Source organism: Denticeps clupeoides, chromosome 13, assembly GCF_900700375.1.
Source record: "Denticeps clupeoides chromosome 13, fDenClu1.1, whole genome shotgun sequence".
Classification (NCBI taxonomy): Eukaryota; Metazoa; Chordata; class Actinopteri; order Clupeiformes; family Denticipitidae; genus Denticeps; species Denticeps clupeoides.
In genome coordinates, this window is record NC_041719.1 from 3,965,996 (window position 1) to 4,177,110 (window position 211,115).

The 211,115-nt window shown below is 46.4% G+C and overlaps 12 protein-coding genes and 1 long non-coding RNA gene across 30 annotated transcripts; 5 read left to right on the top strand and 8 right to left on the bottom strand.

Moving 5' to 3' along the window:
* Window positions 1-18,335: 18,335 nt before the first annotated feature.
* On the bottom strand, window positions 18,336-35,774 carry LOC114802086 (protein moonraker-like). 3 transcript variants are annotated; one of them, XM_029000740.1, is made up of 18 exons: window positions 35,530-35,774; window positions 34,630-34,920; window positions 34,268-34,508; window positions 33,953-34,062; window positions 33,481-33,543; window positions 33,183-33,401; window positions 32,202-32,379; window positions 31,506-31,687; window positions 30,635-30,765; window positions 30,346-30,495; window positions 29,474-29,563; window positions 29,083-29,170; window positions 28,868-28,939; window positions 28,434-28,574; window positions 28,052-28,133; window positions 27,620-27,737; window positions 20,148-20,266; window positions 18,336-18,879 (listed from the first exon to the last, which is right to left on the bottom strand). In XM_029000740.1, the coding sequence occupies exons 1-18, from the start codon at window positions 35,635-35,637 to the stop codon at window positions 18,863-18,865; spliced, it is 2,400 nt and encodes a 799-aa protein (XP_028856573.1). In that variant the 5' UTR covers window positions 35,638-35,774; the 3' UTR covers window positions 18,336-18,862. The 3 variants fall into 3 exon arrangements, with proteins under 3 accessions (XP_028856573.1, XP_028856570.1, XP_028856571.1); XM_029000737.1 differs by having other exon boundaries at window positions 20,060-20,266; XM_029000738.1 differs by lacking the exon at window positions 28,868-28,939 and having other exon boundaries at window positions 20,060-20,266.
* A 259-nt stretch (window positions 35,775-36,033) lies between these two features.
* Window positions 36,034-39,431, top strand: LOC114802183 (solute carrier family 35 member F2-like). Its single transcript, XM_029000887.1, has 9 exons — window positions 36,034-36,136; window positions 36,285-36,490; window positions 36,595-36,770; window positions 36,849-36,976; window positions 37,543-37,702; window positions 37,887-38,043; window positions 38,135-38,187; window positions 38,908-39,062; window positions 39,315-39,431. The coding sequence occupies exons 2-9, from the start codon at window positions 36,390-36,392 to the stop codon at window positions 39,429-39,431; spliced, it is 1,047 nt and encodes a 348-aa protein (XP_028856720.1). The 5' UTR covers window positions 36,034-36,136; window positions 36,285-36,389.
* Window positions 39,432-41,278: 1,847 nt separating this feature from the next.
* Window positions 41,279-55,495, bottom strand: LOC114802639 (max-binding protein MNT-like). The gene is given in 9 exon segments (XM_029001744.1): window positions 41,279-42,036; window positions 42,038-42,334; window positions 42,336-42,448; window positions 42,557-42,665; window positions 42,667-42,750; window positions 49,976-50,087; window positions 52,045-52,086; window positions 52,206-52,740; window positions 55,223-55,495. Coding segments are annotated over 9 exon segments (1,728 nt in total). The 5' UTR covers window positions 55,296-55,495; the 3' UTR covers window positions 41,279-41,673.
* A 2,050-nt stretch (window positions 55,496-57,545) lies between these two features.
* On the bottom strand, window positions 57,546-78,327 carry LOC114802681 (RNA N6-adenosine-methyltransferase mettl16-like). Of its 2 annotated transcripts, none has more exons than XM_029001831.1 (10): window positions 78,245-78,327; window positions 77,796-77,933; window positions 69,050-69,246; window positions 67,034-67,174; window positions 66,835-66,950; window positions 66,128-66,270; window positions 64,555-64,624; window positions 63,388-63,477; window positions 58,713-58,886; window positions 57,546-58,249 (listed from the first exon to the last, which is right to left on the bottom strand). In XM_029001831.1, the coding sequence occupies exons 2-10, from the start codon at window positions 77,921-77,923 to the stop codon at window positions 57,710-57,712; spliced, it is 1,599 nt and encodes a 532-aa protein (XP_028857664.1). In that variant the 5' UTR covers window positions 77,924-77,933; window positions 78,245-78,327; the 3' UTR covers window positions 57,546-57,709. The 2 variants fall into 2 exon arrangements, with proteins under 2 accessions (XP_028857664.1, XP_028857663.1); XM_029001830.1 differs by having other exon boundaries at window positions 78,191-78,316.
* Window positions 78,328-80,036: 1,709 nt separating this feature from the next.
* Window positions 80,037-103,655, bottom strand: pafah1b1a (platelet-activating factor acetylhydrolase 1b, regulatory subunit 1a). The gene is made up of 11 exons (XM_029001309.1): window positions 103,521-103,655; window positions 97,967-98,205; window positions 91,307-91,391; window positions 88,776-88,850; window positions 88,475-88,681; window positions 86,080-86,248; window positions 84,712-84,814; window positions 84,368-84,596; window positions 83,088-83,189; window positions 82,517-82,673; window positions 80,037-81,878 (listed from the first exon to the last, which is right to left on the bottom strand). The coding sequence occupies exons 2-11, from the start codon at window positions 97,996-97,998 to the stop codon at window positions 81,805-81,807; spliced, it is 1,233 nt and encodes a 410-aa protein (XP_028857142.1). The 5' UTR covers window positions 97,999-98,205; window positions 103,521-103,655; the 3' UTR covers window positions 80,037-81,804.
* A 245-nt stretch (window positions 103,656-103,900) lies between these two features.
* On the bottom strand, window positions 103,901-120,447 carry cluha (clustered mitochondria (cluA/CLU1) homolog a). 4 transcript variants are annotated; one of them, XM_029001636.1, is made up of 26 exons: window positions 120,125-120,446; window positions 116,348-116,544; window positions 116,084-116,255; window positions 115,088-115,231; window positions 114,870-114,997; window positions 114,542-114,696; window positions 114,341-114,466; window positions 113,549-113,696; window positions 113,377-113,469; window positions 112,603-113,297; window positions 111,847-112,247; window positions 111,151-111,252; window positions 110,957-111,057; window positions 110,182-110,334; window positions 110,015-110,077; window positions 109,614-109,858; window positions 109,440-109,524; window positions 109,104-109,257; window positions 108,738-108,877; window positions 108,097-108,177; window positions 107,869-107,994; window positions 107,644-107,765; window positions 107,366-107,459; window positions 107,151-107,285; window positions 106,993-107,066; window positions 103,901-106,839 (listed from the first exon to the last, which is right to left on the bottom strand). In XM_029001636.1, the coding sequence occupies exons 1-26, from the start codon at window positions 120,252-120,254 to the stop codon at window positions 106,710-106,712; spliced, it is 4,194 nt and encodes a 1,397-aa protein (XP_028857469.1). In that variant the 5' UTR covers window positions 120,255-120,446; the 3' UTR covers window positions 103,901-106,709. The 4 variants fall into 4 exon arrangements, with proteins under 4 accessions (XP_028857469.1, XP_028857468.1, XP_028857470.1 ...); XM_029001635.1 differs by having other exon boundaries at window positions 106,993-107,285; window positions 120,125-120,447; XM_029001637.1 differs by having other exon boundaries at window positions 106,993-107,285; window positions 111,934-112,247.
* A 1,172-nt stretch (window positions 120,448-121,619) lies between these two features.
* Window positions 121,620-127,343, bottom strand: ccdc92ba (coiled-coil domain containing 92Ba). Of its 3 annotated transcripts, none has more exons than XM_029000786.1 (4): window positions 127,239-127,343; window positions 126,417-126,561; window positions 125,742-125,789; window positions 121,620-124,226 (listed from the first exon to the last, which is right to left on the bottom strand). In XM_029000786.1, exons 1-4 carry the CDS (start codon window positions 127,272-127,274, stop codon window positions 123,610-123,612), a joined length of 846 nt encoding a protein of 281 aa, XP_028856619.1. In that variant the 5' UTR covers window positions 127,275-127,343; the 3' UTR covers window positions 121,620-123,609. The 3 variants fall into 3 exon arrangements, with proteins under 3 accessions (XP_028856619.1, XP_028856620.1, XP_028856622.1); XM_029000787.1 differs by lacking the exon at window positions 127,239-127,343 and adding an exon at window positions 126,847-127,189; XM_029000789.1 differs by lacking the exon at window positions 127,239-127,343 and adding an exon at window positions 126,831-127,189.
* A 710-nt stretch (window positions 127,344-128,053) lies between these two features.
* On the bottom strand, window positions 128,054-145,637 carry tlcd2 (TLC domain containing 2). Its single transcript, XM_029001058.1, has 4 exons — window positions 145,246-145,637; window positions 144,993-145,075; window positions 143,802-143,884; window positions 128,054-130,472 (listed from the first exon to the last, which is right to left on the bottom strand). Exons 1-4 carry the CDS (start codon window positions 145,422-145,424, stop codon window positions 130,095-130,097), a joined length of 723 nt encoding a protein of 240 aa, XP_028856891.1. The 5' UTR covers window positions 145,425-145,637; the 3' UTR covers window positions 128,054-130,094.
* A 1,418-nt stretch (window positions 145,638-147,055) lies between these two features.
* aifm4 (apoptosis inducing factor mitochondria associated 4) lies at window positions 147,056-152,627 on the top strand. Of its 3 annotated transcripts, none has more exons than XM_029000606.1 (19): window positions 147,056-147,223; window positions 148,213-148,294; window positions 148,382-148,491; window positions 148,679-148,788; window positions 148,868-148,912; window positions 149,014-149,086; window positions 149,446-149,558; window positions 149,628-149,714; window positions 149,865-149,956; window positions 150,031-150,161; window positions 150,248-150,363; window positions 150,448-150,519; window positions 150,643-150,706; window positions 150,798-150,874; window positions 151,012-151,129; window positions 151,218-151,316; window positions 151,772-151,847; window positions 151,934-152,038; window positions 152,162-152,627. In XM_029000606.1, the coding sequence occupies exons 2-19, from the start codon at window positions 148,224-148,226 to the stop codon at window positions 152,193-152,195; spliced, it is 1,593 nt and encodes a 530-aa protein (XP_028856439.1). In that variant the 5' UTR covers window positions 147,056-147,223; window positions 148,213-148,223; the 3' UTR covers window positions 152,196-152,627. The 3 variants fall into 3 exon arrangements, with proteins under 3 accessions (XP_028856439.1, XP_028856438.1, XP_028856440.1); XM_029000605.1 differs by lacking the exon at window positions 147,056-147,223 and adding an exon at window positions 147,826-148,031; XM_029000607.1 differs by lacking the exon at window positions 147,056-147,223 and adding an exon at window positions 148,060-148,138.
* A 720-nt stretch (window positions 152,628-153,347) lies between these two features.
* On the top strand, window positions 153,348-175,087 carry vps53 (VPS53 subunit of GARP complex). 2 transcript variants are annotated; one of them, XM_029000926.1, is made up of 22 exons: window positions 153,348-153,500; window positions 154,137-154,217; window positions 156,903-156,952; window positions 157,030-157,096; window positions 160,696-160,782; window positions 161,094-161,209; window positions 162,076-162,195; window positions 164,005-164,083; window positions 164,760-164,903; window positions 164,983-165,125; window positions 165,761-165,902; window positions 165,982-166,077; window positions 166,457-166,551; window positions 167,027-167,269; window positions 168,204-168,351; window positions 169,071-169,153; window positions 169,327-169,405; window positions 169,506-169,654; window positions 169,758-169,827; window positions 170,219-170,356; window positions 173,612-173,716; window positions 173,890-175,087. In XM_029000926.1, exons 1-22 carry the CDS (start codon window positions 153,417-153,419, stop codon window positions 174,058-174,060), a joined length of 2,490 nt encoding a protein of 829 aa, XP_028856759.1. In that variant the 5' UTR covers window positions 153,348-153,416; the 3' UTR covers window positions 174,061-175,087. The 2 variants fall into 2 exon arrangements, 1 of the variants encoding a protein (XP_028856759.1); XR_003751694.1 differs by lacking the exon at window positions 173,890-175,087 and having other exon boundaries at window positions 170,219-170,543; window positions 173,612-173,717.
* Window positions 175,088-175,618: 531 nt separating this feature from the next.
* On the top strand, window positions 175,619-189,855 carry rflnb (refilin B). 7 transcript variants are annotated; one of them, XM_029001721.1, is made up of 7 exons: window positions 176,567-176,756; window positions 177,980-178,176; window positions 178,896-178,965; window positions 179,261-179,511; window positions 180,240-180,344; window positions 180,435-180,607; window positions 180,696-181,676. In XM_029001721.1, exons 2-7 carry the CDS (start codon window positions 178,080-178,082, stop codon window positions 181,149-181,151), a joined length of 1,152 nt encoding a protein of 383 aa, XP_028857554.1. In that variant the 5' UTR covers window positions 176,567-176,756; window positions 177,980-178,079; the 3' UTR covers window positions 181,152-181,676. The 7 variants fall into 7 exon arrangements, with proteins under 7 accessions (XP_028857559.1, XP_028857558.1, XP_028857554.1 ...); XM_029001726.1 differs by lacking the exons at window positions 179,261-179,511; window positions 180,240-180,344; window positions 180,435-180,607; window positions 180,696-181,676 and adding exons at window positions 175,619-175,948; window positions 176,058-176,146; window positions 189,460-189,855 and having other exon boundaries at window positions 176,232-176,756; XM_029001720.1 differs by lacking the exon at window positions 176,567-176,756 and having other exon boundaries at window positions 176,913-178,176.
* Window positions 189,856-197,491: 7,636 nt separating this feature from the next.
* Window positions 197,492-202,547, top strand: abhd15a (abhydrolase domain containing 15a). Its single transcript, XM_029000706.1, has 3 exons — window positions 197,492-198,014; window positions 200,450-200,802; window positions 201,617-202,547. The coding sequence occupies exons 1-3, from the start codon at window positions 197,532-197,534 to the stop codon at window positions 202,155-202,157; spliced, it is 1,377 nt and encodes a 458-aa protein (XP_028856539.1). The 5' UTR covers window positions 197,492-197,531; the 3' UTR covers window positions 202,158-202,547.
* Window positions 202,548-203,254: 707 nt separating this feature from the next.
* On the bottom strand, window positions 203,255-206,708 carry LOC114802070 (uncharacterized). Its single transcript, XR_003751684.1, has 2 exons — window positions 206,505-206,708; window positions 203,255-206,003 (listed from the first exon to the last, which is right to left on the bottom strand). It is a non-coding gene; the product is annotated as an uncharacterized LOC114802070 (long non-coding RNA).
* Between the last annotated feature and the right edge of the window lie 4,407 nt (window positions 206,709-211,115).

Sequence of the window (211,115 nt, forward strand, 5' to 3'; positions counted from 1 at the left end):
TATAAACAAAAACAAGAAGCGTCTGCTTGCTAGTCATCTGTATGTTGGAGGTGTCCTTCAGTTTAATAATTTGGAGTGTAATAATTTCAGACAGCTCTCATATTCTGGATGATTTGAACCCCCTCCTTTTAACACACCAAGGTGTAGCGCACTGTCCATCTCCTCCACACACACATATATACATGTGTGGAGGAGACATACAGTGGAGGAAATAATTATTTGACCCCTCTCTGATTTTGTAAGTTTGTCCAATGACGAAGAAATGAAAAGTCTCAGAACAGAAGGTTTATTTTAACAGTGACAGATAGCACATCAAAAGGAAAATTGAAAAAATAACTTTAAATAAAAGATAGAGACTGATTTGCATTTCATTGAGTGAAATAAGTATTTGAACCACTGGAGTGACTAAGCCACTCCATGACCTTAATGTGCTTCTTCTTGAGCCACTCCTTTGTTGCCTTTGCTGTATGTTTTGGGTCGTTGTCGTGCTGGAACACCCATCCACGACCCATTTTCAATTTCCTGGCAGAGGTTGTCGCTCAGGATTTTATGATACATGGCTCCGTCCATTTTCCCGTTGATGCGGTGAAGTTGTCCTGTGTCCTTAGCAGAAAAACACCCCCAAAGCAAAATGGTTCCACCTCCATGCTTGACAGTGGGGACGGTGTTTTGGGGGTCATAGGCAGCATTTTTCTTCCTCCAAACACGGCGAGCTCAGTTACTGCCAAAGAGCTCAATTCTGGTCGCATCTGACCACAGCACCTTCTCCCAGTCACTCTCAGGTGTTCATTGGCAAACTTCAGACGGGCCTGCACATGTGCCTTCTTGAGCAGGGGGACCTTGCGAGCACTGCAGGGTTTTAATCCATTGCGGTGTAATGAGTTTCCAATGGTTTTCTTGATGACTGTGGTGCCAGCTACATTAACTAACTCCTCCCGTGTAGTTCTAGGATGATTTCTCACCTTTTTCAGAATCATTGAGACCTCACGAGGTGAGATCTTGCGTGGAGCCCCAGACCGAGGTCGATTGATGGTCATTTTGTGCTCCTTCCATTTTCGAACAATTGCAGCAATAGTTGTCACCTTCTCTCCCAGCTTCTTGCAAAAGGTTTTGTATCCCATTCCAGCCTTGTGCAGGTCTACAATTTTGTCTCTGACATCCTTGGACAGCTCTTTGGTCTTTCCCATGTTGGAGAGTTTGGAGTCTGCCTGATTAAATGATTCTGTGGACAGGTGTCTTTTATACAGGTGACTAGTTAAGACAGGTGTCATTAATGAGGGGGACTAATTGAGTAGGCGTGTCTAACCACTCTGTGGGAGCCAGAACTCTTAACTTGGTAGGGGTTCAAATACTTATTTCACTCAATGAACTGCAAATCAGTTTCTATCTTTTATTAAGTTATTTTTTCAATTTTCCTTTTGATGTGCTATCTGTCACTGTTAAAAAAACCTACCATTAAAATGATACTGTTCTGAGACTTTTCATTTCTTTGTCATTGGACAAACTTACAAAATTAGCAAGGGGTCAAATAATTATTTCCTCCACAGTATATATATATATGTTTATGTGTGTGTGTGGTGTGTGTGTGGTGTGTGTATGTGTGTATACATACATACTAGGGTACATACTGCAATTAACAATTATTTTAATAATCGATTAATCTGTCTGTTTTTTTATTAATCATATCTGTTAAAAAAAAAAAACAAGAAAAGCAGCCCTTCATTAAAGAACAGAACAAAAATCTTCCTTGCGCTTTTATAGCAATAATAAAATAAAATGAAAATGGACTAACACAAAAAACATACACATGTATGCTTTTTTTCAGTAATCGATTATGAAATTCGTTGCTGACTTAATTGATCCGTTATCGCAGCCCTAATACATACTGTAAGAATGGACATCGCAGGAGCCTGCTTTGTCTTGCATAACAGATGTCTGCAGGGGGAAGTGTAACATTCCTGTGTCGAACACCACATGGTTTTTTTACAAATGGTGATCCCGACGTGATACCTTTGCTCGGATGTGGATCTGTGACCGTAAGTCTCTTTTATCTGAATTTTACTGCATAGGGAGGAATAGAATCTATGTGCTTTAATTTAAATAAAAAGGATCTACATATCCTAAAAAGCCCGGGACCGTAGAAACCGAGGCATTTCTAAATCCAGATCCAGTCCGACAAGGTATAAAATGAACATTGACTAATTACTGTATCACTTGCAATGTGGCATGTAGATATGGCTGGCACAATAGATGAACCCACAAACCAAACTGTAACCAGTAATAACCAGGATTTGTGACATTTTAGATTACTGGTATTACATTGAACATCATAAACCATGTCCCACGGTGAACAATTTGATAATAACTGATCAGGGATTGGAAATTGCACTGTTAAACTTAAATGTTTTATTTTAAATTCATGTTCAGTATGATCAACATGTTTAGGATCAGAATTTAAATTTATGTGAAACTGTTTCTCTCTCTGAACACCTCAACAATGCCATAATCTCAAATAATAGCTTTTAGTGATAAAGGTGTAATTCTCTAATCACATGGCAACAAGCGGGATTTTATTTGTGTTTATTTTTCCAGCCACTGTTGTTGATTGAACTTCGTTAAGCCGATGCAAATTCGCAGAGTTATGAATTCCCTAATAAAGGTGTAATTCTCCAATCACATGGCAACAAGCGGGACTTTTTTATTTATTTATTTGTGTTTATTTTTCCGGCCACTGTTGTTGATTGAACTTCGTTAGCCGGTGCAAATCCGCAGAGTTATGAATTCCCTAATAAAGGTGTAATTCTCCAATCACATGGCAACAAGCGGGACTTTTTTATTTATTTATTTGTATTTATTTTTCCGGCCACTGTTGTTGATTAGACTTGATAAGCCAGTGCAAATCTGCGGAGTTATGAATTCCCTGATATCATTTTAAGCCTCCCACTATATTTACATGTTTTTTGCATTACAGTATCTGATCATTGTTGTCATTTGTTTTTATGGTTTGGTTTTAATGTACGATGAACACTGTTTTCTACATGCACAATCTGTATGCAAACCTCATCACACTCCAGACAAAGAACCCAACCAAGTGTGAAAAGCCCTGGATCCAGTTGAATATTCTATGTATGCTGCTGTGTTTGATCTATGCCAAGAAGACAGGTTTCCCTACAAGGGTGACCTCAGACGCCTGAGGATCACAAAGGACACAGAACCACAACTATCGGCTACATTTGAATTCCCGACTGACCAGGAAGCAAGCAGATACACAATCATGACCCAATTGTGATCCCCATGGACCCTGAATACTCGAGTGCCCCAGGGGATCAACCGGCCGTCTGTAAGAATGGACATCGCAGGAGCCTGCTTTGTCTTGCATAACAGATGTCTGCAGGGGGAAGTGTAACATTCCTGTGTCGACGGTTGTGGGTGAAGATTCGACACCCCGGTTTTTACATGTCTTTTGTCCGACGTCAACGTGCGAAGTATCAGCCGTCAGGACCGCCCACCCTCTTTGTCTTCACCAAATGGGAGGCACTGGGGGCGTGACATCAGAAACAACAGGTTCTGATTGGTCAGTGACAACTTCCTGTAGGCCAGTGACAACTTCCTGTAGGCCAGTGACAACTTCCTGTAGACCAGTGACAACTTCCTGTAGGCCAGGGGTATAAATGTCTGCACATGGGAAAAGGGACCTCTGAGCTATCTTGCTCAGGGGGGTTTCCCTCTCTTTCCCTTCTCTTTCTCTTCTCCCTCTTTACTCTTTCTTCTCATGTTTACTTTCTCTGTAACCTTGGTACCTTTTTACATTCAATATTCACATGTAACTACAATAATATTTACCGGTGTTAATAAATTAGAAACTGTTCATTTTTAACCTCTGTTGTGCCATGCCTCTTTCTGCCAGGTAACATCAAATTGGAGTGGTTGAATACAGTTCTTTGTGTGGAGGGAGAAAGAGTTTTTTCTACACACTCTATTCTCTTCTCCCACCACATGGTCTACATTCATGGTCTTTTTTACAATACACACACAAACAAATACATATAATCAACATATACTCAGAATATATAAATATAACTATCAGAAATGTACGCCGGTAGTATATTGGAATTTATTGGAATACCTTTATATTTGATATGTTTCATGCACAGACTGTTGCCGTGAAAAAGCCCCAGAACCACTGATGCTCTTCATTCTAGATGTATAGCATTATATTGTGTTTTATTGTATTGTATTAATCCTACTGACTAGTTGATTCCAACATATTTCTGCACTTGGTGAGGCAAAAACAATTGCTGCTTGGAACTTGACAGCTCCAGTGAGGTTGAGGTTGAGGTGAGGTGAGGTGAGGTGAGGGCTTCGCCTCCAGAGCTTATCGCTCAGCTGCAGCCCGGAGTCACAGGAGGGGGGAGGGGGTGTCGGGTGGAGGCTGCAGCCCTGAGTGTCATGGGGGTGCGGGTTCCGCTCAGCACCTTCTTCCCTCCCGCTATCTTCCCGTCTCAAAGCGCCGTGACGGGCGGCTGCGATTAGGTGACAGCACTCAGGTGACAGTCCCAACTGATGCTGACAGACTCACACACGAACACATTCACACAACCTTGCACGGGCACCTACGCAAACACAGGAAGACTGATACACACAAAACACATACACAGAAAGCAAAGAAAAGACACAAAAACCACACCACACACACGCATGTAGGAAAACGGCCCATCCGACTACCATGGCACAAAGGCCAGGGTTACAGTTCCCATGAGTCCGAACGCAGCTCCCACAATCCCACTGAGGTCCGGTCCAGGACTCTGATGGGGTTCAAATGGAGGAGTTTCTGAGATTCTGCAGGTCAGAACACACTAAGCATTCACGCCCACCATCCACCGCCGGTGTCTTTAGCATTTTCACACCACATCCGACAGCATTAAGCCGCGCAAGGTAACATTAATCACAGCCAAATACATAAAGCTCCCAGGGCCGGAGAGAAATAATAAAACTGAACACTGGCTCTCTTTATTGCTCGCCATTTCTCAGCTCTCTTGCTTTTAAAGAAAAACAAATACATAAACCGAAACACGGGTGGATTTTAAAGCAATTTTTTTTATTGCGTTTGTCAGGTCCATCCTGTAATAGTGAATGCAGTGTGGATAGAGGTCAAAGGTCGTGGGTGACTTTGACTTTATGCTATACCTCAAGAGGTGTATTTAAAGTTTGGTCAAAGGTCAAGGTCAACATGGGCCGGCAGCAACTCAAGAGCGAACTGACTTTGGCTTTGTTGGTCAAGGGTCAAGGTCACTGACAGTTCTATACTGTGTGTTCGGTTGCGCGCGTTCACCACATATTGAAACTCAGCGTGTGTTATGCTACTGAAACATGATGGTTGGGCGGCGGTGTACGTCCGCAGGGCGGTAATTCCAGTCGCCCTAAAGGCATCGGCGCAGACGCGCTACTGATATTACCCATCAATCAAACTTCAGCCCACGCCAGAGCACTGATGAATGGGAGCGACGCGGCCTGTCACTGCCAGCCCACATCAGGGCGAGAGGCATGGGAGCGAGTCTAATGAATGCAGGCGTGGAAGCATGCCCGCCCGGCACGTTCCCCTTCCTTCAACGCCGCGTAACATCTGGATTTTAATTTAAGTGCCGGTGTGGAGAGGAGGGCCAGGAAGTCTCATTTAAAATGGATGGAAAATGTGTCTCATGAAAGATAAATGTAGAAACATGCTGGTGACTGATTACACTTCTCCAGCAATACAGAACAATTTACCACAATTTACCGCGTGCTGCAGGCACAGGGTGCATACGGAAACACCGCTACAACCGTGCGCATGTAGAACAACAAAAAAACACTCATTTCTGGCACACTATAATTACAAATGAGCCACTAAATGATTTATCCCTTCTGATGGAGGTCTGTTCAATTACACTTCGGGGCAATTACACGGCAAAGTAAATATTTCATCACCATAGGATTATGATCGGTGTTTGAAATTCAACAAAAATGTAAACTTTATACCAGCAAGTTAATTACACCATAACTACTGCTAATTCAACAATCTACATACAAGACATATGGAATGGGGAACAGAACAGTTCCTGCCAGGACATCTTAGTAATTCTATATAACGAAATTATATTTAGCAGAAAGGAAAAAAATGTGTTAATGTTGTGCATGGGGGAAGGTGTTAGCATCCTGCAAGCAACAAATAGATTTTTATTGGGTAACCATTGTAATGAACATAGCAACTGTGCAGCCCACAGACGGAAAAATCACAGCGAACATGATTTTATTACGAAACCACTGATATAATCATAATCTCGAAAATAACAAGACAGAAGAAGATAAAACGATGCATGTCCTCTATCTACTTCTGTACAGGAGAAGCACACACCCACACAATTTTTTTAATAAGTTTCCTACAAGGCCATTGGAGATGGATCAGCATGGCGCTCTCTCACCATCCGCTAGAAGGGGATCTTCCCATTAGGGAGGCAGCTTTAGCAATCAGCCTCTACCTCCTCTCCCGGGGCGCAGATTCCTCTCGACTCAATCAAAACAAGAATCACACAACCCTGCTAAACAGACCCCTGACCACGATTCAAAGTGGCAGGAAGGACTATTTCAGCACGTGACTCGGCGAGCGGAGAAACCAGCCCCACCTTCCTCCTTCAGGCGTCCGTATTAGAGTTCAGCAGTGAGCTGAACCAACCGGCCATCCACCGGCTCCGGCACGAGCCAATCATACGGAGACACTCGAGACGTGCTTGTACCCGAGCAATCACAGGATGCAGGGGGCAAATGAACGATTTAAAGGGGGGGGCAGACACCCACCTCTGGCATCGAAAAACTCTTCATCAGAACTGTCCACCGACTCCTGCGCGATCTTCTGCATCCGCCAGTGGGAGGCGCTGTGTTTGCGCAGGGCAGCTTGGAAGAAAGGAAGAGAAATCCAAAGCTTAGCTCAACCAAATCATTCGACAAGTCATTCACATTCACATATGTGGTTTCTTATGTGCTATACTTATAATATGTTATAAGCCGTGATAAAAAAAAAGCTTGCCCTCCAGGTAAAACCATTGCTCTTGTTTCCATGACTACAGTGGCTCACCGTAATGAAATGAACAGAAATAATTGATTTGACCAACAATCCTGCATGTGTAATAAAGGCTGGTCTCTTATTATTGCTGGTCTCCAATGAGTGTCAGTGTGTGTTGTCAAACACATAAGGGCCATTTTATATATCTTTTACTGTATTTGTATAGACTTATCTGAAATAATTTTAATTAATTAATTCAGTTTAAATGCATATTTATAGATATTTTCATCCATCTAGTATGAGTCCTCCAGCCATTAATTCTCTCTTAATGACAGTGGGACCTGAGCACTGAGGGCTGAGATTAAAAGTATTTTTATCACCATCTGCGGTCAACACAACATTTTTGAGGCAGTGGTGGCCTAGCGGGCGAGGAAGCGGTAAAGGTTGCAGGCGAATGGCAAATCTATACCTCAGAAATCCAAGGCAGGAAAAAACAGACTTCCTTAAGCAATATCAAGATCAACAACTGCCACATAATGATGTACTTGAATAAATCCAGCTGTAGGTATCTATCTATTAATCCAGCTATAAAATCTTTTCAGTGTCCAATAGGGGTGCAATGGATTAGTTGACATTGTCAACAAAATCGACAGTTCAAATTGTCAACTAATTATTTTAATTGTCAATGACTAGTCAACTTAACTCAAGAACTTGTCATTAATATTCATAGCGCTATTGATTTAGATTTATAAACTGTCGTTCAACCATCATGAAAATTGCGTCATACAGCACAGGCCAACAGCACTCAACTAAACTCGATTTTTCTATTGAAGCCATTAAGGCGGGGATTACTGCAGGAGTGGAGCTGGTCACTCGCTGGTGTCTCCACAGCTTTACCACATCACACTGCCCTAAGCCACCTCATCTCTCGCTGTGTTTTATACTCTCATCGTCCCGGGTGCAGCATCATGCTGGCTGTAAAGATGAGGTCACGTCTTCTGCTGCTGCCGGTCCTCGCGTTGCATCGTCTCCTCTCCGCCTCTGGAGTGTGTGCGACGCCTTCGCTTGTGCACTTCGCTTTTTTTACTATTTCGCGCCATTAGGTCAAATGTCTGAACTACCTATGATCTCAGAGGAGTCCCTCAGCCTCGCTTCCACCTTCCTCACCTTCACCAACAGCAGCACCAGTTCCTGTACACTTTACCTCAAGCAAACCTTGAATTTATTTCCTTTAACGTTGCATTGTCAGGATGGAACACGGGCACCAGAGTGGCAAATAACTGAATTCAATGGTCTTTTGTCTTTTCCTCCAGTCAAATGTACTTGTAGAACAACTTGAAAAGAAACTGTGGTAAAATGAGGATACCCTGATTGTGAAAAAAGTCAAGGGGACACGATTCAATGGTAAAAGGGATGCGTTACCTGCAAAATAGAAAATTACGCACTGCCACCTTACAAAGGCTTTTCTTCCCGTTCCCAGTAATCTCTTGATGATAATATGAGAGCTAAAACGTGAATTGTGTTAGTGAATGCACAGTAACTGGACGAGAATCGCACACTTTTCATTTCACTAATGACAGTGACAGTTTTCCTGGGTTACAATGGTAGAAAGTGGGAAAGTGGACATCTGAATGAACGTCCTTCTAGCAGATCTCATCTAGACTCTTGGAATGAACATCTCCTCGAAGGTCGGAATGGTACAGTCGCTGAGTAAAGTGATAAAGTGAAGTGATTGTCACGTGTGATACACAGCAGCACAGCACACGGTGCACACAGTGAAATTTGTCCTCTGCATTTAACGCAACACCCTGAGTGAGCAGTGGTCAGCCATGACAGTGTGTGGGATTCGAACCGGCAACCTTCTGATTACGGGGACACTTCCTTATCCGCTAGGCCAAATTGAGTATTTTCAAATGGCAGCTTAAGAGTTTCCTCTTTAGAGAATACTTCGACAAACTTGTAACTTTCTTATAGTCTGACTTTAGAAAACTACAACCGAGCAAATAATTTAATTGTATTGAAAGTATTGTATTCAATGCTGTAAGTCGCTCTGGATAAGGCCGTCTGCCAAGTGGCACAAATATAAATGAAAATGTAATATGACGGCAGCATTCAGTGGTTGCATCTTCGTGTTGAAAGACAGAGGTCAGATGTAGACATAGCTGCAGATTTCCACACTGGAAATGCAGACAGGGGTTACCGTGGATACTGAGCATTGTTATGACACAGAACATGCAGGGTTGAAAACACGGCGACAGATCATGTCTTCACCCGCTTGCATTTCCCAATGTTGTTGCTCAAGATACAGCTTCCCACATGTTAGGACACGGACGGGGGAATCTGAGAAACATCAGAAGTACTAAATTGCAAAGTTATAAGAAAAGCAAAAATAAATATCCAACATATTATACCCCTGCCAAGCCAATTGATAGATGGTAGTAATTGAGGGTGGTGGTAGTAGCCTAGTGGGTAACACACTCGCCTATGATGAACCAGAAGACCCAGGTTCAAATCCCACTTTCTACCATTGTGTCCCTGAGCAAGACACTTAACCCTGAGTGTCTCCAGTGGGGGACTGTCCCTGTAACTACTGATTGTAAGTCGCTCTGGATAAGGGCGTCTGGTAAATGCTGTAAATGATAGATGAAGGATGATCATGTGATTTTTGTTCTCTCTCAGTACCCAACTCTTCCCTCAGATCTTCTGGTTTGCTCGGGATAAAAGGCAATTACTGAATTCAGCCAACTGGTCTCCTAGAACATCACAACACATTCATTATGTCTGTCTTTACCAGAAGAAGCCGCGCAGCCTGTCACAACACTGTCAGCACCAAGACAAAACCACGCATTTCTCCGGTGTCTATCTGCAGAATGCAAATTGGAACACAATGCATGCATCTGAATACTCGGTGTGCTGATAAGAACCTTCCACGCGAATGTTCCTGTAGGATACGTAGTATTCCTGGGGGCACGAGAGAGTCCGCTGCCACCATCCGTACCATTTCACTAGGGCTGCCATGGAAAATTTCTATATTCTGTTACTGGTATGTTTCTGAGATGTACACATATTTAAAACACACTTCGGGCCACTTCGCAGCCCCGTTGTGTGTAACTGTCAACACCAATTGTGCAGGACTACAGCAGCTGTCTTTTTGAAAATAAAGGGGCTTAACGTCCCATCTGTGTCCAGACAGTCGTCCCAGAACATTGCAGGAACATCGCTGAAAGAAACCAGGGTTCCCTCATGTATGCTACACTTGAGCCTGACATGGCCGGATGACTGCATGCACTGGACCGGGCAGGTGATGGTCTTCACCTTAGCAGCACGGAATTTAACTGAGAGTGTAATAACCAAGCTTCTGGAGAAGAAAAGAAGCGACGCAATGTGTGCTTTTACTTTTCGCCCTCTTAATCAAAACCACAATCTCCTCGGGCAGAAGGCGCTCTCCTCAGGCCATCTCACAGCACTCCAGCGCTCTCTCACCGACCCTTCACCGCACCCACAGCCGGCCATTTAGCTCCCCCCCGATGCCATTAGCCCCTCTTACCAACACCCTGGGGAAGCAAATGCGGTGGATGGAGGCACAGCGACACAAAGCGAGTGTGTTAAATACGAGAAGGGGGAGAAAAGGGCACAGAAGACACACTTTCATTTCAGACAAAATCAATCGGCCCTTATAATTATCATTGGAATCCACTTTCGTTTATAAGGTTTCTTCATCATGTTGAGGATGGGCAAAGTATTGATAACATTTTTTTTTCAATAGAAGCCCCAGTGAGCAAAAAACTATTTTTGGAAACATAACTGGTGCAGTTTCATTTTTCCTTTTTTCAGATTCGTCGCATTCTCGTTTTTTGCTGTGCTGTACACATTTTGCCAAATGTAGAAGTATAACTAAATTATGCATATGTATGAAACATTCACTTCGCTGGACAACATCATTTTTAAATATGCGGCGATCTTTGGAAATGCCGTGTTGCCATTTTCAGCCCACACTGCCCTGCTCTACTTTGTGCAACCACAGACCTCGGCGCTCCGGCGCCGTGCCTCGGAGGCCTGAACTTCCCCTCGGCCGCTTTATGAGAAGAAAACACTCCACGGCCCATCCATCAGCCCAATACGCTGCTTTATGCCCCTTCACACAACCGTGCAGAATTCATCTTTGTGTTAAACTGCCGCCAGCAGCTCACCTGCAAAATACATAATATTCCACTATTCGGTCATACTGTCACTGTCACATACTGTCACATACTGTGGATGCAGGGAACAACAAACCAACAAAGCCAGAAAAGTCCCGGTTTCAATAGTCTGAGCTCCACATTTTAATTGTTATGAAAAGTACTTCATTCTGTGTTCCTTTCTATGTACGTAGTAGAATGATGTTGATTTTTATTTTTGTTCATTTCAGATTGAAGCTTCAGCATATCTTGAATTGAATGAATTCAGTCGAATTGCATTGAAATTCTTCTGAACTCTACAACTCCTCCCTCAGACACTCACCGACAAAATAATCTGTGCAGTACTTCTGTCTCTGGCAAAATCTCATGTGCAATATCATTATCCTATTAATATTATGGTTGTTTTTCTTTACACTGATTAGATTTTATTTTCATTTATTTTGTTAGGTTTTACTATTGTAATGATCTTACTCCATATTCTTACATTATTCTGCTGTCTTGTGTCTCTCTGTGTCTGTGTGATGTTGCAGTCACCACACAAACAATTTCCTTCTGATTCTGAAGACCTGTCGGTCTGTGAATTAGAACAAACAATCTCTGATTTCATTAAATTCAATTACACAACACAACTGATTGGAATGAGTCTAATAAGAAATGAAACTGCATGTATGGAAAATCAGATTAGATATTAGCATATGGTGTCACCGAATAGCAGTGTGGTGTCAACGTGTGTGTGTAAACTCACTAAATAAGTAGTGGTCGGGCGTGTTCATTAATGTCACATTAACCATCTTAAAGTTGGGTTTTGACAGGAGGGGGTTTAAATCATCCAGAATGAGGAAGTAGGAAGCGTGAGAGCTGTCAGTCATGCTTACAGGCCCCTCCCCCTTTTAAACTTTGAAAACATGATTAAAGTTAATCTTCTGGGTGTCAGAAATAATTCCACGCCAACAGAAAAGGGCTGGGTGGGTAAATAACTGTTATTATCTGTTTATTACTGTCATACTAATGACGTGATATTTCTGAACATGTCCCACGCATTATGTCTAGTACACTGATAGTAAAATGTGCTGCAATATTTCCGACACAATCCAAGGCTTTATAGCTGCCGGACAAAAAAAACATCGGTTTAATCAGATTTCACATTCCAGCGAAGCAGAATTCCAAGAATGTTGAGGACAACACTAGAAATATCACAGCAGTCAGTGGAACGTGGCTCCCCAGGATGTGCAGTATCAGCCTGGCGCGTCAAGGCCCCACCCCCACCCCCCAGCAACGTTGGAAGAACTGTCACACGGACACATCCGATGTCGGATTCAGTCACGATCCTGACGGTCACGGCCCGGGCGGGACTCCTGCGGCGGACTTTTATCCCCAGCGGATGATGGCTGCGGCGAGCAGTGCGGCTCCCGCCGGGCCTCCTGCTGATCGTCACGCTGAGAACCGTGTGCTGGGACGGAGGTGGAGCCAACTGGGTCTTTTTTAGGGGTTGCACTCCAGGACCCGCCGGTCGGTGCGTCGGAATAAATAAAGAATTCTCAGAAAAAGAGTTGCCGGCACTGCACTGCTTCAGCACCAAATAAAGGCCGAGCGCGACTCTTTATAAAGCGCCTACCTGAGCAAAGCACGTAAGACACTCCGAAAAGTCCTGAAAACCCCTCTGCACCGAGAGCTTTTAAAAGTGCATTGTGGGTAAATGAAGAGCTCAGCGCAGCCTTGAGGATTTCTTCCATAGAGGTCAGCCGCTGCTTAAAAATTCACACAAAAAAAACGAGTCCGGTGGGCAAAGGCCGGGATTTGCATCGCTGCCGAATTCGGGGCACATTTTGGAACGGCTCGGCGGGCAGGAAAATGAATGAATAAATAAGTCGCTGGCAGGCGTAATAAGCCTCAACGCCTCCGACTCGCAGGCATCAAAAGAGAGGGAAGCGTGTGTGTGTGTGTGTGTGTGTGTGTGTGAAGGGCCAATTCCTCCCTATTGATTATTTATCCACAACACGTCTAGATTATGGATCGTATCTGACACTTCGCCCCTTTCATCATGACAAGTTCTGAGCCGGCAGTCTGGTCATTTTTACAGCAGACTGTAGCGCTGTGTGGACCAATCAGCATGCAGTTCGCTGCTGTTACGCGTAAAAAGGTGGTTTTACTCACGTTTAGTGAAATTTTGGGATATTCGTAAAGTGTTTGAGGTGTGAAAGGAACAGGATACAAATGTGCTGCCCAAGAAGGGAGGGAAGGAGGGAGGACAGACAGTGCGAGGGGCCATGAGACTGCAGGAAAGAGGGAGGAGAGAGAGAGAGAGAGAGCCTGTCGCTACCTCTCACTCAAGGCTATTTTTAGCACCGTGCCGAATTCCAAATCATTGTGCAAATTACGAGAGCACAATCATTTGGCGCGGGACCGCGAGCGTCTTCGGGGCCAACCCCCGCAGACAGCGAACACGGTTACGACGCAACGCCCGCCACACGTATCTGCTCCAACCTGGCAACCTCGTTCAGGGTGAGCCGCCACCTTGCAAGTCAACACACGACCTTTCACTCTTCAACTCCGACATGTGCGTGCACGCAGGACAGACGTTTGCAGTCAGACCATCAACCAGCAAAGTATCGTTTCTGAGGCGTGTGTGCGTTAAAAATGAGCCAGAATTAAAGATACATACGTGATAATGACATGTAATGTAGTAGGGTAGTAGACTAGTGGGGTAACACACTCGTCAATGAACCAGAAGACCCAGGTTCAAATCCCACTTACTACCATCATGTCCCTGAGCAAGACACTTAACTCTGAGTGTCTCCAGGGGGGGACTGTCCCTGTAACTACTGATTGTAAGTCACTCCGGATAAGGGCGTCTGGTAAATGCTGTAAATGTAAATGTAAAATGTTATGTTTCCTTGCAACTGAGAGCTGCGGTCACACCGTCCATTCGTTTCCATATCTGATAGTTATCCACAGTGACCGGGGAACCGACTACTGGTGAAACTGGTGAACGGAAACTCGTCTCCGCCCGCTGAGACGAGTAATTACACAACCATTTCCACCGTGCGAGCGCGAAGAGACGAGAGGGACGAAGGAGGTGTCCCAGCGAGGTGTCTCGCCTTCACACCCGGGCAGATGAGAGGAGAGAAGCCGGCGGCTGTCAGGAGCACAGAATGACAATTCTTTACACTGGATTGTTCTTTACATATCCCACCTGCTACCATAGTGTCCCTGAGCAAGACACTTAACCCTAAGTTGCTCCAGGGGGGGGACTGTCCCTGCAACTACTGATTGTAAGTCACTCTGGATAAGGGCGTCTGTTAAACGCTGAAAATTTAAATGTAAATATAATACTTTTTTAAGACATTAGAACACTTTGAACTTAACATTCCTAATGTCAGATTAAATATTGTATCTCTATTTCAACTCCCACAGTGAAAAGTGTCACATTTTGGTTTAATTTGTCACTGCCCCATAGTTATTGTTCAGTTCAATAAACGAGTGTGGTTTTTAGGCCATATAATCCCAAACTCGGCCCGGCTATCTTCTACCAGGTCGGTGCGCTCTTCATCTTTATCTCCGCCGCCCTCACCCTCTCACAAACGAGCTATTACGGATTAACAGGTCCGAATTAATCACTCGCCGCGGTAATTAACGCCGCTGCTCGTCTGTACGCCAGGTCACGGGGGCATTTTAGGACAGAAACACGAAATCTGATTACACAGTTCTTTGGCGACGGAAAGATCCCACGAGATAATGCCGGACTTGGAACAGTGGAACAGTGAAGAATGGCCTCCGTACAAGAAGCATCTCGAATGGAGACGGGGCGGTGGTGGCCTAGCGGTTAAGGAAGCGCGCCCCGTAATCGGAAGGTTGCCGGTTCGAATCCCGACCCGCCAAAGTGCCACTGAGATGCAGCTGAGCAAAGCACCGTCCCCACACGCTGCTCCCCGGGCGCCTGTCTTGGCTGCCCACTGCTCACCAAGGGTGGTGGCTTAAAAGCAGAGGACACGTTTCACCGTGTCACCGTGTGCTGTGCTGCTGTGTTTCACGATGACAATCATTTCATCGGGTTTCGTGGAGCCACCAGAAGGTGGACAGAAGCTGGGTGATTTTGAAAGTAGTGACCACGTCCACCAAGGAACAAGTGGTCTATAAATCCAGCCTGCGTTCAATCACACCACACATTCCACCGATTTAAAGAGCTTCTCGCAACAAAACGCCGCTTCTGTGTTCACACGTTAAATCATTAACTAATTAAAGCCACTCAATATCGGCGCCTGAGAGCAGAAAGTCCCCTGACGCAGGGACGGTGGGAAAACTGACAGCTGACCTTAGTGCATCTCAGAATATGACTGACGACCATCATGATTATCTATCACTGCGCGCCGTCGATCTCCAACTACTGAGCGTTGAAAGTCCACGCTGGCCGAATTCCGCTACCTGTTACCGGTGCCGGGGAGATGCCGCCACAGCCTCACCTTTCCCCCGCGTCTCCTTCTCCATGAGGACCCCGCGCGTCGTCGCCGCTCCGCCCGCCCGCCCGCCCAGAGGCGCGGAGAGGCGCTCCTGCGTCCTCGTGGAGCGGCGCGCTCCGCGGCGACGCGGACGCGCGCTGGACGGGGAGGGTGGGGGGCGCGCGCCGGCCCGACACCGCCTCCAGCGGCGCGTCGGCGCGTCGGCGCGTCGGAGCGTCGACGCGTCCCTCTGAGGCGAACGGCAGCTTTCCACGCTGATGCAAGACCGTCGTTCCCGCGGAAATGTTGCTCAGACACGCAGGGAGGTCGGCGTCACCCCCCGGACACGCAAGGACGCGGGTTCAAGTCGGTCTCAGATGATGTGATGAGAGGGCAAATCTATCTGTGGTGGCCGAGCTTTTAACGAAGTGGGTTGTGGGATCAAATCCCAAACCACCAAGGTGCCACCGCGGTCCCCTTGATAGTAAAAGTGAAGTCATTGTCAGTGTGAAACACAGCAGCACAGCACACGGTGACACAATGAAATGTGTCCTCTGCTTTTAACCATGACAAGTTAATGACAGGCGCCCGGGGAGGAGTGTGTGGGGACGGTGCCTTGCCCAGTGGCAACTTGGCGACTCAAGATTCGAACCGGCAACCTTCTGATTATGGGTCTGTTTCCTTACCCGCTAGGCCACCAATGCTGTGCATAACAGTGACAAAAACCTTCATTTTAACGTGCATGGTGATGCACTATATGGTGTGAACTCCTGATTTCTCCCACTGTGACCTGAGGAAGAAAAGGTGCAGACAAGGTGTGTTAAGTGGGTCCAGAGTTAAAACCCACGCAAGGCCAGCTCCCTGCAGGACTGCAGTTTCACACCCCTGGTTTACAAGGCTTCAGATGATGAATAAATAATGGCGCCCAGTTTCAGCCGCAGCCAGCTCGCCGAAGCAGCGGCGGCCTTTAGGTGGATTTCACAATTCATTTTAAATGTTAAACCAGCGTGATTAATCGCACTACTCTATGCAGTGCCATAAAATCAAGCCTTCTCTTAAGTGCCTGAGACTTTGTAACCCAAGATAATTCCATAGAAAATGATTAATTGCATATTGAAAAAATTTTCCATTTGTCCTCATGTGTAATAAAATATACGGCTCTATAACAGTGTTATTACCATTTTATGCCGCTTTCTGCTGACCAATCAAATCAGCAAGCCCAAGCAATAATCCATCTACTTAATAAAGCATGCTGAGCGAGAATACATTATTATTATTACCTCCGTACACCCAGGCAAAATTCATTTGTAATTATAGTAAAATGGCATCATCAAAAAAAAATCCTCTTTACATCTGTAAGATGATCAACAAGACAAATACTTATCTTTTCCAACACTTAACTAGATATCGACCCAGAACAGAGCTGATTTCTAAAAGTCATCACCGCTTTTGTGTCAGAGCATTCTTGTTTAGCACACTTTTTTTTTCTGTTCTACCGCTGGTTTAAAAGACAGGATGAATGAGACCAACACTGTGCTGGGAACCATTCTCAGCACAGCGACCCATCAAATGAATATTGATAAAAGTCAAAGGCCAGGAGCACAGATATCCCCGCTGCAATGTCAAGAACAACCGGCACGCTACACGGCCGCACCTCACCATTCGTACCAGTCAGGAAAGCCACTGACAAAAGACTTCCGAGCGGAGAATTTCAGCAAGACGGCAGCAGCCCGCTGGGGAATCGAGGCGGCCGTATAGATGAAAAACATTGATTACCCTGGATGGCCATTTCAATAAATTTGAACTGTATTATTCCCATTATAGACATTACTATCCATAAAGCGCCAAGGACAGAACCTGCGCATGTGGACACGCCTGCTTTCGAAAGGCACCCGTGTGGGAAGGAGAACCGAGGAGACACTGGGCTAGAGTGGGCGCGAAACATCTCTCAAGACACTGCAATGCACCGCTGCTAATAGAGCCAAAGGCGATCCCAGGGCTGCATGAAAAATAACACAGCTTCTAATGAGATGGAGGAGGGCGGAGCAATGTTTTCTCAAGTGGCCCAGAATATTCCAAAAATGCACCAGCGGCTATTTTTTTTTTTTTTTTTAAAGGAATTCCCTTCCAAATCTGTTCGTACCTTGTTGAGCTAAGATGATGCACATTTGATGCACCTTGGAAAATAATAGCTGCAATACCAGCCCACCCCCAGGCGCTAAGGAGCAGATATAAATATTTTACGCCCAGACAATATTGCAATATTCCAGACGGTGACAGCACATATAAATTGCATCCAATGAGACGGCGAACGATGCGGCAGTCAGTACGCAGGGGGGGTTCCTGCAGGAAAATGACGGCACATTTAAAGACGGTTATGACACTTTGCAGATTGAAACTGTTCAACCTGTAAGCATGCAGGGTGTGTTGACAGCAGAGAGCTTTTTTCGAGCTCAGCAGGAGTCGGGTCCCCGAAGAGCCGGCGCAACATCTGGCTGCCCCTCTCTTCTGTGTCCCCGTGGGTCCCGAGGCTCCCACTAATCCTCCACGGCAGCACGGCCCCGTCCCATCCCACCCGCGCTGAAACATGCGCTCGCGGCGAGCCAAGTCGTGTCTTTCTGCTTTCACTCGTCCGCCTCAGACTAGAGGGCGGGCGGCGGGCGGCGGTGCGACATTCATCCAAGGTGGAATTCCATTTTTTATTTGGAAACATCGCTTACAAAGCAGAGAAAATGCATACTGTGACACATGAAAAAGTGATGTGCTATATTCGTGATCTTCTCCGCCTCTGCAGACGATATAAAAATACAACATATCATAAACACGATAAACAAAAACAGTAGTTTTAGTTGCATAAAGCTGACTGTGAAACTAATCTGCAAAAGACCAACTACACATGACCATTTATGAGGATTATGCAAACATTTTTAAAAATTGCTGTACAAACGAGAACATTAGTGCAGATGCTGCCCGACATCACAGGTTCATTTGACATTTGTCTGGTGCTGCAGTTATTATGCAGTTTAAAAAGGTGCAATACACACACCTTTACAGACAAGAATTTTAGCATTCCTGAGAGAGTCGGTCCCGCTACGACACGGACTGAGAAGGCGACTGGACTGGCTGCATGAACTCTGTGGTGAAGACGGCCCCCGTGTACTCTTCACAAACATCCTGGAACTCTGCGGCCACATCGGCCAGTGCCTCGGTCATCAGCTCCTCTGCCAAACTGGACAGGATCGATGGTGGGACAGAGAGAGAGAAGACAATCATCAAGCACAGAGCAGAATGTAAAGCAAAAACCCCTTTTACTGACCCTCATTATAGATCATTACAGTTGGATCATATCAGTATTTATAACAAAAATTCATATCCATAAAGGAAAAAACTGAATATGAATGTATTAATCTGAATCTTGAAACTGCATTTTTACATCCCTAAAGAAAATAAGTTTAGGCTGTAACATACTATCGGAATGATCACAGAAAATCAGACAATATACAGCATCATGCAGCCGGCGAGAGATCAAAGATCCCACCCCCTCGATGCATATCAGCCTCGTACGTGACAGACGGCCCATTTCACATGGTGAGAACCATCACATGCCATTTCCAATCCTTCTTTTGGCATTGTGCACGACTTTGAACGAAGTCAATCCTGGAGGCAGTCTGCTCCCTATCGCTGAATCTAATAAAAATATATGTATATAAAAAAAAAGGAATAATAACACATCGTTTTAACCCGCTCTCGAAATATGAAGAAAAAGCACCATTCTCGCACCATTATTCTTTCAGAGTCCCCGTCCGGCGGGTGTAATGAGGCAGCGACGGGGCCCGCTCCCTCTCAACGAGCGGCTGCAGCCGTTTTTTTTTTTTTTTTTCTTTTCTTTCCGTAAATGATTTGCAAATCATTCCTCCTGCAGCTCGCACTCCCACACAGCCCAGCGGCAAGCGAAGTGGCGAAACTCCCGAGTGAGACCTTAATGCACCGCTGAGACCGGCAGCAGATGCAGCCGCAAAAGCTTATTTTCAATTTTAAAATCCGAACGCCGGCCGGAAATTCATCAAAGCCAAGGAGGGGTGAGGGGCCAGAGTATCATGCTCTGCACTGCGGCAACGCCAACATTCAGCTGAATATGCAAATAGTTTGGTGCATGAGCCCACGGGGGCGGTGGACGGACGCGGGGTCCCGGAAAAAAAACAAAAGCACGACAGACCGGCATATATATCCACAGCTCCGCTCGGATATTTACATCTAGAAAAAAGAGAGAAGGTGCAGAAACAATGCTCCGCGCTAAAAAAAAAAAAAAAAAAAAGAATTGCCAGTTCCATCAGCTTTTGCAGGCCTTTTCTTTTCTTCCGGAAATTGCCTGGATGAATTCAATATGGGCCCTATTGTGTGATTCTCACCTCTCCGCAATGGACCAGGGATCGAAGCGTCCCACAGCCTCGTGCGACACCAGGCGCAGGTAGGAGTCGTGGACGTCCCTGTACTTACGGATGCTCCTCGCAGTGCTGACTGGCAGGGTGAGACGGACCTTTCCGGAACTCTCCGCCCCGCCGGAGAATCTGTGTTGTCTCGATGGGGAGGCGTCTTCCGAAGTCTCAGACGGAACTCTGCAGAGATGAAACAAGACCATGGAGGTTGAGTTTAGGCTTTGATTTAAACCTGCCAAGCCAGTGGGGCAGTGGTGTCCTAGCGGACTCTTAATCAGAAGGTTGCCAGTTTGAATCCCGAGCTGCCATGATGCCATGGAGATGCCACTGAGAAAAGCACCGTCCCGACACACTGCTCCCTGGGCGTTGTGCCACCGTGTGCTGTGCTGCAGTGTTTCACAATGACAACCACTTCACTTTCACTTCATGTTACTCATTCACCCGGGAGAGAGATGTTTGAGGTCCAGTATGTCAGGACTAGGGCTGCAACTAACGATTTTTTAAATAATCGATTAATCTGTCGATTTTTTTTATTAATCGTTGAATCGGATATAAAAAAAAAAGAAGAAGAATTCATTTCCATCTCTTTATTCAAAAACAGAACCAAAATCTTTAGAAAGTGCACAAACATGTTGCTCCTTGAGCTGTTATAATAATAATAAAATATAATAAAAATTGACTAACACAAAAAAAATACACATGTATGCTTTACATCTGCCAAATATAGACTTTTTTTTTTTAAATAAAGTGCCATCTGAGCTGCCAGAACGATAAATAATTTATAAAAAAAAATAAAGAACAATACAAATCAGAAAATTTAACAGGATTTGTTTGAATGTCAGAACTTGTTCTCTACACACTCGCAGATGCACACACAAATGTTTTTCTAACTTAGTAGTTTTGTACTGCTTTCAGTCCAAATCTCTAAAAAATCTTAAATCAATTACTAGACACATGAAATAGCATAAGAAATGATGTCTTGTTTTCTGATAAAACATCTCAAAATTAAGTGATTGTTTAAAACAAGCAAAATTATCTGCCAATGGGGTAAGAAAGCTAATCTTGATGAGATATAATCTCAAACAGAAGTTTTAAGTATCACTTAATTTTCTCATGCCGTTTTTCTTGTCTAGTAATCTTGATTTAAGATTTTTTAGATATTTGGACTGGAAACGAGACAAAATTACTAGGTAAGAAAAGCTTTTTTTTGCAGTGTAGCTATACATGACAACAGATTGAAAAATGAATGGTCCAAAAAAGGCTAGTGAATAAAAACATGTCTTTTGTCTTTTAATGCAAAGTAACTTATAGCACCCCTGCTTTACTACTGTTATTAACGCGCTAACGCTAACTTGTCATGCCTGTCAAGCTGGATGACGGGTTAACATTTATATTTACAGCATTTATCAGACGCCATTATCCAGAGCGATAATCAGTACTTACAGGGACAGTCCCCCTGGAGCAACTTAGGGTTAAGTGTCTTGCTCAGGGACACAATAGGCGAGTCGTCCACGCGGAGACGCAGAGAACAGTCCGAACGCTGTTTCATCCCCCCTCCACACCTGTAGGTGGCGCTGTAAGTCCCCGTCTAGTTCTCCTCCGCGGCGAGGTGCTCCCGTGCCGTGCCATGTCGCTTTTGCATACTTTCGCGCAGATTTCTCCGCCTCCGCCATGTATCTGTCCTCTACCTCCGCAGGTTTTTTGCTCCGCGCTGTCTATGAGGCGCCAAACTCTGCTAGCATCTGTGCGCGAGAGAGACCGAGTGTGTTCACTCCGCTCCGCGCTCAAATAAAGTTTTTTTTTTTAAATAATCAAACGTCTCCGCGTCGCGCGACATAACGAATCGATTAGGAAATTCGTTGCCAACTCTTTTAGTAATCGATTTTAATCGATTCGTTGTTGCAGCCCTAGTCAGGACTGAACAATTTTGGGATGGACGCCCTCTCAACTGGACCCAACAATCAACTCAAGTCGCCACAGAGACTCGACAGAGTCTTATTTTTGCCAAACCGCTGTGCCCTGGGCGGGCAGAGGCTCAGCTGGCCAGCAGGGTGCCTGTTATTCTTTCTGCGAGGGAAACAGCAGCGATGCACTCGCAGCAATCGCTGCGGCTATTTATAGAGGAGCGAACGGACCAGCAACCCACCCAATACGAACAGCTGCCCACCCCTGAACCGTCTGGACCCTGCCGCTCCGGGCACTATGACCTGCAACAGAAACCACAGATAATTATCTTAGTATATATGGGCTCATGGTTTCATCTCCATTGAAAAATGATGGGAACACGACACGAACCCTTTTGTCCCCCACGGAGAGCAATGTGCTACAGCCTACAGCCACCTGCAGCCATCCACGGATTCAGATACACTTCAGGGCGGCACCGTAGCCGCCTAATAAATAATAAAGGGAATGTAAAGCAGATAAGACCAGCATCAAGTAGTCTTCCGAACTCTACAGCTTGACAGAACAATAAATCGTTATAGTAACAGTTTGAGAAGAATAATAATGGAGGAGGAGGAACTAACTACGCACTCAACCAAAATTTAGAAAGGTGCCGGAGACTGTAGGCGTGACTGGCTGCTCTCACAATCCCTACGTCTTCGTTCTGGAACATCATTCTTCCCTTTCTCCTCGTTTTCTACTGTCCTAATACCCCTTACTAATAGATCTTGCGACCACGGCCAACACCAACACGCAGATTATCGGCGCTTTAACGTTTCCGATGGGTGAACTAGTGATTGTGACATTAGTGGACAATTATACCAATAATACTTTAATGATAAGTACCCTTTTACTAAATTATAACAATGTGCTGTCCAGTTCAAGGTAGGCCTATAAACTGGACCGCAGAACAGTTCATAAAGTGAGAAAGTGATTGTCATTGTGATGCACAGCACACGGTGCACACAGTGAAATGTGTCCTCTGCTTTTAACCCATCACCCTGAGTGAGCAGTGGGCAGCCGTGACAGGCGCCCGGGGAGCAGTGTGTGGGAACGGTGCTTTGCTCAGTGGCACCTCAGCGGATCAGGATTCGAACCGGCAACCTTCTGATTATGGGGCCGCTTCCTTAACCGCTAGGCCACCACTGGCTCCCGCCCCCGCCACTATCACTGGTGCACAACAGTGACCTTGCAGTCTGTCTGAGTGTCAGCAGACAGAAGGTCCATCATTGCGCCCAGGCCTGTTTAACCTCAAACTCGCGCAGCTGGGCGCAAGCTGTCACCGCACACCTGAAAATGCGAACATACTCTAATGTACGAGCGGTCCTCAGCATAAATCTGTCTGGGGAGAGCGGCGCGCAGATCTTTCAAGTTTGTTTTCAGCTTCCTCTTCCTCTGCGATTCGGCGGCGGAGTTCATCACTAAGGAAACAGGCTTCTCGCAAAAGGCTGAGCTCCATATGGAGCTTATCAAAGCACGGCGGCGCGGAACTGAAGCCCCACTTGCCGAGGCTGGAATCTGCACGGTAGACGGCGGGGGGGCGATTCAGGAACCGGGAGAAGAGCGCGGGGATCAATAGCCTGAAAAAGCAGATGGCTGCGCATTGGCGAGGACAAAAAGCAGCACGTGCGCGATGGCGGCGCACCCCCATTCATTAGTGCAGACGGGAGACGCGTTTCGGGGGTTTTTAGCGCTGCTCTGTAGGGTGGGTAGTGAGCTTGTGTTGATGTCCTGTTCATATCCTACCGCTCCAAATAAATAAAGTTTCCAGCCCGGGGAGCACGGGGTCTTGCTCTGAGAATGATGGGTCCAAAGAAGAAAAGGAGCTTACAGCAGGTAGAGCACATGGACATGGACACAGGGCAAAAGAAGGATGAAAGGCCAGAGGGGCGCCCACACTGCGCCCAAACACCTCGGAACTCATCACTGATCTGTTTCAGCACTTTGCGGTCATTTGAGGTCACCCCCCGCCTCTCTAGCCATGGAGAGAGTTCTTCTCTATACTCCCCGCAGCCTCATCACAGCATGCTGCACAAGAGCACAATCGAACCTGCATTGTGGTGTTGGTAGTGGGCGTGGTCATATTTGTGTACAAGGTGTGTTAGGAGAATAGAGAACGGAGCAAAATGGATGAACAGAGGAGGAGATGGACGCTGCATTACACCGGGGCGTGTTACATATTGACAGGAGGGGATTAAACAGTCAAGAATGTGGATGGAGGGTGTGTGAGAGCAGTCAATAATGCCTACAGGAGAGAAATGGAAGGAAGCGGCCCCGTAATCAGAAGGTTGCCGGTTCAAATCCCGATCCGTCAAGGTGCCACTGAGCAAAGCACCGTCCCCACACACTGCTGCCCGGGCGCCTGTCATGGCTGCCCACTGCTCACCAATGGTGATGGTTAAAAGCAGAGGACACATTTCGTTGTGTCGCCGTGTGCTGTGCTGTGTATCACAATGACAATCACTTCACTTTCACTACAGGTTCCTCCCCTTTTTAACTCGGGAGTCCAGTATTTCAAATTACTAGCATATTATGTACCAGAAATGTCTGACTTCATTTACGCACTGAAGACTTGACCACAATTCACCTTTTTCTACAGTTTTCACGTATTTTTAGATGCACCAGAATCTCAATCTGTCAGAGCAACCAATCCAATAATAAATATTACAAGTACATTTACATTTACCAGACGCCCTTATCCAGAGAGACTTACAATCAGTAGTTACAGGGACAGTCCTCCCCTGGAGACACTCAGGGTTAAGTGTCTTGCTCAGGGACACGATGGTAGTACCTGGGTCTTCTGGTTCATTGGCGAGTGTGTTACTCACTAGGCTACACCCACCAAGTGAGATGTGAGGTGTATTAATTTGTTTCACAGGTTATGCTAATATCTGTAAGTAAATTACACAGAGCAATTTAAGTGACATTATAGTACACCACTCAACAGTGATTAGCCAAATAACAGATTCTCCTCCGGTGTAGTCCTACAGGATTTCAGAAGGAAAACATTTGGTAGCTCAACAATGATGCCAATTTCATTTCGTTGTCTCTATAAAAGTGTACACTGATGCGTGCAGAGAACAAAAAGCTCATCTGTGTGCCAGAAATGGGCTTGTTTTCGCTATGTGAAATGACACTTGACTACCCGCGCATCCGATAATCAGAGAGTGCCAGAGAGGGAAGCTAACATTTCCACCGAATTTCATCACCAACCTCAGATGATTTAGGTGCTTGTGTTGCTGCAAACTCCATGGCCTTTTACAGCCTAATGGTGCCCAAGAACCAAAGCAGCCATTATGCCTTACCGGCTCTAAGAAATAATCTAAGTGTGGGGGGACTTTAAAAAAGGGACAGATCCTTGTGGTGCATGTCATTGTTTGGGATTTTACATACCTCAGGGTTCTCCGCAGATAAACACGGGTAATTAAATTCAGAATACTGTTACAGGGCTCTCAATCAGCAGCTGGGCCCAATATCCCTTTCCCAAAAAGCCCCACCTACTCCCCAACCCTGCGAGCAGCAGCAGTAGCTTTCAGCTCCTTTCACAATCAGTTGCGCAAGGTGATGTGTTGAATCCCCATGATGAATATTAATTAAATTAAAAACTAAATTCATTTGAATTAAAACATGTTAATTTCGTACAAAAGCTACTCTTCCCATCTCATGCAAACGCACTGATATCAGACTGTAATCTTTCACAGACTCTACAAGCGTGCAGATCAAGCACTGAACTGAACTGCCCCGACTGCCGTATCCAGCTGCTGCTCAATAATGTAAAAGGTATTAAATGGCCATCCCAGCTAATAAGGGTTTATAGCTGAATAAGAGCCACCAGGAGGGTGAAGAAACGCATAAAAAAGCTGTCATGACGAGTCCATGCTCCCCTGCAGCAAAGACAGCCAGCATCTGAGAACTGGGCCACCGAGGCGTCGTCTGAAAGCTTCCGTCAACAAGGGAGCATCATTGAAGTGACATGAAGTCTTGTAGCTTCAAACTGAATTTAATCAACTGCCGCCTGACCGCGTATCCAGGAATACGGGAACGAGAGGCAGGGCCAAACGGCTGGACAGCAGGCAGCCTCGGAGCTGAACTAGAAAAGCACAGAGCCACAGGTGAGTCTCTGTGAGGTGAAAAACGTCCCAGTCCCCCCCACAGCTTGAGGCAGATGGTGTCCCTCAGAGATGAGCGGAGGAGAACAAACAACATGTCAATGAAGAGGAAGATTAATGAACTGCAGCGGGTTGTAAAGGTATGGAAATATCTTCCTATAAGAATCTTTCACGTTGCCGCGTCACTGGCAGGTGGAACAAAAATATAGTAAATCAAGGAGCTGAAATCAGTGGCTTCAAGATGTCCACGTTTTTCTTCTATGTGCAGCAATCTCCTTTTCTTCCCCCATCGTGACTCAATCTGTTTCAGATTCACTAAACTATCCTGGCATTATTCAGGAGTTTTTTGGTTTTTTTAATCCAACTAGGCCTAGTTGACGTCACAACATTCTAAAATTCAAATGTAAAATATGACAGTAGTTTTGGGTTGTTCTGATTTGAACTTCTGACAAAAACACAATTTGGATGACAATATGAATGTTAAACGGTGTGATCTCAGTGTACTGCCTGACCATGAAGGCTCTGCTATATGAATTTCTCGCTCCTGTCTGTCAGATTTCTGTCAGAAACAGGACAGAATCAGTGAGAAGGAAGAACCGGGCTATTAGTTTTCAGGGCAGAGCCCAAGAGTTGAAACGGGTATCGGGAGAAGAGAGAGGCTGAAACGCAGGCTTCTCACTTCCCTGACTCAGCACGCCCACATCTCCTGAGCTGCTGACCTTATAATTTGGCTTTGAGACAGAGGCAGTGGCATCACAATGTAGAAAATAGATAAGACAGCCCTGGCTGTCAAGGAAGGGGAGCGGCTCTCGTTTCTTAAATGGCGCCTGCTGAATCGGTTCCATCTCAATGATGTGGCCCCCCAACTTTTAACAGCTTTCCTCGTCCAGGCGCCCCTCTCTTCCTGTTCTCATTAAAGTGAAGAGGGGGGAAAACGGCAGCTGCAACCAGGCTCTGGTCCATGTAAGAGGCCATCTCTCTTGGCAGAGCCGACTGCAGGCACCAGAACGGGCACAGGCTGTTTAAACCCTCCCGGTCGCACCGTGTGCCAGCAGAGCTTCTCAGCTCATTTTTATTTTGGAGTCATATTATTATGTATTTGGAGTCAAGTTTTTTTTTTTTTATACATTTTTAAGGCTTTCCAAGGACGTCAATTTAATGAAGCCACTCAAATTCTAAGGACTGGTCTCATTACACTCCTCCATGCCAGGCTTCACACAGGCCACGTGCGATTTTGCCAAGTCATTCCACCACTGCTTAAAAATGCCTGTGAGCTTATGGATTTGAGAGGAAATGTTCAACTCATTTTTGCGTTTTTGCTTTTTGACTGCTCCTAGTACCAAATAACAGAACATGTACCACCTAATAAAGCAGCCATATTTACTGAATGTTGTCAATTTTATGCTGAACAAGTAGAGTAAATATGGTTACACTTTCAGAGATGATAAGAGGTGAAGTGGTCGTGCATTCATAAGGGTCTTACCCAGTCTCCACTGGACTCTGCAAAACAATGTCTGCTGTGCCAGTCTGCCTCACTGCCGGCTTGGTGAGTCTGATGGGCTTCGGAGAACCAGGAGTCTCCACCACTGCCTTCTGCAAACCTGAGAGAAGGAGAGAACATTAAGTCTATTCCATTACTGCCACCTACAGGACATGCAACACGATCATTTAGAAACCATGAGAAAACAAGAATGGACAGAACAGTGGTGCAGACGAAACATAATTTAATTCAACATCATTCATAACGCCCCTTCTCAGCGAAGGCCCCGTCACCAGGCACCAGAGTGGCCAAGCCTAAAAATGAGCCGATGGCTGCATCAGCAAAGCAAAGTTCCCAGATCAAAAGCGCAGCTGGGAGGTGGCACTATTTATCAATATCTGCAATTATTCAAGACAAGTCTTTTGGCCGACTCACCTCTGTCCTTGGCCTTCTCCCAGTAAAGAGGGTCTGAGTACGAGATGTGAGCAAAGCGCCTTCGTACCAACTCCTGGTCTTTCTACTCACGAGGACCACAAGAAACAAAAAAAACGCAATGTTATTGTCACCTAATGGATCATTTGCAGTGTTATTCACGTGTGATTTCTTATTGTGGAGCAAACAAGAACATAAATGGCACAAAAATTTGTTATACAATTATATATGTGATATTTTGTGCCCATGTGGTAAAGGACATATTATTGAAGTCCTCTCACAGAAAATACATTTACCAATGAAGACATGCTGTACTTTAAACAGAAATAATAGAATAATAGTGTGTGTGTGTGTGTGTGTGTGTGTATAAAAAAACACAATGGACCTCCATCTCCTCCATGCGCAACAGCATGCTCTCCAGCGTAGTGGCCTGCAAGTGTCTCAGGGGCTGACCGTCTGCCTCGGACCTGTCCGGCAGCAGGTCCTCCAGAGCAGCCTCGCTCAGCAGGTCTGCACTGGCCATAGTCTAAAGACAAACACACACAGATGTCAAAACGGTCTACTTTCCCCAACCCATCCCATTACTTATACTCTGGGTTTTTTCAGTCTACAATAAGTTATAGCTATAGTTATATATAGTTATATTTAAGATAAAAAGACAGGGTATTGATTTCATCCCCCAGAGACTGTTACTGTCAGTATTCTCAAGATCAACATCCTATCAGCGAGCAGAACACCATTAATACAGCAGAGCTGCAGCGGATGCGCTCTTCCAGCTCGATATTGATCAGTCTGCTGAAGACGGCCTCACTCACTCACTCCATCTGTGGCCTGCTCAGACAGACCATGCCTCAGGGAAACGCCTTTCCTGTCCCACACCCCGCCCAGCTTCTGCAGAGCACAGAGACCCACTTTACCCACTTCGTTACAGACAGGAGATTACATGACTCATGCAGAGAAAATCAAGTCACAAGTAATCTTCCTCAGTCTAAAACTCAATTATGACAAGAGAGTTATTACTGAGTCAGGTTTACCTCGGCCTGGTCCAGAAGGGGCTGGATTCTCTCTCTGGCAGCCTGTTCAGCTTTCTCAGCCCACTGAGTGGGCAAGCCCACCTCAGACCTGCAAAACGCACACAGAAGCAGCATGCTTTAAACAGTAATATGCTCACGATGGAATAACACAGAGCTGTTCGTTTGCCTGAAAAGCAAATGATCAGATGTGAATGCAATTCTAAAGTTCATTGTAAAGAAACAGAATTTCCTGGACTTTGAAATGCCTTTAACTGTGCTAGCATGGCATTTTCAAACTAAAGACAACCTTGAAGTCCTGAAATGTGAAACTCTTTGTTGGCAGGTGTCTGGCTCAGATCACTGTTGGAGGTCCGGGGGGCTGAAAGGCACGGGGATCAGGGGGCGGTCTCACCTGAGCCTCTGAATCCTCTCGGTCTCCTCATTACTCAGCTGGCTGAGCTCTCTCAGATGTTTTGTAGTAACCTTGTCAAGCCACGCTTGCCTGGGAAATAAAAATAAATTCTTGTTTATTTAAAGAGGCAAGGTGCGACAATATCCACTATAATTCATGACTTTTGTCAACCCAGTGTAACACTGCAGTGATGCCCATTGCACGCTCTGAGCTACTGCTTATCAAGGTATCTTCCTTTTTTTTTGTCCATGTGAGCTTTTCCTTGTGTCTAGAGTGTCTAAGTGTGAGGAGCGTCATCTTTAGTGACTGTAAATCTCATTGAGACAAACTGTTTGTGATTTTTGGCTATACAAAATTAAATTGATGTTGTTAGGGCTATGATATGAAATCCAGGAAATGTGGTGTTTGCCAAGAGTAAATCACATAATCAAAACTATGCCTAATAAAGTGGCCAGTGACTGCATTTCAGGGAAAAAAGTATTAGATTTGAGGTGTTTGTTATTTTAATGCATTAAAGAAATTAAATGTTGCAGAAACACTCTGTCAGTCAGAAATAAATGAAAACAATTCTTCATGAATTTTAGTGGAGATTAATGCTGAACTGGAAGCGGCATAGAGCCTGCCGCTGGCCAAAAATGGAGCTTGACAGGGGATTTAAAAGAATTAATTACTCTACTGAGGAAAAGCCATTAAGGCCCTGTTTCCAAGGCAGCGACTCGCCTAATCTGTCTTTGCCAATCGGACCCATCTCTCACAAATAAACGGAACCCGAACGATTCAGGGCGATATATGGGTACGATGTCCGGCAGGAGCGCTGCAGGCCTGCAGACTTTCAGAAAGACTTCAATTGGCCTTTGAAGAATGTGACAGACCTGAGCGCCTCTTTGTGGGCTTGGTGCCTCTGATTGTAGGCTGGCTCGCGATCTGACACAGGCCGGGCTTTGGCTTGCTGCTCAGCGGGGTCCGGGACGTTTTTCAAAGGAGAAAAGAGGCACCTGGGCTCAGGCCTCTTTGATATGGGCCTGCGGCGCAAAAAGAAGAGGAGGTGCACCGATACACACTTTCAACACAAACCACATAGGAACCCAGCAGAGAGGCTCATTTTATCACTCCATCTAGGTGTTGACATGTGTTAATGCTGGAGGTGCAGTTGGGAAGAACCTCTGCAGAGGAGGAGAGTGAGGGGAGGTGGGTATCCAGGGCACAGTCGGCTCTTTCTGCTGCATCTGACTCTCCCGCAGTCTGGAGGAGACTGTGGACTGCTGGAACCCAGTTTCCCGAGCCTGCATACACTGCAAGACACAGAGACCGCTTGTACAAACTATCTGGCCACTTTATTAAAAAATGAGCAGGATGCTTGAAATCATTCTTCAGTTATACACAGATCATAACTAATCATTCACATTCTTAAGACCTACACTCTTTCTAATGGGGCTGTTAAATTTAATCTCATAATCGATGCATTGTAATGCGGACGATGTGCAGATGATGTTGCTTGGTGATTTTCTGGCGTCAGTATAAATATTCTAGTTAAAAGTATTGCAGGTGCCGTGGCTGATCTGAGTACAAACATTTCTCCTCCGGGTAGAAATTCGGAATCGTCCACACGGATGTTTGAAATGAACACCCTCTGAACACCATACGGCCTTGTAGCGGTGTTCGTTTGCCGTTTCACTGGTGTGTGCATGATGTGCATAAAGCTCGTCGGGATTACGGTAGAAATCGACGGCAAGAAAACGCTGCATGCAGCGTTAACTTAGCACCATCCGAATGTGCAGCAGACCAAACGCTGGTACTGAACACCCGTTTGGTTGCTTCGAATTTCATGTGATAGCATGAAATTGCTCACCTGACACCACGAACGGCAGAGAAAAACGCCTGGTTCAGACGTCCGTGTGAACGAGGCCTTAAATCTCACCTCACGGACTGATTTGAAACATAATGTGAATTAATGTAGAAATGCGTTGATAATCGTAATTGTATCATGAGACCGATAAAGGGATCACAGCTTCATCTTCAGGTACATTCCTACCTTGCTCTTGTCCGGAATGTGTTCAGCTGTGCGGACGGTTGGTTTTGACCCAGACTGACCGCTCTGCTCCCCCATCCTGAGGACACCCTGCAGCCGTGCCCTCAGCAGTGCTGCCCGTTCTGGGCTGGTGTTTCCCCACCTGCTGAGCTGATGGCTGGTCGGCCTCCTGCTCCACGGTGGCCCTGCAGAGGAAGATCATTTTTTCATTCCCCGGCACCACAGGAAAGCCTACTGACAAGAGCATGGATTTCTCCTTGTAAGGACTTGTCGTCTGAGACCCACAACCTGGTTCCATGTTCTGCACAATGAGAAAGATATTTGTCCTCTAACATGTTCCTCTGCACCGCACTGCTGTCCCATTCATGGGCCCAGTACACATAAGCTTCCTGCACTTTCCAACCTAACACAGGCGAGCACAGACACTTCACTCCCTCTAAATGAGGAAGTAACAAAGCAGCAGCATCTGAACGCCTTGTTCACACTCTGCTGTTCTAGCATGAAATTGGATTCTTCCAAGGGGGCATTTCCCACACGGCCGGGGTGTCTAATCTCAGCCGACTGTGGTGTACATTTTAATAACCCACAGTTGACATTAAACACTGATTAGTCAATGGAAGAAAGCCCATGACTGAATGAGCATAATGAATAAACTTTAAGCAGATAAATGCAAAATCTAATGCGGCAGACATTACAAACCAGAGGGCTTCTTATGGTGAGCTGCTGCTGCTGCTTTTCTAGGGGCCTGGGCCTTGGAAGGCCAGCCATGTGGGATGCCGTGAGACCTTTGTCCAGGAGACTTCTGCCGGACCGGAGAGCTCACCCTCCCTTCTCTCTTCTTCAAGCTCTCCTGTTTACGGAGAGCGGAGTCCAGATTCTGTGGAGGAAAGAAGGGATCACGGAGATGAAACTCTGCTAATGAAAGCCCTAAATGACACAAATCATAAAGAAGCAGACCACTGTGAAAATTCTGGATGACTCTTCAAAACTAATGACCAAACACAGGCACTGAGCAACTAAATCCATACATTTATCATACATCTACTGTGGCCTAACAGGTAAGGAAGCGGACCCGTAACTGGTTCGACACGTTAAAAGCAGAGGACAAGTTTCGTTGTGTGCACCGTGTGCTGTGTTTCACAATGGCAATCACTTCGCTTTCACTTCATCTGAGCTGTGGGCAGCATGACAACTCAATAAATGAAGGTGAAGGTCAAACACTTTGGCCAAACTAAGCTCATTAACCAAAGTGCATGGACAGGTGGATCCAAAGCAGCTCCAGAAATTTTGGCACAGAACCTGTGGTGGCCTGCCAAAATTCTAAAATTAAAGATGGTTCAACGTCAGAGAAATCCAAAGTGCAGAGTCACGTCAACCAAGGAATCAGTAAGGAATTGGAAAATCTAAAACCTGTGGCATGAGAACTAACATTCTTCATGAATGAAACATTCATTGGGATATCTATTGTTTGTTTGTGTGATTTTTGAGGAGTTATTTATCCTCTAAGAAAAAGATCTCCTACATTCTTGACAGCTCTGCTATGGTGCAACTTTTAGAATGATGTAAGAAAATGAAGGTCAAGGCTCTGCAAACTATCTGGTCAATTCAACCTTGAGAAATCAACTGAACACACAGTAAAAAAAAAAAAAAAAAAAAAGATTTGAATTGTAAAAGACTGACCTCCAGCTTCTGAAGGATGTCTAGGATTGCCTCAGGAACCGCCGACCCCTGTCCCACCTCCACCTTTGCGGAGCAGAGGGAGAGCTGGCGAATCAGCTGTCCGAGGTCTTTATAATGGGCAGGAACCCTGCCCTCCGGGTCGGACAGCTGTTTGGCAAAGACCTGCACGGCTCTTACTGCACCTCTGTGGGCAGCAGCCAGTCGGTCCATGGCCCTGGTCTAGAATGGGGTACCCCAGTACATTACAGACATACAAATGGCCTTCGTCAGATTAGGGAATTGTTCACTTGTTACCTACCTTCTTTGTGCGTTTCACATTGTGCGAGTGTAGCTCCTCCAATTCCTCCTGAATGTCTCTCACCTTGATGCCGAGAAATGTAAACACTGGGGAAAATAGCTTCATATACAGCAATAAATATAGGGTGGGCCATTTATATGGATACACCTTAATAAAATGGGAATGGTTTTATTATGACATTGAACACATTTTATAAGTGGTCAGAAACTTGTAAATAACTCATGAAAGAATAAAGTTACATTAAAACCAATTACCAATAAATTTGATGTGTCACATGACCCTCTTCCCAAAAGTTGGATCCAATGGCTGACTTCAAAATGGCCACTATGGTCACCACCCATCTTGAAAAGTTTGCCCCCTCACATATACTAATGTGTCACAAACAGGGCGTTAATATCACCAACCATTCCCATTTTATTTAGGTGTATCCATATAAATGGCCCACCCTGTATTTATCAGGATGACGACAGACCTGTTGCTGCAAGACGTAGATAATGCGTGCAGAGCGCGTAGCCTGCTCCTGACGTCGGACCTCCATTCTTCGCTGCTCATCTGGTTCCAGAGGCTCCTCCTCAAACCGTTCTTCAGACCAAAATTTATCCAACACATTAGCAGGTGACAAGTCACCAAATTACTTGACCCATAATTATTATTGATTGATTACATTATTACATTCAATCTAAAATGAAGCAGGAAAAGGATCATTATCTAGACGCACAGTTGAAATGGTACTGTAGTCGGTACACTTTCTGTCCCACCACTAATCAGCCATGGCATGTACACATACTTCTCTGGCCCAGCGTTTCAACGCGATGGACGTAAGTGGCCAGCTCCATCTGAAGCCTACAGACCTCCTGGCTGAGCCGACAGCTGGGTTTGGGTCCAGGGTCACGGGTGGGGGGAGACTGTCCAAACTTGGGTCTGGAGGGTTTGGGGTGCTTTTGAGGGGTGTACACCAGCACCTCAGCTCCTGACTCAGTCACAAGTCGTTTCGTTTGGACATTCTGCTGTGTTTTAGGGTCAGGACGCTTCAAACCATGGTTCAAATAATAAAATATTAGAAACCAGTTGCACAGAAAATAAATTTATTAATGTTAGCAAAAAAAATCAACTCTCACAATAACATGGAGCCCAAGGGGAACGTTTTACCTGATCGAGGTCGGTGCTGATATTTTTCTGCGGGCTCCCTTCATGCTTGAAAGGGGTACGGGTGATGGATTCCTGCCGTTTCCTGTGAAGGTCTCTCTTCGCGAGTCTGACGGCAACCTGCAGCCGCTCCTCTGACAGCACAGAGAAACGCAAAGAACTGCTGCTTCTGCTCCACACACCCGACTGCTCCTGCGCCTGCGGACGCAGCTTCTCAATCACGATGGGGGCTGGCGGCGCCACGTTGGTGGCACGATTGGAGGCGCTTGCTGGCATGGCTTCATTAAACAGCAGCTGTAATTAAAATGGTTTAAATAATTATACAGAGCTACACGTCAGCCTTCTAAATCTGAGGTCACTACCAAAACCGTAAGCCTTTTATTTGGTGTGGGCCAGTCTGAATCATTATCACTTCTGGGTTACATTAAAATGTGTCGCTCTTCTCCGACTTGGACCGAGACCTGTATATAAAATGTGAAAACCCTGGGTCTTAGTAGCCTGGTGGGTAACACACTCGCCTATGAACCAGAAGACCCAGGTACTAACATTGTGTCCCTGAGCAAGACACTTAACCCTGAGTGTCTCCAGGGGGGGGACTGTCCCTGTAACTACTGTCTGTAAGTCGCTCTGGAATAGAGTGTCTTGTAAGTGTAACCCTGATGAATACTCTCAGTCCAGCAAAATACTTTAAGCTCCAGAGACAGCAACAATGACACAAAACTACTACTACAGGACGTGCATCTGCAGAACAATTCACACACAGGGAGAACCGAAAGGACCAAAATATAATATAAATATCGAATACAATATAAATATCGTGTATTAAATGTGTATTAATAAGGCCGATGCTCGTCGTCCGTTTAAACCAAACTAAGCAGCTGTTCTGTGTGGGAGTTCTGGTACCCGCGTTCGGGACGCTCCTGCGCCAGAACCAGCTGGGCTCGGCGGGGGCTTCGGCTGACTCGACCCCACAAGCGACACCGAGGGTCTGGCCTGCAGCGTGCCGGTCATCGCTGCCGTCAGGTCGGCGCTATTTACCGCATACTAGGCTAGCAACGCTAGCTGAACTGCTGAGTGGTGTCCATAAAATCCAAGCTGTTGACGCCCGGTCGACCAAAGCGTCGGTGCATCTTATGGAATATATATACTTATATGTTCGATATATTCGCTGTTTGTAGGCGGTCCTCGGGTAAAACACACGCCGAAATAACGCGGTCCGTCAGTTTAAAAGCGCCGCCATGACAACATCGTCGGAAGGTTCCTTCTTCTGCTCCCGGCGACAGAGGGGTGTATCGCTCCACGGGCCGGCGCTCCAGCGCCCTCTACTGGCCCGAGCGACGCGGTGGCGCTCGCTTACACGTTAGGCCTTGACCATTTTTTAGTTTTGTTTCCATTTTCGTTCGAATATGAACTTGCACTTAGCAGTCCGAGGCTTTGGACCAGGGGCACAATGCAGACGTGTGCACAGAGGTCACATTCTTTTTTATATGCAACCAATGCATTACACACAGTTAAGTCTGCACCTATTATTGAATGATAATTTACTGCAGTAACAGTAAAGCTTGTTTTAAAAAATGCATTCAATTGTAACCACACTGTATTTAAGATTTACATAACATTCCAAACCAAAAGACTATTTGACTTTTGCCCCCAAGCAGTTAATGATTTAATCAGATGACAGTGAAGTAATGAACAATGGGGCCGAGGCGGCCTTCCTCAGACGGCAGTGGCAGGTCTGACGACATTATGGACGGCTTGTGAGAATGACACCAGAACGGGGTGACGAAGGAATGGCACTGAACGACTCAAGAAAATGTCTCAGCTGTGGAACCTGGATGTACAGACTAAAAGATGGTTTGACATGGTGAGCATATCTCTGTTTAATAGTCGTGTAACTGACTGGTTGGTGCATAATTAATCTGTTTAGCTGAAGACCATTTTGTCTCAAGTTCGTGTGTTTTGTTCAAGGGACCTGTTTAAAGCCCTGGCTCTGGGTCAGTGCATGTCGGCGATGATCTGTGGCACTGCGGTCACATCGCAGTACCTCGCCACCGACTTGCACATGGACACGCCGATGCTGCAGAGCTTCATCAGCTACTCGCTGCTGTGCCTCACCTACACCGCCGCGTTAATCTTCCGCAGAGGTGAGGGAGTCAGCTGCCTGTTCACACAGAGGGTCAGAACGAGTGGATAACCACCGGGATGCTTCTCTTTTAATGTAGGTGATGGCAATATTTTGCAGATTTTAAAGACTAAGTGGTGGAAGTATTTTCTGCTTGGTCTAACGGACGTTGAGGCCAATTATGCAGTTGTGAAAGCATACCAGTACACAACCCTAACAAGCATACAGGTATTGTAATAAATCATTAATACCATTTGACATAGAAATAAATTACATTAATGCTGATGATTAAAAAAAAAGTAAAGACATGTATTCACTCTTATGTAGGAGCAATGTTTTTTGCTTTATGTACATCACATCAAATGATGGTAATAAATCAAAGTGTACAGTAAAATGTATCAGAGCAGAATCAAAGGTGGTAGTAGCCTAGTGGGTAACACACTCGGCTATGAACCAGAAGATCCAGGTTAAAATCCCACTACCATTGTGTCCCTGAGCAAGACACTTAACACTGAGTGTCTCCAGGGGGGGACTGTCCCTGTAACTACTGATTGCAAGGGTGTTTGATAAATGCTGTAAATGTAAATGTAAATGTAAAGGGCATTGTTTCAAATAGACATTCCCTCTAGGCCTCATAGTAGCAGAAGTCAAATTTCTGGCAATGACACTATCTGCATATTTTCTTCTGAAATACTGCCCCATATACGAAGCAGTAAAAATCCACCAGTCTTGCACATCAAACGCTCGAGAAGATGCGATTGTGAACAGGCATGAATACCGTTTCTCCTGTGCAGCTGCTGGACTGCTTCGTGATACCGGCTCTGATGGTTCTGTCCTGGTTCATCCTGAAGACCCGCTACAGACCCACGCACTACGTTGCTGTGTGTGTGTGTTTGGCGGGCGTTGGAGCCATGGTTGGGGCGGACCTGCTCTCCGGCAGGAACCAGGGAAACAGTGAGGAGGAATAATACAACATTTATGCTCAATTATGAGACATTGTTAAAAAAAAAAAAAAAGACAGTAATTTAATTACTGCTTATTTTTCATAGTTAACTGAATTCTGGCTTTTTTGGTAAAAAAAAAAAAAAAAGAAATAATGTTAAGACTATTTCCTGTTGCCCAACTCTGGCCAATAAAGCTGCAGACATTCTTCTGGGAGACGCCCTGGTTCTGGTCAGTGCCACGTTATACGCCATCTCCAACGTGTGCCAGGAGTACACGGTGAAGAACCTGAGTCGGGGGGAGTTCCTGGGCATGCTGGGCCTCTTCGGGACCCTCATCAGCGGAGTTCAGCTGTGAGATACGGTCCCAGAACCGCGCTTGACTTTGCACAGCGACCGTTGATCCCGACGGGCTTTTAAAGTCTCCTCTCGTTTCGCCCTGCAGAGGTGTTCTGGAGCACGCCGTCGTGGCTAATGTTCAGTGGGGCTGGAAACCTGGTGAGCCTTCTTTCTTTTACCCTGCACACGTACACATGAAGCCACGTTTCCCACCTCTACCTTCTGCAGGGGCTGATGCAAATAATTTAGAATTTTTTTTTTTTTTACATTTAACACCATTGTAGTTTAACATTTAAAAAATTATACTTTTAAATAAATGATAACAGTACAAAGTTAAAGCAAATACAGGTCTTTGATTAGAAGACCTTAAAACATATATAAGATTTAATAATATTTATAATAATCACATAATTGTCGTAATAATTCAGTTTAACAACAGTAAATTAAACTGCACATTAGGATCCTGTCACAACAACCTGTACACTGAACGCACATATAAATGTATGGTGAATTATGAATATGTAGGTGAATGTATACATGAAATGTATGTATGGGGAATTATGAACATATAAAGTTAGTGAAAAAATTATTTAAACCCCTGCTTTTCGTAAGTTTGCCCACTAACAAAGAAAGGATCAGTCTCTAGGTTTATCTGAACAGTGAGACAATGACAATAAATAATGCATTTTAAAAAATCTATTTGCATTTTTATGAATTAATTAAGTATTTGATCTGCTATCAGTCAATTGTTTGGTAAAGGGAAAAATGCTAATTAATTATGTTCAGATGTTTAAATAAACCTACCGTTGAAATTATAGCCGGATCATTTCTTTGTTAGTGGACATTTTTTTCCCCGTTATGAACGTAATTGTCCGTCAGCACTGCTCCTGGCTGGGTTTGGTCTCTGCATGTACGGAATGTACAGCTGCATGCCCGTGGTGGTTAAGATGACCAGCGCCACCGCCGCCAACCTGTCGCTGCTCACCGCCGACCTTTTCAGCCTCTTCTTCGGACTCTTCCTCTTCCAGTACTCGGTGAGTGAGAGGATCAGAGGATGCGACACGTGCCTGATTTCTCGAGGCCTGTCATGTTGTTTAAAAAAAAGAGGCTATATGAACTTTCTCAGTTATGGCAGGATGACATGTTCTGGTTGTGTGTCACCTTATCTTATCTTAAGGTGTAATCCTTGTACCATCTAGCTGGTCAAGGTGTCCCACACCCCATGTAAACAACCAGACTGATAAATGCTGTAACTGATCCTAACTGCTTTTCAATTTGAACTCCAGTTCTCAGGACTGTATATTGTGTCCTTGGTCACCATCCTCGTGGGGTTTGTCACATTTAACGCCGTCCCCACGCTGACGCTGCCACCCCCCTCCGTCGTCAGATGCCACCAGGTTTGATGAGGGGAGCATTTCGACCTTCCTCGAAGCTCCAGGAGGATGGGAGAGCAGAAAACCCATGCTCGCACAAGGGGGCGGACACAGAACAGTCCAACACACTGGAACCATGAGCGCTTCTGAAGTTCAGCAGAATAAACAGGTCAAAATGTTTTAGGACTAGTCACTATCACGACAGTAAAAAATAAAAATTCTATATTTTGTTTGGTGTACCACAAAATGACTAACTGGATTCTGGACTTGCTGAAGTAAAGCAATACAAAGCTTTATTTGTTAGTTATTTGTATTTTAAGAGCAGGAACTAACCACCTTCTTGATGCGGTGTAGTTATTTCTGACACCCAGAAGATGAACCTCTGTTCCTTCTGCAACCTCCTTGTACACACAAACATGCAGATAAATCTGAGAAATAAACAATCACAAGCCTTTGAGTTTGGGGACCATCATCGTCCTGCGAAGCACAAACATACAGTTTGCTGTACACACCTGCAGAATGCCACACTTTGCACAGCGATATGAGATCAGAGAACAGACGACACGGTGCATTCAAATGTAATAAGATTTATTAAGGTATCTTCCGCATTTGTTCGGTTTTCTGTTATAATTTTAAACATAATGGACAGTTAAATCTAATGCAGCCCCAAAATTTACAGGCTATTTACAACTTAAACTTTCTCCATAGGGAAAAAAAAAACACATTATGTATGTTTAATACCAATGTGGAAAGAGGTCTGAATAGTTGTCCCATTGTATACAGTACTGTACATGGTCCAAGGTGGGGGGGGGCAGAAATAAAATAAAACGTTAAAAATATGAACTCAATCGCCTTAAGAAGTCTTCTACACTCGAGACCAGGAGAGTGAAGCAATGAAATAAAATACATGGACTATGTCTATAAAAAAAATGAAGATAAATACACAGACACACACACACACACACACACACACACACAGAGGACAGTTTTAAATGAACTCTGGGTACAGTTTTAAACCGGTCACAGTGCTAGACGTGTAAGTCAAATCTCTTCCACCTGAATGACGAGCGTCACCAGTTGGGTCTCGAGTCAGGCTCGTTCATCACATTGCGGCATTCGAACCGCCAGCTAACACAGACTGCAGTGGCCACACACACACACACTCTGTCTCACACACAGAGTTCCACATGTGAATCCTTCCCCCCCTTTGCAAGCTCAGCAATGCCCTTGAGGACACCTCAGCCAGACCTGCTGCTCCAAAACAAAGCACTGCAATATGCTAAACCTCAACAGGAGACACACACACACACTCACACACACACACACGGGGCTTCTTACACAGTGGCCGAACCACAACTTCCCTCCGCGATCATTTCTGAACGCGCCACCAGCTGCCTGTCTTGGGCGTAGAAGCGGGAGAATTCATGCGTAGGTACAGTGGCGGTTAGACGCTCTACATACATTCAGAGCCCCCGGAGCTGGAGCCTCGTGGTTTTTTTTTTTTTTTTTTTATACCTGGACGAACGTCTCTGCCCCGAGAAGTGCACTGGGTTGGTTTGCAGTAACAAAGTCAGACGGTGGGAGGCCGTCTGTGCAGCATGTACAGGTTCGACAGCGGCGCAGGAAGACCGGCCGGCACGGGGCAGCGCTTCCTCCCTCCCGCCTCTACGATCAGTGCTGGGAAGGGACGGGATTAGGTCCTCGGCGCAGAGAACCTGGACACCCTAAACCCCATGCCATCAAAATCTTCAGGCCCGAGGCAAGCTCAGATACGGACCACCACAACCAATTTAGGTCAACAATCATTAAAGCTGGGACAGAATTTGATGCCTCCTTGTTGTTGCTGACACAGAGGAAGGGGGGGTGGAAAAATCGGATCTGTACAACAGGTTCTGGTGGCCACGTGGTACTGGGAACCAGAGGCGTGTGCTATGGTTACACATTCACCGGGACGAGGTCAGACACACCCACACACACACACACACACACACACACACACAGAGAGAGAAGCACAAAATTACTCTGAATCTTATACTCAACTTAATTCACACAGATAGAGGTTCTTTTTTGTCTTTTATTATATAGATTTATATATAGCTATAGATCTTTTTTTTTTTTTAAAGTCTTTATATTGTTAAAACCTTTGGTCCTTATTTGGAATGTACGGAGTTTTGGTTCTGACGTTGTTCTAATGCAGTCTGTGATCCGGATCGAGGGTTTAGCACCCGTACACCAGGCACGTGGCTCTCGGTCAAGTTCGTCCCTCCAGCCCCTAGGCCAGCTTGAGCGTGCTGACTGGGAAGGAAGGCATGGTCACCATGGTTACGGGGTTCAGGACCGTTTGGCTCACCAGCTGCGGGTGATGGGCCACCACCTGAGCGCCCATGGCGGCCTGTTTAGCCACCACAGTGGCGGTGGCGGCAGCCTGTGGGCCAGGCGAGGTGCCGTTGACCTGCGCGTGGGACAGGGTGTGGGCGATATGGCTGACCACCGTCGGCTGGGCGACGGCCATAGGCTGCGGGTACAAGGCTGGCAGGTGCTGGCCCAGATGTGCCACTGGGTGGACAGTGATGTGACTGATGGTCTGGGGCGCCGCCACCGCCGACGGCGCCAGCTGCACCGGGCTGGTGGTGGAACGGGGCGATGTGGGCGATGTGGTGCTTGGCGCCAGGCTGGATGACGTGGTTGACGGCCTGGATGACGGAGGCGTGCGTGGCCGGCGCGGCATGTGCGATGACGGTAGGCTGAATGCTGGGGGCGGCCACCATGCGGGTTGGGGCAGGAAGCAGGGTCTGAGGTGCCACTACTGGCTGGGCGAGGTGGGCCTGCACCATCGGTGGCTGGGTGGCAGCGGGACTCGGGCTGATGGAGGCCAGGACCGGGGCAGAGACCAGCGGATGGGTGGGGCTTGTGCTGGTTGAGGTGGGCGGGGTTAGGCACAGACATCTTCACATCTGGCTGCGGTGCAGGAGGCACTTTCGGTACATGACCAGGCACCAGCGTCAGGTTCTCGTCCTCGACGTCCTCATCGATGACGTCCTCACCCTCTGCCGTCCCACAACAGAATCAAAAATCAACAACCACTTCACACGTCTACAGCAGGAACTTCACGACACGGTGAACCAGGTGGCATCGGTGTGATGGAAGGCTCTTACCCGAAGCGGTGGAGGTGGACGCCTGGTCGTCCTCCGGCTGGACGGTCTGCCGGAGCACCCGGTCCACCTCCATGACGTCCATCCACTGGCCCAGTTCGTTCTTCAGCTCGGGCGAGCCGCTGCTGCGTGGCGATCTTCTCTCGCGCCAGGCGCTCCATTTCATGCTCAAACTCCTTCTCCTTTCTCTTCAGTGTCTAGGGAGGAGTGGGGACAACGTGACTTAAAGTGAAACACGTGCACAACAAACTCCTCCTGCTGGCACCGGCGGGGCCAGATACCACCACTCATTTAAATTCCAGCCTCTGACAGCACAAACCAACCAGCCCGGCGTCATCGGAGGAGAGTGCGAGGCTGGCGGGACCACAAAGGCTACGGCGGGCCGGCAGAGACCCTCCAACAAGCCCGCGACAAACCGAAAAACACAAAGCGGCCACGTTTAAAGATGTGGAATCGGGGTTTACAGTAACAGGCAGAGGACAAAGCAGAGTGAAACTCAAAAAAAAAAAAGATTGCGTGTGTGGTCTACAGGTCATATCCTCATCATGCTGTGGCAGCAGTACGCTGCGTATTCGGCGACCAGGAACAATCAGGAGAGCAGAACAAGGAAGCGCTCCGCCTCCTCGGTCAGATGCTACTGCTTTTAACCACGTGAGAGGTAAAAAATGTTTCTGGAGTCTAGATTTACCTTGCACTCTGATTGGCTGAAAGGTAGTGGTAGTAGCCTAGTGGGTAACACACACTCGCCTATGAACCAGAAGACCCAGGTTCAAACCCCACTTCCTACCATTGTGTCCCTGAGCAAGACACTTAACCCTAAGTTGCTCCAGGGGGGGACTGTCCCTGCAACTACTGATTGTAAGTCGCTCTGGATAAGGGCGTCTGGTAAATGCTGTAAATGTAAAAGCATATTAAAAATAATAACCAAAAACACATTTAAATGAATCACCTGCAAAAAAAAAAAGAATGAAAACGTCTTGGTAAACCATTAGAGGAAGCCCAAGAACCACCTGTCTAAGCACCAACAGCGTAGACAGTATATAGGGTGATCAGTAGCCTAGTGGGTAACACACTAGGACCCAGGTTCAAATCCCACTTACTACCATTGTGTCCCAGAGCAAGACACTTAACCCTGAGTGTCTCCAGGGGGGGACTGTCCCTGTAACTACTGATTGTAAGTCGCTCTGGCATCTGATAAGGGCGTCTGATAAATGCTGTAAATGTAAATGAAAGAAATCCTATTAAAACTGACCACATGCCTTTAAGAGCGGCAATATTGCATAATTTTACTAAGCAATGTTGGGGTTTATGCAAGTTCTTTAAAACTGCTGGAGGAATTAAATTCTACTTCTGATGAGGCTGAGAGGCATTTAAAATATACACCAGCACCAGTCAGCATGCTGATCACATCTGTTGAAACAGTCAGCATCTGCAGTTGGTTCACAAATGGTGGAAAATATGTAGTTTGAGATACGCTGCAACACTAGTTTGACGTCATCGCTGTCAAAGCTGCTCTTTCAGCCAAAATAAGAAGGAAATAAGAAGAACTAGTGATGAAATGTTGTTTCTGAGCCACATATCACGGTGGCAAGAGGCCACAAGAGGGAGAAACTGAAAGCAGCGTTCAAGGACCACAGCCGACACAACAAGTGACATTCCCTACTGTCACGACTGGACTGTGCCAGAACACAAAAACACACACACACCACACACACACCACACACACACACACCTCATTCTTCATAACTAAGCTCTTCCATGCCCTGATGGAGCTGGAACGTTTGGCTCGCGTTGGCATGAGAAGACACCCAGTCTACAGCGGCACACAAGGAACCTGGTTTCCCGCCATCTTCCTCTCAGTCGGCGAATGTACAGACGCGCATGGCGGGACAAAGTGACAAATGACGTCATGGTCGGCGTCACATGTTGGTTTAGTGACAGCAGAAGAGTAACGAGGTGGCCAATTGAAAGACAAGGTGTTCAGCCGCCGACCCAATCACCAGAATTAAGGGTCCCATCAATACCTGCCACATCCACAGAGGAAGTCGGAGTCAGAGCCTCGCCCCCGCTACCCCTCGGCTGACGGCTTCTTTGTTTCAACAAATGAGATGCTGGAGTGGCCTGCTGTTGTCAAGGCAACAGCTGAAAAGCCGCCGTCGTTTCCTTGCCAACCGAATTCGCGGAGAGCACGTTGCGCGGGGGAAGAGCCGCTGCGGAGACTCAAAAGGCGAGGGGTGTCGGGTACTTTTTCCCGCAGATTCTCCACGCAGTCGAGACATGCCGGGATCGCCGCTTCGCTCCTTACGCGTTCTCTAGGGACTCCGCTCTGCCCTGTCTTCGAGCGTGTTGACGGCTGCCCCGAACATGCACCCCTGTGTGGCACCGGGCCCTCCTCATGAATGGACCACTGTCCCGTCGGAACGCTCAGCGTTTAAGCCCGTCCCGCAACACCAGGTGGAATCAGGCCTCGAACTGCCATTGCTTGGTTAGCATGCTATATTTTTGATGCGTCCGACGCCTAAAATTGCTGCAGCTTGTTCTCATTCATTCGGTTGTTTGAGACCATTTGGAGGGGGCATAGGAAGTGAAAGTGATTGTCATTTGAAACAACAAAACGTGTCCTCTGCATTGAACCCATCACCCTTAGTGAGCAGTGGGCAGCCATGGAAGGCTGTGTGGGGACGGGACCTTCATCAAGGGGGACCTCGGTGGCACCTTGGCGGTTCAAGATTTGAACCCTTCGGTTACGAGTCCACTTCCTTAGGCCCCATACGAACGGAGTAAACCTTGATAATCACACAACTCATCTGGTGGTGCTTCCTGACATGACACTGAATAATATCAATTAGCCTTTGCAACTGAAACTTTGGGTTAGTCTATTATTTATTGCTATTTATTATTTGGAAATTCAGATTTTTATTGAGAGTGACTGAATAATTGTAGGACTGCATGAATAATTTCTTAAATCAAGTGGCACAAGTGGGAGGCATATTTACCTTTAAATTCAGATAACTTTAATATGAAACAAATGACACGTTTTATTCATGAATTGAGGTGCATGGTTCATGTGTATCATCCCAAATAAAAGAACAAACGAAGGTCCATGAATTACATATCAGTGTAAGTGAAATTTCCCAGCACAGAATACACAGATTAACCAAACAATGCAGCAATCTGACAACACAACATTCCTTAAAGATTGGTAGTAGCCTAGTGGGTAACACACTCGACTATAAAGACCCAGGTTCAAATCCCACTTACTACCATTGTGTCCCTGAGCAAGGACTGTCCCTGTAACTACTGATTGTAAGTCGCTCTGGATAAGGGCGTCTGATAAATGCTTAAGGGTTCCTTGACATTAATTTTTTTTACTTGGTCTTAGTGTTCCACTAATACTGTATCTGAATTCTTTTTTCCTAAATTCAGCCATGGTACAGAATTAATGGCATTCACCAACCACAATGTTTGCCGCAGACAGGAAGTAGTGTCTGTGTTTATCCAGAAAAAATTAAATGAACCCACTGGTCTCACATGACTAAACTTAAAAAAAAATATATACATTTGTGCTCATTTTTACGCCCAACCCCTGAGCAACTGCTATGCTTCACATGTATGGCCATGACGGTCTGTTTTAGGGCAGGGGTGGGAAATTCTCTGGGTGGACAAAGCATGAGAAACAGGAGGTAACCTTATGACGTCGCGAGGGGACAAATTCCAGATCAGACCGTCTGAACTGCCGCTCTCTTTACACCTTTCGCTATTCCTAGACACTGCGGCGACATACACAGCCTAGGGGAACTCGTGCTAATTTTACAAAGTGACATTTTCATCATAGACAGACTAGTCAGAGGTCAGATGTGCCATAAAGTACTCCCATTTTCCCCAAGACCCAAACATTGGAGTTTTCCACCCTTTGAACATGCAGTTTAATTTGAATTTTAATGAAGTAGGCTGACTTTTCAGGCGCTCAGTTTTAATTTAAATGCTGTTTTTTTTTGTTGTTGATCGAGACTGCCGGTTTTCTAGCAGATTAATTTTGCTGCACCCTAATCTATCATTAAAAAAAAAATATTCACCATCAAATAAAGCTAAATAAATCAGTAAAGGAATAAGAAAAGGCGCAAGCCCCGAGTTCAGGACCGGGAACCGCTCTGTGGTTCCCCGGGAGACAGGAGGACGAACAGCCGGTCCCGTGCGGCTTCCGATCATCTATTTGTTGGCTGCTCCCGCCGAGCACGATTCCACCCCCTCCGATCCCTCCTCCCAGGGACTGCGCCTGACTCTTTAGCCCCACCCCTGCGCGTATGTGCGTGCGTTTGTGTGTGTGTAAGTGGAGCAGCTGTGCACGCGAGAGCGCGCCCGTCCAGACAGTGGAACAGCCTGTCTGATTAGCCGCGGCGTGTGGAGAGTAAACACGGCGGCGAGGCGGCGTCGCATGCAACGCGAGTGGCGGGCACATGTCCCGCGCCGAGGCGGCGGGGAGGGGCTGCTCCGGCAGGCAGCCGACTCGCTCCGGCCACGTTTACGCCACGCTCCCGCTTATCTCGCCAAGGGAGACCCGCACGCCACGCTGCCGAGGCCTCGCCGGACGCATGCTATGCTGGGCACAGATCATCCATCTGACCTTTCACCCCACAAATAAAATCATCTATTACGTCAGTTCTCGGGAGGACAAGGAATTTCTAAGGAATAATTGTGTCCCTTTTTTTTTTTTTTTTTTTTTTAATGAGACCTTCACTGTTTTGACACCATAATAAAAAAAACAGGCCATTATGAGCAGCCATTCCCTCTCGGATGGAGGAGAAATGATTGTCTGGGTCAGGAGAAAATTGGCCATTTTCAACCCAAACACAATCACGGGCCCTTACAGAGCACTCAGCCCCAGACCCATGACGGAAGGAGCGATGAGGGTGGAGCCGCGGCGAATTACGGTGGGCAGCAACGGGGTCTGCTCGGGCCTTTGTGCTCTGCGCATTATCGCAGGCCCAGATCTTCTACCTGGTCGACAGCCGCCATCGCGCGACGCCCTTCCCCTCCCAGACTACATCGAGAGAAGCGGGAGGGTTTGGGAGAGAAATTCAGCGCAGACAAGAGGCATCTGATCTGCAAAAACGGGTCGCCAATAAAGTCAAATGTTGATAAAAGGAAGTGTGACACGAGTGACACGACTGGAGTCGAGTTGACCGAGTGACCCACTTCACCCCAGAGATGACGAACACCGCGTGAGCGCGCGGCAGCAACGCCATAAAGCCACACATGAGAGCCACAAGCGTTTCTTTTGTTGACAGAAGGCCATTATATATAAAACACAGTCAATTCCATTTGACTTCAGCCGTGGAAATGTCACTGAGCGTACGCAAAAAGAAAAGTAAAAAAACATCTGAGACTGTCAGTACAACGATGTTAAAAAGGCACTTGTATGGTGCTCGCCAAGTTTTATTGTATTTATTGAAAATGTATTTATTTCATATGTTTGGCTAAAATAATTGACTTTTTTGGTGATTTAATTGCGTGGATCAGACGTCAGAAGCAACATAAAATGAAAAAACGTGCCCCTCAGACCGCAATCACGTTGTTCTGAAAGTACCGCAGGCTACACCCCTTAATTAAACGTTCCTTTTTCAGCGCTCCATATTGTTGCCCGATTGTGTGCCAAGAATTTCCTCTCGGCACAGTGTGACACTAGACAGCAGTGCAGCAGTGAGAAACGTGAGCCCAGCCCAGATTCTCCACTCAGTGAGAAGCAGTTCAGTGGGACAGAGTGTGTGTGTGTGTGTGTGTGTGCGAGAGCGAGCGAGAGAGAGAGAGAGAGAGAGACGGAGCCCGGCTCGAGCGGGGACTTGCACGGGGGGGTGACGTCACGCGGCTCAGGCTAGCCATGTGCTCCCGGCTCATGCGGCAGAGTGCGTCTCCGGCGAGGGCGGGGGGGAGCGAGAGGGGGCGGAGCCTGAGAGCTTTACTGGAGAGCCACGCCGACCGCGTTTTAAACAGGTGGAACTAAGGCATATCTACCCATCTTCGAACGCATGAAACTACCCCAAAACACACTGTTTTTCAGAATATGTAATATTAATTAAATGTTATAATGACCGGTAAACTGAAATATTTCCCATTTTACGTTGATGATTGTTGCAGAAATACAGTATTGCAAATCATTAGACTACTATTACGATCCATCAATACGGAAGTGTCCAGAATGTAATTACAGATATATTTGTGTGAACGGTGATACCCTGAGCGCCAGACTCTCCCCGGACACGTCAGTAATCCACCGGAGAGGGGAATGTGTGGCGTGCCGACCATCACAGATGGCCCCGGGCAGTAAGAGTGGAGACGGGCAAGAAGATGAATCAAACGAAAAGTAATCCTCGGGACCAATCCTCTTATTCAAAACTCCCGTCAGCCTTTCCGAGAGTCCGGGCAAGGGAGGAGAAGGAGAAGGAGAGAGGGAGCGTGGAGGGGCGGAGCGTGCAGACGCTCATGCGTGCCTCCGCTGCCCATGGCGGCTCCGTGGGGACAGCCTGTTCCCTCCCTCCCTCCCGCACCGGCGACAACAAAAGCACAATTAGCGGCACCGGCATGACCCAAGAGGCAATGCGCTAATCTGATCTGTTACCACGGCGATACACGCGCTCCACTCCGCTTTATTACGTCTCCTGATCGGTTTCACCGAGACCCCCCCCCCACTTCATATTCCCGGCACAGACCTCTGTTTGCATTAAACACATTTATGGCATTTATCAGACGCCCTTGTCCAGAGCGCCTTAAAATTAGGTACGGGGACAGTCCCCATGGAGACACTCAGGGTTAAGTGTCTTGCTCAGGGACTCAATGGCAGTAAGTGGGGTTTAGGTGAGCGTGTTACCCACAAGGCTACTTCCACCTAACTATTCCTTCTACATTCTCCATATTCATATTAAAACCTCAGACTCAATCGTTCAACAGACTCTCGAGCTCGGAAGGAACCGGCAGCTTGTTCGTTCCACCGTGTGCTTTAAATACACGATAAGCCACGGTGAGCTGCTGGACAGAGAGGGCGGGAGAGCGGGGAGCACGGCGTGCGAAGAACCCGGCCGTACAAGCGACCCGCTGCATCAAATGAGCTCTCTGGAAGCGCCACTTCCTGTTCGTTCCCCCACAACTCCAACAAGAGCTTCAGCCGCAGCGGCAGACGAGGAGGTCGGCACACCTCCAACCACCGGCCTCACTGTACTTCCTCTGTACCGCGCAACCCCAAACCGCGTGGTCTTCACCCTCTCGAACATCAGATAAAGACACAAGAGAAATGAGGTCGCCACGTCCTGTCCACAAATGATCTTGTTCTTTTCTCCAAGATGCTTTCAAGTGCCCCGAAGCTAACCAAACAGTTTTTTTATCAACTCGCCAAGTACCAATACACAGAAGCTATTCACACCTTCTTACCTGGATGTAGCGCAGGGCACTCCGCAACACACTCAGGTTGGAGGTCTTCTTCTCGTCCACGCTGGGAATGTTCTTCTTCAGTGTCTCAAAGCACTCCTTCAGGTGGGCCCGTCTGTAGGGGCGAAGAGGAGGAACAAGATCATGTCCATGCAACTCGACCAAAACGTTGGACAATGTCGGTGTGGTTCTGCCATGTAACGCTTGTAAAACGGCATGTCTCAATGCTACATTCAAGAGCTATGAGAAATGCCGTAATTTTGAGTTCTGAGCACATGAACAGGGGGGTAAAGAGTTTTAGAAGAGGGTAACTCTGAAACAAGGGCCCTGAAGGCCAAAAGAAATGAGCCAAACGATTTTTATTATGTGTTCTGCGTGCTGTGATTGGGTTCTCCCAACACTGCTTTTTTTTTCCAGGCCGGCCATAAAAAAAAAAAATTAAAATACTATTTCTGAATTTGCATAAATTTCCCAATTAAGCACATTACGTAATTTCTAAACCGAGAAGTCAGAACTTGGGACAAGTACTTCATCACTGCGTCAGCAAACTAGCTTGCTAGTGCTACTGCTAATGCTAGCATCGACAATCCAACAGAACGCGCTGCACTAATGTTTAATTTTATCCAGTTCGCCTCAGTTTAATTTGCTCCGGCAGTGAGTTCAACGCCGAACTTCACTTTTGCCAGACGCTTGGCCGGGCAGGTGAACGTGTGATATGGCAGCGCTGTTGAACACTGCTAATATTCCCGCCTGCCTCCAATCCTCCTTCGTACCGTGAAGCGTTACAGCTGTATTACACACCGCAAGCAAACCTGACCAACATTCCAGCGGGTTGCTTAATTTCATGAGGCTGACCAGCACTGGATGGCACAGAAAATGATGAAAATGGTGGGGTGCTAGTAGCCTAGTGGGTAACACAATCGCCTGTAAGCCACCCCGCCTGACTACCATCGTGTCCCTGAGCAAGACACTTAACCCTGAGTGTCTCCAGGGGGGGACTGACCCTGTAACTACTGATTGTAAGTCGCTCTGGATAAGGGCATGTGGTAAATGCTGTAAATGTAAAAAATGTCTGTCTTTACAAACTGAATTTACCAAATTATGATTTCCTGGTTTTGTTGCATTAGTAAATTTACGAGATCAGGCTGCAGTGGGTTGGGGTGGCCTGTGATTCCGTCTTCTGGAACTGCAGAGAATTGAAACGCCATTTCACTCTAGGTTCCCGTATTGTTACAAGCACACTTCCTGGCCAGACCCTAAAAGTTTTAGCTGCATCGAACCAGCAGCTAAAAATGATCAGATTTTCAGAAAGATCTCGTGCACACGCAATTTCCGTTCAGACGTTGCTCAGAAAATCTGCTCAAATAGCTCATGTTATCGTAGACTGTGCATTATGGTGCAGATAGAGCACCTCTACCTAAAAACTGGGGTCTTTCTCCCATTCATTTCTGTAAGTCTGATGGCGATGTTGCGCATGCTTACTCCTCACGTCTTCCATTGTTAGCGCTGCATTATGGAATCTGTAGTTTGTGTGTTATCAGCGCTTCATATCGCCAGGCCATTGTAATAAATTTATATTAAATGACACCAATGCTTTAGATCTGGCATTGAATTGGCAGTGAGCAGAGACAACTGCTCATTAACAAGGCACGCATGTCTGCACAGAGAGATGAAACAGAGATCTTTACCTGGTCACGCAAGGGAAATAAAATTATCGTACATTATGAAACTTTTGGAAATACTGACCGTATATCGCAAAGAGGGTAAAATTATGGTACAAATACGATAATTATCGTTACGTCTGGCCATGCTGCTTGCTGTGCTTTTGACACTGTCTTTATAAGCGAGCACTTTTCCCGCAGCATCACATCATCTGCAGCAACGTCTCTCCAGCAACATAACGTCATTACCCAATTGACAGGTTTCCTTCCGAAAGCAATAACCTGTAATTGTTCATCAGTTGAAAGGGGGATTATGTGCCCGCTCTATGATTCAATGTGTTCTATAAAAAATTTTAAAAAAAGCTTTACTGCACAAATCTGCTTTCACAGCGGAGGGGCCGTTTCACCCACCTGTTTTTTTCCAGCTTGTTGTGGACCTCTCTTGTCCCCGCCCTGCAAATACACAACAGAAACGCGTGACTTTTATTTGTTCCCCGGGAAAAAAAAAAATGGCCTAAGCCGGCCAAACCTGCTCTGCCAACCAGGCTTCGGTAAGCGATCAGTGAGCTCACCCTCCTGGCCTTTTCTTCCCATCTCCATGCCGACCATCATCGGGGGAACTCCCCCTGGGGAAGGGAGAGGGCTGAATTGGTGGGGGCGTGGGCTGAGGCTGCAGGGGATGCTGGGACGTTGTGACTATGGTCCCAGAGTACGGCTGCACCAGGTGCAGGTGCTGATGCTTGATGCTGGCTGGGTGGGACAGGGAGGCGGGTTCAGCCTCTGGAGGTTGAGGGGAGATGAGGAGGTGCTGGGGCTTTGCTGGCTGATCTGAGGGGGAGTGCACCTCCTTCGGGGGGGAACCCAGACGAAGTGGAGCCGGAGGGGTGATTGCTGCTGCTGCAGGTAGGGAGGAATGGTTGGAAGGCACCACCGGGATTGGTATGACCGTGATGGGCACTGTGGGAGGGGGAGGCTGGGGCGGGGCAGGAGCAAGTCGGCGCTCGATGAACAGGTCCTCAACCCAAGCTGTATGATGGTCTAGGGCTGCTGCCTCTGCTCTTCTCTTCTCTGCCTCTCTTTCAAGATGTTCCTTCACCTCATTCTCCTCTGCAGATCGGAAGAAAACAGAACAAATCCAGCATTCAGACTTATACCAGACTTACACTACTCGAGAATACTACTACTCGAGAGTATAAAAATGACTGTCATGGGGAAAAAGGTCGTTTCTTTTCATAATTTCATTATAACAATCTATTTATATACTGTAATATATATACACAGGTAAACTGAATTTTTTTCTGTTTTATGTTGATGATTGTGGCTGAAATCCAGCATTGCGAATTATTCGAACACTACTACAATCGATCAATACAGAAGTCTCCAAATTCTGAAAGGTACATTCATTTAGAATGTGGATATGGTTGCTATAAACACACACAAAAAAAACCTAAATTTCAATGCGTCCTCCACCTAATTAAAAGCACACAAAAGTGTACACACAATAAAAAAAAAAGCCTGAGCTTGCACGCTTCAGCATGTACACGGCACACAGGTGTTGAGCCTGGATGGAAATATGACACTGGTCACCCCCCCTCGCTTAGACTCCTCCACCCACAAGCGTAAACATTGCCCCCCCCCACCACCAAAAATCGGGGAAAAAAAAAAAAAAAAAAAGTACATGAATAATGAAGCGTCCATCATATTGAGACCAGCTGGAAGAATTGGTGCTGCTGGGAGTCCAAGTGGCACCCAATCTGGCAGAAGCTGGCACTCAAGACACCCTTCAAGTTGACTTTTCACCGCAATAATCATAGACGGGCTGGGGAAACCACAACCGTTTCCTTTATACCGCGTTGTGCTGTCAGTATTCGTTCCACTGAGCAACCGTGCCGAGTTCCCTAATTCCCACCCTAAGCTCCTTTTTTCACCACTTACGCAGATAACTTTTCAGAGAGAAAGAAGCTTTCCGAACGACAAAAGGCAACAAAAGTGCCAATTCTTATTAAATAAGTTATTAAATTGATGGTCTCTGCCTATTGTGATAAACAAGCACACAACAAAATGTGTCCTCTGCATTTAACCATCACCCTATGTGAGCAGTGGGCAGCCATGACAGGCGCCTGGGGAGCAGCGTGTGGGGACGGGACATCGGTGGAACCTTGACTATTTTGGATTTGAACCAAAAGTCTGTGTCCTTACCCAGTAGGCCAGCTTGGCTCGACTCAACTCAACCACACCTCTCACCTCCCAAACCGACCATCGCAACGCTCACCAATGTCGACTGCATTGTTACTGTTATAATGGTCCAAAGCCACTACAAAATTATGCCTAGTGCGTAAAACACTCACCTACGAACCAGAAGACACAGGTTCAAATCCCACTTATAACAAATGCCGTAAACAAACATTTCTGCTTGCATTATAGTTTGCTTGCTTTCTTTCTTTTACTAGCCTTATTCTTCTTTTAGTCATTTTTATGACTATGCATTTCGCTGCATGTTGTAACTATGCACGTGACAAATAAATTCCTGAATCTGTTGACACCATCGTTCCTACCGAGAACTCTTTTAATGCCCCGTGTACAGAAAGTCTCGCTGATAAAAGTGCTGACTGTTTTAAAAAGAAAAAAAAAAAAGGAATTTGCACCGAGGCTTGCGTGCGTATGAAAAGGACGCGGCTGCAGGGCGTGGCCTTTTTTTCACGTCGACGTCGGCTGCGTTAAAAACGGCGCGCTCCGCGCGGTTTACGTAACACGTTCTGGGGGGGGCGTCGTGCCCCAGATTCCGTCTGCGCCGACCCGCACCAATGAGCTTAGCGGGGGTGAGGAAAGAGAAAAAAAACGTCCCAGTGAGTAGGAGTGCCGGCGGTGCACATGGCGAAAGGGGAGGGGCCTCGGCCACGTGGTCATCGCCGGGGAGGCGGGGCCAAAGGGGACACGTCACCGACAGCCGAGCGAAGAAGAAGAAAAAAAAAAAAAAGCACGTAGCCACAAAACGCGCGCCAGGACGGACTGCGGCGACAGGTCAATGTCGCGACGGTCGTCTGACTCGACGTATTAATGTACGACATTAAAAAAAGGAAAAAGAGTAATTTCGCGCCAGAGCGGGAAACGAACGTGACGCGAAACGAGTGCGTCACGGTATTATTGCAAAAAAAAAAAAACGCCGCCGGCGCTGGTGCGTGGCCGCCGCCCTGCAGACGTGCCCTTTACGGTTCTGGTTTGAGTGCGTGTTGTTTGGGAAGTTTTTACTCCAACAACGGGGACCGGAGGCTGCCGTGCGGCGCAACCGTGACCCGACTGGCGTGGGTGGGAAAATAACTACAAAAGAAGCTCCTTTCATTAGATATGAAGACGTCCCGGCGCGAATCGCGTTCTCGTCGCAAAATGTCTTTAAATTAATCAAAAGCGACCTTTCTTTTTTATTGAGCATTAGATGGGTCCATGAGGATACAGCTCACAAATAACTTTTACATGTAATAACTGCTGCAGCGATCACTTTATGAGGCGGGCTGCGTTTTTTGTCGCGTATTCAGTGCAGTATTCAGCCCCTCGCGGCGCTTTCGTTTCAGCACCCCTGTCCCCTCCTTACCACGTGTTTTCTGTTGTTGCTGGGCTTGCAATTCCAAGAACCTGGCTGCCTCTAACAGTGTCTCGATGCTCATGTCTTGTGCGTAAAAAAAAGTATAGTTCCCCAGAAAGAAAAATAAAAATATATATATGTATAAAAAAAAATAAGTCTTGAAATTTTTCGCGCAATGAAATAAAAAATAAAAAGGGAGAGAGAGAGAGAGAGAGAGAGAGCCGCGATCGGATCCCCCCCCTCGTACGAACTCTTCCACTCACGTAGAGGAGTTGCAACAAGATGGCGAAGCGAGTGGCCAGAAAACACGTCGGGGCACGCGCTGGACCGCCCACTCCGCCAGGCCCCGCCCACAACACCCGGCCCCGCCTACAACGCGCCGTCCGCACAGAGCCCGGAGACGGATTCCGCACCAAAAACGGACTGAAAGGATAAAGAGCGAGGAACGCGGGCGTCATTTTGAACTAGTACGTCGTTTTAAAAACACTGATTAAACGTGTATACGACGTTTGTAAATTCAGTGAAATGTGCCTCTGGACGGGACACCGGACGCGTGGCGCGTTTTACGGACGGCCCTCATTAACATACCGCAGCCGCGCAGCCAATCAGCGCGGAGAACAACAGGCATGGCGTCCGTACACATGGACCCTGCGTAAACCCGCCCACCCGTCAGTCAGGCGTTTCCGTGGCCGCGCTGACGCGACGCTTCCACGTGCTCCGTCGAGCTGACGCTGACCGACACGCGTCGGCTAGAATGTACCGCCGCTGGCCGTTTCCCCCGACGCGAGTAGCCAATGGGCGGGTTCCAACACCGCGATCAAGGCGGGGCTTTTCTTTTTTTTTTTTAAGGGGGGGGTGAGCGGGGCTCGGCGGGGAGTGAAGTTTCCAGCGGTATGGACGCGCTCTGCTGCTGTCATTCTGCTTAAAATAATGGTAGATTCGGAGATTAAACAACACACATAAATAACACAGTTGAAATACCATTTGCTTAAAAAATAAAAAAAAAAGGATTATGTGACCCCTGGTCGGTCGACAGTGCGGCTCAATTCACAACTGAATATGAACGTCTGAGGCCTTATTTTAAATGCACCGCTTTAGATCTGTGGAATAACCTGAGGCCTCAATTAATCAGAAGTTCACGCAGCCCGTACGGTTCCGACTAACCAGTGACGCATGGTGTTACTGTTTTAATAGGCGGATCATGTGACTGTCTCCATGGAAACATCTGGACCTGGTGTTAGACAGCACCATGGGAAGCCAGACAGGAGGAGGAAGAGGAAGAAAGGGACGTGCACGTTACCACCCAGCAACCACCTCGTCAAAGCAGGGAGCAGCACTGTCCATGGTTACCATAAATCTGTACACATATATATGTTTTATTCTAGAAAATGAAAATATTGTATATATTGATATTTGTATTTTATCATTTCTTAATGTTCAGCAGATAGGAACACAAGTGGCTTGTTATCATTCACACATGGATGTGCATATTACATCCTCAATTTGGTCCAACAGTCCAACTGGTGTCTTCATGATGGCTGGAGGCACATGAACAGGAACCCACTACAGTTTTGTTAATAAATGCTCTAAACCTTAGTGGTTTCATCAGGTAAATGAGGTTTTCATGACACCAGTTGCAATGAAATACCGAAGCTCTCCTCGTTTCAAAAGCGAAGGGTGGCGGCATAATAAAGTGCCGAGCAGACAACTGCGTAACAAGACAGACCGGTGCGACTGCGTACCACCTCACCTCATGGTACAACCACGGTTTCGAAACAGCAAGCACAAGACAGTTCTAGGTGCTGCATCACAAGGTTCCCACAAGCGCAGGAAACGTCAGCAATCCTGGTTTAAACCCTGAAGCAGGCCTGAGACGCTGCAGAAGAGGAAGTGGACTTCTGGCCTTTCAGGCAGCGTCACATGACAGTCGGCTGAGTGTGTGTGTGTGTGTGTGTGTGTGTGTGTGTAGTAATCAACAAGTCTCTAGCTGGGGTGCCTTTCCTGTTTTTTTTTACGAAAAGGCTTTTCAGACACGGAGGACATTAGTTTCCGGGCCAGATACCAGCACCGTTCTGGGCACAGGAAAATGCGAAAGACCATGGACGTCCTGCTTTTTATAGGAAGTGGAACAATAGCAGCGTGAGGCTGGATTTGTAGTTTAATCCGCTGCTACGATTTCACGCTGGTAGGAAACCCTCTAGTGGCAAATTAGCCAAATGACCTTATTTTCCCAAGGCACTGCTGGTTATACACCGATGTTTAATATTTAACACCAGATCCATTGTTCCATATACATTTTTTAACCAATACAAATATTCAGTATGTTTTGTATAAAAAGGGCCACAAAACAATAGATTTTAATTTGTACAAAATATTTTTTATTAAGAAAATAAAATATTTTGACCAAACTAAAACTAAACCCTCATTATCAGCTGAAATGATCTGTTGCCAGTCCCGGATAAAAGTGAAACTGAGGGTTAAAAGGAGGACAGAGGTTCACTGGGGCTTTGTGAACGTTCGCAGCACAGCGTTCTTCAGGTAGGTGCAGAGCTGGTTCATCTGATCCTTGTTCTGCCCCTCCACCCAGTGCATCTCCACCAGCACGCCCACCGCCTCCGGCTTGACGTTCAGCAGGCATTTGAACAGGAAGTGCGGCGGCGTGCCCGGGGTCGTGGGCTGGACGGTGGAAGGATCTACTTCCTGTGCACTGGGCGCCTCCTCCTTCACGCTGGATGCCGCTTCCTGTTCAGGGGCCGACTCCATGGCGACATCCCGTCCAGAATCTGGCTCATCCCCCCGGGCTCCACCACTTTGCTGCCCATTCCCCGAGTACTGGCCAGCGGTCTCGGCGCTGCACACTGCGGTGTGTGTCTGTGGGGACTGAGCTCCTGGGGCGGTGACGGCACCAGGGGGCGCTCTGGGGACCTGCCGGGCGTGCTCCCTCCGCTTCTGTCGGACGTGGATCCAGGTGTTCTCCGCGGCGGTCAGGAAAAGGCTGAGCTCTGACGCACCGCTGGGCACTCGCTTATGAAGCACCTGTCAGAGGCGCAACAAAACACTATTATAAAAAGGCACAATGCTCGAGCACTCTCTCTCACACGGCGACATCAAAGAGTGCGGCGAAAAAGGCGCAACACAATGCATGTTGCTAAGCAACCAGCCCGTTCTCCAGACACGACAACCTAGTTTACAGGAAACGGCAGGTACAACAAAAGCCAGCTAATCCACACGTTGTGCATTTATTCACTGATGTACGTGTACGACACAGAACGCGACAGCGCAGCTGATCAAAAAAAAGGAATTTCTAGTACAGCTTCTCAATCCATCCATTCATGTTCAAGATCACGGGACACAGCACATTCATTTCTTACCTTGTTTAATTAGAAGGAAAATTGTACAGTGACCTCCACAAAAATGCAGCATGCGATCAGTCAGGATTAATTAAACGATCTGATTAACTGATTCCACTGATGTTATAAAACCGGCGATTTCTTTTCACCTTTAGATCTGACAGCGTTTTCTCCAGCCATGCTGCGACAGCCTGAACGATGCTGTTCTGAGACGAGTCGCAGGCCGAGGCTTTTATCTGCAGCTCTCTGATCGTGGGCTGAAGGATGCTGAAGGTCAGCGGCTTTCGCACCTTCTCCATCTTGCGCTTCTTACTAGGCGGGGACTGGAAAACACACAGCATCTATAAATAAACATTAAAATAACTCATTTCTTTTATTTTTCATGTTCTGGTGCTTTTTATTGTGCTCATCTACAGTCCTAGGTTTCGGTTTCACTCAACCCCCACCTTATTCAGCTCATTAGGCTCCTACCTTCAGGAATGCTGAGGACCAGAAACCTGGCCAAACCCACACACACATTTTACTTCAACTCAACCCAGTCAATCAATTTTGCTTTAATTAAAACATACTTCATAAATCACAGAACACACTGAATCTGTGATACTGCACTTCACAATAATATGTACGGTGAGGCCGTTTGCATAAAAAAAAAAATCTACACAATTGCAGTTCACCCTAAAATATATACGGTACATTTGTATTCTCTTAGATATGTCTGCCTTCTTTAAAACATAATGGGACTAAATGGTGTTAAAAAAAAAAATAAGAATAATTATTGTAATATTACAAATAATAATTCTAATAAATCACAGCTGTGTTGTGACAGTAAGTACTTGTTAAGTAAACTAAAGTGAAAGTGAAGTGATTGCCATTGTGAAACACTGCAGCACAGCACATGGTGACAACGAAATGTGTCCTCTGCTTTTAACCATCACCCTTGGTGAGCAGTGGGCAGCCATGACAGGCACCCAAGGGAGCAGTGTGTGGGGACGGAGCTTTGCTCAGTGGCACCTCAGAGGCACCTTGGCGGATCGGGATTCGAACCGGCAACCTTCTGATTATGGGGGCCCCTTCCTTAACCGCTAGGCCACCACTGCCCCTGAATCTATTCTATATTCCCACTGAAATTATAAGTGTGGATCTAATGTCCATGGCGGTTGCTGCAGACTGATACAGGTTCCCATGCAAGGTTCCTCTCTTTGTCTCCATGTGTTCACTTTAGACCAAGAACTAAAGACCTCTCTGCACTGAATCCCATTGCTGCCACTAATGCACTTCAATGCTGGTCAGTTGTAGGGCAGCCTCTTCAGGCAAGACAAAACCTTGTTTTGAGATAAGTGGGATACACTTGGTGACATTTAATTTAAAAATTAAACGTCATAAAAAAACCCAATCCTACATACCGACCAGGTGAGGGCAGCATAACCCAACTAACCAGAAAGTGGCATAATAACCCATGACCATGATGAATCAAAACCATAAAAGAATAATACCATATTGCCCAAAAATTGTGTTTTTGCACAATTGTATGTAGGCAGTATTAAGAATTGTTTTATTTTTCACATCACCAGGTCAGAACTTTGGAACAGTTATTGAAACCAATAAAATCAGTCCTCTTATATCAGTCCTCAAAAGAGTGTTTTGTAATTTCTTTTGATTGTTTTTGTCATTGTGATACACAGCAAGCACAGCACACAGACAAAATGTGTCCTCTGCCCGGGGAGCAGTGTGTGGGGATGGTACCTTGATCAAGGGGACCTCAGTGGGACCTTGGCGGTTCGGGATTTGAACCCACAACCTTTCAGCTTAGCGTCCTCAACCACTAGGCCACCACTGATGTGCATGTGGTAACAAATTACGTGCTTATCAGGCAAATGCAGCCTTTTGTTCAAAACTGCCCCCAAAAAAGGTTCAGAGCTAAAGAGCAAATCATGTGGTTGCAGCTGATGATCGGTTGAGGCAAGCGCTCAGCACATGCCGTACAACCCAGTCATAATACACACCACCCACACAGAAAACCAGTCTAGAGAAGCAGTAAATATACACCTTGATTAACATCCAGTCAAAGACCTCAGCACACTTTTAATAAAACAGAAAATAGTGACGATAAAGAATACACAGAAAGGTTTCCAGCTTCTGGCTGTGATTGGTGACATTGTGATGAAGAGAAATCTCTGCAGGTGAGGAAACATAGTGATGTTACCCTGGACAAACACACGCACCATCTCCCCGCCCGTTCTCGCTCATGATTTCTCCATCGCTTTGCCCTGTGACACACCACACTTTCATGTAACTAAATGAGCCGCATCCCGCTAATCACATTACGGCTGCTTCACTAAAGCCACATCAATCTCCTGAGCTCTCGGGATCCCCGCTGTCTTTGAACACACAAAACACACACCCCCACCCCACAAACACCCTTTTCCAGCACTGCGTTTAGGAGAGACCCATATAAAGATGATTGAATATCATTGAGATTATGTACAGGCACTGCTGTTCCACAACACACCACTAGGGGGAACAATTTCCCGATTTTTGTGCCACCACCCACATCTCTGCAATGACATTGGCGTTGCCTCGGCACACCATAGCGAAACGTCCTTCGCACCAAATCTGGTGTCTGTTAAACAAAGGTGCATGCAAACGCTCTGTACCCTGAAGAGACCATTAACTGGCAGCCAGTAATGGACAATACGGGCGAGGCGGCTAATTCGGCAAATGGGTTCCTGAGGCATCCTCTGAATATGAAACGAAATGACACCAGCCCTGAAAGAGAGGTGCAATTTCACATTTAATCTCCCGTTCACTCTAATGGTGGCTCAGAGACTCCTTTTCAGTATTGTGATCTTTTGTGTTCGCCCCCCCCCCACAACCCCGGTCTCTATAGAGCCCCCCCGCTCTAAGTGCTGAGGAGGAGAGCAAAAAAAAAAAAAAATCAATAAAGTCCATCAGGTCTGCCAGTGTATGTGTGAAACAAATCCTTGGCACAACAGATCAGCGGAAAACACTGAACTAGTCACACACAATATAACACACACACGCAGGTAAACAGTAAATTAATATGAAGAGGGTAGTAATCCACCATTTGCACTACGTGATGCTGAGGACGGCAACGCTGTGCCATTATTCTACCCTGCTCTTCTGTGTAGTTTGGGGGGGGCTGCATCCTTACATGCCAAGAGCCCAATGATCGGCCCGATGTGTTTGTGACTTGGGATCTACAAAGGCCGACTACCTGAATATACTGACCGACCACGCTTCTTCCATCAGTGGAGTTTTCCTTTCCTGGTGGCACGGGCATACTTCAATGATCCATCAGCCTCGAAAGAGCAGTACAGGGGGCGTATTTTCACTGGCCACCAGTTCCGAGCTTGGAGATAAATATTAAACACGACTTTGAATGAAAATTCAGTGGTGTTACAGGTCGTGCATATGGTTCTGTAGCTAGATGCCAAAACCTGGCATCCTGTCTATAACAGGTTCTTTAAGGAGCTTCCCCTACAGTTATACTGTTCCTAAACGTCCGCTTCGTGCTTTGCTGATCTAGACGCGACGCAGAAGAGCTCAACACAATGGTGGGCGTCAGTGAGGCGACAGCCACACACCTACAGCTCAATCATATCCACACCCGCTCATCCCCCACTGCCCTATTTTTAAATCCGCCCGGGAGTCGGGAGGCAGACGCATGTCGGGGGGATAAAAGGTCATTATTCAATCGCCGATCCGGAGGAGACGCTGATGAATGGCGGGGTGATCGCCGCTTGACCTTGGGCTCCTAAACGGGAGACATCAGGCGGCCATACACGGCACCTCGATTTACAGCAGGGCTCCGCCCATGTGACAATTTCAAATTGTGACCGTTGACCATTTCGCCCATCCCCAGAGTAAATGTCCCCTTCCGAAGCACCCTAAACACATTATTCATCATTAGACCATTTGCTCCGTCTCTCAGTGGGGTTCCTACCCTGCAAAACACCAGGGCTGCGGTTCTACCTCGCTGCTGTCATTGTTCTTTTTTAAACAGGAGCCCCTCCTAAACACACCCTCGTCCAATGTTTCACGTCCATATTAGCGATGACGCTGTCAGCTGGAGGGACAGCTCCGGCTTTGTGTGCGCCGCTAATGGGCCTGTTTTAGCCTGGGGGTGCAGGTATCATCCTGCAGGAACATGTGAGAAGAGGAAAAAAAAACAAAAAAACCCCCCCCCGAAACGTTACACATGTCTACACATAATTCAATACGGCCATTTTCGCCACATATCCATCTTCGCAGCGAATTCTGCATCCCCCCACAGAGAGAAAGGTGGGAACAGGTAATCAGAACCTTGTCTCGTGGCGAGTCACAGACGCCCTGCGGCGTTTGGGGTACGGGGGGAAGAGGGAGGTATGGGTAGGGGGGGTGTGGCCGTAGAGGAAATGTAGGCCAATCTTTCTGCCCAAGTGCTTTTGAGGGGAAAGGCATCTGGGAGCACAAGAGTTTCTTCTGAAAGCACTGAACAATCCTTCACACACACACACACACACACACACACACACACACACATACACACACCCGACCCTCTTTTCTGCAAACCCCTCTTTCCCCCCCTCAGCCTGAGCCTGGCAGCGCAGCCCGCATTCATGGCACCGCCAACTGTTGCCAGGATACATCGAATTAGGAAATGCGAAGAGCTTCCTGGAAGCAGGTTAAGAGAGTGAAAAGCGGGGCAGGCCAGGGATGCATTATCAACTCCAGGGAAGGTGCGCTTTACCCCGTCTGAACTCAGACAGTCTCTAACCGCCATATTCGTAATCTGCAGGCCTCAACGCGAACGCAGCAGCTCACCGGCACGAGCACGTCCTCGTAGAAGCTCCACGCCAGAGCCCAGCGCATGGTGCGGCCCTGACAGAACTCCGTGTGGGTGACTTTAGGCACCTGCAAGACACACACGCACAAATAAAAAGGCTTCATTGACCTGAATATCATCAAGTTTGTTGTCACATAGTTTGTTTTGTACGAAATATGACAGAACTTGGCAAAGACATATATATGATAATTCACACAAAAAGGAATTTTCTGGAATATAAATTTATGCTTTTTTTAAAGTATTTAATTATAATATTTAACGCAACAGCATTTTCGGCATCATCCACTACATTGAGAGTGTCCCAAAGCTACAAGTTCTTTTGTCTGCAATCCTGTCTGCGGTTTCTACTTGTACAAAGTGCATATAATATTTCATATGGCTCAACCAAGGTGGATTCAGCAGGCATAAATGAGGGCAGGCTTCCGGCATGTTCAGCGTTGGCCTTCCGAGCATGCTGGGTGCCCGCCTTTGACAGACAAGAGCTCTCATGTAAGATAAAAGCGGGGCGAGCAAGAGAGAACTCCATTAGCATATTAATTACACCCCCAGTGCAGACGCATACTGTACAGAAGCAGGAAATGTCCCGCTCTTCTGTAATACGTTGGTTTTTATATATTTTTTTGGAAGTTGGCCAGCAACTTTCACTTCACTTCACTTTCAACCAGGTGACCCCGATGAGATGTGACGGGGCCGACACCTCGAGATGAACAAAGAATCGCTCATCTAATAACCTGTGAGCAACACTGATGTCACTCATTCACAGTTATCAAGGGGGTTTCCTCTCCTCCCCCTGTCCTGGAACGGGGGGTACGAGTGCGGGGCCCCGCTGCACCGCTGATGTCCCAGGCTGAGGGAAGATAATAGGGGGTAATGAACTCTCGCTTGACATAGGCGGGCTTGTGAGCGCTAATGAAATCTCCCAAATCACACACTTTTTGTAAAGCAATCTGAGCCTCATTTAGTTCCATTAACCCGAAAATCCGTTTCTCGGCCCCCTCGTTCTATTGGCGGTGCCCCCCAGGGAGGACAGCTGGGTGTTTGAGAGGAAAACGCCCCTCTCCAGCCACTCTCTCCTTTCATTTGCTGGCACACTGCAGACCCGAGAGGTGTGTGCGTGGCTTTAATGTGGTCTCAGTGGTATTTACCCCTTGTTTTCTCAGTTCCTCCTTCAAAGGGGTCAGGCTGCACTTCTTTCCCAGCATGCAGCTGTACCACCTGTAATCGGCAAGCAGACAAGAGCACCATGAAAAAGAAAGAAAGAAATAAACAACATCAAACGAGGGCCGGACGTCAGACCACCCCGCCCCCACCCCGCGTCTCTCCCGGACCAGGCCACCCGAGCCAGGCGATTACCGTGAGATTTAGCCAGTGCGTTTAAAGAAGCGGCCTGGCGTGATTACACGGTCCACCTCGTAGTTCATCACAGGCAAAAAAAACCTTTGAAGTTACACAGTCAACCAAAATCAATTTTTAGCCTTCACCATAAAAATCAAGGAGAGACGTGCTCAGCTCAAATCAATATCCGGCAAAGCAAAATCCACAGAAAACCGAGACAGTCGACCACAAAGGGGTGTGCGAAAGATTTTTTCTGACCAGTCTCACCGTTTCAGGTCTCCAAGGGGCAGCAATGTCAGGATGGGTATGGGCGGGGCACAGGGGATGGGCACCCAACTGCCCGAGGGTGAAGATTCTTATTCCATTTTTGGGTATGAAATATTAAAGAGTCCTAATATCCACAGATTTCCTCCACTGTCACAGGGGGGTGGGGGCTTAAACAGTCCATACACACACACAAGACTGCTTCTCGTGATAAAGTGTGAATATCCAATCACAGATCTGCGTATCTGGAACTCATTTACCCCCCCCAAAAAGCCCCCAAGTCCTTCCTGCAAATGCTGAATTATAATATGAATTGCCTGCCCCCCCCCACAAAAAGCTTCTCCAGCTCGGCGTGGCACAGTGACGGGGACCGACCCCATGGAAGTCAGGTGCTAATTACAGCTCTGCGTAGCTGAAGACGGGCACGGATCTCTGAGGACCAATCACAGCGCTGCTGGAAGCGTCCTCAGGCACCTGCCGACTCTGCGCGCCCGCTTCGTTCTGACAGCCAGCCTGTCTGGGCCAGTCCTGCCAGGAAGCGGGAAGAGACGGAAGACACACACACACCTTATCTGAACATGCTGTATATGTAAAAAAAACAAGCCTCTATGTCAGAGAGAAACACACAGACACAGAGTCCCGAGGGACGTCCCAGGTATGGCGTTTCTAATCATCCCTAATGGTGCCCACCCCCCCGCTCTGGTGCCACTGTCTCACATCAATGCACCCACTGACAGCTCTGGGATGGGTGGGGGCAGCGGGGAGAGCACATGCACGGCCCCAACCCCAACAGCTGCTCCCACTGGGGCGCCGGATGCAGCCATGGGTAATTGCTTACTTTGTGTGCCAATTTATTAAACAAAGTGTGGGTGACAGATTCATCCCGGCATCCATCTGCCCCGCCTCCTCTGCCCCCTAAAACGAGTCTAACTGGGCGACACCCAACAAGGAGTTAAATTACTGGCTTCTGTTGCAGCAGTCAAAGGCTAATAAACTAAGTCCCCAACTAAAAAAAAAATAAAAAATCCACTGCTGTGGACTGTAATTTGCCCACTGACCTACTCTGCTGTGGAGATGAGCGCGAACAGTGAGATGTTCGTCAGCTCCACCTGCCCTCACCTGAGCCTCCTCTTCAGCTGCAGGCTGTCGTGGATGATCCTCTTCACGAACTCCAGCTCACCCCCCTCGGCCATGATCTCGGTCACGCCCCCCGTGTTCACCGAGCTGGGAGGGGGCCGACGGGAGTTCCTGGAGTTCACCCCCTGAGGGTGGAGAGACAGGTGGAGGGGAAGACGACGACGGAGACAGACCAATCAAAGGGAGAACAGGCAAAAATAACACCAACGTTCACTCTTCTAAAATAAATACCCAGAAAACGCCAGGATCGATCACACGACAGACAGAACATAGATTAACACTGGCTGCCAAGGTTTACCCTGACATCTGCACCTCCCCAAACCCCACCTGCAGCGTTTCGGAGGCGGAGCATAGAGATCAGCCCTTTTCTATTTCCTGTTTTCTCCCTGGTTGTGCTGTTTGTTAAAAACAAATATGAACACCAGCACGGATCACACATATGTTGCTACAAATACATTACACCTACATTACAGCTCAAAATCTACATCTTCACACACACATATGCGTCTGAGCCAAACATGAATTTCACTTTTGTCAGGGAAAGCTCATGAATATTCATAAGGAAAGCCATCCCAGATGGGTCAGAAGTGACACATGAGTGGAACGGCATTAGGCTGAAAAATGGAAGTGAAATGCACAACACCCTGCCAGACGGTGAGGGAAAGTACTCGAACGAGCACAGACCGTACCTGAGCTTCTAACTGGTTGGCAAAAAAGGGCGGATTGCACATGCAGAAATCGTAGATGATGGAGGACTCTTCCTTTAATGCATCCATCAGCAACGTCTTCTGAGGGACCTTCACCACTGGAACAGAGACGAAATGGGTGTGGTCAGGATATTCCACATCAAATGATACAAAAGCAGAGCGTTAATAAGCACAGACGAACCTTTGATCAGGTCAGACAGGTTGTTTTGCTCCACGTTCTTCTTTGCATAATTATAACAGATGTCATCCACCTCTGTAGCCAGGAAGTGCCAGTCATTCATGGTGGCTCCCAGAAGAGGGTAGATGCAGGAGGCTCCAGTGCCTGCCAGCAAATCACGGATAAATATACAATTTTGCATCCTAAACGGTCTTAAAATCAGCATATTATATTTTTGCGAATAATAATTTTCAATCTTCCCATGAAGAGAACTAATGTGCCGTGACACTCAGCAGTTCGGCTACATCAAAAATAATTCAGATAAATTGTTGGATTGGTTTACTGTGATGGACAAAGGCAAACAGAAGGTGACAGGCCATTATTAGCTTTTAAGTGACACAGTGTGTGCTCACTACAATGGGAAGAATAAACAAAAAGTGACAGGGAACGGGCGAGTAATGGAATCAGGATGAACCAGCCACTGCTGTGACACGGCAGCCATTGTCTAAAGAGCAGGAGGAGGAGATGTAACAAGGCTAAGTAAAGCAACACTGCAGGTTTGCAGGTCAGAGCTGACTGGAGCTGCGATCATTCATCACGTGGGTGACAACCCGGGCTGAGGGTCACCAATCAGCCGGTCACCTAGGGGTTTAAACAGAATCGTAACAGTTGTCTAGATCAAACATGACCCATGAATGCTTCCATCTGATCTTCTTCATGAACATATGAACAGCACATGAAATTAAACATTTTCAATTCTGATTTGGGCCACTTAAGTCTGTGGTCATAAATTGTATACAGTCTGAACAGGAAAAAGCAGCGTTCGTGTAACTTGTACGTCACTCTTGAAAATCTGATGCGGAAGTCTCCACATCTCTGCATCCGTTTTTAGTCCACTGCAGTCACATGTAAATAGAGTTTTTTAGATATCCAGAGAATCCTGCATTCACGGTGTAGAGGTTTCAGGGTTCAAATGTGAGCTTTAAATTAGAGATTTGTCCTCTGTCCTCCGCGTATCTGTAGTGCTGAAGCCATGCTCACTGGTGGTAATGGAAATGATCAATTTTCTCTGAGGGCCGGAGAAGCCGTGCCATGGGCAGCAGTGCGACTGTCAGTGATAATCAGCCTTTTATTATGGCTTTCTGTACCGAGTGTGCTATATATTAAACATATAAATGGTTAAACACAATGAAAAGTTGCAATAAAAAAAAAAAAAACACACGGCCGCCAACATTAATTTAGCTAATTCTGCATTAACATGCGTAATTTTTAATGCAAATATTTCTGTTGCCATTATTGCATTTCATAGTTTGACCCTTTAAATCCTCTGAAGCGAAAGTAATGTCACATTAGAAATGTCCTTCCATTGCACTCTCTTGATAAAACACTGCAGCTACTGCCAGTCCTAATTCTTAACCAAAATACACAGCATATTAACTATCAATTCATTAATGTCTAAGAAATATCTAGGCATTTTAAAAACTAGTGTTAAATTAGAAATTAGTTTTTACACTCAAAAGGTCAAGCAGCAAAAATCAAACCAGCAGAGTCAAACCAAGTTCCAGAAATACGCTGTGTTCTGACCTATAAAACAGTCTAGCAGCCCAGTGTCCTAAACCCATATAATTCTCTCTATATGTATGTGTGCATGCATGTGTATATACGGCATGCGGGAACATAGTTCATACTTGACAGGACACAATATTGGGACATATATAGGGCACTACATATGTCCCAATAAAATATAAGCACATTATGATGCGTTTTAATGTCCATTTGCGGTAAATCGGCAGGTAACTGGGTGCCCTTTTATCTATTTTAACAAGTCTCGTCTGCACACACAATAACATGCACTGAACACCGCATGTGCAGCATGCATCAGACAGGGTGGAGGACGCAGAATTAGAGCCCAGACGGGTGGGTGGAGACTAAGAGGGTCTCCACACAGATAATACAGCAGACAGCCAGGAGAAATGAGCCCATATTACACACAGCGGGGTGGAGATGAAGGAGGCTGCAGACATGAGAGGGGAGGCGTACCGATGTCAATGCCCCTTCGTTGGGCTTCCCCGTCCCCCCTGCTCCCAATCAGGTCCTCCACCCAGTGAATGTAGTTGAGCCGGAGTGGCACGGTGGGGATGAGGCGTTCAAGGGGGATCTCAATGCTCAGCCCGAAGTCCTCCTTCAGCAGGGTGCAGGTGAGCGCCCGGACCGCCTCCGGATCCTTGAAGTTGAGCCTGCGGGTGAAAGGAAGGGGGAGGGAGCGCAGGGGGGGGGGGGGGGGGGAACATGGTCACTCCGTGCATTAGTCCCATTAGAGGACCAATGCTTTCATTTCATTAAAGCCCGTCCACGCTGATGAAGCAGAGCTGCACCAATTTGCGCGAGACGGTTAATGGTAGCGAGGGCTTCATTAACAAGATTCCCCCCCCCCAGCTTCCCAAGCTTAAATTCCTTAATGAATTCTGCAGGCTGGAAGCCACGCTTGTGTCGGGAAGCGCAGGGATAGGTGTAATTAAAACGTCGCAGGTTGCATTCACACCTCCGCAGATGCAAAAAGCCGAGGAGCGAGCTGTCTGGCACCTCCGCAATGTCTGCACATGTGAGTATTGCTCACGTCTGTACGCGGTATTCGAGCTGGCGTGAGCCTGTGCACTTCTCAGCAGCAACCCCCCTGCTGCGGACGTGCACCAGATTAACATTAAAAACAAGCCGTGGCATGCGCCAGCCTACCCATAATCCCCTCACGTATCCTGACTGACGGCGTTAAGGAGCCGGTCGGCAGCACTAGACGTTAAGGTGACAGGAGGGTGCCATTTGCCAGAGAACTGCTTCCGATCAATGATTTTCCATTTTCGGTGCAGATAAGTAAATATTCTAAAGAAATTGGTCTTTACATAAAGGGGCCATTGCTTTTGTGCATGTGAGGTTGTTTTAATTAAAAAGGTTTAACTTCCTGTCCTCAAGGATTTTCACCTTTTTGACATGATGATCCCCTTTTAGAATGTTGACTTGACATGATTCCCCAAATGAATTTTCATCTTCGGAACAGTAATGTTCCATTGTTTTAATCCATTATAAAATATTCATTAGTAATATTCCCTGTCTATGAGTGAGATATGAGGTGATAACACCTGTCAAGCTTGACAATACAATGAAATGTCAAAAGGTGTAACCATGACTGCTACTACAGTAATACAGACCCAATCATGTTCCGGCATAGACCATCAACTGTAATGTACATGACTTTTAAAAGGCTGCGAAAAAACACTCGCAGCACCACGTGACGTGGCTCACTACGTAAAGCCAGCAAAGATACAAGAGACCTGCACTAGTTTTGAGCATCGTAAAACATTTTAAAAACAGAAATTATGTACTTCATTATAAATTCATGTACCAGTCAGATTACAATGACTTTTCCACAAGTTTATTTGTTTATTTCATATTCCAAAACTTCTCAAGGCCTGGAAAAATCTCTTTTCAAATTCCATGACTTTTCCAGGTTTTTAATAACTACAGGAACCCTGAAGATGGCCTTCATTCTTCTAGATTGAATACGAGAGTGAGACTGATGGTCGTATTAATCATTAGGACGTAATTACAGCTCTTCCGCACAGCCCTTCTCTCGCTCCCTTTGTGGCAGCTCGACTGGTGATGCCACGTGGAGAGGGTGGGGCACCAAAACCCCGAACGCACTCGGCATCTGACCCAGATAAGTGCAGGCATTGTTGGGCCGACGTTCTAGACTGCTCAGTCAAGTCACGATCGATACGCAAAAGATGAGGTCTGCCACACTATTTTTAGCTGTCTGATGAGCCTGTGCCTGTACTGGAGAGCTGCAGTGCCACGCACCGTCTCCATGGCAACCAAATCACCCTCCTCCCCGCGGCGCAATGGTACTCCTGAAGCCGGCTGTCCATGTACATCCATATGGCACAGGGTTTGGCAGGAGATGGGTGGAGACTGTGTGTGTGTGTGTGTGTGTGTGTCAGGGAAAGGTGACTGTAAGAAGGTGACATTAAATACTCACAAGGGACCACAGGTCAGAAAACAGTCAGGATGAGGAAAAAAAGAAATGAAGAGAGAGAGTGAGAGACCCCCCAAGGACACCAGAATGTAGAACCAGTCTCCTCACACTGAGCTCTCGACCAGCCACTGAAAATTAAGACTGAGAACAGAGTAGGGCTGGGGAAGATTTGCACCAAATTGCTCTTTTATCAAAGTAATTTCCTCTGTTATATATATAATTGCATCATAGACAAATGTCCTGTGAAAGACTGAGTTCAACAGAATCTAAAGTAGTCATTTCACTTACTGATGTTTGTACAGCGAGACTCTACTACTGTAGTAGATGCTGTAATAGTATTGTGATACATCAAATTCTATTCAGACACAAATCTATTATTTGAATGTCATTATCATGAAGTCCAGTGTAATTAGTTAAACAAACCGCTCACTATTCATACTTAGGTTAAAAAAAAAAAAAAAAAAAAAACAATAATAAAAGTGAAGCGATTGTCATTGAGAAACACAGCACAGCAAATGGTGACACAACTAAATGTGTCCTCGGTATTTAACCATCACCCTTGGTGAACAGTGGGCAGCCATGACAGGCGCCCGGGCAGCAGTGCGTGGGGACGGGGCTTTACTCAGTGGCACCTCGGCGGACCGCGACAGATATATATGAATCATTAAATATGCTTGCCTGAGTACTGAATTTTCAGAACAAGGGCGTGGACACACACACACCACACACACAGTCATCAGAAGCAGAGCAAATAAACTGCACCGAGTCATCTTATGATAAAAGAGGGGCTTCTAAACAGACCAGCAGCCCGCTTTAACAATTGCTATTACTGAAAGGTGACCTTTCACGAACAGACGCGGCAAACGTAGACGACACAGTTAAGTCTGTACACAGTATGAGTTCTGTGGCTATAGTGTTTCAGGAACACACACACACACACACACCGGCCCATGACGTAGCACATGCAGCTCCCTTGCTCTGGAGAACAAAGATTTGTTCCCCCTTTGACTCAAACAAAAGAGATGAAAGCTGGATTGAGGGAACTAGTCTGAAGTTGGTGTGCCGACGGCCTCCTGGACAGAAACGCAGCCGATGATGGCTGCAACAATACACCGGTCCACAAAAAAAAAAAAAAAAAAAAAAATTGACTTCAAACGCACGGAGGGGGAAAAAAAAATAAAAAAATACCTTGTGATGTGCCTCAAAAGAGCACGCCGGAGGAAAATGGACTTCATACAAACAAAAAAAGTTTGCTGTGCAAATGTTGATCAGCCATGTCTGCTGCTCTAAGAATTCAGGGGGACACAACAGGTGATGGCAAGAGGAGTCTGCATTTCGGTGCAAATTCTCCTGGCGATCAATACGGCTGATAAAAGGGAACGAGATTCTGCTGACTGCACATGCTGCAGGAGGCTGGATCATATCCAAACAGCTACATGGCAGCATCCGTTCATAAGTGTGCCACGTTTCGTGTTTTCACGTTCAATATTGCTGCATATTGCTGTTCTGCTGTAACATCATAAAACACTGAGACCACTGGAGTCGGGCAGAGAATCAATTATATAATTTGCTTTATATCAATAAAACTAAAACTGTGATATTATGGGGAAACTGTATTTTGGCTGGTCCACACAGAATTAAAAAAAATAATTGAATAAAGAATGAAAGAGTGACATGCTAAAAAATGAAATAAAATTATTGATGATGTTCAGGGTGAAACTAAATGAACACCGAAGAATCCAACTCTACAAATAATGCATACTTAAAACCTTACTTTATAGTGTACAGCCATGGAGGGGCTGAAGTGCATTTGTCAATTTCGGGGGGGAAATGCGTCGCCAGCAGTGAAGCATTCATACAGCGTCAGCAGTGCAGAGGGGGAAAAAACACCTTCATTCAAGGGCAACACACACACACACACACACACACACACACACACACACACACACACACACACACACACACCATTTGCATGAGAAATGCACATGATTGGATGCTCCTCTGGCCAAACTGCATCACTAGTTTCATAAAGCCAAATCACCCAAAGGCAGAATGCTGAACACCAGACAGCTTTTTGAGCTAAATTCATAATTTAGCAGAGTGGAAATGACCAGAGTGACATTTACTGCTGTATCGTTTAAGAACAAAGCAGAAAAAAAAAATGAAACCAAAGGGTTAAGTTGGGGGTCACCTTACTCAACTAATAATTAGGTTGAAATTGAAAGGTTGGCATACTGTACATCTGTGAAACCAGGTGGGTCGTTCATATCACACAAAATATAAGGAAGTGTGTCAGAGTCACTCACAAGCTTAAAGCATGTAAAATATGACATTGAAACTGTACGTTCCAGAAAATTTTGCAATTATTATTTTCTATGATCACACACCCCTATGTATCATTGTCATTAATATCACAATCAATCTCGTGTATATTCCAAAATTGGTTAAAATGATTTCAGGAAACCTGAAAGGTGGTTTTTGAAGATGGACGGGTGTTCATGAGGTCGGCCACAATGAATGGGCAACACGTTAAAAAGTACAGAGGAGGTCCAGCAGGCACCTTCACTCCTTCCAGAATAAAAAGCCCTCCACCACCACGACATCAATAATGCAGGGTGGTGAGAGGCGGCTGTGGAGATTAAAGCTCCACTGATTAAGGGGAGAAGAAGAAGAAGTGCTGAAGGATCTGGAGCTCAGAGAGCGAACGTGAAATGTCACCCCGGACCCTGAATTTTTAATGCAGCCCAGCTCACGCAACGAGGTCGCCAGACTGCCGTGATGGACGCCGCCGCTCTGCTCCAGCCTTCCTAATCCCATCGCGCCAGCGCTGACATCTACAGCACAAATCTCCCCGCCGCCCGCCACATCTCCGCCTCTCGATGGGGGACCCCCCCACCAAAAGTGAGAAACGTCTCTCTCCACAGATTACCCATATCCCCCTATTGACTGAGACTTAAGAGCTGATACTGAGAGCAGGGAAGCTCATCTTGACGGGTTAAGTCTGCAGACTACTAAAAGAGAAGATGAATGTGTAACAGCTCTTAAAAAAAACACATAATATATCTCACACACACACACACACACACACACACACACACACCCACACACACACACACAATACGATTACTCAGACATGTTACATTGTCTGGGACTTTGTTGTCAGGGCCAGGCGAGCAGCTGTGTTGAGGGGGCTGCGGTGTGTGTTGTGCATCCATATGTTTGGTGGTGCAGCAGATCCACACACCTGCTCAGTTTACTTACACACCTGATAAATGAAAATAAGGAAGGAACACGAACACAAACACACACACACACACCTGCTGGAGATGCTGGGCTTCTATCTGAATCTATCTGCATTTACACAATGGCGTTTAGCACATCAACACTCTGCCACGGTCGTCTGCCAGAAACTGGGACAGGTGAACATGTGCTGAGCTCTGAGTTAAAATGCAAATACACACACACACACACACACACACACACACACCTAAGACTGTTAAACTGCTGTAAGCCTTAAAGCAGACTAGTAACAAGCAGATGCTGAAAGTGGTCTCGACAGCCAACTCTCATTCAGCCACCACATCAAGGCAGTTTATGCAGCACGGTGCATATTTCATAATGGAGAACGGGACGGGAGCTGCTGTGGATTCCTCGTGTGATTTGAGGACAGGGAATGGCATGCATTAATCATGAAGGCTGTGTGTGTGTGTGTGTGTGTGTGTGTATAGAAGCGTGCGTGCTCTGAGAAGGTCCACTCAGAATGTGGGGGAACTATTCATACAGATCAGCTTTCCTATACTGCACGACCACTCCTGCTGACAGATCTGCACAGAGAACAAAGAAACAGAGCAAATACACTGATATAAAAAGAAATCTCACAGTAGACAGTGGAGAGAGACTCAGCACCAGGACTGCCCAGCTAATTAGAGAAGCGTGATGGGTGCTTCAGGGTCAGTTTCAGCTTCCATACCATCATTATTAGGGGATCAAAGAAGGACGCCAGGCAAGGCAGGGCTCTTTTCATGCCAAAATCTTCAAACAGAGCCCACACAGCCAGACCTGACAGTGCATCTGAGGCCCTGGGCTACGCTCGTCCCTACCTGTCAGCTCTACCTCGTCACCAGGTACGCCCATCAATACGCACGCTGAGCGCGGGGAACGCGTCCTCCCAATCAGCCCAATTTATGGGCTTGTGCTGCGTGGCCACATGCTGAGGAGCTTCGGACAGGACTTGAGTGTCTTCCAAAAACTCAGAAGATACCATGCGCATGGATCGCTCTATAAAGCAATGCTATTTATCAGTAATAGTCCATGTGAATATCATGGGCGTAGTGATGCGGCCCAAATAAGGACAGTAAGCATCTACGTATTTTAACCCCGATCCAAAAACAACAAAAAAACAAGTTGCCATGTTGGTTGGAAGCTCTGCTTAAACCACACCCACTTTTCTGATAATTAAGAGAGTCATTTGCATGTTTGGACGGTAGGTGAAGGTCATTTGCGTATTCCTGGCCTACAGACCCCCACTTTCTGTGAAACCATCTCAAAAAACAAGCCAGATCTAGACATTTTGAAATTACATACATTAGGATTAGCTAAATATAATCAACATTATAAAAATTTGTATATCATTTATTTTCCAATAGTCATCCTTAAAGAGACCAAAAAAAGACAATAAAATGTCTTTTCATGATTGGTATGATGACATAGTCTTGTGTCCTTACTGACAAAAGAAAATAAAAGGTCCTAATAAATAAAAAAAAAAAAAAAAAATCATATTTTTATATTATGATATCATTGTAGTGCCTGCCCGTTTAAAAAAGGTACAAAAAGCTCAGAAAAGCTTCAAGTACAAACAACAATTCTAATTCAAGTATAAGTAAAGCCCATTGCCCCATTCCTTTAGAAGAACACACAGCTCTCTCCCGTCCCTACATATTTTATACCCCTGTGTGTCCCAATTACCGGCGGAGCTCATCCACACCAGCCCACCGCCCCCTTCACCTGCCAGTCAGAGTCCCTGCAGCTCATCACCACTTCGGATGCAGGCAAGAAGCTGCAGAGGCCAGGAAAATGGGATGTATGCAGAGTCTGCATGCATAAATAATCCACCAAAATAAACACAGGCATCCAAACCACGGGTTACGTGAGGATACGCTCTTCAAACATGTGGGTTTTTTCTTTCTTGTCTGTGTGTTTACTTCTTTGTGTAAGAGGACCCCAGAGCTGTGTGAGAAGATGCAGGCTTCAGACTGACTCCAGACCCGGCCTCTGGCATCACATGTGCGGCCGCATTAAACCCTGTAAACCTCAGGAGAGGACGCTCTCTCTTTCTTTCTTCCACCTCCTCCATACTCAAATACCTTGGTCTGAGTCCAAGTGCTTACAGCAGGTTTCAGAGTTACCATCTTGCAGTGCCAAAACCACTGGAGGATTTCAAGCCCTCAGACACACCGACCCTCGAGCAACTAAAGCTGGAAAAGGGAGGCCTGGCAATTGTGGATATCTAGTTATTTTAGCAACAAGCACAACTCGTACAGTCAATACATGCACCATGACAACCTATATATTAATATTAAAACATTAATATTACAATAGGACAATAAAATGAGGTGTGCTATGAACATACACCAAACAAGCATAACATTACAACTGATTAAGTGAATATAATTGATTATGTTGTCATGGTGGCGCATGGAGAGTATGGGATTGTGCAGCAAGTGAACATTTTTATTCCTGAAGATGCTTGTAAGCAGGACTACACGGTGTCTACACGGTGCATGACCAAAAGCACCTACAAATGGCACGTAAACATCAGAACTGGACCAAAGTTGACGACAGGGTTGACGAGTATCGTGCATCATGTATTTACATTATGTACATGTCAATCCTTTAAAGGTCCTCAAGGTCCTCAATTATGTTTTTTTTATAGGTGTTAGTGACCCCTAATACCCCTAATAACAGAATTACAGCCACTTTTAGCCAGTCCTACAATCAGATTTCCCAGGATGCGCTGTTTCAGTGTGTGTCACTCTAAATGCTACTGAGGAAGAGAGTGGCAGGACGAGGGGGAGAGCGTTGTTGCTACCCCATTTGGACCAGAAACCCATAATTACCGCTTTGAATCGGGTCGCCACACTGCTCTACGCAGCAAGAGAGTCGTAAAGAAGCCCTTCACAAATTCCACAGATTACAAGAGGTTCTGGGTGATGATGAACGGCCTCTCGTTCTTTTTCTGACTTTTTAACCTTTCCCCTTATGATGAAACAAACTTGGCCATCTGAGCTGCCACTCTCTGAAGTGGCGTTTCTATCCACTGCAGGACCGTAGACAGGCTATGGGAACTCATATTAATGCTAAATAATCTCACAAAGTGACAAATTTCATAACGGGGGACATTTAACTGCAGAAAACATGGCACCGTATTGAGGTTTATATATTGAGAAACAAACAGTGCAATCCTTATCATGATCCTTGCAGTCCTGCAATTCTTGAGAATGAACAATTTTGCATTCATTTTAAACTAATAACAAAATAATAATCACTGGCTATCACTTTGCTCTGCAACTCCCATCCTGAATGTCACTTGAAGCCAACTTGCAGGGTGCACAGGCCTAATTATTCAGGACAAAGGTCCCGTGAGCTGAGACCGTTTACACACCCATGGAATTTAGACTTAAATTCTTATAAGGAAGATTTAATTTTTTTAATTTATTTTGCAACAAGCAGCTGAAATGAACGAGCGACCAATGTACTCACATCACCCCTCCAGCCAGGTTGGTCTGCACATGCTGCTGGAACTCAGGATACTTCGACGCCAGGTAGGCGAAATCTGGAGGCCTGTCTTTGTAGCGATTCCGAGGGTGCATGGACCTGTTCAGAGCCATCACGGAACCTCTGCAGGACAAGAGAAACCACGCGTTACCAGCTCCTGTTGGAACGCTCCAGAATGAATGACGGGGCCAGTGAGCTAATCGAATTTCATTTATGTTCGTCACACTGGGAAACTGACATCTCTTTCTCCTTTACAGGAAAAGGGGCTGCGAGAGACCGATATTTACAGGGGGGGACTATAAACAGACGCAGCAGCTAACTGCACATGCGTGTGTAAACCCTCACAAATGTGTTATTATTGCATTACAACCTTTACGCACCTAAAACCGAGAACTCGCGTCAACTAGCAAACACGAATGCGGCGAGATATTTACAGTTTTTCAGTCTCTCAGCACAGCTCACACTAGCAGCACGTCGCTAATCACGCTGCTGCTGTTACTTCCGGGTTGGTCACGACTACGCGCCAGGAACTCGGCTGATGACGTCACGCACTCGCGTTATTTGTTTACATTTGTAACAATTCCAGAGAAAAATCGACGGATTACAGTAACATTCGTAAATTGCCACAAGGCATTTGTTATTTTTGTTAATATGTGTATGTCTTATTTTAGATATATATGTTCACAAACACGCTGAAGTTGCCCCTCACTGATGTAACTCCTATTCAGCCTGCCTAAGACTGCGCTGACATTGCTGTACATAGTTTATTTGTAATTATTAGGCTTCTTATTTATTCGCCAAACACAGGCAGATTATGTTCATAAACTCTACCTACGGTAAATCCCCATCCTTTTCATGTGGCAACAGAGAGACGGACACAAAATTCAGGATTTTCTTTTAATTATGTTGCAAACAATGACATCCAGATATATTGTTAACAATTGGCTGAGTGAACAGTGATACCATGAAAAGCAAAAAAGGAAAAAAAAAAAAAAAATCCCATTAGAGCTGTGAAGTCTGAAACCCTCAACCTATTCACAATGCAGGTACAGCAGAGAGATGGACTTGCAGCTGGAGGACAGACACACGGACAGCACAGCCCGTCTGTCCGTACATCAGTCCGTCCGGCAAGTGCAGCACTGGGATTGCTTGGGACCTGTGAATGGCAAGCGCGATTCTCTCTTAGGGCACAAGGTTGTTTACTGAGTCTCACCCCTCCTGTCAAAAAAGGAGAGGAAGCATAACAAATTAAGACAATTTTTTTTTTTTTTTTTTAAAGACCTTTGGCCCTAAGAATCGTAAAAGTCTGCCAGCAACAAGGGAGAAGCACTTGTCTCTTTTCAGAATGGCTTTATTTTGCAGAGCATCTTCTGCAGACACACACCAATAACGAAATATTTTTTATTTATTTATTTTTTTAAGATCTGGGTAAATAGAACTAACAGCATTGTACTATGTTACCCACTTTCTTTTTTTCTTTTTGGTTTGTGTTAAATCAGTTTCTGTAGCATCAAGTCCTCAGTGTAAGAAGTAATATACACCCCGAGTGGAGTTGAACCTTCTCCCTCGTCAGACAGTCAAGACATTCCCCGGCCTCCGAACTGGAGCAAGACAGACGAAAGCCAAACGGGCCCATCCTGGCCATCACGGTCCAAAGTAACCCTGTACAAATGCAATATGGTTCTACAGGGGACGTTGGCGGTGTTCGCTCAAGAAGGGGTAGGCACAGCTCCCTTGGGGTCTCTAGTCTGCCGCAATCCCATCACAAATGAAAAGGAGAGGAGACACCCTCCTCCACAACAGCACACACAGACCAATCGGTCTACAACCACATAATCGAGCCGTCCACAGTTATCATGCCAGCTGACCAGTCTGATAGGGGGCCTGTGTTTGAAGTCACTCATTAATAGCAATATATTAATATGTATATATAGTTTATATACACATAACCACCCCTCTGTTAATCAGGAAGCATCATTTATTACGGAAAGATGTGTCAATTAAGCTGCTCTGCTAGAGCCAGAGAGTCGGAAGTTAGTCCTAAGGTCAAAGGTCATAAACTAGCATACGCGCTGGCAGACCACAGACGCCCCAGCAGACAGCTCAATCAGGACTGTTACATGCAGCAGTGCTACTCGGATCTCAGACTACGGCGCACACACTCCGGTGTTCAGCAGATACACCCAGAACACACAACAGGAAATGGCTAGATAAAGAGACTGGTAAAGCAGTGGAATTCTTTATTATATAATTGCATTGTAATGAAAAGGCTAATTAAAATGATATCAAGTGTATGCATTTATTAATAAAGTCTTACATTTCTTAGACGCCCAGTCCAAAGAGACCAGAGGTCTAAACAGAGCAGGGATGTGCAAGTTAATTATTATGATTATTTTTCTCACTTTGACTGCCTGCTGATAGGGATCGTACAATTTAAACTTTTTTTTTTTTTTTTTTTAAAGATATGGAACAGCAGGTGACCTTTAAGGAAACATTGCTCATATTATTTCTAATTGTACATTAAGCATTTCGCGTGACAAACAGAATAGGAACATGTTCAACCGTCACAACAGCAACCTGACGGGGCTTCTCTGGAAAAGCCTTTGTTAGCAGCAGATTTGCCAAACAGAAGATTGCGGTTTTTTTTTCGTGCCCCTCCCAATTTAAAATTTTATTAATATACCCACACACCTGTCACAGAACAGAACTTCCTTCAGTAAAAAGCTTTTCTTTTTCACTTTCTACTGAATTTGAGTGATATTCTTCTTTATTTGATTACTTTTCTTTGCACATCCCCTACAAATCGGGAAACTTTGAATTCTTGTCATGCTGTGCTGTACAATTTCTCATTTTTCCTCATAAACTAATTTCTTAATGCCTCGGCCACTGAAGCAGCATACAAACAATCATGATCTCTGCATCACTTAACAAACTTTAACATTAAAAGGGGGGAGGGGGGCATAATGAAGGCAATTAAGACGGGTGACGGCCTGGCTATGCAGCAGACCTACAATGGCCTGCTGAAGTGCTTCAACCTGCCTTGGTAATATAAACTCCACATTACTGAGAGTGTATGATGGGCAGGAGGGGTGGGGGGAGGGGAAAAAAAAAAAAAAAAAAAATGTTAAAAAAGTTATGGTCACCTTTCAACTTGGGGGGTGGGGGGTATGAGGTCAAACGTGAGTGAAATGCTGCCCAGTCCACCATCTAGATGCTCTGCTACAATGGCAGTTAAGAATTTCGGTCAGTTCGGCAAAAGCTAATTGAGATTCGTTCACTGGTTCAGCTGAATACATCATGACAAGAGGACAAAGCTTTATTCCCCAAAGGTTTCAAGACAACAGTTTGAAACATTCGCAGACGCAGCCATTAATAGAAGTTCTAGTTCCACAGTAAGAGAACGGTAAGCACACTTCAGAAGTGGTGTTACAAAGCTAAAGACCTCCGGAAAAACAAGCCCCACGGACAAGCAAATCTTCCGCCCCCCCCCCCTCATAGCTTTTACCCCTCAAAAAAAGGTCACCAAGCTAGGCACCAGACTACAACAGTGGAAGGAAAGGGAAGAAAAAAAAAAAAAAATCTAAATAAAAAAAGGAGACAGGCAAAAATAATCTGACATAATAATGACACTGTCATTAAATTATCGGTTTAGTGCCCTACATTAACCCAGTCAACGTCTGCCTTCGGTAGGTCAGGCTGAGTGAAAGGTCAGCCTGAGTTAAACCTATGGTACTTCTAGACAACGTTATGTAAATTTACAGTATACAATTTTGGATTCACCATGCAAGAACACTTTCTCGTGTGTAACATTTAATAGCTCATTCTACATCCAGAATAATTTACATAAAAAGGACAATAGTTATTTAACCAGAGCTTGATGGGTTATAACCATGGTAGTTTTGAGTGCATCCAGAAGAGGCGGAGCAAGGTGGGGCGTGGAATGGGACAGGTGGGGTGTGGAGGGGCGGGGACAGGCTGGTCCTGCTGGCAATCATCAGCGACACTCCCAGACTTTTACTGTTTGATCTACACTTCCGGTGACAACATATGGAGCAGTCTTGTGGAAATCTGGGAAGAAAAAACAAAAAAAGGACACTCAAATAAAACAGGGTAGTATTTAAATGAGAAACTCTGATGAGGGACTGTGCACAATTTGAATGCTATTTGCAATTTGAGAGAATGCTTTAATTCTGATTAGCATTTATATGAACCTGAACACAACATCGCAGTTTTACACAGTTTTATGCAGTTTAACAAAAAAAAAAAAAAACACTTGCAAAAGACAAAAGCGCAGGACAAGTCAAAAATAAAAGATGTGCATTTTAACAAAGATTTAGAGAAAGAGGGAGAGGGGAGAAGAAAAAAAAAAAAAAAAAAAGAACTGCGGCATTTAAAACTGCGGCTTCAAAACAGCCCGCTGGGCTGCTGCCCTGAAGAGCTGTTCAAGCTTCTCTGGAGACTTCCTGGACCTTGATCCCCTCAAAAGCCCTGAACCCAGACAGACTAAAAGGCCCGGAGTGATCAGTCGGCCCTGAACCAGCTGCTACCAGCCCAAAGGATGCCTCCTTTGAGGTGGAGGGACGCACTAGGCTAGAAATAGCCCCATACGGAAGAGACAGGTATGGTCCCTAGAGCCAGTCAGCTTCCCACTGTGGGGATTAGAGAATGAGAGACGAAAACATTTTCTTTCAATTCAGGCTGCTTACCCAGAGAGGTAACAAAATGTTCATGGGCACTCAAGGTCTTCGTGCAACGCTTGTTTTTGTAATCCCAAATCCGCAAAGTCTTGTCATCAGCGCAGCTCACTATGAACTTGCCGCCTGGGTGGAAGAGCATGCCGCGCACCCAGTTGTCATGGCCGACCTGCAAAAGATGATAACTTGCACTTTTATCGGAATTGTGTCATGTTTGTACATCAATTGTAGCCAGTGAGTCATATACAAAATATGTAATCGGCAAACAAATAATTTAGTACTGGTACATCGTAGTAAAGGAAATATAATAAAAATATTTCAAAGTTACAATCTTTTGAGAACATCACCCACAGTATCATTTGCATTTTACAGCATTATCCAGAGCACCTTATAACCAGTATTTACAGGGGACAGTCCCCCTGGAGCAACTTAGGGTTAAGTGTCTTGCTCAGGGACACAATGGGAGTAAGCGGGATTTGAACCTGGGACTTCTGCTTCATGGGCGAGTGTGTTACCCACTAGACTACTACCACCCTTACATGATCTTCAACACGGTCACCGACTGAAATGGTCCAGAACTCACCAATGTCATCAGGCACATGCCCGTGCTCACGTCCCACATTTTGATGGTCTTATCTCTGGAGCCAGACAGCAGGAAGGGTCCAGGTTTGCCGCTCTTCTTTGTCTAGAAAGGCAAAAGAAGCCAGGGGCTGCGTTATTAAGGCCACTAGCCGCTACCTCAGCACACATTAACGGCAGCAGCGCCCCAGAGAGCCGGAGGAGGGTTTAACACGCTGCAGAGACCTTGCCGTTCTCTGACAGATGAGCTGCATTAAACCATCAGAAACGAGGTACAGAAGTAGCAGGCAAAGTGATCCAATGCATTTCATAGATTCCATTTGCCCTGATGCCGGATGAACTGATGTACACGGCACGTTAGGGGGGGGGGGAATAAAAAAAAAAAAAAAAAAAGACTATCATAACACAAGCGGGCGTGCGCTGCACAAATTAAACGCCAAAAGCACTAAATCTGGGTTTAATCTTGTATGTCTCTTTAACCAATTCGAGGACCGCCTGCAGAGCGCTCATTTCCTACAAATAACACGCCCCCCCAGGCTGTGATCATGGAGCAGAGCGGTAGAGTAAACAGACGATCAGAGCTGGAGAGACACGAGTGAAGAATGGGACGTGGGGGGGACAGCGGCGACTTAAATGTCACACCTCGGTGCGTCGGCAGAGCGACTATAATTAATGTCAGATGGTTCTGTCATTGTTCAACCAGGGCTGGTTAAAACGGGGCTTCCCCCCCCCCACTCTCTTCTCCACTTGAGGGACATTCGCCTCATCATCAATTATTTCCCATTATGATTACAGACATATCAGTGAGATGAGAGTTAAGGTCTCATTTCATACGAACGTCTGAACCAGACGTTTTTTTCTGGTGTTCGTGGGGTCAGGTGATCGCGGACTGAACACGGACCGTTTTTCTGCTCATTGGAGCCAATCAAATAGCCCAGATGGGCATTCGGCGTTCGGTTGGCTGCGCCTTCGGGCGGAGTCGAATAACATGGCATACAGCGTCTATCTCGAAATCCTAACGAGCATTAAAACAGCATCAAGCGAGCGGCAGCGAATCGCCAATCAAGTGCAGCAAAAACACATATGGTGGCCGTACGTTTCGAACGCCCGTGTGGACGGGGCCAAACTCCAACCTGGAGCACAGTCACTACCGACACTACGTTTTTAAATAGATTTTTTTTTTTTTTTATGCCGCTGAGAGAAAATCTCCTAACAACGTCGTTATTATACAGCCACAAGTGCTTTTAGCGTGATTTATGGAGCCATCTAAACCTGGGCGGTCACCTCGGAGCCGGTGGCCTCCAGGATTGTCGGATGCGCGCTCTCCGGGGCCCAGGAGATGCACTCCACCACGTGTTCGTGCTCCCGCAGCTCCGCCTTGCACTCTTTCGTGGCCACCACCCACACGCGCACCGTCTGGTCGTTGGAGGAGCTGGCAATGAGGGTGCCATCCTGGTTGGGCCGTACCATGCGCACCCACTCTCTGTGGCCGGTGAACGTCTTCACACAGTACCTGCAAGACGGGTCGGGTCAAGAAAGGGTTTTCTTGAAGGACAATTGAACACAGAAATTCAAAATTCCTCAATAAAATGTACAGGTTGTGGTTAAGACTCTTCAGAGCTACTCACCCAGTGGCCACCTCCCACATTTTAATGGTTTTGTCCCTCGAGGCTGATACTATATGATCTCCATTGGGCATTATAGCTACAGATGAGACGTTATGGTCGTGTCCTGGACGGGAGAACGGGGGGAGAGAGAGCGTAGTGTGAATGGAGCAGCACTGTTCCAACTGGTACGTATGGGGGAGGGGAGGGATTTCAGTTACAGTAAAATGCACAGAATAAGCCGTTCAAACACATTATCCTTCCCAGCCTTAACCACCATCTCTAAAACCCAAATTAGATTGTCATCCATAAGTAAAACCTGATAATTAGAAAAAGACAGACCATGACAAACGAGCCTTTAATAAATTAGGCAATTAAATAACCAGACAGACAACCAATTTGCCACGGGTTTCTTTGTTCTGAAAGACAGAAAAGGGAGAAGGAAGAAGAGGAGCTAATTACATGGTGCAGCGTTTAAAAGCTGCTAAACAGCTGAAACTAAGAAGGCGGGGAATAAAAGCGGGGAGTCTTAAATATGGGGGGGGAGCCCCGCAGAATGTTATCTCCTCGTGGTGAGGATAATTAAACTCCTGTATAAATCTGCTAAATCCCTGCCAAAGCATCCAGCCCAGCAAGAAAAACGGGGAGGGAGGGGAAGGACTATACAGAAATAAAAAGATGGAAAAGGAAGAGAAGCGGGCAAAGGATAACAAATGAAGGGGGGGAAATGGCCCAAAAAAGCACAATAAAAGCCAAAATAATTTAGAGAATATTGACATGGAAAAAAATAAAACTAAAAAAAATTTAATGAATGAGGAGGAGGCCGTGGTCCAGCAGGAAGGAGGCGGGTCCCGGCGCTCCCCTCCTGCCCTGTGGCATCGCAGCCGCAGAGCTCCAACTGACAGGGCGTAAATTACACTGCCGGCAGAGGCGAATGCGTTAAAAGGCTGCGGTGCTGCACTCATACTGCTGAGGCTTCACTAATTTCTGACAGAAAAAAAAAAAAAAAAAAAAAAAAAAAAAAAGTGTGACCGCTTCTACCCGCACAAGCCTCTTTCTGAGCTGTACTCTCTCTCTCTCTCTCTCTCTCTCTCTCTCTCTCTCAGTGTCAGACAATGCCGGGACAGGGAAATACTCATGTAATTAAGTGCCCGGGCGGCTCAAATCAGAAAATCCTCCAGGTTCACATTACCTGATACGTCCCCACAATTTTCCAAGCAATTAGGATTTAAAGGCGGCATCGCCTCAGGAACGGTTTAGTTAAACCGCACTGAAAAATTATGTGCAAAAAATTCTATTCTTGGGAGAATCAATCCCAGGCGGTGAAAGATGATCGTAGCAGATTGTCTTGAGAAGTGATTTCTCTTGGAAAAACTACAGATTGCCACTCACCATGCATGGTCCTGATGCACTCAAAGCCCTGGAAGTCCCACAGCTTGATGGTCATGTCAGCAGAACAGGAGGCCAGCAGCTTGCCGGTCTGGTCAAAAGAGATGTCCTGCACAGAGTCTGTGTGGCCCTTCAGGGTGCGCTCAAAGTCCCCCGTCTCGTAATCCCACACCTAGATGCGGACAGAACAGCTTCAGGCTGTGGTACTAAACCGCTGCTACACCACAAATTACAACAAGCCACACTTTATTAGCAAGATTGGGGTCAAAAACACTTCTGCCTCAGGCATGTCACATGAAATATCAGATTATACTCATGACAAACATGTCATTTTACTGCCAATATGAAACATTTATTTCTTATATAGCCCAAAATCACACACAGTACATCTCAAAGTGCTTTGACAGGCCCTACAGTTGACCCCCACCCCCCACTTGACCCCTGCACACAAAAAAAAAAAAAAAGAAAGAAAAAAAAAAAGAAGAAACGTTGGGAAGGAGTGATCCAGAGAGGGACCCCCCTTCCAGGGTAGAGTGAGCCTGCAGCTGGTGTCAGTGCAGGGTTTGTGATTATTTGCCCAATAAGAGAAAAAGTCCTACAGTTGTAGAGGTGGAGAAGTCCAAATTGTAGTCCAGTGTCACGTATATACGGTTTATTACTTAAGTAAGTATTTAATAAAAATAATAAGTGATACCCACCTAAAAGGTGATTCATGTGCAAAACTAGCGCAACTGAACTCAAGTTTCGATATGGGAAGCACATTGAGACATACTGTATGTGATTTTGGGTTATATAAGAAATAAATGTTGTTGAATTCCAGACAGGTTGGCAGACAGTTATGATGAAAGGGAGAACATTCAGCAGAACCATATCAGTGCAGACAAAGGCAGAGAACACGCCTTGAAACACGCCAGCACAAAATCAACAGAACAGCTCTCCTAAGCTGTAAAGCCCTAAATCAATGAGATCATATCAATTAGCCTGATTAACAGACCGCAATCGATTAATAAGCAGCGTGATTTACTTTACAGATAAACACCCCCTAATACCATCCACTGTCTCCAGAATTTCTCACACACACACACGCACACCAACCCCACCATTCTGAAATTGACCAGACAGCCTTGTAGAGCAGCATCTGGGTTGCCAGACGCGGACTGATAAGCTCCGGATTTGGGAAAAACATAGTGAGAGAAGAAATGGGGTGGGGGGTGCTGGGGGTCTTCCACGGCACTCCAAACTCCCCTTCCCCAGTGTTACAGCAGCGTCTGGGGGAAACGGGCTAATCCGCTCATGTGCCAGCACAGCCGGAAAGCCAAGCTAGCAAAAAGCGGCATTATTTTATTGCTGGTCTTAACAGAAAGCTTCAGCGCTCCGCCCCCCCCCCCCCCCCCGACGATAGCCGCTCTTTAGCTACGGATATCACGCGGATGCCAAGTTCACCATTCTGCATTGCTATCTTATCCTCACAACCACGCAATGAAAGATGATTACACTATAAAACATGTTGCATTATCCGCCATGTGGTACGTCGCCTCTCAGAACAAGGTGTGGCATTGCTCAAGTTCTGACTGGTTCCCATAAGCAGAACAAAGAACTGTGGTTCAGAGAGAAAGAAAAGGGAAAAAAGGGGGCTTCAGGGCTCCTGTGACAATTAATTCTGAATATGAGGATGGGTTCAGTGGGCTGAAGATGGTGAGGAAGGTGGAACTTGGCAGGGGAAGCGTTAATGACACTCGATGGGAAAGTACGGCTCGGGGGAAGCGGGGGGCTTCGTGGTGGGTGATAGCAGCTGCTGGCGCTAGAGTAGAAGATGAATTGGCTTCATGGCCATTGCCCAGGGAGGAGGATAGAGCAAACCAGGAGAAAATCAATTACTTTCTATAATTCATGAATAAACCATCTTTAATATTATGGCGAAATGGGTCATGGGCACAGAGAAGACAAAATAGAACTTCATGTTTTGGAATGAAAGATGGTTCCACAGTGTCCTGCAGAGAAAAGTGCCAGGCGAGCGGAAGCGGCAGACACATATCCAAGGACGCAGCTCGTTGCCCGGGGAACGCTGCCATGCCAACGCTGCCCGTCTCAGGGCACACTGCATGACACAGCAGGAAATCGAGACGAACTCAAACCCTACACTGAACACAAAACAAAAACTCTGCCCATCTTAAGGAGACAAATATCACTACTTGATACTTTCAATCACTTATAATAAGAGACATTCGCAGTCAACCATTTTTGGGAGAAAAAAAAAAAACAACAACAAAAAAAAAAAAACTGTGCACTAAGTACAATAGAACATGCTATGGAAATGATCAAAGAATCATGCATTATCTTTATGCATGATGCATTGAGAGCCTGTTCATTCATTCATCAGGATGGAAGCTGCACGCACCTTTATTGTTGCATCCTCGGAGGCCGAAACCATGACGCTGAACACCGGGTGGAAAATGACCCGGGTGACTGGGCTCCTGTGACCACTCAGGGCGTATCTTTCTGGCGGACGAGGGATCCATTCTTTGGGGTCTCGCTTCTGTCCAACAGGCCCTCCTAAAGTGATCTCCTCTTTAGCCTCATTCAGTTTCGATTCTAACTCCATTACCTGCGAGGCAGTATGACAGATCATTGCCATCAAGGGTTAATGACTACAGATGACAGAGTGCATCAGGAGAGAGAGGGGAAGAAAAAAAACTAACCTTCTTCTGTAATCTAATGACAGAGGTCCACTTCTTCTCCAAAAGGCCAGCATACTTCTTATCCAACTCCTCATTCTAGAAGCAAAAACAAAGAAAAACGCACTGAATGTGGGGAGGGAAAAAAAAAAAAAAAAAAAAAAAAAAAAAAAACACCCAAACGCAAGCAAAATTGGTTGGATTTTGGCCCAAGACAACAGCCGCATAGAGTAAAACAAGCACCTCACACCGAGCCCCCAGGAGGCGACTGTAAATTGCCCCTTTAATCCCTTCACATGGGTTAATCTTCAGCAGACAGTGGGCTTAGCAAGATTACAATTATAGAAACAGTGGACTGAAAAATCAACTCTGGGGAGCCTGGCACTAACCTCAGAATGGATTTCACCGCAAGATACCAAGAATATTAACGGCTAAGAGCCAATAGTCACCATGGCGACAAATCAACAGTAGGTGGGTGGAATAAAAATTATTCGTACAAATGTATACAGATGCACAACATATTGGTGACAACCAATGAATTGATCAAAAGTCTTTTTTTTTTTTCCCCCAAGTAAAGATGTTTGGACCAGTGTTCATATGCATGTGGCCCATGGTCTAAGCTTGCTAACATATATATGCACTTGGGAACATGACCAAAATTCAGATACATTAAAAGGTCCCCCGACATGAACATTTTTTATTTCTTTTATATTGGTCTAGGTGTCCCCTAATACTGTATCTGAAATCTCTTTCCAAAAATCAGCCTTGGTGCAGAATTATAGCCCATTTTATCCAGACCCACAATGAGCTTTAAATACTAACAAGAATGTGAGAGGCGGGACTAGGAGGAGAGAGGCCTATAGAAGTGCGCGGGTATTCGCGAAAATGACACCATTCCACCCAAACACAATGTTATGACTGCTATTAACCTGACAATTAATCAATTGGTGTTAGAAATAGCTCATATGAAAAGCTAAAACCCTACCAAATAATGTTAAAGGCATTGAAATGAATTTGTTTCACTGAAAAAAAAATACATCATTTAATCAAGACAGAAAGGTCAAATTTTGGCAGGACAAAAGTTGTCGACTATACAGAAATAGTCAAAAACGTATCCAGTCTCTTCAAATCTATTTATTTATTTTTTTTAAATCCACTGTACTTGACGCTGAGACACACTGAAGGTGTCTGCCACATCAGCAGTGGATCTGGTCTTCAGCCTCTTGACACTTTAGTCTCAGGGTGAATCTCAGGCATGTTTGCAGAGATCTGGTTGCAGTTGATGTGAAGGTCTAGTGTACTGGGCTTCTTTTTATACACACCTGAGACCTAATTCATCCATTATTAGTCACAGGTGAAGCTCATATGACAAGGTGACAAAATTGGACTCAATTGGCTTTACCAAGCGTTGAGTATTAGAATACTTTTTACAGTTCCGTTTTGCACTGAAACATTATTACAAAAGCTGTTGGGAATAAAATCTTGATTAGAAATATATGTGGCACTTGAGGTCAATTTGTACACAAGCGATAAGACTTGCGTGAGTGAAGTGATTGTCAGGGACTGAACATAAGAGGACAAATTCCAGATCTGTCCATCTGATCTGATGCTCTTCTAAACTGCGATGCAGAATGGCCAAAGCACTCTTTACACCCATCGCCATTTCTAGACACTGACAGACCATATACAGGATAGGGGAACTCGTATTAATATTAAATAAGCACACAAAGTGACATTTTAATGTCAGGGGGCCTTTAAAGAGAACATATTTGAAGGACAACAGTTGCCGTGGTTACAAGCAACAGGGAATGATGGGGGTGGGATAAGAGGGGGAAATATTGAGGGGTGTCTTGAGGACATCATTCCACCGGCGGCTGATCCACCATCTGCCCAGACCCTCTGCCATCACCCGTCCGAGCCAACGGCTAAATACACGGCCGAGTGGCACTGCCAGGCCTTCACCACTGCCACAGCCTAACAGAGTCAATCAGGATGGGGCTCCATCCATCTGGACCACACAGCAGGATGTGATGCTGGTCACCTGGTAACCACTCAAACAAGCGACGGCATAAAATACTGAGGTTTATATGGAAATTTATTGGGCACTAGCATTTTTTTTTTTAATTTTAAATCACCTAGCACTACCTCACAGTGCATCTCAATGTCAACAAGCCTGATCAACTATTCACGGACGTGCTTCTACAGTGGGTGACCATGTTTGAAACCACACTCTGCTAGGAAGGGACAGGGTGGGTGAAAAAAAAAAAAAAAAAAAAAAGCTTGACTTTCCCCATTCCAACCAGTTCTGGGGAGAGAAGAGGGGATTCTTTTACTGGAAAGGTATCTTCCACACTTGCTCCACCCTCCTTTAGGAGTGCAAGTTCCTTTGTGTGCCTTGCTCAGCAATTATCCCAGCCTTGTCTCACTTACGGCAAAACTCGCTTTTACAGCAGGTGTCAACAGGAGGAGGAGGGGGAATGTTTTTTTTTTTTTTTTTTTTTTAAATCCCCCTAAATTTTACAGCATATTGTCGAGAGGGGGGTTTCCACACTCACCATGTCCAATTCTGCCTCCTTCTTGAAGACTGAATAGGCCTCTTCATATCCGTTGGAACGAAGGTAATCAGCAATCGCTCGATTTCTGAATGAGACAAAGGCGAAGCTAATTAGTTCAATTGATAGGCATACAGACTGCATTCAGTGCCGTCTAGCACCGGATAGCACAACAGTTCAAAAACCAAAACCGTTTTACAAGGCAAATTCAGCCATACAGGTAGATAAATCAGTCTGATTAAAAGAACACACACACACATCTGTCATGATGGTGTAATGAAGGCAGAAGGATCTCATTAGGAGATGGAGAAACACCTGCTTACAGACAGGGGGAGGGACAAAAAAAAAAAAAAAAAAGATAAGACCAGGAGCCGAACACAGACCTCCGTGGCGTAGTCGCCTCCGCCCAATATCCTTATCTTATACACAAAATAAGCAAGGCAGACAGCAGATGACTGGTTGTGATCAGAGTGATAGCACAGACAATGGATCTGTCGTAGGAGCGGGAAGGTGGACATAACAGAGGGAACATGAGACTGGAGTCAAACAAACCTGCAGCATCGGCAAAATATTCATTCATACACACACACACACAAGCTAATACATCGATTGTGAAGTCAAATGTCGAGGAGTCTTCATTGCTTCACACCGAGGGCACAGATGCTTGACAGCTGCCAGGTGGGCTAAAGACCCTGCAGCGGCGCAACAATGGGCCCAGGACTGCCGGGGGTCAAGGTCAGCAGGAGGTTATCGCTCATGTGACAGGCTGCATGTCTGCGCTGCTCATGGCTGAGTGCTGCAGGGTAGGTGAGAGGGATGTTCGGTCAGGAGTCAGGAGAGCCCAACAGATTCTTATCCACACACAGACAGGCTACAAAGCGCCTTTGTGTGCCGCCTCGGCAAGGCAGCGGCAACAAAGCCTCTTCGTCTCATCAGGCAGAATTAGAGATAATGAAATGACTCAGGGTGTCAAAATCCAAAATAAAACAGACCATTTATAAAAGTGGCACCACGAGGGACAGGACACATGGCATGCCGGGAGGGAACTGCAAAAAAGACCCAGTCAACAGCTGCCCTTCTGCTGTGTGTTCCATGGTGAAAAAGACAAACTCTCTGGACATCGAGCAGGAATCTTGGATGGGTGAAAGCGGCAAACACACACGGGCCTTTAGACTGACTGCCATCTGCTCACATCTTCAGTCCAACGGCACCACAGCCACACAAGAGCCCGACTGGGATTAGTACAGTAAAGCAGGTGCCGGGGTGGAGGGTGAGGGGATCTCACGTAATCCGAGACTAAACAAGGAATTAGAAGACAAGGAGGGAAGACACCATCCAACAACAAACATGCAAAAAAAAAAAAAAAAAAAAAAAAAATGTATATAAAAATATACATAAAACACTCCACTCTGCCCCTTAGTGACCTAATTAGAATAATTAAGTGCGTGGAGGGAAACAAAAAAAATAATAAAATAATTCATGGTTTGCAGCGTCGCTCTGGTCTCTATGGAGACCAGAATGCAGTCTGACGAGTGGCAGAGCAGAGAAGTTTACAAGTGGGTAGATGGGCACGAGGGGAACAAAAGAGCTCTTCAGTTGCTACCTTCACGTATCCAACAGACAAATTCCTTCCATTCCAGAACATAAGGAAAATGGTCAGGGACTGACCAAAAAAACTATACTAGAAATAATGGACTATGTTAATTCATAATGTGTGTTACCAATGTAAGACAATTCATTACATGCCTTTGTTCTGCTGCTACAACACACAAAATTTAGAACAACCTGAACACAAATCAATATCTTGTACCAGCATATTGACTACATTCATTGCCCCACCTTGAGGCATCAACTGCATGCACACAACGTATGTATTCATTATTCAAAATAATGAATACAATGTGATTCACAGGTTGAGAAGCCTGGAACCAAAATGTCCTTAATTTAAACATCGCTTATTCATATTAAAACGGTATTGAAATTCCGCAGAAAGCACTACACAGTGTGCTGCTCCTAGCGAAAAAGATAAATTCCAGACAGAGCGGTGGCAGTGTGGTGTGTGAACAGAATCAGGAGCTGCAGCACGCAGCATTACCTCATCCCTCCCTGAAGAGCCCGTCTCGCTCGTGCATCACTTCCTGTGCTGCAGCGCACATCCGCCTCCACATCAGCACAGTCCTCCATCTTCACACACACACACACACACACCCCCCAGGCACCACTTATTACATTTGGTATGTAAAGACGACAGCTGTCGACCATTAGAAGCATTTCGGTCAAGGTGGATAGATGGATAACCTTTGCTGAAAAGCTGATCAGACACGAACCGCCAACCATCCTCACCACAGGCAACACTTCCGGACCAACATGCCAAGACGACATGCTGACGTTAAACCAGCACTTTAATAGCAGTGCTGCTCGGTGAGCAGGAACGGTTATCAACCTCGACTCACAACTCTAATAAAGACCCACAGGAATCTCTCTCTCTCACACACACACACAGTCCCATTTCAGCATAAATTCATGTCAGAGCTACATTCACCCATTCTATCACAATTCATATATTGCCCAGTCCAAGAGACAATTAAGTCATTTCAGCAAAGGAACAAAAAGACAAATAAAAAGTGTAATCCACAGCATGAAATGTAATGGCCGCATTTGGGCAGCTGCACAGACAGAACATCGAGAGCGAGTGTGTCATGTGATGGTTGGACCAGTCGAGAAAAGCAGAAGGCCGTGGACAGCAGCCTTAATGAGCTTTGAGCTGCAGACTGCCGGCCACACCCAGATGAGCAGAGACTTACAGACATGCTGGAGCTTTATTTACAGTAACAGGACTAAGAACGGCTACACAAACGCACACGTCCCGAAGGAGGAAGGGAAAGGGAAGTCAGAAAATCAATAATACTGCACACAGTTCGTGCCAGCACTCGGCAAAATCATGCAAACTCATTCCAACCTGCTCGTAACCATGAGGAGTGAAGACCGGTGACCTTAAGTAGGTTCATGTGCAGGGGGGGGGGGGTCATACTGGACACTATACTGGACTATTAGTATTGATTCACCGAAGGAAATAACACTAATATAATTTTTTTAGGGTGCCCCTCTGAATCTATTTACACACTATTCACAAGGTTAATAAAAGTCTCTGTACTGCAATGTCGGTCACATTAAACCTAAATGTCCTTATCGTTCCTGATACAGACCCAAGCTGCATTAGGGGTCACTTCAGCCCCGCCAGTCTAGGTCACATGTTCTGGTCCAGTCACGCCCTTTCGTTGTTTTGGAGGGGTGTGTTTGACACTGGTATTACTTCACCCTTAGTTACCCATTGGGAATAACTACATCTACCATCTCAAATCACTGATATGGTGGCCACTTATTGGCTAGACATTTCATCTTATTACGCTGCACCCCCCCCAACTGCTGTTTATTTTAAACACTGTTCGTGAGTGTCACATTGTCCTCCAGAATTTGGAAGACTCTTCTAGAGCATGTTGAATCTCTCCAGCTAGATGTCCCCAGCGGTTGAGCAACCTATGCCCCGTGTCAGCTCAGCACATTTCACTGTCCCCACTGCAGCAGCACACATCGTGCCCCCCCCCTCCTTTTGTCAATTTAGTGTATTTGTTTGTATTGACGTGTCCCTCTTTTGACATCGTGTTTGAGGATGAAACTGGGGCAGGTGACACTCACATTGTAACCTTGGTTAATGTTTATTCTTTGGTCCGGTTTTGAAATTTGCATAAATAATATTTTTATTATCTAAAAGCTGACTGACTAGCCGTCTTCAAAATCTCCATGGCAGCTGCCGAAATCTCCCATTTTGTTGCAGTGACAAGCCCAAGACCCTGCGGTAAGACAAACAGCAGATTAAATCCATAGCACTGATGAATCCCCGCCACTCAGTCACCAGAGTCCAGGAAAAGGCCTGAGGGTGCCCAGTCCCCATATCATCCTGCCAGCTACCACCCCCACAGGGCACAGGATCATTCACACTGGCCTGGGCTGACCTAAAAATCATTACATTTACAACTGGTGCTGGGCGATATGGCCAAAAATGTATATGATTAAGCCATAATCGCAAGAATCAAGATTTATTTATGTATAAATAAATAAAAAGTTCACAGGTTCTGCTGTACCACAGATGTCGAGTTACGAAGATCTCTGTGATGCCATGCTGAACCAGCTCACCATTTTGTGAGCGGTCATGAAAGGAGCAGTGGGTGGGGGACATTGCTCGAGGGGACCTTGGCGGTTCAGGATTTGAACTTCCACTTACGAGTCTGCTTCATTACCCACTATTTACAACTAGGTTATGACAATCCATGAGTGACTCGAGTGTGACCGCATGCAGTAATAATATTTACAAAAGCAACATGCCAACAGTGTCCAGTTACGACACTGGAATGTTTCATGGAAATTAGTTACAGAATGGCAGAATTAAATTCATTCTATGAATGCATAAATACCAGCATCATGCTTGGACTCACGTGCTGTTACTTGTGTTTCCTGGATATCTAAAGCTGATACCACATGCAAAAAGGAGTCCAGCCCATGCACGCTGGCATGGGGTCAAATGTATATTGGAAAAAAGGTTGTCATTAAAAAGGTTGTCTCTTCGTGCCCTCAGCCACGGCACGTAGGAGAAAATTGGTGCTCTAATCTCAAGAACATAATCTTTGTGTGCACAGCATCTAGTTTCGGTGAGATTCATACAGCTATACATATATCGCTATACATCAGATACTAAATATTGTAAGTAAAATCGCAAGATGAACGACAATTAAAAAATGGAGTGCACTACATGTCCCATTCATTATAACCGAAAAGCGAAAGGTCACGCTTTCCTCACTATTCATAACATAAAAAGAAAAACAACACACTTCCTGTTGTCCATAGACACTTCCCATTTTAATATGAAAACTCATATGACAGATGTAAAATGGCTCTCTCCGGGCACAAACCACTGCTCGCCACTTTCCGAACGAGCGTCTCAACACACAATATAGAGTTACAGTACATTCCAGAGGGGGGGGGGGGGTGTAATCTCTGGAGAGTTTCTACAGAATAACAACATTCCTTACAGCCTATAGCCTCTTGGAAACGGCCTGGCAAAACACCGGAGGCTCAGGAAGACAAACCACCATTTCGTGGCATCAACCCGGACCAGTGAGTTCATGTTTATTCCTGACAGGGGCTCAGGGCAGGCGTCCTCGGACCTGTGACGCGAACGCAGTGTTCTTGACTCGCATGAAGCCAGATTATGACTTGAGCTAATTATAGTCATGCCAAGTTAAACTGTGACCTACCACAAAAACACAAACATTAAAAATCTACGTTACTTAAAGTACAAGAGCACAGGGACAGCCAGGGGCACAAAAATAAGTAAAAATGAACCTTTTGTTTGCATCCCCGGCAGAAGCCCATTTCAACACCAGACCAAACGAGGACGCGACTCTCCGTTTATTCACGGCTGTACAGGCGGGCGCGGGAAACACAGAATGGACTATTGAACCGGCCATCAGTCAGATGGTCACCGTTAGCAATTCCCTCCAGATGCTGGTTTGGTTTTGGCGCCCACCAAAGACCCCACAGCCATTAGCGGCAGATCAGCTGCCCGGCATTCGGCTGTTATGAACAGGGCCAGCATTCAAAACACCCTTCATTTGGGAAAATATGTCTTCAAGACAAATAAAGCTCCGCCATGTCTGCGAGTCTCTGCTCTTCTTTTTGCATATTAACGTTTAATATGCCTGGACCAAGGCCATGTTAATTAAACTCATGTCAGTCATTTTTCACCTACAGGTCTGGCTTAACCGGTGATGCTCCATTCCACCATTATGTCCTTTTCTGGATGGAGGACTGATGAAACCCTCTTATCGGTCTAATTAAACTCACGGCGAGGGTTAATTACACCAGGAACGGCACTGCGGGCTACATTTGCCCACAACAAAAGACTCATGCCTGAGCTCTCACTGCTCGTGTCAAACCAGTCCTTCGGTGCTAGAGGTCAAAATCTGCCATTTTGAAGGACTGACCTTCAGCAGGTCAAGGTGACCTCAGAGAAGCTCTGATACTGGCTCCTTCATCGATTCACCTGGGACAGGAATTCTTAATTTAACATAATTCACCAACCAACCGGGGCAATTTGTGCAGACACACTAATGTTCTTATTGAAAGCACTGAAGTCCTAACAAACGGCTGCTGAGCAACTACCTGGTTTAATGAGGCATGTAGGAGTCACCAAGCCACCCATGTGATTGTAATGACCACATCACTTCTCATCCAATCAAAGAACACGAAAAACAGGTAGATAGATATTAAATAATAAAATAAGGGGGGTCTCTCCAAGTTCACCCACACACAAATGACCCCAAGGAGGGACGTTGCGTGCAAATTTCTAATAGTACCTTACATAACTGTTCAGTGAAAAGCCTCTGAAGAAGGATCTGGGCCAAATGCATAAACCTACCCAGACCCCACCATCTTCACACCCGCAGCAGCAAACAGGGACCAGGAGAACTTGCATTTCTGGACAAAGGTTTGCCTCAAAACAAAATCTGAAGAAGCACTCCATCCAGTGCCCACATAGCAAAAATAAAAAAAATAATAATAATTTAGCTGCTAGTATGAATCAGTGGTGGAGGAGGATGAACTCACAGCTCGTCTCGTTGCCTTTGTGACAGCACCATGGTGGCAGCAGGGGCAGGACAAGGGCGTGCAGCAGCTGCTGTCTCCCTGGCAGGAGATCACCGATCGGACACTGGCTCCGGCTCACGGGGATGTCTGCCGCTCAACCTGGACTCTTCTTCTCCTCCTCCTCCTCCTCGAAAGTGTGATTCCAGGAACACGACTCTCGGACAGCCTGAAAACATTCACTGGCCTCAGCTTCACTGCATCTGCGGAGAGATGTGAACAATATTATATATATATTTTTTTTTAATATTCCCCAGCGGCCAGTTGGCTTTCTTTGTGAATCACGCCTCTCCAGGTACATGGGAGGGGACAGATGACCCAGATTTCTGAGTGGAGCTACTTCACCAGCCCAGCAGCAGGCAGTGAACCACACAGCGACACAACAGACCCTCCACTACAGTCTCTTACGGAACCGTCGGCAGCACGATAAACAAACAGAACATTGGTGAAACGGAGGTTGTAAAACTGGCATTTTTTGTAAATAGCATTTTGTAACGGAACTGCTCTAGAATATTTTAGAATAACGCAAATTACCACAATGATTTTATTTATTTATTTTTTTGATAAGCCAACTGCATGCACCAAGAAAGAAGGAGGGCCGGTAAGCCTCTTAGTCCTGTGAGGAAAAAGGATCAGCAAAGCAAACCAAGCGAGCAAAGCCCCATCAACACGGGCAACACCGTCCAACCAGCACAGACTGGGCGACAGCAAATAGCCTGAGATGCAGGCTACTTCGACAACAAAAACACTCACCGCTGATGTGATGGGGGGCACACAAAAAAATAAAAAAATCTGATGCACAGACATGCCAAAAATAACCGCAGAGAGCGACGGCCTTATCAGACCTCGTCCTGACACAGCGATGCAAAAGAACTCCTTATCGGCAGCAGATAACCGCTCTGAGCGCCTGACCTATGGACACGAGCGTCACGGTAACGGTCGCTCACATGCCCGCTGGAAATCAAGCCGTCGGGTTCGTACCAACTCTCGGACGGCAGCCTGAACATGCCAGGTCCGAGCTTCCAGACAGGAAGGCAAACTTGAAAAGATCATGATGGCTGCAGAAAGTAGTCAGTAGCGCAACATCAGCTTTTCAGAAACTGCAGAACGTGATCTGGATGCTGTGAGGTGTTCAGTTGTGTGAGATTTCGCTTATTTTTTTTTTTTTTTTTCTACAAGGCTGTTCAACGTTGAGGGCGGCAGTGGAACACGCCAAGAATGTGAATGAGAATGAGAGATGCCCAGAGCAGGATGGGTCCATCTCCCTTTCATGGTAACCAAAGAACAGCAGAGAATGCAGCAGCGATCCTTTCAGCCCTTTGTTTCCATGGATCTTATATCAGCCCATGACCCCTTAAAACCAATCCTGCTTTTCTTGGGGGGAAATCTGCTTCTAGTACAGAACCCAGGAACATTCTACTGGAATTAAATACAGCAGATCTTCGAATTAAGTTTACTCATTCCAACTATTCATTTTGCCGTTTGTGAAAATGTCGGTACACCGAGACTCTCCAACACCAGGAAGTCAGGTTGGCATCAGCTTCTCTACAAGTCATCCAAAAGTCAGACAAAGAATAATCAATATTTGACCTTTAGACCACTACAGTGATGTCAAACTTGAACTTCAAATTTGCAGATCTGTAATTCTAAAATGTCCAGAAGCATTAGTGTAAGATTTCCATTAACTTTCTTTCAAATGAACCAACTAAAGGAGAAATGTATTTTGTATGGGTGGTAGTAGCCTAGTGGGTAACACACTCGCCTATGATCCAGAAGACCCGGGTTCGAATCCCACTAACTACCATTGTGTCCCTGAGCAAGACACTTAACCCTAAATTGCTCCAGGGGGGACTGTCCCTGTAACTACTGATTGTAAGTCGCTCTGGATAAGGGCGTCTGATAAATGCTGTAAATGTAAATGTATTTTGACTTCTGCGTGGCCGCTATGATTGGACCTACTTGGAGGCAGCTCAACGCTATTGGCTGCAACAATTAAGTTAATCATCTGACCAGGTCCTCAGCGTACGTCACAGCCTTATCAGAAATAAATTCCTGGTTTCAGTTCCACCAGTAGCATTCTGGTAAAATGGAAAACCTGTTTCAACCAAGTGTCTGAGAGGTTTCTTAGCAACGGACGCACTGCAAAGTTCTGGAAAAGTTGCCTGCTGGGGATTAGCACTGGCTGCGGCGTTTCAGTAACAGTCGACAGGACGTCATGTTCGGCCACGTGGCACACAAACTGGGACCCTGAACTCTCCCACCTGCTAGAACTGTCAGCTCTAACAGGGAGGAAATCAAAACTTTTTCCCTCCTTTCCTTACACAAAACTGATGAGATCAATTACTCAATCTTTTTAAGATCAAGTGCCTCTCAGTGGTGAAGGTCTTTATAAGAGTCAGAACAAACCCAGGCTATTAGTGCTAGTCATTACTCGGATGGTGACGCCACAATTTCAGGATGAGGCTGAATCATCATAGTGGGGGTGCGCTGACGGGCAGCAAAAGAAACGGCATCTTCCATATTGACGGTTAAAAAGCACACACACACACACACACACACACACACACACACACACACACACACACAAAAAAAGGAACACAAATGTAACTCCAATTGGCAAATGGAATAGACAACAGGTGGAAATTATGGGCAATAGGCAAGACATCCCTAATAAAGGCGTGGTTCTGCAGGTGGTGGCTACAGATCACCTCTCAGTTACTATACTTTCTGGCTGATGTTTTGGTCACTTTTGAATGCTGGCAGTGGTTTCACTCTAGTGGTAGGATGAAATGGAGTCTACAACCCACAGCACGTTTGGCATTTGCCAACAACAAGACTGGCAAATTCGCCACTGGCACCCTGTGCTCTTCACAGATGAAAGCAGGTTCACACTGAGCACATGTGACAGACTTTACAGTCTTGAGAAACAGTGGAGAACATTATGCCACCTGCAACCTCCTCCAGCATGACCGTTGGTGTGGGCTGGCATTTCTTTGATGGCATTCCATGTGCTCGCCAGAGGTAGCCTGTCTGCCATTAGGTACCAAGATGAGATCCTCACGCCTTGTGAGATCATATGCTGGTGTGGTTAGCCCTGGGTTCCTCCTAATGCAAGACCTCATGCCGAAGGCATTAATGCTATGGACTGGCTCGCCTTTACCCCAGACCTGAATCCAACTAAGCACATCTGGGACATCATGTCTCGCTCCATCCACCAACGGCACCATAGACTGTCCAGGAGTTGGTGGATGCTTTAGTCCAGGACTGGGAGGAGATCCCTCAGGAGACCATCCGCCACCTCATCAGGGGCATGTCCAGGCGATCAGCCTGTAGTGTGTTTTTCCAACCTCCATGGGTTGATAAATTTGATTTCCATCCATTTTTTTGTTTTATGTTGTCAGCACATTCAACTATTTAACAAACAATATTTCATTCAGATATAGGAGGTCTTATTTTTGTGTTCCCAAATAAGCATATTTAAATTATTCATTCAGCAGAGGTGTTTTAAATAAATTAAACTTCAATATTACCCGTGTCTGCTTTTAAGTACATAACAGAACGTTTCAGTTTTAGAACAGACGCGTCCCTGATCTCACCAGAATCAATGTAGACAATCCACAGGCTCACGATCAGTAAACCAGAGAATAAAAGTGGCCCAATATCATACAACCCTTATCTCCAGCTGAGGTAGGTCGTAACTCTCCACGTGGTTTATAGAACACATTCACGCCAATCTGGACCATGCAGCATCCACCTTATCTTCATATTTGGACTGCACAATTACAGTCATTTTGTGATAAATAAACACATTACATGTTCAAATTGCATGTCATCCTTCGTTTGATTACAGGTTTCATTCTACACTGAACAACCTATATCAGCACAAAGCAGAGGCTACTGCAATTATTCATGCTTTATGTAAGTGAATAACATATCTTGGTTGCTAATTTGATGAACAGGCGATAAACCGTGCAGGCCCGGTTCGGACGACGCGCCGCTCGGGTTGCGTCAGCTGCCGCGCAGCGGCGCGACGCCAGACGCGGTCCGAGGACAGAGAGAGACGCCAACCCGGGGCAACCCGAGACCACGGCGTTCCGTACGGCCACGCAAGCCGCTCCGACGCCCGGCGCGGCAGGAGAGGCGCACGCCCCGCTCCGCGTTTCAAATGTCCGATACGTGTCACGACTAGGACCACAACAGCAAGCGACCGGCGACTCGGTCGCTGGGGAGCGATCGAGCAGCTCGCCGCCCTTCAGCTTCTGCCCAGGGGCAGGCCGCTCCTTTCCTTCTATAAAAACACCGCAAATTGCACACTCTGCACCAGACGGATTGAAATCACTCAAAATTAACGAATTAAGAAGGCACCTCGTAACACATTTCGCAAACGTCGATTGAAATGGTAAATGTGCACAAGCCAACTGCACGGATTTAAGTAATGACGCCAAGGGCAAGACTCTCTTTCCCGTTTGGCGAATCTGCTATAAACGTATGATAAACGCCCCGCTCTACTAACGAACGAAGCCATTACACGACACACTGTCGTGTGAAGGAATGACCCCGAATGCCGTAACGTAAACAAGACTATTTATTGCGCCGCGGATATTTTGGGGGGAATAAAAACGAAGACCTTCACTCGTTCATTCGGCTCCGCACACGAACGAAACCAGCCCAGTTATTAAAAGTTAACAAGTCCGGTCAGAGGCGGGAAAAAACGTTACATGCCCGACTTCAAGTGACTGTACGGAAGCAAACTCCCCTAAAAGGTGACAACCGCGCCAATGTTATCGTTAGCATAGCCTGCTAGCTAACGTTAGCATCCGCCCGTTCACTAACACGGGTAACGCAGCGCCGGTTGCGCTAACTACGTAACAAAACAGATTCAAAATTCAATGTCTCGTTAAAAGTTGACCGAAAATAAGTTAATATGGTATAAAGACGGCAGAAAACAAAATCGCACCGGCTGCGGCACCACGCCGACTGAAACAAGTGACCTACGTTGCACCGGAATGTGCTAGCGTTACTCGGCCGGGCGGCCGAGTGACCGGCCGGTCCCCGCGAAAACCAACGCGCAAAGTGGCCGAGCCTTCTGATAACACGACGCACACCGTGCAGACCCGACTCGCGTCGATCCGGTCGCGGGGCGAGCAGGCGGCCGCGAGAAAGTCGCCGGCGGCTGGGCGCACCGGTGACATTGGGGAGGGGAAGGGTGGTGGTGGTGGTGGGGGGATGTTAACGTGTTGATTCGCGGCTAATTCGCCGTTACCACACGGACAAGGGCCAAGCTGACGGGCGGGCGAGAATGTAACGCGACAACCCACCGGAGAACCACAACCGACGGTCGCAAACGCGGAGCTCGTTTGCCGGCTAACTGGCAAACTGCTGCTCCTGCCCTAACGGCCCGCTCCGCCATTTTGAGACACCGATGAAGGAGGCGCGCAAAAAAAAAAAAAAAAAAAAAAAACACACACAAAACACATTCTTCTCCGTGAAAACGCGTCCCCGGCGCCGCAGCTCTTACCCTAAGCGTCTCCTCCGAGTTCAGGCGGGTCTGTCCGGGCCGCTCGGTGGGGAAGTCGCGATCTCCGGGGTGAGGTGGACCGTCTCGCCTCCCTCCCGGCTCAAGCTGCGCTCCTTGTTTTCTGCGCCGCATTCGCCTTCGGCAGCCGCGCATGCGCGCCAGCGGCCGTGCGAGACCCACGCCCTCGGTACGGTTAAAATAATAATAATAATAATAATAATACGTACAAACTATAACTGCTTCATCGAAACGTACACGTTGGCTGAGGTGACAGAACAGAAAGAACCATTAAAAAAATATACATATACTAGATTTTTTTTTTCTAATATTTGCTGCGTGCTTTCATCTCAATTCTCCATGTATGCAAAGCAAAAATACAGTTTGGTAAATTTCCTTTATTAATTTACGTTCTTTTAATACAAAAGCAAACCCAAAAATAATTAGTCATTTGCAAAGAGCAACAGACAGGTTTTTTTTTTATACAGCACTGAAACCCAAGGGAGACTATGGGCAGAAAAAGCAACATTCATGTTCTGAAAACGCAAACCACCTCCAGCGTCCTGCACGTGGAAAAAACGCGAGTGCTTCACTGTGCATTAATTCAGCCTCCATTCATGACGTTTTTTTTGCGCTGTAAGCAACTCCATAGAGGCACACAGAGAAAAAAAAAAAAAAAAAACACACACACACACACACAATTTTGTCCTATGAAGTCTTAAATTTGCGCCATATTTGGTAAACTGGGGTTGAACTCCAAAGCCAAAAGGTTGCGGAAATGTGCAAAAGTACAGACGGTTTGTTCCAGTAATTTTGAAATATCAAAACCACAACACCTGAGACAAACCAGTACGGTACTATTCCAGTGGAGTTATCAATCGCCAGGTCGAATTATATATCTAAAAAAAAAAAAACACAGTGACACACATTAAAAAAAAAAAACTTTCGCTGTCAAATCGTCCGATTAAAAATTTGGGCTTTTGTACTTTACTACTACTATTACAAAAAAGCAGTATTCAACAGTTAAACACCAATATCTCTCATGCAGTTGTTAAAAAGTGTAGTGATATATTGCTACAACTTTCAAATTAAATGACAGAATCGAAGAGCGCCCTCGTATTTAAAGCACCGCAGTTCTATGCTCTGAAAATTTGATTAAAACCATGTCTAAGCAGCTGTATAGAGCGCTGACTTTTTATATATGTATATAGACCTCCTGATATTTTATTACCCCTCGCAGCGCTCAAAGTAAGCATTTCTGACCCCACATGAAACTGAACTATCACAATTCAGTAGGTAATTTTTCTTTTCTTTTTTTTTTTTTTGTCGTGGCAGCTTGGAGCAAACACGCATCCAGTCAACGCACTGGAACGCGTGTACGTTGTACAGCGCCTCCTGGAGGAAATCTCGTTCGTCACCTTGCAGCATGGGAGGAAGCGCAGTCTGCTGAGCGCCGCCCGGTGGCCAATAGTGGCAGTGCAGGACAAGACCGACAAGACATTCGCACACGTCTGCAAAAAGTTGCCCAGTGAAGGTAAATCGCGAGTTCTTTTTTTCTTTTTTCATTTTTGTAGAAATGTTGAGATATGAGGCAATGACAAAAAACACATCATACTGAGATCAAACAATGAAAAAGAAATTCAGCACCCTGGTTCCTTCCCAAAGCAAATCAGGTTAAATAGGCACAGATCTTTACATGGTCAATATTAGTCCATTTCAGCCAATTTGATGGTGTTCATGGGAACTCTTGAGGCCTATTGTGCTCTAAATGAGTACATTCCAGGGGAAATACACAGTCTGCAGACAGTCATGGGGAAAATGCTGCACTTAAAAGGACAGGTCCAGCATTTCTATTGCTTTAAATCACACATACATAATACATGAGACTTATGTAGGGAGGGTACATAGCGCACATATACAACCCCATACAAAACACTCACACAAATCACACATTTCTTTTGGTATATTACACTGAAGCAGCACGGTGGGTGGTGCAATGTTTTAAACTGCACTAAATACTGCTCAAGAAAATGCAGAAGCCTCTCTTCACTAACCCACACTAAATGGCCAGATCAATTTTAATACAAAGACACACCCAGTACATAAAAAGATCAAAGTCAGGGAGCCTTTCCTTGAAATTCACAGAGTCAGAAGCTGGGGTACAACGCGCCAAAGGCCAGAAGCTTACAGCAGCCGTCCAACGGGGAATACTATATTTATAAAAAATAAAATTTTACAAAATAACCAAGTGTTGCAGTAGCAGCATCAGCCCCTTCCCCTGGACAATACACCAAAAAAAAAAAAAAAAAGAAATTCAGGGTGACAGAAAAATATTTAACAGAACCAGTATTAAGCCGAGTGTACCACATGCTGGACGTTCCAAATCTGAACTTCAAGTTTCGGTCTAACATGACAGACAGTATTCCACACAGTATTTCTCTCTCTCTGTAAAAAAAAAAAAAAAAAAAAAAAATTAAATGGTAAATGGCAGCTCTAAAATGGCTTATTATTTCCCCCATTCCCAGCTTTACAAAAACATGATCTGTTTTACAGAAAATGTGTGGTTAAATCCACACGGATGAGAACAACAGTTGGTGAAGGAGCAAGATGAGAAGACAGCAATGATCTTGGAGCTAGACCTTGCTTACATTCTGCAGGCCACTTTTTTTTTTTTTCCTCCTCCCCCCTTTCCTCAAACCACTATGAAAGCATCGAGCCCAAGGTTTCAGTCTCGACCTAGTGCACAGTAGAAATCACCTGAGTTTTAGGCCATGCTACGTGTGGCGAGACCGAGAGAGCAAATGAACGAATGAATGTGGGGATTGGGGAGGGACAACCTGTCTCCACAGGGCTCAAGTGGGGTAAGAGTGGTCCTGGGCTCAGACAAAGCGGGTGAGATCAGTGAGAATGTGGGGGTGAGCAGTGGATAAGGCTCTGGTATACAATGTCATGGTCATTCTCTGCCATCTCTGGTCTCGCTGCAGAGACCAGATGAGACCGTCCCCTCGTTATACACACACATACACTGGTTCCTCATGTCCCTCACACCCTGTTCCTGACTGATCTGACCCTCCCCTTCTCTGATTGCTCTCAATTTCTTAGTTAGGTTTCACAGCACAGTTCTCAGGTCCACAGGTTCGAGCGGATGGCTGCTGCATCACGACCTGCCCTGGCAGGTGGGGCGTGTTGGTATTAATCATCCACAGGCAGCTTGTCATCCAGCTCTAGGAGGCAGTCCTCTTGATTCTCCTCGATCTTCCCAGGTTCCTGTAGCATCTGTCGCCTCTGTACCTCTGCTTTCAAGTTCTCCAAGTCTTTTTGGCTGAAAGAACCCAGAATGGACCACACATTAAAAATAAGTAAATCAATAAAATGTATTAACTAGTCATCATGATCCTTCTTGGAGCATCTGGAGAGCATTACAAAACACTCAGTTACTCATATAGTGACTGATTTCTGATATTATCTAGCTCACCTTAGAGGAATAAAGATGATGCCATTGATTATGTTGAGCTGCTCCAGGACACTGGCCATGCTGGGAGCTGTGAACTGGGGAGGGGGGAAAAAACCAGACATGGTCAAGATTATGTCCGTAATATGATTCAACGTTATATCATAATTCAGACAACAGACTTTGAGGGGCATGATGCTGGCGCTGGATCCGTTCTTGTAGATCTCGTTCATGGTCCTCTGCAGTGCCACTGCCTGTTGTGTGAGGTGCTTCAGATACTCTGAACTTTCCTTTGTCTTCTCGTGGGACTCGCCAACCTGAAGAAATGGTACCAAGAATTTGTACCCGAACCAGAGGTCCCAAGGGTACCAGAGTTCCTGTGGGAGGATTTGCTTACTTGGTTCTTGTATATAGTGTAGCCTTCCTTCTCGTGCTGCAGTGCAGAGCGGAACTCTGCTTTACTTTCGTATACTCTTGCCACCAGGTGATGACTGCAGCCAAAATGTCACTGGTAAGTTATGTACAGTGGATCCAGGACTGATTTCTGAACTCAAATCGCAACGGTGTAATTCAAGAATTCGGTGAAGGTGGCATAAATACTCCAATCTGTGCTTAATCTCCTATCAATGCTTAAATCGTTCAAGGGCTACATTATACCAGCAAAGGACTACTTACCTCAGGGCCACCTTAAGAGAACGAGGTCCGTGGTATTTAGAGTTTATAGCCAAGGCATTTTCTAGGAACCTCAGGGACAGGTCGTACTCCATCACTCCATGCAGCACCAGGCCGATATTGCTCTGCACATTCAAATGAAAATAATGTTAAGTAATTTTGCATGGTTAAAATGTACAAAGTTACGGCGCTTGTCAATTTTTATGACAACACTAGAAGCTCACGCACGTCGAGCAGGGCCATCTCTGGATGGTCTTCTCCGCACACCATCAACATGAGGTAGCGGGCGCGGTAGAGCAGCTTCAGGGCAGTGGACAACTGGCCATTTGCAAAGCAGTACAAAGCCAAATGAATCTGTGGCGGAAAAAATTTTAACATTAACAAAAGTCATTTATTATTTTCACAATGAATTAAATCCCATTCTTTTTATTATTTGGAAATTAATGTGCAACTTACATATTCCTGAATGGTATTGGGATGCTCAATCCCCAGTACTCTCTCACTCATTAGGACAGCCTTCTGCTGGTTACTCAGGGCCTGCCAAACAGACACTTCGTTTCAAGATTCTTTTTGTGATATACCACATGGGCTCAAACTATTATTTCAGTTAACAAAAAAAAAAAAAAAAAAAAAAAAAAATCACTTGCTACTTCTACACAGCCAACAAGCAACGTTCAAGCAAAACAGATCAGACGGGCCTATAACATTTTACATTTTTCTCCAGCAGAATGTCTTTCTGTCATGGATAGTCAACTTAAATCTTCTATGCTTTGTTTCTATTGGTTGCGCATTAAAGAAACCCAACTGCAGAGGCTCGTGGAGAATGGCTTTGCTCTGCTGGGCAAAGTGCAAGGCACTCTTCACTCATGCATCCCAAAGAAGACAATGGGATTCAGACACGTTCGAGCTATGAAGGCCTTTTATACTCAGTTGATCAAAAAATTTAATCAATGAAGCTACAAAGAAATCATGATCAAATTGTAAAGAATGGTCCTGGCAATATATTACCAGCATTGTAATATCAGGGATTCTATGCTATTCCCTACTATTTGTCTACCGCTAAATAAATAAATAAATAAATAAATAATGTTTTGTACCTCAGGATGGTCGCCCATGATGTAGTTCAGGCGTGCCAGGAGGCGCAGGCAGGCACAGATCTCCACATGCATGGCTCCATACACATTGTTAAAAAGGTTCAAGGCTTCATTAATGAGCTCGCAGCCCTCCTTAAGGAACCCTGGAATTGGAGCAACGAGTCAAGTTTAACTTTAATTACTATACAGTGCCACGGTGGGCGCAATGTGTACCCACATGCTGTATGATTATGTAAAAGTAGAATCAGCATTAAAACTGTGTGCTGATTCTCATGTTTTTGGTAATCAACGTTGCACAGATAATTACTCATGTGTGGTGGAGATTTGTAGATTTTGTTCACAGCTTTGCCTGTTTTGAAGAGACACTACCTTGTTGCACCTTGGCCTGCCCACTCTGGAAGAAGTGGAAAGCATCAGAGGCCTTGGGGTTTACATGTTTGACAACAGGGAAGATGTTCAGAATGTCCTCCTCAGTGAAGGCTGTTTTGTGGCGGCTGTCGAAGTTATACTCCTTAATCAGAATCTGAGGAGGTACGGGAGTCAGTGAACGATAAAATTCTGAATACAGACCAATGGTTCAACACAGTCTGGTCAGTCAAGGTCATTATCTTCAAAGGGAACAAATCTCCAAACAACTACAACCTATTTAAGTACGTGCAGCTTAAATAAATAAAACTTAAACAACCAAACAGGATTCTCCAGTACCTGGATGCCGGTTTTGATGGAGATCTCTCTCAGCAGTGTGATTTTCTGCAAGCCATACTTTTCTACCACCAGATCCACATTGTCACTATGTTAAAAACACAGAAAGACAAAATAAAGACCCAAAACCCGTTTGGTGGGCCATCAGCAGCACCACGTCTAGAGCAGTTCCCTCACCACTGTAGAGTGAAGTTATAGTAGCTCTGAGCCTCAGACACAACGTTCTTCCAGAGCTCGGTAGGAGTCAGGCTGGCCCACGCAGTGTTGTCCCCCGCTCCAGGGACTCTGTTGCGACGCTTGCGGTTCTTCCTACGAGACACCAGCTCATCGGCGGGAAGGTGAGCCACAGCATCCGGGAAGGAGCTGAGGAAGCAGTTGAGGAAGTGGCTGACGGCGGCGGACAGAGCAGACAGCTCTACACCCTGAAGGAGAAACCGAAGATTCATCATAAAAAACAAGTTGGCAAGATATAATTTCATTATAGGGAAATTTAATTACACTACATACAATTAAACCACTTTAAATATGTCCATTTATCAGCTTTTACTCATCACAGTAACAAATCCAGTTTAACCCACCTGGAGGTACGTCTTGAAGATATGTTTTGCACATCTCGTAATTAACTCACTAATTCCTATTCTCTGTAAAAGGAAGAGGGATAAAGAAAAAAAGTTTTAAAACCATTGGTCACAACAGTGTCAACTGCTGATACAGTCTTTTGAGGTCACATGGAACTGTAGCTTACGTAGAAGTGGTCAAGCTGTGCTCTTGCAGGGGTCTTGTCCACGAACTCCAGCACGGTGCCAAGATAGCGGACGTTAATGCCTCTTTGGTGCAGGGCTTCAGTCAGCGTAGCTCCATCCATGGGAAGAGCACTGTGGTCTAAACAGTCTTTCACCTGTCATGGACATTATTGGCATAATCATTATAGCCAGATACTAGCCCCTAGTGTGCATCTTAACCCAGTTTCTCTAAAATGAAATAACCCAGTTTAACCAATATGTAACGGGGCAGTGGTGGCCTAGCGGTTAAGGAAGCGGCCCTGTAATCAGAAGATTGCCGGTTCGAATCCCGATCCGCCAAGGTGCCACTTAGCAAAGCACCGTCCCCACACACTGCTCCCCGTGTGCTGTGCTGCAGTGTTTCACAATAACAAAATCACTTCACTTTTAATTAAACAGGAATTAGTTTTGTTCACAAGCTAACAGGATTTGCACCTGCACAGGTGAAGTTACTGCAGTATTTATTGTGCTTAAATGAATTGTATTTAAAATGATTTATTACCACGGTCAGCCAGCAACCACCTCCACATTTTATTTCTTGTTTTCTGTTAAATTTGAAAGGCAAGTTGCACCCAAATGACAGCAGGTGTCACTGTGGCAGCAATAAAGCAACTCTGCTCCCCATCAGAAGCAACAGGCCAATTAGAAACACTCCCCCAGACATGGCAGACACCAGTTAAGATGGGATTCACACCTCCAGCAAAACAGCCAAGTGGCTCAGACCCAGCGTGAACTCACCAGCGAGGGGATCTGACAGGACACCAGGAACGCTGCACCATCTTTCAGAAGCTGCTTCTGCTTCTGAATGTCCTCGGCGCAGTCTTCAGGGAAACGAACACCTACCGTAACAGCAAAGAGAGACAGGCTGAGGTCACATGACCATTCAGGCAGTTCCATGGCAACAGTAGAGCAGTTCAGGCCCCTTTGCGTACCTGGTGAGTATATATCTGGGTTGAAGCGAATGTCAAAGGAAGTGTTGCTGATTGATCCAACGGCCTTACAGGCATTGAGGACAACCTCTCGGCTCTTTGGATCTGTTTAAAAAAAATAAAATAAAATTTAATGCTTCTATTAATATTAGAAAGAGATTATTTTATGGAAATAAGAAAAAAGTACAGAGGAGATAAATACACTTTAAATTAGTTAGCATGGTTATTCCTTTTCCCTGGAAAAAGAGCTCATTGATTATTAATCATATTATTAATTAGTCACTCACAAAAAAAAAAAAAAAAAAAAAGACCCAGAAGTTATGTGAGGAGTTTTAAAGGGTTGTCACAAGAACACATGGCATAAGGAAGAGGGTTGTTACTTCATTGCCACACCAATTTCACCAAGTCAGAGCTACAAAACATGGCAGGGAAATGCACAGGCCCTCACTAATCATTTAAAAACAATTTAAATGATGATTCTGTCTAAATACAGGCTTGGAATCAACGTGTGGACAAATATCTTTAGATATCTTTTGTTTAATTTAGATAGATTTTGTTTAATTAAAAAAACTACAAGCATTTGCATTAAACTAGGGAGGAATTTAAAAAATTGGATTTGAGAGGGGAAAAGACCAGTTCTGTGTGCATTTATCTGCCATGCTGCCATTGCCCAAGAGCCTGGCGCCGTGCTGAACATACCAATACCAGATCCATCTTCTGCAGCTAAGGACTCTGCCAGCTCTTTGGCCTGGGCCAGACCCAGGATATTTTCCTCAGCCTCCTTACCCTCCAGCGGGCTCTCACACCCGCCATTCTGGCTCTCTGTGGTGATTGACTCCAGGGTCCCATTGGTGGTTGCTGTGGTGATTTCTGTGGTTGTTCCAGGCTGCGAAGCTGGGGTCTGTGTGGCCTCAGATACCGTCTGTGTCGGTTCTGAGTTGGTCTGTGTTGCCTTTGAAGCTTCAGGATCCTTGGGGGCAGCTGTAGATGAAGCGGTCATCTCTGCACTGGCGCTATTGGTCAAGGCAGTGGCCTTGTTCTCCTTGTTTGCTTTTTGCTGCATGAGCTGGATGGCAGCCATCTTCATGAAGAGGAGGTATCTGCAGAACACAGTCAGAAGTATATTTCTTCATAAGTCAATCCATCATTAATGGAGAGTGGAAGTAGTACTGCTCTTCAAAATCAGATCATTATTCTAATGATTTCACGATCTATGAAGCATAAGCAAAAAGTGGAACAAGTTCGAGTGAATTATGAAAAGGAAGACAGTTTTTCCAAATGAAAATTTGTATTGAGTATATACAATTTATATTGAATTAAATATTACTTATGAAAAGTGGGAGGACCTAATGCACAATGATGGGGAATAAGAAAGAATCATTCTAAAGCCTAAATAATTACAATTATTGCAATTAAATACAGAATTTATTCACATTCAAAGACTTTAATAACTACCTGTGCTCTACAAAGGCCTCTATGAGCTCCTGGCGCAGGCAGGCCAGGCGGTGGCGATGCTGACATGGGAAGCCCAGCTTCTGGCACTCAGGGGGCAGCTCCTCATCTTCCACAGGCAGGAAGTTCAGGTCAGGGGGGAAAGTGCGCAGGAGGTCCAGGATGTAGTGGCGGCCATCATTTCCAATGATGCCTTTACACTCAACAGATGAGCAGAGGTCTACAGACTCGTTCTTCTCGCTGAGGACAGCATGGTGCTGTACCTTCAGCGGCCGACTGGTCTTGTCCAGCAGCTCCAGGTACTTTGGGTGAGATACCACTGTCTTGCCAAAGTCGATGGACCCGTAGATGACACTCTGCTCTTGTTCACGCTCCAGAATGCCAGGGATGATGGATTGGGCAGTCACACGGTTACCACGGTAATCCACAACGACCGTGCCAAGGGTGTAGAGGCCCTCAACATCTACAGCCCCATAGGCCCGGACCCCATTGAGGTCGTTTGTGGGTGCAGCATGGGCAGCAGCATCTCCACCTAGCTCACGGTAGTGGTCCTTCACATCAAAGCCAAGGCTGAAGAAAATGTTGTTCCAGATGAACATCTGCATTCGGGTCTCCTCGCCTGGGTTGATGGCCATGACATTGCCGTCGATGACTGCCATAGCACCACGTGTAGCTGCCGCCGCAAAGTCACTGTGGACCTAAGGGTTGATTGTGAATAATGGTTAATAAAATCTCCAGTTAGGAAGATGCTTTTTGATGTAGCTTGTACACACCCACCTTGAATATAGCCCTCTCCCTCAGCAAGCGTTCTGGGAGGTTCTTGCGGGCAAGTTCTCTAGTTGTCTGGAGCTCCTCATTCCAGTCTCTGGTCTATGAACACAGTGTTGGAGTGTCAAAAACAAAAGGAACGCCATTCAACAAAATGCAGAAAACACTTTGTTTTACTTACCTGGCCAGGTATGTGCTCTTCATAGCCCAGGCGAGAGGTATAAGCATCTTCTGCCCTTACACAGTCCATGGCATGGTCAATCTGAGGTGCAGTCCAGCTATACACCTGGAAAGGCGTGGCTATTCTTTCAAATGGGTGTCTTTGGACCCTGGGAAACATGCAACGTGAGATTCAGCCCAGGGCTGGTCGATGTGGCAAAAAACACTTTGATAACAATATAGTTTCCTGCATTAATCTATTTGATTTTAATCACAGACAGAAACCAAAGCCACCAGAGATAATAAACAGTTTATTAATGCACAATACTTGCATTTTCATGATTTTTGTGTAGCCACTCAAATGTCTTTTAACTGATTTTTTGAAGGCGCATCTTACATAGAGGCTTCATTGGTGCCATGTGTCTTTGGCCATAACCAGACCTTTCTGGCCAATAACGTCTGCACGTAACTGCAAGTCATCTTCCTGACTATCACTGCCCTCCTTGGCTCAGTTTTCAGCAATTTCTCTCTTTGCTAGCTTTACAAAGTGAACCACGTCACGTGGTGCTGCATGCATAGCTTCTGTTTTCCAGCACCTCAGCAGCCGCATGTGTCTATTTAAAATTAATGCAAGTACATACACAAAAGATGATAATTTCTGCCATTTTTTGCGTGGAAAATGCATAGACCTGATCACCAAAATAGAGATGAATTTTATCACAGAAGTTGGTCGAGTTTTTAAACAATCACCCAGCCCTAAAACAAGTTTGTATTGCATCCTCCAGCACTGCAGAAGGAAAGATTAGGCACTTGCCTCTTCTTCTGAAGGGCTGTGAAGTTCTTCTTGAAGGCCGGACTAATCTGGCTCAGCAGCTCCACTAGAGAGTGGGTTAGGAAGCTGGGGTTGGCTGGCTTAGGGCTGAAGGTATAAGTGGTGGACCTGCCGAAGCATCATCAGTGAATTTAAACTCATTTGACTGGACATTTTTCAATAAAGGCTTGACTTAATACTCACTGGTTGAGGTAGAATCCACGGGTGGATGCAGTGATGCTAACATGTCTCTCCTCCATGGTCACTATGTAAAGATACATGAGATCTCCGTGCATTTTCCTGTTGCCAGGTGGAGGGTTCCAGCCACTCATGGTCAGGACCTTGAGACACTGCAGAGGCTTCAAAACAAAAGAAAAAAAAAAACACTACTGCACACCTTTCCTTTATATAAGACATAAAGGTTTATGAGAACGCACATTAAAATGGTTCCAAGTAAATGACTATCATGGAATATCATGGTTTTAATGATGGTCCACAAGCCGCGAGTTTGACATGGGCGCTCTAGACCTACCTTCCAATCTTTGTTCGTTGGCTGGAGTGGCACCAGGGGGCGATCTTTGCTACCCGGCAGGATGTGCTCCGGTGGCGTGCAGTCAATCTGCTCAAGCTCGCTGCCCTTCTTCTTCCGTTTCCCACTTTCTGCATAGTAGGATACAGAGCCCATCAGCATGGCTTCAAGTAAAAAAACTAGGCAGGCACATCCAGTTAAACCATGCAGGGCGCACATACCGCCCAGGTCTCCATCGGTAAAGACGCTGAGGAAGGAGAGGGAGTTGCAGTCGACTCCATTGTAAGCATCTGAAGGGTCAAGGCTCTTGAGAAGATCTCTGACATGACGTACATGGATGCGGGCTTCCCGAACAGTGTAAGGCTCTGCAGGTAACAGGAATGGAAAGTGTCGGTCAATGAAAGTACTTAATAATGCAGCAAACAGTAACAGTAATAATTTTGATGTTTACTTAGTTAGCATGCTAAGGATCTAACAAGTTACCGGGCCAGAAACTAAAATTGCAAGAGTTAATTTTCCATGAAAATTCTGGTCTGCTTTAAGTTCCTGATACTGAAATGCCCTCAATCATCCCTGGCATTCTTTAATCAGGCCCCTCCAGGATTTGCCAATAAACCTTTGTGGTTGTTGTGAAACTGCTGAAATAAGTGAGACGCCATCAGGGCGATTTGCCTCAGCACTCTGTGTGAGTGCTTTGCGGCAGAAAAATGTTTTTCAATTGCGTGCCACCACAACGTTGCATGAGTCAGCCGACTGGCACACAGTGGCCTTCTAGTATAAATAGTTCCTGAGAAGCAGATGTCTCACACACACACACACACACACACACAAGTCACTAGTCACCGGCCCTGACATCGAATTTCAGTTCAGATGTTGGAGCTAGACCGTTTGCCAGTAAAAGCCTTCCTGTCGTGCGGTCCCGCTCCACGCAGACACGGCAGCGTCAGTACGCCCTTAAGTTTACTCCCGCTTTTGTGCAGAACACTTGGAAACTGTTGTGCACAATCCTTGGCGGAAATTTGAGGGTAAATGAGCAGCTTTCCAGTCACACATGTCTGCATGTTCGGTAACACAGAAGTAAAACTGATTATGAATGCAAAGTGTAGGAAGTGCTGCAGTAGGCTGAAATTCTACATTTGAAATAGGTTAAATTGTGTTTAATGCGAATTCCCGGAGGGACCTTTTTATCAGATGTTTAAAAGGGACGCTGGACCCACCCTCCACCACTTTCAGCAGAGAGCCTTCCTGCAGACCCTCGATGGACTTGAGCTCAGCAAAACTGTCCAGCACGTTCCCATCCAGCTGCAGGGAGAAGCAGGTGCGGTGACAGGTGTCCTCGCGGTCCATGAGGACCTGGTGTATCTCCTGTACCATCTCCTGGGGAGACACCTGAGGAGCAGCAGCAGAAGAAAGATGGGCGGTGCTGCACAACATCCGGGAAAAATGTAAATAACGTCGGACGAAGGTGGGGATTTTTGTACCTGAAGGTCGAACGGCTCGGTGCCCGGGGCCTGGATCTTCACAGTGAAGCCCGTGTCCTGAATGACAATCACCTCCTGCTCATTAGCCTCGTCGCCTGGGTCGGCGTCGCCAGCGCCGCCCTCCTGTTTGGACTCTGCTTCCTCGATGTGATCATGGCCGCCGTCACCATTCATCACTGCTTTGTTGGCACTGTGCCCTACAAGAGAAGACAGGCCTTCATACGAGGTCTACGTGTGAGGAGACTGTAAAGCTGGGGTCAATTTAGCACGACACTATGGCACTGAGGTCGGCGATCAGGACCAACAAATAAAACATTAGAGCATTTTCTGACCAGGTGCTTATTTTGTCCCCTGAATGTGTCTGGTCCTTCCCCGGCAAAACTACACTCATAAAGAGCCCTCGTGTCCAGGCATAATGTGCAGTGAGAGCCATAATGTTGCACCACCCTCTGCATACACAGTCTATATTAAACAGGCTGCAGACAAAATAACAAAAGCTTTTTTCAGAAAAACTAAAAAAAAAATCTGAGTCTTCATGCAACGTATGCAAGCACCGGCGTTCCAAGCCAATATTAACAGACATAAAGAAGAGATTGTTCTTCAGTTAATAGCACAGTTCTAAAATATCCTGTTCTGTGTATCCTATTCCTGTGCCAGGTGTGGCAAACATTTGTGAATCCCTGAACTGACCAACCTGAAACTCAAAATGCAACCAGAGCCCATAATCGCCATCACATTACCAGTTTTTAAGAATTCCATGCTGTATGTGTAATCTTTTTTGTCAGATGCACGAATTTTGGAACTCCATATCTCCACGAGAAACCCTGCCGGGCCCGGCAGCAAATACCCCCCCAGAGAACTGCTGCCTGTCCTTGGACACAATCAAGGTCAAAAAATATTTTTAAAAAGTTGCAGGAGGGTGAAGGGCTGCAGAGAAACAAACAGCTGCTGGACGACACTCTGACTTGACAGGAGGGCAAGACTGGAGGTCAAGGTCAAATCCATGATGCCAAATGGATCACACAGACCTTTAGTGCAATCTGGGTGTTTAAAAAAAAAAAATTAAGGGAATGGCTATGCATGTGTAACTAGTGGTGGGATTACTGTAGGTAAAGATTTAAGAAGCGGATGAACTTTGTGTTTTCTGTCCTCAGACGTTCTGTTGCCCTCTGTCCCTTAAAGAAGCAGCGTGATTTAAAAAGGTTGCATCAGCCATGGACTTGCTTTGAGTGTCCTGGCTCCACCTGACCCAAGTCAGTCTTTCAACAATCAAAGGGTCCATCTGAAGCCAGCAGAAGAGCTCACGGTGGGTGGGGGCTTCCCTCACAATTCCCAAGCAGAGGGCCGCTCTTTCCTGACACTTGAAATTCAGCTGGTGTTTTATTGGGCTTTGAGGTCACTAAGAAACAGCCTGTGGAACTTCCAAATGCTGAACGGTTACAGCAATTCTCCTCACATCTGCAAGACCGGGATATCACGGCATGAAACGTGGAGCAATAAAATGCTCACACCACATCTCACGCCAATGGGATTCGGCCAAAAAGTAGAGCAAAGGTCTGAGGCGGGCCATTTAGAGGTCCACATTGCACAACACTAAAGTCGATTCAAGCGTCCTTCTAACCTCCCTCTGTTGGTTGGGTTGTGTCCAGCAGCCCATTGCCTTTTGAGCTCTGAATTTAAACCCTACCAACACCAGCATTGTCCGACACCGTACCCTTTAGTCAACAAGCAGAACAGAGGCGGTGGAGCGACTGCTGGCATAGGAGGCTTATCATTTTACCATGATGGGAGGGTTTCCATTGTTAGCGCCTTTAAAAAGGAACCTACTTGAGTGGTCATGTGCTAAGCTACAACAGACGACGTGGTCAAGAAAAATCAACTTTGATCAAAGAATTATCCGAAAGAACAGGAGCGAGTTAATATACAGCTCCTGAGATAACGCAGCCAGTCAATCATTCTGGAAGGAGAAAGCCTTTCAGACAGATTTTCAGCTTTCATTCATATTTCGTATGATCTGCGGAAAAGGTTAGAAATAGCTGACTTCCAGCAGGTTACTACAGACTTAAATACATTTAAAAGGACTTAGGCGACAAAGCAGACATTTCATCTGCCTCTACCTGCTAATTTAATCTGTCTTGCCAAATTGAACAGCTCAGTCCTCTGAAGCAGATTACGGGGAAATCTAGTTCTACTGGAATTAATAGCATCTAGGAATGGATGCAACACCTATGAGGGGCCGTTGGGGGTCAGAACCCGAAGATAACTCGTGTAGGGCAGGACTGGTCTGCCAGCGCCAGGCTGAATTACAGCTAACACGGGGATTAAAACACCCAACAGCAGGGACCACAGACTTTCAACACACCGTGCAGCCAGACCCCCCGCTGGGCCACGTCAATCACAAGCCACTGTCAGCTGAAGGCCCAATAGGCCAGAGCCGCTGCAGTTTCTAACCAAACCCACAAATCCGATTCGAGATGTGAAGATGCGTGGAAAGTTTTATAATGACACAAGGATACCTTACCATGCAAAATTTTTTTTAATTATTTCCATGCTTAATTTTTAAGTGATGGTCATGAATATCTGCTTTTCCAGGCAAATAGTAAGATCCCAAGAAAATAGCATTTAAATTCATGTATTAAATAATTATACAAAAAAAAAAAAAAAAAAAAAAAAAAAAAAAAACTCAACTACCTATATATTGTCCATAATAATGAAATAAATTACAGCATCATAAAAAGGCTAATATTACTTCAGAGTTATATAAATTTAAAATGCATATTAGTTTAATCAAAGATCAATTCCTCAATGAAATAAAGGAAAAGTGATTTTAAAATTAATTCGTGACAACTGCATGAGGACAGAGGGACAGGTCTCTTCAAACGCGACAGCGACGAAAGTTATATAGCACTAAAATACACTTTTTTTATTAGTAAAGACGATGTTATTAAACCTGCCGCGACACCAACAAAATGAACGGTATCTGGAAAGAAGACCGACGACGTTCTTTATTTTTTTTTTATTTTATTTTTTTTTAGGTCGGAGACTCACCCCGCAGCAGAGTCTCCGTAACCAAGAGGCTCGAGTGTAACCTTCCACCGCCATACACGCACCGTGACTTTCGCGCACGGCGCTTCCTCTTCCGGGTCCCGGAAGCCTCCACTCTCCCGACCCGAGTCCGCGGGGGCGTTCGGAATGCGACGTCCACGAACTGTGGTTTAATTCGGCCACAGGCGTGGGCCGTTCGGCTTCGGCGTGACACCGCGGAGCGCGACGCTCCGCACTCGTCGGTTTTCCGCGTCCGCGGCGCAGTCGGTCCGCCGGGATAATAGACGTGCGGAACGCGACCCCCCTCCTGTCGCCCGTGTTGTTGAGCGCCACTGAAGGTGACCTTCAGTTGATTCGTTCGTGCCGCACGCCTTTACGGAAACATGTGCGCCGACGCCCGCTGCTCCACACGGCGAGATTCAAACCGGCGTCCCGCGAGTTTGGACCGAGAAACAATAAAACGCGCTCTTTCATAATTCCTCCTCCGTCCCTGCAGCTTCGACCGCCGGCGATAAATCCGCCCCCCCCCCGTGTTCCAACACTGTCGCAGTGTTTTGATGTCGGAACACCGGACCGACGCCGTTCCGTTCCAAACCTGGCAGACGCAAGGGCGTAATCGCAACTTAAAGCGTCCGTTTTAATTAAAAATAATTAACCCGTATAGAGATGTGCGTGGGGCGACGTAGGAGAGGGACGCCGGGCAGCCACCTAACGTCCAGGCAGCTTACGTACCGCGGGCGCAGGGGTCCTTGAAGGGCGCCTTGCCGCTCGCCTTGCGGTCCGGCGTCGCTCCGTCCCGTCCGAGGTCCGCGGAGCCGCCGTCGGGCGCCGACGCCGGGATGTCATCGGTCTTGCTCACCATGGTTCGGCAGCGGGACGCCTCGCCTGTTTTCACTACCGAGCAGCAGATGTGACGAGCGGCGGGTGTTTCGGCTACGCGCGGCGAGGCCGATGTTACAGAAACATCTAGAGCCAGGAAGGGCACTTCCAGACTTGGCTGCTGTCACACGTGGTTTCTCCTCCTCTTGACCTATTTGCCTTTGCGCCCGGTCCCGCCCCCGGAGTCTGGCTACGGCAAACCGTTTGTGTCATTTCCCCCAGTTTTTTTTATATTAGAAAACGCGTTTCACTATTGGCACGCCCGATCACGAACGAAAATAGTACGCAAACCATGTACAGTACAGGCCAAAAGTTTGGACACCTTCTCGTTCAATGTGTTTTCTTTATTTTCATGACCATATACGTTGGTAGATTCTCACTGAAGGCATCAAAACTACGAATGAACACATGTGGAGTTATGTACTTAACAAAAAAAGGTGAAATAACTGAAAACATGTTTTATATTCTAATTTCTTTGCTCTGATTACTGCTTTGCACACTCTTGGCATTCTTTTGATGAGCTTCAAGAGGTCGTCACCTGAAATGCTTTTCCAACAGTCTAGAAGTTCCCAGAGGTGTTTAGCACTTGCGAAGTTTAAAGTGAAGTGATTGTCACTTGTGATACACAGCAATATAGCACACGGTGCACACAGGGAAATTTGTCCTCTGAATTTAACCCATCACCCTTGGTGAGCAGTGGGCAGCCATGACAGGCCCCCGGGGAGTAGTGTGTGGAGACGGTGCATTGCTCAGTGGCATCGTGGCGGCTCAGGATTTGAACCTGCAACTTTCTGATTACGGGGCCACTTCCTTAACCGCTAAGCCACCACTGGCCCCTTTGCCTTCACTCTGCGGTCCAGTTCACCCCAAACCATCTCGTTTGGGTTCAGGTCCGGTGACTGTGGAGTCCAGGTCTCCACTTTTTGTTAAGTACATAACTCCACATGTGTTCATTCATAGTTTTGATGCCTTCAGTGAGAATCTACCAACATAAACGGCCATGAAAATAAAGAAAATGCATTGAATGAGAAGGTGTGTCCAAACTTTTGGCCTGTACTGTATAAAACACATTTTTAATGAAAACAAAAACAATTTTTATCTATGCTGCAAACAATTATTGATTTGAATTATTTATTGATCTGAAAGCGTTTATTGCAGAATTTCCTTACTTTCATGAAACAATGGCATGATGTCTGTAGAGAAAGTGACTCTGTATCTGTAGGAGATCGTTCATCAGTTTAGATGATTGAGATGTAACATGGACAGTACAAAAACTTATTTTCTTGTCATCACCTTACATATCACTATTACGTGTATTCCATTACACTAATACATTGTCCACACCAACTTAGTCAAGTTCAAGTTTATTAAAGTATTTTGTCCAGCTATTATTAACTGTAGGCAAACACAGTGCGCGGTAAAAACAGAATCTAAAATGCACCTGCACTATCTGTGTGAAAATGATTATAATCCATTATTGCAAGAAGTTTTATAAAACAAATGACATTTTAAAAGGGACACCAAAAGCCTCCAAATAGAACAGAATCATGCTACCTAATAAATATCACAGAGGCATAACATAATTTCCAAGTAAATACAGACAGAAATAACATACTGAAAAAATAATTTATATACCAGTACATTCCAATTTTCTTTCATACCTGCTCTTTCTATCAGTAATAATTTATATTAATAAAAAAGCAAAGCATTATATCTCTGCACCACAAGACACATTTTGTAATGTAATATTCTTTGCAGACAGTCCTGGGCGAGAGCATATGACACCTTGCAAACACTAGTTCAGGCTGCGGACATTGCATGCAGAGACGCATTCAGCATGCTGTCCGCATATTGCCATTCTTTCGTCCTCACAGACCGAAAGCCACCAGTGAGATCACTGCATTCAAAAACTTCCATTTAAACTGGTAATTCTAGTCTTAAATAGTGCATAATTATAACACAAATATATTCAACTGAACCTTGGGTGGCACAAAACAAACCATAACCAAACCAGATGCACTTATATACAATTCTATACAATACCCAAAATAAATAACCTAATAATTACTGAAATGTAAATGTAAAAAAGTATTGCCTGTTCTAATAGCATGTCCTCTATACTATTTAAATAATCCTGTAAATGCTAATTTCAATAAGTTTCCTTTAGTGCTGAATATTTCATAGATGCCGGTATACGCAGCCTTTTATGGATAAATAGTTCTGCATTCTATCACATATGTAGCTGTTCATCAGCCCATAAGGCTCCAAGGACAAATCTCAAAAATCAGACTTAGATATACTGTAAGAGCCTAAAGTGTTAAATATTGTGCAAGGGTTATTATACTGTACAAATGTATCCCGCTGCAAAAGCTGCAGTTAAGAGAAGGTCTACAGTGAAAATGACCTTTTCAGTGTTACGGCATCATGAACCCAATGCTGTCATTTGAACTGTCACACTTCCATTCTAAGTCCTGACTGCTCTTCCCAGATGTTATTCCATTACAGCACCATGAGGGGGCGGGAGTGTGCCAGCTCCGCCAATCTGGGTTTGAGACCAGAAATCAGAATTCACGCTCAGATTCGTGCAAAACCATATGATCCATGATGCACCAGCATGGTGCAAGAACGTGCCGCGTAATAACGAGATGAATCCCAGAATTTTTATTTGAGTTTCAGACTCTTGGTCCCCAATGTTCACCCAACTGCTTTAGATGTTATCGACCAGCCCTGGAGCTCCTCAGTGTTGGGGTGTCATTCAGACCGCAAATAAAATAGACTCTATACCATCCTACAACAAGCTCCTTCGGTTATGAAGACCATCCCCAAGAGTGAAATCAATGAATAGTCCTTTATCCCTGAGGGCAAACGTTTTCCAAATTGTGCCACAAACACAGAACAGAAATCTAACAGGACTTAACAGAGATGTACTGTCCACCGATGACAAATTCACTGGGAAGTGAGAACCTCGGCCTGCTTGCTCTGGAGGGCCGTCAGGTGTTAGCTGAAGGGGAAAAAAACGCTTCTCACTGCAAGGACTCGCAGCCATTTTCAACCACGAATCAGCGGAATAAAAGGTGACGTTCTACCAGGACGACAGACGGTGAGCCGAGTGGAGAGAGGAGGACCGTACCTGCAGGGTCGGGCCAGTCCTGCCGACCTGCAACCAGGAGGTGATCTTAATGCACTTGCATAGATATGCTTGAACCCCACTCATACCAAAGTGTTCATTGGAAGCTTGATAAAAAATCGACAGCAGTGATTATACAACTGAGCTGGAGTCCATCAAGGTGCGTAGGTTGGAGGTGAAAGGGGTTGTCCGCGGGCGAGTATTGCTGGGTTCACTCGGCTTTGCCTTCAGCCGCGATCGTGGCCGCCGCGGCGGCCAGCCTGGGCGGAGCCCTCTCGGGGGGCTCCCCGTGCTCCTCGCCCCCGTCTCGGCCGTCCAGCGGCAGTCTGTGCTGGTGCCGGGGCCTGGGCCGGTGTCTGCGGGGTTGAAAGAACAGCGCCGGGTCCGGCATGGCTCTGGGCTCCTCGGGGGCCGTCACCCGCTCCCTGGGAACGCACTCCCTGGCCCTCTCTGCCCGGATGTGTGCAGGGTGCTTGCTGCCATGGCGACGCTTGGCCTTCGCAGAGGTGGGCGGCGGCGTCCCCGACGACCTCTGCTGCTGGTGCTGCAGCTTCTGCGTGGCCGCGTGCAGCTGGAAGGACAGGTAGGCCGCGGCCTCGGTCTGCTTCTGCAGTTCGGTGTTGAGCACGGTGGTCTGGTGGCTGCGGCGCTTCAGCTCCTCCAGGAAGCGGCGCTCCTTGTCCTTCAGGCTGGCCCGCAGGGCGCCCACCAGAGTCCCCTTCTGGCTCAGCTCCTGCTGCAGCTGCACCACGGTGAGCTGCTGCTCGACGAGACGGCCCTCCACTTCCCGACAGCGACTCTCCAGCTGCTCCTCCTCCTCCTGTATGTCTAATACAATCCCGCCAGGCACACGGAACAAACGGGGTCAGAGGTCCTTCAAGGAACCTCTGCACACAAGCCTTCATCCCCCAACACAGATCCCATGATCCAATCAAAATACACACTGAGCAACACGGCGGATGATATTAAATATCCTTCACTCTGAAAGGACATTTTACCACTAATCTGATGGATGATATGGTGGGCAGACAAATGCAGAGGATTAGAGAAAATCCCTCAACTCAAGCCATTGTGGAGCGGCTGCCATCTGCTATAGGGAACATAAGCAAAAGCGCAAAACCCCACAGTCAACGAACCGAAATGAGCAGGGCATGGCTCTGTTGACAAGCCAGGCCCTTCACCCAACTGGTCTGTGCATGACATGTGGCAATTTTTAATGGTAGTTGATTATCTTTTATTGATTATGTTGTTACCCCTCCTGCACTCATCTCTGTGTCTATTAGAAACTACAGCATTCCTAATTATGTTACTTTATGTTGTTATTATTTTAAAATCTACGGTTTAATGTATCGTCTTGACTTTTTGTCTTCCTGTGATTGGTTCTTTAAAAGGGCTCATTTCAGGCTTATTATGAACCCTCCAAAAACAAACTCTCCATAAATCCTGTTTACCTCACCTTTAATCCGAGTTTGAGGAAAATAGGCGCGATTTGTTGTTAGTCAGAGCACTCGTTACTGTGTAATATTTAATATTTATCAAGTCCGGTATCTTTGGGCAGAACACTAGAGGATGAGCTGCAGCCTCCGGTCCCATCGTCTGAGTCTCGTCTGAGCCAGTTGACCCCTTTCCGAGGGTAATCCCTGCCGCAAGGGTCCTCGACTTCCCACACGCCACAGATGAGGTCATGCGCTGAATAGGGAAAATGCATCGTAACGTGACACCCCCCCCCCTTCCCCTTCTCCCTCGGTCCGTCTGTTCCTTTATCCGCGGCCCTCTGTCTTTGCGGGTTTCATCAGAAAATATGTTTATTTCTCTCCACGCGATCCCTCCCCGTCCTACCTACCGACTCTTGGCTCAGCGAAAAAAAAAGAAAAAAACGAAACAGAAAAACAAGCCGTAATTGGACACTCCCAGAGGGACGGCGAAGACAAACGAGAGGAGAGGAAGAGAAAACTGTGGATCGATCTGGAGATGGGCTGGAGCATGGGACTGTCTGGGAGGAGGAGGATAATAAGATGTCTGGATGAGGACGTGCCCACCACGATGTGTGCCGTCCTTCTGATTATGCTGTCTCCACAGCGCAGCTATTTATACGCTCACGCCCTCGCACGCCGCACAGGGGACGTTTATTAGATCGGACAGTAGAGACATTCAAAGTCTACAATTTTAGGCAGCGGGGCTCATTTAACCTTTCACCAATGTCCACGTCCGCCCAGCAGCTGCCATTAAACAACAGAAGAAACTGGGGACATGCAGCATGTCCCCCGAGGAAGGACTGAGCTGCAGTGTGCGTGCGTGTGTGTGTGTGTGTGTGTGTGTGTACTGGAAGAGTTCAGAGCTCACCTGCTTGAGATCTGCCGGGGGGCTTGACCTTCAGGTCACAGGTCAGCTCTGTAATAAAAAAAAATTGCAATATCTCTTTACCTGTTTTGTTAAAGTTATAAAAATACACCTTTAATGAATCGTGCTATTTTGATGAAATGGGTATTAAATGGGGATCATTAAGTAGTCTATATAGGATTCTCCATTGGTATGCATTTGTGCATGGATTTCATCCTGAGGCGAGGGGAACGAATCTAAAAATGCATTTCAGCGCGGAGAAAAGGACCCCGACCCCCTCGGCTTCCTTCGCTGCTCGGGGTGGAGGAGCTCGAAAGGACCCCCCTTCAGCACCGCGGGTCAGGGTGGCAGCCAGACTGGGCGTGGCACATGTGCCATTTATCCGATCTGCTACTCGGGGCGCAGTCACCGTGGCTACACCAGTCCCAGTAAATAGTCTAGATTAAACACGTTAAAATGACCCGAATATCTTGGCCTGGCGCTCAACTAATATGATGCATGCTGCTGTGTGTTTCTGTAATGTGTGTTTGGCGGTAGATGATGGTTGCAGAGATGATCCTCCACCAGCAAACTGCCTCTCTGCCCCCGTTTCTTTATTTATCTCCCTCCCGCCCCCAACGCCTACCTCACTAGCCACTGCATGGGAGTGTGTGGGATTCTGAGGGTGGGGGGACGAACCCGTGCACCGCTTCTCCAGGCTGAGGATCTCCAGGTGCAGGCCCCGCAGCAGGGCCAGCTGCTCCTGCCGCAGGAAGGCGATGCCCCTCTCCACTCCCTCCACCTGGTGGGCCAGGGAGGCGGTAGCCATGGCGACCCCTGTCCTCTGTGCAATAGAAGAGGGCAGGCGGTCAGAGGGCACAACTCCTTGCTGCTGCAGCGCCGGTGTAAACGGCTGACTTGGCTTTAGCTTATTCATTTATTTCCCTACCCTGCAAGATGCATCCATTAAAAACCCTCCGTGCAATACCACACAAACCAACCATGAAGTTGTAAAGTCGAGCATTTCTATTCAGTTCTATGCGATGCGTTAGATTTACGTTGCATAATGATTGTTATTATGTTTGCAAGGCATGCATTAGCAGAAAAACGCACGGCCGTGGGCTGGCACCTCGTTCCGGACGCGTTTCTCCTGCTCCTCTCTATTCACGCCCCATGGAGGAGGAAGACGGTTTCGGAGGAAGCGCAGCGCCGATCGATCGGCTTCCAGAGGAAAGCCGAGCCGCCAGCATCCGCCGAGGTTAACCGGGACGGGCGAGTCCGCTGCCGTCGTTTCATCCCGCGCGTCGGTCGTCGACGGCAAGGTCACGCATTTCAGAAATAAAGCGAGGTTAAAACGCAAACTATATATATATATATATAAGAAATAAAAACAGCGGGCGAGAGGAAGGAGCAGGAGGACGGGACGACGACGACGACGACGACGACGACGACGACGACAACAACACGCGAGATGATCGCCAGACGGGGAGGAAGCTGATTGGAAGGAGGCGCGACACCCACCCGCCCCTCCGTCATCGATCCGCGGCTTCCATCCATCAGCTGCTCCGCCCCGCGTCGGTCGGAAAATGGCTTAAAACGACGCGTTTCTCTTATTAAACCGGCGGATCAGCACGGACCTTCGTCTTCTGCAGAGCTGACAGCCCCGTCATGCCATAACTTCTTGGGACTTTTAATATTTCCGGTGAGGATCTGGCCTGCAGGACCCCTTCATGGTCCTAATCGGTGGAGGATTTGTATTATTAATGGCTTTAGGAAGAGCTAAAAAATACAGTACAGACCAAAAGTTTGGACACACCTTCTCATTCAATGTGTTTTCTTTATTTTCATGACCATTTACATTGGTAGATTCTCACTGAAGGCATCAAAACTATGAATGAACACATGTGGAGTTATGTACTTAACAAAAAAAGTGGAGACCTGACCTCCACAGTCACCGGACCTGAACCCAATCCAGATGGTTTGGGGTGAGCTGGACCATCAAGTGCTAAACACCTCTGGGAACTCCTTCAAGACTGTTGGAGAAGCATTTCAGGTGACGACCTCTTGAAGCTCATCGAGAGAATTCCAAGAGTGTGTAAAGCAGTAATCAGAGCAAAGGGCAGCTATTTTGAAGAAACTAGACTATAAAGCATTTTTGTTAAGTACATAAGTCCACATGTGTTCATTCATAGTTTTGATGCCTTCAGTGAGAATCTACCAACGTAAATGGTCATGAAAATAAAGAAAACACATTGAATGAGAAGGTGTCCAAACTTTTGGCCTGTACTGTATATATCATTCATGTCCCATAAATGCAATCCCAGAAAAAAAGCAAATCAAGAAAGCCAATTTATTATTTTCACAATGAACATTTATAAAGAACAAAATATCATTAAACTGGTATTTATTAATTACACATTTCACAAATATTACAAAAATCAAACGGTTTAGGCACAAAGTTAAGAAAAAGTTTTTGTTGCTAAGTACAGAAAGCTGACTGGACAGCAGCATCTAACTCCTGCCGATGGTTTCCACAAATTCTATGTGGGCCGTCCTCATGTCCCTTTCAGCTCAACTTCCACATCATAACAACTCCATCAAACACCAATCAGACACATGGCTTAGAAATCAGAGCAAATCACAAGACCTGTAAACACATTTCCCATCTAGTCTGATTCTTCACCAACGTCTGGTGTGGATCCTTAACACTCTGGTGAAGGAAGCTACAGATGTACAATCAGAGCAGCTCCACCTCTCAAATACACAGTAAAGAAAATGTTTAAGGACCCCCCCAAAAACTCTTCAACCAAATACTACTGCAATTGCCGTTTTTTTTATTATCATCCAAAAAAAGTTAATCCTTCATATAGCCACAATGTGGAATATTTTGGTTTAATGTTGATGATTACGAATCAGTATCTAAAATTATTAGAACAGGACCTAGGACCGACATGACCCAGGGCCAGATCTTCATTCATATGCTCAATTCTCGGTTTGGGTTGAAGGGATTTAACTTTTTTTAAATGAAATAACAAAAAGCACAAACAACTGTTTTCACCACATTGTCATTTTTTTTTTTAAAACCACTACTAGACAGGCCTGTCCAATCATACAATCACAAGAAAGGCAGAAACACACAGGTAACAGAAGGAGGGACCTCTCTAGCTCGGACGAGAGGTTGGTGGTGGTCACGGTCCCAGTCTAGTACAGCAGACCGAGACGCCATCTGACCACCGGATCAACAGTTTAAACCAGTGCTTCGTAATCTAGTCGAAAAGGCAAACTTGTCAAACAGAAAAAAATTACAGGACCATTCATAATAACTCTCACCATTTTCACAATGTGAATTTAGCACAAAACAAACAAAAAAATTACATTAATTTTAACAGAGGAATGATACATTTTAAAGGTTTAAACACATTCACAACAAATTAACAGAACGATTACTCGAGTACAAATAAATTATGCAAAAAAAACCTAAACAAAAACCTCTTCATTTAACAGGAGGACCAGAAGACCCAACAGTGACGTCGGTGCAGGGTGGCACTAGGTCACAGTCCCAGCGTGCACTGAGTGCGCCACCTACAGGTTCCCACAGGCACCAGCCTCCAGATTTAGTCCCACAAATCACTAACTCGTTTAAACGCACCGTCAGCAGAGGCTTGGTAAAATGCTACTGGTGCGTCTACAGCATTCTGATCTGTGCACCTGACATCACCGAACCTCACTGCATGGCTCACAGTCGCAGGGGGAAGAAGAAAGTAGCACAAAAATGCTGTACAATTTCATACTTTCAGACTGTTGTGCTTACTTGATCCATACAGCTTTTTTTTTTGTTTGTTTGCAATATTAATTGTTTATGGCCATATTAAATTGTCTACGTTTAGCTTTTTTTGTGGTAATCAGAATTTATCAAAATCTTGCCAAATCACCACATCCTCACGAATCACCAGTTACTTTGAAGGCGTCTGAGAAACAGCAACCGACTTAAAAGAAATTCACAGAGGCCAGTCAAAATGCAGTCTGACAAAAAGACAATCTGTTGTAAACAGGGCGAACTGCCGTTCCCCGGACGTGACCCCCTGACCGTGTCTGAGGTAGCAGGTGTACGTATTCAAGAGTCTTGGTTGGTCTTCAATGCTAATTGTTGCTGGGGTTCGTTTAAAGAAAAAACGAAAAAAAAAAAACGTATTATCCGTTAATGAATGATACAGATTAGGAAAAAGGCAACGGAGCAGGTTGCGATGGTCACGCACCCACAGTGAACTGTTCCAGATGATGTAGTAAGTGCACTGACTGGTACAGGCGATTTAGGGGGTAGGTCTGTCATGGTGGGTGGACCTGGGCCAGGCACTGCGGGTGTAGAAGGCGGACGTCCTATGCTTCCTTCTCCTTCTTTGCCTCCCGGCTCGTCTTGAGGAAGTCGCTGCGCAGCAGGCGGTAGAAGAGCACGATGTTCATGGCCGTCATGATGGCCATGCCCACGCTGCCCACGGTGTAGGCAAACAGGGGTATGTTGTCGCGGTTGATCACCAGCCAGCGGGTCATCCATGCCAGCGTGTTGATGCGGAAGATCACGTAGGTGCCCAGGTTGACCATGCTGTTGACCCGGTACGTGGTGCTTTTGGACATGTTGGCCATGCGTAGCACTTGCCGCGAGTGCAGGAACACAGAGTTGATCTCCACAAGCAGGGCCACCACGGCGAAGCCCACGTAATGCCGGGTCAGCACCGAGATCCCGAAACAGGTGATAACCTGAAGGGAGAGCACAAATTCAGATTTTATTCATTACAACCTATCATATTCTTCTGATGTTTTATTGGGTCAGACAAGAAATGGAAAAAAAAAAAAAAAAAAAAAAAAAAAACTAAAAATGGCCGACATAGCCCTCCAGCATTCAGTATGCTAAACCTTTTGTATGGAATTCTGAGGAATCTGAGATGCCCAGCTATGTTGGCAAATAGATTAGTGGTCTGTCTTTATTTGTATTTAATTTACTTTTACCTTCACCTTTGTATCATAAATTCATACAACATATATTTTCTGTACACTGATTATTTTGACAGAAAACAAAGCAGGTATCAAGATAACGTACTTCAGGAAAATCATGTTAAATGGGCATTAAATTACAAAGGGGATTATTGTGCATATTAAAATGATCTTTTGCATATGCCCAGTTGTGATTAAATGGAGCTCTGAGCAGCACATATGTCATAAAGCAAGTCAAGAAAGTCAGGCGAGATGGCAAAGAGCCTGCTCAAAATCAGAATGTGAGATGGCACAACAACAAAAAAAGTCTGATGGCAGTTACTGATGGCATTCGGACCACTGGCATGATGATAACCTACATCAATCTAAATTTACATCAATCTTTTTACTCCTCTCGAGGCCCCCGTGATTATCTGGGTTACGAAATGAGCCCTAAATAAGCCCACGGCTATCAAAGTAATTGCAAAAAGGGAATTAGCATACATTATATTTTATAAGATGTTTAAATCCAAAAGTGACTCCTGAAGAATAGAAGTTGTATGACTCAAGTGACCTCAAATAATACAGAGAATGCAAGTGGATGAATCAGAAAACACGTTCCATCAGTCATTGGGATTTTTCTTTTTTTTTTTTTTCTTTCTTCACATGGAACTAAGGTGACTTTCTAGAGTAGTCTCGTGGGTAACACACAGGTTCAAACCCCACTTAACTACCATTGTATCTCTGAGCAAGACGCCCCCACCGTATACTCATTTGTTTTGTTGTTGCATAACTGTACATGTAGAATACCTGGTCATGTCGGGTCAGACTGTACAACCTGAGCTATGATGTGACAGACCTGTTACCAGTACTCTGAACAGACATATAGGTTTACCAAATCGGTAATAAGGTTGTAAATCAATGTCAGTATTTTTTAGTAACAGTAGTTTATTAATTAATGAGTGGGCGATTTGATTATCATGAACTGTTGGAATGTTAAGGTTATTGATTTTTCCTATAAAGGCTGGCCCAAGTTTTTAGTTAGGAGAGAAGGTTGGCGAAGGAGAGAGGCGGAATGTGCTGTTTATTATTTATCACTCAATGTATTTATTTCAGTTTTTTTTTTTTTTTAAATATGATTTAATAAATGGAGTCTGTCGTCTTCCCTGCCACCATCACCACTCAGATATCCTGCACAGGGGGATCCATAGGTCCTCCATTACACAAGTTGACATCAAAACTCTACAAAAGAGGTAAACCTGGTGAACTGTAAGGGCCAGTGGTTTCCAACAAGGACTGCTCTGTAAAAACCTCGAACAAAATCAACTCGGACTTCCGATTTACAAGTTAGACTAGAGAAAGAAAGAAACATTCAGGTCCAGCAGAAATTACTCAAAATAGTCAGATTACTAAGATTAGGCAAATCACAAACATGCCCACAAAGCGCCGGTAATAGGATCCGTGCTCCAGGGTTCTTTTTCAGCTGTGGATATATAATTCCTCCCCTTCACCGCTGGGTGTCGCCCTTTCCTAATCAGTACAATAAACGGCAGTAAGATCATCCCGGGACTACGTTTGATCACCAAAAGCTATTCCAAATTTTAAAATCATCAGATGTTATTAGGCATTATCTAACTGTCTTGTAGTACACATCTTCCACATGGTCGCTGTAGAATGTTCCAGAGCAAATACAGACAATATTGCTGATTGAACTGCCTGACTATAAAAATGCATGAAGGAAAAGTGGCGACAAGTTGGCAAAAAGTGACCTTTGACCCTCACACTGCTCATGCATTAAGGAATGCATCCCATGCCCGGCAGACTGATGGCATTCGCCATGAGTGAGTCACCCTATGAACAAGCCTATGAACCAGAAAGCCCAGGTTCAAATCCCACCATTATGTCCCTGAGCAAGACACTTAACCCTGAGTTGGTCCGGGGGGGGACTGTCCCTGTAACTACTGATTGTAAGTCGCTATGGATAAGGGCATCTGGTAAATGCTGTAAATGCAAATATAAAGTTGAAACACACACACATTTCTGTTTGGTTCCTGCAACATGGTGCGGCTGACCTACATTCACAGGGTGCCAAAACAGTCCAGGTGACTGTCACTCATTTAAAAGTGATAAGGTAAGGACAATGTGTTCAAATGATACGCCCACACACAATTTGCATTGACCGAACAATAGATAATAAAACAGGCAAGTGCTCCTGAAAACTTCATGGCCCTACCAAGCTATCGCTGGGTATCCCATGGTTCTCAGCAAATCAATCACGTCAGGTACATTTACCACAAACCACACAACCGATTGGGTTAAATCTAGAAACATGACAGGGTCTTTCAGCCTAATTTACCAAGTGAGGGGGCTTTAATAAGGACTTGCAAAATGCAGAGGTATGTGAAGCATGCGAAAAGTGAGAAGCAGCTAATCATGTCACCCAGTCCTACTTCTGCCACTGTACCCCAGAAAGAAAATGTAACCCTGTTCAGATGCTGTTGCGTGGGGGAATGAATAGACGCTCTGGACGGACAGACAGCCAACATTAGCGATATTTAAAATTTCTAATTATGGTGAAGGTGAAGTGATTGTCATTCTGATACATGGCACAGCACACAGTGACACTGGATTCAAACCGGCAACCTTCTGATTACGGGGCCGCTTCCTTAACCGCTAGGCCACCACTCCCCCTCGGTGTAGCTATTGCCAAAATGAAAATTTGACAATATTATCATTATCGAGTGTACAAATGAACCAATCAGCAAAAGTCAACTGAACAACTGATTAAACATTAAAAAAAAAAAAGTAGCTCTCACCTTATCATCCCTTAAAGAATTGTATAACAGTACTTTGAAGTGCTTAAAACAGTTACAATTGAACAAATTCTATTAATAAAAATATATTTCATGATAATTAGTAAACTGATGCAGATGAAATTGGCAATTGAGTTAAAATGGTATTTCATAGGCTATCAGTGAAAAGTTTGGACTCCCCTATTCTGTGTCTGTTATGGCAACTAAGATGGAGCCATTTTGAAGAATTCAGAGTAAGAAGCATATTTAGTATTTGTGGTATCAAGTGAAAGTTAATTATTTTTGATGATTCAGTTTTTTCCTCTTTTACCTTCATGGCGGCTTTGTTCACTATTGTCATTTCTCAAAAGCCGCTTGATGAGATGCTCATTAACATGAATGAATAATAAGCGTTCAGCATAAACCTTCAGGACTGCTGGAAACCGTCCCCGTTGTCCAACTTAAGGTGGAGGAGAGAAGACAGGAGCGAGAAATGCTGCCATCACAGCAAAAGCTCCCTGGTTTGGATAGATGCAAATTTTCAAATTTGTTTGATATACAGGGTGGGCCATTTATATGGATACACCTTAATAAAATGGGAATGGTTGGTGACATTGAACACATTTTATAAGTGGTCAGAGACCTGTAAATAACTCATGAAAGAATAAAGTTACGTTAAAACCAAGCACACCATTGTTTTTCTTGTGAAATTACCAATAAATTTGATGTGTCACATGACCCTCTTCCTATTGAAAAAACTAAATTTGGATTCAATCGCCGACTTCAAAATGGCCACTATGGTCACCACCCATCTTGAAAAGTTTCCCCCTCACATATACTAATGCGCCACAAACAGGACGTTAATATCACCAACCATTCCAATTTTATTAAGGTGTATCCATATAAATGGACCACCCTGTATATTTCTGTTAATTACATAACATGAATGTGTTGTTTCATAGTTCTGTGTCTTCAGTTTTCTTTTGTCTAATGTAAAAGAATGCAAGACTGGTAGTGTATAGTGTGAACAAAATATTCACACACACACACACACACACACACACACACACACTGCTCAACTACATTTTGCGCATGTATATTTACAAATGACTTCAGAAGAATTTGTGCCAATCGGCACATGTCATTCACAGCTTGGACTTTACAACCTCCCGCTGTTAAGTGCAGGTCAGAAAATGGGCAAAAGGTGGGCTGTTTAAAAAAAAAAAAAAAAAAAAAAAAACGCTACAAAGGGGATCCACGTTACTTATTCCTCAGGGCGGAGGAGGTAAACACCAAAAGGCCTTTATACATACCGATAAGGCCGCCGCTTCCATAACAGCTGCAAATCTTCAACCTGTCTTATCAGGTCCAAGACACAGGAAGAGGCCAACCGCAGCGCCGGACAGGATGTATACACAAAGACTGTTCAAAGTTTATTACTTAAAGAGGGGTTGCACATTCATCTCATCTGCTCCATAGAAATGAGACACGTGACGCCGCTCTTCACTAACCGCCTGTCTCTGTAACCTTCACGCTCCCACGTGAATGAAGGGCACACGCACAATAGCACAATTTTCTCCTACCTTGGCAGGAAAACGATGAATGAGCGGCCACATTCCCATTTTACGCCATTTAAGCAACTGGGGGTTAAGTGTCTTGCTCAGGGACACAACCACCCTCATAATAACATCACATGCTGCACGCGGGCAGTCCGTAGGCGGCGCGGTGACCTCCGGAAAAAAGCCAGTCATAACCCGGGCGGCCCCTCCGCCCGCAGCAGACAGTCAGAGTGAATCAGCACAGGCGGGCTTACCGTGGTAATCCATCGCAATTCAGGGACCGCAGCCAAGTGGCCAGTAGTCCTGTTCTACCAGGGGTTCCGTCACTCTCGCGCCAGACAACACACGACAACATCGGGGACAACTTGTCGCCAGTAAATGTTACTTGGCAGTAAAATCTGTGCTGCTGCTTAATTAACTATTTAAATGAAGAATTTATTAGATTTGTGTTGATATATTGATGCCCCTCTCAGCCAATTGCAAAGCGAGGTGGGGAATAACCACGGCGCAATGTGAATTGCAGGCTTACCGATTCTACATCTTTCTGGAATGTTAGTTGGGTGTGATTTGGGGGGGGGGGGGGGGGGGGGGGGGGGGGTGCTGGACTCCATAAAGCATTCCAGAAGTTTCCACAGATGGAACTACGGCCAAACTGTGAGAATGCAGAAAACAGCAGCCTTTATGTATCAGAAACTGGAATTGAGAGTTGAGGTGATGCAACAGCAGCACGGAATTGACTTTTACTCCCTTTTACGGTCAGCCCTGTTTCTGCGAAGTCTCACCGGCGGACAACATGCCTCAGAGACGTGAGAGCGGGAGGAGATGATAATTGAACCCCACTGGGCTCAATTATCTCTGCACTGTGCACCAACATGGGTCTCTACGTTTACCAGACGTCCTTATCAAGAGTGCCTTACAATCAGTAGGTGTAGGGACAGTCCCCCACTGGAGACACTCAGGGTTAGGTGTCTTGCTCAGGGACACAATGGTGGTAAGTGGCGTTTGACTTTGTTGTCTTCTCAGCTCCATTTGATGGAGGCGACAAAGTGACTATCTGAAGGCGGGTTCAAGAGGAAGTGCCGGGAGGCGCTGGCAGGGAAGTGAGGGAAGCCATTAACCTTTTGGCAGAGGACAGGTGGCTGACGGGTGGAGGAGAGGATCCTCAGACAAAGGGACATCTCCACCAAGCCGCACTTCACTCAGATAAGCTGTGATTTCGTCTGAGAACCACACACTGCACGGCCCGGCCAACGTTAACAGTCCCACGCATTTCACACGCGCTAAACATAACAGAATCCGACTGGCCATACTCGATGGCTCCCAGCAGCTCAGATGGAGTGGAAAAAACACAGTATTTGTGCCAGGCACTGCAGGAGGACATGGAATGATCTGCCAACCGCATGGTGTACCGGGGTGTAGGAATGGTTTCGTGTAACAAAATCTGTACGCGGAAGCGATAAAGAGAAAAAAAGGAGATGAAATGGAAGAATGTGGCAGGTTATGGTGTAAAAAAATCTTTATATGCATCACCTTAAAGCTGCTCCCCTCGTCAAGCCTGAGTTCAAAACTAGTCTTACCACCTCCAATTATTTGCCTTGGGCAGTTTACGGCTGGAAAACAAATGAAGATATCCCATGGGCACATCATTTAAGGTTACCTCACTTCTTATTAAGACCTTAGAGGACCAAAATGTAATTAGTTCATGTTGGAGTCTATTTGAACATTTTTGTACTGAATACAAGTTAATTCTGCAAAAGTCACTGTATTGGTGGAGGTAAAAAAAGAGGCTGGTGGCCTACACTATGTAAGGTTTTATATAAGCAAATTGGACTTTACCAAAATATTACCAAAAGAACTACTAACAAAGAGAGAGAGAGAGATAGAGAGAGAGAGAGATAGAGAGAGAGAGATAAAAAAAGCGCCACTCTTCTCTCTTTCATTATTACAAAATCAAAAATGGTAGTAGCCTAGTGGGCGGTAATAGCCTAGTGGGTAGCACTCTCGCCTATGAACCAGAAGACCCAGGTTCAAATCCCACTTACTACCATTGTGTCCCTGAGCAAGACACTTAACCCTAAGTGTCTCCAGGGGGGGACTGTCCCTGTAACTACTGATTGTAAGTCGCTCTGGATAAGGCCGTCCGATAAATAATGTAAATGTAAATGAAAAATTATGGTGAGGCAGGTAAGAGATAAACCAGATTAAAAAAAGATAAACCAAAAGTTGGACCGGCTCAGTAATTATACACTTCATCCACCGGGACTGTTGAAATGTTGCACAACCAGTTCTGTAAACCGATACATTATTGTTTCATGCATCGCAGAAACAATAAAAAGTACATTCGCATCTCCACCACTCCTCTCTGCACTGGGTGTATCTGGCTGAATGGACTTCAAATGGCCCGTGCAGAGTGGTGGGGAAGGTTTCTCTTCACTTGGGACAGGAGAGGAACCGAGGATGGGCTTATGCAAGATTGGATGATGGGATCAAGGTCCAGGCAATCTGACATGACAGGCGCGCAGACACACTGGCACAGCGTTCAAAATGTAGAAATTGCCATAAATCACAAGCACAGCATTGAATATAACTAAATACAAATTGGTTGGTGTGGGGTTCACATATTTTGTGAAATTACAATTTTAATACTGAAATAAAGACGCACAGAAAAACCAAAACTGTCAGTTATTTCAGTGTGATATAAGGAAGCACCATTAGATGTCAGATCACTCCTTTATGGTTTCGTACTACATTATTCCAGAATCCTGACCATTGCAAACAGAAAGTCTACCAAAGATATTTTACTGCATTCAAACAATTAAGGTTGTATATGGGCAAGGATCTCATGATACGATACGCATCACGATACACAGGTCACGACACGATATATCGTGATGTATTGTGATACTGTACATACTGTGATAAAATTACTGAAAATGTAAAAACAGAGCTGAAATCTAACATGCTGTGATCAGTCTGTCGTGTTTTGCTATTTCACTTTTGTCTGAAATGCCAAGCAGTAACTGAAAGTACCCAGCTGTACATCGCCATCTACAGGAGTGGAGGTTGTTCCTTAAGAAGTGACAATGACACATCTGCTGGCCTCGCTAAAGAAAATGCTCGACGGCACCACCCGGTGGACTACACCTGTTTACAAAAATGTCGATATTCGATGTCCCTGTATCGATGCAATATCACCACGTAAAATATTGCGATATATTTCTGTATAGACATTTTCAAACACTAATTTCTACGGTTTTATCATGTCCAGTATTATAATTTAAATCTCAGCTCTAACTAAGGCCACTTTTCACAGCACATTTGATTTGGACAATCATTTACATTTACATTTACAGCATTTATCAGACGCCCTTATCCAGAGCGACTTACAATCAGTAGTTACAGGGACAGTCCCCCCCTGGAGCAACTTAGGGTTAAGTGTCTTGCTCAGGGACACAATGGTAGTAAGTGGGATTTGAACCTGGGTCTTCTGGTTCATAGGCGAGTATGTTACCCACTAGGCTACTACCACCCCTCAGTGACAATCAGTCAGTGAGTCTGGAACATTGTATCATTTTCCTCTTGGTTCTGTTCCCAGTCACACAGGGAGAAATCGAAAAGGCGTCGCTTCGAAGACTCGCAGCGGGAACAACAAAAGTAAATACAGGAAGCAGATCTGCTGTTGTGGACTGTGTCTGTGAGAAATTGGAGGGACATGATAGATAGAAGAACATCGAGTTCGATTGAAGCACACTAAAGCCCTCAGACAAACGAATTAACCAAAGAATGGTGCACCTCAGAGACCAGTTCATCCGGAGACTGTGGACCCCTGGAGACCTGGCTGCGAGGAAGAGGGCAAATGTGCGAACATGACAGCTGGGTTCACAAGCATCCATTTAAAGTGTTTAATACCAGACAGGTCACCTCACCTGGGAAAATTTAGCCTCGCCCTGACCTTTATCTAATTTTTAATTCCTAATTCGCTTCAACAGACAAGGCCTGACGTTTTTTTCCCCTCATGTCAAGGTGCCAAAAAGCAACACAAAGCACATTGTGTGCGTTTTCCAGTGACTCACTTAATAAGCATGTTAGCACTCCAGACACGTATGTTTATTCCCAAATGAATGAGGCGGTGAAAAACAGGTCATGCCATGTGACCACTACATGTGACCCAGCTATTTTTCCACGGCTGAAGGTCTCAAGCAAAATATCATAGCATCACACTTCCTCCTCCATTAATGTGAACTCTTGAATGTAGTAGGGCTATTTTCAAAAGCGGGGCTAACTCATTGCTCACACATGAGTTATGGCCACACTCGCAGCATATATACAGCAGAGGCTAACAGGGCCAAAGGTCAAGGCAGCCAATAAAAAATGGAAATGGGAGACAGTACGAGCTTGTGACCAAAATTCCAATTCGAAATGATCACCAGAGCTTATCAACACTATATTACAGATGGAACTGATCGAGAATGTTAAAGGTCCCCTATCATGAAAATGCCACTTTGTGAGATGATTTAACATTATTACGAGTTCCCCGAGCCTGTCGATGATCCTGCAGTCTCTAGAAATGGTGATAGGTGTAAAGAGTGCTTTGGCCATTATACTTCGCCATTCAGAGAGCAGCAGCTCAGATGATCTGGAATTTGTCCACTTATGTCCTCATATGGGGAAAGGTTACAGAACGTCATGTCGGCAACAAACATTGAATGGTGTCGATGACGCCATTTCCGCGAATTTCGGCCTCTTCAACTTCTAGAGGCTGCTCTCCTCCTCGCCCCGCCTCTCTCCCCCTCATTAGCATTTAAAGCTACACACACACCGAATTTTCATGTCAGGGGACCTTTAAATAAGCAGGGGAAAAAAAAAAAAAAAAAAGAGAGAGAACCTGGTAACAAATACCTGCACTGGCATCCTATTTCTTGTACGACCGGGCGAGAACTCTTACCAAAAACAGTAAAGCATAGGAGTGTGAGGGAACGGAATGCTCACATCTCTGTGCTCCAGGATGTGCAGACGTGCAGCCGGCCCGAATGAGTTGGCGGTGTGATGCCGAGCCGAGTGTGCAACGGTTTTCTGAGCTTGAGCATTAAGCTACATGATGCAGGTGCTACAGGCTGCAGGAGATCCAGCAATTCTGCATATTTGGGGAACACGTGGTGGCCAGATGTTGCTACCTCTGTCGGGACCAGCGCGGTCCTATTTCAAGCCGCGGCTCTACCCCGCCGTCTGGCCTGACCTGTAGATCTGCAAACACCACTTTGCAAACCTAAGACTGTTTAACAGATTCACCAAATGATTACATTTTAGTAAGCTCTCATTAAAATGCAGCATCTGGCAACAAGGCTTTTTCCTACTCGTGTCTTCTGAAGATCTGCCTGGGAGGAATGTTGCATTTCCATCTCCCCATTATACAAAATGGCCACTACAGCAGCCTCTCACAGGACTGCATCCTCGTGATCCTTTCCATCTTTAATGGGCAAACTCAATTTTCCCTAATAAGAGAAGGATGAGCTATTTCTGGAGAAGTACAAGAACAAGTTGAGAACAGGGCCAAAACTCTGCAACCACCCAAACATTCGGAAGGAAGCACAGATGCATAAATGTGTCCCTGAAATGTGAATGGACACAGGGATTATGGTACAGACTCCTGCACTCCTCCTGACTTGAACACATTACCAGTTCAGCCAGTCAGGCACATCTGTGGATAGGAATGGGATTGTTGTTTGTGTGGGTAAAATAAATCCGTAACTCCCGATGGTCCCTGATGTTCCCCCTTCCCAATCAAAAGACTCAAACGGGCAACTTCGGGCCATCAGGGTCAGGCCCTCACACTCTTTAAACAGACATTATTCTGGAACCCAGAATAATAAGTTAAACAGAATAATTTTTGAAAGCATGACAAAATTTATGATGCATATGCACTGTAAAGGACTTAGGACTGATTTTGACATATAAAGCCACAAGAACAGGATTAACTGCTTGCAAAAGTTTTACAGGTGTAAAGTTGAACATCTACAATAGCGTTACATGTGTGTATCGGCTCTGGAGTGATTTAAAATGGCAAACAGTGCGCCGTGGTTACCAGCTGTTTCAGCCAATAAAAACGCAGGACCTTTTATACCAGTTCAGTTAAATCACAACATGAACATTTGAATCTGAATCCCAGCCCATCCAAGGTGGACGTGGAAGCTAAACGTCACTCACTATTTCTCACCCAGACAGGAGAACCTCCTGTTTCCCCAAAGGACGGGAAAGTTAAGAGTTGACAAACATGTACGATCAATGCTAAGTCCGTCCAGCAAGAGAAGAATCTTCCTGTTTAATCAATGGATGACGTCCCACTTAACCTTTCACATACATCCACTGCAGGAAACAGAGGAAGCACAGAAACCTTTATTTAATCTGGTTCTCTGGACCTGGCAACCATTTTCTGAAGAGCTGCTTCAAAGAATGAACTTCCAGGAACTGGAACACACACAAACATGAAACTGGTGGTCTTACATTTACATTTATGGCATTTGGCAGACGCCCTTATCCAGAGCGACTTACAACGTGCATTCAAGTTACCATCGATGAAGAGATCAATTCCGGTTCACTAGGACTTCCCTCTGGTGGGGGAAAGTGGGTGGTAGTAGCCTAGTGGGTAACACACTCGCCTATGAACCAGAAGACCCAGGTTCAAATCCCACTTACTACCATTGTGTCCCTGAGCAAGACCCTTAACCCTGAGTGTCTCCAGGGGGACTGTCCCTGTCACTACTGATTGTTACAGATCCCAAGCTGCTGCGTCACTAATAGGGCTGCAACAACGAATCGATTGAATCGATAAAAATCGATTACTAAAAGAGTTGGCAACGAATTTCCTAATCGATTCATTATGTCGCGCGACGCGGACACGTTTGCTAGCAGAGTTTGGCGCCTCATAGACAGCGCGGAGAAAAAAAAAAAAAAAAGAGCGGAGGTAGAGGACAGATACATGGCGGAGGCGGAGAAATCTGCGCAAAAATATGAAAAAGCGACATGGCACGGGAGCACCACAGCAATGATCCTGCACCTGAAACGCGTGTTTGATGAGGAGGAAGGGAGTTCAGCAGCAGGGGAAGTCACTACAGAATTCTACTTTTGTTCCGTTTTGAAGTGAGGAACGCAATGTCCCTGGTGCTGGTGTTAAACTCGCCGCGGAGGAGAACTAGACGGGGACTTACAGCGCTACCTACAGGTGTGGAGGGGGGATGAAACAGCGTTCGGACTGTTCTCTGCGTCTCCGCGTGTATGACTCGCCTATTGTGTCTCTGAGCAAGACACTTAACCCTAAGTTGCTCCAGGGGGACTGTCCCTGTAAGTACTGATTTTAAGTCGCTCTGGATAAGGGCGTCTGATAAATGCTGTAAGTGTAAATGTAAATGTTAACCCGTCATCCAATTTTGAGATGTTTTATCAGCTAACAAGACATTGTCTTTTATGCTATTTAATGTGTCTAGTAAATGTATCTTGATTTAAGATTTTTTAGAGATTTGGACTGAAATCAGGACAAAACTACTACGTTAGAAAAGCATTTTTTGCAGTGTGTGTGTGTGTCAGTGTGAGTTTGTGAGTGTGTGCATCTGCAGTGTAGTGTAGAGAACAAGTTCTGACATTCAAACAAATCCTGTTAAATTTTCTGATTTGTATTGTTCTTTATTTTTTTATAAATTATTTATCGTTCTGGCAGCTCAGGTGGCACTTTATTTAAAAAAAAAAAAAAAGTATATTTGGCAGATGTAAAGCATACATGTGTATTTTTTTGTGTTAGTCAATCTTTATTTTTTTTTAATTATTATTATAACAGCTCAAGAAGCAACATGTTTGTGCACTTTCTAAAGATTTTGGTTCTGTTTTTGAATAAAGGGTTGGAAATAAATGCTTTTCTTGTTTTTTTTTCTCTCGATTCTACAATTAATCAAAAAATAATCAACAGATTAATCGATTATTAAAATAATCGTTAGTTGCAGCCCTAGTCACTAAGGGAACCGATGGCAGTTTGTTGTGTCCTTGGTCAACAGAGCGGCTCTACGTCCTGTAATCCAATTCACTGATCAGCATTCGGCCACATGATAAACCGCAGCCTTGTGAAATTTGATGGGAAGCATGCGGCGTGGACTGATGTACACCATTCCCTCACACCGGATCATGGGGAAGCTGTAACCGGTCCCAGCAATTCTATAAACACCGCATAAAAGCACTGCAGTAAAAGTTGTAAACCAGAAACCATTCTAAGGAGCTCCTTCAATGAATAAGGTCCATTGGAAAATAATGGATAAAGCATAACATATTATGGACAATGATAGTCTACCATGGGGTTAGTGTTGGCCCATAGCCTCTCAATAAATGACTAGGTAAATGGATTTTATTTATATACACCGCGGTATTGTTAGTCAGATTTATTTTCTTTATTTATTCTACCTGCATGTTATTATTACATGCAAATTTTGACATTGAGAATGTAGGTAAATACAAATTCAGCCAAAAAATACAATCCAATCCATTCTAAATGAAACATCTCACTAAATAAACCCAGCAGAGGGTCTGGCCACAGGCAGGTGGTTTCTGGGTAGTCAGACAGGTTGTGGGGGGTTTTTAAGACTAGAAAAACTGGTAGTTGGTCTGGCAGCCTGGCGGGTGACAGGAGTGTTCCAGAATGCCAGCAATCCCCACGACAAGCCAACTTTCTCTGGCGTAATCACCAGTAAAAGCATGCATGTACGGAAATGCGGTGCATTACTTACCACCATGTGATGGAAGAGAAGCTCCCATGACTGGCTGATCCTTTGGTTCAGAATCATGTCAATGAAGTCATATACAAAGTAACCTGATGAAACAGAACAGTAATTACCATGATGGCTCCAATGATCTTCGTTCCTGATGGCTATTTATATCCTACTCCTGCTATGAGCGTATCCATGGTGACTGGGAAATGGGGGTGAGGATGCTTATGTGTTATAATGGGCTACAATTGGTCCAAATATAACGACTATTTCATTTAAAGTGATCAAGTCCTGCAGTCTTTCATTAGTCCAGTCTGCAAAGATTGGGTGGCTCTTTTCACAGAATGACAGAATGTTGGATTTGTACTGTTTTCTCTCTCTGTGTATAAAGCTTTATTAGCTTAGCTGTAGAATGTCAGGATTGACTGTCTTCTCTAGTGTAACAAAGGACATAATTGTCACCCACAAATGACAGCAAAAAGGCAGAACTTTACTGACATCAGTTAATCCAATGTAAACTGACGACGGGATCAGGGTTGGGCACCGTTGATCACCGAGACCAAAATCAGCTTCCAGACGGTTCCACTGGAAGTGCCATTGTGTTCTTGGCAAGCTGAAGAACATTGCTTGCTATGGAAACCAAACGTGCACGTAAATAAAACGCCTGTTCCGAGTAGACGTCGGGCCTTCTGTGGCCATGTGACCTCTGTGGGAAGGCCTGGCGCCTGGGACGGATCATAAAGCCACCCATTGATTCTACGGCCACAGCTAACATAACTCCGAACGGAGGGGTGGGACTCTCCGAAGAACGCTACAGATCTTTACAGGATTCCACACATCCAATCATGTCAGCTTTCAGTGCAGTTAATAAGCCTGGGTTGGTGCCATTTTGAAGAATCCAATACAAGAAGCATATTTAGTATTTGTCGTATCAGGAGAAAGTGATGTGTGTTTGATGAACCTGTTCTTTCAGAGTCGCCTCTTTTTCACCTTCACGGGGGCTTTGTTCAAAAGCCGCTTGATGAGTTGCTCATTAACACGAGTGAATAATAAGAAAAGCGTTCAGCATTTCTGTTTGATTTATTAAATAACTTCGCACGTGTTATTTCGTGGTCGTGTGTCTTCAGTTCTGTACTGTAGAAATCGCGGGTTGAAATGTCCCGGGATGTGTCGGGTTTATGAGCGTTAAGGGCGGGACAATCGTCCACTTACCAATGGACAGCGACACCAGAGCATGCGAGAAGCAGGAATGGGTGGCGATCAGGTCCTCTGCCATCTGAGGGTGCACGTAAAAGCTGTGATGAAAGAAGAGGGCGAAAGGCGGGTTAGACTTGAAAAAACGACCACGAGGGCGTCGGGATTGAAACGCGTTCGGCCAGTTCGACGGTTGGGTACCAAAAAAAAAAAAAAACGATCCATGCAATTTAAAGGAAAGAATGTGAATGAAATACAGGAATGAACTCACCACAGCACGGCCCATATTCCAGTTATGAGACTGTGCACCAGCGACGTCGAGATGTTTCTCCATTTCCACGTGTTTCTACACGCAGTGTCGGGAATGGGTAGTCTGTCAAAGCCACAGTTCACCAATTTGAAGAAGCAGGCGGACCCTCCCACCGTCAAAAGCACCGAATTCAGCTCCATGGCTTCTGGTTTCGGGCCACTTCTGGCGCGGCTGGGTGCGACTTCGAGCGCTTTCTGTCTTGTTCTGATTTGTCAGCCTGTCAAACAAAACTCGGCGCACCAACGCGCGCTTCTCATTCTACCCCAGTGATAAAGGCAAACTCATCTCATCGCGCCTGCCTCAGGTGGCTGTCTGAAGATGACTCCGTTCGACCTGACAGCATGTTACCAAACCCCGCCTGTGCTTGTGTAACTTTCTGTCGCTTGTAGTGGAACCCATACAACAGATGTCCCCGCCCTGCTCTCTACAGGCACGGCTGGGCAAATAAGCGACAGTCGTTTTTTATTTTTTTTTCCTTCAACTGGCCCGTGGCCCCGCCCCCTGGCCCGGGGTGTTCTGGGAAATTGAGTTTTTGGTCTCTGTGCTACACGCACGCTGACCTGAGGTCGGACCGGGGATGTTTACACAGTCGCGGTACACCGTTCACCTCGATTTTCTGAACGCGAAGTATGTTGGAACGTGGTTTTGAATCATGACATTTCCCTGGACATTTTTTTGGCGACTACAATCTTGTTGTGCTTAATGAAACATATTTACTCTAACGCCCTCTCTGTGTCTTGTGGCGCCCCCTTGCGCCGCTTTACAATACTGCAGTTTATGTAAGGCATCGCTATAGGAATTTTGTAACAGTGACTTTGCACATGCAACAGTTTAATATACCACCAACAACACATCACATGATAAAAACTGCATTAGCAATGAAGTGGCTAGTGGTAAATTAGTAACGAGGCGGTAATGTACGAAAGCTGTCTGTTGGACGTTTTGTGACGTAATGGACAGGACTACATCACATTGGAGCAAGCAACGGAAAATGCACCTTGGCCTTATATTGTGGTGCACTGAGCTCAGTGTTGTGAGCCCGTTGTTGGGAACTAGTTTTTATTGCCTGTTTTTCCTTTTTGGGTGCTTTGATTTAACCTGCTCTGGTGATTAAAAAAACAGCAGCACAAGAACTCTTGGGTCTTTTCATTCTATTGACAAGTTGTGATGAGCCTGTTGTGATGAGCCGTGCACCATAGATGAAATATGATGCCGTGGTGCTGTACCGCTGTGCCTTTGCACAGCACAAATATATTAGATATACAGTACAGGCCAACATTTTGGACACACCATCTTATTTAATGTGTTTTCTTTATTCTCATGAACATTTACATCGATAGATTCTCGCTGAAGGCATCAAAACAATGATTGAACACATGTGGAGTTATGTACTTAACAAAAAGTGGAGACCTGACCTCCACAGTCACCGGACCTGAACCCAATCCAGATGGTTTGGGGTGAGCTGGACCAACAAGTGCTAAACACCTCTGGGAACTCCTTCAAGACTGTTGGAGAAGCATTTCAGGTGACGACCTCTTGAAGCTCATAGAGAGAATGCCAAGAGTGTGCAAAGCAGTAATCAGTAATCACCTTTTTATGTTAAGTACAGAACTCCACATGTGTTTATTCATAGTTTTGATGCCTTCAGTGAGAATCTACCAACGTAAATGGCCATGCAAATAAAGAAACCACATTGCATGAGAAGGTGTGTCCCAACTTTTGGCCTGTACTGTATCTCGTTACAGCCCTCCCCATTGTATCAGCCTGACAGTGACCGATGCGTCGTGTACGTTGTACAAATGCCGCACACCCTCATGTTTAATTAATCAATTCTATAGAAGGAGTGCTGAATCACCGAGTGTCAGCGATTTCTCGTCTCACTGGGCTGCAGCCGGGCACACAGACGGCAGCGATCGTCTGGGTTTGCTATCCAGAACAGGTAAAGCGCTGGTAATACATCTTGTTGGTATTGCAGGTCTGGATTTCCTGGTGCGTCGCTACGTTCTTATAACACTTGCTCCCATTTGTCGAAAGTACTGCGTTTGAACTGTATTTTCTATGAGAACAAACCATCGCTATCGTCGTCCATCAGAATTTCTATGCTAAATAAACCAAATGCTTCGAATGGGTTAAGTAAAGGTTTAAACGGCACCGATTAGGTCTACGTATGCACATTTAAACAGAGATTATATCGAGACACATTTGTATAGGACTTTTCTGAGGTAAAGCAACAGGTGGTGAAAAGCTGTATAAGCCCGGGTTCGTGGTAAAAATGAAGCAGCACATCCCAATAATACACACTGTTCAACATAGTCGAACTACTTAGTAAAAACCTCCCCAAGTTCCCTTGTAATAGACGAGTAGTTCGTGGCTCTGTCTCGTTCCGTGTCTTTTCGTGCTCTTTTAAACATATTTCGAAAAGCGAGGCTGCTAAACGACAAACCGCGCAATTTAAATCTCGGTCGGAGGGTAGGCTGCACCGGGATCAGTGCCCTCCACCCGAACCCCGCTCGTAACTCCTGCAGGAGGAGTCGCCGGCTGATCTCAGACCAGTTGGAAGCGACCGCGGGTTTACGTCGCAGGGGAAATGGTTCCGCGTGCGGCGATCGGCCGATTTATCAGGACTCGGCGAGGTGAAGGGCTTCGACACCACCGCACTGCGTTCGGACTCTTTTCGGATTTGTTCCCCGGGATCAGACTCCCGGCGCGTCGCGGTTCTCACGATGGCCGGCGTCCTCTGTACGGAGGTGAGGAGTGCGCATGCGCAGTAGGCATGTGGATGTGGAGCATCTACGATCTACTTCTTTCGTGCAGTTGCAACACTTCCTACGTCTCGCTGGCGCGGAATAAACCGGTAAAATAATGTCAAATGTGATGTTTTACTTGTCCAGATCACTAATGTCTTAAATTGTTTGATCCCTTTTGCAGACAGCAACAAAATGGTTCCTACTCCTGTTCAAGAGGAGATCACAGAAGTGGCCTGCTTAGAATCTGACCTGCAGAATGGACAGTAATGATATTCAACTAATTAATCTGTAATGCAAATTTCGATGGGCGGGGCATAGTTTGTGTCTCAAAGTGCTGTTGTTTTCTACAGAATGAAAGAAGTGGAGGTGGGTCAACAAAAGGTCCTGCTGGTCCGGGGCGAGGCGGGGTTCAGTGCCGTTGGCGGCCTCTGCTCACATTATGGTGCTCCACTAGTCAAAGGTAATTCTTTAGCACCATTTCAGGCTGTTTGTCTCTGTGCCGCATTTTGCATGTGTAGATGTTGTGTGTTTCCGACTGAATGGTGTGTGTGCGTACGCCCCACCCAGCGTCCAGGGATGGGCTCCGGGAGCTGCCACCCTGAACAACAGGAATAATTGGTTAAGTATTGTGCGTCTCATGTTTGTAGGAGCACTGCTAGGAGACAGGGTGAGGTGCCCTTGGCACGGGGCTTGCTTCAACATTAAGACCGGAGACATCGAAGATTACCCTGGCCTGGACTGTTTACCTGCTTACAAGGTAGGTTGCCTTTATGCATCATTCAAGGGCTGAAGTGCTTTCAGAAACATACTGAAGGTGCTGATTTTTTTTTTCAAAGGTGAAAGTTGACGATGGCAAAGTGTATGTGACCATAAAAAACAAGGTATGCCTCTATCCTGTACTGAGCAGATGCAAAAATAATGCTATTCATATTGCAATATAAAGATACTAACATGGTTCTTCTCCTGCTGCTCACGTCTTCAGATGACCAAGCGCGTGAAGGAAATGGGCGGTCGAGTCCCAGACGTCTGCCACACAGTAATGCTCATCGGAGGAGGTGTGTGCTGAGCAGTCTTCTCTGTGCCATTACAACGAAGTAAAATCTGTATTATTATATCCCTACATTGCCATTGTGTGTACAGTAGGCAGTAGTGAAATGAATTAAATAATTTTACATCTTCCCTGCAGTAACCCTGGAATCCAAAAACATAAAAGACACAAATTAAAAAAACTGAAAGTGGCAATAATGTATATGTAGATATGTGTCTACGGATGGAGAACAATATTGTATTGCTGCTCAGAGAACAACAGTTACACACAATGGCAATGTTTGAGGAACATTAGGAAATTCCTCCATAAATGATTTAGGTAAAGTATTTGAGCAATGGTTGACCAAAAATTTGTTTTTCTCTTCAGGTCCGGCGTCTCTGGTGTGTGCCGAGACCCTTCGGCAGAACAGTTATGGCGGCAGGATCGTCATTGTCACTAAAGAAGAGCTGTTGCCCTTTGACAAGCCCAAGCTGAGCAAGGTAGAGCCAGAGGGGCGCTGATCGTTTTACAGGCTGGTTACTTACTAGTCTGTTGCTGTGTTATTATAGGCTTTGAACGTTGAAAGTGGAAACATTCTCCTCCGGCAAAGTGATTTCCTTCAGGAGCATGGGATTGAGGTCTGGACACAAAGAGAGGTGAGGACAGGATTGTTCAATCACATACACAGTCATATGCTTGGGCGGCTGCTGTTGACCCCGGTCAATAATGATCTGCTGTCATTATTTACTTGTGCAAAATGTGTCATGGGTGCTGTGACTGTTATGTTTTCTCATTCGATTGCAAAGGTGATTTCTGTGGACACCGGGGCTAAAACGGTGGCCTTGGGAGACGGGACAGTGCATGGCTACAACCAGCTTCTCATCGCCACAGGCTGCAGGTCAGTGTGTCGTCCTGCACTTTGCCTAGTGGAGGTGAACCTGGCCTCGGTTCTTCATGCCCTCTGCTTCTCAGAGCCAGGGCCATGCAGTGTCCGGGAGCCGAACTGGAAAACGTGAAGGTGCTGCAGAGTTTCCGAGATGCTAAAGAGATCCATCGCCTGGCGGTTGGCAAAAAGGTGGTCGTGGTCGGGACCTCATTCATTGGTACCAACTTGCAAAAAAAATGTTGTATAATTTACTGGAGTAAAATGTTCAGGCATCACACACACAGATGATTTCCTGTTCTGTAGGTATGGAGGTAGCCGCCTATTTATCTGATAAAGCTGCCATTGTGTCAGTTATTGGCACCTCAGATTACGCTTACCAGATGTCACTGGGACCAGCTGTTGGGAAAATGGCCATGCAGGTTGAAGAAAAAAACTAAAAAACTACAGTAATTAAAATTTTCCAGATTTCATTTGAGTTCATATATATTTTTTTTTCATTAAAGATTTTAAAAGACCAAAATGTGAAATTCTACATGAAAGACGGTGTGAGTGAAATTCGTGGAGAAAATGGAAAGGTAACACCTTGCAAAGCTTTTATAATACTGATTTTTATTAAATCTTCTAGAATGAATTGTGTTTAAATTGTGTTTTTAACAATTAATATATATCATGCATTCGTGTGTTAAATGTGTCTTCAGGTGAAGGAAGTTTTGCTGAAATGTGGCTCTGTCTTGGACGCAGATGTAGTGGTTTTGGGAATTGGTATGTCTCAGGCTGTTCAGTCCCTTACACACAAAAGTGCAAGGTAGAAATATGTTAAGATCATTTAAGTGTCTTACTCTTACATCCTTAGGGGTTACCCCAAATTCCGATTTTTTGAAAGGAAGCCAAATTGCAACAGATTCCAAAAGTCACGTTGTTGTTGATAAGGTAGAGTAATTTGAGATTGAACAATGTTTCAGTATAGTTTTTAGTTACGTTCACATGTACAATATACAGACAATATACACATTTCTTACTGTCACTCAAACCAGAGTTCTTTTAAATCTGAGCACTTTTGAACACAGTTCATGAGGACCAACGTTCCTGACATCTTCTCCGCTGGAGATGTGGCTTCTTTTCCTCTCACGCTCCGTCAGAACCTCCAGGTCAATATTGCCCACTGGCAGATGGCCCACGCTCATGGTAATCACCATTTAGCAGTTACAAATCATGGTTGACAGATGTAACATTTGATGATTTTCCAGCATATTCCATAATGTTTTTAATGCAGGAAGAATTGCGGCATTAAACATGCTGAACAAACCGACTGAAATGAACTCTGTTCCTTTTTTCTGGACCATGTTGAAGGGGAAGAGTGTCCGATATGCAGGTACGTAAATGTACCAGCAGGTACGTAAATGTAACGGGGGCAGTGGTGGCCTAGCGGTTATGGAAGTAGCCCCGTAATCAGAAGGTTGCTGGTTCAAATCCCCGATCTGCCAAGGTGCCACTGAGGTGCCACTGAGCAAAGCACCGTCACCACACACTGCTCCCCGGGCGCCTGTCATGACTGCCCCCTTCTCACTTAGGGTGACGGGTTAAATGCAGAGGACAAATTACACTGTGTGCACTGTGTGCTGTGCTGCTGTGTATCACAAGTGACAATCACTTCACTTTCACTTATTCAAATGTTCACTTATTCAAATGTCACATATGCACATACTACTTGATATATTACACATTTGTTATGATATATATATGTATATATATATATATGTGTGTGTGTGTGTGTATATATATATATAGACACTGTACATGATTTTTTATTTTGTTTTGTGTATGGAGGTTATGGAGAAGGTTACACTCAGATTGTGTTCAAAGGGAACGTGGAAGAACAAAAATTCCTTGCGTTTTACATCAAGTAAGAAAGATACATGACAAGTCTCAAAGTGTAAGGCCTGGAAAAAGCTGCTGTATGTAACCCTGAGCATTTTTTGGGATAAACAGGGAGGGTGTAGTTGTGGCAGCAGCAAGCATGAACTTTGACCCAGCAGTTGCTCGCTTGGCGGAAATGATGGCTACAGGGAGGACCATCACCAAGGCACAGGCTGAGTGAGTTCGCACCAACAACACTCAAATATTTATTCATATTTATTTTCCAGTGTATATCTTTTACACTCATATATTTTATTAAATCAAATGTCATAAATATTTTATGCTTTATGTGTCTTCTAGATCTGATGACCTTAGCTGGCTGCAGATGCCATAACGCACCCTGCGTTGCTGCAAATGCTCTTCTTAGGGACCACAACAGTGAAATTGTTTACAGATTGTTGTTATTTTTCACGAATACCATCACTGTAATGAAAACAGCTTTAGTTACAGTCGCAGAGTCTTGTGCTTTGTCCACACTATATTGAATCTTTTAGTTTATTAAGTAATATTTGGGGTCTGTATATATTTTGGATATATGATGCCAGTCTTGTAGCATGTGCTACTGTGTGTGTGTGTGTGTGTGTGTGTGTACTGCCCCCTTGCGTGCAACATCATACTAATGATTACTAAATGTAGTAATAATTGTGTAGTACACCTCCTATTTCTTTCATTTGCTTTTAACAATTGCTTTCTTCTGTTACTGTGTTGTTTTGTGCTATACATTATATGCAGTCGTTCTACCATTAAATGATACTACACTATTACACTTTCATGCCTCCCACATCCTTGTTTCAGGGTTCGTTTGAGTTGCGTGAGATATCAGACACTAACCCCTGGAAGTTGCTACGTCAAGGAGTCTTTGGTTGTCACAAATGTAGTCATTTTTAAGCAATGACTACTGCATTTCTGCAATATACAATAAATATTAGGGCTCAAAAAGTTGTTATTGTGTTTACGTATGTGAACATGAAATATTTCCATGCTTTTTACCTTAACCATGAGTATTAAAAAAGGATGTGTAGTAGCCTAGTGGGTAACACACTCGCCTATGAACCAGAAGACCCAGGTTCAAATCCCACTTACTACCATTGTGTCCCTGAGCAAGACACTTAACCCTGAGTGTCTCCAGGGGGGGACTGTCCCTGTAACTACTGATTGTAAGTCACTCTGGACAAGGGCGTCTGATAAATGCTGTAAACGTAAAAACAGAATGCAGGGTCTGGGTGAAGCTGACCAGCTGCTCTACATTGGGAACGATAAGTGAAACATGATGAAAAAGTACAGCAGAACAACATGGACAGTAATCATGACATCATTCCTTTAAGAAAAGAGGCCTACTGTGTAAAGTTACGTAAAGAGAGGCCTCGTGTAGTTCAGACGATATTAAAATGTCAAAACTGTTGTAAAAATGAACTATTATGGTCTGCCGCTGAACACGTGTGCTGTGACGTCGATCCTGCGCGGCCGGTCTTCCGGTATCCCACAATCCCTTTCTTCCAGGAAGCGTAATACCTGAAGGCTCCGCGATCCTGCGGATTCTCCTGTTGTATCGGCGATGGAGGACGAGGAGTTGGAATTCGCCGAGGATCTGGAGGCCGTCCTGCACCTGTCGCCGGAGGTGCAGCTGGCCATCGAGCAGGTAACCGCCGCGTCCCGCTCCGCACCGTCAGCGTGAGAAATGCGATATGTCACCAATTTATCATGATCATCCGCTGCTGGAAACGTGAGCGGTCGTTACCTAGAGTTAAACAATTATTAAAAAACATAATTTCTTTACCTACATCCCAATATACTTTATTGTCACCTGTACATGCAAAACGTACGTCACTGTTCGTAGGAGCACTATTCATTGCAAAAGCAGTAGTAGAAGTAGTGGTATTAACAAATGAAAATGTTAATGTGTAAAATAAGGCTTTACATAAGTGGAATATGTATTGAATCAAGGATGTTTGAGATCGAAATGATTTCATTATTTAGTTTGTGTTCTGTGTTTTTAGTCTGGGCTCTGTGGTGTGAAACGGCAAAAATATATAAATCGTTAAATAATCCATAATCCTTAAAGTATTAATTGTTGATTAGGCAACTATAACAATACAACACCACCTTTTAAACTTTGCCGTCATTAATGTTAACCTGCGTGGGCCTTCAGTTCATCCAGTGAGGAACAGGCATGTTTTCTATAAGCTTGTCCACTTTTTGAAACCAAGAGAGACTGAAGAAATTATTATTTATGTATCGATGATGTGTGTTGTAATGTGTTTCATTTATTCTTAAGGTTTTCCCGAGCCAAGACCCTTTAGACAGAGCTGACTTTAATGCAGTGGAGTACATTAATACACTGTTCCCAACTGAGCAGGTAAGCCGTATTGTTTTCTGTATTTAATATTGCTGTTATTGCTTTGGTCAGAGAGCGGTCCGAGGCTGGAATTTGTCCCCTTATGTCGTCATAAGAGGAAAGGTTACCTCCCCTTTCTCATGCTTTGTCCACCCAGAGAATTTCCCGCCCCTCTGCCCCTCACTTCTATAGGCCGCTCTCCTCCTCATCCCGCCTCTCGCCTCCTCATTATCATTTAAAGCTTCACCTGACACCTGAGGAAATCTTACTGTGGGACTGATTAAAAAGTCAGAATTTTGTAATGATATTGTGTTACGGGACCACTAAGCAAAGCGACCACTACGTCAGGCAACCTTTAATTTTGTTAACATAACATAACTAATTAGACATTAATCCATGTATGGAAATATGTCCTGTAGAATATTACAATACTGCGGTTTATTCTGAGTAATAGTAGCCTAGTGGGTAACACACTCGCCTATGAACCAGAAGATCCAGGTTTAAATCCCACTTATTAATGTGTCCCTGAGCAAGACACTTAACCCTGAGAGTCTCCAGGGGGGACTGTCCCTGTAACTACTGATTGTAAGTCGCTCCGGATAAGGGCGTCTGGTAAATGCTGTAAATGTTAATGTTATTCTGCCAACTCAGCAATGATAATTAATCAGAATCAGAAAACTTTATTTATCCTGAAGGAAATTTCTTGCTTAATTGCTTAATTAGGACTGTAACAACACAACTTAATTAGTTCCAATACCGATATCAATACCTGGGGTTTCATCAGTGAGATGACGGTTAAGGCCATTGTTTCCGGCGTTCGTGGCATCAGGTGAGCACGGACTGAGTGGCTCACTGTTCATTTCAAACGTCCGCGTGGACTAGGCCCAACTCCTACCCGGAGAAGCGCTCTACTCCGACCAGCCAGCCACAGTCACTGCCGGCACTACTTTTTAAACGAGAATTTTTACGCGGCTGCCAGAAGATCAGTGTCAAAAGAAGGGCTGCACGATTTGGGGAAAAATACATATTGCAATTATTGAGATCAATATTGCGATAGCGATATGATAAAGGGCACTTGCTTGTATATCAATGAAAAGTCGCATACAAATGACTAATAGTGAAATGTTTTATTTCAAAGTGAAACATACAAACTACTTATAACAACTTGAAATGCCCAGTGCTTTCAAAATACAATATTCTACAAAATTAAATAATCACAAAAAAGTCTTTACTTTAAAAAACATTACTGTCGAACGACAAACCCTGGTAAGGCTAAGCAACTGTTTTGATTATATTTGGCCATTATAAAATCCCGTATTATAGTTGGAGGCTGACTTGAACACAGGGATGCATAGCTTTGCTAGCTTAGCTAAGGTTAACGTTTGTAAACTGAGGTGAATTCCTTTAGGAAGCCTTTAAAGTTTGAAAAAAGTTAACTAAACAGCTAAGAACAGTCTAAATAGTTAATGACTACGTTTAGCCAAAACCTTGTTTGGAGGCTGACTTGAACACAGGAATGCATAGCTTCGCTAGCTTAGCCTAGCTTAGCTAAGGTTAAGACTTATAAAACGAGATTTTATAATGGCCAAATATATTCAAAACAATTGTCCAGCCTTACCTATGAAATGTAATCCCCCGGGATCTGGTTTGGAGCGTACAGCGGTCTGTACAGCCCCAAGCAGCACAATAGTGAGGCATTTTTATGCACTTCTCTCCATAGACATGTATATGCTTCACGCCACAGCACAGCCTATCGCAATATGGCGGCGACGTTGACGTACGTGTACCCATATGTCTATGCGAATCACGAATCTGAGGTCTCCATTGAACCGAATCGAAAGTCATGTGACCAAACACGTCACATTTAAATCACAGCTTTTTGCGTTCATGTAATCGCACAGACTGACATTGCGATTAGATTAATCGTGCAGCACTAGTCAAAAGCAACGTCATTATGATTTAATCGATTATGTTCTGCACTGCAACTGTGGGGAAGAGACTGAGGCTACTCTGTTATGTCTAAGGGAAACACAGAATCAAATATTGTTTTCTTTACATGTAATACAATATACAGTCTCTGCGTTTTTTTGCAACTTTATGATTGCGTCAAAATCTTGCAAAATCTGCCGTTTTGTGACGCCGAAATGTAATGTCAAAACTCTCTCACACTGCTCGAGCCTGTTCTATTTCCCATGCCGTGTTTTTAAGCAATAATGGCTGCCATTTAGCAAAAACCACCCCAAAAAATCCTCAGGTGATTAAGATAAAAGTTAGATAAATGTATGTATGCGCATGTTTTGCTGAACTCCTCGTGACTCCTCAGGCCGTGGACTAAGTTGCACGCTGCATATGCGTAATGGAGTGCGCACTGGCAGGACAGACCATTGCAATCCACTTATTTCAGTCGTTATTTGGCCGATTCACATGCACGCATACCATCATTTTAACGTTCAGGCCCAGTTGCTGCTTTTTAGGGGTCGTTGTAGTGTTCAGTTGCGGCCACTAGGATGCGCTGTGTACCTTCGGCAGTAAGCACTGGGATCACGCGCTGTTTCGTTCACCCCTACTAAAATGCTTTTTGTTTTGGTAACCGTTTTTTGCCCGGTTGCATGCACCGGAGGATGCACCGGACGTCTGCAGCCTGAATCGAAGTCCCGCTGGCACCTTTCTGCCGAATAACCACCCTGCCTTCGTCCTTTTCCACAGTCACTTGCAAACATCGACGACGTCGTGAACAAGATTCGTCTGAAAATACGGTAGAGTGGTTTTCAGGACTAGCAACATTGAGTGTTTGATTGTTTGTTTGTTTGTTGATGTTATTGTGTGTTTACAGTCGTCTGGATGACAACATCAGGACGGTGGTCCGAGGGCAGACCAATGTTGGCCAGGATGGCAGGCAGGTGGGTCACCAAAACTCAGCACAATTCCTCATAGAGTCGGTGTGTTTAAGACCCCGTGTGTGTGTGTGTGTGTGTGTGTGTGTGTGTGTGTGTGTACACGGTTTGAAGCGGTGTGACAGGCGCTGCTGCCAGATGAATGGGAGTAGCAGGTTACCGCGAGACAGCCAGGTCCTGGCAGATTCCACAGGCTCAGGGCATGGGACGTTCAGGCCTGGTGACGGACAGGACACGCAGGCTCCCGGGCGGGGGGAGAAAAGCACCCAGGACACGCCCCTGTCTGCAGACCGCGGCTGAAGTGACGTGTCCCTGCGCCACCTCCCATGGCGCTTCTGCCACCCCTCAATCTCGTCTTGGCGGAGGGGATGAGTCAGGAGGGACTGCTCGTCCCGGGAATGGAATTCCTCTGGAATTCTTCTGGAATAATCTGTTGAGGCGCAGAAGTTCAGTTTCCCGCAGCTCCTCGGAGAGGCTGAAGCCGCCGTCCAATCAGTGCAGGTTGCGCGCGGGAAACGTGAGACGTAGCTGGGGGAAACGGGACAGCCGGCGGTCTCGCCTTCCTCGGTGGAACGTCCGGCGGGTCGGGTCGGGTCCACCTAGACATCAGATGGGCGGGCGTGATGGTGTCGGACGGCTGCTCCTCTGTTTAGTCTGAATTCGTGTTCGTCTGGGGGGAGGGGGGCTGAACCGAGGCATCGGCTGCCTGGAGCCGGGTCTCGGGGGTCTGTGGGAGGGCATTTGTGGCGGCGTTGCCGTGTGTGTGTGTGTGTGTGTGTGTGTGTGTGTGTGTGTGTGTGTGTGTGTGCTCTGGTGCGCTTTGTGTCTTGACATGGCTCCTGCCGGCTTTGATGTCAGTCTCCATCGTTCCGCCGGCCCTTTTTATCGCCCTCTGGCAGTAAACCGAATGCCACGCCGCTCCGTCTCAATCAGAGATTTCATTCGTGCCCCGCCCTGCCCCGCCCCGCTCCGGTTCCACTTCCCTAACCCACAACAGGCGCTGCTTCGGTCCTCATTACGGAACCGCAGTAATGAGGGCTGGGAATGACACCCCAAGAAACACTTTACGGCCGCGGCGCCTTTTCCTGGTTACCGATTGAGCGGGAAAAGACAACAACCGGCCAAAACATTTGGTGCCGATTACGGCAAGCCGCTCGGGGAGGGGTCGTTCCACCGCGGCCCCTCTGTGTCAGTAAAAGTACACTTTCCCCCATAATCCATCTGCAAAGTTCCAAGTGCCCACGTTGCGTCCCTAGATGGATGGCGTGCTTTTTACGGCAGCCGCGGCGCTGGTCGGGATGAGGGCGTCTCGTGTAGTTTTTGGCATCTGGAGCTGCTTATTAGGGCCGGCAAGAAGAAACCTCCCGAAAGAATGCAGCGTAAATATTTAATCTGAACCCTGGACGGAAAGTTGGCCGTTTTTTTTTTTTTTTTTTTTTGCGCGGCTTCTATCTCTTCGGCTCCTCCTCTCTGCTGTTTCCACATATTTTATTTATTTATTTATTTATTTATTTTTTTGTGGTTTTCTTTACTTTTTTCCATCTTGGAATGAAATGAATAAGTCAGGCCTGGTGTTTTCTTGCTTTTAATGTCCGGTTGAAATGAGGCCGGCTCAATTAAAGGATTTGCTTTTTGCCTGCTGACGGGTGGATCCCGCTCTCAGTCTCGAACGATTAAAGCGCCGCGGCTCGATGTGAACTGTATGCAGCACGCCGAGGCCTTTAAAGACGTACAGATGGTTGCCCCCCCCCCCCCGCGCGCCCCTTTCATCTTGGCCCGGGACTCTGGGTAAGAGGGCATCCTGTTTCTCAGATGGTACAGTCTCAGGCTGTGGTCTACTTCAAACATGGGAGGAAAACATCCCCGCACTGCTGCAAATAGCGTCCACATGCGTGGCAGAGAAGGGCCACGCCCCCACCGCAGCAGAACGATGGCCGTCCTTTATGCCTGGTGGGTGGGGGGCTTTCTGTCAAATCCCACTATGATGGCACACATATTTGATCAAGTTCACACTATAAAAGAATGTCAAATATGTACAAAAAATTATTTATTGTTTATTACTCTGTTAGGGTCTTTTACTAATGTTCTGTTCTAATGTCCTCTTATTGCATTGAGCACGTTTTTTTTAGGATAAAATAATTTTTTTTCTTGTCTTATCTTATACACAAGACTTAAAGACACAATATAATGTATTTAATGATTTTATATATATTACAGCTGACAGAAATTAGAATCCAAAAGTGTCAAATGAAAAACAGAAGTCGCAATATAAACGTGTAGTAATATAAAAACTAAGGCTCAGTGTGACGAGATTATATTAAAAGTAATAAAAATAATATTGCGGGCCATGGTGACCTCTGAGCCTGACTGCTGTAGGGACGAGAGCTCTGCAGAAGCGCCCCTTAGGACAGCGTGGGTGGAGCGGCCTGCTGTTGAAGGAGCCGCCCAGGGACTCGTGCAGGCGGTGGGAGGTGGGAGGTGTTTTCCAAGATAAAGTTTGGCCAACACGCTGCAATTTTCCTTTAATCTGTTGTACATGTGGCGATCTGACCTAATAAACACTCAAAAGGGTGGACTAGCGCAAACATTTAATTTCTGTACCAAGTACTATTATGGACTATCAGTAGTAGACATTAGACTGGCCGCCTGATTTCCAGTGACGTGTCTGTACCTGCATCTGCTTGATAGCGGTGAATTAACCTGAACACCCACTGTGAAGCCCCATTAGATGCACCCACCATTACTGCTAAACTTCCCTTTCCCGAAGGGGCCCGGCGGTCATAAATGCAACTGAACCTGGATGTGTGAGACGTCTGTGTGACCTTGAGCTTGTCTTTAGATGCTCCTTGGGAAAGCACTGTCAGCACTGTGTGTGTGTGTGTGTGTTTCCGCCTGCGATTTTTAAGGGGGCTTGTAAAAGTGGTACATTCCAGGGGCAGCTGGTGCCGGCTGTAAGCATTCCACCCGTCTGTGAGGGAGCGCTGGGATAGCGAGGGGGAGACGGCGTCCACACAGCTGCTTTCCCTTAAAAAATGGCTCCATAGCCCTTAAACTTCATCAGGATCCATCATTGTTTTTTTTTTGAAGGGGCGGCTAATGTCATATGTTGCACTCCGCTTCTCTCATGCTGGTTTCTTCATCCACTGGAGCTCAGATTTACCCATGAGGCCTTGCTGGTTGGGGATGAGGAAGGGAACTGTGTCCCAGATGGGCTTCCCTTGTGCAACGCTGCTTAAAATTCCTCACTGGAATGTGTTGAACAAACAAAAGGAACAACTCCCCCCCCCCCCCCCCCCCCTTCCTGATCCTTTATGCCAGGCAGCTTCATTTTCATCTACCTGCAGTCACAAAACTTCCTGCTCTCCAGTTATTTTAGGATCCCGCTTTCACAACAGACCTGACCTGACTTGTGAAAGGCTTGCTGAGCCTCGCCGGGATAAAAAGAACGCGCCTCTTCCTTTATTTTGATAAGAAATCCGAGACGGCGGAAGAGTAATCGCTTCGACAGATGGGCCTTAATTTTGTGTTTTGTCGTTGCTTTTTGGAGGAGTTGACGGGCGAGAAACCTGTCCCCGGATCAGCTTCTGTCTCTCTGTGTTTTCCAGGCTCTGGAGGAGGCGCAGAAAGCGATCCAGCAACTTTTTGGCAAAATCAAGGACATCAAAGACAAGGCTGAGAAGTCGGAGCAAATGGTGGGTGAGAAAGTCGAAGGCGTGGCCCCTGACTGGGATGTTGCTGAAAGGCGACGCGGATCAAAAAGTCCCTCTAATTTAGGCGAGCAGAGCTCAGGCCTGGAGGAAATTGTGAGATCCTGTGTTTTTTTTTTTTTTTTTTTTTCCTCCTTTTAAGCTCCAAAGTAATGTCCTTCCCATCTGGGCCTGTGCAGACTGGGTCGCGAGGAGGCCACGGGCTCTGGACCCAGTCAGGGACCCACCAGGTTGGGCCCTGGGGTGATTCCTTAAACTATCCCCTTCTTGTTTCATCTTTGGCCTTTTTTCCTCAGGTCAAGGAGATTACCCGCGACATCAAACAGCTAGACCACGCCAAGCGTCACCTGACCACTTCCATCACCACCCTCAACCACCTGCACATGCTGGCCGGGGGGGTCGACTCGCTAGAGTAGGTGCCAGGGGTCAGGCAGCCTCTGCCTTTTTTTGAGTAAACCATCTTATTATAACAGAGTTTTGTCAGAATTGTGTTTTTTTTTTTTTTTTTTTTTTTTTTTGGGGTCCCATATGTTTATATTTAAACATATATAAAGTGAAAGTGAAGTGATTGTCACACGTGATACACAGCAGCACAGCACACAGTGCACACAGTGAAATTTGTCCTCTGCATTTAACCCATCACCCTGAGTGAGCAGTGGGCAGCCATGACCGGCACCCAGGGAGCAGTGTGTGGGGACGGTGCTTTGCTCTGTGGCACCTCAGTGGTACCTTGGCAGATCGGGATTCGAACCAGCAACCTTCTGATAACAGGGCCGCTTCCTTAACCACTAGGCCACCACTGCCCCAAGCTTTTTCACAGAAGAACGGACTCCCATGTACCAAAACATTTAACCTCACATGACTCCATGACATTGGTGACAGAGAACAACACTGTGACACTAAACCGAATGCATGCTAACTAAATTGGGTCTTTTTTTAATTTCTCAGTGCTTCAGTAGAAAAATATACATATCGATATGGGTGGCTGGAAGTAACCTAGTGAGTAACACACTCGCCTGTGAACCAGAAGACCCAGGTTCAAATCCCACTTACTACCATTGTGTCCCTGAGCAAAACACTTAACCCTAAGTTGCTCCAGGGGGGGACTGTCCCTATAACTACTGATTGTAAGTCGCTCTGGATAAGGGTGTCTGGTAAATGCCGTAAATGTGTTTTCTTAACAAACCTGCAAAAAAAAATGACACACAGATCAGGATTGTAATAAACCTAAGGAATAAGAAGATTTATTTTTATTTTGTTCTTTTTCCCGACTGGCAGGGCCATGACGCGGAAGAGGCAGTACGGAGAGGTGGCCAATCTGCTGCAGGGCGTGGTGAACGTTCTGGAACACTTTCAGAAGTACATGGGCATCCCCCAGATCCGGCAGCTCTCAGAGAGGTAACTAGATCTGTAGCAGCTGGGAACACACACACACACACACACACACACACACACAAGCAAGTCTTTCTGTTAGCTTCTTGTCTCTTATTCCAAACAAAGCCACAAGTTAAATGGCTGGTCCTGCGGTCTCAAGCGTGACCCTTGCCCTCGTTCTGTGAAAGCCTCTATGGCATTAATTAATGTGAAAGGCGCCGTGTTTATCCTGCTGATCGTGCAGTTGCTTCCCCCCCTTCCAGCCGTAAAGGGGCTTGGAGATTTCCTGTTTATGTTTACCGAGGATGCGGGCGGGGTAGGAAATGTGCTCGGCAGGCCTCGCCCGGCCCGCCGGTGTGCAGGGCTCGCAGTGAGCGGCCCCTTTGTCTCCAGCAGCCGCCCCCGTCGCGGAGACTGAGCCCTTTTGTGTGCCGTTGGAGGGCGCCGGTCAGATTCCATGGGTCCCTGTGACTCGGCGCTCGACCGACCTGTTTTTGTTGGATTGGGCCGCGAAACCACTCAGCTGCGGACAGGCTGACAAGAAGCCGTCCCCCGGATCGTGCCAACGGCCTCGTGTTTGTCTGGAACAGCGTTTGCTCTGGTGGTCAGGGGTTGTTGGGGTTGGGGGCGTCTCTCTGTTTTTGCACGCCGGCCCGGTGACGGACCTGTACAGGAAAATGCGCTCCGACCCGCTTTTCCACACAAATATTCCCAAACAGCCCGATCTACAATTACCATAGAAAAGCCTATAAATATGTTTTTGGGTGCAGATCTGTCTGGAAAGTGGTTTTCCATGCAGGCTTACTGGCTTAACGGAGATGGGAGAGGGACGAGAGCCGGGATTCATGCTGTTTTTAGAGCATAACTTCTCGCCTTTGGACCGCCAAGCTCGACCTCGCTTCTCCTTATCTGATCCTGCCCAGTGCAACAATGCTGCTGCTTTTTTCCCCACCCGCTCTCTCCCAGAAATGGAAGAGAGGAGGGTGGTGGTGGGATCGGAGGGCGTTTCTTTGTTCCAGCCTGTGATCCACCCGGCACAGATATGCGACTTTGCCTGTGCGCCAGGGCGTGGGGGGTCTGATGGGACGTTGCAGCCTTGGACGGGGGAAAAAGAAAGAAAGGTGAACGGATCCTCACGCAGTCAGCTGCTCTGGCTGGTATTGGGCTGCCAGGGGTGCTGGGGGGGCATCCATTCTCATGCCGGTGTTTACTCTGGCGGCACTCGCTGTCCTGGGGATGGAATCCTGGCCGAAATACAGCGAATGGTCTGCATTTTCTGTGGCCCGGACGACCTGGGACTACCTCTGATGACTCTGAGACTCCAGGCCGGTTTTTACTGAGGTCAGGGTGATAAAAGCCCTGTAATAACCGCAGCATCGAAAGCTCGTTTACATCTGAACGAGTTGACCCGATATTGAGAGTGCGATCTGCGGCCCATGAGCTTTTCCGATGGAACTGTAAGCGGCATGGTGGTCTATGCCCTCGCACCGGGGGCCACCGCTCCCCTACACTGCCAAAACAGACGACTGGACGTCTCGTGAGGTTACATAAGTGCAGGCCGAGTCAAACCGTTGATCCTGAATGGACAGGATCCCTGATCTGGTGAGCGAGCGCTCTGCTGATATTACCACAAGGCGCGAGGTGTGGGCTCGATTGGTCACGGATGTTGCATCACTGCTGTGGGGCTTCGAAGCTGGAGGTCAGGCTCGCATCTGGCCTCTTTAAAAAAAAAAAAATGCTCCCCGTTACACTGCACCTCCGTGGGGGCAGGAGGCCTCTTGTTAACATTTGTCCATTTTATCTCCCCCCCCCCCCCCACTCCCCCGCGGACAGAGTGAAAGCCGCACAGAGCGAGCTCGGCACTCAGATACTGGCAGACTTCGAGGAGGCTTTTCCATCACAAGGCACCAAGGTATGATGAGGGCTCCTTAATAACCGCGTCTCTTCTCTTACTCACCAGAGACTCTGGATCTTCTATGTAACACTGGAGGTTCCTTGGAGGTTCTGGTGGACGATTAATAGGATTACTGAACACCAACAGTAACACATTAACTGTAACCATGACCTTTACCCTGTGCCTAATCCCAACCCAAATAAAAAGTGCTTCATTAAGTTTCAAAACCGAGGTGTTAAACAAATGACACAGCACCACATTCACTGATTAAATCAAATCTTGGTGTGGGAGACTGTGGTCTCTGTTACTCTTATCGACTGATCAAAACTGGGTTCAAACTTAACATTTCACAATTAAATGATGACTAAATAATTGAATGTTGTCACCAGTAGAATTCTTTAACAATTCATTTTAATTTAGAAATTAGGTTAATATTAAAATTAGTAATGTTAATATTAATTAATATACACTAATATCAATCTCACAAATCACTTCAAAAATATCATTTTTGTCATAATAAGTGTATTAATATTATTTTCTGCAGAAGAAAATGTGGATGAATATCTGTCTTCTGATGTGTTAGTCGTACGACTGACTTCCCAAATTGTTTGCATTTCTCTGCTCAGGATTAGTTATCGAATGTGGAGAAATTCAAAATAAATGATTACTGCCTTCATGTGCCTTGACGCTGCAGAGAACCGGCGGTCCCAGCATCGTCCTCAGAGACGCATGCCTGGTGGCCAACGTTTTGGACCCCCGCATCAAGCAGGAGATCATCAAGAAGTTCATCAGGCAGCACCTGTCCGAGTACCTGGTGCTGTTTCAGGAGAACCAGGACGTGAGTGACAACAGTTACAGTGACGCAGTGTCTTTTGGTTAAAATGGCTGAAATCCCATCTGACTCCTCTTACTTTAAGGTGGCATGGCTGGACAAGATCGACCGGCGCTACGCCTGGATAAAGCGACAGCTGGTGGACTATGAGGAGAAGTATGGACGCATGTTTCCGGAGGAGTGGTGCATGACGGAGCGCATTGCTGTGGAATTCTGTCACATCACCAGGTACCGGAGAGACCATTGCCACCTACCATTCCGACGTACCAACATACCCGTGCCTGTTCAGTCATATTGAAAGGACATTGAATGGTGATTGAATGAAACCCTGTCCAGCAGTGGAGGTTTTCGTGGACTGAACTGAAAACTGGCACAGCGACTTGCTGTAAATATGCTATGTTACATTTTGGTTGAATAAAAATTCCACGGAGAGCTCCTGGAATTCCAGATTGGTTGCCCTGTCCTAACCTTCGCCTGGAGGGGTTTCAGCTTATCAGTAGTTCTCAGAATGTACTCTAGAATAAGAGAATTTTGTCCCTGGTCCTCTGTTAGGCTGAATTCATCATCATCATCATCATTCATTCAACCAACCATCATTCAAAGGTCATACAGCACTGGAACCCGGTTAGAAACTGGCTCTGGTAGTGAGGAGGCTGTGGTTCGAGTGGGACGGCCCGTCCCCGGGATGGTCTGGGTTCTCTTATCTCACGATCAGCAGTTTTTCCTCCGCATGGAAAGATCGGACGTAATGGCTGCCGGTTGTAAACGGGGAAAATGGAGAATTTCGATGCGCTGACCCGGGGCTCATGGCCCGTCCTCTCACCAGACTGTTCTCTGTGTCTGTGGTTTCGTGTTTTATTCAGGACAGAACTGGCGAAGCTCATGCGCACCCGTGCCAGGGAGATTGAGGTCAAGCTGCTGCTCTTCGCCATCCAGAGGACGACCAACTTCGAGGGCCTGCTGGCCAAGCGATTCTCCGGGTGCACCTTAAACGACGGTCCGGGGGTAAGGCTTCCTTCCCTCTGCATTCCCACGAATGTCGTGCCTGCATAAATCAGGAGAATGGTGCATCACTCTTTTGCAGAAGAAGCTCGACACCCCCCTCGAACCCACAAATCCCTTTCTGGAAGACGAGGTGGGGGATGACTCCGTGTCGGAGAAGGATGAAGATTTAGACAGGGTAGGAGAAGAATAACAATCATCCCCTGGCCTCAGCGTGGTCTGTGTCCCCCCCCGACATTCTGCTTTTCATTTTACTTACATTCCAATAATTTTATTTAAGATTAACTGGTGTGTCTCAGAAAACGAGAACACGTATATGTTGCGAAACGAATGGCCATTTTCACAATATTCCGAATAAAACGGTGCATGGACCATGAACCGGACCTTGGTTCATCTTTGTTTCTCAACAAAGAAGAAGTTCACCTCCGCTTGAGTAATTCGCACCCGTAACACCAGACGTTACTTAGTTTGCAAACAATTCATTTCCTTCCATGTTCTCGTATAACCTGAAAAAAAACAAAATCCCAGTTTACAGATCAGTCTTTTCCTGTTCCCAGCCCAAGAAGCCCAAAGCCCCCGATAACCCGTTCCACGGCATCGTGTCCAAGTGTTTCGAGCCACACCTCTACGTGTACATCGAGTCCCAGGACAAGTGAGTGACAGCCGCTGTTGCGTGCACCCACGCGCGTCTAAATAGATCCCGACGGGCCAGGTGGGGGGGGGGATGGAGGTCTTGAACGAATCCAGCCGTGTGGCGTTGGGGATGTTTCCTGACCCCCCCCCCCTTTGCCGTCTCCAGCACGTTCCGTCCCTCTCTCTGTCTGCCTCTCCGCTCGGCCAGAAATGGTTCCCATTAGCTGTGTAACCACACACGCCACACTCCTCCACCCTTCTCCACCCGTCGTCCCTTTGCTACCGCTGCAGGGGAGTCCTCGGCAGGGGGGCAGCTCCCGGGCCCGTCATGGTCATCTCGGCCTGACCTTTCGTGGACAATGGTGTCCTTTCAGCGTCGCCTTTTCCGACCTGTCTGGCATGAGCAGGCCGAGGGGCGGAAAACAATGAGTCGTCTTTCATGCAAATCACACGCTCACTGGAGATTTTTGGGCTCTTCTCTCCCCCCCCGGCAGGAACCTCGGCGAGCTGATCGACCGCTTCGTGGCCGACTTCCGCACGCAGGGGCCGCCGAAGTCCAGCACGGACGAGGGGGGCGCGGTGCTGCCCAGCTGTGCCGACCTGTTTGTGTACTACAAGAAGTGCATGGTCCAGTGTTCCCAGCTCAGCACGGGCGAGCCCATGATCGCCCTCACCACCATCTTCCAGAAGTACTTGCGCGAGTACGCCTGGAAGATCCTCTCGGGGAACCTGCCCAAGTGAGTGCTGGAGCTGCATACACCCAAAACAAAAAAAACTTTAACGGCTCTGGATTAAACGGTTGGTTATTAAATCTTCATTTTAAATACAACAGTCATTTAAAAGCACTATGAACTTCCACTCAAAAGCTTCACCACACCTACTCCCAGGGCAGTGGTGGCCTAGCGGTTAAGGAAGCGGCCCCGTAATCAAAAGGTTGTCTGTTCGAATCCCGATCTGCCAAGGTGCTGAGCAAAGCACCGTCCCCACACACTGCTCACCGGGCGCCTGTAATGGCTGCCCACTGCTCACTCAGGGTGATGGGTTAAATGCAGAGGACAAATTTCACTGTGTGCGCTGTGCTGCTGTGTATCACAAGTGACAATCACTTCACTTTTTATTTACTCACAGGAGGTTATGTAGGTAAAAAAAAAAGCAAAATGCTTCATATTTTAGCCTCTTCAGAGCAATTAACTTTTGCTGTGATGGCAGCATTTCACCTCAAGTTAGACAACGGGGATGGTTTTCAACAGCCATGAAAGTGTCGAGCACTCGCTGAGCATTTGTTGGCTTGTTAACAACCGTCTAAAGACGCTGGGTCTGATGATGACCGCAGTGTGCAGCACTCGATACAAGTCATGAAGTCCCGTTCATCCATTACCAGGATTTTAGGCCGATCTGATGCTCTGAGGAGCCGTGTGAACACAGGCGCGGCTGGAGGGTCTCTTTCTTCTTTGTGTGGCCGCGCTGGAACTATTCGGCGTCCTGGCCGCCAACAGGCGAAAAGTCACACCGCGCTCTCCTTGTGTGGCTCTCGCGCCGTATTGTCTTTGGGTTTTGAAAAGGGCCCCTTTTCTGCGAGCAGCTGGGCTTGTGGCTTTCCTCCCGGAGGTCTCCCGGTTTTCCTGTCGCCGTGGTAACAGAGCGCGCCCCTCGTGTGTTTTTGGGCCGCAGGACGAGCAGCAACAGCGGGGGTCTGACCATTAGCAGTCTGCTAAAGGAGAAGGAGGGCTCGGAGGTGGCCAAGTTCACGGTGGACGAGCTGTGCCTCATCTGCAGCATCCTCAGCACGGCAGAGTACTGCCTGGCCACAACGCAGCAGGTCTCAGAATACACTCAGAAATTGCACACATTCTCACAGATTATTCTCATTATTGGCCATTCGTATAATATAATTCATATAATATGCATGCTACATGTTAAATGGATCATTATACATACATTGCAATGCAGCATTTTATTCCTTCCTTAATAAGTGGGAACCAGATGGGCGTAATTGATATTCACATAAATATTTCAAATGGCAAAGGGATATGAATATCCACAATAATCATTTAAGTTATTAAATGAAAACCTAATCACATACAAATCGTTGGTGCCAAAAGGTGCTTGTGGCTAGTTTTCCCATTTATGTTTTATGACAACGTTCAAGCAAAATACTTTACAGCATGTGTACAGCGCAGTCTTGTATCTTGTGACGACACATGGCCAATCTCACCTGCTTAAACAGACCTGTCAGAACTATTTGGTTTATATTTATTGGTATATTTTCTATTTATATACTTGCTGCTGTTCTGTGTACTGTAAATGCTCTAGCCACATCGTCTCGTAATCTCTGCTATATACTGGACAGGCATACAGAGAGACAAAACTTTTTTTGTTTTTCCTCCCCCAATATTCTAGTTCTAGTTTAAACACACAAGTGGACACACACTAAAAACTCACAAGAACACACACCGGCTGCCACCACCCTGCTGAGGGCGTTGGAAACGGTCCTCTGTGCTGTTTGTGACCAATGTCTGGTTTCTCTCCACCCTGCAGCTGGAGGAGAAGCTAAAGGAGAAGGTGGACAAGTCTCTGGTGGACCGGATCAATCTCACCGGGGAGATGGACACCTTCAGCACGTAACTATTCCTCCCTGAAATCACACAGCTGTCAGGTGTGGCGCCTTTGGGCCCCGGTGGTGACCCCTTATTGCATTCCCGCACACATTGGGCCCAGTATTGTTGACTTGTGTTTATTTATAAAGTCCCCGCTGACTCCGTTCTCCTGCTGTATTTCATGCTTGCTTTGGCAGCGTCATCTCCAACAGCATCCAGCTCTTGGTCCAGGACTTGGACTCTGCTTGTGACCCCGCTTTAACGGCCATGAGTAAAGTCAGTCCAGAAGAAACCTCTCGAGATCATTAAATGGTTTCTCAAAATTCAGCTTTTAAACACCCTGAAGTTGAATGAAGGGCTTTCCTTGTCTGTGCAGATGCCATGGCAGAGTGTGGAGCACGTCGGGGACCAGAGTCCCTACGTCACCTCCGTCATAATGCACATCAAACAGAACGTGCCGGTCATCCGGGACAACCTGGCCTCCACCCGCAAGTACTTCACGCAGTTCTGCATCAAATTCACAAAGTGAGTTCCTTCGCCCTCCTGAGCCCGGCACGTTTTCAGAAAGCGTATTAGGAGACACGCTCTGATTTTTAAAAAATGTGAATTTGTTTTTTTCCCCCCGCAGCTCCTTCATACCAAAGTTCATCAATCACCTGTTCAGGTGTAAGCCCATTAGTATGGTTGGTGCTGAGCAGGTACATGTTCTCCTTTACATTAGACAAGAGCATGCTAAATTTAATGTTTTTAATATTCAAATAAGGCACACTAGCGTGCACGTCCCTTTAAGCAGTCCACATGGACGCCAAATGCTGAAAAGAGCATATCCCACAATGCCAGTATTCTCAGTGAGAAGCATGGTCTTAAAGGGATGTTGCATTTTATTGAATTTATTCAGTATGGTCATTATCCACCATTCATTATGTATGATTTGAGAAACTTTTTGGCATGTTTTGGTATGGCAAAGTCAATATGTTGAGTTCAGTGACTGCTTATTTGTGCAGCCCTAAACTCAGCCATCAATCACCTCCGCGGCAGTAGCCAGATGTTCCGACGTGTGTTAACAGCCCCGCTGCTGTATTATTCCAGCTCCTGCTGGACACACACTCCCTGAAGACCGTGCTCTTGGACCTGCCGTCCATCGGCTCTCAGGTGGTCCGCAAAGCGCCGGCGAGCTACACGAAAATAGTTGTGAAGGGGATGACCCGGGCGGAGATGATCCTCAAGGTGAGCGGCATGTTGCGGCCCCGAACCTTCCTGTCGGTGCTTCTAAATGCCCCGGCTGCCTGGCTGCTCGCGAGGTATTCGTAGAAATGCGTGTCTCTGCTTTAATGAGCCTCACAGGGATCCAGGAAGTAGCGTGGGGCGGCCTGGCAGCTGAGAGGAGCGCAGCTGCTAACAGAATTCCTGTCAAGTTAGTGTTTACTTCCTGGAGGTTGCGCGCACACACACACACACACACACACAGACACACACACACTCTGGTTGACACATGGGTCCCTGATTTACAATGAACACGGTCTCTGGCGGTCCTGTGTTTTTCGGGGGGGAATGTGTAGCGACGGTGGCGGCCCTGCCCATCTCCCCCTGACCCCCGTCTCCTCTAGTCTGACCCCCCCGACTCCCCAGCCAGCCATCAGACTCCCCGGGGATGCCCTGTTGTTGCTCTCTGGAACTCCCTGGAATGTCAGCCTTCATCTCTGTGATGTTGGGGTGGGGCCCAATCACGGTTCCTAGATTGTGGAGAAGATGGCAGTTATCTAGCCCCGCCCACCCCGCAAACCTAAACTTGAGGACCTAGTGTGACTTGTTGCTATCGGCCCGATCTTACAGCTGGATTGGGCGCTTATTTAAGGAGGACACGACTCCAAGCCAGCATTCGTTGTGTGGGTGGGGCTCATTGTTCTGACAGTAAGAGCGAAGTTAAACGCAAACACAGCTAATCTTCCACTGAATGGACAATAAACGTCCATTGTATTCCACTCTGAGCCTGCTGACCTTTCAGCTGCTGAAAGGAGTTCAAAGTTCGCTTGCTGGTTAAGTAGCTTGATCGAGTTGGCGAATGCGGTGGTGTTGCACAGGACGCACTGCAAAGTCTTATGTAGAATGCGAGACCCCTGGCATTACCAGATCCTCTGGGACCTTGACCTGAAGGATCTGGTTAAAATTCCATGAGGTGCGTCTCAGGTAATTGCTTCCATGTTTAGCCAGGCCGTCCTGACGTGGAGTGACCTCGGTGGCGCTACCTCCGCAGCTCTGTCACCGAGGCCCGTTCGCTCGGGGGAGATTGGTGCCCCTCCCCTTCTCCGTGAAGGCTCTACAAAGCGAGTTTCTGAGGGATGGTGAGGACGATCTGTTAACAATTCCCCCCCCGGTCTCCCTTCCCTCTCTTCCCCTCGGTAGGATCCCGCTCGCTGTTAACCTAGTCCAACGCAAGCCGTAGCCTGGGAGAGGCCATCTGTGCAACCTGTACGACGTGGCCGTTTTCCACACGCCGAGACCTGGAATGCTCCCCCTTCCCGTCGCAGCTCGAGCTGCAGAGTGAATGGAAAGGCAGGCAGAACCCGCAGTTTTTTTTTTTTTGAGGCCCTCAAGGCTTTCCCTTGGCTTGTTGCCAGGGTGGTTGCTAAGTAAAATCACTTCGTCGACATGGAAAAAGGGCCTTAAGAATTCCGGGCAATCCGGAGTGCTACATGTTGCTTTTCCCCCCCTGTTGTGCATCCTGGGGGCAGCCATCAGATGCTGGGAAAAAGGGAGAAGTGTGTGTGTGTGGAGGGTTGTGGGTAAAATCGTTGGGGGTGTCATTCCAGACCCCCCCCACCCCTTTCTGGGGTATCTGTCAGCCATGTGTTCTGCTCTTTTTCAAATAAGAACGTCACAAACAATAAGATTCTCCTCGGAACAACAACTATTTTTACAGGATCGCTTACCCCGTTTTTATTTAACTGCAGCGGATTTGCTCTCATTATAGCAAAAATAATTACCGGTGAGGCTAATTCTGCTTCAGTGAAGCATGGAGCAATTGCCCTGTAAAAACATACAAAGGGGAGATGTACAGTACAGGCCAAAAATTTGGACCCACCTTCTTCAATGTGTTTTCTTTATTTTCATGGCCATTTACGTTGGTAGATTCTCACTGAAGGCATCAAAACTATGAATGAACACACGTGGGGTTACGTACTTAACAAAAAAAGGTGAAATAACTAAAAACATGTTTTATATTCTAGTTTCTTTGCTCTGATTACTGCTTTACACACTCTTGGAATTCTCTCAATGAGCTTCAAGAGGTCGTCACCTGAAATGGTTCTCCAACAGTCTTGAAGGAGTTCCCAGAGGTGTTTAGCACTTGTTGGTCCAGCTCACCCCAAACCATCTGGATTGGGTTCAGGTCCGGTGACTGTGGAGGCCAGGTCTCCACTTTTGTTAAGTACATAACTCCACATGTGTTCATTCATAGTTTTGATGCCTTCAGTGAGAATCTACCAACGTAAATGGTCATGAAAATAAAGAAAACACATTGAATGAGAAGGTGTCCAAACTTTTGGCCCGTACTGTATATATAAATATTTTCTGAATTTGTTGGTCCTTTTCAGCCCAGACCTCCTGCTCATTCTGCTCAGTGCAGTAGTGGCCTAGCAGGTAAGGAAGATTGCCGTTTCGAATCCCGAACCACCAAGGGGCCACTGAGCAAAGCACCGTTCCCACACACACCTCCCTGGGCGCCTGTCATGGCTGCCCACTGCTCACCAAGGGTGATGGGTTAAAAGCAGAGGACACATTTCATGTGTCCAACGTGTGCTGTGCTGCAGTGCTTCACTTTGACAAACACTTCACTTTCACATGCAGATGTGACTAAATATATACATGCGTATGTTCAATCTTCATATTCATTAGTTCGGCAAAAAAAAATTACGTGTTAGTAGTGGGCGTGGTCACGTTTGTGGTGTCCGCTGACATACCCTGGGTACAAGGGGTACTAGAAGTGTAGGAAAGGGAGGAGTAAAACTTATTGACAGGAGGGGGTTTAAATTGTCCATAACAAGGAAGTAGGGTGTGACGGGCTCCTCCCAACTTTATAAAAACATCATTAAAATTGATCTTCTGGGCGTCAGAAATAATTACACCCCAGCAGAAAGGACTTTTCAGCACACAGATAATTAGCAAGCAGTCTGTTTATTTAAGACATATTCGACCTGGGGGAATATGGGAAAATGTTTTGGGTTTACACTTCGTCGTTCTATATACGTTGAGTGTGAAAGTCTGCTCTGGCCGCCCTGCCAACAACGCTCATTACCGCACTGATCCAGCTCTGTTGTGACATCCAAGCCACCCAAGATGCACCATCTAGACCCAGTTGGCCGCTGAACGACTTGGTGGCTTTGATGCTCCCCCCGCTTCCAGGGTGAAGGCAGCCCGGTGCAGCGCTAGTTCATGTTGTTGCGGCCCTGCTGCTCGCGCTGATGTCTTGTTTGCTCCCTGCAGGTGGTCATGGCTCCTCACGAGCCGCCTGTGGTCTTCGTCGATAACTACATCAAGCTCCTCGCCGACGGGAACCCAGAGACTTTCCAGAAGATCTTGGATATGAAGGCGAGCCAGAATTCTTGTGGCCTGCCGCGGCTCATGCATTTCTCTGCGGCGATAAATGTTTTTGCTGCATGTTTTGGATAATTATTCATTAGTCAGCTGGATTTAGCACCGACGCCAGGTTTCCCCTCCCGTCCCTCTGCCTCTCCGTTTCAACCCCTGGTGTCTCTCCGCAGGGCCTGAAGAGGAGCGAGCAGAGCAGCATGATCGAGCTCTTCAGGCAGAGGCTGCCAGCACCCCCGTCAGGGGCCGACGGCGGCCCCGCCCTGTCCTTCAACGCGCCCACCCCGGAGCAGGAGTCGTCCCGAATCCGAAAACTGGAGAAGCTAATCAAAAAGAGACTGTGATGCCCTCCCTGGGGGTCCGCACACCGGCACACCGCTACCCAGCATGCCCGGCAGCAGCCGCGACTGTAGGCCAACGCGCAGCTTCCGTCATTTCAGCTCCGCCTCCCTCCTCCCAGCTCACAATGTAAAAAAAAAAAAAAAAAAAAAATAATGAGTCGAGAAAACCTGCCGCTGTCTGGTTTCAGGGGCTTGACCGCATCACTCTGAGTCATGTGATGATAGACGCGTCTCGTCCCGCCTCCAGCCCTGCTACACCCAGGCCCGCAGGCGTTCGTCAGCAGAGGAACGCGGGATTTCCTGTCCCCCCCCCCCAATCACACACGCTCACACGCAGGCTGCTCCAGGGCCATTTCTGAGGCCCAGGTTGTTTCTCTTTTTCTTTGAACCTTGACCGCTTGCCAGTATTGATTTAACGCGGTGATTTATTGAACTCCCTTCTCTGCTGCTTCACCGTGTGAATCTCGACCCGACCCAGGATGTGGAGCGGAGGTGGGAAAGAACCTGGAGAGGAGGAGCCTGGAACCCGGAATGTGCTGCGTACTGTACTTTACCTCTGTTTATTACTGTCATTCCGTAAAAAGGTGGAGGCCACATCTCGTGTCACAACAAAAACCCCCCCATCACTTGTGCAGAACATAACCCGCAATGTTTCTTTGGGACATTTCACATAAAACCTGACCCTTAAAATAAGTCATTTTTGCATTTATGTGATAATGATGATGTCACAGTTATTATCACAAGCCTGTTTTTTATCTGTGATAACTAACCTCTGACCCCATATCTAAAATGAAGGAAACAACGGTAATTCTAATAAAACACTAACATGTCAGACAATTTGATCTGTTGCTCATGTGGGATCTTTTTTTCCCTCTTCAGTTTCTGCTTTTTAATTTAATTGAATTTAACAAAATGAATATTTTGTGTCTGGGCTGTATACATTCATGCCTTCTGTTAATAAGACGCTGTTTGTAATCGTGCAGGGGGGATTATGATGGTGCATAATAAACATTATACAACATGCATGGTATATCTGCTGCGTCTACCATCATTTAATCCAGGCGACACAGAGAAAGAGAGAGATTCTCTTTATGAACGTTAATTAACGCTGTTAATTAATAATCAAAAGAAAAATGTAACGACCGAACACGCAGAAATAAAAGTGCTTTTGAATGGAACAATAAATATTGTTCAGTGCGTGTACCGTCATCCGTGCGTTTAAAGAAGTGTTAATTAACGTTTCATTAGAAACCTTAATTAGCGCTGTTAATTAATAATCGTTCATTAGAAACGTTAATAAGCGCTGTTAATTAATAATCAAAAGAAGACTGTAAAGGCCGAACACGGCAGAAATAAAAGCGCTTTTGAATGGAACGTTAAAAGAAGTGCGTTTAAAGAAACGTGAAAGTTTTTTGTCGCTTAATGGCCATTTTTAAGCAGAAAATAAAGCGCTTGGTGAACAATGCGCGCCTTTCAGCGGGTTGGTGGAGGTGGAGAAGAAGGGAGGAAGGAGGAGGAGGAGGAGGAGGAAGGCGGGTTCTACGTCTCCGGTGACACGGCGGGCGCCGGAGAGAAAAAGTCGCCCCGGCAGCGGAGGCTGGGAAGTCGGGGGAGAAGCGGGCATGGTCGGCCGGGAATAGCGCCCGCAGTTCACCGCGCCGCGAGTCCCTCTTCCGTCCGGATCGCCCGCGGAGCGATGGTGGGTCGACTGAACCTGCGCCATGTGTCAGACGACGACCCGCTGGAGATGAGCTCCAAGCCCGAGCGGGCTCTGGACAGCCCGGACTCGGGGCTGCCGCCCAGTCCCAGTCCGAGCCCGTGGCCGGTGCCGGTGCCGGCCTCCGGGACGGGCGGTTCGGCGTCGGAGGACGAGGCCCGGGGGCAGTGCGTGGTGCGTATCCGAGCGGCGGAACCGGTTCTTCTGGGTTTAATGGCCCTTCAACGCTTTTTCGTTTCAAAATGCAGTTTGCGGTTCTAAACTCGGGTGCTGTGATTCGCAGGTTCCCGTTAAGACGAAGTTCGCCCCGCTGTGCCCCTTGTCGTATGGAGAGGGGATCGAGCTGGACCCTCTGCCCCCGAAGGAAATCAGGTAAGGTCTCGGCATGTCGCTCTGTTGTCACCCGGAAGGGTCGGCGCCCCGGTTGACCCCTGACTTCCTGCCTCTGGTCCCGCAGGTACACCTCATCCGTGCGCTACGACTCGGACCGACACTTCATCCACAACGTCTCCATGCAGCCCCGCGGCCTGGGCCTGGACCTGTGCAGCCAGACGGTCCTGGCCCTGCCCGGCAGCACCTGGAGGCGCTACAGGACCCAGCTGGAGTTCCAGCCGCGCCAGCGGGTGCAGCGGGTGCAGAGCACCACCATCGTTTACCCCAAACACGCCCGGACCGTCTACACCACCCAGCTGAACTACAACGGCCAGAGGCTGGCCAGGAGGTTCCTCTCCAGCGTGGAGCTGGAGGCCTCCGACTACAGACCCGGAAAACACTAGATTACGAATACGGGCCGAGTCCAGGCTGGTGCTTAACGGGGGGGTCGAACTTGAAGGGACTTGAAAGTGAACAAAGGACCTTTGGTGCCACTCCTGTAAGCACCAGAGGTGATTGCTCGGCTATGAACGGATTAAGGATGGCGGTTCCGTCCATGCCGGTGTCACCGGTGGGAGTTCAGGGCCGGGTACATCTCTTGGGTAACAGGGTATTGTTGGAATTGTCTTTCATTATTTGTTGTTTTTTTTTTTTTTTTGGCACAAACGGACGGTCTTCCTCTTAACACGCCCTGAGCACGGTGCCGGACCGGTGGGGTTTGTACTGCTGTAAATATTGTTGGTTCTTTCTATATATTTGTATTTCCATCTTTTTTTTTTTTTTTTTTTGTGTTTGATTTGCGGAGCATTGTAACCAGAAACTAGAATTCACACAGGGCTTGGTGTGTTCACACGCCGTGTTTTTTAATTCGCATAACACCGAAATAGCTTCTGTCTCATCAGATCCTGCAGCGTTTTGGCCTGCGCCATGACTGCTGTTGTATTTATTTTAGGGCCCTCGACGTCGCGGTTATTTTATTCATCTCTACTCTCTATGATGCCTTATGAACAGCCAGGTTGGGTAAATATTTTGATTCGATTTTTTTTTCTTTTATAGTCACAAATAAATACATATTTAAAAGACCCTCTTTGCCCATGTCGGAATTCGTGTGATTTAGTTAATTTGGTGAGTTCAGCTATTTGCTCTTTATTTATTTATCCTTGTCCTGTTTGAGGCGGAACCGCGTAGAATTAGCGACCCCTGCCGGACGGAAGCGGTGCTGCCGAGTCAGGAATCGTAAATAAGACAACAGGTATCGAAAGATAGTGCACTTGTTTTTCTTATCACTTGCGTTTCCTGACGTTAGAGGAATAACGTCAGTATGAACGTTCATAAGATGGACCCTATTACTGGTGAAGTACGTGCAATCACTCAAGCTCAACGGATAGCCTAGTTGAACTTCACAGATGTTCTATTCTAGTCCGGGACTAGGCTTAATCCGTGCACAGGAACCAAAGTTAAAATGCTCAGTTCCTGTTGTGCTTCCACCGGTCCCTTTCCAAAAAATAAACTCCGGTGACAAATATACGATGCTCCGTGAAATGAGTAGGTTTCATTTTAGGGTGATTTTTTTCAGACAGAACGTGAAAGCGTTATAATTTAAATGGCAGTTGCACGTCGTGGCCGCCAGGCGTCGCTAACGCGCTTAATTTCTGAACACTTCCGCCTTTTCTGCTCCGAGAACCCAACACGCATATCTATAATTTCCATTCGCTTCCATGTCCGCGTTTGCTTTTACATAGGTTGTCCTGTGTCGAAACGCCGAATTAAAAATTTCTGCTCGAAACTGTAATACAAGAAAAGAAACAGTGCGACCGCGACGTGTTTTGACAGATGACGTCACGGCGCATCGACATGTCCAGACATAACACGCGGATATTGGACCGCGTCAGGAGACGGAGCGCCGATCCGGCTCGACCTCGTTATTTAATCCATGGTGCGCCGGTTCTGCGTTATGGGGGACAGCGAGGACGTGTGGAGTGACATCAGCGACTCGGAGTTTCTCAGCATTCAGCTGGACGAGATCGATGGTTAGTAAATTTCCACCATTTCTTATTTATAGAGGGAACACTTACAATACAAAACTCCCAAGTCAACCACACTTCTGTGAAGTCAAATTGTCCACTTAGGAAGCAACACCGATTGACGATCAATCTCCCATGCTGTTGTGCAAATGGAATAGACAACAGGTAGAAATTATGGGCAATTAGCAAGACGTCCCCAATAAAGGCGTGGCTCTGCAGGTTTGAATGTTGGCGGTGCTTTAACTGTAGTGGTAGCAGGAGACGGAGTCTACAAAGGTATTACAGCTCATCCATCCCTTGTGAGACCATATGCTGGCTTGGTCGGCCTTGTTTTAAGGACCTTACATCAAAAGTTGGATCAACCTGTAGTGCGTTTTTCCACTTTAATATTGAGTGTGACCTCCATGATACATTTGATTTTGTTGTCAGCACATTCAGATATGTGAAGAAGAATGTCTTTAATAAGAATATTTCATTCATTCAGATCCAGAATGTCTTATTTTCGTGTTCCCTTTATTTTTTAAGCAGTGTATATCAATCCCTGACGTTGTTAGTCTATCAGTCTAAAAAGTCTATCAGTCTATATAATTGCAAAGGAACATGCAAAGCTGGTAAGAAATTGTGTGCGTGTTTGTTGAACGCACTCATAGTATCATTAGGCTCCGGTATATCATAGTCACCGTGTAATTATGTCTACATTTATTGTTCCTTATCATCTGATTTAGAGCCCTGTGTGTCCGGTGCACAAAGCCATGGAAATGAGGAGCCGTGTGCAGGCAGGAGTCCGGAGACGAGGTCTGTAAAATATGGGAACTTTGTGACCTACAGTAAAGAACTCTGGCGTACTCGTGGGCACTGTTTTCGTTGGTGGTAGCAGCCTAGTAGGTAACACACTCATCTATAAACCAGAAGACCCCGGTTCAAACCCCACCAGCTACGTTAGTGTCCCTGAGCAGGACACTTAACCCAGAGTGTCTCCGGGGGGGGCGTCCATGTCACTACTGGTCGTAAGTGGGCGTCTGGTAAATGCCGTAAATGTACACGTTGACCCATGGTGTGCTATCTGACCAAAGATTTTTGCGTGTGACAGTCCACAGAAGGCGGCCCGTGCTGCACTGAAGCAGATATGGAGCCGCTCACCCCTGAAAAGAAGACGTGTGTCGCTCTACAGCATGAACCCGCTCGAGTATTTCCGCCGGCGACACCTGAGTGTGACGTTGCTGTGCGAGCAGTCGTGGTGTGAGGTGAAGGTGGTCTGCGGGCTGCTGCGGCCTCTGGACAAAAAGGCAGAAATGGCGAGGCCAGAGGTGAAGATGGGCGCTGAGATCCATTTAAAAAAAGGTGTGGTGAGCATTAGAGGTGGGGACTGTCAGTCTTTCGAGTGTCAGGTCATGCGTTTCAATTAAGATTCGATATCTGGCATCACGATGCAACCCATACATTATTCACAATAACTTAATTAGTCAGTGAGGTGCAAGTGCGAGTTTGTGGCATCAGGTGAGCCCATTTCTCAAAGCATCCGTACGGACGTTCGACATCAGCATTCTGATCGATACAATCGATTGTGTTTTGCACTGCATCAATGCACAATCGTCCACGTCTGCATCGCGATGCATCGATCATGAGATTAATTTCAACACTTTTTTTTATTTTTTTTTATTATAATATCATTGAGGTGGGGCGGCGGTGGCCTAGCAGGTGAGGGAGCGGACTCGTAGCCAAAGGGGTTCAAAATCCACTGAGGTCCCCTTGATCAAGGTACCGTCCCCACACGCTGCTCCCCAGGCACCTTTCGTGGCTGCCCACTGCTCAATACCGAGTTCAATGCAGAGGACACATGTCATTGTGTGCACCACGCGCTGTGCTATTCTGTGTGTCACAATGACAGGAAAAATCACTTTCGCTTTGTGTCAGCCTTTGCATTATGCAAATTAACTCTGGAATGCGGATCATTTTAGACATGCTTGCAGGGAGGAGTGCATCTCGCCGTAAATAACAGTAACAACATTTGCACACCCGCTTTCAGCGAGAGGATGAAAATGCGATATTACTACTACATCTTCTCCCAGCATTAGAAGTCCACGAGGAGGTGCCCATCCTTGTCCTGTCGAGGGAGGACGACGAGGCAGTCAGGGCCCTCAACGTCATGCAGAAGATTGTGACGTTAGAGACAGGTGCAGGTTAAAGTTGACTCCCCAGCAGAGTTCCTAATGATGCCGTCACCGGATCGTCTTGCAGTCACGGCCGTGAAATTTGTGCTTCAGGGATGTGTGTGCGAGAGTTCCCGGTGTTTGGAGTGCTCGAGGGGGTTTTCGTCATGGGTTTCATTGATGAGCTGAGCTACGATGAACGGGGACAACTGGTCCTCAGTGAGCTGAAGACCAGGAGACAGATGTCCATCCCTCGACCCGCTCAGATCAAGAGAGACGGCCTGCAGGTCCGTGGCTATTCCGCTGCGGTGTAACTTGGTTACAGGGTCCTGTACAAGTCTCTTTAAGGACTGGCTTCTTCCCTTTTCGTGGCAGGTTCGGCTGTATATGCTCCTTTTTAACGGGATGATCTCAGGCAGCGTGAGTAAGAGTGACATCACGGACCACCTCGGGCTGCAGGCGGGCCGGGCTCTCGGAACAGACGTGCTGAATCATGCCAGGGCTATGGGCGTCCAGGCGGACACCTTCGGCACCCTTCTGGAAGTAATGCTGCGGAGGCTGGCGCTTTCAAACGTGCGCCCCCCCGCGCACCTCAGACTCCAGTACTGTCACCAGGGCTCCGGAGACCCCATCGGCACCGAGGACGTCCCGTTTGAGGAGCCGGCACTGCGGGCCGAGCTGCAGGGTTACCTGGCCTACTGGACGGGCAACAGGGAGGCCAGGGGAGTGGACATAGAGGACGCTTGGAAATGTCAGTCTTGTCATTATCAGGCGAGCTGTGAATGGAAAAAGAACAATTTTCCCACGGCTCACAGTCACGAGAAACCATAAGTACATTTAAAAATACACCAAAATGGCAAAGTGGGTGCCATTATACAACAAGTGACATTTGCACCACTACAGTTTAATAGATTTCATGCTATTATTTCTTTTAATCTGTCAATTTAATGCTAATTAACATTTAGTGTCTCAGTCATTGTTTATACACCACAGTATGATATCTCTAAATATTAGAAATATTTAACTGTAGAGATGATATGTGGACTGACCTTAACTCACTCAGCACACTAAGAAAAATATATGTAGAATATCAGTGTATAATCTTTTTAAACGCCGATAATTTAGATATACCTATATCTAATTTTAACTGAACGATACATGGAAATATGTTTTTTTTTAATTATGCTGATTAATGGAAAGTATTTTCTATTTCACATTTATCATGAATAATATATGTATTTACAATGTAAATAATATAAAGACATATGTCAGTTCATTTGAAAAGATGCAGTGTTTTACGGGCAGTGGTGTGATTGGAAACAATCCATCTTTGAATAAATGTGAATAGACCGATGAGTCTAGTTTCAGTCTGTTGGCACCCAAAACAAGATTCACTAATGGTCAGTTTCTCACTGACCGACCACTGTGAGATTACAGGGACCATTCTTAACACAGCAGTGAAATTATGATTTGATTCAGATTTGAGTTTTATTCCTCCCCAACATATCCAGACACAGGTCATGTCTTTCCAAGAGACCCATATTTTAATTTCATATCCTTTCCTGTAATTAGAAAAAGTTATACAAATACAGGCTTTGTGAGCGTCATGCTGAAATGCCACTTTTCGCCACCTGGAGGGGCTCTTGTCCTGAAGTGGTCGTTTCATTTCACATTCAGCTCATCCCTTGATAAGAATTTCAGTGCATGTCATTAAAAAGGACGATCTACGTGAGTCGCAATCACTGACTTCTGTTATGTTCTGTCCAGAGGGCAGAATGACAGATCGATAACGAGTACGTGCCGGTTAAAAGGGTCTGAAACGGAATCGTGGTGTAGGGTTCAACGTTAACCTTTAGGCGGCATTGTTCGAGAGAGGCCTGGAGTCTGTCCTCATTATTGGCTTGACACACTGGGATTTAATGCATGGGGGAGACTGACATTTAAAGCCTGAGAGGCGTCCTCGCTGACCCCAGACTTCAGGCCAAAAGTCGGGCAAACATCTGACAGGCCGTTCAAACAGAAAACGTAAATGCTGGGTTTATGATTGTCACATGGGACATTTTAACCTTTTCTTCCCTCTTTAACCATTTACCTGTGTGCTATCCATCTCCTCCGTCCATCTGTGTTGTTTTAGGAACAAACTGAATTATTGGGGCAGTGGTGGCCTAGCAGTTAAGGAAGCGGCCCCGTAACCAGAAGAATCCCGATCCGCCAAGGTGCTACTGAGGTGCCACTGAGCAAAGCACTGTCCCCACACTGTTACACACTGCGCCTGTCATGGCTGCCACCCTGCTCACCAAGGGTGATGGGTTAAATGCAGAGGACAAATTTCACTGTGTTCACCGTGTGCTGTGCTGCTGTGCATCACATGTGACAATCACTTCACTTTACTTTACTATGGTAAAAAAGGTTAGATTACCAGGTTTCAGCAAAATATATGATTCTTTTTTTTATATTCTGAGAATATTCCAAATATAATTCCAGAATCCATTTAGGAGAAAACCAGAGGGGATCTACCTTACATTTAGGTTGAAATGGAAGTAAATCAAGCAATCTATGGAAACTATTAATAAATTCTTGATCAATTTAATGTTATATATACATCTATGCCAATAAACTCATTCAGAAACATACATATATTAACTATTCGTCCCCTCATGTAGTCATGGCATAATATTAGAAATGACCCATTACTTTTTTATAAAATGTGCTCTTTTCTGATGACCGTGGCAAAAGTAAAGTGTAAATCACCTATTAACAATAGTTCAAACCCTACATACTACCATTGTGTTTCTTGCTCCAGGGGGACTGTCCCTGTAAGAACACATTGTAAGTCGCTCTGGACAAGGGCGAAAAGTAAATGTAGAAATGTAAATGAAGTTTAAGTTGAGCTTTATTGTCATTTCAGCTATATACATGTTAGACGGTACATAGTGAAACAGAATAACATTTCTCTGGAACCTGGTGCTACATGTAACATTTGAATGATTAGACAAAGTTACCTACTGACATAAAGTGCAGGGGTGCGACACATACAAACCGGGCTACATAAAGTGCAAACACGGAACAGGCAGTGCAAGAGTAACATTTAACAGAAAAACAGGCCGAGACAGACAGGTGATATGAATAATAAATAAGTGTGAAGTAAAATTGAGCAAATTTTGCTGTGCAAAATAGAACAGTACATTAGTAGACCATATTACAGATAGATAATCAAAAAGGAACAACGCATGAATAGATGATATTACAGATGATTATACAATATAACAGAGGTAGAGTGTGTGCGTGCGTGTGTGTGTGAGGGTGTCAGTCCAGAGTGGAAAATCCCTGAGTGTTCAGGTGTCTGATGGCCTGTGGGATGAAGCTGTTGCAGAGTCTTGCAGGGAGGGCCCGAATGCTTCGGTATCCTTTCTGTGTGTGGAAGGTAGGAGGGTGAATCGTGCATGTGAGGGGTGTGTAGAGTCCTCCACAATGCTGTTGGCTTTCCGGATGCAGCATGTGTGGTAAATGTCTGTTATGGAGGGAAGAGGGACTCAGATGATCTTCTCAGACGTCCTCACTATCCGTTGTAGGGTCTTGTGGTCAAATACAGTGCAGTTCCCAAATCAGACAGTGATGCAGCTGGTTAGAATGCTCTCAATGGATCCTCTATAGAAGGTGGTGAGGATGGATGGTATCCTAATGTATTGTAATGTATTGAAATGTATTGGTATGGCTGAAGGAAAACACCTCAATGTAGCTGCTCGGATGATTTTATATGAGAAATACCCACCATGCAGACATTTTAATGTTGTTTGTGGAGTCTGGAGTTCATCTCATGGACCTTCATACATAACCAGGCGCAAACTGCCACTCTAATTTAATATCAGACTGCAGTCTATAGCTTCCCTGCTCAATGGGACCGTACCTCATGCAGCAGTACGGTACCAATATTAGATTGCTTTCCAGCGGAGGTCGGATCCACTCCATTGGAAAATGGGTTAAGAGCCGGTGGCCTGCCAAGTGTTTGCTCTCCTGTGTGTTGTACGGAGTGGACCTGCTGACCGCCTCTCACGAGAAGCCCCGCAAGGCGGCGGGGCTAATGAAGCTGCTCCAGCTTTAATGACCCTCATTCGGAGGCTGTTAAAAGCTCTCCCACTCACCTCGCTGACGTCCCCCCGCGGCGCCACCCCCCCCACCTCCACAAACACTTTGTCCACCTGGGAAACGCTGGAGCTGCTCACACACGCTAATGTGGCCCGTCTGCCGGCGCGGCTTGTGCCTGCTGGCTTGTTGCCACAAAACCCGGTTTCTGTTTGGCCTAATCATCACAGCGAGGGGGCTGGAAAACGTGTTTGCAGAAGAGCGGAGGTTTAATCTGTAACGCGAAGAGTTCCGTAGCAATACATTACGAATGTAAAAAGAACATCTTAATGTTTTGCAGAAGTTTCATGAATGAATGAAACAGCCTGCTACTGTGTTGTCCTCGTTGCTGTTGGTTTTGGCATAAAGCCTTTGGTTCGGCATGTAACATGGAAAATATTTATACACACACACACACACACATACATACATATATACAGGGTGGGCCATTTATATTGAAACACCCTAATAAAATGGGAATGTTGGTGACATTGAACACATTTTATAAGTGGTCAGAAACTTGTAAATAACTCATAAAATAATAAATTTATGTTAAAACCAAGCACACCATTGTTTTTCTTGTGAAAGGACCAATAAATTTGATGTCACATGACCCTCTTCCTATTGAAAAAACAAAAGTTGGATCCAAGATGTCTGACTTCAAAATGGCCACTATGGTCACCACCCATCCTGAAAAGTTTGCCCCCTCACATATACTAATGTGCCACAAACAGGACGTTAATATCACCAACTATTCCCATTTTATTAAGGTGTATCCATATAAATGGCCCACCCTGTATATAAAATGTATATAATTTACTATTCCCTATTGAAATAGCTCAAAGATTAATATTTAATCACATACGCAAGTTATGATGTAATGGTGGCCTAGCGGGTAAGGAAGCGGACTTCTAAACGCAGGTTTGTGGGTTGAAATCCCATATATCCCGAACCGCCAATGTGCCACTGAGGGTGATTCCCACACACAAAGCTAAGATCCTAATCCCATTTTAATGCAAGCACAACATCAATATATTGGCATGAATGCCACCTGCGAGGTGCTGCAACAAAAGGGAGTGTCCCTGCATTGCCCAGCTTCAGTGACAGCTCTCCCATGAATTGTCCAGGACCTTATGTGTCTGAATTATGCAGCAGCATGACGACGTGGCAACGTCCTGTCCTGATGGAAGAAGGCAGAGCATTTCATGGTGCTACCTGATAACAGCGCATCAAAAATAATAATAAATGTCACAGTGTGGCCTTCTAGCTGATACAAGTGGAGTGACAGAACACCCAGACAACACTTTTCCTTAATACTGGAATCAGCTAATGTCACATTCAAAGCCGGAACTCTGACCTACGCTTGCTCTATGGAATTTTCAATGTACATTTCAAATGCCCATCCAGCACAGAGGTCAAACACAACGAAACGTGTCCTCTGCATTTAACCATCATCCTTGGTGAGCAGTGGGCAGCCATGACAGGCGCCCGAGGAGCAGTGTGTGGGGACGGTGCTTTGCTCAGTGGCACCTCAGTGGCACCTTGGCGGCAACCTTCTGATTACGGGGCCGCTTTCTTAACCGCTAGGCCACCACTGGCCCTTAGCCCTTACCCTAATGACTGAAGGGCTTTACTGGACGTAGAGACGTGCACACTGCATTTTGGGGAACATAGATGTCGGTTTGTGAGAAGCTTGAGTAGTTAGTTGTTACATTTTTCCTAGTTCCCATCATGCACGGTGGAGTTATGACTGAGGCTGTGATGGGAGACGTTGGTCTCTTTCTCATTAAAACAAAAAACCAGCAGTGGGTCTCCTATCGCATTTCTGTATGTCTGTGGGTGTATGGTGCCAACTGGGAGGAAGTCTTGTAAATTGGCCTGTTGGCAGCGTGAGGGTTTAATTACAAGGCAGTTGACTGTGACGACTCTGGGGAGAATTAAACGTTTTTACCGCGGCTGGTCCCGTGGTGTATTTTCAGTTTCGGTTCACCTTCCACAGTTAATATTATTGAATAGTGATTGGGCACGAACCAAGCTTAGAATAATATTCAACCAAGAAGAAAGGAAGGCCGAGTACAATCCTCCCTCCCTCCCTCCCTCACTCACTCACTCACCCACGCACTCACACACAGAAATGAGTTTCTATTTTCGTCACTACTATTTAATGCATTCGGACTTTCCAAGGGTGCTGTCGAGGAACTGTTTCGTTATTTTCCTTTTAAAAATGCTTTTCTTGGTCTGGAAACCACACACTGTTAAGTAAGGTTAAAACCAGAAAAAAAAAAAAGGAAAGAAAGGCGATGATATTGTTCCACGTGCCGGCACCTGGACATGGACCTCGAGCATATAAACAACGAAGTGAGCATGGAGCACCGGCTCCATCTGATCATCTCCCCGGACTCAGCGGTTCCAGCTCGCCTGCGGGAGCTTTTCAGGATGCCACAATGTCTGCGGGGTCTTTGTCTTATCTATTAATATTGTGCGTTTTCCCCACGTGATCAGGTTCTAACAACAAACCCTCTTCATCCACTCAATCATCCCATAAACGTACATGCTACATATATAGACAGACAAGTAACAATGGTATTTTGTGGCATTCAATGTGCTTTTTTCTCGTGTATTGCATTTCCACAGTCTTTCTTGAGAGGGAAAAATAACAAGCACAACCAAATTTAGGAACATTGTGACCTGGGCGTCGTGACTGGGACAGAATGCATGACACCGATTAGACACAATGAGGCAGGCTAATGTGGTAATTAAAGTCCTGGACCATTTGCCGTGTTCGGCAGGAAGAGCCTCCCTGTTTGCTTTCGGCACGATGCCTCAGTGCCATGTGGGCAAAGTAACCTTTGCATGTCACCTTCTCTGCGTTTAGGATGCAGATGGCATTTAAAGGCAGGAGAAACCGCACAGGGGCTGGCAGGAGACGAACTCGACCTTAAGGTGACAGCCTGGGAGCTGATTATTCCTGGAAATGTTACATAATGCAGCAGCTCTGCCCAAGCTTTTAAAAGACAGCATGATGCATATTAATGTTAAATTAAATAATTGCCACGCAAGCATTTTGGACACTTCTCTCTGTAGTGGAAATTAAGCACCAGTCTCTCAGAGCGTTGCATGCTGGGACCCTTGGGCCATCAGCAGACCGGCTATTTTCAGACTTTTCTTTTACCATCAGATGATAAGATCTTTGCACTGACATGGGTGCTTTAACTGGAAGGTCACGGAGATGGACAGAGATATTGGGTGTCCTTCTGCAGCCTCCTTTGGCCTATTGATGGGTTTCAGTGACCACGGTGACACCGCAGTGTCATGCGGAGGGGGTTACAGAATGCAAGACTCTCCTCTAATTGGTTCCAGATGAAGTTACTGGCTGATGTGGGATCTGGCAGCCACTTCTACCACCGTCCGTTCGTATGTAATGAAACAAGCCTGTAAATCAAGGCCATAAATCATCCAGGGAAGCCAGTTCAGACTCATCCCATCACAGAGGTTCTGAACAGAGCGACACATTCATCTGATCAATTAATAACAAGGCATCAAATATCATTACATGAGAAAGAACTTCATACAGAAAACAATCAACATAGCATCTCCTTTACCTAATATATTTTGGAGGTTCTGTGTCCATCCCTCCACTAGAGTAACATGGACTGGAGAATCACTGGCTCATGATGGCTCACAACCTTTAATAAGTTGGTATCTGGCCATCAGATGTGAGGCATGATTTGTGTTTGAAGCAACAGGAAGCGCTATTTAAAGCAGCTGGGCACTGCATCCGAAATGAACTGACAAGGAAGAGAACCGGGTTAAACAGAGGGAGAGATTTATTTATTTATATATTTATTTGTTTATGGGCTGTGGGAGTTCACATCCCAATTTTTTTTTATTTATTCGCTTCGCCAACTAACTTTCATCTGAAAGGCCAACCCAGTTTGTTCCTGTTCTCAGATAAATTTCTTTGTTATCCTCAATTCACCCGGAACCCATTCCTACACGTCCTTCTATCAGGCCACGTACCTACGCTTTTTCTGCCTTGGCTGAAGAATTTGAGAATTAAGTAAAATTACTCAGGCCTCTTTAAAGGCAGCTCGGCAGCACCCAGTCGGAACTGCGACATTAATGTGGATCCCCGTTGAGACTTATCGCTTGTTCGTTTCCACTTTCCTGTCACTCGACACACGCCTGAGGCTTGGTTTTGGTTTCCTCTTTTTGACCCTCATGCCATTTTTTGTGCTTTGAATAAAATACTTTACCCAAAAAAGGATCCACTCCTGCGCTTCATTCCCCCTTGAGCCCTCAATCGTGACTAAAACGCATTTACATTTACGGTATTTATCAGACGCCCTTATCCAGAGCGACTTACAGTCGCCCCTGGAGTCACTTAAGGGTTAAGTGTCTTGCTCAGGGACACAGTGGTAGTAAGTGGGGTTTGAACCTGGGTCTTCTGGTCTTCATAGGCGAGTGTGTTACCCACTAGGCTCCGTCCTACTTCCACCCCAAACAGCAACATGAGAATATCACTCTGCTCTGATGTAATCAGCATGGCTGCTGCTGCTTCTAATTAAAGTGCCATTCCAACACATTAATGCCAAAAAAGAGAGAAACAGGCGTAACACCCATTCGTCACCTAAATTAAAGAGCTGGACACTGATTATTGGGACAGGAATGACGCTGGTTTAGGGCTGTTTGCTAAGGTATGACGTTGGCCGAGTCGCCTTTGTGGCTAGAGAGCTATCTAAGAAGTAAATATTTAACATGTCTATGGTCCGCTCTTGGTCTTAAGAGCTTGGTTTGGCCGAGCTGAGATCTGTGTACCGTACACACTGTCTTTTTGCCAAAATTCTACTGAAGCACTGAAGACGGGATCATGTCCTTTTCTTTGAGTACAGTACATGTCATCAGGTGTTGTATACTGTGCAGGGGATGTGACTTGAACTCTGTAAATCCACAGATGAACTGAGAGTTAATGCCTGGATTTGTCCTGTTTTTTTTTTTTTTTTGTCCAAAATGACAGCTGAAAAGTTCAGGGTCTCTCCTGTAATCCTAAAGACTTTCTACTACTGGACAGCAGAACTTTACTTCCTGGCTTGGAAACAGCTGTTTTCGGGATCGTAAAACCCTCCAGGGCACGATCCGTGCAGCAGAACATTAGAAGAAGTGATGCAGGACCAGATCCATGAGAGTCATTAAGGACTCGTCCCACCCCAGAAACAATATGTTTCCACTGCTGCACACAGACAGGAGGTACAGGAGCATCGTGGCCAGAACAGAGAGACTTGGGTGGAGTTTCTTCACCCAAACCAAGGCTTCCTCCCACCCATAACTTCCTCTCAACCTACACGTTGCCATAGGCAGTTTTTTTGCACACTACTCATTGCATATAGGCACCACCGCACTTTAATTATAAATAGTACTTGTTGGGTGCTTTTATTCCTAAACATCGTATGCATAATTAGAAAATGATTGTTGGGAATGTGTGAAACTACAGACTTTTTTTTAGATGTTTAGATTGATGTCGCAATGCTGAAACATGTATTTTTGTAATAACTGTACAGCAGCTGTGTGCCAAAATAAAACGAGAAAAATACACACGCGCTGGTTGGCGGCTCTGACTGCCAAGGATAGCACCGGCTGGGTGTGGCCAGGCAAACAGTCTTATCAACTGGAGGATGAACACAGACACAGAGGTGCCGCAAGGCAAAATTTAGGCTGATTTCATTCCACACCAATATGAAAAATGAAAGCGAAGTGATTGTGATACACTGCAGCACAGCACACAGTGACTCAATGCAATGTGTCCTCTGTATTTAACCCTCACCCTGAGTGAGCAGTGGGCAGTCATGACAGGCGCCCGGGGAGCAGTGTGTGGGGTCGGTGCTTTGCTCAGTGGCACCTCAGTGGCTCGGGATTCAAACCTTCCGATTACGGGTCTGCTTCCTTACCCGCTAGGCCACCACTGCCCTAGTCACTGAAGGGAATCCCATCTCCTCCTCAGAACATTTGGAAACATGGAAACATAATTGGTATTTAACATAAATCCGGCACATAACAAGAGGAAAGTGAAATGCATGTGTTTCATGTGACCCTGCCAATGTGGTGAGGGCAATTTGGTTTTGCAAATAATGGTCAACACAGAGGAATGTAAAACTGGTGTAACTCTCACAGAGACTGTCATCATGTATATGTACTTAAAATGGCAGCAGCTTTTTAATTTTTGCAAGAAGATTTGCTGGAAACTTAACATCCAAGCCAATGTGATTTCCAAAGCCTGAACTGGTCAGATAACTTGTGGGAAAAATGTGAAACAGTCACCTCATATAACCCCAAATCTACAACTAAGCAGGAGAGAAAGAACGAAAGATTGTAATGCCATGTTGGGTGAATGAGGAGCCTGAGCCTGTATGAAAAAACAAAAAGAAAATGGAGCGATGGGCGAAAAACGTACTCACAGAAACTCACAGGAACATTTGAACACATTTGTAACACAAGGCGAGGGTGGGCACTCTCCTGTTTTTGAAGCTCCATGCACCTCGGGGTGCGCATGAGTAGGTGCCACCTGGTGAGCCAGGGTGGCCTAGCGGGTAAGGAAGAGGACCCGTAATAGGAAGGTTGCGGGTCCAAATCCCAAGGTGCCACTGAGATCCCCTTGATCAAGGTGCCGTCCCCCACACAGTGCTCCCCGGGTTCCTGTCATGGCTGCTCACTACGGGGGATCTACCACTAACGCTTTATACCTGAAAACTAACGCTTTATACCTTGGACTCACAGAAACTCAGGTTTCTTTTACTATACTGCTTCTGCATTTCTGTGAACTTTTTGTGTTATGGCCATCTCTTCAGTAAAAAGGAATGACAGATTTGGCCTGATGTAGTGGAATAAAAAGTAAGCAGGTATATTTCAAAAAAGTAGGGTTAGAATGGAAATAATTCTCAAGGGAAATTCATCAAGATAAATATGAAAAGAAGATAAAGATCAGGGGAAGTCAGGGGTAGTTTTGAATGTAAACAACCCCCTGCTGTACTCCCTGTAACAGATACTGTTTCTACAAAATATTAGAACTGGGGAAAATATATACTTGAGCTGTGGGAAAATCAAACAGGATTGTGGGAATGCACTGGAAAGGTCAGGCCATGGAGGTCCGGATCCCTTCTTCCTACCGTGGGCTCTCTGTGCCAGGCACGGTGGACAAACTCAGACAGTTTGTCCACCGTGTAGCAGGTCCTGCTCTGTTCACCATGAATTCTGGGGCAAACAAAGCCCACCGACGGCGCCATTAACGTACGCTGTTCTGCTCAGATACGTTTCTCGAGCAGAGCAGCTCATGCATCCCTGTGCTCACAGCTTCCAAAAAAACAGCGTCGGGGAGCAGAACAGCAGCTGAGAGCCATTATCACCCCCCCCCCCCCCATCTGCAGATAAAGTATGCGTAAACCTGGGAGGGGGCGTTATAAAAAAAAAAAAAAAGAATTCTCCTTCGTGCTCTCCTGGGATGATGGAGGCTCGCAGCCTGGACGTCACTAGCCACAGTCGGTGCGTCATTGAACAGTTTCAGTGAAGACGTACACACACACACACACCCTCTCTGGGTTGCAGGGATGCCCCCCCCCCTTCCTCCAGGGACCCTCTTCACACATTTGGCTTATTTGTATGTTGCGGAGAAGATCACTTCGCGCTCAGTTAGGTCTCATTTCACAGGTGGCCTGACACAGCTGATGAAGATGGATGGCCCACATAGCAGAGGCCTGCTGTCACAGCAACTTTCATTAACCTGATCATCTGCCCCCCTTTATAGTTTGAATGTGGGTCGCTCGTTTCCTTTTCTTTCTTTTTTTCCGGTCAAAATTGCCACGCTCGATCGGCACTTCTTTGTAGTCCCTCGTGCGCCAGTGTGTCTGCCGTCTCCATGGAAACGGGCGCTGCCAGTGGGATAAGCGAGGCTGGAAGCGAGGCGCATCTGAGTGGCTGAGCGCCAGAGACCCCATCAGCCCCCGGACGAGCGTCCCTGGGAAGACTACGAGACGGGCAGGAGGTGGGGGGGGGGGGGGGGGGGGGGGGGGGGGGGGGGGGTATGCGTCTCCACAGACCACCTCTTGTTTGTACAAAGAAGATCCCTTAATCTCCATTAATCTGATACGGTAGCACTTTACTGCAAATCTCATTCCTCTCCGTTGCAAGAAGCCGAGGAGCCCAGAGCCTTATGAAAGCGGACATCCTTGAGGAACGTTCATTCTGTCAGGGTTTTTTTTATTTTTTGAAAAAGGAGAGGTACTCAGAGAGCATTTAGACTTCTGGCGCAGGAAAACGCTAACAGAATTCATTTAAAGTCAATCATTGCATGAATTCTGCTCATTTTACGCCTGTGGTTAAAGTTTTTCAGTCAAACCCAAGAACAGCATACATGGTCTTCTTCATGGTCATCCTCTTGCATTCTTGGATGAGGCATTTCAGTGGTAGTTGCATGTGTGTTGAGGAAGCACGGTGCAATCTTTGCTTCTGTTTTCTTTAAAATGTCATTTTGTCACAGGATGGACACATATCTGCTCTCTTTTTTTATTGGCCCTGCAACTTGTGACAAGCTGAAGTGTTTGTGCGGGTACAAAGCAGAAAAAACAGCAATCAGCAGGTCTCATGGAACTGTACTATGCGTCATCTGGAAAGAGGATCCTGAAGTAGACCACAGTTTGCTTTAATAACCGGGTCAGAGTTTGCTTCAGTGACATTTACAGTAGAATAAATCTAGAGAAACAAGCCACAGTTTATGGAAAGAGATGTCCCAGGCTACGAGGGTAGCTCAGATTAGCATTACCTATCATGACAGGAAACGAAAAAGGGACAGGAAGTGATTCAGAAAGGATGTGGCTGCACGGCTGCATGGCATAGACGTGGTCGAAGCAGGGTTCCATGTCTGTCTGAGCGCAATGATGTTCAGCACTGCATCCCTCCCAACACAGGCTCACGTCCCAGAGCCATCTGCAGGGTTCATGCTGTGGCCATCTGATCGGGTTCGATCAAGGCGCTTTTATGAGGGTGTCAGGCTGATTCGGTGTGATTTATTAGACAGGGCTTTCTGAATCGGCTACGTCCGTACGGTAAGAACTGGGCATTCAGCACATTTTACGATCACTTATGCCAACATAATGGCCAAGTTTCAGAAGAAATACACATGGAGCCTGCAGAACTGAGCAAACCACAAGGGGCGTCCCGAAACCCTGCCATTACCCATGCCTACAAGCTTCCTGCTTGTAAAATGCAGCGGCGTCGCCAGTTTTGTGTCCGAAATGTGCAGCCAGCGTTGCCAGGGTTTGAAGTCGTGGTGCATTAAACTTGCATGACTTTTCCCAGCAATCCCCACTGCAAGGCTGCGACAGGTTTGATCTATAATGCATTTGGATCGTATCCTATAATCCAACCGCCATACGGTCTTGTTTTCACTGTTAGGCCGGTTGGTTTTCTCTCCTGGACTCAGCCGCGGCCAGATTGAGATGAATAACGAAACAGTGGCACATAATCGGCTGGATCAGCGGCCTGGCGCGCCTGGTACACGCAAGCCGAGAAGGTCTGGACACGCTCGAGGCATCACGGTCACCCACCAGCCCAAAGATCCTCCGGAAACGGCAGCAGCTCGTGTCAGGGCGGCGTACTCCGCGGTGAGAGGGTGGAACGCTTTTGTCTTGTGCACCGAAACGGTGCTGTTTATGTAAGTGCGTTTGCTGGAAATGCTTTGTACAGTCCGTATCGTTTTTAGATATCCTGCCCCTGGAAGGCCATTGCGTTCTGAGCAGCAGACGAAGAGGGGAGCATTTAGACAATAACACACATAAACGCCCTTTTCCTTTTTCTTCTTGTCGTCTATCTGTCTCACGCACACATGCACAGTTATTCTCGCTGCGGTTCCCTCCCTTCCTGCTTGTCTACACACATTATGCTCGCAGCAGCGCCATAAATAGAGACGAGGGCCGTGCTCTTATTTCAACGTATTTACCTTTTCGTCCATGAAAAGCTATTTGCGCTCCGATGCGGCCCTGCCAACTTCAACACTAAGGGTGGGCGGGTGATGGGGACGAACCCGAGACATTTTGCATGTTGCACCGTCCTGCACAGCTCAGCATCAGCAGCATGATGCTGCGTGCATGAACGTCACGCGCCGCCGCTGGCGCAGGATTCTTCTAGACGAAAGGAGCATGACAATCGAACACATGGCCTTTTTTATGGCGGGCAATTGGAGTCGTTGGGATCGCGCTCTGCGGACGCGGTGGCTCCACCAGCTGTGTATTCATGCCGCGCGTCCCACGAACACGCGAACAAACAAAATGTTCCGCCCCCTTCCCCCCAGTGCCCACTTAAGCTGTTTTGTTCACTCACTCGCACTGGGTCCCGCCATCAAATTTCACTTGGCAACACCGGGCACCGTTATGCGGGCGCATCCAAACGGCCCCCTTTAACAAGCACAACCACAGGGCCGCGCTCTTTTGTTTTAGGCATTCGACTGTGTCTGCTTGCTTTGTGAGCGCAGACGCACAAGCGACGATCAACAGTGAAAATGATGCGACGGTTGCGCAGCAGTCAGACGCCTAGCATCAGGAGCCCGGTGATCAAAGGGAACGTTGGCTCCTCGTTCTCCCATCTGCGTCACATTTCTGACGCAGCTGGTCACAAGGTCGCAGGATCTCAGCTCCGTCAGGTTTTATGAACGACTTTCGGCGGAAGGGCGCCCATATTTGCCTTGTGTGTGCAGTTCCTGCTGTGTTCTGACTGGCCGGTTTCAGAGGTTTACACAGAAAAAAAAGCAGACTTTATTAGTGTATTAATATTGCTCTGCACTGAAATATGGCCAGAATCATATGGGACTTTCTCCTCTTCTGACCTCTACATGCTGCAGAAATCCATCAAGTTCAAGTTTGTTGCACTATACGGACCCCTAAAGCAATTCTTTACCCACAAAGAACGCTTAAGTAGGATAAATAAAAATAAAAAGCTAGAAAAAAAACATCAGTGTGGCATTTTGGTGCAATTATAGACACACCACACACACACACACACAAAGTGGTGGCCTAGCAGATAAGATAATCAGAAGGTTGCCGGTTTGAATCCCGATCCACCAAGGTGCCACTGAGGTGCCACTGAGCAAAGCACCGTCCCCACACACTGCTCCCCACTGATGGGTTAAATGCAGAGGACGAATTTCACTGTGTGCACTTTGTGCTGTGCATCACATGTGACAATCACTTCACTTTCTCACACACACACACACACACATATATATATATATACACACACACACACACACACACACACACACATATACACACACACACACTAGTAAACGTCAGTGTGGCATTTTGGTGCAATTACACACACACCGTAAAAAGTTTGCACCTACTCTGTGGCGGTTATAGAGTCTAGAGACTAAGATGGTGCCATTTTAAAGAAACCAATACAAGAAACATATTTAGTATTAGTTGTATCAGGAGAATGACTCTGCTGACACACGACTGCGCTGCACAGTACAGTTTGAACCACATCATCAAGTTTGCAGACGACACAGCAGTAGTGGGGCTCATCACCAACAATGATGAGCCTGCAGAGATAAGATAAAACATCTGGTGGATTGGTGCCGGAGCAACAAGCTGACTCTAAATGTCACCAAGACCAAAGAGATGGTTGTCAACTTAAGGAACAAACCGACCGAATAGATTTGCTGTTGAGCTCGTCAGCAGCGTGAAGTTCCTGGGTGTGCACATGACAGACGACCTCTCCTGGAGCCTCAACACCACCAAGAAAGCCCAGCAATATCTGCACGTCCTCAGGAAGCTGAAGAAGGCCAACCTCCCTCCTCCCATCATTCTACCAGGGGACCATTGAGAGTGTTCTCTGCTGCTACATCACTGCTACATTTTGCACGTCTCTGCTCTTTTTGCACGTTCCTGCACATTTTGAACATGTTTGTCTTGTCTTGTGTGTCCTGTTTGAAATATCCAACATATCCACTTACAAGCATCCTACATGATGTTGTCCAGTTATGTCCAGTTCAACCTCTTCATTGTACAGAAAAGTTCTACTTTTCTTCTATGGCGATAACCTGTACAGTATTTAAGCTTTAGTTTTAGTTAGTATAGTTTAGTGTGGTTATACATATATATAACCCCACTATAACCACACTATAGCTTGGTGGTAGTAGCCTAGTGGGTAACACACTCGACTATGAACCAGAAGACCCAGGTTCAAATCCCGCTTAATACCATTGTGTCCCTGAGCAGGACACTTAACCCTGAGTTGCTCCAGGGGGGGGAATGACCCTGTAACTACTGATTGTAAGTCGCTCTGGATAAGGGCGTCTGGTAAATGCCGTAAGTGTAAATGTAAATATATATGATTGCACCATGGGGGGGGTTATTGTGTATTATTTCAATACACAATAAACGGTGTATCCTGTTGTACTGACAATAAACCAGTCTTGAATCTTGAAGTGAAGTACGTTTGATGAATCAGTTTTTTCCTCTTTTTACTTTCATGGCTGCTTTGTTCACTAATGTCATCACCAAACCTTCAGTCCCCGTTGTCCAACGTAAGGTGGTGGAGAGAAGAGGAGAGTGTGAAATGCTGCCATCACAGCAAAAGCTTCCTGGTTTGGAGAGACGCAGATGTTATTTTTGGTTTATTACCTAAACTCACGTGTGTTTTTTTCCATAGTTCTGCGGCTTCAGTTTTCTTCTACAACGATTAAATAAAGTCTAGATCCAACCTTTTGACCGGCACTGTATATATGTAGACTACTATAAAACAATGCATTACAGTGTACCCCTAGAATATTAACGTGATGTTGCTAAGTAACGTTCCAAGAAACAACTTTTGATTTCAGAAAAAAAAAAAGTAGCGATCGTGAAAATGAGCAGAGAACGCGGTCGCGGTCACCGTGCGGGGGGACGCGGCTGGACGTGGCGGCTCTGGCTCGGACTCTCGGAAAGGGGGCGGGGCCTGTCGCGAGGTGGGCGGGTACTTATTCTCGAGTCGCCGGGCGGCCCCTTTGAAGGCTGCGGTGACCTGCAGGATCCGCGGTTCGTGCTCGGTTCTCCCCCCGCCGTGCCAATGCTGGAATGGGTCGCTTTTTGGGGCGTCCCCGTGTTCGTGCTCTCAGCCTGGCTGGCCTGGAGGCTCTCCGGAGCGCCGGGAGCTCCAGCGGCCCGGGAGCGGCGTGCACCTGACCCGTGCGGGGGTCAGGCTGGGGACGAAGGTGGCGCCGCCGCGCTGACGTGCAAGCGCTCCGCGCTGGCGAGCTACCTGCTGCGCCACTGTGTAACTTTCCGCCGGGCCCCGGCGTGCCGCGGGTGGGACTGGAGGTCGAGCCCGCTGCTGCAGACCGTGCTCGGGGTCTGCTGGCCGCACGACTCGGCGGTCCGCTTCGTCCGCGACCACCTGCAGATGAGCGACGACGGCATCGTGGCGCTGGACTGGGCGCTTGCGGGACCGGCGGCCCCCCACAGGCGCAGGAGGACGTCCAGCAACTCCAGCAGCCCCATTCTGCTCATCATACCCAACTCCTTCGGCAAAATCACACGGAACGTGGTGCAGGTAACGGGATTAAAGATCACGATGGGCTGTAAAAAATTAATTTCATTAGGCTGCTTAATTATAACGTCGGATAGTGGGCGTGGCCCAAACAGCTTCCTTCAGAAGTCTCGATCCTGGTATACCACCTAATAATAACGTCTCAAGGAACAGGATTTACGAACCATCTCGTTTCCCACAAAGTCGGTCTGTGCCCATACAATTTACCCATTTGGGTTTCTAGACGCAATGCAAACTAAGAACTACGGTACATAGTGTCATATTGGGCGCCGTATAGAAATTAAATTAAGAAAAGTGTAATAAATTGTCTGACCGGGGGTGTCCGCTTTCATCAGGCTGCTCGACTAATAAGAGAGATAAGTGCATATTTTTTTTAATTCTCTGATTGTTTGTGATGCTGGTCTTAGTACATTCTGTTGTGCTTCTGAACCAATGCTCTTGTTAAAGGGTCAGTAATGCATCGTATTAACACCAGCATGGTTTGAACAGTATGGTTGTCATATCTAGTGGGTTTTTTTTTGAGCGAAATGGGAAATTTCAGATGCTGAATTAACGGAAGCAGACATGTGTTCTTCTGCTGCAAAGATCCACCGTGCCTGCGAAATTCCGGCCTCTCTCTGCGGAAGCTGTCAAATGATACAGGTGGTTTGGCCATGGGCGAGAGTGAAAGTGATATTAAAACGTATGGTGTTGTGGGGTCCCCGGAGGCGGGGCGTGGCTCTCTCTGGTTGTGGGGGCTTGTCTCATCCTGGAGATTTTTCAGACATTTTTTTCGTGTCCCCAATCATGACAAAGAGCGTCACATGTAGTGTGAAGGGATGAACGTTACTCAGTGACAGTAGCCTGCAGGGTCTGTCCGACTTGATGGACAAGATTCTTGAATCAGCTGTACTATTATGGTTTTATTTCAGTTGAAGAGATGTATGTGTGGAATTTATGCACCACCAGTGGTTTGATCATAAAGTTTTCCCGCTGTGACACGTGCCAAAAGAAGGCCAAATGATGCCTCAAGAATGTATGATAATCAGAAAATGGTTGATATTTGTGGTAATCATTGAGGTTTGAATCCAGGGGGGTAGGTGGTGTTTGGTATTGGATTGGGCTGGAATTTATGAAAGCACCCTGGGTCATCTTTTTCCTAAGATGTAGTGTGTGGAGTCACCGGTTACACCATCAGAACGCGTGAATTAAAGTTGGTAGTGGGCGTGGCCATGTTTGTGTACAAGGAGGGCAGGGAACGGAGGGAAACTGAGGAGAAATGGAGGAGACAGACTTGGGCGTGTGATGTATTGACTGGTCTAGGTCAGGAACGTTAATGGTCAGAAAGAGGGAGGGAAACGCCACAAACAACGTCATTTAATAAACGAAAGAAGTACAATTCAAGCAGTCAGGCCATGAAAAAGCACAGGGTAGACTGCTGTGAACAGGGCATCTGTCTGGCGTACTTCCCCCCTCCTTCCCTCTCGTCTCAGCAGAACCACGCCATCTTTAACTCCGACAGGCTCCTCCTACAAAAGGGAAAACTCGGACACCACATCACATGACCACGGGACGTAACACAACAAATCGTCCAGAATATGATCTGTCAATCATGTCTGCAGGCTCCTCCCCCTTTCAAACCCCGTTTATTAAAAACAGCGTTACCGTTGTGGGTGTCAGAAATCATCACGCACCAACATAAATGGCCGGATAGCTGGATAGTTCCTCCTCTTCAGTGTCCCGTGAACTTATCAGGCCGCCACTTATCGTTCTTATTTGTTTGTTCCTGTAAATCATGTGTGACATTATGCCAGGAGAATCCTGCCCCCGGCGTCCCCGCAGATCTGTCCCTCTCCGCTGTATGATGCCGTTTAACAGCCCCTCATTGTTCCCCTCCTGGCATCTGCGGTGAAGAGTCGGTCACCGAGATTTTACGGGGTGCTCCGAGCCGGCGAGGAATGTGGCGGGAGGGAACGCGGCCGCTTTGCTCTGCGTGTCTCGAGTGCGGTGACGGAATTCCTCAGCAACCTGACACTTAACACAACACGGGGAGGGAAAACTACTGGCCGGTTCAAACCGCTTATTCGGCAACTCAGCAGGCTAACCTGACACTCATAATCAGTGTCAGCGGCGGCCTAGCGGTTAATGAAGCGGCCCCGTAATCAGAAGGTCGCCGGTTCGAATCCCGACCCGCCACTGAGCGAAGCACCGTCCCCACACACTGCTCCCCGGGCGCCTGTCATGGCCGCCCACTGCTCACTCAGGGTGATGGTTAAATGCAGAGGGCAAATTTCACTGTGTGCACCGTGTGCTGTGCTGCTGTGTATCACATGTGACAATCACTACACTTTCTCATAGTTTTTCAAGTTTATTATTAGCACAGGTGCTTTTTTTTTTTTTGAAAGATGAAAAAATGACCGGGTCAGTAAATGTGTGCGGGACGGTGCATCTTCCTGCAGCTCTGCGAAGTGGCCCTGACTCACGGCTACCTCCCCGTGGTCTTCAACCGGCGCGGCCAGAACGGCACGCCCCTCAGCACCGTCAAGCTGCAGCAGTTCGGCGACCCGGCGGACCTGCGCGAGGCCGTGCGCTACATCCGCTACCGGCAGCCGGCGGGCAGGCTGTACGCGGTCAGCGAGAGCACCGGCTCCGGCCTCCTGCTCTCCTACCTGGGGGAGTGCGGCTCCTCCAGCTACGTGACGGCGGCGGCCTGCATCTCGCCCGTCTTCCGCTGCCAGAGCTGGTTCGAGGGGGGCCCGGCCTGGCCGTTCCACGCGGGGCTCCTGCTGTACCAGAAGTTCTCCCTGAGCAGGTGAAACGTTTACGTCCTCCTCCAATTACACCAGTCGCTGTACGATAAGGTATCCATGGAGACCGAATACCTACGTCCACGGACATTAATTGCTTGGTGCACTCTGTAACATCAGTGAGATCAGTGGGGCAGTGGTGGCCTAGCGGTTAAGGAAGCGGCCCCGTAATCAGAAGGTTGCCGGTTCGAATCCCGAGCCGCCAAGGTGCCACTGAGGTGCCACTGAGCAAAGCACCGTCCCCACACACTGCTCCCCGGGCGCCTGTCATGGCTGCCCACTGCTCACTCAGGGTGATGGGTTAAATGCAGAGGACAAATTTCACTGTGTGCACCTTGTGCTGTGCTGCTGTGTATCACATGTGACAATCACTTCACTTTACTTTTTTATCTGAAAAAGATCTCGGTGGTGGCCTAGCGGTTAAGGAAGAGGCCCCGTAATCAGAAGGTTGTCGGTTCGAATCCCGAGCCGCCCGATTTACATTTACAGCATTTATCAGACACCCTTATCACTCAGTAGTTACAGGGACAGTCCCCACCTGGAGACACTCAGGGTTAAGTGTCTTGCTCAGGGACACGATGGTAGTAAGTGGGATTTGAACCTGGGGCTTCTGGTTCATAGGCGAGTGTGTTACCCGCTAGGCTACTACCACCCAACACAAGGGTGATGTTTAAAAGCAGAGGTCAGACTTCGTTGTGTCACCGTGTGCTGTGATGCAGTGTTTCACAATGACAATCACTTCACTTTCAGAACAAGTGCAGAGTGCGCCGGTTGATCTTTCTTTTCCTCTGTGTGTGTGTGTGTTTTATTCTGATTCAGGTACAAAACCGCGCTTGCAGAGTCCGTGCCCACCGACGCTCTCTTCTCCAGCTGCTCCCTGCGGACTATGGAGGAGGTTCTCTTCTGCCCGCAGGGCCCCGGGACCAGCAGCTGGGACGCCTACTGGGAGCGGAACGACCCTCTGCGGGACGTGGACGAGGTGGCCATCCCAGTTCTGTGCGTGTGCAGCCAGGACGATCCGGTGCGCGGGGTCCCCCGGGGCACCCTTCCTCTGGAGCTGTTTGAGAATAACCCTCACTTCTTCCTGCTGCTGGCCCGGCAGGGCGGCCACTGCGGCTTCGCCGCGGCCGAGGAGGGCCCCGGCCACTGGAGCCACGGGGCCGTGCTGGAGTTCCTGCGCGCCACCACCGACTTCTTCGCTGCCGAGGAGCGGGCGAAGGCACAAGCGGCGAGACGCAGGGGATTTGGTGGCCTGGGCAAAGCGTTCCGCCTCCGCAGCGTCAGCACGTGCAAGAAGGTGCCCGTCTGTTCCCACAATATCCACGAGATTTACAACTGGCAGCGGTCCTACACCAGGTGATGCTCCGGGTCAACGCTGGTCTGACGTTTGCCTCAGCCCTTTTCTCCGCCTCCTGCCCTGACTGGGACGTTGTCGAATCTAATGCCAGGGCAGGAGGCCCGGACTGCCCTCTGCTGGACAGGGTGCCATTTGGCAATGGGAAACGGGCAAATAACTTGCTGCATGCTGCATGCTTGCCCGCATTTTTGCATCATCAACAAAGGACAGCATTCCAGAATAAAGTGAAATTGTTTGAGATTGTATAATTTTTACCCCCCCCCACGCGGTGCTCTTTTATTGCTGCACCTCCCCACAAACAGGAAACACAAATCTGTCTGATCATGCGCCAGACCAATGGTCCGGTGTAATGTAGTAATGTAATAATATGTTTATTAAAAAGTTTGTCTGTTATGTAAGACCTTGATTTATGTAAAGTTTGTGAGATGCTGGGGGGGTTAGTTATATTAATTCAGACTCCATCTGGTTGTCTCTGTACCAGTTGTCCTTTCAATGATTGTAAATGTTTGTGTGCTAAATTAAATGAATGCGGAAAGTGTCGTTTAATTAATCTTTGCTAAAGCAGCTCCCTATTTTTTTTATTTTAATAATGTATTTTTGCTCATTCACACCCCCTAGATTTGTATTTCACTTTTACCAAACTGCTGTCATAATTTTATCTGCTCGCCATGATGACTGAGGAGGGAAATTCAGCATAAGCGATACTGTTTAAAACTCCTCTAGTCCTGGACACGAACATTTGCAACATAATTCATGATAATATTCCTCAAGAACAAAGTTTCAGTTGACTGAGAGTCTGAGCTTTTTTGTCTTATTTTAGTGAGAGTTATCCTCAACTATTTTAGTCTAATTTTAGTCAACAAAAATGGTATTTTAGTCTTTTTTTTTTTTTTTTTAGTAATGCAATTTGGTAAATTTAACCCAGTCAATATAGTACAAGTACCAGAACCCATTTTATAATTAACAGAAAGTTACCTTATAGACTCAAAAATACTCTACATCCATTCCAGTGGTTGCGTTTCTCCCCGTGACCACACATTCTGAAAGTGTGTCCACATATATAGTGATGTGATATATATATATATATGATCCACCACAAGCATTCTCAATATATTTATTTATACTTATCACATGATCAGCATTTACGTTTCGTTTTCATCCAGTCATAAATGTTCATTGACGAAGAAATTTTATCCAAAAATGTATTGATGAAAACAACACTTCAACCTACACTTTATTCTTTTCTTGGGTACATTTGAGTTATGCACTGCTTCTTGTTTGCTATTTTTTATTACATAATCTCACATGATATTTCATAGTTCTGTTCAGTTTTGTTCTATAACGTCAAAAGGACAGAGAAATGATTAGGCCAAAATTTGGACTGGTAGCGTATATATGCTTTATGTATGCTTCATACTTTATACATGTTTTTATGTCCTTCAAAACAGCTCTGGCCTACATTGATTTGATGTGACAGTCCCTACGGCCTGACACTCTCACAGACAAGAGCGGGGTACATCTTTAAACCAAATCTGGGATATTTCACTATCAGGGTGTCACTCTGCAGTGCCACGGTGCTGTTCTCTGTAGAACCTCATTGTGATGTGAAACAACATGCAAGCTGGTTAATCAATGTCTTCGTTAAATTGTTAGAATTGGATCGCCCTCCTCCCCACCTCGCTGACAATGAGATCAATGAAACTCATTTGATTAAAAAAAGATTCATTTTGCTCCCACTATGGGCTTATGTCCTTTGTCAAGAAAATATCATTATGGCCCAAAGACTTCACATGCATTTATTACATTTTATTTTAGTTGTAAATAAAATGTAATAAACAAATTGCTTTTGTAAGAGTTGTTCATATACGTCTATTTTCAGTTTTCTTTTTTCGTGACAAAATAGTGACATTATGTCACATGGGAATATATGTACTCATCTCAGTAAGCTGACTCACAGCTGGAGAAAGACATTTCTTAGTGAAGGAGCGGGCTGAAATGAAGTTTTAGAGCGCCATCTAGTGAGTATTTTTTTTTTTAAGAGTTGTGCACTTATTCTGGACCCTTTTCATTCAGAAATCTGATTTGTTCATATGCTGAGGATGCCACCGGTAAGTCCTTCTACTGCCAGTCGATAGGGTCACTAGGTGGCAGTGTGCACAGTGGGTATAGAGAGTGTAATATCTGTCCTGGACAGGCGTGGCGCTGAAGTGGGAATTCGGGCAGGTCCTGTCGAAACACATGAGTTCATACGTCAGATGATATTATGTCCCAGTGCGGCTAAATGGCCTTTACATGTGAACCTTTTGTTTTTTAGATGACATCTCCAGCTGACACATGTCACAGAAAAATAGCCAACGCCCAAACAGTGGGTGAAAATGTCAAGTGGGGACGCCCCCAGGAATTTTATGTTATCTGAGGTGCACGGCTTCCTTTGAGTTCGCCCGAACTGATGAATACTTGACCTGTAACCAAGGTTGTTGCACTTCCCAGGTGTGACCGTTCTGCGCTCCGGCGGCAAATATTTGCCGTAGCCTTTGGCAAGATCTTGGGCGTTTGAGTGACGTTAGTATAATAGGTGGTGTTATGGCAGGCAGAGTGAATGCGCTCTGTGTCTCGGGACATCAAGCTAACCTCTTCCGTCTGAGCAAACATACGCAGCGCAGACGCCGCGAGATCTGATAGGAATTGACAGCTAGTCTGGTTTGGCACAAGGACCCCAGTTCTTTCTAGAATGACAGTGGTCCGATTCTGTGCCTTTGGCTTTGCCGCAGCCAGCGAATGGCTTCCAGTCCATTTTGGTTTTGAAAAGTCAGTAGCCGTTTCTCATGTAGAATCACCAAGAAATCACTCATGACGAAAAGATCTTAGCACCTTCAAGCCCGAGGGTCACTTGCCCCCCTGTCGGCCTCACAGTTACCCCACAACGTCCCCAAAAATAGAGCCACCTCTGAGAGGGCAACCGATCACCGCTGGGAAAGTACTTATCTCCTGACCTCCGAAATGCTGTGTCTCATTACCCCCCAATTAGATGGCCTCACCGGAAGGCACCGTGCCGCGCTCCGCCCATGCAGCGTCACTCTTCAGGCTCCGCCCCCACACCTGAAAGTGCGAAGGGGAAGGGGCCGTCCTGCACTCCGTTATCGCCGTGCAGCCTTCGCGCAACATGATAACCGGCGGCCATGAAGGTTTTATTTTCTGTAAGTGGCTCCCCGGGGTCTGAACCCGCTCACCATTTGCCCCGGTATCAGATATTCAGGAAGTTCAGGGAGCCGATTCTAGTGGCCTTGCACGGACACAAGCCCTCACAGTTTTTGGTGACGATGACTATTATTATTATTATTATTAATAATGACTATTTTTGATTATTACTATGATACAGTGTCTGCTCTGTGTGACGGGCCGCTCCTGTGCTTTAAGGCGGAGCGCCGCTCCTCACACAGGCCAGCCAGGACCTGCCTGAAAGAAATTAATTACAGTGCATCCCCCTCGCATTGGATTTCACCCCGGGGGGGGCAGGACAAAATCCATGTCACACTATATTCAGATATCAAGTATTCGGCTCCGCGCCGGAGATCACGTTCTCGGTGTCGGGGGGCCGGGGCCGCCCCGGGTGAAGGGTGCGCCGTGCCCTCTGCGCTTCTGGAGGGTTCCGTGCGAGGGTTCCGTGTGTTCTGTGTTCTCTGCCGGCATTGCTGGTCAATAAAGCCCCCCCCACCGCCTCTGAGTTATGTCAATGGGCAGCGCTGAAAAGAGCAGTGTGCTATAGTTGGAGCAGCGGGCTCTATTTGTGGAAAATCAGCTGGAGAGACCGCCGGAATCTGTGTCAGACTTCGGACGGGCGGCTTTTTGCTGCATGTGGAGTTTTTGAGAGAGAGAGAGAGAGAGAGAGAGTGGTGAGGGGGTGGGGAGATACCTTTAGGTAACGCCACACCTCAGCGCCGGGTTCAGGCTCAACAGAGCCGTGTTGTCTGTAGAAACACGGCCGCCATCCGTCTGCAAGGTCAACTCACACACACACACACACACACACACACACACACGGAACTGATGGGAAAAACAGACATGTGACAGGAACAGGAAAGGCCAGAGGAGGAGTGCCTCTATCCCAGTTCCTTATCCGGAAAACCGCTCGGCCAGGGACGCGCAGCGGCTTCTCTGACCCAGTCGGCAGCGCCTGCCGCAGGGGGAATGTGGGTCACCCACACCCAAAGCGCCGTCACATGTTTTGTCAGCTCGGATCACACTCCCAAACCGCCCGGGCCATTATGTAACGTGTTATTGATTCCCGAGCACAGTGGGATCAGCCGCGGCTCACCTATTACCAGAGTCCGGCCTGGAAGCTGGCCTCACCTGCCACGCGTCCGCGCCCGCAGGACGCCTACGCCGACCGGCATCATTTTCCTGGGCCGCATTCCTCCTTTCCCTTCTGAACTTTATCTGCGAGTAAGCCTTGGCCTTGCGCGTGGAAAGGGAGATAAACGCCTCAAACTTTCATCCCGCGGCGCCTCGGGGGGCAGGACCGTTCACATGCACAGGGTCAGAGTCCCCCGCCCGTGTGCCAGATCAGCTGAGCCTGAACCATGGCAGCGGTTTCGCTCGGGTCCAAAAGGGAGTTTACGGCGGGCCGGTTGGAGACACAGAGATCCTGTGTAGTTGTGTGTGTATATATATATATATATATATATATCTCTCATTTTTTTTGCTCCTCCTGTCTATTTGCACACCAGTTCGTCACCTTGCCTTTCTCTCACATGACTCTCCCTGACTCTGTTCCAGCAGGATCTGGTTTCCCCGAGACTCTCTCGCAGTCCGCAACACAGCTTCCCATTAGGCAGGCTGCGTTCGTCGATGGGGAATCGAGCGGTGCACTTCCAATTAAGTAGAAAACAAAATGTTTGTTAATGGAAATGGGCCTCTGCGGCTTTAAATGAGCACCATATAAATATATTTTTGCCATTTTGTTGCTCTCTCTTCGGGACTCCAGTTATCTTGTGCATGCCTGGGGGAAGGATCTAAATGTGGCGTTTTGGGAGAAACACGTGAAGTGGGCTGTCGGCATGGCTTGATCGTGATAAAGGTTTAGGATCAGCTGATCCAGCACGTAGGTGGGGACTCTGACCCCCACTCCCCCATCCAAGGCACATAGCATTAGTTATTCATGGTAAATAAACCAAATATACACATGTACAGTACCGTGCAACACTTGGTACTGGTGGTAGTAAAGCAAATTTAAAAATCTTCCCAGCAACAACTTACAAGCAATCATTCAAGAAGGACTATCTATAAGTGTAAATTATTTCATTCGAATTGAGAAAAACGGTTGATAACCGTTTTTTTTTTTTTTGAGGTACCCTAGAGGGTAACACACTCACCTATGAACCAGAAGACCCAGGTTCAAACCCCGCTTGTTACCATTGTGTCCCTGAGCAAGACACTTAGCCCTGAGTGTCTCCAGGGGGACTGTCCCTGTATGTAACTACTCTGGATAAGGGCGTCTGGTAAATGCTGTAAATGTAAATAACTAGAGATCTGCTACATGGTCTGGCTGATGGTTGTGAGTGCGAACTTTTAAAGTGATGGCCATTTATTTGCTGCTAAACCATGTGATTATGCCCCCGTGTGAGCCGTTGCCTTCAGTCTGACATCAGGGACAAAGAGGTATTTCTTGACCCCCCCCCCACCCCCCATGCCCTTTGCCTAGCGCAGTGTCGGCTCCTGACGTAAAAATACAGCCAGTGCCTTGTCACCACGGTGTTGCAGTACGGCACTGGAAGGGTCCGGCATCAAATGGTGGAATTTTGGAAGGTGGTGCCTTCGTGTCCCCATTCAAATCTAAAAAAGAATCGTTGCGCCTAATCCATCGTCGTGGCGTTGGTATTGCCCTTTTGAGTTCTGCCAATTTGATGGCAGCTTGTGTTATGACTAATGGCTGGAATAGCGTGCGGTAAGCTCGGCGTGATAATGCGCCATATGCTGAGTCATGTTGTGTCTCTCATGAATAAAAGGGCGTGCCCCTCCTCACCGTGGGGAACAAAAAAAATAAAAATCAATGTACTTCACTTGTTCTTTTTGATGGCAGAGATGCATCTGGGGGGGAGAAACGTCGGAGATTCCATGAACGGTTTGTCTATTTATTTATTTCCCCTTCCACCCGTGCATGGTCGTGCACTGCGGGTACTGGCCCTTTAAACTGCTGTTAAGTGTCATCTCACATGCGCTGGCCTCTGCTGAGTCACCGGGTTCAGGTCGGTTTTGTAACCATCGCCTGGCGGGACCTCTCATTGGCTTGGGTTTCCGTGCAGCAGTTTGACTGGTTGGCTGGCAGTATCGCTAATCAGTTCTCGATTTTTTCCCCCCTGCGAGCTCTTAAAGCCGCAGCGGCCGCTCTCTCTCTCTCTCTCTCTCACTCCGTGCGTTCTGACTGCAGAGGTGACTGGGTGGGGTCGTGGAATTAAGGCACAAACTGTTTCGCAAGAAAAAAAGCACTTGGTGCAGATCAGTTCTGTCTTTTTTTTTTTTAAACACGGACGAAGGTATTAAAACGAGAGCCTACTATAGTATATGGGGTTTACAAAATCTCCTTTTAAAGCCTAAAGCGCAATGCTAAACTTTAGACTTCCGTGCACTGACGAAAATACCACCCCAGGTCGAAGGTCCAAACTCGTCTTTCATGTCGCAGACATGACATAACGCCGGTTTCCCCTGTTTCTAGAAATACTATTACCTGTGTGGACCTTCGCCTAGGCAGCCACTTGCCAGAGCATAAAAGGGTGATTGATTCCTGGAATCCATTTAAGAGTGGGATTAACGTGCCCTCGGAGACAAGCTCTGTCTGCAGACTGGATGTACGGTACTATATCGGCGCGGCACCGGGCATTGTTGCAACGGCCATGGGACGCTTTACTGAAAACCAAGACACTGCATAAAAACGTGCACTTAAGAGGGTGCACGTACAGTTAGAAAATATAGACAGACCTAGGTGAGGTGAACAGTTTTCTCCCATTTCCAGACAGACCGAGGCCTCCACAGACGAGCCGCTTGAATCGCAGCCTCCTGTCTTCAATTAAGGGCTTACGTTGCTGCAAATATTTAACGTGCCAGGAGTAATGGTGGGAGCGTTTCCGAACGAAAGCTTTTCACCTGACTGCTGGTGGGCCTCAGTCGCGGCCAGCTCTGCGGCAGGGAAAGAGAAAGTGACGACGCGAGAGAGCGGAGAATGAAATGGGACCTGACAGAAGTGTCCCGCCGCCTCTGTCCAGGCAGCGGGCGCACAATAAAAACCTTCTGCTTCCGGGCCGTGGCAGGACCGACCAGCGGCAGAGCTTTAGCAAAATGGGACCTCGGTGATATGCCCAGAGTCGCTTGATCATCTTCTCAATCGTCTATTAATAAGCCAGCGTACTCCTGATGTCATTATTTACTTAATATTGCTATTCCTACGTGGAATTTTTCATAGTGTGTGTGAGTGGCATTGTACGTACTTTCACAAAAGACATAATCTTCTTATCCATCTTGTAATTTTGGTTTTCTGTGTTTAGAAAGGAGAAGCTAAGGAATAAAAAAATCTAAAAGTTTTCTTCCACAAACCCAGCGTGTGCCCGGTGTCGGCATTAAAAGGCAGAACTTTCCGTCCGGATTTGTCCGGATAATTAAAACGTTCGGTCGAACAGGTGAAGGAGCAGGGCCGTGCGGCATGCGGATGTTCAGAAGCAATTTATTATGCAAGTCCCCTCGCCACGGTCACCCCGGCGGAAGTGCGGGGTGTTGCCCTACTTTCTGCTACGCGACCACGGCAGCCGGCGCCGGAGAGCTTGCGTCCGAGCGGCGGGGGCGGGGCCTGTTCCGTTTCGCGCAGCTCCATTGGCCGCCGCAGAAACGCCTGTGGCCAGTGGACGCGTTTGATTGGTCGACGGCGTGCGGTCGCCGCCCCGCGAGGCTCCGTCTCCCCCATTGGCCGGGCGGCCCGTCGCTCCGGCGCTTTAATTAGTGGGCGTCGCCGCTGCTCTTTGACGTGAGCGTGTGATTGGTCAGCTGTTGCGTCTGGCGTCACCGGCGCTGCCAGCTGATCGGGAGGAGAAGCCGGTATGAGGGGAGTTGGACTCGGGACTCGGGGGCTGGAGCCGCGGGGTCACGGTCGCGTTTCACCTTCTCCCGGACGCCCGCGCAGGTCTTTTATTTTATTTTTTTTTTTGTCCGTCGTGGTTTTTATCTCGTCGTGCTGCACCGTCCGGGCGCCGCGGCGAGTTACTCCGCGTGTTCATTTCCGCGGCGCGGCGGCAGGTTAAAACAGTTGGGATTGATTTAGGGTTAAGGTGTGGCAGCCCGTGAAAGAGGATGTGCGGAGACGTCGGTCGAAAATGGCCAGGCTCCTCGCCCGCTCGACTGATATGTAAAAAAAAATTAAAGATCTGACGTGGCTCGGACGGATTTTTAAAACGGAGGAGAGGAACGTTAATACAACGTTATACAACGTTAATCCAGGCGCAGCAAAGGTGAAGTTGCGCCGCTTCGCTCCGACGTAATTCCACGCGGCGCCGTCGCAGGCGACTCCTTAAAATTCACTATTATAACGATGGGGATTTAAACCGCGGGCCCAAAACTTAACATCCACGGGCGAGGAAAAGCGAGCCGAAGGAACGTGGCTGGGCGTGTTCGCTCACGTTGGTCCAGCGGGACGATTCTCGGCGCCGAACTATTTCTGCTTTTATTTCCCGACGTCGGATCAGCTCAACCGGCCGCGTCTTTAAAAAAAAACCAAAACGCGTCAATTCTTCTTCTCCTTATTATATATATTTTTTATTTTAAATTATAATATGTCCGAAGGATTCCTTTCGTGCCGCGGGTAAGTAGCCCGTAGCCTCGGTAAAAAAAAAAAAAAAACTTTTCACTTCCCAGTTTTCCCACAGCCCTTCCGTGGCCATCACGAGTCCGAACGGCCTCGAACGGGGCAGCTGACATGAG

Bases quoted from the DNA above. Each gene is read 5' to 3' on its own strand.
- LOC114802086 (XM_029000737.1), bottom strand. From the start codon at position 35,637: ATGACCGGCACGCTGCAGGCCAGACCCTCGGTGTCGCTTGTGGGGTCG. The intron at 34,921-35,529 runs GTACCAGAACTC...TTTTAATTACAG, and splicing joins CAGGAGCGTCCCGAACGCGG to CTGCTGTTTAATGAAGCCAT. The intron at 29,564-30,345 runs GTCTGTCACATT...TTTATTTCCCAG, and splicing joins GCCCACAAAGAGGCGCTCAG to GCAAGCGTGGCTTGACAAGG.
- LOC114802183 (XM_029000887.1), top strand. From the start codon at position 36,390: ATGACACCAGAACGGGGTGACGAAGGAATGGCACTGAACGACTCAAGA. The intron at 36,491-36,594 runs GTGAGCATATCT...GTTTTGTTCAAG, and splicing joins CTAAAAGATGGTTTGACATG to GGACCTGTTTAAAGCCCTGG. The intron at 36,771-36,848 runs GTGAGGGAGTCA...CTTTTAATGTAG, and splicing joins CGCGTTAATCTTCCGCAGAG to GTGATGGCAATATTTTGCAG.
- LOC114802681 (XM_029001831.1), bottom strand. From the start codon at position 77,923: ATGGCTCTGAACAGGTCCATGCACCCTCGGAATCGCTACAAAGACAGG. The intron at 69,247-77,795 runs GTGAGTACATTG...TTTCACCCGCAG, and splicing joins AACCTGGCTGGAGGGGTGAT to GCTCAACTTCAAGGATCCGG. The intron at 66,271-66,834 runs GTACGGTCTGTG...CTCCACCCTCAG, and splicing joins CCAACCAGTTAGAAGCTCAG to GGGGTGAACTCCAGGAACTC.
- pafah1b1a (XM_029001309.1), bottom strand. From the start codon at position 97,998: ATGGTGCTGTCACAAAGGCAACGAGACGAGCT. The intron at 88,682-88,775 runs GTTAGTTTTTTT...ACTGCCTCGCAG, and splicing joins TCATTAGATTACAGAAGAAG to GTAATGGAGTTAGAATCGAA. The intron at 84,815-86,079 runs GTGAGTGGCAAT...TCTCCCGTCCAG, and splicing joins GTGCATCAGGACCATGCATG to GACACGACCATAACGTCTCA.
- cluha (XM_029001635.1), bottom strand. From the start codon at position 120,254: ATGGTGAGCAAGACCGATGACATCCCGGCGTCGGCGCCCGACGGCGGC. The intron at 116,545-120,124 runs GTACGTAAGCTG...CTTCTCTTGTAG, and splicing joins CAAGGACCCCTGCGCCCGCG to GGCACAGTGCCAACAAAGCA. The intron at 114,467-114,541 runs GTGAGTATTAAG...ATGCTTCGGCAG, and splicing joins CGTGGATTCTACCTCAACCA to GTCCACCACTTATACCTTCA.
- ccdc92ba (XM_029000786.1), bottom strand. From the start codon at position 127,274: ATGGATGGAAGCCGCGGATCGATGACGGAGGGGCGG. The intron at 125,790-126,416 runs GTTCGTCCCCCC...TTTTTATTACAG, and splicing joins CCTGGAGAAGCGGTGCACGG to AGCTGACCTGTGACCTGAAG. The intron at 124,227-125,741 runs GTGAGCTCTGAA...GGATTGTATTAG, and splicing joins CCCCGGCAGATCTCAAGCAG to ACATACAGGAGGAGGAGGAG.
- tlcd2 (XM_029001058.1), bottom strand. From the start codon at position 145,424: ATGGAGCTGAATTCGGTGCTTTTGACGGTGGGAGGGTCCGCCTGCTTC. The intron at 145,076-145,245 runs GTGAGTTCATTC...CTTTCATCACAG, and splicing joins GGAATATGGGCCGTGCTGTG to CTTTTACGTGCACCCTCAGA. The intron at 130,473-143,801 runs GTAAGTAATGCA...CTCTCCCTTCAG, and splicing joins TTCTCTTCCATCACATGGTG to GTTATCACCTGTTTCGGGAT.
- aifm4 (XM_029000605.1), top strand. From the start codon at position 147,872: ATGGTTCCGCGTGCGGCGATCGGCCGATTTATCAGGACTCGGCGAGGT. The intron at 148,913-149,013 runs GTATGCCTCTAT...TCACGTCTTCAG, and splicing joins ATGTGACCATAAAAAACAAG to ATGACCAAGCGCGTGAAGGA. The intron at 150,520-150,642 runs GTAACACCTTGC...ATGTGTCTTCAG, and splicing joins TTCGTGGAGAAAATGGAAAG to GTGAAGGAAGTTTTGCTGAA.
- vps53 (XM_029000926.1), top strand. From the start codon at position 153,417: ATGGAGGACGAGGAGTTGGAATTCGCCGAGGATCTGGAGGCCGTCCTG. The intron at 153,501-154,136 runs GTAACCGCCGCG...TTTATTCTTAAG, and splicing joins TGCAGCTGGCCATCGAGCAG to GTTTTCCCGAGCCAAGACCC. The intron at 166,552-167,026 runs GTGAGTGACAGC...CCCCCCCGGCAG, and splicing joins TACATCGAGTCCCAGGACAA to GAACCTCGGCGAGCTGATCG.
- rflnb (XM_029001721.1), top strand. From the start codon at position 178,080: ATGGTGCGCCGGTTCTGCGTTATGGGGGACAGCGAGGACGTGTGGAGT. The intron at 178,177-178,895 runs GTTAGTAAATTT...CATCTGATTTAG, and splicing joins TCAGCTGGACGAGATCGATG to AGCCCTGTGTGTCCGGTGCA. The intron at 178,966-179,260 runs GTCTGTAAAATA...TGCGTGTGACAG, and splicing joins GGCAGGAGTCCGGAGACGAG to TCCACAGAAGGCGGCCCGTG.
- abhd15a (XM_029000706.1), top strand. From the start codon at position 197,532: ATGCTGGAATGGGTCGCTTTTTGGGGCGTCCCCGTGTTCGTGCTCTCA. The intron at 198,015-200,449 runs GTAACGGGATTA...ATCTTCCTGCAG, and splicing joins TCACACGGAACGTGGTGCAG to CTCTGCGAAGTGGCCCTGAC. The intron at 200,803-201,616 runs GTGAAACGTTTA...ATTCTGATTCAG, and splicing joins CAGAAGTTCTCCCTGAGCAG to GTACAAAACCGCGCTTGCAG.